The 275,705-nt window shown below is 37.7% G+C and overlaps 2 protein-coding genes and 1 long non-coding RNA gene across 8 annotated transcripts; 2 read left to right on the top strand and 1 right to left on the bottom strand.

Annotated features, from left to right (window-relative positions):
• Window positions 1-14,854: 14,854 nt before the first annotated feature.
• LOC139975251 (DNA polymerase delta subunit 3-like) lies at window positions 14,855-36,602 on the bottom strand. The gene is made up of 10 exons (XM_071983007.1): window positions 36,555-36,602; window positions 35,693-35,812; window positions 30,725-30,780; window positions 29,478-29,623; window positions 23,989-24,121; window positions 20,719-20,983; window positions 20,082-20,427; window positions 19,227-19,343; window positions 18,107-18,250; window positions 14,855-17,387 (listed from the first exon to the last, which is right to left on the bottom strand). Exons 1-10 carry the CDS (start codon window positions 36,585-36,587, stop codon window positions 17,167-17,169), a joined length of 1,581 nt encoding a protein of 526 aa, XP_071839108.1. The 5' UTR covers window positions 36,588-36,602; the 3' UTR covers window positions 14,855-17,166.
• Window positions 36,603-42,384: 5,782 nt separating this feature from the next.
• Window positions 42,385-273,412, top strand: LOC139975250 (uncharacterized). Of its 6 annotated transcripts, none has more exons than XM_071983000.1 (14): window positions 42,394-42,635; window positions 44,804-44,914; window positions 46,233-46,459; window positions 179,218-179,256; window positions 215,655-215,768; window positions 217,213-217,277; window positions 226,230-226,310; window positions 228,029-228,222; window positions 238,145-239,040; window positions 250,434-250,712; window positions 251,196-251,354; window positions 254,006-254,135; window positions 257,085-257,252; window positions 263,338-273,412. In XM_071983000.1, exons 3-14 carry the CDS (start codon window positions 46,334-46,336, stop codon window positions 263,667-263,669), a joined length of 2,583 nt encoding a protein of 860 aa, XP_071839101.1. In that variant the 5' UTR covers window positions 42,394-42,635; window positions 44,804-44,914; window positions 46,233-46,333; the 3' UTR covers window positions 263,670-273,412. The 6 variants fall into 6 exon arrangements, with proteins under 6 accessions (XP_071839103.1, XP_071839101.1, XP_071839102.1 ...); XM_071983003.1 differs by having other exon boundaries at window positions 42,395-42,635; window positions 257,085-257,192; XM_071983006.1 differs by having other exon boundaries at window positions 42,395-42,635; window positions 257,085-257,178; window positions 263,338-263,545.
• On the top strand, window positions 48,250-148,066 carry LOC139975253 (uncharacterized). Its single transcript, XR_011795704.1, has 2 exons — window positions 48,250-48,822; window positions 147,211-148,066. It is a non-coding gene; the product is annotated as an uncharacterized lncRNA (long non-coding RNA).
• Window positions 273,413-275,705: the final 2,293 nt, after the last annotated feature.

Below are 275,705 nucleotides of genomic sequence, written 5' to 3'. Positions count from 1 at the left end.
GTGAAACAATCGTTCGTGTGCTGAACCCTTACTTCTGTGTATAGTTGCTTTATTACTAAAGAGTAAATTAGATGAATCTTTTGAAAAGACAAACTATGACTTTTAGTACAGTAGAAAACTGTCACATCAGATATAGATCTAGAATTGACGCTGTGTTTAGAATTCAATGTTATTTCTTCTTTAAGTACGTCATATTTGACGTATAAACGAGTAGTAACATTTTACTTATTCAACGGAGATGTGACAAAAACTACCACACTTAGTGTCATGAGCACTTATATAATACTAATGGTATAATAGACCTAACATGTTTGTTCCTGACGCTTGGCTGATTATTTACAATGGGTTTAATTTATCGATATAAAGAGTAATCTAAGCTCATTTTTTATTTGATGCTTCCCCTTCGCAACATTGATTGATCATTATTTATGAATACTGTAGTCATGATTTTGTCTTTTCTCCTCGAGTTAAATACCAGTCAACCTTTTCTAGACCTCATCAAACATAAATTAGTTATTTTTGTACCAACTTTGGCATTTTTTAAGCCGAAAATATTAAGCTTTATTTATAAGAGAGCAGTCAAGATTCTTCGTGACCTATCGAAATGGCTTCTAATAACAACTGTTTGACATCATACGGTTACGAGGAGGTTTTTTGTTATTTGTCTTCTTTTAAGAAGTGGGAGTGTATACAGTTTATAAGACGAGAAGGGTTATATTAATGTCATGCATATATATATATATATATATATATATATATATATATATATATATATATATATATATATATATATATATATATATATATATATATATATATATATATATATATATATATAAATATAAATATATATGATAAAGAAATGGAAGAAAACCAGTACCGTAATTCACAACTTTGAATCTTTATAGATTCCAACGTAAACTTTCCATTGAAAATGAAGTAATAATAGACAAACAATTTATTTATGTAGAATTTGTACAAGAGACTTTATATAATTTCAATCTAATACTGGTATACCATTCAATCTAACTACAGCTTGGACATATTGCACATTGAACGCATATCGATTAACAAAACCCACGATTTATTACCAGGGCACACGTTGCTATATAAATAAGAAATAGTGATATTTTTAACACGGATAACTTTGGACATAATTACACTAGAAACCGATGTTATCTCTAATGCCAGCGATTCATAAAATTGCAATAATAACCGAGAAAATAGTTTTAATAATTTAGAATAGTTAACGGTAGGATTTAGTGGAGGAGGAGGGGTAAAGCACGCGGTTTCAGTTTACGTGACGTTTTTAGGGTACATTAACGTCGTTGAGCTTCAATGGGCTGGAAGATAGCATACATGTACCGAATGTCTCTTTAGAAGACATAAACGGCAAAAAGAAGCGCATAATGAATTGTTCAAAAAATGGCCCTACCTAAGATATATTTCAATTGACTTAAACAACTATAGATATTTTAGTGGATGATGTGGTTAAGGAATATACATTTAGGTAACTAACTGATGACTAATTGACTGACAATTTTAGTGAGTGAGAAGATTAAAACCGACTAAACCATTTCTTAAGAAATATTTTGATGTATTCACTAATAAACACTGGTAAATTGGAACATCAGTATTTTGCTAGCATGCATAGCGAAATCAGAACAAAAACATATCTTTTCAGCTAGGATTCCCATCCTAAAGTTCCATATAATTTACTACCGAGTACGACACATGCTGTGACGCATCAACTAAGTATATGACGTCATTCATTTACAAAGTCTACCTACGATTTCATATCACCCTTGTACGGAAGCTTAAAAGTGCCATCAACCTAAGAAAACTTTGCCCCAATAAGTCAACATTTTTCAGTAAATTGTTTAGATAACAAGCAAGGGCGGCGGAAGCACTTTTAATCTGGGGGGGGGGGGGGCACCGACGTCAAAGGGCACTTTGCAAAATTCGATTGGACTGATGCAGCCTGATATTTAGTACCCTTTATAACTTTATAGTATTAGGCCTATCTTATTTGCGTATACACATCACTCCATCAACGCCCCCCCCCCCCCTCCCTTTCAAGGAAAAAAAATGCATACTAGCACTGCAATATCCAATGTGCAAATTGGGAAACAAAGAACAAGTTTTCTTTCGAGACAAAATGAGGTGAAATCATGATAATTGCTAAAGGAGGAATCTGCCGAATTAGAGTTTATTTCTTGTTAAGAGCTTAACAAATTTAATAGCTTTGAGTTTGACCCACAGAAATTTATTAATAGTCAGGGGCGTAGCCAGGATTTGCAAAGTTGTAGGCACGACTATCTGAGCGGAGCGCCACCATCAGTTGGCGCGGAGCGTACAAGAAATTTTTTTGGTTTTACAAACCCCCCAAATGGCCGGAAACGGCCCTTCCCGAGTGTTCATTCTGGTTCCCTGGCCTCTTGCTAACTTGAGACACCTCATTCAATATCACTTTTAAACCCCAAAAAACAAACGAGTTAAAATAGTACGTAATTCAATACTACATAATGTATTTAAAATTATAAAGGTATACATGTACAGAGTAGTCTTACTTTTCAACTTCTGATACTTGTAGATACAAAGATAGGCCAGAAATGTCTTTGATACAACTATAGCCAGTATTCGTCTTGGTACAACTGTAGCTAGTAAATGTTTATCGAAACTTGGAACGCCGATCGTGACAACAACAGGCAACAAAGTGCTGCAGCTCTATACATATAAAGTCTGTTAATCAACGATAGGCTTATTTGACTGAGGAATGTTTCTCAACTGAAATTTTATCTGCGTAAACGGGTTCTTAACTAGATGTTAAAAAACTGACAAGATCGGATCCTATTCTTTTTCGGCGGGTAGAGTGTTGAATGAAACGGCACGCGATAGAAGTGACAGCCTAGATGACAGAAGAATAGGTCACCTAATTTAGCCATATTCTTGCTACGTTCATTTCAATAGTTTTTCCTGTCTAGACTCTTAAACTCGTCCAGCAAGCTTATGGATTTGAATTATGGGTGTTTTAAAAAAAAGATAACTTGGCCAAAAACAGTGTAGGCCCGGGCCTACAGTGCTACATACTGGCTACGCCCCTGATAGTTCTAAATTAGGATTAGATCTCTTACTGAAATATCGCTGACCATAAGGTGATCAAGAGTACAATTTTTATGTAGAAAAAGGGCACAATTTTAACCTGAGGAAAAGTGGGGGCACGTGCCCCCTGTGCCCACCGGTTCCGCCGCCCTTGATAACAAGATAATATCTTATCAAACGAGATGCGATAAGTTGTCAATTAAACAACTTGCAGAAAATAGTTCAATTGCTCAGTTGGAATGAAGTGAACAATTGAACATTTTGCAGAAAAGTGTTGAGTTGACGAGATATGATAAGTTGTCAATTAAACATTTTGCAGAAAATTATTCAATTGCTCAGTTAAATCAACTGAGGAATCCATCATTTTTCTGGTTTTTGATAAGATATTATCTTGTTATCTAAACAATTTACTGAAAAATGTCAACTTATTGGGCAAAGTTTTTCTTATGTTGATGGCACTTTTAAGCTTCCGTACTCTTGGAATACGTAATAACCTTTGCAAATTGTGTATACACGTGTGTTCCTAACTTTGCAATGTAGCAGAAAAGGTATAGATAATTTTGGTTTACTTTAGTTATTAATATTAGTAATTTATTTTCATGAGGCAGTGATTAATTCTTCCTTGTGAGAACAATATAAAGCTGGGATTAATTATGTCATAACGGAGACAAGCGATAAAATGATTAATCATTATAGATATCGGAAGCATTTGAAAGCTTCTTGGGTTGTTTCATACGTTTACATTGACATCTCCAGAAAGTTACTTCGCGATTCACTGAAGATAATAACCTCAAGCAGAAAATAAAAATTAATTGACGGTATGCCGACGAAAATTTGAAGCTTTGTTTATTTTGAATTATTCAATAAATTTTAATATTTCTGCCAATAGCTCAGAACACTTTTAGCTGTTTAAATCTAAGAAAAATAGACTAAATGGCATTTGTTTAGAATGAGCAGGAACTTTAATTATTCACTACTTTATGTTCATTTAATCGAAAATCTATATATAACCGTGTCTCGGTTCGATCAATTCCAGTTTTGTTTTGGCTCGGAATGTATGAATGACAAACATATACTGTTTTTGAGCTAGCAGCATGACATGACTGGTACCGATATACAGGGTAATTATGATCCGGCGCTGCCATCGGTAACGAGGGAGTTATGTGCCTACCGTTATTCAAATAATCCTGCAATCAGTCGTTAATGTCTGAGTATTAAGTGATCATTCACTTTCAGATGAATTGATGTGAAATGTAAACATTTATTCATCGTCTGCAGATCCATTTAGTTTTTGGGGTGCTTTCACACTTAATCCTCCGCTCTTAAGAGTTCATTACAAAAAAAACCACAAATATTTCCCTCCACTTTATCATTTAATTTCACATTGGATCCTCCGCGGGAGATCAGACAACTAGCGTGCGATCAACAAACAGGAAGTTACGAAGAACACACCAAGTCACGTCGATGTTTCCACGTGTAATAGTTGCATGCACCCTTGCGTCAAATCATTTGCCTCTAACAATCAACAAACCAGCAAATTATAAGTGAACAATTTTGAAAACGTAACTTCAATTCCAGCGCAGCTTTCTGTAACTCCTAGGATGCATGATTTTAAGGTTGAGGAGACCCAACATTTAACCGCGGCCTATGCATGTTGCTTACAGCAAGTTAAGGTCGATCGGTGAAATGATTAATTTCTCGGGTACACTTCATTTGATGGATCAAGAAAATTGAATGATAAATATGATCGTCTTCTTTATCATCATCCAATCAGAAATACAAGTGGTTACCAGGAAGCCACCCATTACCATAGCTTGTTACTTATTCTGAGTTTCACTAGTAGAGGTAATAAACTCTCAGATTACGGGGAAACAACAACAGGAAAAACAAGTAATCACCCAACATTCTGACAAAACTTTCCAAGTGGTTTTATAAATTACACGTAACATGCGGCCCAGTTGGAACGTGAATCGTGAAATCTCATCTCGGTCAACTTGTAAACGAAAGGACTATGGAATGGGGTTCATTGCCCCAACTCCATGTGACTGAGAATACGGACAATATCTACAGAGTTATAGCCACTTATAGACGGATATCCATAAGTGGTATTTAATGGGATGGGAGCGGTTGGAGCTTGAGTAGGATAAATTGGATCGAGATTGATTAGATTGGAGTCAGGTAGAGATGGGTGAAGAGGCCTATTACTCACGTTAATGCCACTATACTTAATGGGGCTTAACATGTGAATTAATGTTATGAATCCAGCTTATCAGTGGAACGTCTGAATAAAAATCAGACTTATTTGCATAACAATATACAGTTACACGGTAAATTGGAAATGTACACTCATTTACTGTTGCTGATGTATTCAATGATAAGTTATCATTCAATCTCACTATGCATGTAGGCCTACAGCCAAGGCGTCACTTCAGGGTGATTGTGTCGAAAAGGTGGGGTGGTGGTAGAAAAAACGATTTGCTGTCGGGGTCGGAGCAGCTTTTGTCTATAGCAAACCGGATTGTCACAAAATTCATGACGGAAAAATAGTTATCGAGAACGTGAACAATTTCCCCAGCAGCCTGAGGGCGATGGTCCATCCAGGTTGTCGGGTAGATGATTCACGATCAGTTTAAAGAGATGGAATTGGTGAAATGATTACGGAAACAATTTCAATTTTATCCTCAGTCGGTTAATCTCAAGCCTATACATATGTTATTTTCCAGAACATCCGTTTTCATTGTAACCATAAGAATTAAGCAGGGGCGTATAGAAAGAACCGGTGTTACAGTAAATATTGTCCTCCCTGTAGATAATATCCCGACCGGACACTATGTACAGAGAAATTTGTCGAGCCGGAAAGTGTTAACCAGAATTATATCCGGCCGGTCAGTTATTCCGTCCAGTAATATGATATCAAGAGGTACAAGTTATTAAATACAGGATGTGTTATGTTTTGTAGCGATCACGTAATTTTGCTAAACGCATTTTATTGCGTATCAAGTTGTGTTATATTTTTCGAATAAAACTTTTCAAAACAGTAGACTCCGCAACTGAAAAGACTATACATTTTGTTAGATATGCATATTAAATCAATAATTGCTTTGAAAGTGCTACTCCCTTTCTTCCCAGGCTAGGTTACAAACGAAACTGCAGCTGGTAATGACATGTAGTTACAAACCTCAAATATTATTAGATATAACACCTTCACTTCTTGTTGATTCACTTACGGTATTCACACTAAAACAAAGTTTTCATATAGTCGAAATCGCCTTATTTGAAACAGGCATTGACATTTTCGAACGGCAGACCGGTGCACCATCTATCCTGTGGTATCAATGCGGACCAAATTTCCAAGGTTATTTAATTCGGCCGGACATTACTTCCTCCAAAGATATGATCCGACCGAAAAAAAAAAAATACTGCTACACCGGTCCGTGGGCCGTTCCACAGAGCAATTTCATTGATGTAGATGCTACGTTGACCACTTCGAAATTTCCATGGTTTATCTGAAATCGACATTTTATCTACAAATTTCTAAATTTCATGAGGAAATATGTAACCTCGAAAATGTGGCATCTCGATAATGTGGCATCTCGAAAATTTGGCATCTTGAAAATGCTACGTTTAATGTCAAATATTTTCCAAAGGTTTTCCATGAAATGTTGTCGTTTGATCTACGTTGTCTTCTGAAAATGTTTCTATTTTATTGCGAAATTGTGAGGTCTTATGTTAACATTTGACGTTTTACAAGTTTCCGACATTTTATGTCAAAATTTAAAAAATTAACATTCTGTTTTGAATATGTAACGACGTTTACCTCAGAATAAGGTCACGTTGTATCTTAAAATAGTCACGTTATATCTCGCAATGCAATTTATTCCGAAACTTTAAGACTGTGTTTATATCGAACAGTTTTGCAGTTTTATCTAAAAATTTCGACATCTCAAATTTGTAACATTTACCATATATAGATGGCTACGTTTATGTCGTAATTTTGACGTTTTGCCTCAAAATGTTGACGTTTTATCTGGAAATTGTTGCGTATGATCTTGAGAGGTTAAAGTTGTACCTCGCAATTTTGCAATGTCCACGGATCGTGTATGAAAAAATGGATCACGTGATTGATCACAGTGCTGCGTCTACGACGCTTAATTGAGCTAGGAGTTGTCATTATTTGGAGTTCGAAAGCTTTTGTCTGGACAAACAGATTTTGTTTGGCAAACATGCGAGCACCCCCTCCAGTCGTCAACTTTAGTGACGCCACTGCATGCCTACACCTGTTACAGAGCGGGGTGAAGATGGCACAATGGGGTGGATTTTAGGGGAACGTTCTAAAATAGTGGAATAGGTGGGATAGTGGAATTTTAGCATACACTGAGGTTTCCTTCCATAGCTTTGTCACACCTGTTGCATACACAGGAGAAAAGGCCTATAAAATGTTTATAAGTCATAGTAAGTACATGGAATATGCTAAGTGTAACACGAAGGTATATGAAGTACACTAGAAGCAGAGTGATAGATTCATTTACCGGTGTTAGACGAACCATATTAGTGCAACGACACCACCAACTGTTACGGCGCCGTATCTGTAGGCCGTACTTGTAATCTTCTACTGATTTCATGCAAGTTAAATTAAGGCTTTATTGTATAAAATAATTCCCACTGTGGGGTAATAACATCCACTGAGCTTTACACTAAGTAAAACATCAAAATAGTTAAAGGACAACTCAATGGTTCAAGCTTAGAAAAGAAATATGCGATGCAAAAGTGCACTAATAACGAAGATTTCCATCACCCGCGTCCGTTTTCTCTTCTGATTTTTAAAGCTGTTGAAATATATGTGTAAACCACAATGCAAGCACTGCAGGGTCGTTGCCGATGCCAGATGTGTTGAAAATATCTTCTGTGACCAAGCTTTACTTATACTCCTAATATAGTATTAGTACATTTGGGCAAATGGTATCGTACATTAAGTTAAGGGCTATGATACTAGTAAACACTACGTACAAACCGTGACCTGAAAATCCGATAGACTGTAGTGACTTGCTAATACATTAGTTATTTTAACTAATCGTTTGGGAAGTGTAAAGCGGTCATATGTAACCTTTTTTTCTTTATTATTTATTCTTTTTGGAATAAATTTAGTCAATAGAATAAATATGAGCAGCTGACAAGTCGAAACTTCACATTTTAATGCAATAAAGAAATAGACATTTCAATTAGGCTATTGTTCTTTCAACTAAACGTGGGTTGTCCTTTAAAGTTTACAGATATGTTGTCGTTCGTATACGTGACTTTCTTTCATCCGCCTTTACCCTACATTTGACATGGCAATCATGAAATTAAACTGGCGGGAATTCACAAGTTCGGAGAAAACAATGTATAGAATAGTTAAGATATTGTTTCACTCCTTTGCTGTAACAACGGTTGAATGACTACCTACATTATTATCACCGGCTGTTTATTTATACCTCATCTGTCATCAAATTTATGAAGATGTATGTATTTGTCTCTTTTTGGAGTATACCTGTTCTTAGGTGGCACGCAAACTTGCCCTCCTACCAACAGCGAGGAGCCAATGCCAGCTGAGAACAAATCAATCTTCTACTAAAGGTTAATCGTGTAAGTCTATAATTACTTTATTAGGCTACATCACGATATGCGAGCTACAGGGTGAGTGACTTCAACATATAGAGGAAACGACGTTTATATGTTCATACAGTACGGTGACGTAACCAGCGAAGATATAGGTCAGGGCCATTGTTAACATAATAACTGGGGGTGGGGCGGTGAGCTGTGCTTCCTCAGATATGCGTGTCCCTCAGTAGAGCGATTGCCCACTCCCCAGTTTGGTCTTCCAAAATTAAGGTAATTTTACAAAATTACTACCGGTAATTCTGATATATTAGCAATACTAGGTAAATATCTCACATTGTTTCATATTTTTACCAAATTTTGGCTGTTTGTGATAAGAAATTTTCGACCGTCACCCTCATATGCATATCATCATATTACTCACAAAATTCTCTACATATTAATACAAAAAATAGCCGCATATACTGTTCTGTCAAGTAAATAGTCAAACTGTCCTCTATAGGAAAAGTCAACAGATGTATATGAAGTAAGGACAATTACTCAGAGACTCTTACATCGCAAACATGTGATATTTAAAACAAAGGGATGAACTTTCCAAACCTGAAACATATATATATATATATGGAAAGATAATTTGTGCAAAGTTTCTTCCGTTAGGACTGTTCCGTACAACACTGTTAAAGGCCTATATACCTATCTTTTAGTGATTTTGGTTTGGTCCAGTTATCACTCACTTGGTCCAGTGGGGTCCCAATACTTTAAAGCAGTGATAGGAAGCTATCACAGAGTAAGGGGCGAGGGGGGGGGGGGGACGGGTGCAATTCGGGGTATTTTCCAGACGATTTTGAGGTTTGTCAATGCTACAGTGGGCGAAATGGACCGTTGGAAACTTCGGGACCAATTCGTTTCGAATGTTTGGCTTTTTATTTTCATTTTCAGATTTCAACTACTTCCTAGAAATGTCGATTTCGTACTAAACGTTATTCAGCCATTTGGTATCAAAGTTTCAACTATTAACTCAAACTTCGGCCAAATATTTGCTAAAATTTTCCTCCAACTTTTTCGGTATATAAGAAGTAGATTTTTTTTTTAGACATTTTCTTAACCTTAGGCTGTTTGGTCTGAAAATTTCGACTACTTTGGCAAGTTTTCCTGACATTTTGAATTTTTGGTTCCTTGCTTTTTGCAAAGCAAGGAACCTATGCGTTCAACTTGGCGTGTGTGTGTGTGTATGTGTGTGTGTGTGTGTGTGTATGTGACGCTTGGCTTGTGTACACGATATCTCAATAAGGAAATGATGTATCATGACCAAACTTGTTGGGTGGATAGCCCATAGTAAGAGGAAGACCCCTATTTTTTTTGGTGCCCGCAAAGGTCACCAAAGGTCAGTTAGATGCCAAAAACCAATATATTAAAAACAGCAATAACTCCCATTGACAGGGTCCGACATGGTTGATATTTTGGGAGTAGTTGTGAATGGGGTAAGGGATCGTTTCCAAACATAACGGTAATGTGATCCAAGGTCAACAAAGGTCAATTAATGATAAAAAACTAGTATTTTTGCGATAACTTGAGAACGAAATGTCTGTTAGGGTTGGGAGTTGCTTCAATGTTATCCAATTGTCGACCCGCATCTGGGTGACCCTTGACCTCAATTTGACCTCTGGTGACCTTTACACGTTTTTGAGGATTTTTACAGTTTTGATGCTATTTTCAGATGTGAAAGGTACCTTCTGATCATAATTGTCAATAGGTTGACCCCGTGTGACCTTTATGTGCGAAGTTATATGAGGTCAAAGTTTTTCGGTCGGAGTTAGGATGGTTGTACAGACTTGTCGTTTTGTTTTTTGGAATCAGGAGATTAAACTACATCTGAAACCAAGGTCAAAGGTCACATTAGAAAAAATGTGCTTATTTTGGGAGGAAACGAGCAAAAAAGAAAATGTTAGGTTTTGATGCTAGATTTGGATATCAAAGGTACCTTCCGATCAAAAATGTCAATTGGTTGACACCCGTGTGACCTTCGTGTGCGAAGTTATACGAGGTCAAAGTTAATTTTCAGACATTTAATGCAACAACTCCCAGTTCCAAGGTGTGACATGGTTGATATTTTTTAACAAGTTGCAAATGGTATAGGGGAATATTTTCAAACTTAACGGTCATGTGATCCGAGGTCACCAAAGGTCAATTAATGTTAAAAAACTAGTATTTTGGGGGTAGAAAATGGGCAAAGAAAAAAATGTTTGAATTTGTATAGTTTGATGCTCTATTTAGGTCTCATCAATCAAAAATGTCAATAAGTTGACCCAAGGTGACCTTTGTATGTTAAGTTATATGAGGTCAAAGTTAATTTTCAGACATTTAGTGTAATAACTCCCAGTGCCAAGGTGTTACACAGTTGATATTTTGAGACAAGTTGCAAATGGTATAGGGGAATATTTTCAAACTTAACGGTCATGTGATCCGAGGTCACCAAAGGTCAATTAATGATAAAAAACTAATATTTTTGCGATAACTTGAGAACAAATTGTCCGTTAGGGTTGGGAGTTGTTTCAATGTAATCCAATTGTCGACCCGCATCTGGGTGACCCTTGACCTCAATTTGACCTCTGGTGACCTTTCCGTGGTTTGTGGATTTTTACAGTTTCGATGCTATTTTCAGATGTTAAAGGTACTTTCTGATCATAAATGTCAATGGGTTGACCCTCGTGTGACCTTCGTGTGCTAAGTTATATGAGGTCAAAGTTAATTTTCAGACATTTAATGCAATAACTCCCAGTTCCAAGGTGTGACAAGGTTGATATTTTTGGAGTAGTTGCAAATGGTATAAGGGAATATTTTCAAACTTAATGGTCATGTGATACAAGGTCACCAAAGGTCAGCTAATGTTAAAATTTGAGTAGTATTTTGGGGGGAGAAAATGGGTAAAGAAAAAATGTTTGAATTTTTACAGTCATGCTCTTTATTTAGGTCTCACCGATCAAAAATGTCAATTGGTTGACCTTGGGGTGACCTTTGTGTGTGAAGTTATGTATACAAGTTCAAAGTTAATTTTTAGACATTTAATGCAATTAAATCTCAATGCCAAGGTGCAACATGGTTGATATTTTGGGACAAGTTGTGAATGGGGTGGTGGAACATTTTGAAACTTAAAGGTCATGTCATCTGAGGTCACCAATGTTATCATATATGTTGACACGCTTGTAGGTCTCTTATATTTCTTACATTTTCGACGCCATATTTAGATCTCAAAAGTGCCTTTTGATCAAAAATCCGATCACATTTTGTGATCACAAAAGTGTTGGCTATAGTGTTGGTTACTTTATGGGAACATGTACAGTAGGACCACAATTACTTGGACTATTTGAGCCCAATCTTGCTTGATAATATTATGTGTATTTTCATATACCCCAAGCAAGGAACCACAGTGCCCTTGGGCTCTTGTTGTAATCTTGGCCTTCTTCCTCGCAATTTTGAAATTTCTTTGGCAAATGTCGAAGTTGTATTTCGAAATTTAGAGATATTTTGTTTGAAACGTCCACTCCTTATCTTGAAATAAACGACTTTTTCACCTTTATGAGGAAATTTTCATTATTTATTGCCCAATTTGTACATTTGAAAATTTGACCTGATGACCATTGACATTTCAGGTTAATAAATAATAATAAAAACACACTTAAACAGTCATTAATTACTTTGTGGTGTGACACTTTCAGCCATTTTAACATTTAATCGGGAAATTTCAGATATCTGTAATTGAATTCGAGATATCTGAAATTGAATTCGAGATATCCGAAATTGAATTCGAGATATCTGAAATTCTATTTCAGATATCTGAAATTCAATTCGAGATATCTGAAATTGAATTCGAGATATCTTAAATTCTATTTCAGATATCTGAAGAGGGAAGCTTGCACCAATCTCATAGTTAGTGTGTGGTTGTGACACGTTTAGTATAGGAAGCATATTGTTTTTATAGAGGTCAAAGGTTATTTGGAGTCACCAGAGGCCATACTGTGGAAACCTTGCTTCTTAATCTACCGTATCTCCCACCGACAAGCCTAGTAATTAACACGTGCGTTACACCTCATAAGAATAGGCAGCTGTTGGCATTTGGAAATTACCTTATGGGCTTCCGTAGAAAAAAAATCACGTACGAATTCTCATAAATCTCAGCACGTCGATAAGGTGCCTACTTTCGCTGATACATTACTTGCAAAAAGGTGTATTCAGTTGTATATACAGCGGTGCTATTGGAAGTTTTCCGTCGTAATTTCGCAAATGTCGAGATTCACTGCCAAATAAAAAATAAAACTAGGTTTGGATGTAGTTTTTGTTGGGGAATTGACCAGGCGCAGGTTACGAAACTTAACTGTTGCCTATAGTTATATTTTGACTATGACCATACTCAATTCGAATTAATTGTGTAAAACGGTCTTAGTTTGGCAGTGAGTAAGTTCACGTACGTGCTACGTCTGGATCGGCTGTTGATCTAAAGTTATGTAGTCCACCAGTTTCGACATAGCTAGGCCTTGAATGTAACTTTCTTCTTTCGTCACGTTGGTGATTATGGGACAACTCGAACAAACCTGGCTAGGCCTATTGGTAATTTTATGTAGTCTAGGCCAGCAACGGTAGGGTAAAGTTGGGTTCGTTGACACAACAACGTGGAAAAAACAGTTAGAATACCAATAGGCCTACACTTAAGATGGCAAAACATCTCCTAAATTATTTCTTATCAGTCATAATTTGCAAAATATACAACAATTAAGGAGTTTTGAGACAAGTTTGCTGTTGTTGCTGCTAGGAGCTTTTGGAAGATACTGCCTAAATCAAAGCGATCTTTTACGCAATGGAAATCTCAGGTTGAAGGAGCATCTTTCTTCCACTCGGAAGTGGTGTCGAGTGAAAACCTTTGCAAAAAACCTAGCAGCAAATTTGACTCAGAACTGCTTAAATTGTTCTATATTTTGCGAATTATGACTCATGGCATGTAGGAAATGCATTAAAAAATAATTCTGGAGATCTTAAGCCACGTTAAGTGTATTGGTATTCTGACACGAAACATTTTTCGCTTCAGGTTTTTGTGTTTACGAACCCAATTATGTACAAGCACCTTTATTCACATGTATGCAGTGTCGTTTGTAAATAGCGACACAGTTAAGGCAATGGGCGACTTCTCTGATACTATCTACGGATGCCCATAAGCTAATTTCCAACAACCCCCCCCCCCCCCCCATTCTTATGAGGTGTAACACACGTTATCTAATTGTCTGGTCGGTTGGAGATACGGTAGATTATGAAAGAAAGTTTCCACAATTTGACCTCTGGTGACTTCCATAAAACAACTTCTTGCACCTAACGTGTCACAACTACATACTAAATATGATATTGGTCCAAGCTTCCATCTTGAGATGTCGTGTTAACAAGGTTTTCACAATTTGACCCCTGATGACCTTTTAAAACAATGGACTTCTTCTATGCAATGTGGTACTCCTACACACGGAATATGAGATAAGTCCAAGCTTCCCTTCTTGAGATATCGTGCTTGACAAGGTTTACACAATTTGCCCAATGACCTCCTCTAAAACAATAGGCTTCTTCTACTAAATGTAAATGGTACTCCAACACGAAATATTAGATTTATCCAGGCTTCCCTTTTTGAGATATCGTGTGTACAACAAGGTGTCTCACACACACTCATGCCCTTATTTTACTAGTTACTGGACATAACAGCCCTTGGTTCATGGTGAGAATATCATTGAATCTCATTGTGAAACATTTATAACTTGGCATGAACAGATGAGCTGAAGTAATAATAAACTGTTCCCACTATAAAAGGATAAAGTAATGGTCATTCATGTTACTCAATTGCCACTCATTTGTCATCACTAAACTACATCATTCTTTGCAATCTTAGGAATAACATGGAGGATATACAATTTTCAACAGGCTAAAATTTGGATGGAATATTGCTAAAACTTCAAAAGGAGCATTCTACACATTTTACATCCATTAGAGGCAAAAATGTTGAAATCCAAAGAAAACCCAAGTGTGAGGGAAAAAAATACCTCCAATAAAGTTTCAAAAGATTATAGAAATTAACAAAAACCATAATAGTAACCTTGACAACAACAAATTGTGATGCAAAGTTGGGAATAGTAGAGGGCAGTATATTTAAATCACTAGGTTGAACTGAACAGAATGAGAAGTACGAAGCATTAAAACATTACATCCCTGTATTTCAAACACCATTAACCTCCTGTAAATCAGGAATGCTAAAGACAATAATGAATTAATTCAAGGAGCTGTTGGTGCTTACAATATTTTGTCTTGCCTATTTCACATTAACAGATATTTATACACATTTAGTTTCTGTCATAAAAGATCTAGCTGAGAATATATGGTCATAATACAGTCAAACTGCAATCCCATGAGTTATACCAGACTTCTTCTTAGTTAGATTTTGTGTGTGTACCATGGTTCTGTAGTTCAATGAAACTAGAGAGTGAACAAACATATTTAATTCTCACTCTTCAAAACTGCTTATTTATAACTGACAGGCAAGAAATTAAAAATCTGCCTTGTGGCCACACCAATAGTATTTTTATTAACACAGATGTCTGACTTGAAAACTGAGACTGAACCTCTGAAATACCTTGAAATACTTTCTCCAACCAAGCAAATCAATGTTTGTAATACACATAAATGATAACTTCTGTGAAATGAAGGTAGTGCACTTGCCTACCTTAATTGCTAAATTCAAACCAGATCTATGGTACAAAATATTCTGTTATAGAATATAAGATGGGAGAGGCACACAACACTGAGGAAGGGGTACAAATGTTAAAACTGTACAAGAATGCCAAAACCATTGAATTCTTATCAAATATAACAAAAATGCAATGAGACCTCTACTTGTACTGAACTTAAGATATGCTAGTGAACTGTAATATATCATTGGCTAACCAAAGACAAAAACAAGGGCACAAGGCAAGACTTTGTGCAATGAAAAAGGACATTTACTTGGTGATGGGGAGGGGTAAAGAGGAGAATGAATGTGGGTGTGTCCTCTATCCCCTTGCTTATCTGGGCAAATCTAATCACGAAAGCAGGTAACAAGGACTTTAGATAATGCACATAGTAGGACCAAATGACACTTCGAGATGGAGAAGGGAAAAGGGCATGTGAAGGGGTATCCTTTATCCTCTCTGTCAGGGGCGGACTGGGTCTTAAAACCGGCCCGGGCATTTTTCACCAAGACCAGCCCATTATTCATTATTGGGGAAGGGGTCTAATTGTTCCCCTCCCCATTGAGATTTTTTGAAGTTAAAATGCCTAGATGCAAAATGGTTCTATATTTCTCAATTTTGTAGGTTACAATAATCCTTTCAAAAAGACCCAAAATAATTTGCCAGAAGCAACACTTGATTAAACTGAAAAAAAAAAATAAACAAAAATATATATGTTTTAGACTGGATTTAATTTAGTTTTTCAAGCATTTTGTGACAACTCGCTTGAAAAAAACCTAAATAAAAATCCACTAAAACATATGTTCAATAACACGAGCACATGTCATGTCTACGAGAGTAGGAGCCTACGCAGTTCGCTGCTTCTGGCGTCCACACCATCAATGATATTATTAGTTTCAAGTTTGGCCAAGATCCTCTATTCCACAGACATCAACATGTACCCCTCAAGATGTTCTTGTGTCATTGTACAAACACCCTACTGTATGTGGGTCATTTTTATTCATACATAATCTCTCAGGATTTAGCTACTGAGTGATATCCAAATAATCTAATAAGATTTTACCTTTTTTTAATTCGTTTTCTGGAGTATGAGGTGCAGATTAATAAAATCTGCATTCTCTGCCAATGCTATGTATATGTCAGAATGCATTGGTCACCGTATATCTTGTCGTAAAAATATTAGCACGGACGGGTGCCAATCGCACGATCTTTTGTTACGAACTAACAGACTAACTAACATGGTGAATTCATGAGCTGATTCCTACAGTTAAAAATATAATTTTACATATACAGCCCGTCTGTATTCTATTAACTACTGTGAAAATGGGCTGTAATTTTTACCAGGGCCCCAGCCCACAGTCCAATCGAGCCACCGGCCCACCGAGCATTGCCCAAATATCTGTGTGGCCAGTCCGCCACTGTGCTCTGCTAGTACCAACATATGACTTATATATATATATTTTTTTGGTACAAACTTACTTTACAATCGTAACAGCCACAACATGAATGAATCATTAATTCAATAGCTTACCAACTTCATTCACCTCAAACTGGTATTCTTGTCCATCCTTGTAGTTAATTTTACAAAGACATTGTTCATATGTTGTCCTAGACTACAATAAATAACATTTGAGTCACTTGATAATTTTTTAGACTGGTTGGTCATTTTTGGAGTAAGATAGGTATTTGTATTAAACAGAGTTGCTTTCACAGGGCTTTACATCTTCTTGAAAAAGCTTGTGAGAGCTGTTTGCTTCCTGCCACTACTTGGGGGAGAGCCTTTCTTAGAGCCTTTGTCAGTGGAAGGTGATGATGAAGTACTATTCAATGAAGTTTCCTTTTTATCTCCAGATGGAGAATTTTCCTCTTTTGATGGTTGTGCTTGCTCTTCAGTCTCGCTGCCTTCACCGGATTCATACTCAAAAACTTTCTCTGTCACTGGAAAATAGAGACACAAATATGAGGCATCGAACAAAAGATCCAGTTATAATCATGAACTCTACGACAGTCACAATTTTATGATAAGCAAATGGTGTGTAGATATCAAAGTGCTTTGCAAAATGTAGACATAGTACATTACATATTCATCTGACATGACTCCACAGAAATAATCATTTATCATTATGGTTCCACAATGTATGAGGGTAATTTACACCATACCAGCCCTTTAACACATTCAGATGTTAAACCTTAATGAAAGGTGACTAAATAAGCCATTCTGACTGATCAGGTATGCTTGGTTGTAAAATGTTAGCATGGAATCATCTCTTTCTACAGATTAACAGCCTGTTCTGCAGCATCATGTTTAAAATGTCATTAAGTTGAACCACTGTGTACTTTCATAGAAATAGATTTAACAAGCTAAGGCATCTCACAAAGATAATCACACAAGGGCATTTGCCTTCAGCAAGGAATGAAATGAGCATCAATGAATAACATCCAATCTTGAGTGGCTTGATCTTACACAATGTTTGCTCAAACACTGATATTTCACCCAATTTTATAACATTAGCTTTTCTATCACAAAATATGATGACGATGATGATGATGACGACGATTACGAGGACGATTACGACGACGACGATGATTATCATCATCATGAAGATGACGATGATGTTGTTCAGTTTATGTCTATGTTAAGTTTGGATTATACTTACCCATGCATCCTTCATTATCAACGTATCTTTTCTTCCTCCAGACTTTCTTTCTCTTGTTCCCACAAGTCTCTTGCGATTGGGAAGATTGGTTACGCTCTCCCTGTGTACTTCTTGGTTCTGGGGTAGGGGGAATCGGTGTATCATCTGCCAAGGAAAATTCAATTGACACAACCAGATGAGAACATGCTTCTCTGAGAAGAACATGGCAGCATAGCACAATGTCAGTTTGGTGTCGAGAGAGGAAAGCAAATCAGACACCAATTGAGAATGATCCAAGACATGAATGTATATATGATAAGAGAGACTTATAAACTTAGTGAGAAAACTAAACCCAACAAACCACAAAGTTCCCATCAGAACTGAAACTTGAGGCCCTTTCACTGTACTTGTACGTAAACTGTGTTCACAAAGTCTTACATTCAATAGCATTAGTGCATTGCAACTATATAGAAATGCATTCATTAACCAAAACCAATCTTCCTGGAAGGTATACTGCAAGTCTGCAACACAATGCAATTTCTTCCAGTTTCAGGGGATGAAGTCCAACAATCAATATTGTAAAACAAACATCTTTGTCCACCTAACAGCATATAATTAAGAAGTTAATTTATAACACAGATTGCAACAAACTTAATGATACATTATCTCTTTTGTTGCATTATCTGAGGTACAAACTAGCAAGTTTCTCTGTAAAGAGAAACTGTCCTGAAACTACCACCTAATATTCTAGTAGGCATTCTCCTTTTTCCTAAATCACTGCATGTTCTGGACTATTCTCCCATTGACTTCTACCTCAGGAAATGGGTTAAAAAAAGACTATGGAGTAGTTTTTGAGTATATTATTGCAAGCAAATGTGAAAGTGTAGCCAACTGTGACAATCTCAGACCGTTATTATTTTATAGACAAGCACTTGAAAAGTTTGCCCTCAGTGATTTAGCATTGAAGCTTCACATTTACAGAGTTATGGTATGAGAAATTAAACGTGCAATGAATAGCCAAGTTTCCTGATATATTCAGAGTGGGTTAACATATATCTGGGTAAAACTTTTACAATGCTTTAATATAAACCACATACTTTGAAGCATTAGGATGAAAGTAAATTCTGAGATGATTACTTACCCATTTCTTCTTCATCTTGTTCCAACATATCAACATCACTCTCCTCATCCTCGCTGCTGCTGCTCTCTTCCATTCGAATCACTCGCCTCCTTTTACTTCCATTCTCCTTGATAGAATCTTGATTTCAATAAAAGTTTAAAACAATAAAACAAGTTTGGTGCTTCAGTGGGACACTACTATTGCATAAGCCTAACTCACTGGTACCTTTAAACAGCATCCGTATGATTCCATGCATGTCCATGTTAACACCTCCTTCCTTTTCCTTATGTATTTACCAATTAAAAATTAAATTTGGGTTTTACTATTACAGATGTTTTGCTTGGATTTTATCTAACATAGTCTAAAAGTGTAAATGGGATAATCCTCAAGCAATTTTAAGAAGAAAACATGGAAGGAAAAAAGAAAATCTCTCAGTGTCCCACAGCAATTCAAGGAAAGTGTACATGCCATTGTTTACTTGATACACAAATGAAACAGTTATCACCATAGTAATAATTGTAAGAAATCTTTACTACTTCACAGTGGTAGGGTGAACAACTACCCGTAGAGCAGTTGTATTTCAATAGAGAATGTATTGCTACCTACTATACTTCCAGCTTTCCTATCAGTCAGCAATTTCTTAACCTCCTAATAGCACAATCAGTCTTTGCATGCTGGGTAACGATACATTCCAGGGCAAACACAGCTGCTTAAATTTTGTACGGAATTGACTGCTCTCCGGCCATTGCAAAGTGTTTTCTTTCAAATCTCATGAGTATTTACTTTTCATTTCCAGAAGATTTTTCCATAAAATTCAATAAGATATTCACAACAAAGTGACCATGAATGCAAACTGCTCCAACTGTCCATACTTACCTGGTTCAATCTTTGTTATGCCCCTTTTTTTTGCCTTCTTAGATTCTACAGTTTGTTTTTCCTTCTTTTCAGTTGTTTTTGTTGTTTGTTTTTTAACAGGGGTGACTTTCATAGGTTGGCTGGTCTCCTCCTCTCCTTCTGATGAACTTGTTTTTCTTTCTGTTGTCTTCACTGACTTTGTTTGCTCATTCTTTGCTGACTTGGCTTCATCTATGCTCTCTTTGCTTGATTTAGATAAATCATTGTTTTTCTCCTTGTTTTTCTCCTGATCTGCAGATGGTTTTGCAATCTTTTGACTTGAGTGGAATGCATGCATCAGGGACCCCTTCTTGGGTTCTTTGTTCGTCTTCATTCATAATGCGATGGATAAAAGAAATGAAGAGCTTCATTTTATTCAATTCTTTCCGTTATTATTAAAGTATACACACTAGGGATAATTTGATGGTATATAAAACCTGAAACGTTCTTTGCACCAAACCTACCAACCATTTCAGTGTCATTATTTGATGCTTAGTTTTATACATAAATTAAGCATGTTCTTATATTAAATGGAAATATCATTTGAAGACAGTTTTGCCCCACATTGTATCATTTCTTTTCTAACAACAAGTAGTAATATATCACAACTGTTTGTTACCTTTTTGGCTGTTGTCTCTTTTGGAATCTCATTTACTTCTGATTTGACCTTTGATTTTGCTTCTGTTTTTGATTTAGTCATGAATGCAGCCAGTCCTGGCTTCTTCCGTTTGTCATTGGAAGATGATCCAACTTTAGGAGGGGATTTGTCTTTTTTAGATTCATTATGGTGACTGACTTGTCCATTTGGGACAGGGCTGGTTTGAATAACAGATGAAGAAGCTGATGGTCCAGCCTTGGCAGCTTTGCAAGTAATTGCTGAATACCTGAAAAGTAACACAATGCACATAATTATCAACATTAAAGGGTACAACCATTTTTCCAATGAAGGTAGTAACAGGGTGGCATAAGTAGGTAGCAAAGATGTCTCACACTTTAGTTGGGGCCCAAATGCCAGGGTCAACCACTCCAAAATGTTCCCAAGCTTACAAATTTCATTGCAAGTGTGATCAATTGTGAACAAGCTAGAGTAAGTATGAGTACATGAACCCGAACCAATACCAAATAAATGTACATGTGATGTCCAATGATCTACAATGTGTAACTTGCAATAGCATATTAGACACATTTCTATTGAGCAAGATAAAATACATTATGAATATACCAACTAGTACCTGTGGACCATACTACTATCCATTAACATGAAATATGAAACTGCACAATGGTGTAAAATTCAGACTTCTTAAGACAAGCTGGTATCATGACCATGTCTGGGTGGCATGTACTACAGTACATGGTATGATTAGTGGTATGAGAACCTTCTTTCTATCATTGTCTTGATTGATGTGTTCTCGTAAGGACTCTCCTCTGAAGATGGTCACAAGTCCAGTCTGGTCAAGGGATGTCAGAAGCTACATTACATCCTTGACAAGATGGCAGTATAACAGTAGACAGGTAATTTTATCATTTTATCTTTAAAAACCAAAACAAAGTAAGCTTTGGGAAAAGTATTTTTCTGATTCACTAGCCTGCCTCCTCATAATTTATGCACTGAGCAGCCCTGCTACAATAACAGGGGGCCTGCAAGGTAGGATGTATGCTACTCAAACCCCTCTACATGGTGGAGACCACCTTCCTTTGCAGATATGGAGACTAGTGCTGTCTAGACCAATTAGGTACCAGCTCCTTCCTCTGTTATCGCCCTTGATCCTGTCCAACCTTAGAGTGAACTGCAATGGTCTGTGTACTTCTGGCTATGGTGTTGCCTTGCTGGAGTTCTAAGTGAGACTTGTTTGCCCAGGTCAGATGCATCCTAACCCAAAAAGGGAATTTGCAAGATACTAAACAACTAACTAATGAAAATACAACAGGTACACACATATAGAATATGGATATGGCAGTACATAAACTACAGGGAGAATTACGGCCTATAAAACCACCTAAATTGAAAAAGTATACCTATTAGAAGAACAGTACAAGATGTCAAAAGAATTTTGTGTTTGAACAGATACAAGTTCTAGCATATCCGAAGATAGAAATTTGCCAGTTACAACTATTAGAATGAAAAAGGCAGTAGTCTGGGATGGACTGGACATCAAACAAGGACCAGGTCACTCTACAAATTATTAGAATGAAAAGGGCAGTGGTCTGGGATGGATTGGACATTAAACAAGGACCAGGTCACCCTACAGTTATTAGAATGAAAAGGGCAGTAGTCTGGGATGGATTGGACATTAAATTAGGACCAGGTCACCCTACAATTATTAGAATGAAAAGGGCAGTGGTCTGGGATGGATTGGACATTAAACAAGGACCAGGTCACCCTACAGTTATTAGAATGAAAAGGGCAGTATCCTGGGATGGATTGGGCATTAAACAAGGACCAGGTCACCCTAAAATTATTAGAATGAAAAGGGCAGTGGTCTGGGATGGATTGGACATTAAACAAGGACCAGGTCACCCTACAGTTATTAGAATGAAAAGGGCAGTATCCTGGGATGGATTGGGCATTAAACAAGGACCAGGTCACCCGAAAATTATTAGAATGTAAAGGGCAGTATCCTGGGATGGATTGGGCATTAAACAAGGACCAGGTCACCCTAAAATTATTAGAATGAAAAGGGCAGTATCCTGGGATGGATTGGGCATTAAACAAGGACCAGGTCACCCTAAAATTATTAGAATGAAAAGGGCAGTAGTCTGGGATGGATTGGACATTAAACAAGGACCAGGTCACCCTACAGTTATTAGAATGAAAAGGGCAGTATCCTGGGATGGATTGGGCATTAAACAAGGACCAGGTCACCCGAAAATTATTAGAATGAAAAGGGCAGTGGTCTGGGATGGATTGGACATTAAACAAGGACCAGGTCACCCTAAAATTATTAGAATGAAAAGGGCAGTAGTCTGGGATGGATTGGACATTAAACAAGGACCAGGTCACCCTACAGTTATTAGAATGAAAAGGGCAGTGGTCTGGGATGGATTGGACATTAAATTAGGACCAGGTCACCCTACAAATTATATGATGAGAATCAGTGGCGTAGGAAGGTACTTTTGAGTGGGGGGGCTGAAGACTGATGGCCGACCTGGGGGAGGGGTCTGCATTTCCAGGTGGCCTCAGATGCAATTTGGTGCAATATAGCACATTTCGAACACCCACTCCATTTTGTAAATAATTTTGCATTTTCACCTGGCCTTAGATGCAATTTGGTGCTCCAAATGAGATTTTTTTCTCATTTGGAAATGAAAAAGGGGTTTTCTGACTTGCGAAGCGGTGGGGCGGAATGATATTTCCACCCCCCATGGCGCCCCCCCCAGCCCCCAGCTTCCTACGCCCTTGATGAGAATGAGTGAGGTAAAGCGATTTCAAGCAAAGTGAACATCCTCAAATTCAATCACATCAAGACAAATTATAGGAAAGAATTCATTGTTGAAGTTGATCTTCCATATCAACAGTGAAGCATTCCCATGTATCAGCTGCTCTTCTCATAACACTGTAAATTTCATATAAACTTCTACAAAAAGAAGAACGAAAATGTAAATGATGGTGAGAAAAGATGACAATGATCAGCATAAGTATACTACATCACTGTACCAAGGAGGTGTTAAAAGTCACCTTGGGTAAGAAAAGCCTATGCCAGTCTGTTTGTAACACATCTAACTGCCACAATGCTTTACAGGCTTCTAGCTCTAACATTGTTGAAAGTATGTAAATCAATACTAAGAAACCGACAGACATACAAACATGCACACACAGGATTTAAACTTACTGCCAATAATTATCACTAACTACAGTAATGGTAGGATAGAATTGCTAGCAATGACTTACTTGTTACACTCTGACAAATTTTGTTTAGTAATGTCAAAGTCTGTCTGGTATAATGCAGCTGTGTCTTTCAAAGTAGACTTTTGAATGCTGTATATATGCTCACAGAGAGTCTTCTTCAGAGATTTCTTCACATCTTAGACAAGGGAGAGGAAATATTGGTACAAATCATTAGACTTACAGTAGAGTACAAGGAACTTTGTACTTTTATGTAGCAGTGGTGCGAACAACCGTTCCTCCCTCAAGTAATTTACCGCATGGTGTTGTAACAATGACAATTAAACTCTATCATGGCAATCTAACCCCCTATCATGATAATCTAACCTTCTATCATGATAATGTAACCCTCTATCATGATAATCTAACCCTCTATCATGATAATCTAACCCTCTATCATGATAATCTAACCCTCTATCATGAATATCTAACCCTCTATTACGATAATCTAACCCTCTATCATGGCAATCTAACCCTCTATCACGATAATCTAACCCTCTATCATGATAATCTAATCCTCTATCATGATAATCTAACCCTCTATCATGAATATCTAACCCTCTATCACGATAATCTAACCCTCTATCATGGCAATCTAACCCTCTATCACGATAATCTAACCCTCTATCATGATAATCTAACCCTCTATCATGATAATCTCACCCTCTATAATGATTATCTAACCCTCTATCATGATAATCTAACCCTCTATCATGGCAATCTAACCCTCTATCACGATAATCTAACCCTCTATCATGATAATCTAACCCTCTATCATGATAATCTCACCCTCTATAGTGGTTATCTAACCCTCTTTCATGATAAATGATAATCTAACCCTGTATCATGATAATCTAACCCTCTATCATGATAATCTGTCCCTCTATCATGATAATCTAACCCTCTATCTTGATAATCTAATCCTCTATAATGATTATCTAACCCTCTATCATGATAATTTAACCCACTATCATGATAATCTAACCCTCTATCATGATAATCTATCCCTCTATCATGATAATCTAACCCTCTATCTTGATAATCTAACCCTCTATAATGATTATCTAACCCTCTATCATGATAATCTAATCCTCTATCATGATAATCTAACCCTCTATCATGACAATCTCACCCTCTATAATGATTATCTAACCCTCTATCATGATAATCTAACCCTCTATCATGATAATCTAACCCTCTATCATGATAATCTAACCCTCTATCTTGATAATCTAATCCTCTATCATGATAATCTAACCCTCTATCATGATAATCTAACCCTCTATCATGATAATCTATCCCTCTATCATGATAATCTAACCCTCTATCTTGATAATCTAATCCTCTATAATGATTATCTAACCCTCTATCATGATAATCTAACCCTCTATCATGATAATCTAACCCTCTATCATGATAATCTCACCCTCTATAATGATTATCTAACACTCTATCATGATAATCTAACCCTCTATCATGATAATCTATCCCTCTATCATGATAATCTAACCCTCTATCATGATAATCTATCACTCTATCATGATAATCTATCCCTCTATCATGATAATCTAACCCTCTATCTTGATAATCTAATCCTCTTTAATGATTATCTAACCCTCTATCATGATAATCTAATCCTCTATCATGATAATCTAACCCTCTATCATGATAATCTAACCCTCTATAATGATTATCTAACCCTCTATCATGATAATCTAACCCTCTATCATGATAATCTAACCCTCTATCATGATAATCTAACCCTCTATCAAGATAATCTAACCCTCTATCATGGCAATCTAACCCTCTATCATGATAATCTAACCCTCTATCATGATAATCTAATCCTCTATCATGACAATCTCACCCTCTATAATGATTATCTAACCCTCTATCATGATAATCTAACCCTCTATCATGATAATCTATCCCTCTATCACGATAATCTAACCCTCTATCATGGCAATCTAACCCTCTATCACGATAATCTAACCCTCTATCATGATAATCTAACCCTCTATCATGATAATCTCACCCTCTATAGTGATTATCTAACCCTCTATCATGATAATCTAACCCTTTATCATGATAATCTAACCCTCTATCATGATAATCTGTCCCTCTATCATGATAATCTAACCCTCTATCTTGATAATCTAATCCTCTATAATGATTATCTAACCCTCTATCAAGATAATTTAACCCACTATCATGATAATCTAACCCTCTATCATGATAATCTATCCCTCTATCATGATAATCTAACCCTCTATCTTGATAATCTAATCCTCTATAATGATAATCTATCCCTCTATCTTGATAATCTAATCCTCTATAATGATAATCTAACCCTCTATCATGACAATCTCACCCTCTTTAATGATTATCTAACCCTCTGTCATGATAATCTAACCCTCTATCATGATAATCTATCCCTCTATCATGATAATCTAACCCTCTATCATGATAATCTAACCCTCTATCTTGATAATCTAACCCTCTATCATGATAATCTCACCCTCTATAGTGATTATCTAACCCTCTATCATGATAATCTAACCCTCTATCATGATAATCTAACCCTCTATCATGATAATCTGTCCCTCTATCATGATAATCTTACCCTCTATCTTGATAATCTAATCCTCTATAATGATTATCTAACCCTCTATCATGATAATTTAACCCACTATCATGATAATCTAACCCTCTATCATGATAATCTATCCCTCTATCTTGATAATCTAATCCTCTATAATGATAATCTAACCCTCTATCTTGATAATCTAATCCTCTATAATGATTATCTAACCCTCTATCATGATAATCTAATCCTCTATCATGATAATCTAACCCTCTATCATGACAATCTCACCCTCTATAATGATTATCTAACCCTCTATCATGATAATCTAACCCTCTATCATGATAATCTATCCCTCTATCATGATAATCTAACCCTCTATCATGATAATCTAACCCTCTATCTTGATAATCTAATCCTCTATAATGATTATCTAACCCTCTATCATGATAATCTAACCCTCTCTCATGATAATCTTACCCTCTATCATGATAATCTCACCCTCTATAATGATTATCTAACACTCTATCATGATAATCTCACCCTCTGATGATAATCTATCCCTCTATCATGATAATCTAACCCTCTATCATGATAATCTATCACTCTATCATGATAATCTATCCCTCTATCATGATAATCTAACCCTCTATCTTGATAATCTAACCCTCTATCACGATAATCTAACCCTCTATCATGATAATCTAACCCTCTATCATGATAATCTCACCCTCTATAGTGATTATCTAACCCTCTATCATGATAATCTAACCCTTTATCATGATAATCTAACCCTCTATCATGATAATCTGTCCCTCTATCATGATAATCTAACCCTCTATCTTGATAATCTAATCCTCTATAATGATTATCTAACCCTCTATCAAGATAATTTAACCCACTATCATGATAATCTAACCCTCTATCATGATAATCTATCCCTCTATCATGATAATCTAACCCTCTATCTTGATAATCTAATCCTCTATAATGATAATCTAACCCTCTATCTTGATAATCTAATCCTCTATAATGATTATCTAACCCTCTATCATGATAATCTAATCCTCTATAATGATAATCTAACCCTCTATCATGACAATCTCACCCTCTTTAATGATTATCTAACCCTCTGTCATGATAATCTAACCCTCTATCATGATAATCTAACCCTCTATCATGATAATCTAACCCTCTATCATGATAATCTAACCCTCTATCTTGATAATCTAACCCTCTATAGTGATTATCTAACCCTCTATCATGATAATCTAACCCTCTATCATGATAATCTAACCCTCTATCATGATAATCTGTCCCTCTATCATGATAATCTTACCCTCTATCTTGATAATCTAATCCTCTATAATGATTATCTAACCCTCTATCATGATAATTTAACCCACTATCATGATAATCTAACCCTCTATCATGATAATCTATCCCTCTATCTTGATAATCTAATCCTCTATAATGATAATCTAACCCTCTATCTTGATAATCTAATCCTCTATAATGATTATCTAACCCTCTATCATGATAATCTAATCCTCTATCATGATAATCTAACCCTCTATCATGACAATCTCACCCTCTATAATGATTATCTAACCCTCTATCATGATAATCTAACCCTCTATCATGATAATCTATCCCTCTATCATGATAATCTAACCCTCTATCATGATAATCTAACCCTCTATCTTGATAATCTAATCCTCTATAATGATTATCTAACCCTCTATCATGATAATCTAACCCTCTCTCATGATAATCTTACCCTCTATCATGATAATCTCACCCTCTATAATGATTATCTAACACTCTATCATGATAATCTCACCCTCTGATGATAATCTATCCCTCTATCATGATAATCTAACCCTCTATCATGATAATCTATCACTCTATCATGATAATCTATCCCTCTATCATGATAATCTAACCCTCTATCTTGATAATCTAATCCTCTATCATGATTATCTAACCCTCTATCATGATAATCTAATCCTCTATCATGATAATCTAACCCTCTATCATGATAATCTAACCCTCTATAATGATTATCTAACCCTCTATCATGATAATCTCACCCTCTATCATGATAATCTATCCCTCTATCATGATAATCTAACCTTTTATCATGATAATCTATCCCTCTATCATGATAATCTAACCCTCTATCTTGATAATCTAATCCTCTATAATGAATATCTAACCCTCTATCATGATAATCTAATCCTCTATCATGATAATCTAACCCTCTATCATGATAATCTAACCCTCTATAATGATTATCTAACCCTCTATCATGATAATCTAACCCTCTATCATGATAATCTAACCCTCTATCATTAATATCTAACCCTCTATCACGATAATCTAACCCTCTATCATGCCAATCTAACCCTCTATCATGATAATCTAACCCTCTATCATGATAATCTAACCCTCTATCTTGATAATCTAATCCTCTATAATGATTATCTAACCCTCTATCATGATAATCTAACCCTCTACCATGGTATTCTATTAAGATTATTAAGATTTGTCAACAAAAATTGCTACTCATATTTGTGGACCAATGTGTCTATTATACATGTCATCTTGAAATGCTATGTCCAGCAGATAATATTCTCAGTTGACAGCCCTGAGCATCTTCACCATCATTGTTATCTGCATAATGCTGTTACTCTTTACATTAATATATGTTTAATTTCTTCAATCCAGATAGCATCAACCATATTAACTGTAAATTTGATGATGATGATACAGTAGTTGCCTTTCAACAAACATCAGATATACAGTCTAGACACTGATTGAAACGTCACTGTGCAAGAAATGTTCTCAACTGATACACAGTCTAGACACTGATTGAAATGTCACTGTGTAAGAGATGTTCTCAACTCACTTTCCAAATCTTCTTCTTTGACAATTGCTACTTTGTTTAACTCATTGCCTGATTTTGTCTCTTGGGTTCCAGAGATGAAGAAAGTTAGAGTGATTGGGTTGGATTCTTTCTTCTCTCGCCAATTTTCTGCAAACTCTGCCAACTTGCTGTAAGCAAAATAAAATAAAACTGTTAGCAAACTGCTTATCCACTATCTAGAGAGCCTGTGTAGGAGAATGTGTAAAAGTATGTTGGCCTGACGTTACGATCCTAGCAGGATCTTCTTCAAAGGCTGAATGACAAGTAACAGTAACGGAAGGGACAAAAACACACACAGAATAAAGACAGGTTAATGAGTATGGTGAACAAAAAGAGATAGATGTAATGGGATTAGTAGACAAGGGATGGAGAGGAGAAAGAAAGAAACCAACAGGGTAAGAGGAGAGGTAGGAGATAAACAGTGGAGGGACAAAGAGAGGATTAAGGGAAGGGGGGTAGGGAATAAACATGAGAAGGACAAAGACAGAGAACTAATACTACATTCCTATATGAAGCTAAATGTTACAGAGAACTAATACTACATTCCTATATGAAGCCAAATGAGACAGAGAACTAATACTACATTCCAATATGAAGCCAAATGAGACAGAGAATTAATACTACATTCCTACATGAAGCCAAATGAGACAGAGAACTAATAATACATTCCTATATTAAGCCAAATGAGACAGAGAACTAATAATACATTCCTATATGAAGCTATATGAAGCCAAATGAGACAGAGAACTAATAATACATTCCTATATGAAGCCAAATGAGACAGAGAACTAATAATACATTCCTATATGAAGCTAAATGTTACAGAGAACTAATACTACATTCATAAATTTGTTAAACTTTTCACTGAATCTCTCTCTCCCTCCATGGATTGCCAAATGGAACTTTAGCATTAACACAAACTTGATATGAATCACACCTGTCACATTAATTAGTTTCCTTGATAAACCTGCTGATGTTAAAGAAGAACATGCAAGAGGAACTAATCGTACACAAATTACACACAGCTTCTGCAAAAAGGCACATTGTGATAATTAGCTCATTGGAATCATTTATGTCTATTGCTTCTTATTTATTAATAATCTTATCTTTGGTTCTGTAAAACCAAGTAGTATGAATCTTTGTTACAAACAAATTAGAATGTCTGAAAACATCATATTTTCACATCTCAACAAACATAAATATCTAACAGAACTTGATAATTACTTTACCTCTTTGCTTGATTCACATGCAATGATAAAGTTCTACTGAGCCATTTGTAAGAAACCTGCAGCAAAGAATAAAATAACTAATATTTTATACAAAGGAAAGCATTTATTCATTACTCACATTTGTAATCAGATAACAATCATAACACATTCAATTACAATGTAACCTGTGTCACAAACTTTGCTTGTTCTGAGAAGTAACTTATCATAAAATGCCAATGGAACATAACAAGGTAAATGCAAAGAAGATAATGCTACTCAAAGTTCTACACAGCTACTATACTCCTATCGTTGAGTTAACTATAACCCAACCAAGCCTTCAGTTATTACCTGGAATGATCCATGGTATGGAATGAGTGGGAGGGGGGAGGGAGGGGCCCATTACTACAAGATGCAAATGGAAAAGAACACTGATTGCTATTATCTCAGAGAGGTTGACCAACTAAAATAATAACTTGCTATAATTTTCAGTGTATATATTAGAAATTTTTTACTTACAATTATTTGAGACATGCAACAAAATGTTACTGATAAGAAACCTTTGTAAGGGATCCAAGAAAAACAAGGTATATTATCCATGCTCAATGAGAAGGGCTTTCCATTACCAACATATGATTATGCCTATAAGTAGTAAGTGCCTTTCACCAAAATGCTAATATTCAGAAGCAACCTGTAGGGAATGTACGAAGCCCAGATTTTGTTATTTTGTTATAGGCTACTTGCCATTGTCATCTATCAATGTATGTGAAGTGAACAAGACGGGACCCAATTATGTCTAAAGTACTTCATCATCCTCAAAATAGTTAAGGTAATGTTTGGATGAATTTATGCTTCCTATTTTAAGCACAGATTGGATCTGACCAAGGAAGTACAGCATTCTTGCAACAGTTACACAGAATTTTTGTGAAACTGCACCCAGTGCCCAGCCAAACTCTCATTACAGTAGTAGAGAACATGTCGTCATCTTTGCAAATGCATATTGCGGCACAACCCATGCTCCATACAGTTCCTACAGTAATCACAACAAAGAACATGTTTGAATACAGATTAATTTCTTCCTTAAGTTTCAGTGAAATTTCTTATAAATTATATGTTCTAAAAAAATTGTTGAGTCGTCATATATGTAGTGCATCGGTGATTTTGCGATTTTTGTGTAACAGAAGGTAAGTTTGAACAGCAGACTCTTCGTAGTTTATACATCGCGCTGTCCAGCATGTACAGTAGGCTACTCTAACATTTACACTAATCGCACAGTTCTGTGAAGCCTAAGCTTTACGCTACTACTGCTCTGACATTGATACCGCCAAGTTTCATCTTTCGGTGTTCAAAATACTTTTAATGCTTCCTTTTACTGTAAAGTAGACCCGTGAATTTTATTTCAGCGATTTCGAAGAACGGTTTTTGAACTATGGTTTGAGTGTGTATTATGTGCAACGCAATATGTACGTACCAACTGGGCATGGTAGGCTGTATACGTACGTTCCCCATGTGTACTTTTAATGCTTCCTTTTACTGTAAAGTAGACCCGTGAATTTTATTTCAGCGATTTCGAAGAACGGTTTTTGAACTATGGTTTGAGTGTGTATTATGTGCAACGCAATATGTACGTACCAACTGGGCATGGTAGGCTGTATACGTACGTTCCCCATGTGTACTTAATATATAATAAGAACCACTAGTACTTGTGGGGGAAATTTCAGAATAATTTTCTGGAATAGAAGCTTGAAGCTGGGACTTAACACCAGGGCTGTAAAAAATGTTTTTTTCCCTGCAAGGAAGGAATATTTTCCCTCGAACCATATGGTAGCGGCGCAGGGGGGTGTGTGAGGGGGGATGTGCCCGCCTCACAAGGTACAGATTTTTGAAATATGAGGATGCAATTGGCGCCATTTGGTGCACCTTTTTGGCGATTTAAAACAACTTGCAATCGTTGAGACCAGTGCTAATTTGAACTTAAAAAGGTAATAAATATAATTTTTATAACAAACTGGTTTAGTGTGTCAGTTTCTTGAGTTCTTACCTTGACAAAACTCAAAGTAGTCTCATCTCAAGCAATCACTCCAGTCTGATAATAATTTATTATACATCTATAACCCAGCTGTCACATTGTACCACATCAATTATTAATATGTAATGTAAACAAACATCGTAAAGTTACATGAGATGCAAGTGAGCCACTGATCTCTACACATCAGTGGAGCTGGAGCGAGCACGTGTATTTTAGCAATGGAGTGCGCGATGGATCCCATCAGTTTTTATGTACAGTGTGCCGCATGGCTTGGAGCAGAGAGATAAATTGGATATGGTTCACGATAAAAATAGAACAAATGAAATAAAATTCCTTCAAAGAGGACGCCCAGTAAGCCTTTATTATTATATTGTGTTGGATCGATCAAACTGAGCAGACTTTACACTTCTTCAAATATTTCTGATAAAGACTAAATAAACGAAGCCATTTTGTATTTTTGTTGACTTGTGGGCCTACCCGACTACCCCTATCAATTTTTCAAAGCGCACGAGAAAAAAAACACTCCTCACTTCACTCTCATTCACGTACAAATAATATCGAAACTTTTTAAAATGACAATCACATGTTGACAATCATTGCATCACACTACCTACGAAAAGTTCTGCGTGCGCGCAATCTTTGTCACAATATAACGAGTAATGATGTGTCCCCAAACCACTCACAAGGGCAATGTCAATGTCACACTGACACCCACGGTACAGCGCGGGAAGGTTGCTGTAAAAAATTAGCCTGGCGGGAAATGTTTTGAACAACAATATTGCCATTCCACATTTTAAAAAATTTATATTGTATGTTAGAAAGTAAACGTTTTCTGTCGTATGAATTTGACTTCAGCTCAGTGTTCCCTCTAAGGTGCGGGATTCCCTTCAACTGACTCAGTAATCCCGCAAAGAAAAAATTTGTCTGCTGGAAATCCCCGCATTGTTTTCTTGCATAAGTTGCATTCTCGATTAGTTTATACTCAATACACAGCGTATATACTTGACTGTATGGAGATAAAAACTCTGAAAATCAGTAGAGAAATTACCAATTGTGTACGAAAAGTAAGTTGGTACACCTTTCAAATTTTACGAAAGATCGAGCAAAACACTTTCGAAAAATTCACGCGAAACTGGCATATCGTCTTAAATGCAACTAATGTCATGTAAACAAGGCTCTAGTACACCCATTTATGAATAAACCGTAAGACCACATCTGGTGTTAAGCGGGGAAAAAGAAAGTATTTTCTAGAATTTCCAAAAATACGGAAAAAATAATATCCTACCATAGTTAAGTGCATATCAAATAGCCTAACCACCTTGTCGGTTACGGATCTCACGTAACTACAAAAACACAACTAACTGTATTTTGCGAAGTTGACGTTTTCTACAAGAACATGGAAACAATATTTAGCATTTAGTTAATCATGCCAAGTGGCCTAAAACATAAGTTATTACAAGGTTCACTTTCATAATAAAGATGGCAATGGCTATAGGGGCCTTGATATCATGATATGCGTGTATCAACGTATGGGCTGTGCCTCGTGTACTACATAAAACGTTCCTTGGAAACGTGCCAAAAAAAAGAAAAAAGATTAACCAACAGGTGTTAGACAGGGGAAGCGCTCACAGTTGTTTGGCAATGTACAGTACCTGGGAAAATTCCCAGGTACTGCGCGAACACCGACGGGAAATCGGCAGTGTGTTCGCGGGAAATTGAACAAGGTTTTCCAACATTGGCTTGAGAGATTCAGCGGGCTTGCGGCGGCGATGCCTTTAAGTGTATTAAATAATTATGATGCTATTTTGGGTCATTTCAAGTGAGAAATAAAGACACCCAGACACTAAAGTTAGCGTTTCTGATTTTTTATTTATAATTTTTTTAAATTTTATTTCCTCTTTGGCTCTTTCTCTAACCGTTTTTCTTCTTTTTTTTTTGCTGCGTGTGAGATTTCCTGCGAGTTTTCAAGATTTCCCGGCAATGAGCTTCCCGTTTTGCCCTCTTTTTACAGGCCTGCTTAACACACAGATTCACACCTGAGATGAAAATGCACCCATTACCAATGCAACCACATTTGGGCTTCCAGATGCTAGGGTGCATTGTCAAGTGGCCCTGCATCTATAGTTGAACCAATTTGTGCTACAAGTGCTTGCGTTATTCATCCCCTACAGCTGCCTGGGAAATCAGGAAACAGGTTGTGTTATTCACCGGCAACCAGACTAATAACGAGGGCTGTATGTTTTATTTGTCCCACTGCCACGTTAATAACATGTTAGGTTTTCTTATTCAAATTGGTTTGGCAGCCGGGGGAATCTAGTATTCATTTAGATCCTCCTGTAAGCAGGAACTCGCAAAGAAGCCTCATTGACTTATCAAAGCCACAAGCTGACCGAAGTCAGTCTCTTACATTCATTATTAACGTCCATGATTATGAATTGTCAATTGTCAACAACTCTGTAATTGGACGACAGACATTAATCTTCGAACCGGGGACCTTATGATTGGAAGACACAGCCCTGTGTTAACCACTGAGCTAACAGCTGTACTCCTAATACACTACGACTCCTAGTGCAACTGTTAGTCCAATTACTCCTTATTCATATGGCTGCCGGGAACAAGATATATAATGCCTTTTCGTGTTCGCGCGTCAGCAGAATGAAAGTGTGGGCACTCCATCTTAATCGCCGGGCAGTCGTCCGGTTGCAGGGGCGAATAACACCTTATTCCTAATAAGCGCGTAATAGTATTACTATTAGTACACTGTCCAGTAGGCCTAACTTAGGCTAGGCTATGCTCCACACTTCTGTGCTATGCTCCACTCTTTGTCGTGGCGCAGTAATTTATGCTATATATCAAATTAGAGATTGGCTTATGAATTGATTTAATTTGTTTAATACTGCAACGTAGATGATATGGGTTGTTTTCAAGGTGCTAATACATCCTTTGATACATGTTTCTCTCACCACACGATCTTCGTCAAAAAGAAATTCCTCGATGTTGTCTAGGATCATATCTCCCGCCATCTTGCTTTTACTGATACCGGAAGTGACATACTGTGGCGCAAGTTCATGCAAAGATTGTAGCTAGACGGAAAGAAAAGAAAATATCGCTTATAAATGAGACTGGAAAATTATAATACATAGTTTAAGTAGAATACGTATAGGTAATTTGGTTGGTTATTCCACAGTAATACTGACATCTCTGCGATACTTTTATACTTATTCATAATGTCTTTGCACTGGCCATGAACAAGATCGACACATTGCGACGATTCTTATATAAATCCATTTGTTACTTTTACGTCGCTTCATAAATCTGGCAACACTTTTATGCAGATAGCATAATTACATTTCAAATACACAACTAGTACTGGCAGATATGAGATAACATATAAATATTGCACCACATCATATGGGCTTTATAAAAAAAAACCAAAAAATATAAAAGGGGAGGGTGACCCCTCCACTTAGACTGCTCCCCATATTTGTGACCCCACCATTCACACCGTCAAATCCCGCCCCTGCTTGTGGCTCTGCAGAGCTAATGCTAAACTAGAGGTAAGTGTGCAGGAATAATAATATGTCATGGATTAATTATATTCTACAATAAATGAAATATTCGTCCTTAGAAATTCCTTTGAAACGCCGTAACATATGTGATGACATGAGAGTTCCCCAAACTTGAACTTACTCAAGAAGTTTAAAGGCATTGAAGACTCGCCCAAACTGCGTGCCGCGCTCTGAATAAGTTAACTTTCCGTTGATTGCAAGTGAAGTTTTCTGCTTGTGGCTACAAAATGCAGACAGTTTGAATGAAACGTGATACCTTGTTATCTTTAGCTGGACCTGGGATGTCCATCGCTGTATCGTTTGTACACTGTGATGTGGGTATTGACCGCAGCTGTATGTACTGACTGTACACTAGTGTCTAATTACCGAAGGTAGCAAGCTGTGTGTGCATTTTCTGGGATCGATGGTGGTGTCTAACACTTCTGTTACACCTCATTCGAAACTAGGTCAGATTACCGGCATTAGATGTTTCTTTTTGTGCGAGTCTTCACACCCTTTAATGCCATATTCAATTACATCATATATCGAGCAGCCCAATAATATTTGCTGATAAAAGGCAGTTACTGGGTTTCAGTTACTGGGTACGCGTCTTTCACTGACGATTTTCAGCCGACTTAGTAATTGTACCAGTGCCTTTTCTTTTACTGCAGGTTAATGGTCTGCTGTATAGACTTCAACTATAGCACGCTATCATGGAAAAGTTTCTTGAGATTACGTAATCAACCTGCCTTGGTCGTAAAATGACCTCCTATTACCAATTAGTCTGCAACGCCTGCCACATATTTTTTTCTTGCATGAGGGTCTTTGTGTGCACGCTGTATGATTAACTGCACTGTTGACATGAACCTATTTCCACACAGTGTTTACACAAAGAGCCTAATGGTGTTAAGAAGCTATGCAGGCTAATTGTAAAACCTAAGGTCGATTTACGACCGTGGCAGGTCGATAACGTAATCACAAATCTTTCCTAGGTATAGCCAATAAAGCAGATCTTTAACGGCAAAATCCACTGACATTTAGCCAGTAAACTAGCCCGAAGCCAGCTCCTGGGGCCTTCAAATTTGTAATTCTAACTTTCTTACCTATCTATCGATATAAAAGATGTAAATACGCATTTAAATTCCACCATTAATGTGATGTGTAAACCTCAAAAAGTCCCTATTTTCCTCAGTAGGGGCTATAGCGCTAACAGAGGATAAATCTCAAGCAGTAATACACAAATCTCGACTAAGTCCAAAATCTCTCAATGACTCTGCACGTATAACTAATTTAAGAAAAACTAAGTCCATGATCACTGAGAGGTTGACAAATTTCCCCCCTACGGGAAAACGCGACATCCTGTCGCTCCCAAATTCATACAACATGAAGAGGGTGCATACGAAACTGATTACAACCCCCCCCCCCCCCCTCACCGGGCTAATTCCCTTGTTTTATATGGGCAAGGGGTCGTCAAGCAAGTCAACTTTGATCCGTGATCACTGAGAGGTAAAACAAATTCTCAACCCAACCCTCCCCCCACCCCCCTCATAAACAACGCAAAACCCACATCAGTGAGACTTTAGACAAAACAGTGTGACTATAAGGTGGAATATATGACAGTTTTGGAACGTTTGGAGGAAAGTAATTGTTCAGGTGACAGAATACATTGGGACGGATCTTAGATTATTTGTTCGGGTCGTCTATAGGGTAGGGATACCCAATCATGTTGATTTTTTTTTGTCCATGCACAATTGTGGTACTCTGAAGTTTGCAACATAGTATTTAGTAATACTTTGCAAAATTCAGATGTCTATTCAAATAACTAAGCGGACTGAAATGGACTTTATGCGCCTTAAAATGTTGAACATACATGTCTTACATCTTTATACTGTTGTGCAGGTAGCAATTAGCAGTTGCAACCTTAAATTGTACATGGAACGAATATGAATTGAGGCAACTCCCGTGAACCTTTTTTTTTTAGACTTTCAGATAATCATGTTTGAAGTTAGAAGAATGTATTAGGGCACTTCAGTTACCCTTGATCGATATTTATGCCAGCTGTGAAGGTACATTCAGATCGAATTAATATAGAAAATTGCTGGGGAAACATAAAGAAAAACCGGATGTGTTCAAAACATCAAAGAAGATACATAAACTGAGAATAAAACATAGGCTATGGCATGGGCGCAGATCCTGGTGGAGACAGCGGGACGCGTCCCCACAACTTTTTCCGTGGTGGGGACATAATATACCATGTCCCACCAATTTGTCTTGACCAAACGCTGCATGTCAAATTCCCATGTATTGAGTTACCATAGGCACACAAAATAAAATAAATAGTTCAGCAATAGTTGTTTACCTGAAGGTGAATTGAACATGTTGACAGTGATGATTTCACAATATGAATACATCATATCATATAGTGGAAATATAAGGTACAAATTTGAGAGAAAAACAGAACATTTATTTGTCAATGTATATCGTTGAAATCGCACCTGGATGCTTCAAGTTCACTTTTGGGTACTGTACTGTAGGAAACAACTTAAGCTGCCCGTCTCTCGAAAACGAAACATATAATTTCATTCAAGTTTCACAAGAATGCTTACAGAATATAACCCTCTTTCGTATATCGAAACAAAATTTTCATCAAAATTGAACGGATGACCCCTAGGTGACATCTGACTTAATGTTCCTGAATATCAATGATAATTTTGATCAACTAGAAGGCTAACATTAACAACTGAGGTTTATGTCTCTCAAGCACACGTTACTATAACCGATGAGAAGATGAGTTGACATCGTTTCTGCGACTAAAACGTGCTTCATCCTCTGAAAAGTGTTTCCATTTGCATTACTCTCTTTGGTGAAGGGTTTGACGAAGCAAACCTAAACATGTTTTTATTTGATATGAATAATAAATGAACATAACTGGATTGAGCTCCGTTGAAATATGGTTCACAGGGACTCTTCACAAACTGGAGTGTTATTATTATGTTTTGTTTCTTTAATTGTATGTACAACCATAAACATTAAGGAGGAAGATTATCAATTGGCTATTCGAGATACTGGTTCTTGCGAACAGCATTTTCTATACAGAAAGGTAATATATAGAGTGCAAAAAAACCACAACATAAAACGAGCCATAGCAAACATTATTCAACAGCAAATATATAATTACGGGCAAACAACTATGAACATACAGGGCATCCATACATCAAGTTTCTCTAGTTTATTTCAGCTGGATGACTGGGCTGTAAACCAAATACAATGACAACCTTCCATTTGACCGATAAAACCATATCAATTGAGTCTTTGTATCAATCAATGAAGCTGCCCTTACCAACTTAAATTGAAGCTAATCCGTTTACTGATTTTAGTGAATAGCAATACGGCTGCGTGCAACTTTTTATGAACATGAAGATATTAAAACCACAATTGTCATTGGTTTATTAGTAGACTAAACCGTTTAAGATTGAAAAGAAATTTAAGCATGTCTCTACTCTCCGAGGTTATGTTGGTTGACATTACAATATCGTTGTAATTACAATAATGTTGTTTGGGACATAAAGCATTCTAGGCACTGTTGACAAATAGGTTGTTAAATGCACAGGGGCTCGGTTGGAGAGGGTCAACATCATTATGAAAAGATGATCAATATTTACGCGTTTTGATTTCATTTTTGAGAATCTGAATAATCTTACTAGTTAAAAGTAAAATGCAAATGAAAACAATGATATATATGCGTAAAGAATAGGCAAATTACTAAAAGCATGTATGAAGTGGTGGTAAGGGGGTTGGGCTTGGCATGTGTACTGGATGACTGCCAAGTATATGGACAAGCTTCAGTAAATTCGCCGTTTTAATTTGTATCTGCTGGATATACACAACCCCTTTGGCCGCTTATATATTAATTTGCATACAATATTCTAGTTTGCGCTGTATAATCGAAGTTGAGAGTTTGAACATCTCTTTTGGAACTGTCGTTAACCTGCTTCTTTCCTTCTGGTTGAAGAGATTCGTGATTGAAGAAACAATTCTTTCTTTCAAAATAAGGAATTTATTTGGCTGGAGTAAGGTGAAATACATCGATACAATTTCCTTATTACACATAAGAAGTTTTACACTTATTATTGCAGACTAAATAATCGCAAAGAATATGTTTTTAGTTAGGTTCAAGTTTGTAATCACATTGAACGTATATATAACAACAAACTAGTAACCTGTGAAAATACATAACCGAATTATTCCAAATCATTTTTATTTGTTACTAAGAAATCATGTTAAATCCAGGCGCGTAGCCAGGAATTTGCCAAGGGAGGGACGAACCTGTAGGCAAACTATCAGAGCCGTAAATTCTGCATTGAAAACAATCTAAGCGTAGCGCCACCATAGGTTGGCGCTACGCGTACAAGGAAATTTTGGCTGAAAATGCCTCCCAGATCGCTGGAAATGGCACTTCCCAGGCCTTGAAAGTTGCATCTAAGCTTGAAATTACTAGCGATATAAAAAAAACATACAAAAAAATATGCTTAAAGGGGGAGGGGGGGCGGTCGCCCCTTCGCCCCCTTGGCTACGCGCCTGGTTAAATCACATACAATTTGAACAATCGGATAAAATTATAATGAAATAGTAAAATGATTTCACAGCTTTCAATTTTTTTTCATGGGGAACCAACCGATTGAATTTCGTTCCCTAAGAACGTTTGTTTTTTCAACAACTTTGACGGTGAGAGTTGGAGTAAATATACAATTTCTCCCAATTCAAGACTGATAAAGTTATTGAACTGAATGTGGAAGAGCAAAAGCAAAACTTACTTTTACATATTTTATTACATATTTATAATACTTTCAACCATAGAAGTATTACTAAAACAAATCGGCAAACTTTGAAGGTTTACAATTGACGTTACAATAAACAAGCAATGATAGAGTCAAGAAATATACAATGTAAATCTTAACGAACAAAAGGTAGACCTTCTTGCCCTGCGGCTCTCTGCAGTTCAAATGCAGCATGATATCAGAATAGGTTTACCGTGGGGGGGGGGGGGCTTTGTTAACCTCTCAATGATCACGGACTTAGTTTGACTTAGCTTGACGACCCCTTGCCCCTGCAAAACAAGGGAAATTAGCCCTGTGGGGGTGGGGGGGGGGGGGTTGCGATAAATTTCGTATACACCCTCTAAACGTTGCATGAATTTGGGGGCGACAGGGCGTCGCGTTTTCCCGTGGGGGTCAGGCACTTTGTCAACCTCTCAGTGATCACGGACTTAGTTTGACTAAGCTTGACGACCCCTTGCCCCTATAAAACAAGGGAATTAGCCCGGTGAGGGGGGTTGTAATAAGTTTCGTATACACCCTCTAAACATTGTATGTATTTGAGAGGGACAGGATGTCGCGTTTATCCGTAGGGCGGGAAATTTGTCAACCTCTCAGTGATCACTGACTTATTTTTTAGAAAATCATTTTACGTGCAAAGTCAATGGGTGTAAAATTGGCAAAGTTGACTTGCTTGACGAGCCCCTTTTACCTATTAAACAAGGGAATTAGCCCGGTAAGGGGGGTTGTGATAAATTTCGTATACACCTTCTTCATGATGTATGAATTTGGGAGCGACAGGGCGTCGCGTTTATCCGTGGGGGCGGGAACTTTGTCCACCTCTGAGTGATCACGGACTGCCATACTAACGCAATACAGAATTCGGACTAAGTCGTCTTCGAAGAGATTTAGCCCTCGTAAGCGCTATAGCCCCCTCCCATTTTCCTGTTTCTTTTTATGTGTTAGGGATCTCTTTCTCGTGTAGAAGTCTAGATAATAAATCACTGATTACGGTGTAAATATTACGGACGCCGGGAAGCATCTGATATTGATACAACAAATATGACAGATTGTACGCCCTTTTAACGCAAGATGAAAGACGACTAAGATAGGGAGTGATCATGAATTATAACCGGTTTAATTTCTCTATACAAGTACGGGCCGTTTCGATAAAGCGTAAAATAGATTCAAACGAATATAAATTGTAAGCATAAAATAAAGTACTCAATGGTTACCCAACTATATTCTAGACCACACGACAGGTCAAGAAATACTCGAGTGTTTTAAATTTAGAGGCATCCGTTGATTGGTGGTCTGGCAACCGTAAACAAAAAGAAAAGAAAAGCATCAAGTTTCGGATCGTACATGCGAGGCTTCACTGTTTGCTTTGGTATATCGTGTTTTAGAATCGTCGTTTTGTTTAAGTTTGCCAATCCAATTGATTGTATAGATTATGTTCTACCTTTCCAAACTGAGGCATTGATCTTTCGACAGCCAAAATTTCTTGAAACAACCAAGATCCGATCTCTGTATTACTATTAGAGGTACAGTATGCCGTAAACGTAAGGCCTAGCCTAAGTTCCGGTACTAGTAGGCTAGTCCGAAGGTAGCATACGGCCATGAAAAGCCCATTTAATCATCACGACATTTAACATTAACAATTGAAACTATAGTACTATGGAACAGGCAACATTGTTTTTGCATGTGCTGTTCATATGTACACTGTATAGACACCAATTAAGATATGCTTCTATGCTCTTTTCTTTATTATTATACGAGACAAGTTTGTAATTCACATCATACACTAATTCATCTTGGTTTCAATCTTGGAAGATTCCTTTCCCCTTAGACCACAATATAGTAAAACTGAATAGCATAACAAAATATTAAAGGGTGTGAAGACTCACGCAAAAAGAAACATCTGATGCCGGTAATCTGACCTAGTTTCGAATGAGGTGTAACAGAAGTGTAAGACACCACTATCGATCCTAGAAAATGCACACACAGCTTGCTACCTTCGGTAATTAGACACTAGTGTACACTGTACAGTCAGTACATACAGCTGTGGTCAATACCCACAGCACAGTGTACAAACGATACAGCGATGGATATCTCAAGTCCAGCTAAAGATAAGGTATCACGTTTCATTACTGTCTGCATTTTGTAGCGACACGAACAAAACGTCACTTGCAAGCAACAGGAAGTTAACTTTTTCAGATGGCGGCACGCAGTTTGGGGCGAGTCTTCAATGCCTTTAAAGAGAAACTTGATGGCACTGGATATCCACACGTACTTGAGAACTTAACATTTGCTCATTCTGCAAATTACACCAGGACACCAGAAAGGACAAAGACAGTCTGATGGTCTGTGCTCTAACTGTATTATATCCTCTACATATACACACAGACACACTCACGACACATCTGGTCACCCGAAAGTACCTTAATACAATAAAAATACTAGGGATGTGTTTGGGCTGTACTTCCCTGGAATATAAGCTTACTGCCCAGTTTAATATACAGATTACTGCTGTATGATACAATACACATAGGGATAGAAATAACATTGGATTACATACAATTATAGGAGTACACAGATTTACAAAGGACTGTACATAGGACAGGCCTGTAATAGCCCTAGTTCCTCAACAATAAGTCTCAATACTTTGCAAGACTACCTACAATATAGAGGTGTACTTCAATCACCCAATTAGTGAATCCATAGATTTCCCAGCAGTGTTACCAAAGGTGACCATATTTTGCAAACTGCTATTTTCTGACACCAAAGAATTAAAGTGAATGTATTTGGAACCTTCAATGTTATAACATAATATATATTACACTCACTAGGAGCAATTTCTCACAGAAAGTGACTTCCAGTCAGTGAAACCTTCATTTTTGCCTTTGATATATATTATGATTCACTAGGCTTGTTCAAGCTTCAGGAGTAATGATTGAGCAAATCCATTGAAATATGTGCTTAAATGTATATCCTAGCTTATGGTAGGCTAGGGTAACAAAAATAGCAACAAATAGGCAATCCATGGAGTTGCAGAATTCATCGAAACTGTGGTCATCACTCCTGAGCCATCACACACCCACCAAGTTGAAGTACTTAAGCTGTCTGGTTTCAACTTTGCAGGAGACTTTTTTGGTTTCGATGATAATCGTAACCTTTGTAGTCATGCAGGCGTATGTGTGCGTGTGTCTGTGTCTGTGTGTGTAACGCCTTGCTTGTAAACAGGATATCTCAAGAAGAGAAGCTTGGACCAATCTGACATGTAGTACATAGTTGTGACATGTTGAGTTCAAGAAGCATATTGGTTTTTTTGTGGAGGTCAAATGTCTTTTGGAGTCACCAGGGGTCAAATTGTGGAAACCTTGTTTGATGATCTACTGTATCTCCCACAGACCAGCCTACTAGATAACATGTTCGGTTAAGCCTCATTAGAGTAGGAGAGGCTGTTGGCAATTGGAAATAAGCTTAAGGACATCTGTAGATATGAATCAAGAAGTCTTGACAAAATCTATTTTGACTTAACTGTGTTGCTAACTTACGTAGCTACATACACGCCTGTGTACAAAGTTGTGTAAGGAAACGTATTGTTTGTACTGTTTGTACGTGTGCAATGTATTGGAATGAATGATATCATTGTGAATAATCAGTATTATATGTTTGCTTCCATTGTTGAAGTTTCTGTCGTATTTTGCAGTTGCCGAGATTTAGTGCCCCCCCAAAAAAACTTCAAGTTTGGATGTCGTAACATTGGGGAAATGACCAGGTGCCGTTTAGGAAAAGCAACTGTTGCCTAGTTGTACTGCTTGTAAGTGTACCACATTGAGTAGAAGAAGCCTGTTGTCATTTGGTAGAGATCAATCTGTATGCTGCCAATGTGAATATTGTTTGTCATATCTCAATACTTTTTGCTAAACTACTAAGATTGAAGTAAATTGTTCATCTGGCTATACCCTACAGCCTAGTGTGTCACATTCTTAGAATATTATTCATGTAGCATCATTGAAACCACACTGCAGTTTTGTTGTCTGGTTCAACTTTATTGATCTCATGACCTAAGAAATGGCTTTACTTATTACATGAACATGACACTTTCCTTGTACCTCCATTAATTGCATTACATTTGGCAGTTTACATTAATTAGTGACTGTAAATTGAAGTATGATATCCTATGTATACAGTTTCTTTTTTTGGTACATTCGTAATCACCAAAATGCTCTGTCTGTTTTGGTTATTGACCTTGTGTACCTTATGATTTGACATAGATTACTATATCTTATGCCTTGGCACATACTACTGACCAAGGTTGAAGTCTATTGGGATTTTGGGGAAGGTTTGGAAGGATGTTGCAGTACACATTCTGACACAAATTTGGCCAAGTTTGAACTTTGACTTCCATTGATCATGAGACCTTTAGCATTTAACATTTATTATGCACTGTAAAGTCTGATATCCTACATGGTTTGGATGTTTTTGGCATATTGTCCATTTGGTATTCACGTAATGGCCAAAATGCAAATTTTTTGTTATTAGAACTTTGACTCTGTGACATCAAAAGCCACAAAGATAAGTACTTCCCATGCCCAGGCACATAACCAGGATAAATTAAGTACCGGTAAATTGTCCACAATATGGATTTCAATGCAACCCGTGAGATGGTAACCGAAAGAGTCTCTTGGCTAGATGTCATCATATTTGCATTTCAAAATTGTCAGATACCATTAGTAGACAGTCTAGCAGACATGATACAAATATGTGTTAATTGTGATTTACAGTAACACTTAAAGCAATTGATTTAATTGCTCTCAACATCCGTATATACATCACAATGCACTGTTCTTATGTGCATATCTATTACCTATTTCTATATTTACATGGTGAAACTATGTTTGTGTTAAAAGTTCTCACAATTAGTTTGATTTGATCCATGTAATGACAACTTACAAATCATTTTCTTGTGATCAAGTGTCTTGTTCACATTGCTGAAGTATGGGCCCTTTGAATGATGGATGTATGAGTAAAGCTGCTTGTAATAGTCACTGAATCTGTTACACAAGATGTTGAAAACTATTTGTCGCTTTTTTCTATAATTCCTATTGTTTTCTTTGTTTGCTCTCCTTTGTCAGATTTTTAGGGACAATGAAGTCTAGAGTGGAGTTTCAATTTACCAGCTCTGGGTCAGTATTGCATTAGTGTTTAGAAATATTGAAATTTGAGTTAGGACATCATGGATACAGTACAGATAGATGAAGCACTGTTTAATATACCTGATGAAGCAGAGTTGGAATTGACCTGCCCTAATCTGGAGGAAATGAGAGTCCAGAGACAGGAACGGACAGTATTGACAATGAAGGTAAGAGGACTAGATTTGACAGCTTCGAAATATGAATTACGTATGCCAAAACATTGAAAGTAGTTCAAGTCACAAAATCAATCTCACAAAATAGTTATGTAAACTGAGACCCTTAATCCTGAATGGAGGGTTATGTGGAGGATCAGAGCCTCAAGGAAAATACTTTTGAAAACTTGCAATTTTTAGCAAGCTGAATTGGAGGCCAATAGGACCACTACTGACCTTTAACTGGTCACATGCCTCTATACAGTATGCATTTGTAAATGTAACAGTTGAAGGATGAATGAGGTGGTGATGTTAACATTGAACATGGTGGTTCACTGGTTGGGTGTCTGGATTTGACTTCATCTTAAGTAGTCTTTCACTCAAAATATATTTTTATGTATGCCATAGGCAATTCCTTCCAGCACTTTTTTCCTTTGATTTGGGGCCATAAGGATTGGATTTGCCCAGAAAAGCACTGATATGAACAAAGATGGTAAATTTTGACACTAAATTCTTTCCTTTTGGTTACAATGCCGAAGGCTCAGTGTGTGTGCATGCGTGGGTGTGTTTGCGTAAGGTGGTTTACGGGGACCCGCATGTGACAACACACCTTCGCTATGGGGACTGTGAACATTGTGGGGACCTGTATCAGGTCCCCATAATGTTTTGCTAATAAAAAACTTATTTTGCATGTTTTAGATGAAAATAAGGATTTTTAATTTTTTTTAATTTTTTCTTCTTTCTTGAAAATTTTTCAACACACATTGTGGGGACCTATGGTATTTTTGAAGAGCGCCCCCCAAAATGTGTAACTCTATGTACAAATAGTATACAGAAAATTCAAAAGCCAGGCTCTGGTTACCAAAGCCACATTTCAAGGGCGCAGGCTGGTGTTAGCCTGGCAAAGAGGGGGGCATGCCTTTTTTCAGGAAAGTGGAACTCGGTTTCAAAGAGCAAGTACATGTATTTACTCACATCATTAGATCCATCAATTGTATAACCGGCTTAGTGTTGGATAGAGCTTTTAGTATGAAAAGGAGTTTTTTTAGGGATTTATAAGAATTTTTTAGTGCAGGGTGGGGTGGGGTGGGGAGGGGAGGGGGCATGGTGGCAATAATGCAAGCACCATTTTTGGTTGGCAAGCAGTGTATGGAGAAGGCTGTTGCTAAAATATGATCCCAGATTGCATGAAAATGGTATGTACTTCCCAACATTGTTTGCATCTATGCATTCTTTTGTCTGGGAGTTCATGTTTTAGAAGTTTACACCTCCATAAACAAATATAAATAGTTGGAAAGATTTCACTTAGGCTTACTAGTAGGTAATAATTGTGAATTGACCATTTGTCAATATCAATATACAAAAGCATGATACAGCCTCCTGAAATAGTAGCCATAGCCTGTATATGCTGAAGGTAATCCATATGGGGGATTTTGACGTAAATTAATTGTTAGAACTCTTTTTTCTTCAAGGTTACAGAATAGCCTATGTAATAATATAAGAGATTTTCATAGTTTAAATACTCTCTTTCACCTAAATTTGACATACTCCTTAAGAGTTCTGTACATGCAAGTACAGAATTTATTGAAAACAAGTTCCAGGTATTCATGTATGACGAATTCAGATAAAGCATATTTTGAGTATGGACAGAATTTGGCACCTGAGCCATCTAGCGATTCCTATCAAGATCTGTCAACTTGTCACAATGCTAAACTGGTAAGTATAAATTTTATTGCTTCAGAACTATATCTGTACAAGTAATGTTGCTGTTGTAATCACTGTTTACTTTTTAGCAAATTAAAATTACACTTTAGAAGTTGCACAATGATGACTACTATTTCTAATAACATGTTTATGCTATTTATGCAGGCTTCATGCTAATTGTTAAAACCTGCAGTTACAATTGGTGGCAGATATATACTTTACATGATTGGCATAAAAGCTTTGTATTCATATAGGCTCAATGGGAATATAAGATACAACAAAATAGAACAGAGGTTCGGTGGTTCTGTGACACTCTACTAGGCAAGAAATTGCATTCCTTCCAACCGAGATAATTTGTTTTTATTTCACTTCAAATTGTGCCATATATACGGTTTTCTGTAACACTTTAATGACAAGTAGTGTTATATGCTATGATGATTGCTCTTCACCCTGGATTTCATTCCAGCAGTTGCAACTCCTATTGTTTAATTAATGTGGTATTATTTATCTTAATCCTAATTGCCCTCATGGAGATACAAGGAATGTACCACAGAAAGTTTGTAATATCTTGACATGGACATTTTCTTTATTTCTTCATATTTAGATCAAACAACTTCCACATCATCAAGGGAAAAGGAATTTTTTGTTCACTATATAGCTAAGGCAAGAAGTAGGTAAGTTCAGGGCATGCATACTACTCCGTAAATATGCATCAAAGTAATGCATTTATATCCCAGAGAGTATAACATCTTTAATAATATCAAACAATTCAAAGCTTTGATGTTACTCTAAAATGGTAAACTGTTTAATCTTGAATAAGGTCAGTGTAGAAAATTACCTTGTCTAACTTTTACCGGCTACCTCCCATATGTGAAACCATTATGTTGGGCAAGGGGGGAGGGGGGTGATGGTGAGGGGGCAACTGGGAAAGCAGGTATGTATGTTAGCGCTGTCATTCGCATAGCATATTTGAAAGCATAGGATTTTATGTGAATTCATCCTTGTTGAATGGGATGGAGGGTCGGTGGGGGGGGGGGGAAGGGGTGGATCCAAGTGACTTGGCTGCCCTCTTGGACATAATTTGCTTTTATCCCTGCTACATAAAGTTTGATATGTCTTGAAAATTACAGATTGTACACTATCACACTATCTAGCTCATTGCATGGGGCAGTTGGTGTCGGTTACTATGGAATCAGGTACCATATACAGGGTTAGACCTCCATGATGCCCTAATATTGTGATATTATGTATAAATAATGTTTTGATGTCATTCCACTAGTTGATTGGGAATGAGGGGTGGGGATGATTGGAAAGCCCTAATCAGAATATATATGCTGTTGCATGTGCTGTATTCATACAATTTGATATATCATAGAGAAAATAGGGATGTACACTGTTATGGCTTTCTCATATTGTTCCAGAAAGATTTTTTTACCATTTCCAACAGCATAGATTAAAGTGATGTATATTAAATGTAATGTAGAATGTCTTTTTTTTCAACTTTTAGGGTCCCCATAATGTGTGTGAGAATTTAATGACCAGTCTAATATTAATTTTTGACCATCTTATTTCCACCGTTTCAAAGTTTCGATGTCATTCCAAATTGGTAAACTGCTTAGACTCAAATACATCAGTGTAGAAAATTACCTTGTACAACTTTTACAGGCTCCACCCATATGTGGATCCATCATGTGGAGCAGTTAGGGGTTGCATGGGGGGGGGGTTGCTGTTTTTTTTTTACCATTTCCAACATCATAGATTGAGGTGATGTAGGTTTGAGATCTCATTAATATCAAATATTTGAAAGCATAGGATTTTATGTGTATTCATCCTTGTTGAATGGGATGAAGGGTGGGGAGGGGGTGGGTCCAAGGGGCTTGGCAGTAGACTATTTGCTTTTATCCCTGCTAAATAAAGTTTGATATGTCTTGAAAATGACAGATTGTACACTATCTAGCTCATTGCACGGAGCAATTGGTGTGGGTTACTATGGAATCAGGTACCGTATACAGGGTTAGACCTCCATGATGCCCTAATATTGTGATAATATGTCTAAATAATGTTTTGATGTCATTCCACTAATTGAGTGGGAATGAGGGGTGGGGATGATTAGAAAGTCCTGTTAAGAATATACACTGTTGCATATGCTACATTCAAACAATTTGATCTATCTTAGAGAAAATATGGTTGCACACTGTTATGGTTTTCTCCTAATTGTTCCAGAAAGATTTTTTACCATTTCCATCACCACAGATTAAGGTGATGTATGTTGAATGCTAGGTAAAAGTTTATATATTTTTCCAACTTTTACGGTCTCCATAATGTGTGCGAGAATTTAATGAACAGTCTAATATTAATTGTTGACAATTGTATTTCCACCGTTTCAAAGTTTCGATGTCATTCCAAATTGGTAAACTGCTTAGACTCAAATACATCAGTGTAGAAAATTACCTTGTACAACTTTTACAGGCTCCACCCATATGTGGATCCATCATGTGGTGCAGTTAGGGATTGGGGGGGGGGGGTTGCTGGTTTTTTTTTACCATTTCCAACAGCATAGATTGAGGTGATGTATATTAAATGCTAGGTAAAAGGTTTTTTTATTCCAACTTTTAGGGTCCCCATAATGTGTGTGAGAATTTAAGGAACAGTCTAATATTAACTTTTGAAAATCTTATTTCCACCAATTCAGAGTTTCAAATGTCATTCCAAATTGGTAAACTGCTTAGACTCAAATACATCAGTGTAGAAAATTACCTTGTACAACTTTTACAGGCTCCACCCATATGTGGATCCATCATGTGGTGCAGTTAGGGGTTGGGGGGGGGGTTGCTGGGGTTTTTTACCATTTCCAACAGCATAGATTGAGGTGATGTATATTAAATGCTAGGTAAAAGGGTTTTTTTTCCAACTTTTAGGGTCCCCATAATGTGTGTGAGAATTTAAGGAACAGTCTAATATTAACTTTTGAAAATCTTATTTCCACCAATTCAGAGTTTCAATGTCATTCCAAATTGGTAAACTGCTTAGACTCAAATACATCAGTGTAGAAAATTACCTTGTACAACTTTTACAGGCTCCACCCATATGTGGAACCATCATGTGGAGCAGAAGGGGGAGGGGAGGGGGGTAGCAACTGGGAAAGCAGGTTATAGCTCTCATTAGGATCAAATATTTGAAAGCATAGGATTTTATGTGAATTCATCCTTGTTGAATGAGATGAAGGGTCAGTGGGGGGGGGGTGGATCCAAGTGACTTGGCTGCCCTCTTGGACATAATTTGCTTTTATCCCTGCTACATAAAGTTTGATATGTCTTGAAAATTACAGATTGTACACTATCTAGCTCATTGCATGGGGCAGTTCAAGGTGTGGGTTACTATGGAATCAGGTACCGTATACAGGGTTAGACCTCCATAATGCCCTAATATTGTGATATTATGTCTAAATAATGTTTTCATATCATTCCACTAGTTGAGTGGGAATGAGGGGTGGAGATGATTTGAAAGCACTATTGAGAAAATACGCTGTTGCATATGCTACATTCATACAATTTGATATATCTCAGAGAAAATAGGGTTGTACACTGTTAAGGTTTTCTCCTATTATTTGAGGAAGATTTTTTTAGCATTTCCAACAGCACAGATGAAGGTGCATTAAAGATAGGTAATTTTATTTTTGTTTTCAACTTTTAGGGTCCCATTATGTATGTGAGAATTTAATGAACATCTACCATTAATTTTTGACCATCTTATTTCCACCATTTCAAGGTTTCCATGCCATCCCAAATTGGGAAACTGCTCAATCTCAAATATATCAGTGTAGAAAATTATTTTCTCCAACTTTTACATTCACCACCAATATGTAGAACCATCATGTGGAGCAGATAGGGGGGAGGGGAGGGGGGTAGCAACTGGGAAAGCAGGTTAGAGCTCTCATTAGGATCAAATATTTTAGAGCATAGGAATTTATGTGAATTCATCCTTGTTGAATGGGATGGAGGGTCGGTGGGGTGGATCAAAGTGACTTGGCTGCCCTCTTGGACATAATTTGCTTTTATCCCTGCTATATAAAGTTTGATATGTCTTGAAAATTACAGATTGTACACTATAACACTATCTAGCTCATTGCATGGGGCAGTTCAAGGTGTCGGTTAGTATGGAATCAGGTACCGTATACAGGGTTAGACCTCCATTATGCCCTAATATTGTGATATTATGTCTAAATAATGTTTTCATATCATTCCACTAGTTGAGTGGGAATGAGGGGTGGAGATGATTGGAAAGCCCTATTGAGAAAATACACTGTTGCATATGCTACATTAATACAATTTGATATATCTCAGAGAAAATATGGTTGTACACTGTTGTGGTTTTCTCATATTGTTCCAGAAAGATTTTTTTACCATTTCCAACAGCACAGATGAAGGTGCATTAAAGATAGTTAATTTTATTTTTGTTTTCAACTTTTAGGGTCCCATTATGTATGTGAGAATTTAATGAACATCTACCATTAATTTTTGACCATCTTATTTCCACCATTTCAAGGTTTCCATGTCATCCCAAATTGGTAAACTGCTAAGACTCAAATACATCAGTGTAGAAAATTACCTTGTACAACTTTTACAGGCTCCACCAATATGTGGAACCATCATATGGAGCAGAAAGGGGGAGGGGAGGGGAGGGGGTAGCAACTGGGAAAGCAGGTTATAGCTCTCATTAAGATCAAATATTTGAAAGCAAAGGATTTTATGTGAATTCATCCTTTTTGAATGGGATGGAGAGTCGGTGGGGGGGGGGATGGATCCAAGTGACTTGGCTGCCCTCTTGGACATAATTTGCTTTTATCCCTGCTATATATAGTTTGATATGTCTTGAAAATTACAGATTGTACACTATCTAGCTCATTGCACGGAGCAATTAGTGTGGGTTACTATGGAATCAGGTACCGTATACAGGGTTAGACCTCCATGATGCCCTAATATTGTGATATTATATCTAAATAATGTTTTCATATCATTCCACTAGTAGAGTGGGAATGAGGGTGGTTATGATTGGAAAGCGCCATTAAGAAAATACGCTGTTGCATATGCTACATTCACACAATTTGATATATCTCAGAGAAAATATGGTACATGTACACTGTTGTGGTTTTCTCATATTGTTCCAGAAAGATTTTTTTACCATTTCCAACAGCATAGATTAAAGTGATGTATATTAAATGTAATGTAGAATGTTTTTTTTTTCAACTATTAGGGTCCCCATAATGTGTGTGAGAATTTAATGAAGTCTAATATTAATTTTTGACCATATTATTTCCACCGTTTCAAAGTTTCGATGTCATTCCAAATTGGTAAACTGCTTAGACTCAAATACATCAGTGTAGAAAATTACCTTGTACAACTTTTACAGGCTCCACCCATATGTGGATCCATCATGTGGTGCAGTTAGGGGTCCGGGGGTGGGGGTTGCTGTAGAGGGCAACTGGGAATGCAGGTACATAGGTTTGAGATCTCATTAATATCAAATATTTGAAAGCATAGGATTTTATGTGTATTCATCCTTGTTGAATGGGATGGAGGGTGGGGAGGGGGTGGGTCCAAGGGGCTTGGCAGGAGACTATTTGCTTTTATCCCTGCTAAATAAAGTTTGATATGTTTAGAAAATGACAGATTGTACACTATCTAGCTCATTGCACAGAGCAATTGGTGTGGGTTACTATGGAATCAGGTACCGTATATAGGGTTAGACCTCCATAATGCCCTAATATTGTGATATTATGTCTAAATAATGTTTTCATATCATTCCACTAGTTGAATAGGAATGAGGGGTGGAGATGATTGGAAAGCGCTATTACGAAAATACGCTGTTGCATGTGCTACATTCATACAATTTGATATATCTCAGAGAAAATATGGTTGTACACTGTTACGGTTTTCTCCTATTGTTTGAGGAAGATTTTTTTACCATTTCCAACAGCACAGATTACGGTGTATAAAATGATAGGTGATTTTATTTTTGTTTTCAACTTTTAGGGTCCTATTATGTATGTGAGAATTTAATGAACATCTACCATTAATTTTTGACCATCTTATTTCCACCATTTCAAGGTTTCCATGCCATCCCAAATTGGTAAACTGCTAAGACTCAAATACATCAGTGTAGAAAATTACCTTGTACAACTTTTACAGGCTCCACCAATATGTGGAACCATCATGTGGAGCAGAAAGGGGGAGGGGAGGGGGTAGCAACTGGGAAAGCAGGTTAGAGCTCTCATTAGGATCAAATATTTGAAAGCAAAGGATTTTATATGAATTCATCCTTTTTGAATGGGATGGAGGGTCGGTGGGGGGGGGGGTGGATCCAAGTGACTTGGCTGCCCTCTTGGACATAATTTGCTTTTATCCCTGCTACATAAAGGTTGATATGTCTTGAAAATTACAGATTGTACACTATCTAGCTCATTGCATGGGGCAGTTCAAGGTGTGGGTTACTATGGAATCAGGTACCGTATACAGGGTTAGACCTCCATAATGCCCTAATATTGTGATATTATGTCTAAATAATGTTTTCATATCATTCCACTAGTTGAGTGGGAATGAGGGGTGGAGATGATTGGAAAGCCCTGTTAAGAAAATACACTGTTGCATATGCTTCATTCACACAATTTGATATATCTCAAAGAAAATAGGGTTGTACACTGCAAGGGCGCAGGAACCGGGGGGGCTGGGGGGCGCCAGCCCCCCCAGTGAAAAATGTGGAGGGGCGGAAGTATCATTCCGCCCCCCCGCTTCGCAAGTCAGAAAACCCCTTTTTCATTTCCAAATGAGAAAAAAAAAATCATTTGGAGCACCAAATTGCATCTAAGGCCAGGTGAAAATACAAAATTAAGTTTACAAAATGGAGTGGGTGTTGAAGAGTGCTATATTGCACCAAATTGCATCTGAGGCTACCTGGAAATGGAAAAAATTCCAAAGGGGAGAGAGACACCCCCTCCCCTTAGACCCATAGACGTACGAGGCGGGGCAGACTGCCCCCCTTAATTTCCAGAAGACAAGAAATTCGGGCAAAAGTTCTGAAAAATTCGGGCAGCCTAAGAGGAGAATTTTTTATACATATATATATATAAATATGCAGTAGCTTGCCCGGATCTTTTTCAAATTTTTGCCCGACAATTCCATGTTTACTTTATTTAGCATCATGATGCCCGAATATTTCCGTGTAACACCACCGTAAGTGCAGCTCATCTGGGCTACCACGCTTTTTGCACGATCAATTTTTTTTTCTAACTAGTCAACTGTACACCTGGACATTTCCGACATGAGTGTATATAAGAAACATTTTCTTTTTCATGGATGGTAAGGGGGTAGGGGGGGGGGGCTACAAGCCTAGAAGTACAGGTTTATCATATTCTTTGTTATATTTTGTACTTTTTTTGTGAGACAAATTGCAGTCTCACCCGACACAGCGACATTATCCCGCCTGCGTGTCGTTGAACAATGTATGTTTTTCTGGAGGTAGCTGAGTACTGTGTTAAAATAATAAATACGGTAACTAAATAGGAGCTTAAAAAATATACTGTCCTATTTTTCCCCCTTCAAAGTGATGTTACCATTTTTCTTCTTCTAATTTACCAAATTTTTGGGGAAGTGTAAATTTCTAAAACGTGAGATTATAAAATAAAGAATGTTTTCATGCAAACTTGCAAGGCCTCAGAAGTGCCATTTCCTGCAATCTGAGAGGCATTTTTGCCAAAAATTTTCTTGTACGCTACGCGCCAACCGATGGTGGCGCTCCGCCTAGATAGTGTCACGGGAACTTTCGGGCACAAAAATTTCTGCCCTTCCCAAACTGAAATGGTCCCATACGCCTATGCTTAGACCCCTCCCCAGACCGGCCATCAGTCTTCAGCCCCCCCACTCAAAAGTACCTTCCTATGCCACTGGTACACTGTACTGCAACTGGGAAAGCAGGTTTGAGCTCTCACTAGGATCAAATATTTGAAAGCATAGGATTTTATGTGAATTCATCCTTGTTGAATGAGTTGAAGGGTCAGTGGGGGGGGGGGGGTGGATCCAAGTGACTTGGCTGCCCTCTTGGACATAATTTGCTTTTATTCCTTCTACATAAAGTTTGATATGTCTTGAAAATCACAGTTTGCACACTATCACACTATCTAGCTCATTGCATGGGGCAGTTGGTGTCGGTTACTATGGAATCAGGTACCGTATACAGGGTTAGACCTCCATGATGCCCTAATATTGTGATATTATGTCTAAATAATGTTTTCATACCATTCCACTAGTTGAGTGGGAATGAGGGGTGGAGATGATTGGAAAGCGCTATTGAGAAAATACGCTGTTGCATATGCTACATTCATACAATTTGATATATCTCAGAGAAAATAGGGTTGTACACTGTTAGGTTAGGGTTTTCCCCTATTGTTTGAGGAAGATTTTTTTAGCATTTCCAACAGCATAGATTAAGGTATATTAAATGATACTTAATTTTACTTTTGTTTTCAACTTTTAGGGTCCCATTTATGTATGTGAGAATTTAATGAACATCTACCATTAATTTTTGACCATCTTATTTCCACCATTTCAAGGTTTCCATGCCATCCCAAATTGGGAAACTGCTCAATCTCAAATATATCAGTGTAGAAAATTACTTTCTCCAACTTTTACATTCACCACCAATATGTAGAACCATCATGTGGAGCAGATAGGGGGAGGGGAGGGGAGGGGGGTAGCAACTGGGAAAGCAGGTTAGAGCTCTCATTAGGATCAAATATTTGAAAGCATAGGATTTTATGTGAATTCATCCTTGTTGAATGGGATGGAGGGTCGGTGGGGGGGGGGATGGATCCAAGTGACTTGGCTGCCCTCTTGGACATAATTTGCTTTTATCCCTGCTATATAAAGTTTGATATGTCTTGAAAATTACAGTTTGTACACTATCACACTATCTAGCTCATTGCATGGGGCAGTTCAAGGTGTCGGTTACTATGGAATCAGGTACCGTATACAGGGTTAGACCTCCATAATGCCCTAATATTGTGATATTATGTCTAAATAATGTTTTCATATTATTCCACTAGTTGAGTGGGAATGAGGGGTGGAGATGATTGGAAAGCCCTGTTAAGAATATACACTGTTGCATATATGCTTCATTCACACAATTTGATATATCTCAAAGAAAATAGGGTTGTACACTGTACTGCAACTGGGAAAGCAGGTTTGAGCTCTCATTAGGATCAAATATTTGAAAGCATAGGATTTTATGTGAATTCATCCTTGTTGAATGAGTTGAAGGGTCAGTGGGGGGGGGGGTGGATCCAAGTGACTTGGCTGCCCTCTTGGACATAATTTGCTTTTATTCCTTCTACATAAAGTTTGATATGTCTTGAAAATCACAGTTTGCACACTATCACACTATCTAGCTCATTGCATGGGGCAGTTGGTGTCGATTACTATGGAATCAGGTACCGTATACAGGGTTAGACCTCCATGATGCCCTAATATTGTGATATTATGTCTAAATAATGTTTTCATATCATTCCACTAGTTGAGTGGGAATGAGGGGTGGAGATGATTGGAAAGCGCTATTGAGAAAATACGCTGTTGCATATGCTACATTCATACAATTTGATATATCTCAGAGAAAATAGGGTTGTACACTGTTAGGGTTTTCCCCTATTGTTTGAGGAAGATTTTTTTAGCATTTCCAACAGCATAGATTAAGGTATATTAAATGATAGTTAATTTTACTTTTGTTTTCAACTTTTAGGGTCCCATTTATGTATGTGAGAATTTAATGAACATCTACCATTAATTTTTGACCATCTTATTTCCACCATTTCAAGGTTTCCATGCCATCCCAAATTGGGAAACTGCTCAATCTCAAATATATCAGTGTAGAAAATTACTTTCTCCAACTTTTACATTCACCACCAATATGTAGAACCATCATGTGGAGCAGATAGGGGGAGGGGAGGGGAGGGGGGTAGCAACTGGGAAAGCAGGTTAGAGCTCTCATTAGGATCAAATATTTTAGAGCATAGGATTTTATGTGAATTCATCCTTGTTGAATGGGATGGAGGGTCGTGGGGGGGGGGGGATGGATCCAAGTGACTTGGCTGCCCTCTTGGACATAATTTGCTTTTATCCCTGCTATATAAAGTTTGATATGTCTTGAAAATTACAGATTGTACACCATCTAGCTCATTGCATGGGGCAGTTCAAGGTGTCGGTTAGTATGGAATCAGCTACTGTAGACAGGGTTAGACCTCCATGATGCCCTAATATTGTGATATTATGTCTAAATAATGTTTCATATCATTCCACTAGTTGAGTGGGAATGAGGGGTGGAGATGATTGGAAAGCCCTATTGAGAAAATACACTGTTGCATATGCTACATTCATACAATTTGATATATCTCAGAGAAAATATGGTTGTACACTGTTGTGGTTTTCTCATATTGTTCCAGAAAGATTTTTTTACCATTTCCAACAGCACAGATTAAGGTGCATTATAGATAGGTAATTATTTTCTTTTGTTTTCAACTTTTAGGGTCCCATTATGCATGTGAGAATTTAATGAACATCTACCATTAATTTTTGACCATCTTATTTCCACCATTTCAAGGTTTCCATGTCATCCCAAATTGGTAAACTGCTTAGACTCAAATACATCAGTGTAGAAAATTACCTTGTACAACTTTTACAGGCTCCACCAATATATGGAACCATCATGTGGAGCAGAAAGGGGGAGGGGATGGGGGGGGGTAGCAACTGGGAAAGCAGGTTAGAGCTCTCATTAAGATCAAATATTTGAAAGCATAGGATTTTATGTGAATTCATCCTTGTTGAATGGGATGGAGGGTCGGTGGGGGGGGGGTGGATCCAAGTGACTTGGCTGCCCTCTTGGACATAATTTGCTTTTATCCCTGCTACATAAAGTTTGATATGTCTTGAAAATTACAGATTGTACACTATCTAGCTCATTGCACGGAGCAATTGGTGTGGGTTACTATGGAATCAGGTACCGTATACAGGGTTAGACCTCCATTATGCCCTAATATTGTGATATTATGTCTAAATAATGTTTTCATATCATTCCACTAGTTGAGTGGGAATGAGGGGTGGAGATGATTGGAAAGCGCTATTGAGAAAATACGCTGTTGCATATGCTACATTCATACAATTTGATATATCTCAGAGAAAATATGGTTGTACACTGTTACGGTTTTCTCCTATTATTTGAGGAAGATTTTTTTACCATTTCCAACAGCACAGATGAAGGTGCATTAAAGATAGGTATTTTTATTTTTGTTTTCAACTTTTAGGGTCCCATTATGTATGTGAGAATATAATGAACATCTACCATTAATTTTTGACCATCTTATTTCCACCATTTCAAGGTTTCCATGCCATCCCAAATTGGGAAACTGCTCAATCTCAAATATATCAGTGTAGAAAATTATTTTCTCCAACTTTTACATTCACCACCAATATGTAGAACCATCATGTGGAGCAGATAGGGGGGAGGGGAGGGGGGGTAGCAACTGGGAAAGCAGGTTAGAGCTCTCATTAGGATCAAATATTTTAGAGCATAGGAATTTATGTGAATTCATCCTTGTTGAATGGGATGGAGGGTCGGTGGGGTGGGGGGGTGGATCCAAGTGACTTGGCTGCCCTCTTGGACATAATTTGCTTTTATCCCTGCTATATAAAGTTTGATATGTCTTGAAAATTACAGATTGTACACTATCACACTATCTAGCTCATTGCATGGGGCAGTTCAAGGTGTCGGTTAGTATGGAATCAGGTACCGTATACAGGGTTAGACCTCCATTATGCCCTAATATTGTGATATTATGTCTAAATAATGTTTTCATATCATTCCACTAGTTGAGTGGGAATGAGGGGTGGAGATGATTGGAAAGCGCTGTTGCATATGCTACATTCATACAATTTGATATATCTCAGAGAAAATAGGGTTGTACACTGTTAGGGTTTTCCCCTATTGTTTGAGGAAGATTTTTTTAGCATTTCCAACAGCATAGATTAAGGTATATTAAATGATAGTTAATTTTACTTTTGTTTTCAACTTTTAGGGTCCCATTTATGTATGTGAGAATTTAATGAACATCTACCATTAATTTTTGACCATCTTATTTCCACCATTTCAAGGTTTCCATGCCATCCCAAATTGGGAAACTGCTCAATCTCAAATATATCAGTGTAGAAAATTACTTTCTCCAACTTTTACATTCACCACCAATATGTAGAACCATCATGTGGAGCAGATAGGGGGAGGGGAGGGGAGGGGGGTAGCAACTGGGAAAGCAGGTTAGAGCTCTCATTAGGATCAAATATTTGAAAGCATAGGATTTTATGTGAATTCATCCTTGTTGAATGGGATGGAGGGTCGGTGGGGGGGGGGGGGGATGGATCCAAGTGACTTGGCTGCCCTCTTGGACATAATTTGCTTTTATCCCTGCTATATAAAGTTTGATATGTCTTGAAAATTACAGTTTGTACACTATCACACTATCTAGCTCATTGCATGGGGCAGTTCAAGGTGTCGGTTACTATGGAATCAGGTACCGTATACAGGGTTAGACCTCCATAATGCCCTAATATTGTGATATTATGTCTAAATAATGTTTTCATATTATTCCACTAGTTGAGTGGGAATGAGGGGTGGAGATGATTGGAAAGCCCTGTTAAGAATATACACTGTTGCATATATGCTTCATTCACACAATTTGATATATCTCAAAGAAAATAGGGTTGTACACTGTACTGCAACTGGGAAAGCAGGTTTGAGCTCTCATTAGGATCAAATATTTGAAAGCATAGGATTTTATGTGAATTCATCCTTGTTGAATGAGTTGAAGGGTCAGTGGGGGGGGGGGGGGTGGATCCAAGTGACTTGGCTGCCCTCTTGGACATAATTTGCTTTTATTCCTTCTACATAAAGTTTGATATGTCTTGAAAATCACAGTTTGCACACTATCACACTATCTAGCTCATTGCATGGGGCAGTTGGTGTCGATTACTATGGAATCAGGTACCGTATACAGGGTTAGACCTCCATGATGCCCTAATATTGTGATATTATGTCTAAATAATGTTTTCATATCATTCCACTAGTTGAGTGGGAATGAGGGGTGGAGATGATTGGAAAGCGCTATTGAGAAAATACGCTGTTGCATATGCTACATTCATACAATTTGATATATCTCAGAGAAAATAGGGTTGTACACTGTTAGGGTTTTCCCCTATTGTTTGAGGAAGATTTTTTTAGCATTTCCAACAGCATAGATTAAGGTATATTAAATGATAGTTAATTTTACTTTTGTTTTCAACTTTTAGGGTCCCATTTATGTATGTGAGAATTTAATGAACATCTACCATTAATTTTTGACCATCTTATTTCCACCATTTCAAGGTTTCCATGCCATCCCAAATTGGGAAACTGCTCAATCTCAAATATATCAGTGTAGAAAATTACTTTCTCCAACTTTTACATTCACCACCAATATGTAGAACCATCATGTGGAGCAGATAGGGGGAGGGGAGGGGAGGGGGGTAGCAACTGGGAAAGCAGGTTAGAGCTCTCATTAGGATCAAATATTTTAGAGCATAGGATTTTATGTGAATTCATCCTTGTTGAATGGGATGGAGGGTCGTGGGGGGGGGGGGGGGATGGATCCAAGTGACTTGGCTGCCCTCTTGGACATAATTTGCTTTTATCCCTGCTATATAAAGTTTGATATGTCTTGAAAATTACAGATTGTACACCATCTAGCTCATTGCATGGGGCAGTTCAAGGTGTCGGTTAGTATGGAATCAGCTACTGTAGACAGGGTTAGACCTCCATGATGCCCTAATATTGTGATATTATGTCTAAATAATGTTTCATATCATTCCACTAGTTGAGTGGGAATGAGGGGTGGAGATGATTGGAAAGCCCTATTGAGAAAATACACTGTTGCATATGCTACATTCATACAATTTGATATATCTCAGAGAAAATATGGTTGTACACTGTTGTGGTTTTCTCATATTGTTCCAGAAAGATTTTTTTACCATTTCCAACAGCACAGATTAAGGTGCATTATAGATAGGTAATTATTTTCTTTTGTTTTCAACTTTTAGGGTCCCATTATGCATGTGAGAATTTAATGAACATCTACCATTAATTTTTGACCATCTTATTTCCACCATTTCAAGGTTTCCATGTCATCCCAAATTGGTAAACTGCTTAGACTCAAATACATCAGTGTAGAAAATTACCTTGTACAACTTTTACAGGCTCCACCAATATATGGAACCATCATGTGGAGCAGAAAGGGGGAGGGGATGGGGGGGGGGTAGCAACTGGGAAAGCAGGTTAGAGCTCTCATTAAGATCAAATATTTGAAAGCATAGGATTTTATGTGAATTCATCCTTGTTGAATGGGATGGAGGGTCGGTGGGGGGGGGGGGGTGGATCCAAGTGACTTGGCTGCCCTCTTGGACATAATTTGCTTTTATCCCTGCTACATAAAGTTTGATATGTCTTGAAAATTACAGATTGTACACTATCTAGCTCATTGCACGGAGCAATTGGTGTGGGTTACTATGGAATCAGGTACCGTATACAGGGTTAGACCTCCATTATGCCCTAATATTGTGATATTATGTCTAAATAATGTTTTCATATCATTCCACTAGTTGAGTGGGAATGAGGGGTGGAGATGATTGGAAAGCGCTATTGAGAAAATACGCTGTTGCATATGCTACATTCATACAATTTGATATATCTCAGAGAAAATATGGTTGTACACTGTTACGGTTTTCTCCTATTATTTGAGGAAGATTTTTTTACCATTTCCAACAGCACAGATGAAGGTGCATTAAAGATAGGTATTTTTATTTTTGTTTTCAACTTTTAGGGTCCCATTATGTATGTGAGAATATAATGAACATCTACCATTAATTTTTGACCATCTTATTTCCACCATTTCAAGGTTTCCATGCCATCCCAAATTGGGAAACTGCTCAATCTCAAATATATCAGTGTAGAAAATTATTTTCTCCAACTTTTACATTCACCACCAATATGTAGAACCATCATGTGGAGCAGATAGGGGGGAGGGGAGGGGGGGTAGCAACTGGGAAAGCAGGTTAGAGCTCTCATTAGGATCAAATATTTTAGAGCATAGGAATTTATGTGAATTCATCCTTGTTGAATGGGATGGAGGGTCGGTGGGGTGGGGGGGTGGATCCAAGTGACTTGGCTGCCCTCTTGGACATAATTTGCTTTTATCCCTGCTATATAAAGTTTGATATGTCTTGAAAATTACAGATTGTACACTATCACACTATCTAGCTCATTGCATGGGGCAGTTCAAGGTGTCGGTTAGTATGGAATCAGGTACCGTATACAGGGTTAGACCTCCATTATGCCCTAATATTGTGATATTATGTCTAAATAATGTTTTCATATCATTCCACTAGTTGAGTGGGAATGAGGGGTGGAGATGATTGGAAAGCGCTATTGAGAAAATACGCTGTTGCATATGCTACATTCATACAATTATATCTCAGAGAAAATATGGTTGTACACTGTTGTGGTTTTCTCATATTGTTCCAGAAAGATTTTTTTACCATTTCCAACAGCACAGATGAAGGTGCATTAAAGATAGTTAATTTTATTTTTGTTTTCAACTTTTAGGGTCCCATTATGTATGTGAGAATTTAATGAACATCTACCATTAATTTTTGACCATCTTATTTCCACCATTTCAAGGTTTCCATGTCATCCCAAATTGGTAAACTGCTAAGACTCAAATACATCAGTGTAGAAAATTACCTTGTACAACTTTTACAGGCTCCACCAATATGTGGAACCATCATATGGAGCAGAAAGGGGGAGGGGAGGGGAGGGGGTAGCAACTGGGAAAGCAGGTTATAGCTCTCATTAAGATCAAATATTTGAAAGCAAAGGATTTTATGTGAATTCATCCTTTTTGAATGGGATGGAGAGTCGGTGGGGGGGGGGGGGGATGGATCCAAGTGACTTGGCTGCCCTCTTGGACATAATTTGCTTTTATCCCTGCTATATATAGTTTGATATGTCTTGAAAATTACAGATTGTACACTATCTAGCTCATTGCACGGAGCAATTAGTGTGGGTTACTATGGAATCAGGTACCGTATACAGGGTTAGACCTCCATGATGCCCTAATATTGTGATATTATATCTAAATAATGTTTTCATATCATTCCACTAGTAGAGTGGGAATGAGGGTGGTTATGATTGGAAAGCGCCATTAAGAAAATACGCTGTTGCATATGCTACATTCACACAATTTGATATATCTCAGAGAAAATATGGTACATGTACACTGTTGTGGTTTTCTCATATTGTTCCAGAAAGATTTTTTTACCATTTCCAACAGCATAGATTAAAGTGATGTATATTAAATGTGATGTAGAATGTTTTTTTTTTTCAACTATTAGGGTCCCCATAATGTGTGTGAGAATTTAATGAAGTCTAATATTAATTTTTGACCATATTATTTCCACCGTTTCAAAGTTTCGATGTCATTCCAAATTGGTAAACTGCTTAGACTCAAATACATCAGTGTAGAAAATTACCTTGTACAACTTTTACAGGCTCCACCCATATGTGGATCCATCATGTGGTGCAGTTAGGGGTGTGGGGGCGGGGGTTGCTGTAGAGGGCAACTGGGAATGCAGGTACATAGGTTTGAGATCTCATTAATATCAAATATTTGAAAGCATAGGATTTTATGTGTATTCATCCTTGTTGAATGGGATGGAGGGTGGGGAGGGGGTGGGTCCAAGGAGCTTGGCAGTAGACTATTTGCTTTTATCCCTGCTAAATAAAGTTTGATATGTCTTGAAAATGACAGATTGTACACTATCTAGCTCATTGCACGGAGCAATTGGTGTGGGTTACTATGGAATCAGGTACCGTATACAGGGTTAGACCTCCATGATGCCCTAATATTGTGATAATATGTCTAAATAATGTTTTGATGTCATTCCACTAATTGAGTGGGAATGAGGGGTGGGGATGATTAGAAAGTCCTGTTAAGAATATACACTGTTGCATATGCTACATTCATACAATTTGATCTATCTTAGAGAAAATATGGTTGCACACTGTTATGGTTTTCTCCTAATTGTTCCAGAAAGATTTTTTACCATTTCCATCACCACAGATTAAGGTGATGTATGTTGAATGCTAGGTAAAAGTTTATATATTTTTCCAACTTTTACGGTCTCCATAATGTGTGCGAGAATTTAATGAACAGTCTAATATTAATTGTTGACAATTGTATTTCCACCGTTTCAAAGTTTCGATGTCATTCCAAATTGGTAAACTGCTTAGACTCAAATACATCAGTGTAGAAAATTACCTTGTACAACTTTTACAGGCTCCACCCATATGTGGATCCATCATGTGGTTCAGTTAGGGATTGGGGGGGGGGGGGTTGCTGGGTTTTTTTTACCATTTCCAACAGCATAGATTGAGGTGATGTATATTCAATGCTAGGTAAAAGGTTTTTTTATTCCAACTTTTAGGGTCCCCATAATGTGTGTGAGAATTTAAGGAACAGTCTAATATTAACTTTTGAACATCTTATTTCCACCAATTCAGAGTTTCAATGTCATTCCAAATTGGTAAACTGCTTAGACTCAAATACATCAGTGTAGAAAATTACCTTGTACAACTTTTACAGGCTCCACCAATATGTGGAACCATCATGTGGAGCAGAAGGGGGAGGGGAGGGGGGTAGCAACTGGGAAAGCAGGTTATAGCTCTCATTAGGATCAAATATTTGAAAGCATAGGATTTTATGTGAATTCATCCTTGTTGAATGAGATGAAGGGTCAGTGGGGGGGGGGGGTGGATCCAAGTGACTTGGCTGCCCTCTTGGACATAATTTGCTTTTATCCCTGCTACATAAAGTTTGATATGTCTTGAAAATTACAGATTGTACACTATCTAGCTCATTGCATGGGGCAGTTCAAGGTGTGGGTTACTATGGAATCAGGTACCGTATACAGGGTTAGACCTCCATAATGCCCTAATATTGTGATATTATGTCTAAATAATGTTTTCATATCATTCCACTAGTTGAGTGGGAATGAGGGGTGGAGATGATTTGAAAGCGCTATTGAGAAAATACGCTGTTGCATATGCTACATTCATACAATTTGATATATCTCAGAGAAAATAGGGTTGTACACTCTTAAGGTTTTCTCCTATTATTTGAGGAAGATTTTATTACCATTTCCAACAGCACAGATGAAGGTGCATTAAAGATAGGTAATTTTATTTTTGTTTTCAACTTTTAGGGTCCCATTATGTATGTGAGAATTTAATGAACATCTACCATTAATTTTTGACCATCTTATTTCCACCATTTCAAGGTTTCCATGCCATCCCAAATTGGGAAACTGCTCAATCTCAAATATATCAGTGTAGAAAATTATTTTCTCCAACTTTTACATTCACCACCAATATGTAGAACCATCATGTGGAGCAGATAGGGGGGAGGGGAGGGGGGTAGCAACTGGGAAAGCAGGTTAGAGCTCTCATTAGGATCAAATATTTTAGAGCATAGGAATTTATGTGAATTCATCCTTGTTGAATGGGATGGAGGGTCGGTGGGGTGGGGGTGGATCAAAGTGACTTGGCTGCCCTCTTGGACATAATTTGCTTTTATCCCTGCTATATAAAGTTTGATATGTCTTGAAAATTACAGATTGTACACTATCACACTATCTAGCTCATTGCATGGGGCAGTTCAAGGTGTCGGTTAGTATGGAATCAGGTACCGTATACAGGGTTAGACCTCCATTATGCCCTAATATTGTGATATTATGTCTAAATAATGTTTTCATATCATTCCACTAGTTGAGTGGGAATGAGGGGTGGAGATGATTGGAAAGCCCTATTGAGAAAATACACTGTTGCATATGCTACATTAATACAATTTGATATATCTCAGAGAAAATATGGTTGTACACTGTTGTGGTTTTCTCATATTGTTCCAGAAAGATTTTTTTACCATTTCCAACAGCACAGATGAAGGTGCATTAAAGATAGTTAATTTTATTTTTGTTTTCAACTTTTAGGGTCCCATTATGTATGTGAGAATTTAATGAACATCTACCATTAATTTTTGACCATCTTATTTCCACCATTTCAAGGTTTCCATGTCATCCCAAATTGGTAAACTGCTAAGACTCAAATACATCAGTGTAGAAAATTACCTTGTACAACTTTTACAGGCTCCACCAATATGTGGAACCATCATATGGAGCAGAAAGGGGGAGGGGAGGGGAGGGGGGTAGCAACTGGGAAAGCAGGTTATAGCTCTCATTAAGATCAAATATTTGAAAGCAAAGGATTTTATGTGAATTCATCCTTTTTGAATGGGATGGAGAGTCGGTGGGGGGGGGGGGGGGATGGATCCAAGTGACTTGGCTGCCCTCTTGGACATAATTTGCTTTTATCCCTGCTATATATAGTTTGATATGTCTTGAAAATTACAGATTGTACACTATCTAGCTCATTGCACGGAGCAATTAGTGTGGGTTACTATGGAATCAGGTACCGTATACAGGGTTAGACCTCCATGATGCCCTAATATTGTGATATTATATCTAAATAATGTTTTCATATCATTCCACTAGTAGAGTGGGAATGAGGGTGGTTATGATTGGAAAGCGCCATTAAGAAAATACGCTGTTGCATATGCTACATTCACACAATTTGATATATCTCAGAGAAAATATGGTACATGTACACTGTTGTGGTTTTCTTATATTGTTCCAGAAAGATTTTTTTACCATTTCCAACAGCATAGATTAAAGTGATGTATATTAAATGTAATGTAGAATGTTTTTTTTTTTCAACTATTAGGGTCCCCATAATGTGTGTGAGAATTTAATGAAGTCTAATATTAATTTTTGACAATATTATTTCCACCGTTTCAAAGTTTCGATGTCATTCCAAATTGGTAAACTGCTTAGACTCAAATACATCAGTGTAGAAAATTACCTTGTACAACTTTTACAGGCTCCACCCATATGTGGATCCATCATGTGGTGCAGTTAGGGGTCCGGGGGTGGGGGTTGCTGTAGAGGGCAACTGGGAATGCAGGTACATAGGTTTGAGATCTCATTAATATCAAATATTTGAAAGCATAGGATTTTATGTGTATTCATCCTTGTTGAATGGGATGGAGGGTGGGGAGGGGGTGGGTCCAAGGGGCTTGGCAGGAGACTATTTGCTTTTATCCCTGCTAAATAAAGTTTGATATGTTTAGAAAATGACAGATTGTACACTATCTAGCTCATTGCACAGAGCAATTGGTGTGGGTTACTATGGAATCAGGTACCGTATATAGGGTTAGACCTCCATGATGCCCTAATATTGTGATATTATGTCTAAATAATGTTTTCATATCATTCCACTAGTTGAATAGGAATGAGGGGTGGAGATGATTGGAAAGCGCTATTACGAAAATACGCTGTTGCATGTGCTACATTCATACAATTTGATATATCTCAGAGAAAATATGGTTGTACACTGTTACGGTTTTCTCCTATTGTTTGAGGAAGATTTTTTTACCATTTCCAACAGCACAGATTACGGTGTATAAAATGATAGGTGATTTTATTTTTGTTTTCAACTTTTAGGGTCCTATTATGTATGTGAGAATTTAATGAACATCTACCATTAATTTTTGACCATCTTATTTCCACCATTTCAAGGTTTCCATGCCATTCCAAATTGGTAAACTGCTAAGACTCAAATACATCAGTGTAGAAAATTACCTTGTACAACTTTTACAGGCTCCACCAATATGTGGAACCATCATGTGGAGCAGAAAGTGGGAGGGGAGGGGGGTAGCAACTGGGAAAGCAGGTTAGAGCTCTCATTAGGATCAAATATTTGAAAGCATAGGATTTTATGTGAATTCATCCTTGTTGAATGAGTTGAAGGGTCAGTGGGGGGGGGGGGTGGATCCAAGTGACTTGGCTGCCCTCTTGGACATAATTTGCTTTTATTCCTTCTACATAAAGTCTGATATGTCTTGAAAATCACAGTTTGCACACTATCACACTATCTAGCTCATTGCATGGGGCAGTTGGTGTCGGTTACTATGGAATCAGGTACCGTATACAGGGTTAGACCTCCATGATGCCCTAATATTGTGATATTATGTCTAAATAATGTTTTCATATCATTCCACTAGTTGAGTGGGAATGAGGGGTGGAGATGATTGGAAAGCGCTGTTGCATATGCTACATTCATACAATTTGATATATCTCAGAGAAAATAGGGTTGTACACTGTTAGGGTTTTCCCCTATTGTTTGAGGAAGATTTTTTTAGCATTTCCAACAGCATAGATTAAGGTATATTAAATGATACTTAATTTTACTTTTGTTTTCAACTTTTAGGGTCCCATTTATGTATGTGAGAATTTAATGAACATCTACCATTAATTTTTGACCATCTTATTTCCACCATTTCAAGGTTTCCATGCCATCCCAAATTGGGAAACTGCTCAATCTCAAATATATCAGTGTAGAAAATTACTTTCTCCAACTTTTACATTCACCACCAATATGTAGAACCATCATGTGGAGCAGATAGGGGGAGGGGAGGGGAGGGGGGTAGCAACTGGGAAAGCAGGTTAGAGCTCTCATTAGGATCAAATATTTGAAAGCATAGGATTTTATGTGAATTCATCCTTGTTGAATGGGATGGAGGGTCGGTGGGGGGGGGGGATGGATCCAAGTGACTTGGCTGCCCTCTTGGACATAATTTGCTTTTATCCCTGCTATATAAAGTTTGATATGTCTTGAAAATTACAGTTTGTACACTATCACACTATCTAGCTCATTGCATGGGGCAGTTCAAGGTGTCGGTTACTATGGAATCAGGTACCGTATACAGGGTTAGACCTCCATAATGCCCTAATATTGTGATATTATGTCTAAATAATGTTTTCATATTATTCCACTAGTTGAGTGGGAATGAGGGGTGGAGATGATTGGAAAGCCCTGTTAAGAATATACACTGTTGCATATATGCTTCATTCACACAATTTGATATATCTCAAAGAAAATAGGGTTGTACACTGTACTGCAACTGGGAAAGCAGGTTTGAGCTCTCATTAGGATCAAATATTTGAAAGCATAGGATTTTATGTGAATTCATCCTTGTTGAATGAGTTGAAGGGTCAGTGGGGGGGGGGGGTGGATCCAAGTGACTTGGCTGCCCTCTTGGACATAATTTGCTTTTATTCCTTCTACATAAAGTTTGATATGTCTTGAAAATCACAGTTTGCACACTATCACACTATCTAGCTCATTGCATGGGGCAGTTGGTGTCGATTACTATGGAATCAGGTACCGTATACAGGGTTAGACCTCCATGATGCCCTAATATTGTGATATTATGTCTAAATAATGTTTTCATATCATTCCACTAGTTGAGTGGGAATGAGGGGTGGAGATGATTGGAAAGCGCTATTGAGAAAATACACTGTTGCATATGCTACATTCATACAATTTGATATATCTCAGAGAAAATATGGTTGTACACTGTTGTGGTTTTCCCCTATTGTTTGAGGAAGATTTTTTTAGCATTTCCAACAGCATAGATTAAGGTATATTAAATGATAGATAATTTTACTTTTGTTTTCAACTTTTAGGGTCCCATTATGTATGTGAGAATTTAATGAACATCTACCATTAATTTTTGACCATCTTATTTCCACCATTTCAAGGTTTCCATGCCATCCCAAATTGGGAAACTGCTCAATCTCAAATATATCAGTGTAGAAAATTATTTTCTCCAACTTTTACATTCACCACCAATATGTAGAACCATCATGTGGAGCAGATAGGGGGAGGGGAGGGGAGGGGGGTAGCAACTGGGAAAGCAGGTTAGAGCTCTCATTAGGATCAAATATTTTAGAGCATAGGAATTTATGTGAATTCATCCTTGTTGAATGGGATGGAGGGTCGGTGGGGTGGGGGGGTGGATCCAAGTGACTTGGCTGCCCTCTTGGACATAATTTGCTTTTATCCCTGCTATATAAAGTTTGATATGTCTTGAAAATTACAGATTGTACACTATCACACTATCTAGCTCATTGCATGGGGCAGTTCAAGGTGTCGGTTAGTATGGAATCAGGTACCGTATACAGGGTTAGACCTCCATTATGCCCTAATATTGTGATATTATGTCTAAATAATGTTTTCATATCATTCCACTAGTTGAGTGGGAATGAGGGGTGGAGATGATTGGAAAGCCCTATTGAGAAAATACACTGTTGCATATGCTACATTAATACAATTTGATATATCTCAGAGAAAATATGGTTGTACACTGTTGTGGTTTTCTCATATTGTTCCAGAAAGATTTTTTTACCATTTCCAACAGCACAGATGAAGGTGCATTAAAGATAGTTAATTTTATTTTTGTTTTCAACTTTTAGGGTCCCATTTATGTATGTGAGAATTTAATGAACATCTACCATTAATTTTTGACCATCTTATTTCCACCATTTCAAGGTTTCCATGTCATCCCAAATTGGTAAACTGCTAAGACTCAAATACATCAGTGTAGAAAATTACCTTGTACAACTTTTACAGGCTCCACCAATATGTGGAACCATCATGTGGAGCAGAAAGGGGGAGGGGAGGGGAGGGAGTAGCAACTGGGAAAGCAGGTTATAGCTCTCATTAAGATCAAATATTTGAAAGCAAAGGATTTTATGTGAATTCATCCTTTTTGAATGGGATGGAGAGTCGGTGGGGGGGGGGGGGGATGGATCCAAGTGACTTGGCTGCCCTCTTGGACATAATTTGCTTTTATCCCTGCTACATAAAGTTTGATATGTCTTGAAAATTACAGATTGTACACTATCTAGCTCATTGCACGGAGCAATTGGTGTGGGTTACTATGGAATCAGGTACCGTATACAGGGTTAGACCTCCATTATGCCCTAATATTGTGATATTATGTCTAAATAATGTTTTCATATCATTCCACTAGTTGAGTGGGAATGAGGGGTGGGGATGATTGGAAAGCGCTATTGAGAAAATACGCTGTTGCATATGCTACATTCATACAATTTGATATATCTCAGAGAAAATATGGTTGTACACTATTACGGTTTTCTCCTATTGTTTGAGGAAGATTTTTTTACCATTTCCAACAGCACAGATTAAGGTATATAAAATGATAGTTAATTTTTTTTTTTTTTTCAACTTTTAGGGTCCCATTATGTATGTGAGAATTTAATGAACAGCGCTACCATTAATATTTGACCATCTTATTTCCACCATTTCAAGGTTTCCATGCCATACCAAATTGGTAAACTGCTTAGACTCAAATACATCAGTGTAGAAAATTACCTTGTACAACTTTTACAGGCTCCACCAATATGTGGAACCATCATGTGGAGCAGAAAGGGGGAGGGGAGGGGGGGTAGCAACTGGGAAAGCAGGTTATAGCTCTCATTAAGATGAAATATTTGAAAGCATAGGATTTTATGTGAATTCGTCATTGCTGAATGGGATGGAGGGTCGGTGGGGGGGGGTGGATCCAAGTGACTTGGCTGCCCTCTTGGACATAATTTGCTTTTATCCCTGCTACATAAAGTTTGATATGTCTTGAAAATTACAGATTGTACACTATCTAGCTCATTGCATGGGGCAGTTGGTGTCGGTTACTATGGAATCAGGTACCGTATACAGGGTTAGACCTCCATAATGCCCTAATATTGTGATATTATGTCTAAATAATGTTTTCATATCATTCCACTAGTTGAGTGGGAATGAGGGGTGGAGATGATTGGAAAGTGCTATTGAGAAAATGCACTGTTGCATATGCTACATTTATACAATTTGATATATCTCAGAGAAAATATGGTTGTACAATGTTAGGGTTTTCTCCTATTGTTTGAGGAAGATTTTTTTAGCATTTCCAACAGCATAGATTAAGGTATATTAAATGATAGTTTATTTTATTTTTGTTTTCAACTTTTAGGGTCCCATTTATGTATGTGAGAATTTAATGAACATCTACCATTAATTTTTGACCATCTTATTTCCACCATTTCAAGGTTTCCATGCCATCCCAAATTGGGAAACTGCTCAAACTCAAATATATCAGTGTAGAAAATTACTTTCTCCAACTTTTACATTCACCACCAATATGTAGAACCATCATGTGGAGCAGATAGGGGGAGGGGAGGGGAGGGGGGGTAGCAACTGGGAAAGCAGGTTAGAGCTCTCATTAGGATCAAATATTTTAGAGCATAGGATTTTATGTGAATTCATCCTTGTTGAATGGGATGGAGGGTCGGTGGGGGGGGGGGGGATGGATCCAAGTGACTTGGCTGCCCTCTTGGACATAATTTGCTTTTATCCCTGCTACATAAAGTTTGATATGTCTTGAAAATTACAGATTGTACACTACCTAGCTCATTGCATGGGGCAGTTCAAGGTGTCGGTTAGTATGAAATCAGGTACTGTAGACAGGGTTAGACCTCCATGATGCCCTAATATTGTGATATTATGTCTAAATAATGTTTTCATATCATTCCACTAGTTGAGTGGGAATGAGGGGTGGAGATGATTGGAAAGCCCTATTGAGAAAATACGCTGTTGCATATGCTACATTCATACAATTTGATATATCTCAGAGAAAATATGGTTGTACACTGTTGTGGTTTTCTCATATTGTTCCAGAAAGATTTTTTTACCATTTCCAACAGCACAGATTAAGGTGCATTATAGATAGGTAATTTTTCTTTTGTTTTCAACTTTTAGGGTCCCATTATGTATGTGAGAATTTAATGAACATCTACCATTAATTTTTGACCATCTTATTTCCACCATTTCAAGGTTTCCATGTCATCCCAAATTGGTAAACTGCTTAGACTCAAATACATCAGTGTAGAAAATTACCTTGTACAACTTTTACAGGCTCCACCAATATATGGAACCATCATGTGGAGCAGAAAGGGGGAGGGGATGGGGGGGGGTAGCAACTGGGAAAGCAGGTTAGAGCTCTCATTAAGATCAAATATTTGAAAGCATAGGATTTTATGTGAATTCATCCTTGTTGAATGGGATGGAGGGTCGGTGGGGGGGGGGGGGTGGATCCAAGTGACTTGGCTGCCCTCTTGGACATAATTTGCTTTTATCCCTGCTACATAAAGTTTGATATGTCTTGAAAATTACAGATTGTACACTATCTAGCTCATTGCACGGAGCAATTGGTGTGGGTTACTATGGAATCAGGTACCGTATACAGGGTTAGACCTCCATTATGCCCTAATATTGTGATATTATGTCTAAATAATGTTTTCATATCATTCCACTAGTTGAGTGGGAATGAGGGGTGGGGATGATTGGAAAGCGCTATTGAGAAAATACGCTGTTGCATATGCTACATTCATACAATTTGATATATCTCAGAGAAAATATGGTTGTACACTATTACGGTTTTCTCCTATTGTTTGAGGAAGATTTTTTTACCATTTCCAACAGCACAGATTAAGGTATATAAAATGATAGTTAATTTTTTTTTTTTTTTCAACTTTTAGGGTCCCATTATGTATGTGAGAATTTAATGAACATCGCTACCATTAATATTTGACCATCTTATTTCCACCATTTCAAGGTTTCCATGCCATACCAAATTGGTAAACTGCTTAGACTCAAATACATCAGTGTAGAAAATTACCTTGTACAACTTTTACAGGCTCCACCAATATGTGGAACCATCATGTGGAGCAGAAAGGGGGAGGGGAGGGGGGGGTAGCAACTGGGAAAGCAGGTTATAGCTCTCATTAAGATCAAATATTTGAAAGCATAGGATTTTATGTGAATTCGTCCTTGCTGAATGGGATGGAGGGTCGGTGGGGGGGGGGTGGATCCAAGTGACTTGGCTGCCCTCTTGGACATAATTTGCTTTTATCCCTGCTACATAAAGTTTGATATGTCTTGAAAATTACAGATTGTACACTATCTAGCTCATTGCATGGGGCAGTTGGTGTCGGTTACTATGGAATCAGGTACCGTATACAGGGTTAGACCTCCATAATGCCCTAATATTGTGATATTATGTCTAAATAATGTTTTCATATCATTCCACTAGTTGAGTGGGAATGAGGGGTGGAGATGATTGGAAAGTGCTATTGAGAAAATGCACTGTTGCATATGCTACATTTATACAATTTGATATATCTCAGAGAAAATATGGTTGTACAATGTTAGGGTTTTCTCCTATTGTTTGAGGAAGATTTTTTTAGCATTTCCAACAGCATAGATTAAGGTATATTAAATGATAGTTTATTTTATTTTTGTTTTCAACTTTTAGGGTCCCATTTATGTATGTGAGAATTTAATGAACATCTACCATTAATTTTTGACCATCTTATTTCCACCATTTCAAGGTTTCCATGCCATCCCAAATTGGGAAACTGCTCAATCTCAAATATATCAGTGTAGAAAATTACTTTCTCCAACTTTTACATTCACCACCAATATGTAGAACCATCATGTGGAGCAGATAGGGGGAGGGGAGGGGAGGGGGGTAGCAACTGGGAAAGCAGGTTAGAGCTCTCATTAGGATCAAATATTTTAGAGCATAGGATTCTATGTGAATTCATCCTTGTTGAATGGGATGGAGGGTCGGTGGGGGGGGGGGGATGGATCCAAGTGACTTGGCTGCCCTCTTGGACATAATTTGCTTTTATCCCTGCTACATAAAGTTTGATATGTCTTGAAAATTACAGATTGTACACTATCTAGCTCATTGCATGGGGCAGTTCAAGGTGTCGGTTAGTATGAAATCAGGTACTGTAGACAGGGTTAGACCTCCATGATGCCCTAATATTGTGATATTATGTCTAAATAATGTTTTCATATCATTCCACTAGTTGAGTGGGAATGAGGGGTGGAGATGATTGGAAAGCCCTATTGAGAAAATACACTGTTGCATATGCTACATTCATACAATTTGATATATCTCAGAGAAAATATGGTTGTACACTGTTGTGGTTTTCTCATATTGTTCCAGAAAGATTTTTTTACCATTTCCAACAGCACAGATTAAGGTGCATTATAGATAGGTAATTTTTCTTTTGTTTTCAACTTTTAGGGTCCCATTATGTATGTGAGAATTTAATGAACATCTACCATTAATTTTTGACCATCTTATTTCCACCATTTCAAGGTTTCCATGTCATCCCAAATTGGTAAACTGCTTAGACTCAAATACATCAGTGTAGAAAATTACCTTGTACAACTTTTACAGGCTCCACCAATATATGGAACCATCATGTGGAGCAGAAAGGGGGAGGGGACGGGGTGGGGTAGCAACTGGGAAAGCAGGTTAGAGCTCTCATTAAGATCAAATATTTGAAAGCATAGGATTTTATGTGAATTCATCCTTGTTGAATGGGATGGAGGGTCGGTGGGGGGGGGGGGTGGATCCAAGTGACTTGGCTGCCCTCTTGGACATAATTTGCTTTTATCCCTGCTACATAAAGTTTGATATGTCTTGAAAATTACAGATTGTACACTATCTAGCTCATTGCACGGAGCAATTGGTGTGGGTTACTATGGAATCAGGTACCGTATACAGGGTTAGACCTCCATTATGCCCTAATATTGTGATATTATGTCTAAATAATGTTTTCATATCATTCCACTAGTTGAGTGGGAATGAGGGGTGGGGATGATTGGAAAGCGCTATTGAGAAAATACGCTGTTGCATATGCTACATTCATACAATTTGATATATCTCAGAGAAAATATGGTTGTACACTGTTAAGGTTTTCTCCTATTGTTTGAGGAAGATTTTTTTACCATTTCCAACAGCACAGATTAAGGTATATAAAATGATAGTTAATTTTTTTTTTTTTCAACTTTTAGGGTCCCATTATGTATGTGAGAATTTAATGAACATCGCTACCATTAATATTTGACCATCTTATTTCCACCATTTCAAGGTTTCCATGCCATACCAAATTGGTAAACTGCTTAGACTCAAATACATCAGTGTAGAAAATTACCTTGTACAACTTTTACAGGCTCCACCAATATGTGGAACCATCATGTGGAGCAGAAAGGGGGAGGGGAGGGGGGGGTAGCAACTGGGAAAGCAGGTTATAGCTCTCATTAAGATCAAATATTTGAAAGCATAGGATTTTATGTGAATTCGTCCTTGCTGAATGGGATGGAGGGTCGGTGGGGGGGGGGGGGGGTGGATCCAAGTGACTTGGCTGCCTTCTTGGACATAATTTGCTTTTATCCCTGCTACATAAAGTTTGATATGTCTTGAAAATTACAGATTGTACACTATCTAGCTCATTGCATGGGGCAGTTGGTGTCGGTTACTATGGAATCAGGTACCGTATACAGGGTTAGACCTCCATAATGCCCTAATATTGTGATATTATGTCTAAATAATGTTTTCATATCATTCCACTAGTTGAGTGGGAATGAGGGGTGGAGATGATTGGAAAGTGCTATTGAGAAAATACACTGTTGCATTTGCTACATTTATACAATTTGATATATCTCAGAGAAAATATGGTTGTACAATGTTAGGGTTTTCTCCTATTGTTTGAGGAAGATTTTTTTAGCATTTCCAACAGCATAGATTAAGGTATATTAAATGATAGTTAATTTTATTTTTGTTTTCAACTTTTAGGGTCCCATTTATGTATGTGAGAATTTAATGAACATCTACCATTAATTTTTGACCATCTTATTTCCACCATTTCAAGGTTTCCATGCCATCCCAAATTGGGAAACTGCTCAATCTCAAATATATCAGTGTAGAAAATTACTTTCTCCAACTTTTACATTCACCACCAATATGTAGAACCATCATGTGGAGCAGATAGGGGGAGGGGAGGGGAGGTGGGTAGCAACTGGGAAAGCAGGTTAGAGCTCTCATTAGGATCAAATATTTTAGAGCATAGGATTTTATGTGAATTCATCCTTGTTGAATGGGATGGAGGGTCGGTGGGGGGGGGGGGGGGATGGATCCAAGTGACTTGGCTGCCCTCTTGGACATAGTTTGCTTTTATCCCTGCTACATATAGTTTGATATGTCTTGAAAATTACAGATTGTACACTACCTAGCTCATTGCATGGGGCAGTTCAAGGTGTCGGTTAGTATGGAATCAGGTACTGTAGACAGGGTTAGACCTCCATGATGCCCTAATATTGTGATATTATGTCTAAATAATGTTTTCATATCATTCCACAAGTTGAGTGGGAATGAGGGGTGGAGATGATTGGAAAGCCCTATTGAGAAAATACACTGTTGCATATGCTACATTCATACAATTTGATATATCTCAGAGAAAATATGGTTGTACACTGTTGTGGTTTTCTCATATTGTTCCAGAAAGATTTTTTTACCATTTCCAACAGCACAGATTAAGGTGCATTATAGATAGGTAATTTTTCTTTTGTTTTCAACTTTTAGGGTCCCATTATGTATGTGAGAATTTAATGAACATCTACCATTAATTTTTGACCATCTTATTTCCACCATTTCAAGGTTTCCATGTCATCCCAAATTGGTAAACTGCTTAGACTCAAATACATCAGTGTAGAAAATTACCTTGTACAACTTTTACAGGCTCCACCAATATGTGGAACCATCATGTGGAGCAGAAAGGGGGAGGGGAGGGGGGGGGGGTAGCAACTGGGAAAGCAGGTTATAGCTCTCATTAAGATCAAATATTTGAAAGCATAGGATTTTATGTGAATTCGTCCTTGCTGAATGGGATGGAGGGTCGGTGGGGGGGGGGGGGGTGGATCCAAGTGACTTGGCTGCCCTCTTGGACATAATATGCTTTTATCCCTGCTAAATAAAGTTTGATATGTCTTGAAAATTACAGATTGTACACTATCTAGCTCATTGCATGGGGCAGTTTAAGGTGTCGGTTACTATGGAATCAGGTACCGTATACAGGGTTAGACCTCCATTATGCCCTAATATTGTTATATTATGTCTAAATAATGTTTTCATATCATTCCACTAGTTGAGTGGGAATGAGGGGTGGAGATGATTGGAAAGCGCTATTGAGAAAATACACTGTTGCATATGCTACACTCATACAATTTGATATATCTCAGAGAAAATAGGGTTGTACACTGTTAAGGTTTTCTCATATTATTTGAGAATGATGTTTTTACCATTTCCAACAGCATAGATTAAGGTGCATTAAATGATAGGTAAATTTATTTTTGTTTTCAACTTTTAGGGTCCCATTATGTATGTGAGAATTTAATGAACATCTACCATTAATTTTTGACCATCTTGTTTCCACCATTTCAAGGTTTCCATGTCATCCCAAATTGGTAAACTGCTTAGACTCAAATACATCAGTGTAGAAAATTACCTTGTACAACTTTTACAGGCTCCACCAATATGTGGAACCATCATGTGGAGCAGAAAGGGGGAGGGGAGGGGGGAGGGGTAGCAACTGGGAAAGCAGGTTATAGCTCTCATTAGGATCAAATATTTGAAAGCATAGGATTTTATGTGAATTCGTCCTTGTTGAATGGGATGGAGGTTCGGTGGGGGGGGGGGGGGGGCTGGATCCCAGTGACTTGGCTGCCCTCTTGGACATAATTTGCTTTTATCCCTGCTACATAAAGTTTGATATGTCTTGAAAATTACAGATTGTACACTATCCCACTATCTAGCTCATTGCATGGGGCAGTTGGTGTCGGTTACTATGGAATCAGGTACTGTATACAGGGTTAGACCTCCATTATGCCCTAATATTGTGATATTATGTCTAAATAATGTTTTCATATCATTCCACTAGTTGAGTGGGAATGAGGGGTGGAGATGATTGGAAAGCCCTATTGAGAAAATACACTGTTGCATATGCTACATTCATACAATTTGATATATCTCAGAGAAATATGGTTGTACACTGTTGTGGTTTTTTTGATATGTCTTGAAAATTACAGATTGTACACTATCCCACTATCTAGCTCATTGCATGGGGCAGTTGGTGTCGGTTACTATGGAATCAGGTACCGTATACAGGGTTAGACCTCCATAATGCCCTAATATTGTGATATTATGTCTAAATAATGTTTTCATATCATTCCACTAGTTGAGTGGGAATGAGGGGTGGAGATGATTGGAAAGCGCTATTGAGAAAATACACTGTTGCATATGCTACATTCATACAATTTGATATATCTCAGAGAAAATAGGGTTGTACACTGTTAAGGTTTTCTCCTATTATTTGAGAAAGATTTTTTTACCATTTCCAACAGCATAGATTAAGGTGCATTAAATGATAGGTAAAGTTATTTTTGTTTTCAACTTTTAGGGTCCCATTATGTATGTGAGAATTTAATGAACATCTACCATTAATTTTTGACAATCTTATTTCCACCATTTCAAGGTTTCCATGTCATCCCAAATTGGTAAACTGCTTAGACTCAAATACATCAGTGTAGAAAATTACCTTGTACAACTTTTACAGGCTCCACCAATATGTGGAACCATCATGTGGAGCAGAAAGGGGGAGGGGAGGGGGTAGCAACTGGGAAAGCAGGTTATAACTCTCATTAAGATCAAATATTTGAAAGCATAGGATTTTATGTGAATTCATCCTTGTTGAATGAGATGAAGGGTCAGTGGGGGGGGGGGGGGGTGGATCCAAGTGACTTGGCTGCCCTGTTGAACATAATTTGCTTTTATCCCTGCTATATAAAGGTTGATATGTCTTGAAAATAACAGATTGTACACTATCTAGCTCATTGCATGGGGAAGTTCAAGGTGTCGGTTACTATGGAATCAGGTACCGTATACAGGGTTAGACCTCCATTATGCCCTAATATTGTGATATTATGTCTAAATAATGTTTTCATATCATTCCACTAGTTGAGTGGGAATGAGGGGTGGGGATGATTGGAAAGCCCTATTGAGAAAATACACTGTTGCATATGCTACATTCATACAATTTGATATATCTCAGAGAAATATGGTTGTACACTGTTGTGGTTTTCTCATATTGTTCCAGAAAGATTTTTTTACCATTTCCAACAGCATACATTAAGGTGCATTAAAGATAGGTAATTTTATTTTTGTTTTCAACCTTTAGGGTCCCATTATGTATGTGAGAATTTAATGAACATCTACCATCTTCTCATATTGTTCCAGAAAGATTTTTTTTACCATTTCCAACAGCACAGATTAAGGTGCATTAAAGATAGGTAATTTTATTTTTGTTTTCAACTTTTAGGGTCCCATTATGTATGTGAGAATTTAATGAACATCTACCATTAATTTTTGACCATCTTATTTCCACCATTTCAAGGTTTCCATGTCATCCCAAATTGGTAAACTGCTTAGACTCAAATACATCAGTGTAGAAAATTACCTTGTACAACTTTTACAGGCTCCACCAATATGTGGAACCATCATGTGGAGCAGAAAGGGGGAGGGGATGGGGGGGGGGGGTAGAAACTGGGAAAGCAGGTTAGAGCTCTCATTAAGATCAAATATTTGAAAGCATAGGATTTTATGTGAATTCATCCTTGTTGAATGGGATGGAGGGTCGGTGGGGGGGGGGGGGTGGATCCAAGTGACTTGGCTGCCCTCTTGGACATAATTTGCTTTTATCCCTGCTACATAAAGTTTGATATGTCTTGAAAATTACAGATTGTACACTATCTAGCTCATTGCATTGGGCAGTTCAAGGTGTGGGTTACTATGGAATCAGGTACCGTATACAGGGTTAGACCTCCATGATGCCCTAATATTGTGATATTATGTCTAAATAATGTTTTCATATCATTCCACTAGTTGAGTGGGAATGAGGGGTGGAGATGATTGGAAAGCGCTATTGAGAAAATGCACTGTTGCATATGCTACATTCATACAATTTGATATATCTCAGAGAAAATAGGGTTGTACACTGTTAGGGTTTTTTCCTATTGTTTGAGGAAGATTTTTTTACCATTTCCAACAGCATAGATTAAGGTATATTAAATGATAGTTAATTTTATTTTTGTTTTCAACTTTTAGGGTCCCATTTATGTATGTGAGAATTTAATGAACATCGCTACCATTAATTTTTGACCATCTTATTTCCACCATTTCAAGGTTTCCATGCCATCCCAAATTGGTAAACTGCTTAGACTCAAATACATCAGTGTAGAAAATTACCTTGTACAACTTTTACATTCACCACAAATATGTAGAACCATCATGTGGAGCAGATAGGGGGGAGGGGAGGGGAGGTGGGTAGCAACTGGGAAAGCAGGTTAGAGCTCTCATTAGGATCAAATATTTGAGAGCATAGGATTTTATGTGAATTCATCCTTGTTGAATGGGATGGAGGGTCGGTGGGGGGGGGTGGATCCAAGTGACTTGGCTGCCCTGTTGAACATAATTTGCTTTTATCCCTGCTATATAAAGGTTGATATGTCTTGAAAATAACAGATTGTACACTATCTAGCTCATTGCATGGGGAAGTTCAAGGTGTCGGTTACTATGGAATCAGGTACCGTATACAGGGTTAGACCTCCATTATGCCCTAATATTGTGATATTATGTCTAAATAATGTTTTCATATCATTCCACTAGTTGAGTGGGAATGAGGGGTGGGGATGATTGGAAAGCCCTATTGAGAAAATACACTGTTGCATATGCTACATTCATACAATTTGATATATCTCAGAGAAATATGGTTGTACACTGTTGTGGTTTTCTCATATTGTTCCAGAAAGATTTTTTTACCATTTCCAACAGCATAGATTATAGTGATGTATATTAAATGTAATGTAGAATGTCTTTTTTTTCAACTTTTAGGGTCCCCATAATGTGTGTGAGAATTTAATGACCAGTCTAATATTAATTTTTGACCATCTTATTTCCACCGTTTCAAAGTTTCGATGTCATTCCAAATTGGTAAACTGCTTAGACTCAAATACATCAGTGTAGAAAATTACCTTGTACAACTTTTACAAGTTCCACCCATATGTGGATCCATCATGTGGTGCAGTTAGGGGTGCGGGGGTTGCTGTAGAGGGCAACTGGGAATGCAGGTACATAGGTTTGAGATCTCATTAATATCAAATATTTGAAAGCATAGGATTTTATGTGTATTCATCCTTGTTGAATGGGATGGAGGGTGGGGAGGGGGTGGGTCCAAGGGGCTTGGCAGGAGACTATTTGCTTTTATCCCTGCTAAATAAAGTTTGATATGTTTAGAAAATTACAGATTGTACACTATCTAGCTCATTGCACGGAGCAATTGGTGTGGGTTACTATGGAATCAGGTACCGTATACAGGGTTAGACCTCCATAATGCCCTAATATTGTGATATTATGTCTAAATAATGTTTTCATATCATTCCACTAGTTGAGTGGGAATGAGGGGTGGAGATGATTGGAAAGCGCTATTACGAAAATAGTACCGTACACAGGGTTAGACCATGCATACAAACCTTCTCTACATTTGGGGGACCATTACGTTGGCACATTTTGAACAGTACATTGGGGGACTGATTTGTGTCCTCTCAATAAATGTGGGACTTTCTGTCACACACCTTCAAAATACAAGTTCTATGATAGTGATGAAATGGAAACTGACCAGGCAGTTCTATTTTCCACATGTATATTCTTATCATTTATATCTGAATTTAACATAATAAAATTATACATTATAAAAAGTACATCAAAAGTGAGTCCGGTACCCCGAATATTGTGTGTTTCCTTATTTCAGATATTACTGTTCCATTGTGGTATAAGCCAGTAAAATTCTTTCTTATAATTCACTCCTCAAACAAAATAAATATTAATAGAATATGAAAACTTGAATAAATTGAAATTGACTGTGAATATTACCAACTAACTAACAGTGCAAACAATTGCATACCTCAATATTCTCATGCCAAATTAATATACTGAAATTGACTGTGAATATATGCATGTGATTTACTATGTGTACATATGCTTACCTCGATAAGGCGAACTTGGTCCAAATACTTTTGTGTGTTACTGTAGTATAACCATTTTAATCGATGATAACATACACTGAGCTTAAACATGTGTTTGTATTGAAAACAAGTCTTTGAACAAAAAATTCCAACTTTTACTTCATATTTCAGACAAAAAACAGTGCACCTTATATAACTCTTGATATACAGTACAGTGTGTGGGGGTACTGCATTTTATTTTGGAGTACTGTTTTAATTTTGGTGTCCTTGTATGTGATAATCTGAAATGAAAAATCAAGTTACTTGCTATGACTGAGCTCAAATATGTATTTTTTGTTGTTAACAAATCTTTAAACTAAACTTTTCCAACTTTAACTTCTAATTTTAGAGACAAAACTAGCACAACTATCTTGATATACGGTACAATTTGGGGTACTGTTTTCAGTTTGGAGTACTAGGTTGTGGAAAATTTGCACAAGTCTGAGCTCAAACATGTGTTTTGTATGTATTGAACCAAAAAAAAACAAAAACACATATTTGAGCTCATATTTGGCCTAATGACAGTCCAAACACTGACCAATCTCAATTGTATTTATACATACCACTTTAGTACACATGTAGTGTCTCTGGGAATGTTCTGTCCATCAAGGATACAAAAAGAAAGCATTAATTCTCCTTTTTGAACCCAGGGATGCCATCATAATTTGGGGATTATTTTGCACGTGGATGTCTCATTTTTTATTTAAATTTTCGACCATGAATGAGCCTGAACCTATTACACAGTGTAGTGTTTAGCAGGTTACATAGAAGGTGCCGGGTGAATCACTCGTATAACAAGGATAGTATCATACCAATGAATGCCTACATAAAGTATATATATAGTTTGATAACATGACCACTGAAGATTATGGGATTCACTTCAAAATTCCCTCTTTAGCGGCATGTGGCCTATCACATAGCTATAAACCTGGTTTTTGAAAATCAAAATATTCCCATACACTGTTTGTCAGTCTTCAATCTCAGCATCGGGCATAAATCTGATGTCCCTTTAACCACGCCTGTTGTATGTGTTTTTCATAATTAACATCAATAATGCCCTACAAAACTCAGAATCACTATCATATCTACAGCATTTATTTATCAGCCTAGGAACTACAGCAGAGCTCTCCAATGCAAAAAATTATGGTTAAAGTTCTCTTGATTTCTAAAGCTACATATAGATGTTAAACACACCTAACTGCATGCAATAATCTCTAATCTGTTCTGACACCTCTATGTTCCAACACTACATATACATATATGTCGATTTTACATCAGTATGCAGGGGCGTATCCAGGATTTTCTAACCCGGGGGGCGCGAATGACTATCTAAGCGGAGCGCCACCATCGGTCGGCGCGCAGCGTACAAGAAAATTTCTCGTTTTGACACCCCCCCAGATCACCGGAAATGGCACATCTCGGGCTTGAAAATGACCCACTAGATGTTCACTTTTGCCTGAGTCAATCAAGTATTTTCCCAATTTCCATCCATAACCTTTTTGAAGATTGTCACCAGTCACACATCATGTTCGACCTCATCTCATCTCCTGTGGATCATTGCTTTTGTAGGTGATTCTACAGTACGTCGCGGCCCACAATACCCGTCAGTCCCACTTTTCAAGGTTTTAAGCCCATTATTCGTTCAGAATTTGAAAATTCACACTTCTCGTGAAATAAATTCACTTCAAAACATACCCAAAATGTTGCACAAAATTTTATTTATGGACAGCCAATACAGAAAAACCTTCAACCCCTAACAGACCGGTCAAAATTGCGCGAGAAGATGGAAGATTGTTAGGAATGTTGGTCAGGGAAAGTTCGAAAATTCAGACACAGTTAATTTATTGGTGCATGGGCGCAGATCAGTCGTGGATAATGGTGGGGACGTGTATCTGTTCTCTGATACTATCTAAGCGAAGCGCGACCATGGGTTCGCGCGTAGGGTACAATAAATTTTTGGCAAATATACCCCCCAGATCACCTGAAATAACACTTCCCAGACCCAATGATGCTCCCAAGCCTCCTTAAGTTTTAGATCTCATGGCTTAGAAATTTAGTTTGGGGAAATGCATGGGCATCAACAGAAAAAAATCAGGGGACAAATAATCCAAGTAGAATTTTGTATACGATGGGTCTGGTTTCGTAACTCATCGGGAAGCGATTAGAGGGGTGGGCGTAGGGTTGTGGGGCGCACGTTTTCATGCAGGTGGGAACAATCTCAAGAAGTAATGTGTGCGTCCGCCCCCCCCCCCCCCCCCGCCGGCAATGATACACCTTTGGATCCACTACATGATATTAGCAGGAAATGTGCTCAATTCTCAAATCGCATGCGGAATTTTTTATTTTTAGATTCATTGTATGAGTTACGGTACTAGGGGTGGGGTAACAATTAGCATTAAGTTCGCGTTGTATAACATTTTATCTCTGGATCACAGTGTTGCATCGAAGGACATATGTCTAGTGCAGTTCGCATATAGATCCTGGGCTAATACCGAAATGCGTCATGTTCCCCGACGACATAGGCGTACGGGACCATTTCAGTTTGGGGGGCAGATCTTTTTGTGCCCGAAAGTTCCCGTGACACTATCTAAGCGGAGCGCCACCATCGGTTGGCGCGTAGCGTACAAGAACATTTTTGGCACGCAATGCCTCTCAGATTGCCGGAAACAGCACTTCTGAGGCCTTGAAAGTTGCATCTAGACATTCTTTATTTGATAATCTCTCGTTTTAGAAATTTACACTTCCCCAAAAATTTGGTAAATTAGAAGAAGAAAAATGGTAACATCACTTTGAAGGGGAAAAATGGGACAGTATATTTTTTAAGCTCCTATTTAGTTACCTTATTTATTATTTTAACATAGTACTCAGCTACCTCCAGAAAAACATACATTGTTCAACGACACGTAGGCGGGATAATGTCGCTGTGTCGGGTGAGACTGCAATTTTAACAAAGAATATGATAAACCTGTACTTCTAGGCTTGTAGGCACCCCCCCCCCACCATCCATGAACAAGAATACGTTTCTTATATACACTCATGTTGGGATGTCCAGGTCAAGGGCGACGGAAGCACTTTTAATCTTGGGGGGGGGGGCACCGACATCAAAGGGCACTTTGCAGATATTCGATTGGACTGATGCAGCCTTATATTTAGTACCCTTTATAACTCTTATTGTATTATCTTATTTGTGTAAACACATCACACCATCAACGCCCCCTCCCCCCCCCTAAAGGAAAATATGCATACTAGCACTGCAATATCCAATGCGCAAATTGGGAAACAAAGAACAAGTTTTCTTTTGAGACAAAATGAGGTGAAATCATGCTAGTTGCTAATGTAAGAATCTTCCGAATTAGAGTTTTTCTCTTGTTAATATCTAAACAAATCTTTTCCATTCGAAATAGCTTTGAGCTTGACCCACAGAAATTCATTAAAAGTCACAGGCTTAGCCAGGATTTGCAAAGTTGTATGCACGACTATCTGAGCGGAGCGCCACCATCGGTTGGCGCGGAGCGTACTAGAAAATTTTTGGTTTTACAAACCCCTCAGATGGCCGGAAACGGCCCTTCCCGAGTGTTCATTCTGGTTCCCTGGCCTCTTGCTAACTTGAGGCACCTCAATTTTTATGTAGAAAAAAGGCACATTTTTAACCTGAGGTAAAGTGGGGGGCACGTGCCCCCTGTGCCCCCCGGTTCCTCCGCCCTTGGTCCAGGTATACAATTGACTAGTTAGAAAAAAAATTGATCGTGCAAAAAGCGTGGTAGCCCAGATGAACTGCGCTTACGGTGGTGTTACACGGAAATATTCGGGCATCATGATGCTAAATAAAGAAAATCATGGAATTGTCCGGCAAAAATTTGAAAAAGATTCGGGCAAGCTACTGCATATTTATATACATATATATATTTCCAGAGGACAAGAAATTCGGGCAAAAGTCCTGAACAATTCAGACAGCCTAAGAGGAGAAAAAAAATATATATAAATATATTTTTTTTCTCCTCTTAGACTGCCCGAATTTTTCAGGACTTTTGCCCGAATTTCTTGTCCTCTGGAAATTTGGGGGGGGGGAGTCTGCCCCCCTGCCCCCCCCCGCCTCGTACGCCTATGCCCGACGACTAAGTCGAGTTCAAGACCAGCCACAATTGGTTTCATAACACAAATTTACAATTGTTTAAGGCGTCCATACACACACACGCGCCATGATATACTATATATAGCATATATATATATATATATAAATATATATATATATATATATATATATATATATATATATATATATATATATATATATATAAACATTAGTGAGAGAGGAAAATGGAAACGTCAAAAATGGAGTTGTTGGTGTATGGGGTAGGCTGAGGCGGACGCCCCTTCTCGATCTGTCACTGACTACCGTGTGTATATAATAGGGATCAGTGCTGTAATTATGTCACTGTTCCTCTTTCTCTTCCCGGTGTCTTGGGGTTTTTCTTCTGTTCCCTCCTTTTTCTCCTTTCTCTCTTTCTTCTTTTTCTTTTCCCTTCCTTCCTCTCCTTCCTCCTCTTTTTCCCCCTTTTTTTTTCCTTTTTTCTTCTCTCTTTTTTTCTCTCTTCTTTTTCTTACCTGGGGGGCGCGTGCCCCCACACCCCCCTCCTGGATACGCACCTGGTATGTCAATTGCCCACGATTTGATACTGAGAGCCTACCATAAAGACCTAGCTAGCTCAGTTATACTTTACAACAGAGGTCATAAATATTTCATCAGCTGTTTTTATTTTCAAGGAGAGTATAGTGGATTGTAAATGGACTATGTATGTACCCAAAGCCTATAGTTTTACTGTAAGATGACTGCCAGGCTTTGGTTTCTGAGGTTAGCTTGAGAGACAGATAGGTTAGGGGTATGATAAATAGTACAGTAGAAGCCAAAGTAGCTCACTGATAATGTGATGTGATGTGAAAAGTGGATTTGGTCACTCAAGGCTGCATAAGACCCACTAGTAGCAGCTCCTTATGACCAAGTTTCAATAATGTACAATGTATGATGAGGGGGAAGGGGGAAAGGAACCTGATGATGAAACCTATTCAACCATACTCTTGTCCTTTATATTCATTTTTTTTTGTAATCTCATGAACAGGCATTTTGGTTAATGGTTTGTCTGAACTACTGTAACTGAACTAACTGAATCAGCTGCGTGGTGACTAAACAGCCCCTTCCAGACAAGGAACATTGCAACTTTTTCTCTTCTTATAACTTCCTTTTGCCACAGTTTGGTCCATGTGCAAGATAAGGTGTCACCTGTATTGGGGGTCTTTCAGGGAATTCTGGGGTCCAAACCCGACAACTGAAGTTGAGGTGACAAACTACAGGATAAAGCTTGCTTAACTGGTATAACACACAATATGGTCATAGAGGCTCCCATACTATGTCTAGTTTGCTTAGTACATAATTACATACAGTTTGCTTAGCCTGGGAAGTTGCTACAGACTTGCTTGGCACATTCACCAGCTAAAACTTATAAAAAAAATGTGTTAATCCTGCATTTTTTGCTTCTGCTCAAAGCTAAGCTGGTTGACTATAGGCCTAGAGCTACTACAATCCCTATTCCTTGGAATTTAAACAAAATGAAATGTTCATGGTCCATTAACTTAATTTCAACATTTCATCCCTGCAATACATGTTCACCTGTTACAACATAGCCACACTGCAAGCATAGGCTATACACATGCATATGATGACTTAACACATTGTTATTGTTTGCACTGTGTGAATATAAACTGTATGAAAAGGCCTGAAGTAGCTGATGGTCACTGAGTGTGTTGTGAGTATGGCCAAGGTCATACTAATGCAGAGGTGTTATTACCTTGGAGGTCAGTTAAGTGATCAGCTGAAAGAGGGCAAAGATTCTACAGGGATATGTTCTCTGTGCTACATATGGCATGGAGAGAAACCTATTTGTGTTCGAAGACATACACCCATAGCTCCCAACTCTTGAGAAGGCAAATGCGGGTCCATGCCACGAATCGCCGTTCTGGGGGAGGGTTATAAGGGGAGGGGGTGTCCCCCCTTTTGAATTCTTTTGTCACCCAATATTTTCTGAGAAATATGCATTTTTTTTGTGTGTAACATCAATAAATTGAATAGTAGGGGATAATTCATTCTTCCCATGGCATGAAAATGTTCGCTGCTCACCCCAATGAAAAGAAATATAGGCTAATTTGTGGTTCAAATGATGCTGTAAAGGAGGTTTTATACTCTATTATGCTGGTGACATCCCTATGTTCCGACGTCTCTATGTTCCGACAAATTGTTTGGACTCTAATTTTTTTGACCCAAATTTTTTCGGACCCAATTTTTTTTTGGAGACTCAATATTTTTGGTCCCCCATTTTTCGGACCAAATTTTTTGGGGGACTTAATTTTTTTTGGGGGGGACTCAATTTTTTTGGACCAACATTTTTTCTGACCTACCTTTTTGGGGACACAATTTTTGGACGCACCAAATTTTTTTCAGGAAAAAAAGGGCCCAAAGTTTGTTATGACCCAAATAATGCTTGTGACTGAAAATTGCTTGTGACCCGAAATTTAATTGTTTGTACTCAAATTTTTTGGGACCAAAATCAGTTTGGTCAAAAAAAATTTTGGTCTGAAAAAAGTTGGTCCGAAAACATGTTGGTGTCAAAAATTTTGGTCCAAAAAAAAATTGGTCATAAAAATATGTTGGTCTAAAATAATTTTGGTCCGAAAAAAGTTGGTCCGAAAACATGTTGGTCAACAATTTTGGTCCAAAAAAATTGAGTCCGAAAAAATTTGGGTAAAAAAAATTAGAGTCCAAAAAAATTGTCGGAACATAGAGACGTCGGAACATAGAGATGTCGGAACATAGAGACGTCGGAACCTAGAGATGTCGGAACATAGAGATGTAACCATTATGCTAAATGCTAAAGAAATGATGGTTGCTAAGTCAAAATTTGATGCATTTTTTTTTGTATACTTGACAATGACAATGCGGGTTTTTCGGACGCTTGCGCGGGTCAGCGGGTTTGGGTGTTAGAATGCGGGTCCAACCCGCGAAATGAGGGTCAGTTGGGAGCTCTGTACACCTACCCTGAATGCACTCAAATGGACTGTTTTAGTCACTATGACAGCATCGATCTTCACAAATGCAATTATTACTGCTCACTTAAGCCAAGTAGGGTGCACACAAATCATTCCTACGCCCATTTATGACATATGTGCAACTATAATTCAAAGAGTATAATTCAAAGATAGCATGGAATTAGCCGCGCATTTAGCTCACTGATATAGACCACCTCATCCCATGTTTTCCCAAGTATTGACCTTAACTTTTCAGTATTTTGCAAGGTATACCAAGTTTGTGTAATGCCAATTTAAGACCAGTTTCCTACTCACGCATTGAAAAGACTAGCTAGGTACCCTCAACGTTTTCTTTTTCCGAATTTCCATCAGTGTTTTCCAATAGTGGATGAAATAACTTTGTATATACTTTGATGCACCCTGCACACATTACTCAACAGTGTAACTGGTTCTAATACTAATGTGTGTTTCTGTAATATACATGCATTGCTTCAATACAATGAATTTCAAACATAACTCTCAAATGAACTGGTATATGATAAAAACAATTTCAGAAAGAAGTCAAAGATATGTGTACATGTTAACTTTTCAGTATTTTGCAAGGTATACCAAGTTTGTTGTAATGCCAATTAAAGACCAGTTTCCTACTCACGCATTGAAAAGACCAGCTAGGTAACCTCACCGTTTACTTTTTCAGAATTCCATCAGTGTTTTCCAAAAGGGATGAGATAACTTAGCATATACTTTAATGCACCCTTCATTATTCAAAATTATGATTGTACCTTTAAAATAGACACAGTAGTAATGCAGTTTATATAGGTTTCATGATATCTTGACAAAATAAGAAATTCATGTCAGTGATTAAAAATGTGAGCTGTCTGCACACATACCTCAATAGGGGGACTGGTTCTAATACTAATGTGTGTTTCTGTAATATGTATGCATTGCTTGAATACAATGAATTTCAAAAATAACTCTCAAATGTACTGGTATATGATAAAGACAATTTCATACTCATGTGTGTTTCTGTAATATGCATGCATTGCTTGAATACAATGAATTTCAAAATTAACTCTCAAATGTACTGGTATATGATAAAAACAATTTCAGAAAGAATTCAAAGATATGTGTACATGAGATAACTTTGTATATACTTTGATGCACCCTTCAATATGCAAAAGTTATTGTATCCTTAAATTAGATCCAGTAGTAATGTAGTTTTAAAAGCGTTCCTGTTCCCACAGACTTTTACCTCATATTTCAGACAAGAAACAGCACACCATATATCAATCTTGATCTACAGTATAGTGTGTGGGGGCACTGATTTTTATATTGGAGTATTGTTTTAACTTTGGAGTCCTTTTATGTGAATATTGGAAGTGGCAACTCAAGGTAGTTTCTATGTCTGAACTTGAATATGTGTTTTTTATTGAAAACAAGTCTTTGAATTAATATTTTTCAGCCTTTACATCTTATCTCAGACAAGAAACTAGCCAACCTACATAAATCTTGGTAAACAGTATAGTGTGTGGGGGTACTAGCAATAGCTCTAACCTACATATAGCTGCTTTCCCAGTTTCCCCCTGCAGCAACCCCCCCCCCCCCTTATTGCCCCACATGATGGCTACACCAACATATAGGTGGAGCCTGTAAAAGTTGGACAAGGTAATTTTCTACGCTGATGTATTTGGTCTGACCCTGTATACGGTACCTGATTCCATAGTAACCCACACCACTTGCCACATGCAATGATCTAGATAGAGTGATATTGTACAAACTGTAATTTTCAGGACATATCAAACTTTACGTAGCAGGTAGAAAAGCAAATAGACGACCAATAGGGCAGCCAAGTCAGTTGGACACCCCCCACCCCTCCCCGACCCTCCATCCTATTCAACAAGGATGAATACACATAAAATCCTATGCTTTCAAATATTTGATCCTAATGATAGCTCTAACCTACATATAGCTGCTTTCCCAGTTTCCCCTTCCAGCAACCCCCCCCCACCTTCTGCCCCACATGATGGTTCCACATATGGGTGGAGCCTGTAAATGTTGGACAAGGTAATTTTCTACACTGATGTATTTGAGATTAAGCAGTTCACCAATTTGGAATGACATCGAAACTTTGAAAAGGTGGAAATAAGATGGTCAAAAACTAATATTAGACTGTTCATTAAATTCTCACACACATTATGGGGACCCTAATAGTTGGAAAAAAAAAACATTCTACCTTACATTTAATATACATCACCTTAATCTATGCTGTTAGAAATGGTAAAAAAAATCTTTCTCAAACAATAGGAGAAAGCCATAACAGTGTACATCCCTATTTTCTCTACAATATATCAAATTGTATGAATACAGCACATGCAACAGCATATATATTCTGATTAGGGCTTTCCAATCATCCCCACCCCTCATTCCCACTCAACTAGTGGAATGACATCATAACATTATTTATACATAATATCACATTATTAGGGCGTTATGGAGGTCTGACCCTGTATACGGTACCTGATTCCATAGTAACCCACACCACTTGCCCCATGCAATGATCTAGATAGAGTAATAGTGTACAAACTGTAATTTTCAGGACATATCAAACTTTACGTAGCAGGGAGAAAAGCAAATAGACGACCAATAGGGCAGCCAAGTCAATTGGACACCCCCACCCCTCCCCTACCCTCCATCCCATTCAACAAGGATGAATACACATAAAATCCTATGCTTTCAAATATTTGATCCTAATGATAGCTCTAACCTACATATAGCTGCTTTCCCAGTTTCCCCCTTCAGCAATCCCCCCCCCCCCTTTTGCCCAACATTATGGTTCCACATATGGGTGGAGCCTGTAAAAGTTGGACAAGATCATTTTCTACACTGATGTATTTGAGATTAAGCAGTTCATCAATTTGCAATGACATCAAAACTTTGAAACGGTGAAAATAAGATGGTCAAAAATTAATATCAGAATCTTCATTAAATTCTCACACACATTATGGGGACCCTAATAGTTGAAAAAAAAACCTTCTACTTTACATTTAATATACATCACCTTAATCTATGCTGTTGGAAATGGTAAAAAAATCTTTCTCAAACTATAGGAGAAAGCCATATCAGTGTACATCCCTATTTTCTCTATGATATATCAAATTGTATGAATACAGCACATGCAACAGCATATATATTCTGATTAGGGCTTTCCAATCATCCCCACCCCTCATTCCCACTCAACTAGTGAAATGACATCAAAACATTATTTATACATAATATCACATTATTAGGGCGTTATGGAGGTCTGACCCTGTATACGGTACCTGATTCCATAGTAACCCACACCACTTGCCACATGCAATGATCTAGATAGAGTGATAGTGTACAAACTGTAATTTTCAGGACATATCAAACTTTACGTAGCAGGTAGAAAAGCAAATAGACGACCAATAGGGCAGCCAAGTCAATTGGACACCCCCCACCCCTCCCCGACCCTCCATCCCATTCAACAAGGATGAATACACATAAAATCCTATGCTTTCAAATATTTGATCCTAATGATAGCTCTAACCTACATATAGCTGCTTTCCCAGTTTCCTCCTCCAGCAACCCCCCCCCCCTCCCTTTTGCCCAACATTATGGTTCCACATATGGGTGGAGCCTGTAAAAGTTGGACAAGATCATTTTCTACACTGATGCATTTGAGATTTAGCAGTTCATCAATTTGGAATGACATCAAAACTTTGAAACGGTGAAAATAAGATGGTCAAAAATTAATATTAGACTGTTCATTAAATTCTCACACACATTATGGGGACCCTCATAGTTGGAAAAAAAACCTTCTACTTTACATTTAATATACATCACCTTAATCTATGCTGTTGGAAATGGTAAAAAAATCTTTCTCAAACAATAGGAGAAAGCCATAACAGTGTACATCCCTATTTTCTCTATGATATATCAAATTGTATGAATACAGCACATGCAACAGCATATATATTCTGATTAGGGCTTTCCAATCATCCCCACCCCTCATTCCCACTCAACTAGTGAAATGACATCAAAACATTATTTATACATAATATCACATTACTAGGGCGTTATGGAGGTCTGACCCTGTATACGGTACCTGATTCCATAGTAACCCACACCACTTGCCACATGCAATGATCTAGATAGAGTGATAGTGTACAAACTGTAATTTTCAGGACATATCAAACTTTACGTAGCAGGTAGAAAAGCAAATAGACGACCAATAGGGCAGCCAAGTCAATTGGACACCCCCCACCCCTCCCCGACCCTCCATCCCATTCAACAAGGATGAATACACATAAAATCCTATGCTTTCAAATATTTGATCCTAATGATAGCTCTAACCTACATATAGCTGCTTTCCCAGTTTCCTCCTCCAGCAACCCCCCCCCCTCCCTTTTGCCCAACATTATGGTTCCACATATGGGTGGAGCCTGTAAAAGTTGGACAAGATCATTTTCTACACTGATGCATTTGAGATTTAGCAGTTCATCAATTTGGAATGACATCAAAACTTTGAAACGGTGAAAATAAGATGGTCAAAAATTAATATTAGACTGTTCATTAAATTCTCACACACATTGGGACCCTAATAGTTGAAAAAAAACCCTTCTACTTTACATTTAATATACATCACCTTAATCTATGCTGTTGGAAATGGTAAAAAAATCTTTCTCAAACAATAGGAGAAAGCCATAACAGTGTACATCCCTATTTTCTCTACGATATATCAAATTGTATGAATACAGCACATGCAACAGCATATATATTCTGATTAGGGCTTTCCAATCATCCCCACCCCCTCATTCCCACTCAACTAGTGAAATGACATCAAAACATTATTTATACATAATATCACATTATTAGGGCGTTATGGAGGTCTGACCCTGTATACGGTACCTGATTCCATAGTAACCCACACCACTTGCCACATGCAATGATCTAGATATTGTGATAGTGTACAAACTGTAATTTTCAGGACATATCAAACTTTACGTAGCAGGTAGAAAAGCAAATAGACGACCAATAGGGCAGCCAAGTCAATTGGACACCCCCCACCCCTCCCCGACCCTCCATCCCATTCAACAAGGATGAATACACATAAAATCCTATGCTTTCAAATATTTGATCCTAATGATAGCTCTAACCTACATATAGCTGCTTTCCCAGTTTCCCCCTCCAGCAACCCCCCCCCCCTCCCTTTTGCCCAACATTATGGTTCCACATATGGGTGGAGCCTGTAAAAGTTGGACAAGATCATTTTCTACACTGATGCATTTGAGATTAAGCAGTTCATCAATTTGGAATGACATCAAAACTTTGAAATGGTGAAAATAAGATGGTCAAAAATTAATATTAGACTGTTCATTAAATTCTCACACACATTATGGGGACCCTAATAGTTGGAGAAAAAAAAACATTCTACCTTACATTTAATATACATCACCTTAATCTATGCTGTTGGAATTGGTAAAAAAAATCTTTCTCAAACAATAGGAGAAAGCCATAACAGTGTACAGCCCTATTTTCTCTACAATATATCAAATTGTATGAATACAGCACATGCAACAGCATATATATTCTGATTAGGGCTTTCCAATCATCCCCACCCCTCATTCCCACTCAACTAGTGGAATGACATCAAAACATTATTTATACATAATATCACATTATTAGGGCATTATGAGGGTCTGACCCTGTATACGGTACCTGATTCCATAGTAACCCACACCACTTGCCACATGCAATGATCTAGATAGAGTGATAGTGTACAAACTGTAATTTTCAGGACATATCAAACTTTACGTAGCAGGTAGAAAAGCAAATAGACGACCAATAGGGCAGCCAAGTCAATTGGACACCCCCCACCCCTCCCCGACCCTCCATCCCATTCAACAAGGATGAATACACATAAAATCCTATGCTTTCAAATATTTGATCCTAATGATAGCTCTAACCTACATATAGCTGCTTTCCCAGTTTCCCCCTTCAGCAATCCCCCCCCCCCCTTTTGCCCAACATTATGGTTCCACATATGGGTGGAGCCTGTAAAAGTTGGACAAGATCATTTTCTACACTGATGTATTTGAGATTAAGCAGTTCATCAATTTGGAATGACATCAAAACTTTGAAACGGTGAAAATAAGATGGTCAAAAATTAATATTAGACTGTTTATTAAATTCTCACACACATTATGGGGACCCTAATAGTTGGAAAAAAACATTCTACTTTACATTTAATATACATCACCTTAATCTATGCTGTTGGAAATGGTAAAAAAATCTTTCTCAAACAATAGGAGAAAGCCATAACAGTGTACATCCCTATTTTCTCTATGATATATCAAATTGTATGAATACAGCACTATGCAACAGCATATATATTCTGATTAGGGCTTTCCAATCATCCCCACCCCTCATTCCCACTCAACTAGTGAAATGACATCAAAACATTATTTATACATAATATCACATTATTAGGGCGTTATGGAGGTCTGACCCTGTATACGGTACCTGATTCCATAGTAACCCACACCACTTGCCACATGCAATGATCTAGATAGAGTGATAGTGTACAAACTGTAATTTTCAGGACATATCAAACTTTACGTAGCAGGTAGAAAAGCAAATAGACGACCAATAGGGCAGCCAAGTCAATTGGACACCCCCCACCCCTCCCCGACCCTCCATCCCATTCAACAAGGATGAATACACATAAAATCCTATGCTTTCAAATATTTGATCCTAATGATAGCTCTAACCTACATATTGCTGCTTTCCCAGTTTCCCCCTCCAGCAACGCCCCCCCCCCCCACCCTTTTGCCCAACATTATGGTTCCACATATGGGTGGAGCCTGTAAAAGTTGGACAAGATCATTTTCTACACTGATGCATTTGAGATTAAGCAGTTCATCAATTTGGAATGACATCAAAACTTTGAAACGGTGAAAATAAGATGGTCAAAAACTAATATTAGACTGTTCATTAATTCTCACACACATTGGGACCCTTATAGTTGAAAAAAAAAACCTTTGACATTACATTTAATATACATCACCTTAATCTATGCTGTTGGAAATGGTAAAAAAAATCTTTCTCAAACAATAGGAGAAAGCCATAACAGTGTACATCCCTATTTTCTCTATAATATATCAAATTGTATGAATACAGCACATGCAACAGCATATATATTCTGATTAGGGCTTTCCAATCATCCCCACCCCTCATTCCCACTCAACTAGTGGAATGACATCAAAACATTATTTATACATAATATCAAATTATTAGGGCGTTATGAGGGTCTGACCCTGTATACGGTACCTGATTCCATAGTAACCCACACCACTTGCCCCATGCAATGATCTAGATAGAGTGATAGTGTACAAACTGTAATTTTCAGGACATATCAAACTTTACGTAGCAGGTAGAAAAGCAAATAGACGACCAATAGGGCAGCCAAGTCAATTGGACACCCCCCACCCCTCCCCGACCCTCCATCCCATTCAACAAGGATGAATACACATAAAATCCTATGCTTTCAAATATTTGATCCTAATGATAGCTCTAACCTACATATAGCTGCTTTCCCAGTTTCCTCCTCCAGCAACCCCCCCCCCCCCTCCCTTTTGCCCAACATTATGGTTCCACATATGGGTGGAGCCTGTAAAAGTTGGACAAGATCATTTTCTACACTGATGCATTTGAGATTTAGCAGTTCATCAATTTGGAATGACATCAAAACTTTGAAACGGTGAAAATAAGATGGTCAAAAATTAATATTAGACTGTTCATTAAATTCTCACACACATTATGGGGACCCTCATAGTTGGAAAAAAAACCTTCTACTTTACATTTAATATACATCACCTTAATCTATGCTGTTGGAAATGGTAAAAAAATCTTTCTCAAACAATAGGAGAAAGCCATAACAGTGTACATCCCTATTTTCTCTATGATATATCAAATTGTATGAATACAGCACATGCAACAGCATATATATTCTGATTAGGGCTTTCCAATCATCCCCACCCCTCATTCCCACTCAACTAGTGAAATGACATCAAAACATTATTTATACATAATATCACATTACTAGGGCGTTATGGAGGTCTGACCCTGTATACGGTACCTGATTCCATAGTAACCCACACCACTTGCCACATGCAATGATCTAGATAGAGTGATAGTGTACAAACTGTAATTTTCAGGACATATCAAACTTTACGTAGCAGGTAGAAAAGCAAATAGACGACCAATAGGGCAGCCAAGTCAATTGGACACCCCCCACCCCTCCCCGACCCTCCATCCCATTCAACAAGGATGAATACACATAAAATCCTATGCTTTCAAATATTTGATCCTAATGATAGCTCTAACCTACATATAGCTGCTTTCCCAGTTTCCTCCTCCAGCAACCCCCCCCCCCCTCCCTTTTGCCCAACATTATGGTTCCACATATGGGTGGAGCCTGTAAAAGTTGGACAAGATCATTTTCTACACTGATGCATTTGAGATTTAGCAGTTCATCAATTTGGAATGACATCAAAACTTTGAAACGGTGAAAATAAGATGGTCAAAAATTAATATTAGACTGTTCATTAAATTCTCACACACATTGGGACCCTAATAGTTGAAAAAAAACCCTTCTACTTTACATTTAATATACATCACCTTAATCTATGCTGTTGGAAATGGTAAAAAAATCTTTCTCAAACAATAGGAGAAAGCCATAACAGTGTACATCCCTATTTTCTCTATGATATATCAAATTGTATGAATACAGCACATGCAACAGCATATATATTCTGATTAGGGCTTTCCAATCATCCCCACCCCTCATTCCCACTCAACTAGTGAAATGACATCAAAACATTATTTATACATAATATCACATTATTAGGGCGTTATGGAGGTCTGACCCTGTATACGGTACCTGATTCCATAGTAACCCACACCACTTGCCACATGCAATGATCTAGATATTGTGATAGTGTACAAACTGTAATTTTCAGGACATATCAAACTTTACGTAGCAGGTAGAAAAGCAAATAGACGACCAATAGGGCAGCCAAGTCAATTGGACACCCCCCACCCCTCCCCGACCCTCCATCCCATTCAACAAGGATGAATACACATAAAATCCTATGCTTTCAAATATTTGATCCTAATGATAGCTCTAACCTACATATAGCTGCTTTCCCAGTTTCCCCCTCCAGCAATCCCCCCCCTCCCTTTTGCCCAACATTATGGTTCCACATATGGGTGGAGCCTGTAAAAGTTGGACAAGATCATTTTCTACACTGATGCATTTGAGATTAAGCAGTTCATCAATTTGGAATGACATCAAAACTTTGAAATGGTGAAAATAAGATGGTCAAAAATTAATATTAGACTGTTCATTAAATTCTCACACACATTATGGGGACCCTAATAGTTGGAGAAAAAAAAACATTCTACCTTACATTTAATATACATCACCTTAATCTATGCTGTTGGAATTGGTAAAAAAAATCTTTCTCAAACAATAGGAGAAAGCCATAACAGTGTACATCCCTATTTTCTCTACAATACATCAAATTGTATGAATACAGCACATGCAACAGCATATATATTCTGATTAGGGCTTTCCAATCATCCCCACCCCTCATTCCCACTCAACTAGTGGAATGACATCAAAACATTATTTATACATAATATCACATTATTAGGGCATTATGAGGGTCTGACCCTGTATACGGTACCTGATTCCATAGTAACCCACACCACTTGCCACATGCAATGATCTAGATAGAGTGATAGTGTACAAACTGTAATTTTCAGGACATATCAAACTTTACGTAGCAGGTAGAAAAGCAAATAGACGACCAATAGGGCAGCCAAGTCAATTGGACACCCCCCACCCCTCCCCGACCCTCCATCCCATTCAACAAGGATGAATACACATAAAATCCTATGCTTTCAAATATTTGATCCTAATGATAGCTCTAACCTACATATAGCTGCTTTCCCAGTTTCCCCCTTCAGCAATCCCCCCCCCCCTTTTGCCCAACATTATGGTTCCACATATGGGTGGAGCCTGTAAAAGTTGGACAAGATCATTTTCTACACTGATGTATTTGAGATTAAGCAGTTCATCAATTTGGAATGACATCAAAACTTTGAAACGGTGAAAATAAGATGGTCAAAAATTAATATTAGACTGTTCATTAAATTCTCACACACATTATTGGGACCCTAATAGTTGGAAAAAAACATTCTACTTTACATTTAATATACATCACCTTAATCTATGCTGTTGGAAATGGTAAAAAAATCTTTCTCAAACAATAGGAGAAAGCCATAACAGTGTACATCCCTATTTTCTCTATGATATATCAAATTGTATGAATACAGCACTATGCAACAGCATATATATTCTGATTAGGGCTTTCCAATCATCCCCACCCCTCATTCCCACTCAACTAGTGAAATGACATCAAAACATTATTTATACATAATATCACATTATTAGGGCGTTATGGAGGTCTGACCCTGTATACGGTACCTGATTCCATAGTAACCCACACCACTTGCCACATGCAATGATCTAGATAGAGTGATAGTGTACAAACTGTAATTTTCAGGACATATCAAACTTTACGTAGCAGGTAGAAAAGCAAATAGACGACCAATAGGGCAGCCAAGTCAATTGGACACCCCCCACCCCTCCCCGACCCTCCATCCCATTCAACAAGGATGAATACACATAAAATCCTATGCTTTCAAATATTTGATCCTAATGATAGCTCTAACCTACATATTGCTGCTTTCCCAGTTTCCCCCTCCAGCAACGCCCCCCCCCCCCACCCTTTTTCCCAACATTATGGTTCCACATATGGGTGGAGCCTGTAAAAGTTGGACAAGATCATTTTCTACACTGATGCATTTGAGATTAAGCAGTTCATCAATTTGGAATGACATCAAAACTTTGAAACGGTGAAAATAAGATGGTCAAAAACTAATATTAGACTGTTCATTAATTCTCACACACATTGGGACCCTTATAGTTGAAAAAAAAAACCTTTGACATTACATTTAATATACATCACCTTAATCTATGCTGTTGGAAATGGTAAAAAAAATCTTTCTCAAACAATAGGAGAAAGCCATAACAGTGTACATCCCTATTTTCTCTATAATATATCAAATTGTATGAATACAGCACATGCAACAGCATATATATTCTGATTAGGGTTTACCAATCATCCCCACCCCTCATTCCCACTCAACTAGTGGAATGACATCAAAACATTATTTATACATAATATCAAATTATTAGGGCGTTATGAGGGTCTGACCCTGTATACGGTACCTGATTCCATAGTAACCCACACCACTTGCCACATGCAATGATCTAGATAGAGTGATAGTGTACAAACTGTAATTTTCAGGACATATCAAACTTTACGTAGCAGGTAGAAAAGCAAATAGACGACCAATAGGGCAGCCAAGTCAATTGGACACCCCCCATCCCTCCCCGACCCTCCATCCCATTCAACAAGGATGAATACACATAAAATCCTATGCTTTCAAATATTTGATCCTAATGATAGCTCTAACCTACATATAGCTGCTTTCCCAGTTTCCCCCTCCAGCAACCCCCCCCCCCTCCCTTTTGCCCAACATTATGGTTCCACATATGGGTGGAGCCTGTAAAAGTTGAACAAGATCATTTTCTACACTGATGAATTTGAGATTAAGCAGTTCATCAATTTGGAATGACATCAAAACTTTGAAACGGTGAAAATAAGATGGTCAAAAACTAATATTAGACTGTTCATTAAATTCTCACACACATTATGGGGACCCTAATAGTTGGAGAAAAAAAAACATTCTACCTTACATTTAATATACATCACCTTAATCTATGCTGTTGGAAATGGTAAAAAAAATCTTTCTCAAACAATAGGAGAAAGCCATAACAGTGTACATCCCTGTTTTCTCTACAATATATCAAATTGTATGAATACAGCACATGCAACAGCATATATATTCTGATTAGGGCTTTCCAATCATCCCCACCCCTCATTCCCACTCAACTAGTGGAATGACATCAAAACATTATTTATACATAATATCACATTATTAGGGCATTATGAGGGTCTGACCCTGTATACGGTACCTGATTCCATAGTAACCCACACCACTTGCCCCATGCAATGATCTAGATAGAGTGATAGTGTACAAACTGTAATTTTCAGGACATATCAAACTTTACGTAGCAGGTAGAAAAGCAAATAGACGACCAATAGGGCAGCCAAGTCAATTGGACACCCCCCACCCCTCCCCTACCCTCCATCCCATTCAACAAGGATGAATACACATAAAATCCTATGCTTTCAAATATTTGATCCTAATGATAGCTCTAACCTACATATAGCTGCTTTCCCAGTTTCCCCCTTCAGCAATCCCCCCCCCCCCTTTTTGCCCAACATTATGGTTCCACATATGGGTGGAGCCTGTAAAAGTTGGACAAGATCATTTTCTACACTGATGTATTTGAGATTAAGCAGTTCATCAATTTGGAATGACATCAAAACTTTGAAACGGTGAAAATAAGATGGTCAAAAATTAATATTAGACTGTTCATTAAATTCTCACACACATTATGGGGACCCTAATAGTTGGAAAAAAACCTTCTACTTTACATTTAATATACATCACCTTAATCTATGCTGTTGGAAATGGTAAAAAAATCTTTCTCAAACAATAGGAGAAAGCCATAACAGTGTACATCCCTATTTTCTCTATGATATATCAAATTGTATGAATACAGCACTATGCAACAGCATATATATTCTGATTAGGGCTTTCCAATCATCCCCACCCCTCATTCCCACTCAACTAGTGAAATGACATCAAAACATTATTTATACATAATATCACATTATTAGGGCGTTATGGAGGTCTGACCCTGTGTACGGTAACAAATTCCATAGTAACCCACACCACTTGCCACATGCAATGATCTAGATAGAGTGATAGTGTACAAACTGTAATTTTCAGGACATATCAAACTTTACGTAGCAGGTAGAAAAGCAAATAGACGACCAATAGGGCAGCCAAGTCAATTGGACACCCCCCACCCCTCCCCGACCCTCCATCCCATTCAACAAGGATGAATACACATAAAATCCTATGCTTTCAAATATTTGATCCTAATGATAGCTCTAACCTACATATAGCTGCTTTCCCAGTTTCCCCCTCCAGCAACCCCCCCCCCCCACCTTTTTGCCCAACATTATGGTTCCACATATGGGTGGAGCCTGTAAAAGTTGGACAAGATCATTTTCTACACTGATGCATTTGAGATTAAGCACTTCATCAATTTGGAATGACATCAAAACTTTGAAACGGTGAAAATAAGATGGTCAAAAACTAATATTAGACTGTTCATTAATTCTCACACACATTGGGACCCTTATAGTTGAAAAAAAAAACCCTTTGACATTACATTTAAGATACATCACCTTAATCTATGCTGTTGGAAATGGTAAAAAAAATCTTTCTCAAACAATAGGAGAAAGCCATAACAGTGTACATCCCTATTTTCTCTATAATATATCAAATTGTATGAATACAGCACATGCAACAGTATATATATTCTGATTAGGGTTTACCAATCATCCCCACCCCTCATTCCCACTCAACTAGTGGAATGATATCATAACATTATTTATACATAATATCACATTATTAGGGCGTTATGAGGGTCTGACCCTGTATACGGTACCTGATTCCATAGTAACCCACACCACTTGCCCCATGCAATGATCTAGATAGAGTGATAGTGTACAAACTGTAATTTTCAGGACATATCAAACTTTACGTAGCAGGTAGAAAAGCAAATAGACGACCAATAGGGCATCCAAGTCAATTGGACACCCCCCACCCCTCCCCTACCCTCCATCCCATTCAACAAGGATGAATACACATAAAATCCTATGCTTTCAAATATTTGATCCTAATGATAGCTCTAACCTACATATAGCTGCTTTCCCAGTTTCCCCCTTCAGCAATCCCCCCCCCCCCTTTTGCCCAACATTATGGTTCCACATATGGGTGGAGCCTGTAAAAGTTGGACAAGATCATTTTCTACACTGATGTATTTGAGATTAAGCAGTTCATCAATTTGGAATGACATCAAAACTTTGAAACGGTGAAAATAAGATGGTCAAAAATTAATATTAGACTGTTCATTAAATTCTCACACACATTATGGGGACCCTAATAGTTGAAAAAAAAAAACCTTTGACATTACATTTAATATACATCACCTTAATCTATGCTGTTGGAAATGGTAAAAAAATCTTTCTCAAACAATAGGAGAAAGCCATAACAGTGTACATCCCTATTTTCTCTATGATATATCAAATTGTATGAATACAGCACATGCAACAGCATATATATTCTGATTAGGGCTTTCCAATCATCCCCACCCCTCATTCCCACTCAACTAGTGGAATGACATCAAAACATTATTTATACATAATATCACAATATTAGGGCGTTATGGAGGTCTGACCCTGTATAGGGTACCTAATTCCATAGTAACCCACACCACTTGACATATGCAATGATCTAGATAGAGTGATAGTGTACAAACTGTAATTTTCAGGACATATCAAACTTTACGTAGCAGGTAGAAAAGCAAATAGACGACCAATAGGGCAGCCAAGTCAATTGGACCCCCCCTCTCCCCTCCCCGACCCTCCATCCCATTCAACAAGGATGAATACACATAAAATCCTATGCTTTCAAATATTTGATCCTAATGATAGCTCTAACCTACATATAGCTGCTTTCCCAGTTTCCCCCTTCAGCAATCCCCCCCCCCCTCCCTTTTGCCCAACAGTATGGTTCCACATATGGGTGGAGCCTGTAAAAGTTGGACAAGATCATTTTCTTCTCTGATGTATTTGAGATTAAGCAGTTCATCAATTTGGAATGACATCAAAACTTTGAAACGGTGAAAATAAGATGGTCAAAAATTAATATTAGACTGTTCATTAAATTCTCACACACATTATGGGGACCCTAATAGTTGGAAAAAAAACCTTCTACTTTACATTTAATATACATCACCTTAATCTATGCTGTTGGAAATGGTAAAAAAATCTTTCTCAAACAATAGGAGAAAGCCATAACAGTGTACATCCCTATTTTCTCTATGATATATCAGATTGTATGAATACAGCACATGCAACAGCATATATATTCTGATTAGGGCTTTCCAATCATCCCCACCCCTCATTCCCACACAACTAGTGAAATGACATCTAAACATTATTTATACATAATATCACATTATTAGGGCGTTATGGAGGTCTGACCCTGTATACGGTACCTGATTCCATAGTAACCCACACCACTTGCCACATGCAATGATCTAGATAGAGTGATAGTGTACAAACTGTAATTTTCAGGACATATCAAACTTTACGTAGCAGGTAGAAAGCAAATAGACGACCAATAGGGCAGCCAAGTCAATTGGACCCCCCTCTCCCCTCCCCTACCCTCCATCCCATTCAACAAGGATGAATACACATAAAATCCTATGCTTTCAAATATTTGATCCTAATGATAGCTCTAACCTACATATAGCTGCTTTCCCAGTTTCCCCCTTCAGCAATCCCCCCCCCCTTTTGCCCAACATTATGGTTCCACATATGGGTGGAGCCTGTAAAAGTTGGACAAAATCATTTTCTACTCTGATGTATTTGAGATTAAGCAGTTCATCAATTTGGAATGACATCAAAACTTTGAAACGGTGAAAATAAGATGGTCAAAAATTAATATTAGACTGTTCATTAAATTCTCACACACATTATGGGGACCCTAATAGTTGGAAAAAAAACCTTCTACTTTACATTTAATATACATCACCTTAATCTATGCTGTTGGAAATGGTAAAAAAATCTTTCTCAAACAATAGGAGAAAGCCATAACAGTGTACATCCCTATTTTCTCTATGATATATCAAATTGTATGAATACAGCACATGCAACAGCAAATATTCTGATTAGGGCTTTCCAATCATCCCCACCCCTCATTCCCACTCAACTAGAGGAATGACATCAAAACATTATTTATACATAATATCACAATATTAGGGCGTTATGGAGGTCTGACCCTGTATAGGGTACCTAATTCCATAGTAACCCACACCACTTGACATATGCAATGAGCTAGATAGAGTGATAGTGTACAAACTGTAATTTTCAGGACATATCAAACTTTACGTAGCAGGTAGAAAAGCAAATAGACGACCAAGAGGGCACGTAAGTCACTTGGACCACCCCTCCTCGACCCTCCATCCCATTCAACAAGGATGAATACACATAAAATTCTATGCTTTCAAATATCTGATCCTAATGATAGCCCTAGAACCTACAAATAGCTGCTTTCCCAGTTTCCCCCTCCAGCAACACCCCCCCCTTTTGCCCCACATGATGGTTCCACATATGGGTGGAGCCTGTAAAAGTTGGACAAGGTTATTTTCTACACTGATGTATTTGAGATTAAGCAGTTCACCAATTTGGAATGACATCGAAACTTTGAAAAGGTGGAAATAAGATGGTCAAAAACTAATATTAGACTGTTCATTAAATTCTCACACACATTATGGGGACCCTAATAGTTGGGAAAAAAAAAAAACATTCTACTTTACATTTAATATACATCACCTTAATCTATGCTGTTGGAAATGGTGAAAAAAAAAATTTCTCAAACAATAGGAGAAAGCCATAACAGTGTACATCCCTATTTTCTCTATAATATATCAAATTGTATGAATGTAGCACATGCAACAGCATATATATTCTGATTAGGGCTTTCCAATCATCCCCACCCCTCATTCCCACTCAACTAGTGGAATGACATCAAAACATTATTTATACATAATATCACATTATTAGGGCGTTATGGAGGTCTGACCCTGTATACGGTACCTGATTCCATAGTAACCCACACCACTTGCCACATGCAATGATCTAAATAGAGTGATAGTGTACAAACTGTAATTTTCAAGACATATCAAACTTTACGTAGCAAGGAGAAAAGCAAATAGACGACCAAGAGGGCAGCCAAGTCAATTGGACACCCCCTCACCCCTCCCCGACCCTCCATCCCATTCAACAAGGATGAATACACATAAAATCCTATGCTTTCAAATATTTGATCCTAATGATAGCCCTAGAACCTACATATAGCTGCTTTCCCAGTTTCCCCCTCCAGCAACACCCCCCCCCCCTTTTGCCCCACATGATGGTTCCACATATGGGTGGAGCCTGTAAAAGTTGGACAAGATCATTTTCTACACTGATGTATTTGAGATTAAGCAGTTCATCAATTTGGAATGACATCAAAACTTTGAAACGGTGAAAATAAGATGGTCAAAAATTAATATTAGACTGTTCATTAAATTCTCACACACATTATGGGGACCCTAATAGTTGGAGAAAAAAAACCTTCTACTTTACATTTAATATACATCACCTTAATCTATGCTGTTGGAAATGGTAAAAAAATCTTTCTCAAACAATAGGAGAAAGCCATAACAGTGTACATCCCTATTTTCTCTATAATATATCAAATTATATGAATACAGCACATACAACAGCATATATATTCTGATTAGGGCTTTCCAATCATCCCCACCCCTCATTCCCACTCAACTAGTGGAATGACATCAAAACATTATTTATACATAATATCACATTATTAGGGCGTTATGAGGGTCTGACCCTGTATACGGTACCTGATTCCATAGTAACCCACACCACTTGCCCCATGCAATGATCTAGATAGAGTGATAGTGTACAAACTGTAATTTTCAGGACATATCAAACTTTACGTAGCAGGTAGAAAAGCAAATAGACGACCAATAGGGCAGCCAAGTCAATTGGACACCCCCCACCCCTCCCCGACCCTCCATCCCATTCAACAAGGATGAATACACATAAAATCCTATGCTTTCAAATATTTGATCCTAATGATAGCTCTAACCTACATATAGCTGCTTTCCCAGTTTCCCCCTCCAGAAACCCCCCCCCCCCTCCCTTTTGCCCAACATTATGGTTCCACATATGGGTGGAGCCTGTAAAAGTTGGACAAGATCATTTTCTACACTGATGCATTTGAGATTAAGCAGTTCATCAATTTGCAATGACATCAAAACTTTGAAACGGTGAAAATAAGATGGTCAAAAATTAATATTAGACTGTTCATTAATTCTCACACACATTGGGACCCTAATAGTTGGAGAAAAAACCCTTTGACATTACATTTAATATACATCACCTTAATCTATGCTGTTGGAAATGGTCAAAAAAATCTTTCTCAAACAATAGGAGAAAGCCATAACAGTGTACATCCCTATTTTCTCTATAATATATCAAATTGTATGAATACAGCACATGCAACAGCATATATATTCTGATTAGGGCTTTCCAAACATCCCCACCCCTCATTCCCACTCAACTAGTGGAATGACATCAAAACATTATTTATACATAATATCACATTATTAGGGCGTTATAAGGGTCTGACCCTGTATACGGTACCTGATTCCATAGTAACCCACACCACTTGCCACATGCAATGATCTAGATAGAGTGATAGTGTACAAACTGTAATTTTCAGGACATATCAAACTTTACGTAGCAGGTAGAAAAGCAAATAGACGACCAATAGGGCAGCCAAGTCAATTGGACACCCCCACCCCTCCCCTACCCTCCATCCCATTCAACAAGGATGAATACACATAAAATCCTATGCTTTCAAATATTTGATCCTAATGATAGCTCTAACCTACATATAGCTGCTTTCCCAGTTTCCCCGTTCAGCAATCCCCCCCCACCCCTTTTGCCCAACATTATGGTTCCACATATGGGTGGAGCCTGTGAAAGTTGGACAAGATCATTTTCTACTCTGATGTATTTGAGATTAAGCAGTTCATCAATTTGGAATGACATCAAAACTTTGAAACGGTGAAAATAAGATGGTCAAAAATTAATATTAGACTGTTCATTAAATTCTCACACACATTATGGGGACCCTAATAGTTGGAGAAAAAAAACCTTCTACTTTACATTTAATATACATCACCTTAATCTATGCTGTTGGAAATGGTAAAAAACATCTTTCTCAAACAATAGGAGAAAGCCATAACAGTGTACATCCCTATTTTCTCTATAATATATCAAATTATATGAATACAGCACATACAACAGCATATATATTCTGATTAGGGCTTTCCAATCATCCCCACCCCTCATTCCCACTCAACTAGTGGAATGACATCAAAACATTATTTATACATAATATCACATTATTAGGGCGTTATGAGGGTCTGACCCTGTATACGGTACCTGATTCCATAGTAATCCACACCACTTGCCCCATGCAATGATCTAGATAGAGTGATAGTGTACAAACTGTAATTTTCAGGACATATCAAACTTTACGTAGCAGGTAGAAAAGCAAATAGACGACCAATAGGGCAGCCAAGTCAATTGGACACCCCCCACCACTCCCCTACCCTCCATCCCATTCAACAAGGATGAATACACATAAAATCCTATGCTTTCAAATATTTGATCCTAATGATAGCTCTAACCTACATATAGCTGCTTCCCCAGTTTCCCCCTCCAGCAACCCCCCCCCCTCCCTTTTGCCCAACATTATGGTTCCACATATGGGTGGAGCCTGTAAAAGTTGGACAAGATCATTTTCTACACTAATGCATTTGAGATTAAGCAGTTCATCAATTTGCAATGACATCAAAACTTTGAAACGGTGAAAATAAGATGGTCAAAAATTAATATTAGACTGTTCATTAATTCTCACACACATTGGGACCCTAATAGTTGGAGAAAAAAACCTTTGACATTACATTTAATATACATCACCTTAATCTATGCTGTTGGAAATGGTAAAAAAAATCTTTCTCAAACAATAGGAGAAAGCCATAACAGTGTACATCCCTATTTTCTCTATAATATATCAAATTGTATGAATACAGCACATGCAACAGCATATATATTCTGATTAGGGCTTTCCAAACATCCCCACCCCTCATTCCCACTCAACTAGTGGAATGACATCAAAACATTATTTATACATAATATCACATTATTAGGGCGTTATAAGGGTCTGACCCTGTATACGGTACCTGATTCCATAGTAACCCACACCACTTGCCCCATGCAATGATCTAGATAGAGTGATAGTGTACAAACTGTATTTTTCAGGACATATCAAACTTTACGTAGCAGGTAGAAAAGCAAATAGACGACCAATAGGGCAGCCAAGTCAATTGGACACCCCCCACCCCTCCCCTACCCTCCATTCCATTCAACAAGGATGAATACACATAAAATCCTATGCTTTCAAATATTTGATCCTAATGATAGCTCTAACCTACATATAGCTGCTTTCCCAGTTTCCCCCTTCAGCAATCCCCCCCCCCCTTTGCCCAACATTATGGTTCCACATATGGGTGGAGCCTGTGAAAGTTGGACAAGATCATTTTCTACTCTGATGTATTTGAGATTAAGCAGTTCATCAATTTGGAATGACATCAAAACTTTGAAACGGTGAAAATAAGATGGTCAAAAATTAATATTAGACTGTTCATTAAATTCTCACACACATTATGGGGACCCTAATAGTTGGAGAAAAAAAACCTTCTACTTTACATTTAATATACATCACCTTAATCTATGCTGTTGGAAATGGTAAAAAACATCTTTCTCAAACAATAGGAGAAAGCCATAACAGTGTACATCCCTATTTTCTCTATAATATATCAAATTATATGAATACAGCACATACAACAGCATATATATTCTGATTAGGGCTTTCCAATCATCCCCACCCCTCATTCCCACTCAACTAGTGGAATGACATCAAAACATTATTTATACATAATATCACATTATTAGGGCGTTATGAGGGTCTGACCCTGTATACGGTACCTGATTCCATAGTAACCCACACCACTTGCCCCATGCAATGATCTAGATAGAGTGATAGTGTACAAACTGTAATTTTCAGGACATATCAAACTTTACGTAGCAGGTAGAAAAGCAAATAGACGACCAATAGGGCAGCCAAGTCAATTGGACACCCCCCACCCCTCCCCTACCCTCCATCCCATTCAACAAGGATGAATACACATAAAATCCTATGCTTTCAAATATTTGATCCTAATGATAGCTCTAACCTACATATAGCTGCTTTCCCAGTTTCCCCCTCCAGCAACCCCCCCCCTCCCTTTTGCCCAACATTATGGTTCCACATATGGGTGGAGCCTGTAAAAGTTGGACAAGATCATTTTCTACACTGATGCATTTGAGATTAAGCAGTTCATCAATTTGGAATGACATCAAAACTTTGAAACGGTGAAAATAAGATGGTCAAAAATTAATATTAGACTGTTCATTAATTCTCACACACATTGGGACCCTAATAGTTGGAGAAAAAAACCTTTGACATTACATTTAATATACATCACCTTAATCTATGCTGTTGGAAATGGTAAAAAAAATCTTTCTCAAACAATAGGAGAAAGCCATAACAGTGTACATCCCTATTTTCTCTATAATATATCAAATTGTATGAATACAGCACATGCAACAGCATATATATTCTGATTAGGGCTTTCCAAACATCCCCACCCCTCATTCCCACTCAACTAGTGGAATGACATCAAAACATTATTTATACATAATATCACATTATTAGGGCGTTATGAGGGTCTGACCCTGTATACGGTACCTGATTCCATAGTAACCCACACCACTTGCCCCATGCAATGATCTAGATAGAGTGATAGTGTACAAACTGTATTTTTCAGGACATATCAAACTTTACGTAGCAGGTAGAAAAGCAAATAGACGACCAATAGGGCATCCAAGTCAATTGGACACCCCCCACCCCTCCCCTACCCTCCATTCCATTCAACAAGGATGAATACACATAAAATCCTATGCTTTCAAATATTTGATCCTAATGATAGCTCTAACCTACATATAGCTGCTTTCCCAGTTTCCCCCTTCAGCAATCCCCCCCCCCCCCCTTTGCCCAACATTATGGTTCCACATATGGGTGGAGCCTGTGAAAGTTGGACAAGATCATTTTCTACTCTGATGTATTTGAGATTAAGCAGTTCATCAATTTGGAATGACATCAAAACTTTGAAACGGTGAAAATAAGATGGTCAAAAATTAATATTAGACTGTTCATTAAATTCTCACACACATTATGGGGACCCTAATAGTTGGAGAAAAAAAACCTTCTACTTTACATTTAATATACATCACCTTAATCTATGCTGTTGGAAATGGTAAAAAACATCTTTCTCAAACAATAGGAGAAAGCCATAACAGTGTACATCCCTATTTTCTCTATAATATATCAAATTATATGAATACAGCACATACAACAGCATATATATTCTGATTAGGGCTTTCCAATCATCCCCACCCCTCATTCCCACTCAACTAGTGGAATGACATCAAAACATTATTTATACATAATATCACATTATTAGGGCGTTATGAGGGTCTGACCCTGTATACGGTACCTGATTCCATAGTAACCCACACCACTTGCCCCATGCAATGATCTAGATAGAGTGATAGTGTACAAACTGTAATTTTCAGGACATATCAAACTTTACGTAGCAGGTAGAAAAGCAAATAGACGACCAATAGGGCAGCCAAGTCAATTGGACACCCCCCACCCCTCCCCTACCCTCCATCCCATTCAACAAGGATGAATACACATAAAATCCTATGCTTTCAAATATTTGATCCTAATGATAGCTCTAACCTACATATAGCTGCTTTCCCAGTTTCCCCCTCCAGAAACCCCCCCCCCCCCTCCCTTTTGCCCAACATTATGGTTCCACATATGGGTGGAGCCTGTAAAAGTTGGACAAGATCATTTTCTACACTGATGCATTTGAGATTAAGCAGTTCATCAATTTGCAATGACATCAAAACTTTGAAACGGTGAAAATAAGATGGTCAAAAATTAATATTAGACTGTTCATTAATTCTCACACACATTGGGACCCTAATAGTTGGAGAAAAAAACCTTTGACATTACATTTAATATACATCACCTTAATCTATGCTGTTGGAAATGGTAAAAAAAATCTTTCTCAAACAATAGGAGAAAGCCATAACAGTGTACATCCCTATTTTCTCTATAATATATCAAATTATATGAATACAGCACATACAACAGCATATATATTCTGATTAGGGCTTTCCAATCATCCCCACCCCTCATTCCCACTCAACTAGTGGAATGACATCAAAACATTATTTATACATAATATCACATTATTAGGGCGTTATGAGGGTCTGACCCTGTATCAGTACCTGATTCCATAGTAACCCACACCACTTGCCCCATGCAATGATCTAGATAGAGTGATAGTGTACAAACTGTATTTTTCAGGACATATCAAACTTTACGTAGCAGGTAGAAAAGCAAATAGACGACCAATAGGGCAGCCAAGTCAATTGGACACCCCCCACCCCTCCCCTACCCTCCATCCCATTCAACAAGGATGAATACACATAAAATCCTATGCTTTCAAATATTTGATCCTGATGATAGCTCTAACCTACATATAGCTGCTTTCCCAGTTTCCCCCTTCAGCAATCCCCCCCCCCCTCCCCTTTGCCCAACATTATGGTTCCACATATGGGTGGAGCCTGTAAAAGTTGGACAAGATCATTTTCTACACTGATGTATTTGAGATTAAGCAGTTCATCAATTTGGAATGACATCAAAACTTTGAAACGGTGGAAATAAGATGGTCAAAAATTAATATTAGACTGTTCATTAAATTCTCACACACATTATGGGGACCCTAATAGTTGGAGAAAAAAAACCTTCTACTTTACATTTAATATACATCACCTTAATCTATGCTGTTGGAAATGGTAAAAAAATCTTTCTCAAACAATAGGAGAAAGCCATAACAGTGTACATCCCTATTTTCTCTATGATATATCAAATTGTATGAATACAGCACATGCAACAGCATATATATTCTGATTAGGGCTTTCCAATCATCCCCACCCCTCATTCCCACTCAACTAGTGAAATGACATCAAAACATTATTTATACATAATATCACATTATTAGGGCGTTATGGAGGTCTGACCCTGTATACGGTACCTGATTCCATAGTAACCCACACCACTTGCCACATGCAATGATCTAGATAGAGTGATAGTGTACAAACTGTAATTTTCAGGACATATCAAACTTTACGTAGCAGGTAGAAAAGCAAATAGACGACCAATAGGGCAGCCAAGTCAATTGGACACCCCCCACCCCTCCCCGACCCTCCATCCCATTCAACAAGGATGAATACACATAAAATCTCAAATATTTGATCCTAATGATAGCTCTAACCTACATATAGCTGCTTTCCCAGTTTCCCCCTCCAGCAACCCCCCCCCCCCCGCTCCCTTTTGCCCAACATTATGGTTCCACATATGGGTGGAGCCTGTAAAAGTTGGACAAGATCATTTTCTACACTGATGCATTTGAGATTAAGCAGTTCATCAATTTGGAATGACATCAAAACTTTGAAACGGTGAAAATAAGATGGTCAAAAATTAATATTAGACTGTTCATTAAATTCTCACACACATTATGGGGACCCTAATAGTTGGAAAAAAAACCTTCTACTTTACATTTAATATACATCACCTTACTCTATGCTGTTGGAAATGGTAAAAAAAATCTTTCTCAAACAGTAGGAGAAAGCCATAACAGTGTACATCCCTATTTTCTCTATGATATATCAAATTGTATGAATACAGCACATGCAACAGCATATATATTCTGATTAGGGCTTTCCAATCATCCCCACCCCTCATTCCCACTCAACTAGTGAAATGACATCAAAACATTATTTATACATAATATCACATTATTAGGGCGTTATGGAGGTCTGACCCTGTATACGGTACCTGATTCCATAGTAACCCACACCACTTGCCACATGCAATGATCTAGATAGAGTGATAGTGTACAAACTGTAATTTTCAGGACATATCAAACTTTACGTAGCAGGTAGAAAAGCAAATAGACGACCAATAGGGCAGCCAAGTCAATTGGACACCCCCCACCCCTCCCCGACCCTCCATCCCATTCAACAAGGATGAATACACATAAAATCTCAAATATTTGATCCTAATGATAGCTCTAACCTACATATAGCTGCTTTCCCAGTTTCCCCCTCCAGCAACCCCCCCCCCCTCCCTTTTGCCCAACATTATGGTTCCACATATGGGTGGAGCCTGTAAAAGTTGGACAAGATCATTTTCTACACTGATGCATTTGAGATTAAGCAGTTCATCAATTTGGAATGACATCAAAACTTTGAAACGGTGAAAATAAGATGGTCAAAAATTAATATTAGACTGTTCATTAAATTCTCACACACATTATGGGGACCCTAATAGTTGGAAAAAAAACCTTCTACTTTACATTTAATATACATCACCTTACTCTATGCTGTTGGAAATGGTAAAAAAAATCTTTCTCAAACAATAGGAGAAAGCCATAACAGTGTACATCCCTATTTTCTCTATGATATATCAAATTGTATGAATACAGCACATGCAACAGCATATATATTCTGATTAGGGCTTTCCAATCATCCCCACCCCTCATTCCCACTCAACTAGTGAAATGACATCAAAACATTATTTATACATAATATCACATTATTAGGGCGTTATGGAGGTCTGACCCTGTATACGGTACCTGATTCCATAGTAACCCACACCACTTGCCACATGCAATGATCTAGATAGAGTGATAGTGTACAAACTGTAATTTTCAGGACATATCAAACTTTACGTAGCAGGTAGAAAAGCAAATAGACGACCAATAGGGCAGCCAAATCAATTGGACACCCCCCACCCCTCCCCGACCCTCCATCCCATTCAACAAGGATGAATACACATAAAATCCTATGCTTTCAAATATTTGATCCTAATGATAGCTCTAACCTACATATAGCTGCTTTCCCAGTTTCCCCCTCCAGCAACCCCCCCCCCTCCCTTTTGCCCAACATTATGGTTCCACATATGGGTGGAGCCTGTAAAAGTTGGACAAGATCATTTTCTACACTGATGCATTTGAGATTAAGCAGTTCATCAATTTGGAATGACATCAAAACTTTGAAACGGTGAAAATAAGATGGTCAAAAATTAATATTAGACTGTTCATTAAATTCTCACACACATTATGGGGACCCTAATAGTTGAAAAAAAAAAAACCCTTTGACATTACATTTAATATACATCATCTTAATCTATGCTGTTGGAAATGGTAAATAAATCTTTCTCAAACAATAGGAGAAAGCCATAACAGTGTACATCCCTATTTTCTCTATGATATATCAAATTGTATGAATACAGCACATGCAACAGCATATATATTCTGATTAGGGCTTTCCAATCATCCCCACCCCTCATTCCCACTCAACTAGTGGAATGACATCAAAACATTATTTATACATAATATCACATTATTAGGGCGTTATGAGGGTCTGACCCTGTATACGGTACCTGATTCCATAGTAACCCACACCACTTGCCACATGCAATGATCTAGATAGAGTGATAGTGTACAAAGTACAAACTGTAATTTTCAGGACATATCAAACTTTACGTAGCAGGTAGAAAAGCAAATAGACGACCAATAGGGCAGCCAAGTCAATTGGACACCCCCCACCACTCCCCTACCCTCCATCCCATTCAACAAGGATGAATACACATAAAATCCTATGCTTTCAAATATTTGATCCTAATGATAGCTCTAACCTACATATAGCTGCTTTCCCAGTTTCCCCCTTCAGCAATCCCCCCCCCCCCCTTTTGCCCAACATTATGGTTCCACATATGGGTGGAGCCTGTAAAAGTTGGACAAGATCATTTTCTACTCTGATGTATTTGAGATTAAGCAGTTCATCAATTTGGAATGACATCAAAACTTTGAAACGGTGAAAATAAGATGGTCAAAAATTAATATTAGACTGTTCATTAAATTCTCACACACATTATGGGGACCCTAATAGTTGGAAAAAAAACCTTCTTCTTTACATTTAATATACATCACCTTAATCTATGCTGTTGGAAATGGTAAAAAAAAAATTCTCAAACAATAGGAGAAAGCCATAACAGTGTACATCCCTATTTTCTCTATGATATATCAAATTGTATGAATACAGCACATGCAACAGCATATATATTCTGATTAGGGCTTTCCAATCATCCCCACCCCTCATTCCCACTCAACTAGTGAAATGACATCAAAACATTATTTATACATAATATCACATTATTAGGGCGTTATGGAGGTCTGACCCTGTATTCCGTACCTGATTCCATAGTAACCCACACCACTTGCCACATGCAATGATCTAGATAGAGTGATAGTGTACAAACTGTAATTTTCAGGACATATCAAACTTTACGTAGCAGGTAGAAAGCAAATAGACGACCAATAGGGCAGCCAAGTCAATTGGACACCCCCCACCCCTCCCCGACCCTCCATCCCATTCAACAAGGATGAATACACATAAAATCCTATGCTTTCAAATATTTGATCCTAATGATAGCTCTAACCTACATATAGCTGCTTTCCCAGTTTCCCCCTTCAGCAATCCCCCCCCCCCTTTTGCCCAACATTATGGTTCCACATATGGGTGGAGCCTGTAAAAGTTGGACAAGATCATTTTCTACTCTGATGTATTTGAGATTAAGCAGTTCATCAATTTGGAATGACATCAAAACTTTGAAACGGTGAAAATAAGATGGTCAAAAATTAATATTAGACTGTTCATTAAATTCTCACACACATTACGGGGACCCTAATAGTTGGAAAAAAAACCTTCTACTTTACATTTAATATACATCACCTTAATCTATGCTGTTGGAAATGGTAAAAAAATCTTTCTCAAACAATAGGAGAAAGCCATAACAGTGTACATCCCTATTTTCTCTATGATATATCAAATTGTATGAATACAGCACATGCAACAGCATATATATTCTGATTAGGGCTTTCCAATCATCCCCACCCCTCATTTCCACTCAACTAGTGGAATGACATCAAAACATTATTTATACATAATATCACAATATTAGGGCGTTATGGAGGTCTGACCCTGTATACGGTACCTAATTCCATAGTAACCCACACCACTTGCCACATGCAATGATCTAGATAGAGTGATAACTAGTGTACAAACTGTAATTTTCAGGACATATCAAACTTTACGTAGCAGGTAGAAAAGCAAATAGACGACCAATAGGGCAGCCAAGTCAATTGGACACCCCCCACCACTCCCCTACCCTCCATCCCATTCAACAAGGATGAATACACATAAAATCCTATGCTTTCAAATATTTGATCCTAATGATAGCTCTAACCTACATATAGCTGCTTTCCCAGTTTCCCCCTTCAGCAATCCCCCCCCCCCCCCCTTTTGCCCAACATTATGGTTCCACATATGGGTGGAGCCTGTAAAAGTTGGACAAGATCATTTTCTACTCTGATGTATTTGAGATTAAGCAGTTCATCAATTTGGAATGACATCAAAACTTTGAAACGGTGAAAATAAGATGGTCAAAAATTAATATTAGACTGTTCATTAAATTCTCACACACATTGGGACCCTAATAGTTGAAAAAAAGAAACCTTCTACTTTACATTTAATATACATCACCTTAATCTATGCTGTTGGAAATGGTAAAATAAATCTTTCTCAAACAATAGGAGAAAGCCATAACAGTGTACATCCCTATTTTCTCTATGATATATCAAATTGTATGAATACAGCACATGCAACAGCATATATATTCTGATTAGGGCTTTCCAATCATCCCCACCCCTCATTCCCACTCAACTAGTGAAATGACATCAAAACATTATTTATACATAATATCACATTACTAGGGCGTTATGAGGGTCTGACCCTGTATACGGTACCTGATTCCATAGTAACCCACACCACTTGCCCCATGCAATGATCTAGATAGAGTGATAGTGTACAAACTGTATTTTTCAGGACATATCAAACTTTACGTAGCAGGTAGAAAAGCAAATAGACGACCAATAGGGCAGCCAAGTCAATTGGACACCCCCCACCACTCCCCTACCCTCCATCCCATTCAACAAGGATGAATACACATAAAATCCTATGCTTTCAAATATTTGATCCTAATGATAGCTCTAACCTACATATAGCTGCTTTCCCAGTTTCCCCCTTCAGCAATCCCCCCCCCCCCCCTTTTGCCCAACATTATGGTTCCACATATGGGTGGAGCCTGTAAAAGTTGGACAAGATCATTTTCTACTCTGATGTATTTGAGATTAAGAAGTTCATCAATTTGGAATGACATCAAAACTTTGAAACGGTGAAAATAAGATGGTCAAAAATTAATATTAGACTGTTCATTAAATTCTCACACACATTATGGGGACCCTAATAGTTGGAAAAAATCCTTCTACTTTACATTTAATATACATCACCTTACTCTATGCTGTTGGAAATGGTAAAAAAAATCTTTCTCAAACAATAGGAGAAAGCCATAACAGTGTACATCCCTATTTTCTCTATGATATATCAAATTATATGAATACAGCACATACAACAGCATATATATTCTGATTAGGGCTTTCCAATCATCCCCACCCCTCATTCCCACTCAACTAGTGGAATGACATCAAAACATTATTTATACATAATATCACATTATTAGGGCGTTATGAGGGTCTGACCCTGTATACGGTACCTGATTCCATAGTAACCCACACCACTTGCCACATGCAATGATCTAGATAGAGTGATAGTGTACAAAGTACAAACTGTAATTTTCAGGACATATCAAACTTTACGTAGCAGGTAGAAAAGCAAATAGACGACCAATAGGGCAGCCAAGTCAATTGGACACCCCCCACCACTCCCCTACCCTCCATCCCATTCAACAAGGATGAATACACATAAAATCCTATGCTTTCAAATATTTGATCCTAATGATAGCTCTAACCTACATATAGCTGCTTTCCCAGTTTCCCCCTTCAGCAATCCCCCCCCCCCCCTTTTGCCCAACATTATGGTTCCACATATGGGTGGAGCCTGTAAAAGTTGGACAAGATCATTTTCTACTCTGATGTATTTGAGATTAAGCAGTTCATCAATTTGGAATGACATCAAAACTTTGAAACGGTGAAAATAAGATGGTCAAAAATTAATATTAGACTGTTCATTAAATTCTCACACACATTGGGACCCTAATAGTTGAAAAAAAGAAACCTTCTACTTTACATTTAATATACATCACCTTAATCTATGCTGTTGGAAATGGTAAAATAAATCTTTCTCAAACAATAGGAGAAAGCCATAACAGTGTACATCCCTATTTTCTCTATGATATATCAAATTGTATGAATACAGCACATGCAACAGCATATATATTCTGATTAGGGCTTTCCAATCATCCCCACCCCTCATTCCCACTCAACTAGTGAAATGACATCAAAACATTATTTATACATAATATCACATTACTAGGGCGTTATGAGGGTCTGACCCTGTATACGGTACCTGATTCCATAGTAACCCACACCACTTGCCCCATGCAATGATCTAGATAGAGTGATAGTGTACAAACTGTATTTTTCAGGACATATCAAACTTTACGTAGCAGGTAGAAAAGCAAATAGACGACCAATAGGGCAGCCAAGTCAATTGGACACCCCCCACCACTCCCCTACCCTCCATCCCATTCAACAAGGATGAATACACATAAAATCCTATGCTTTCAAATATTTGATCCTAATGATAGCTCTAACCTACATATAGCTGCTTTCCCAGTTTCCCCCTTCAGCAATCCCCCCCCCCCCCCTTTTGCCCAACATTATGGTTCCACATATGGGTGGAGCCTGTAAAAGTTGGACAAGATCATTTTCTACTCTGATGTATTTGAGATTAAGAAGTTCATCAATTTGGAATGACATCAAAACTTTGAAACGGTGAAAATAAGATGGTCAAAAATTAATATTAGACTGTTCATTAAATTCTCACACACATTATGGGGACCCTAATAGTTGGAAAAAACCCTTCTACTTTACATTTAATATACATCACCTTAATCTATGCTGTTGGAAATGGTAAAAAAATCTTTCTCAAACAATAGGAGAAAGCCATAACAGTGTACATCCCTATTTTCTCTATGATATATCAAATTGTATGAATACAGCACATGCAACAGCATATATATTCTGATTAGGGCTTTCCAATCATCCCCACCCCTCATTCCCACTCAACTAGTGAAATGACATCAAAACATTATTTATACATAATATCACATTATTAGGGCGTTATGGAGGTCTGACCCTGTATACGGTACCTGATTCCATAGTAACCGACACCACTTGCCACATGCAATGATCTAGATAGAGTGATAGTGTACAAACTGTAATTTTCAGGACATATCAAACTTTACGTAGCAGGTAGAAAAGCAAATAGACGACCAATAGGGCAGCCAAGTCAATTGGAAAACCCCCCACCCCTCCCCTACCCTCCATCCCATTCAACAAGGATGAATACACATAAAATCCTATGCTTTCAAATATTTGATCCTAATGATAGCCCTAGAACCTACATATAGCTGCTTTCCCAGTTCCCCCCCCCAGCAACATCCCCCCCCTTTTGCCCCACATGATGGTTCCACATATGGGTGGAGCCTGTAAAGTTGGACAAGGTTATATTCTACACTGATGAATTTGAGATTAAGCAGTTCACCAATTTGGAATGACATCAACTTTGAAACGGTGAAAATAAGATGGTCAAAAATTAATATTAGACTTCATTAAATTCTCACACACATTATGGGGACCCTGATAATTGAAAAAAAAAACCTTCTACTCTACATTTAATATACATCACCTTAATCTATGCTGTTGGAAATGGTAAAATAAATCTTTCTCAAACAATAGGAGAAAGCCATAACAGTGTACATCCCTATTTTCTCTCTAATATATCAAATTGTATTAATGGAGCACATGCAACAGCATATATATTCTGATTAGGGCTTTCCAATCATCCCCACCCCTCATTCCCACTCAACTAGTGGAATGACATCAAAACATTATTTATACATAATATCACATTATTAGGGCGTTATGGAGGTCTGACCCTGTATAGGGTACCTAATTCCATAGTAACCCACACCACTTGACATATGCAATGAGCTAGATAGAGTAATAGTGTACAAACTGTTATTTTCAGGACATATCAAACTTTACGTAGCAGGGAGAAAAGCAAATAGACGACCAAGAGGGCAGCCAAGTCAATTGGACCCCCCCACCCCTCCCCGACCCTCCATCCGATTCAACAAGGATGAATACACATAAAATCCTATGCTTTCAAATATTTGATCCTAATGATAGCCCTAGAACCTACATATAGCTGCTTTCCCAGTTTCCCCCTCCAGCAACACCCCCCCCCTTTTGCCCCACATGATGGTTCCACATATGGGTGGAGCCTGTAAAAGTTGAACAAAGCTATTTTCTACACTGATGTATTTGAGATTAAGCAGTTCATCAATTTGGAATGACAACAAAACTTTGAAACGGTGGAAATAAGATGGTCAAAAATTAATATTAGACTGTTCATTAAATTCTCGCACACATTGGGACCCTAATAGTAAGAAAAAAAACCCTTTGACATTACATTTAATATACATCACCTTAATCTATGCTGTTGGAAATGGTCAAAAAAATCTTTCTCAAACAATAGGAGAAAGCCATAACAGTGTACATCCCTATTTTCTCTCTAATATATCAAATTGTATGAATGTAGCACATGCAACAGCATATATTCTGATTAGGGCTTTCCAATCATCCCCACCCCTCATTCCCACTCAACTAGTGGAATGACATCAAAACATTATTTATACATAATATCACAATATTAGGGCGTTATGGAGGTCTGACCCTGTATAGGGTACCTAATTCCATAGTAACCCACACCACTTGACATATGCAATGAGCTAGATAGAGTGATAGTGTACAAACTGTAATTTTCAGGACATATCAAACTTTACGTAGCAGGTAGAAAAGCAAATAGACGACCAAGAGGGCACGTAAGTCACTTGGACCCCCCCACCCCTCCCCTACCCTCCATCCCATTCAACAAGGATGAATACACATAAAATCCTATGCTTTCAAATATTTGATCCTAATGATAGCCCTAGAACCTACATATAGCTGCTTTCCCAGTTCCCCCCCCCCAGCAACATCCCCCCCCTTTTGCCCCACATGATGGTTCCACATATGGGTGGAGCCTGTAAAGTTGGACAAGGTTATATTCTACACTGATGAATTTGAGATTAAGCAGTTCACCAATTTGGAATGACATCAAAACTTTGAAACGGTGAAAATAAGATGGTCAAAAATTAATATTAGACTGTTCATTAAATTCTCACACACATTATGGGGACCCTGATAATTGAAAAAAAAAACCTTCTACTCTACATTTAATATACATCACCTTAATCTATGCTGTTGGAAATGGTAAAATAAATCTTTCTCAAACAATAGGAGAAAGCCATAACAGTGTACATCCCTATTTTCTCTCTAATATATCAAATTGTATTAATGGAGCACATGCAACAGCATATATATTCTGATTAGGGCTTTCCAATCATCCCCACCCCTCATTCCCACTCAACTAGTGGAATGACATCAAAACATTATTTATACATAATATCACATTATTAGGGCGTTATGGAGGTCTGACCCTGTATAGGGTACCTAATTCCATAGTAACCCACACCACTTGACATATGCAATGAGCTAGATAGAGTAATAGTGTACAAACTGTTATTTTCAGGACATATCAAACTTTACGTAGCAGGGAGAAAAGCAAATAGACGACCAATAGGGCACGCAAGTCAATTGGACACCCCCACCCCTCCCCAACCCTCCATCCCATTCAACAAGGATGAATACACATAAAATCCTATGCTTTCAAATATTTGATCCTATATGATAGCTCTAACCTACATATAGCTGCTTTCCCAGTTTCTGTAAAAGTTGGACAAGGTAATTTTCTACACTGTTGTATTTGAGATTAAGCAGTTCACCAATTTGGAATGACATCAAAACTTTGAAAAGGTGAAAATAAGATGGTCAAAAATTAATATTAGACTGTTCATTAAATTCTCACACACATTATGGGGACCCTAATAGTTGGAAAAAAAACCTTCTACTTTACATTTAATATACATCACCTTAATCTATGCTGTTGGAAATGGTAAAAAAATCTTTCTCACACAATAGGAGAAAACCATAACAGTGTACATCCCTATTTTCTCTCTAATATATCAAATTGTATGAATGCAGCACATGCAACAGCATATATATTCTGATTAGGGCTTTCCAATCATCCCCACCCCTCATTCCCACTCAAGTAGTGGAATGACATCAAAACATTATTTATACATAATATCACAATGTTAGGGCGTTATGGAGGTCTGACCCTGTATACGGTACCTAATTCCATAGTAACCCACACCACTTGACATATGCAATGAGCTAGATAGAGTGATAGTGTACAAACTGTAATTTTCAGGACATATCAAACTTTACGTAGCAGGGAGAAAAGCAAATAGACGACCAAGAGGGCAGCCAAGTCAATTGGACCCCCCCACCCCTCCCCGACCCTCCATCCGATTCAACAAGGATGAATACACATAAAATCCTATGCTTTCAAATATTTGATCCTAATGATAGCCCTAGAACCTACATATAGCTGCTTTCCCAGTTTCCCCCTCCAGCAACACCCCCCCCCTTTTGCCCCACATGATGGTTCCACATATGGGTGGAGCCTGTAAAAGTTGAACAAGGCTATTTTCTACACTGATGTATTTGAGATTAAGCAGTTCATCAATTTGGAATGACAACAAAACTTTGAAACGGTGGAAATAAGATGGTCAAAAATTAATATTAGACTGTTCATTAAATTCTCGCACACATTGGGACCCTAATAGTAAGAAAAAAAACCCTTTGACATTACATTTAATATACATCACCTTAATCTATGCTGTTGGAAATGGTCAAAAAAATCTTTCTCAAACAATAGGAGAAAGCCATAACAGTGTACATCCCTATTTTCTCTCTAATATATCAAATTGTATGAATGTAGCACATGCAACAGCATATATTCTGATTAGGGCTTTCCAATCATCCCCACCCCTCATTCCCACTCAACTAGTGGAATGACATCAAAACATTATTTATACATAATATCACAATATTAGGGCGTTATGGAGGTCTGACCCTGTATAGGGTACCTAATTCCATAGTAACCCACACCACTTGACATATGCAATGAGCTAGATAGAGTGATAGTGTACAAACTGTAATTTTCAGGACATATCAAACTTTACGTAGCAGGTAGAAAAGCAAATAGACGACCAAGAGGGCACGTAAGTCACTTGGACCCCCCCACCCCTCTTCGACCCTCCATCCCATTCAACAAGGATGAATACACATAAAATTCTATGCTTTCAAATATCTGATCCTAATGATAGCCCTAGAACCTACAAATAGCTGCTTTCCCAGTTTCCCCCTCCAGCAACACCCCCCCCCTTTTGCCCCACATGATGGTTCCACATATGGGTGGAGCCTGTAAAAGTTGGACAAGGCTATTTTCTACACTGATGTATTTGAGATTAAGCAGTTCACCAATTTGGAATGACATCGAAACTTTGAAAAGGTGGAAATAAGATGGTCAAAAACTAATATTAGACTGTTCATTAAATTCTCACACACATTATGGGGACCCTTATAGTTGGGGAAAAAAAAAAACCTTTGACATTACATTTAATATACATCACCTTAATCTATGCTGTTGGAAATGGTGAAAAAAAAATTTCTCAAACAATAGGAGAAAGCCATAACAGTGTACATCCCTATTTTCTCTATGATATATCAAATTGTATGAATGTAGCACATGCAACAGCATATATATTCTGATTAGGGCTTTCCAATCATCCCCACCCCTCATTCCCACTCAACTAGTGGAATGACATCAAAACATTATTTATACATAATATCACATTATTAGGGCGTTATGGAGGTCTGACCCTGTATACGGTACCTAATTCCATAGTAACCCACACCACTTGCCACATGCAATGATCTAAATAGAGTGATAGTGTACAAACTGTAATTTTCAGGACATATCAAACTTTACGTAGCAGGTAGAAAAGCAAATAGACGACCAAGAGGGCACGTAAGTCACTTGGACCCCCCCCACCCCTCTTCGACCCTCCATCCCATTCAACAAGGATGAATACACATAAAATTCTATGCTTTCAAATATCTGATCCTAATGATAGCCCTAGAACCTACAAATAGCTGCTTTCCCAGTTTCCCCCTCCAGCAACACCCCCCCCCCCTTTTGCCCCACATGATGGTTCCACATATGGGTGGAGCCTGTAAAAGTTGGACAAGGCTATTTTCTACACTGATGTATTTGAGATTAAGCAGTTCACCAATTTGGAATGACATCGAAACTTTGAAAAGGTGGAAATAAGATGGTCAAAAACTAATATTAGACTGTTCATTAAATTCTCACACACATTATGGGAACCCTAATAGTTGGGAAAAAAAAAAAACCTTTGACATTACATTTAATATACATCACCTTAATCTATGCTGTTGGAAATGGTGAAAAAAAAATTCCTCAAACAATAGGAGAAAGCCATAACAGTGTACATCCCTATTTTCTCTATAATATATCAAATTGTATGAATGTAGCACATGCAACAGCATATATATTCTGATTAGGGCTTTCCAATCATCCCCACCCCTCATTCCCACTCAACTAGTGGAATGACATCAAAACATTATTTATACATAATATCACATTATTAGGGCGTTATGGAGGTCTGACCCTGTATACGGTACCTGATTCCATAGTAACCCACACCACTTGCCACATGCAATGATCTAAATAGAGTGATAGTGTACAAACTGTAATTTTCAGGACATATCAAACTTTACGTAGCAGGTAGAAAAGCAAATAGACGACCAATAGGGCAGCCAAGTCAATTGGACACCCCCCACCCCTCCCCGACCCTCCATCCCATTCAACAAGGATGAATACACATAAAATTCTATGCTTTCAAATATTTGATCCTAATGATAGCCCTAGAACCTACATATAGCTGCTTTCCCAGTTTCCCCCTCCAGCAACACCCCCCCCCTTTTGCCCCACATGATGGTTCCACATATGGGTGGAGCCTGTAAAAGTTGGACAAGGTTATTTTCTACACTGATGTATTTGAGATTAAGCAGTTCATCAATTTGGAATGACAACAAAACTTTGAAACGGTGGAAATAAGATGGTCAAAAATTAATATTAGACTGTTCATTAAATTTTCACACACATTGGGACCCTAAAAGTAAAAAAAAATCCTTTGACATTACATTTAATATACATCACCTTAATCTATGCTGTTGGAAATGGTCAAAAAAATCTTTCTCAAACAATAGGAGAAAACCATAACAGTGTACATCCCTATTTTCTCTATAATATATCAAATTGTATGAATGTAGCACATGCAACAGCATATATTCTGATTAGGGCTTTCCAATCATCCCCACCCCTCATTCCCACTCAACTAGTGGAATGACATCAAAACATTATTTATACATAATATCACAATATTAGGGCGTTATGGAGGTCCGACCCTGTATAGGGTACCTAATTCCATAGTAACCCACACCACTTGATATATGCAATGAGCTAGATAGAGTGATAGTGTACAAACTGTAATTTTCAGGACATATCAAACTTTACGTAGCAGGTAGAAAAGCAAATAGACGACCAAGAGGGCAGCCAAGTCAATTGGACCCCCCCCTCCCCCTCCCCGACCCTCCATCCCATTCAACAAGGATGAATACACATAAAATCCTATGCTTTCAAATATTTGATCCTAATGATAGCCCTAGAACATACATATAGCTGCTTTCCCAGTTTCCCCCTCCAGCAACAACCCCCCCTTTTGCCCCACATGATGGTTCCACATATGGGTGGAGCCTGTAAAAGTTGGACAAGGTTATTTTCTACACTGATGTATTTGATATTAAGCAGTTCATCAATTTGGAATGACAACAATACTTTGAAACGGTGGAAATAAGATGGTCAAAAATTAATATTAGACTGTTCATTAAATTCTCACACACATTGGGACCCTAATAGTAAAAAAAAAAAACCCTTTGACATTACATTTAATATACATCACCTTAATCTATGCTGTTGGAAATGGTAAAAAAAATCTTTCTCAAACAATAGGAGAAAGCCATAACAGTGTACATCCCTATTTTCTCTCTAATATATCAAATTGTATGAATGTAGCACATGCAATAGCATATATTCTGATTAGGGCTTTCCAATCATCCCCACCCCTCATTCCCACTCAACTAGTGGAATGACATCAAAACATTATTTATACATAATATCACAATGTTAGGGCGTTATGGAGGTCTGACCCTGTATACGGTACCTGATTCCATAGTGACCCACACCACTTGCCACATGCAATGAGCTAGATAGAGTGATAGTGTACAAACTGTAATTTTCAGGACATATCAAACTTTACGTAGCAGGTAGAAAAGCAAATAGACGACCAAGAGAGCACGCAAGTCACTTGGACCCCCCCAACCCTCCTCGACCCTCCATCCCATTCAACAAGGATGAATACACATAAAATCCTATGCTTTCAAATATTTGATCCTAATGATAGCCCTAGAACCTACATATAGCTGCTTTCCCAGTTTCCCCCTCCAGCAACACCCCCCCCCTTTTGCCCCACATGATGGTTCCACATATGGGTGGAGCCTGTAAAAGTTGGACAAGGCTATTTTCTACACTGATGTATTTGAGATTAAGCAGTTCATCAATTTGGAATGACAACAAAACTTTGAAACGGTGGAAATAAGATGGTCAAAAATTAATATTAGACTGTTCATTAAATTCTCACACACATTGGGACCCTTATAGTAAAAAAAAAAAACCTTTGACATTACATTTAATATACATCACCTTAATCTATGCTGTTGGAAATGGTCAAAAAATCTTTCTCAAACAATAGGAGAAAACCATAACAGTGTACATCCCTATTTTCTCTATAATATATCAAATTGTATGAATGTAGCACATGCAATAGCATATATTCTGATTAGGGCTTTCCAATCATCCCCACCCCTCATTCCCACTCAACTAGTGGAATGACATCAAAACATTATTTATACATAATATCACAATATTAGGGCGTTATGGAGGTCTGACCCTTTATAGGGTACCTAATTCAATAGTAACCCACACCACTTGACATATGCAATGAGCTAGATAGAGTGATAGTGTACAAACTGTAATTTTCAGGACATATCAAACTTTACGTAGCAGGGAGAAAAGCAAATAGACGACCAAGAGGGCACGCAAGTCACTTGGACCCCCCCCCTCCCCGACCCTCCATTCCGTTCAACAAGGATGAATACACATAAAATCCTATGCTTTCAAATATTTGATCCTAATGATAGCCCTAGAACATACATATAGCTGCTTTCCCAGTTTCCCCCTCCAGCAACACCCCCCCCTTTTGCCCCACATGATGGTTCCACATATGGGTGGAGCCTGTAAATGTTGGACAAGGTAATTTTCTACACTGATGTATTTGAGATTAAGCAGTTCACCAATTTGGAATGACATCGAAACTTTGAAACGGTGAAAATAAGATGGTCAAAAACTAATATTAGACTGTTCATTAAATTCTCACACACATTATGGGGACCCTAATAGTTGGGAAAAAAAAACCTTTGACATTACATTTACTATACATCACCTTAATCTATGCTGTTGGAAATGGTCAAAAAAATCTTTCTCAAACAATAGGAGAAAGCAATAACAGTGTACATCCCTATTTTCTCTATAATATATCAAATTGTATGAATGTAGCACATGCAACAGCATATATTCTGATTAGGGCTTTCCAATCATCCCCACCCCTCATTCCCACTCAACTAGTGGAATGACATCAAAACATTATTTATACATAATATCACAATATTAGGGCGTTATGGAGGTCTGACCCTGTATAGGGTAACAAATTCCATAGTAACCCACACCACTTGACATATACAATGAGCTAGATAGAGTGATAGTGTACAAACTGTAATTTTCAGGACATATCAAACTTTACGTAGCAGGGAGAAAAGCAAATAGACGACCAAGAGTGCAGCCAAGTCACTTGGAGCCCCCCTCCCCCTCCCCGACCCTCCATCCCATTCAACAAGGATGAATACACATAAAATCCTATGCTTTCAAATATTTGATCCTAATGATAGCCCTTGAACCTACATATAGCTGCTTTCCCAGTTTCCCCCTCCAGCAACACCCTCCCCTTTTGCCCCACATGATGGTTCCACATATGGGTGGAGCCTGTAAAAGTTGGACAAGGTTATTTTCTACACTGATGTATTTGAGATTAAGCAGTTCACCAATTTGGAATGACATCGAAACTTTGAAAAGGTGGAAATAAGATGGTCAAAAATTAATATTTAGCTGTTCATTAAATTCTCACACACATTATGGGGACCCTAATAGTTGAGAAAAAAAAAACCTTCTACTTTACATTTAATATACATCACCTTAATCTATGCTGTTGGAAATGGTGAAAAAAAAAATTCTCAAACAATAGGAGAAAGCCATAACAGTGTACATCCCTATTTTCTCTATAATATATCAAATTGTATGAATACAGCACATGCAACAGCATATATATTCTGATTAGGGCTTTCCAATCATCCCCACCCCTCATTCCCACTCAACTAGTGGAATGACATCAAAACATTATTTATACATAATATCACATTATTAGGGCGTTATGGAGGTCTGACCCTGTATACGGTACCTGATTCCATAGTAACCCACACCACATGCCACATGCAATGATCTAGATAGAGTGATAGTGTACAAACTGTAATTTTCAGGACATATCAAACTTTACGTAGCAGGGAGAATAGCAAATAGACGACCAATAGGGCAGTCAAGTCAATTGGACAGCCCCCACCCCTCCCCGACCCTCCATCCCATTCAACAAGGATGAATACACATAAAATCCTATGCTTTCAAATATTTGATCCTAATGATAGCCCTAGAACCTACATATAGCTGCTTTCCCAGTTTCCCCCTCCAGCAACACCCCCCCCTTTTGCCCCACATGATGGTTCCACATATGGGTGGAGCCTGTAAAAGTTGGACAAGGTTATTTTCTACACTGATGTATTTGAGATTAAGCAGTTCATCAATTTGGAATGACAACAAAACTTTGAAAAGGTGGAAATAAGATGGTCAAAAATTAATATTAGACTGTTCATTAAATTCTCACACACATTATGGGGACCCAAATAGTTGAAAAAAAAAACATTCTACATTACATTTAATATACATCACCTTAATCTATGCTGTTGGAAATGGTAAAAAAAATTCTTTCTCAAACAATTGGAGAAAGCCATATCAGTGTACATCCCTATTTTCTCTATAATATATCAAATTGTATGAATGTAGCACATGCAACAGCATATATTCTGAATAGGGATTTCCAATCATCCCCACCCCTCATTCCCACTCAACTAGTGGAATGACATCAAAACATTATTTATACATAATATCACATTATTAGGGCGTTATGGAGGTCTGACCCTGTATACGGTACCTGATTCCATAGTAACCCACACCACATGCCACATGCAATGATCTAGATAGAGTGATAGTGTACAAACTGTAATTTTCAGGACATATCAAACTTTACGTAGCAGGGAGAATAGCAAATAGACGACCAATAGGGCCGTCAAGTCAATTGGACAGCCCCCACCCCTCCCCGACCCTCCATCCCATTCAACAAGGATGAATACACATAAAATCCTATGCTTTCAAATATTTGATCCTAATGATAGCCCTAGAACCTACATATAGCTGCTTTCCCAGTTTCCCCCTCCAGCAACACCCCCCCCCCCTTTTGCCCCTCATGATGGTTCCACATATGGGTGGAGCCTGTAAAAGTTGGACAAGGTTATTTTCTACACTGATGTATTTGAGATTAAGCAGTTCATCAATTTGGAATGACAACAAAACTTTGAAAAGGTGGAAATAAGATGGTCAAAAATTAATATTAGACTGTTCATTAAATTCTCACACACATTATGGGGACCCAAATAGTTGAAAAAAAAAACATTCTACATTACATTTAATATACATCACCTTAATCTATGCTGTTGGAAATGGTAAAAAAATCTTTCTCAAACAATTGGAGAAAGCCATATCAGTGTACATCCCTATTTTCTCTATAATATATCAAATTGTATGAATGTAGCACATGCAACAGCATATATTCTGAATAGGGATTTCCAATCATCCCCACCCCTCATTCCCACTCAACTAGTGGAATGACATCAAAACATTATTTATACATAATATCACAATATTAGGGCGTTATGGAGGTCTGACCCTGTATACGGTACCTGATTCCATAGTGACCCACACCACTTGCCACATGCAATGAGCTAGATAGTGTGATAGTGTACAAACTGTAATTTTCAAGACATATCAAACTTTACGTAGCAGGTAGAAAAGCAAATAGACGACCAAGAGGGCACGCAAGTCACTTGGACCCCCCCCCCACCCCGCCTCGACCCTCCATCCCATTCAACAAGGATGAATACACATAAAATCCTATGCTTTCAAATATTTGATCCTAATGATAGCTCTAACCTACATATAGCTGCTTTCCCAGTTTCCCCCTCCAGCAACACCCCCCCCCTTTTGCCCCACATGATGGTTCCACATATGGGTGGAGCCTGTAAAAGTTGGACAAGGCTATTTTCTACACTGATGTATTTGAGATTAAGCAGTTCATCAATTTGGAATGACAACAAAACTTTGAAACGGTGGAAATAAGATGGTCAAAAATTAATATTAGACTGTTCATTAAATTCTCACACACATTGGGACCCTTATAGTAAAAAAAAAAAACCTTTGACATTACATTTAATATACATCACCTTAATCTATGCTGTTGGAAATGGTCAAAAAAATCTTTCTCAAACAATAGGAGAAAACCATAACAGTGTACATCCCTATTTTCTCTATAATATATCAAATTGTATGAATGTAGCACATGCAACAGCATATATTCTGATTAGGGCTTTCCAATCATCCCCACCCCTCATTCCCACTCAACTAGTGGAATGACATCAAAACATTATTTATACATAATATCACAATATTAGGGCGTTATGGAGGTCTGACCCTTTATAGGGTACCTAATTCAATAGTAACCCACACCACTTGACATATGCAATGAGCTAGATAGAGTGATAGTGTACAAACTGTAATTTTCAGGACATATCAAACTTTACGTAGCAGGGAGAAAAGCAAATAGACGACCAAGAGGGCAGCCAAGTCAATTGGACCCCCCCCACCCCTCCCCGACCCTCCATCCGATTCAACAAGGATGAATACACATAAAATCCTATGCTTTCAAATATTTGATCCTAATGATAGCCCTAGAACCTACATATAGCTGCTTTCCCAGTTTCCCCCTCCACCAACACCCCCCCCCTTTTGCCCCTCATGATGGTTCCACATATGGGTGGAGCCTGTAAAAGTTGGACAAGGTTATTTTCTACACTGATGTATTTGAGATTAAGCAGTTCATCAATTTGGAATGACAACAAAACTTTGAAAAGGTGGAAATAAGATGGTCAAAAATTAATATTAGACTGTTCATTAAATTCTCACACACATTATGGGGACCCAAATAGTTGAAAAAAAAAACATTCTACATTACATTTAATATACATCACCTTAATCTATGCTGTTGGAAATGGTAAAAAAATCTTTCTCAAACAATTGGAGAAAGCCATATCAGTGTACATCCCTATTTTCTCTATAATATATCAAATTGTATGAATGTAGCACATGCAACAGCATATATTCTGAATAGGGATTTCCAATCATCCCCACCCCTCATTCCCACTCAACTAGTGGAATGACATCAAAACATTATTTATACATAATATCACAATATTAGGGCGTTATGGAGGTCTGACCCTGTATACGGTACCTGATTCCATAGTGACCCACACCACTTGCCACATGCAATGAGCTAGATAGTGTGATAGTGTACAAACTGTAATTTTCAAGACATATCAAACTTTACGTAGCAGGTAGAAAAGCAAATAGACGACCAAGAGGGCACGCAAGTCACTTGGACCCCCCCCCCACCCCGCCTCGACCCTCCATCCCATTCAACAAGGATGAATACACATAAAATCCTATGCTTTCAAATATTTGATCCTAATGATAGCTCTAACCTACATATAGCTGCTTTCCCAGTTTCCCCCTCCAGCAACACCCCCCCCCCCCCTTTTGCCCCACATGATGGTTCCACATATGGGTGGAGCCTGTAAAAGTTGGACAAGGCTATTTTCTACACTGATGTATTTGAGATTAAGCAGTTCATCAATTTGGAATGACAACAAAACTTTGAAACGGTGGAAATAAGATGGTCAAAAATTAATATTAGACTGTTCATTAAATTCTCACACACATTGGGACCCTTATAGTAAAAAAAAAAAACCTTTGACATTACATTTAATATACATCACCTTAATCTATGCTGTTGGAAATGGTCAAAAAAATCTTTCTCAAACAATAGGAGAAAACCATAACAGTGTACATCCCTATTTTCTCTATAATATATCAAATTGTATGAATGTAGCACATGCAACAGCATATATTCTGATTAGGGCTTTCCAATCATCCCCACCCCTCATTCCCACTCAACTAGTGGAATGACATCAAAACATTATTTATACATAATATCACAATATTAGGGCGTTATGGAGGTCTGACCCTTTATAGGGTACCTAATTCAATAGTAACCCACACCACTTGACATATGCAATGAGCTAGATAGAGTGATAGTGTACAAACTGTAATTTTCAGGACATATCAAACTTTACGTAGCAGGGAGAAAAGCAAATAGACGACCAATATGGCAGCCAAGTCAATTGGACACCCCCCCACCCCTCCCCGACCCTCCATCCCATTCAACAAGGATGAATACACATAAAATTCTATGCTTTCAAATATTTGATCCTAATGATAGCCCTAGAACCTACATATAGCTGCTTTCCCAGTTTCCCCCTCCAGCAACACCCCCCCCCTTTTGCCCCACATGATGGTTCCACATATGGGTGGAGCCTGTAAAAGTTGGACAAGGTTATTTTCTACACTGATGTATTTGAGATTAAGCAGTTCATCAATTTGGAATGACAACAAAACTTTGAAACGGTGGAAATAAGATGGTCAAAAATTAATATTAGACTGTTCATTAAATTTTCACACACATTGGGACCCTAATAGTAAAAAAAAAAAACCTTTGACATTACATTTAATATACATCACCTTAATCTATGCTGTTGGAAATGGTAGAAAAAATCTTTCTCAAACAATAGGAGAAAGCCATAACAGTGTACATCCCTATTTTCTCTCTAATATATCAAATTGTATGAATGTAGCACATGCAACAGCATATATTCTGATTAGGGCTTTCCAATCATCCCCACCCCTCATTCCCACTCAACTAGTGGAATGACATCAAAACATTATTTATACATAATATCACAATATTAGGGCGTTATGGAGGTCTGACCCTGTATAGGGTACCTAATTCCATAGTAACCCACACCACTTGACATATGCAATGAGCTAGATAGAGTGATAGTGTACAAACTGTAATTTTCAGGACATATCAAACTTTACGTAGCAGGGAGAAAAGCAAATAGACGACCAAGAGGGCAGCCAAGTCAATTGGACACCCCTCTCCCCTCCCCGACCCTCCATCCCATTCAACAAGGATGAATACACATAAAATCCTATGCTTTCAAATATTTGATCCTAATGATAGCCCTAGAACATACATATAGCTGCTTTCCCAGTTTCCCCCTCCAGCAACACCCCCCCCCCTTTTGCCCCACATGATGGTTCCACATATGGGTGGAGCCTGTAAAAGTTGGACAAGGTTATTTTCTACACTGATGTATTTGAGATTAAGCAGTTCATCAATTTGGAATGACAACAAAACTTTGAAACGGTGGAAATAAGATGGTCAAAAATTAATATTAGACTGTTCATTAAATTCTCACACACATTGGGACCCTAATAGTAAAAAAAAAAACCTTTGACATTACATTTAATATACATCACCTTTATCTATGCTGTTGGAAATGGTCAAAAAAATCTTTCTCAAACAATAGGAGAAAACCATATCAGTGTACATCCCTATTTTCTCTCTAATATATCAAATTGTATGAATGTAGCACATGCAACAGCATATATTCTGATTAGGGCTTTCCAATCATCCCCACCCCTCATTCCCACTCAACTAGTGGAATGACATCAAAACATTATTTATACATAATATCACAATATTAGGGCGTTATGGAGGTCTGACCCTGTATAGGGTACCTAATTCCATAGTAACCCACACCACTTGACATATGCAATGAGCTAGATAGAGTGATAGTGTACAAACTGTAATTTTCAGGACATATCAAACTTTACGTAGCAGGGAGAAAAGCAAATAGACGACCAAGAGGGCACGCAAGTCACTTGGACCCCCCTCCCCCCTCCCCGACCCTCCATCCCGTTCAACAAGGATGAATACACATAAAATCCTATGCTTTCAAATATTTGATCCTAATGATAGCCCTAGAACATACATATAGCTGCTTTCCCAGTTTCCCCCTCCAGCAACACCCCCCCCTTTTGCCCCACATGATGGTTCCACATATGGGTGGAGCCTGTAAAAGTTGGACAAGGTTATTTTCTACACTGATGTATTTGAGATTAAGCAGTTCACCAATTTGGAATGACATCGAAACTTTGAAAAGGTGGAAATAAGATGGTCAAAAACTAATATTAGACTGTTCATTAAATTCTCACACACATTATGGGGACCCTAATAGTTGGGGAAAAAAAAAACCTTTGACATTACATTTAATATACATCACCTTAATCTATGCTGTTGGAAATGGTGAAAAAAAAAATTTCTCAAACAATAGGAGAAAGCCATAACAGTGTACATCCCTATTTTCTCTATAATATATCAAATTGTATGAATGTAGCACATGCAACAGCATATATATTCTGATTAGGGCTTTCCAATCATCCCCACCCCTCATTCCCACTCAACTAGTGGAATGACATCAAAACATTATTTATACATAATATCACATTATTAGGGCGTTATGGAGGTCTGACCCTGTATACGGTACCTGATTCCATAGTAACCCACACCACTTGCCACATGCAATGATCTAAATAGAGTGATAGTGTACAAACTGTAATTTTCAGGACATATCAAACTTTACGTAGCAGGGAGAAAAGCAAATAGACGACCAATATGGCAGCCAAGTCAATTGGACACCCCCCCACCCCTCCCCGACCCTCCATCCCATTCAACAAGGATGAATACACATAAAATTCTATGCTTTCAAATATTTGATCCTAATGATAGCCCTAGAACCTACATATAGCTGCTTTCCCAGTTTCCCCCTCCAGCAACACCCCCCCCCCCCCTTTTGCCCCACATGATGGTTCCACATATGGGTGGAGCCTGTAAAAGTTGGACAAGGTTATTTTCTACACTGATGTATTTGAGATTAAGCAGTTCATCAATTTGGAATGACAACAAAACTTTGAAACGGTGGAAATAAGATGGTCAAAAATTAATATTAGACTGTTCATTAAATTTTCACACACATTGGGACCCTAATAGTAAAAAAAAAAAACCTTTGACATTACATTTAATATACATCACCTTAATCTATGCTGTTGGAAATGGTAAAAAAAATCTTTCTCAAACAATAGGAGAAAGCCATAACAGTGTACATCCCTATTTTCTCTCTAATATATCAAATTGTATGAATGTAGCACATGCAACAGCATATATTCTGATTAGGGCTTTCCAATCATCCCCACCCCTCATTCCCACTCAACTAGTGGAATGACATCAAAACATTATTTATACATAATATCACAATATTAGGGCGTTATGGAGGTCTGACCCTGTATAGGGTACCTAATTCCATAGTAACCCACACCACTTGACATATGCAATGAGCTAGATAGAGTGATAGTGTACAAACTGTAATTTTCAGGACATATCAAACTTTACGTAGCAGGGAGAAAAGCAAATAGACGACCAAGAGGGCAGCCAAGTCAATTGGACACCCCTCCCCCCTCCCCGACCCTCCATCCCATTCAACAAGGATGAATACACATAAAATCCTATGCTTTCAAATATTTGATCCTAATGATAGCCCTAGAACATACATATAGCTGCTTTCCCAGTTTCCCCCTCCAGCAACACCCCCCCCCCCTTTTGCCCCACATGATGGTTCCACATATGGGTGGAGCCTGTAAAAGTTGGACAAGGTTATTTTCTACACTGATGTATTTGAGATTAAGCAGTTCATCAATTTGGAATGACAACAAAACTTTGAAACGGTGGAAATAAGATGGTCAAAAATTAATATTAGACTGTTCATTAAATTCTCACACACATTGGGACCCTAATAGTAAAAAAAAAAACCTTTGACATTACATTTAATATACATCACCTTTATCTATGCTGTTGGAAATGGTCAAAAAAATCTTTCTCAAACAATAGGAGAAAACCATATCAGTGTACATCCCTATTTTCTCTCTAATATATCAAATTGTATGAATGTAGCACATGCAACAGCATATATTCTGATTAGGGCTTTCCAATCATCCCCACCCCTCATTCCCACTCAACTAGTGGAATGACATCAAAACATTATTTATACATAATATCACAATATTAGGGCGTTATGGAGGTCTGACCCTGTATAGGGTACCTAATTCCATAGTAACCCACACCACTTGACATATGCAATGAGCTAGATAGAGTGATAGTGTACAAACTGTAATTTTCAGGACATATCAAACTTTACGTAGCAGGGAGAAAAGCAAATAGACGACCAAGAGGGCACGCAAGTCACTTGGACCCCCCTCCCCCCTCCCCGACCCTCCATCCCGTTCAACAAGGATGAATACACATAAAATCCTATGCGTTCAAATATTTGATCCTAATGATAGCCCTAGAACATACATATAGCTGCTTTCCCAGTTTCCCCCTCCAGCAACACCCCCCCCTTTTGCCCCACATGATGGTTCCACATATGGGTGGAGCCTGTAAATGTTGGACAAGGTAATTTTCTACACTGATGTATTTGAGATTAAGCAGTTCACCAATTTGGAATGACATCAAAACTTTGAAACGGTGAAAATAAGATGGTCAAAAACTAATATTAGACTGTTCATTAAATTCTCACACACATTATGGGGACCCTAATAGTTGGGAAAAAATAACCTTTGACATTACATTTACTATACATCACCTTAATCTATGCTGTTGGAAATGGTCAAAAAAATCTTTCTCAAACAATAGGAGAAAGCAATAACAGTGTACATCCCTATTTTCTCTATAATATATCAAATTGTATGAATGTTGCACATGCAACAGCATATATTCTGATTAGGGCTTTCCAATCATCCCCACCCCTCATTCCCACTCAACTAGTGGAATGACATCAAAACATTATTTATACATAATATCACAATATTAGGGCGTTATGGAGGTCTGACCCTGTATAGGGTAACAAATTCCATAGTAACCCACAACACTTGACATATACAATGAGCTAGATAGAGTGATAGTGTACAAACTGTAATTTTCAGGACATATCAAACTTTACGTAGCAGGTAGAAAAGCAAATAGACGACCAAGAGGGCACGTAAGTCACTTGGACCCCCCCACCCCTCCTCGACCCTCCATCCCATTCAACAAGGATGAATACACATAAAATTCTATGCTTTCAAATATTTGATCCTAATGATAGCCCTAGAACCTACAAATAGCTGCTTTCCCAGTTTCCCCCTCCAGCAACACCCCCCCCTTTTGCCCCACATGATGGTTCCACATATGGGTGGAGCCTGTAAAAGTTGGACAAGGTTATTTTCTACACTGATGTATTTGAGATTAAGCAGTTCACCAATTTGGAATGACATCAAAACTTTGAAACGGTGGAAATAAGATGGTCAAAAACTAATATTAGACTGTTCATTAAATTCTCACACACATTATGGGGACCCTAATAGTTGGGAAAAAAAAAACATTCTACTTTACATTCCATGTACATCACCTTAATCTATGCTGTTGGAAATGGTGAAAAAAAAAATTTCTCAAACAATAGGAGAAAGCCATAACAGTGTACATCCCTATTTTCTCTATAATATATCAAATTGTATGAATGTAGCACATGCAACAGCATATATATTCTGATTAGGGCTTTCCAATCATCCCCACCCCTCATTCCCACTCAACTAGCGGAATGACATCAAAACATTATTTATACATAATATCACATTATTAGGGCGTTATGGAGGTCTGACCCTGTATATGGTACCTGATTCCATAGTAACCCACACCACTTGCCACATGCAATGATCTAGATAGAGTGATAGTGTACAAACTGTAATTTTCAGGACATATCAAACTTTACGTAGCAGGGAGAATAGCAAATAGACGACCAATAGGGCAGCCAAGTCAATTGGACAGCCCCCACCCCTCCCCGACCCTCCATCCCATTCAACAAGGATGAATACACATAAAATCCTATGCTTTCAAATATTTGATCCTAATGATAGCCCTAGAACCTACATATAGCTGCTTTCCCAGTTTCCCCCTCCAGCAACACCCCCCCCCCTTTTGCCCCACATGATGGTTCCACATATGGGTGGAGCCTGTAAAAGTTGGACAAGGTTATTTTCTACACTGATGTATTTGAGATTAAGCAGTTCATCAATTTGGAATGACAACAAAACTTTGAAAAGGTGGAAATAAGATGGTCAAAAATTAATATTAGACTGTTCATTAAATTCTCACACACATTATGGGGACCCAAATAGTTGAAAAAAAAAACATTCTACATTACATTTAATATACATCACCTTAATCTATGCTGTTGGAAATGGTAAAAAAATCTTTCTCAAACAATTGGAGAAAGCCATATCAGTGTACATCCCTATTTTCTCTATAATATATCAAATTGTATGAATGTAGCACATGCAACAGCATATATTCTGAATAGGGATTTCCAATCATCCCCACCCCTCATTCCCACTCAACTAGTGGAATGACATCAAAACATTATTTATACATAATATCACAATATTAGGGCGTTATGGAGGTCTGACCCTGTATACGGTACCTGATTCCATAGTGACCCACACCACTTGCCACATGCAATGAGCTAGATAGTGTGATAGTGTACAAACTGTAATTTTCAAGACATATCAAACTTTACGTAGCAGGTAGAAAAGCAAATAGACGACCAAGAGGGCACGCAAGTCATTGGACCCCCACCCCGCCTCGACCCTCCATCCCATCAACAAGGATGAATACACATAAAATCCTATGCTTTCAAATATTTGATCCTAATGATAGCTCTAACCTACATATAGCTGCTTTCCCAGTTTCCCCCTCAGCAACCCCCCCCCCCCCACCTTCTGCCCCACATGATGGTTCCACATATGTGTGGAGCCTGTAAATGTTGGACAAGGTTATTTTCTACACTGATGTATTTGAGATTAAGCAGTTCACCAATTTGGAATGACATCAAAACTTTGAAACGGTGAAAATAAGATGGTCAAAAATTAATATTAGACTGTTCATTAAATTCTCACACACATTATGGGGACCCTAACAGTAAAAAAAAAAAACCTTTGACATTACATTTAATATACATCACCTTAATCTATGCTGTTGGAAATGGTAAAAAAAATCTTTCTCAAACAATAGGAGAAAGCCATAACAGTGTACATCCCTATTTTCTCTCTAATATATCAAATTGTATGAATGTAGCACATGCAACAGCATATATTCTGATTAGGGCTTTCCAATCATCCCCACCCCTCATTCCCACTCAACTAGTGGAATGACATCAAAACATTATTTATACATAATATCACAATATTAGGGCGTTATGGAGGTCTGACCCTGTATAGGGTACCTAATTCCATAGTAACCCACACCCCTTGACATATGCAATGAGCTAGATAGAGTGATAGTGTACAAACTGTAATTTTCAGGACATATCAAACTTTACGTAGCAGGTAGAAAAGCAAATAGACGACCAAGAGGGCACGCAAGTCACTTGGACCCCCCCCCACCCCTCCCCGACCCTCCATCCCATTCAACAAGGATGAATACACATAAAATCCTATGCTTTCAAATATTTGATCCTAATGATAGCTCTAACCTACATATAGCTGCTTTCCCAGTTTCCCCCTCCAGCAACACCCCCCCCCCCTTTTGCCCCACATGATGGTTCCACATATGGGTGGAGCCTGTAAAAGTTGGACATGGTTATTTTCTACACTGATGTATTTGAGATTAAGCAGTTCACCAATTTGGAATGACATCGAAACTTTGAAACGGTGAAAATAAGATGGTCAAAAACTAATATTAGATTGTTCATTTAATTCTCACACACATTATGGGGACCCTAATAGTTGGAAAAAAAAAACCTTTGACATTACTTTTAATATACATCATCTTAATCTATGCTGTTGGAAATGGTGAAAAAAAAAATTCTCAAACAATAGGAGAAAGCCATATCAGTGTACATCCCTATTTTCTCTCTAATATATCAAATTGTATGAATGTAGCACATGCAATAGCATATATTCTGATTAGGGCTTTCCAATCATCCCCACCCCTCATTCCCACTCAACTAGTGGAATGACATCAAAACATTATTTATACATAATATCACAATATTAGGGCGTTATGGAGGTCTGACCCTGTATAGGGTACCTAATTCCATAGTAACCCACACCACTTGACATATGCAATGAGCTAGATAGAGTGATAGTGTACAAACTGTAATTTTCAGGACATATCAAACTTTACGTAGCAGGGAGAAAAGCAAATAGACGACCAAGAGGGCACGCAAGTCACTTGGACCCCCCTCCCCCCTCCCCGACCCTCCATCCCGTTCAACAAGGATGAATACACATAAAATCCTATGCTTTCAAATATTTGATCCTAATGATAGCCCTAGAACATACATATAGCTGCTTTCCCAGTTTCCCCCTCCAGCAACACCCCCCCCCTTTTGCCCCACATGATGGTTCCACATATGGGTGGAGCCTGTAAATGTTGGACAAGGTAATTTTCTACACTGATGTATTTGAGATTAAGCAGTTCACCAATTTGGAATGACATCAAAACTTTGAAACGGTGAAAATAAGATGGTCAAAAACTAATATTAGACTGTTCATTAAATTCTCACACACATTATGGGGACCCTAATAGTTGGGAAAAAATAACCTTTGACATTACATTTACTATACATCACCTTAATCTATGCTGTTGGAAATGGTCAAAAAAATCTTTCTCAAACAATAGGAGAAAGCAATAACAGTGTACATCCCTATTTTCTCTATAATATATCAAATTGTATGAATGTAGCACATGCAACAGCATATATTCTGATTAGGGCTTTCCAATCATCCCCACCCCTCATTCCCACTCAACTAGTGGAATGACATCAAAACATTATTTATACATAATATCACAATATTAGGGCGTTATGGAGGTCTGACCCTGTATAGGGTAACAAATTCCATAGTAACCCACAACACTTGACATATACAATGAGCTAGATAGAGTGATAGTGTACAAACTGTAATTTTCAGGACATATCAAACTTTACGTAGCAGGTAGAAAAGCAAATAGACGACCAAGAGGGCACGTAAGTCACTTGGACCCCCCCACCCCTCCTCGACCCTCCATCCCATTCAACAAGGATGAATACACATAAAATTCTATGCTTTCAAATATTTGATCCTAATGATAGCCCTAGAACCTACAAATAGCTGCTTTCCCAGTTTCCCCCTCCAGCAACACCCCCCCTTTTGCCCCACATGATGGTTCCACATATGGGTGGAGCCTGTAAAAGTTGGACAAGGTTATTTTCTACACTGATGTATTTGAGATTAAGCAGTTCACCAATTTGGAATGACATCAAAACTTTGAAACGGTGGAAATAAGATGGTCAAAAACTAATATTAGACTGTTCATTAAATTCTCACACACATTATGGGGACCCTAATAGTTGGGGAAAAAAAAACATTCTACTTTACATTCAATATACATCACCTTAATCTATGCTGTTGGAAATGGTGAAAAAAAAAATTTCTCAAACAATAGGAGAAAGCCATAACAGTGTACATCCCTATTTTCTCTCTAATATATCAAATTGTATGAATGTAGCACATGCAACAGCATATATTCTGATTAGGGCTTTCCAATCATCCCCACCCCTCATTTCCGCTCAATTAGTGGAATGACATCAAAACATTATTTATACATAATATCACAATATTAGGACGTTATGGAGGTCTGACCCTGTATACGGTACCTGATTCCATAGTAACCCGCACCACTTGCCACATGCAATGAGCTAGATAGTGTGATAGTGTTCAAACTGTAATTTTCAAGACATATCAAACTTTACGTAGCAAGGAGAAAAGCAAATAGACGACCAAGAGGGCAGCCAAGTCAATTGGACCCCCCACCCCTCCCCGACCCTCCATCCCATTCAACAAGGATGAATACACATAAAATCCTATGCTTTGAAATATTTGATCCTAATGATAGCTCTAACCTACATATAGCTGCTTTCCCAGTTTCCCCCTCCAGCAACCCCCCCCCCAACTTCTGCCCCACATGATGGTTCCACATATGGGTGGACCCTGTAAATGTTGGACAAGGTAATTTTCTACACTGATGTATTTGAGATTAAGCAGTTCACCAATTTGGAATGACATCAAAACTTTGAAACGGTGAAAATAAGATGGTCAAAAATTAATATTAGACTGTTCATTAAATTCTCACACACATTGGGACCCTAATAGTTGAAAAAAAAAAAACCTTCTACATTACATTTAATATACATCACCTTAATCTATGCTGTTGGAAATGGTAAAAAAAATTCTTTCTCGAACAATAGGAGAAAGCCATAACAGTGTACATCCCTATTTTCTCTATAATATATCAGATTGTATGACTTTTGTACACTGTCGTGCTGGAGATGGTTGGGAAAGTGACATAGGAGCCCTATTTAGACCATTTTATGTAGCAAATGCTACATTTCTGTAGTTTGATATGTCTTTGAAACTACAGATTGTACACTGTTTTGAAGTTCATTGCATGGGGCAGGTGGAATGGGCCCATGGGGAATCAGGTACTTCATACTTTGAGTACTTTATTCAGGGTTTGACATTTCATAATGGCCTAATATTCCAATGTTATGTCTATTTAATGCTTTGATGTCATTCCACTTGTTGATTGGAAATGGGGGATAAGGTGACTTGACCACCCAATTAAGCTATATGCTGTTGCATATGCTAGATCTATAAAGTTTGGCATGCCTTGGAAAGTACACTACCTTTTAACCTTTTCCCCTATTCTTTGTCAAATATTTTATCATATTCTCACATAGATATTGTTTTTCTGCTCTCTTACAGACAAGGGCTGGCTGGCTGGCACAGTACTATCATATAAATGCTCAAGTTGGTATATCAAGGCTGCTTGGTTCCATATTATATAATGTTGTGTTGGGACCTCCGGATATGCAATAAACATGTTCTTGGATTTTGTCAGCTGGGTTGGTTTCAAGCAAACAATTCTTGCATAGTGGATATGTCAGCACTATAGCAACAGATCATACTGATTGGTGAAGTTCAGCTCTATGCACAATATTCATTTCAGAGAATCTTTGTTTCTTGTGTTCAGTTCTTTGATTATCATACATTTTGGAGACCATTGAGCACATTGTATTATATCACCATGCATTGATCTTGATATTATATTGATGAGTTATTTATTAAACTGAGATGGTATGTGTTTGAGGAGTTTTAATACTAAATATTATGATGCAAGAGAAAGGCATAATTAGAAAATTTACAAAACATTTGTGAACATCATGCTTTGTCAATGTGACAGGAAGATTAGCTATGATGAAATATAATATATACCATACCATATTATACCAGTGAAAATTATACTTTTTTAAAGATAAAGTGATGTACTGTTGATATTTGTCTTGAAACAGTTCCATATGTATGGACAAATCTGTTGCAATGTAGATACATAGGGTGCAACATATGACAAGAATTGAATAAAATTCTACTCTACTCTACTTCCTCTACAATATCTGTAATATCCTCTCTATGTTTCCACACAGTTGTATAAAAGTTCTTCTTTGGGTTTTTTTTGTGCTACTATTTTACAGGGCACGAAGGGTGTTGTTTTGGCTGTGTTTTTTCCAAGGAGGAAGGTGGATTACCCCCCTCCCCCCTGGTTCCCCACCTTCACCTTATGCTGAAATTATCCCCCTATTTTGAATCAAATTGAGTCAAGTGGTGATGCCAACCAACATGGAGTGTTTGAACAGCAGCTTGGTTTTGAACTGTTATTTAGGTAAACAGTTCAATTAAATGTTTCCTGTGTGGGAGAGGACAAAGGTGCCCACTTAAGGCTTTAAAAAGTTGGCCAGTATTGTTATCCTATATTTACCATTGCATTCTTTCAAAATTGCATGGAATTAAAATTTGAGGGATGTATCAGGAAATAAGTTCCATATGCAACAAACCAATATATGGCATCCTTCCATGACAATTGTGAAATGCCAGATATCTTGTTCAATCATTATGCCTCCTCCTCCTCCACTCCCCCCCCCCCCTTCCTCCACCCCAGAAATTACTACCAATAACACTATGGAATATAATTACATTGGTAATGATTGAAATTATGTGGCTTGAAGTTTTTTTTTTTTTCATTTTTCGATATCAACCTTTCTGCAAAAACTATAATGTGTCCCTAACGATCATTATTTGAAGTAACACACTGTTTTCCCCATCATACCCCCTTCGGCATCCCAGGAATGGATAATAAGCACACTTCGATCATGAACAGTTAGAAGTAGTGCTTCTCAAATGATATCCAGCTGATACCAGTTTCAAACAAGTCTGTGGCCAACTCACTTGTCATGTGTGAAGTAATTTTTTCCCTTATCACCCCCCCTTCCCCTTCCCCATGATATACTGACAATGGAACAGAAGCATGCTACATTGATTATGATTGAAATAACAAACTTCCAGTGAGGTCCCCATAAACCAATTCAGTGTGTGTTAAGTCAGTAGTGAGTCCCCACAAGTAATGTGGAATGTCTTGTATAGTAACACTATAACAAAAGTAAATAAAAACATAAATAATCCCTAACTTAATTTTGGATGGAAAGGTCATTACAAATTCAAAGTTTGAAGCCTCTGTGATCATTGTAACTAACGGTCCCCATAATGATAGCCAAAAGGTTGAGTCCCCGTAAACCACCTTACGCCTGTATGGGTGTTTGTGTGTGTGTAAGTGACGGCTAGCTTGTAATCACGATATCTCAACAACTACAAGTTGAATCAATGTGATACTTAGTAGATGCCCCATGATGTGTAGATGTGCCCTATTGTTATTGGTTCCCATCTCCTGAATATTAAGGAGTGGGCGGGGGACTTAATCGTATTGTCCGATTTATTTCATGCTTGGTTTGGTGATGTACCTACATTGTATTTAGAGATTTGCGCAAGTTTCGTGTTCCTCTAACACTGATAGCTCAGTAACACTATTATCACATAGATTCAGACCACTCTTTTATTTTCTCCTGGTCATCTTCATTTAGCTGACATAAACTATCATCACAATAGGGTATGTCCTTCCTGTTTATCTGGTCTTGGGGGTAACGTTCCATGTTGGAATTTCTTTCATGGGGAAAGTTAGATAACAATATTTGATCTAGGCCTAACTAGTCACACAACTAGCCTATATAGAATTCTAGGCCTAACATTACTATTGTGTTCCGTCAAGACGAGCAGTTTTGACATCGCTGTCCGATCCGGGCCCCTCTTCGCTGGTCTCCAGCTCGAACATGTAGGGAAAAATTTCCCACGATTGTCAAACATGTCATCCATTTCTCAGCCTTCTTCGCTATCGCTATCTGAATCCAAAAGCCTCTATGATCATTCAATTTACAGTCAATGCCACCGCAATATGTGTGAGCTAGCTAAGCATGCTGTGTATGCGTATTAGTGCGTGGATACCAACTGTATGTGATAGCAGTAAGCAGTTCCCCGTGACGATATCATACACTTTTGACTTGGTAAACAAATGACTTCATTTGTTTCTTCTTTTCCTAACCAAAGCAATTTTGCTTAATTTTGTGGAGTTTTTGTTGCTTGATTGTTGCTGTGAGTTTTTACCTAAATCCCAATCCTAACTTTCTTGTAACAGACTGTTGAGGAAGGTATTATTTTGTTAGTTACAGATTTCTCCATACTCATACATTGCCCAGAACAGTTACTTGTTTGCCCTCTTCTGCGCTTCCCCCCGTGACGCCATGAAAACTATTACGTAATAGTACTTGTTACCAATTTCTACCCCTTTGGAGATTGAAAATGGACGTGGAGTTGGGTTTTTCTTAACATTAGAATTGTTAAGTTTTACATCATTGAAAGTCAACTCTAGATGTCCCTTGACCTTTAACATGTACAGTATGGCTTACCACAGTTTGAATATATTTGGGCATCGGAACCACTAAACGTTATTGTTTTCTGGTTTGATAGTGAAGAAGTGAAACAATTGTTATTGACTGTTGTGATATTAGAAGTTGTGAACTCTTATCATATCCATGAAGGGTTATTGTTCAGGGAACTTTAGACCTTAGCCATCTGAAAAGATGTCTTTTTTTATCTGTATATTCACTCAAACTCAAACTTTGTAACATACAGTCAAAATCATGACTGAAAATTTATTGCATCTACCTAGACTAGTAGACTACCTAGCATAGAGTATTGCATAAAGTATAAGCCATATCCTCTCCACAGGCACATCTATGTGACTGTTCATTGCATCTACCTAGACTAGTAGACTACCTAGCACAGAGTATTGCATGAAGTATAAGCCATATCCTCTCCATAGGCACATCTATGTGACTGTTCATTGCATCTACCTAGACTAGTAGACTACCTAGCACAGAGTATTGTATGAAGTATAAGCCATATCCTCTCCACAGGTACATCTATGTGACTGTTCATTGCATCTACCTAGACTAGTAGACTACCTAGCACAGAGTATTGCCTAGGTATAAGCCATATCCTCTCCACAGGTACATCTATGTGACTGTTCATTGCATCTACCTAGACTAGTAGACTACCTAGCACGGAGTATTGCATGAAGTATAAGCCATATCCTCTCCACAGGCACATCTAGGTGACTGTTCATTGCATCTACCTAGACTAGTAGACTACCTAGCACAGAGTATTGCATGAAGTATAAGCCATATCCTCTCCACAGGCACATCTATGTGACTGTTCATTGCATCTACCTAGACTAGTAGAGTACCTAGCACAGAGTATTGCATGAAGTATAAGCCATATCCTCTCCACAGGCACATCTAGGAGACTGTTCATTGCATCTACCTAGACTAGTAGAGTACCTAGCACAGAGTATTGCATGAAGTATAAGCCATATCCTCTCCACAGGCACATCTAGGTGACTGTTCATTGCATCTACCTAGACTAGTAGAGTACCTAGCACAGAGTATTGCATGAAGTATAAGCCATATCCTCTCCACAGGCATATCTATGTGACTGTTCATTGCATCTACCTAGACTAGTACCTAGCACAGAGTATTGCATGAAGTATAAGCCATATCCTCTCCACAGGCACATCTATGTGACTGTTCATTGCATCTGCCTAGACTAGTAGACTACCTAGCATAGAGTATTGCATGAAGTATAAGCCATATCCTCTCCACAGGCACATCTATGTGACTGTTCATTGCATCTACCTAGACTAGTAGACTACCTAGCATAGAGTATTGCATGAAGTATAAGCCATATCCTCTCCACAGGCACATCTATGTGACTGTTCATTGCATCTACCTAGACTAGTAGACTACCTAGCACGGAGTATTGCATGAAGTATAAACCATATCCTCTCCACAGGCACATCTATGTGACTGTTCATTGCATCTACCTAGACTAGTAGACTACCTAGCACGGAGTATTGCATGAAGTATAAACCATATCCTCTCCACAGACACATCTATGTGACTGTTCATTGCATCTACCTAGACTAGTAGACTACCTAGCATAGAGTATTGCATGAAGTATAAACCATATCCTCTCCACAGGCACATCTATGTGACTGTTCATTGCATCTACCTAGACTAGTAGACTACCTAGCACGGAGTATTGCATGAAGTATAAACCATATCCTCTCCACAGACACATCTATGTGACTGTTCATTGCATCTACCTAGACTAGTAGACTACCTAGCACGGAGTATTGCATGAAGTATAAACCATATCCTCTCCACAGACACATCTATGTGACTGTTCATTGCATCTACCTAGACTAGTAGACTACCTAGCACAGAGTATTGCATGAAGTATAAGCCATATCCTCTCCACAGGCACATCTATGTGACTGTTCATTGCATCTACCTAGACTAGTAGACTACCTAGCACAGAGTATTGCATGAAGTATAAGCCATATCCTCTCCACAGGCACATCTATGTGACTGTTCATTACATCTACCTAGACTAGTAGACTACCTAGCATAGAGTATTGCATAAAGTATAAGCCATATCCTCTCCACAGGCACATCTATGTGACTGTTCATTGCATCTACCTAGACTAGTAGACTACCTAGCAAAGAGTATTGCATGAAGTATAAGCCATATCCTCTCCACAGGCACATCTATGTGACTGTTCATTGCATCTGCCTAGACTAGTAGACTACCTAGCACGGAGTATTGTATGAAGTATAAGCCATATCCTCTCCACAGGCACATCTATGTGACTGTTCATTGCATCTACCTAGACTAGTAGACTACCTAGCACAGAGTATTGCATGAAGTATAAGCCATATCCTCTCCACAGGCACATCTATGTGACTGTTCATTGCATCCTACCTAGACTAGTAGACTACCTAGCATAGAGTATTGCATGAAGTATAAGCCATATCCTCTCCACAGGCACATCTATGTGACTGTTCATTGCATCTACCTAGACTAGTAGACTACCTAGCAAAGAGTATTGCATGAAGTATAAGCCATATCCTCTCCATAGGCACATCTATGTGACTGTTCATTGCATCTGCCTAGACTAGTAGACTACCTAGCACGGAGTATTGCATGAAGTATAAGCCATATCCTCTCCACAGGCACATCTATGTGACTGTTCATTGCATCTACCTAGACTAGTAGACTACCTAGCAAGGAGTATTGCATGAAGTATAAGCCATATCCTCTCCACAGACACATTTATGTGACTGTTCATTGCATCTACCTAGACTAGTAGACTACCTAGCACGGAGTATTGCATGAAGTATTTATAAGCCATATCCTCTCCACAGGCACATCTATGTGACTGTTCATTGCATCTACCTAGACTAGTAGACTACCTAGCACGGAGTATTGCATGAAGTATAAGCCATATCCTCTCCACAGACACATCTAGGTGACTGTTCATTGCATCTACCTAGACTAGTAGACTACCTAGCACAGAGTATTGCATGAAGTATAAGCCATATCCTCTCCACAGGCACATCTATGTGACTGTTCATTGCATCTACCTAGACTAGTAGACTACCTAGCACGGAGTATTGCATGAAGTATTTATAAGCCATATCCTCTCCACAGGCACATCTATGTGACTGTTCATTGCATCTACCTAGACTAGTAGTCTACCTAGCACAGAGTATTGCATGAAGTATAAACCATATCCTCTCCACAGGCACATCTATGTGACTGTTCATTGCATCTGCCTAGACTAGTAGACTACCTAGCACAGAGTATTGCATGAAGTATAAGCCATATCCTCTCCACAGGCACATCTAGGTGACTGTTCAGCATTGGAACTCACTGTCTTCTTGACAAAGTCAATTAAACATAATGAATTTTGTTTTACTGTAGAAAACACTTCACTGCCTAGGCAGTACTTGAAACAAGATACTGTCAAAGTCAGCAAGTAATGGAAGCAAACCAGCTCTGTACTTCATCCAATTTCATGCGCACATTTCTTAGACCTTTGGTTACTAACTCAAAAGCATCTGCCATCATCTCAAAGCATGAGTGCAGTACACAGAATGTATGAACAAACGTTAATTCAGCAGTGTAAGCCCTCAGTCAAGGTTGCAATGTCAAATTTACTAAGAAGGATGGAGCTGCATGATGAACAGTGTGGTTGATGGTTTCTAACATTTGCTGATTTATAATTATACATAAAATGCACCTTAAAGGGATTCTATCATGGGTGAACTTTAATTCTGATATCTGGTTAGTTGCTTAGTTCTGTGGTGGTGTACAGTACATGTATATGCCAGGAGGTTTATATGATATGCATGGGACTGAAATGAGAATGCCCTCAACAAGTGCTGTCTTGATGCCATATCATTGCAGGAACTAAGGGCACACTGCTATACAAAACATATGCAACTTGCATGTGTAGTTTCTTAATTGTAAACGCATTTGAAGCATAGTCTGGTGGTTGAAATTGATTGCTTAACAAAATTGCTAGAAATTTACTGCATCTTTAGGTCCAAATAACGTCTTAATAGCATTTTTTCTGGCAAACATATTGTTGATGATATTCTGTGAATACATCTTGCAATAGCAGATTGAATGATCTCATCAAACTAATTGAACTGTGAATGTGTTATATTTTATAGTATTTAAAGCATTTATCCACAGAGGAATATACTTTGTCAACAAAAAGTTGTGTTTTGATGAAATCTACATACACTACAGAGAACAGACTTGACAGCTAGCAAAGGTATCAAATACATTTCAGTGAAAGGTTGAGCAGATTATAAAAGGAAAGGTAAAGCTATTGCCATGATGACATCACCTACTGTCATCTACTTCCTGGGAGAAGTGAGTTTGGTTTATCTAGTCAAATCAGGTCAGTGAAATAAATAAGACTAATTTACTGCTTCAAATTTTCCTGCCACTCAGTGGTTATTTTCTAATATACTGGGTGGGCAATTAACACGGAATTTTCCATGAACTTATACAACAGTGATTTTCTACGGGAAAATTGTAGGGATGCATTCAAATTAGCATTGTGAGGGATCCCGGTTGTCAAGTGAATCCCGGTATCCCGAACCAGGTATTGACTAGTCCCGATCACAGTGCAATGTGTAACTACTACCGGTATTGGGAAAACAACCGGTTATTACATTCGTTTTGACCTAGACCTATATAACAAATATTCTTTTCACGTAGTAATTTGGACCTACTGTAGGCTACACCAAATATCGAACGTTACTTGGGCTCAGCATGTTACGGGACCTCAAAGTTATTCTGAAATTTTCGTTATTTATTCTTCCTTCAAACGTTGATTGTGAAGGTTCCCATGTACAAAATCATACCCTTATGCATTTCACCTCATTTTGTTATAATATTTATCAAAATAAAATAAAACTGTTAGCAAACTGCTAACGATTTAATAAATTTTGAGACAAAACCGCAGGGAGTATCCAGTTAAAATCCATCTTTGCACAGGACTGTATATTATTATAGCCTAGGGTACGGTACAGTGCAGTACGGTACTTGAGATTTGATGCTGTAATGAAATGGATTCGTTTATTCATGCGGGGGGTTCCACGATGTCATTTATAGATATCTTTCGTTCCTTTTTTAATTTTTAAGAAAGTTTGTACGAAAGATTGATATTGTACATTTTGAAAGTCTTGGGGTAAACAACAGCCGATTAATGATATAAATCTGTACTATTCTTATGTAAGTAGTTTATAATCCCGTATTTACGTAGCCCCTATGTTACATTCTTATTGTCTGAAGTTCCAAACATGTGGTAACTTGTTGATAGTTAAAAACTTTTCATTGTGAACTTTTGAACTGAAGGGTTGCCCTATTCCAATGTCATGGAATAGTGGGGAACTCCCAATTTCTGTTTGTGTATGGATTTACAAGTTTAATCAACGTGCGAACGTGTTAATCTAATATCGTACATCGAGTATGAATGAAGGATGGTGTGGGTTGCTTTTTTCCAAGGTTTGTGCTTTTTGTTTTGGAAGTGTATGTTAAAAAACAAAGGCCCTAATATAGCGTGTTATTTTTATTTTTTTATAACCGTACGTGTAAGAGTATGTACATAGCCTAGGCTATGCATATTGAATGTATGACATTAACGAATATACCGAAAATACCAGGTATATTTACTTCGCTCCTCGCTTACCTGTCTCCTCACAACCTTAGCACCTCGTTCTACTGTGCCTATAAGGTCCTGGTAAAATAATAACACTGTGCGCCCTATATGACCGGAACCCCCCGGTCACTCCTTTTTCATTCTACCATTAAAAGTGTCTTCACGCGAATTTCTTGTGGAAAAATTTCCCCTGCATTTCGTCTTGGTTTTCTTTAGCGATCGTTGGAAGTGTCTTTTCTCGGATTCTTAGGAGTTTTGCAGTCCTTTCCAGCCCGAAAAGTATCCATTTTTGTTGAAAGGGAGGGTTTTGGGGACTGTTTTTTTTTCTTTTCGTTTAGGTTTTTAGGTTTCCCGCCATTTTCCTTCCCCACGCTATAGGCGTGTTGTTGTATTTTCATGTTCATAGCATGTTTACATTGTATTTCTATTCGCTATTTCTTCTTCTATATATCGCTCTCTCATGTTCTTTTTCAGCTTTTGTGTTGATTTTTGTTAGGCCACTTTCGTAGCGTATTTCGTACTTTTGCCGTTGCTAGGTTACGCTACGTACCTCTACTCACTGTTAGCTTATTTCCCCCCCCCCCCATGTTATCTCCCGTCTAAGCTTTAAGAGTTAGTGTTTCCTTAATTCGAGGGTTTCAGTATGTCTCGTAACCAGCTGGAGTGTATCAACTGCTCGATGTCTCGGCCAGGCAGAGCCTGGGACAAACACGATCTGTGTCCTAAGTGTAGAACCTGCACCAGACGGAACCCATGCCTGGTCTGCATAAAGTTTTCGCCAGCCCAGTGGCAGGAGATAGACCAGTGGTTAACGAGTCTAAGAAGCAAGCTTCAGGGCAAGCTGGATTTGATTCCAAATGCCATCGGTGCCCCAGAAGAGGATATAGGAGAGACGGGAGAGAGAGAGGTGGAGGAAAGTGGCCAGGAGAGGGCCGAAGGAGAGAGAGAGGTGGAGTACCCCTAGCGGTCCCGGGGACGCCCGGTTTGATTATGGCCAAAGGGAAGGGCAGGAGCAAGGGCAAGGCTCCTGCCAAGAAAAGACCTCTTAAGAAGAGGCACGGCTCGGCCGGACTAGAGACAACATATCAGCCCGGGTCGCAGCAAGAGAGACCCACGGAGCGCGGGCTGCAGGCCACGGAGAGCTCGGGTCCGAGAGAGAATATGACCGAAGAGTCGCTGAGACGCAGCCGGTCCCATAGCAGGGAGCCGGAGAGGCGGGTCCCTACGGAAATCCAGACCTGGGAAAGCAGGGGGAGAGAGACCTCCCGCAGATCCAGACGGGATAGATCCGAATCGCGCTCAAAATCCCCGAGACGTAGGGAAAGGAGAAGATACTCCCTGGCCTACGACGAATCCTGGGAGTCGTCTAACGACGGCTATAGAAGAGCGAAGAGAAGGCGTCGGTCCCCAAGACGGCGACAGGAGGAGGAACCAGCATGGCTGGCTCAACTTACTGGCTTGCTCCGCCCCCTGTTAGAACAGCAGAGAGCAACCACGGTGACTGTATGGAAACCCTAAATCTAATTTTACCCCTGCTCAGAAAGGGCATGTGGGCGGCGACCGTAGACTTACGGGACGCTTACCTGCACATCATGGTACACAAAGATTACCGACAGTTCCTGACGTTCCGGTACGCAGAGCAGGACTACCAGTTTAGGGCACTTCCATTCGGCCTGTCCACGGCTCCGACCGCCTTCACGAGAGTTGCGGGAGTGGTAGTCTCCTACCTCAGAAGGAGAGGGGTCACCCTTTCGTATACCTCGACGACTGGCTAGTGGTAGGGAGCTCTCAGTCAGAGGCTGCCGACAACGTCCACAAAACGCTCCATACCCTCCAAGAGCTGGGCTGGATCGTAAACGAAAAAAAGTCCCGACTGTCTCCAACCCAGACGATTCAGTTCCTTGGGGCGATACTGGACTTTTCTGCCGGGGTAGCCCGACCCTCAGAAGAGTGAATCACTGCGGTCAGAACGACCACGCAGCAAATCATCTCACATCAGGAGTCACCAACACTGACGTGGCTCCGAGCCCTGGGACTCTTGGCCAGCCTGGTCGATGTTGTCCGATTGTGCAGGTTGCACATGCGACCCTTACAACTGCACCTTCTGAAGTCCGCAAACCCCACAGATCCAGACAAGACAACACTGATCTACAGGTCGGAGGAGACCACCCAACACCTCCGATGGTGGCTCGACTCGGACAATTGGAGTCAAGGGATACCCTTCACACGGGAGCTACCAATATTGTCAGTAACAACAGACGCCTCACTCACCGGATGGGGGGTTCATTGGAGCAAGGGCTACAGGAACTACAGCTCCTAATGCCTACGAAGTGGGCAGAGACTATGCTGCAAATAAGTTACATACTGTAGTAATCAATTCTTCTAGCTAGCCTACAGTGCAGTTAGTGCCAGTGGCCAGACAACTGGCAATATCGAGTTCAGCTAAACCAGATGATCTCATTTAGTTAGAACTGACACTACTGAGACAAATCCCAATCACTTAATCAATTGTTAAAATATGAATGCACAAAAGTGGTGCAAGGTTTCTACCCTTATGTGTAGTCTTCAAAATGTTGAAAAATATACATGAAAGTGGAAAATTTCACTTTTGAAACAACAACTGTCAACAGTACGGTCTACTTTGTATGGCATGCGAAAAGGGCAACCATATTTCGTTGTCTAAACTAAGTTTGTTGCTGTCTAAACTAAAGTTGTTGCTGCTGTTTTAACATGTTGTTGTCAAACTAACGTTGTTGTCTAAACTTACGTTGTTGTTTAAACTTTTGTTGCTGCCTTAACTTACGTTGCTGCCTAAACTTACATTGCTGTCTAAACCTACGTTGCCATCTAAATTTGTTTCAGTTGTCTAAACTAATGTTATTGCCCAATCACGTGATATAATAAAATGGCTTTTCGCGCGAAATTCGACTTGCGATGTATATACTGTACATACACATCGTTAATTTGCTGACCAATTACAAAATAGTCAGTAAGATTGACACGTATCCCGACCCAATTACAAGGCTGTCAACGCTCTCCATCATGCTACATACATGAGCTGACCCCGCCCACTTTGCTCCTCTAGTAACTTCCTATATATGCGAAGAACAAAGGCGGCCTTGTCCACGGGACTGTTTTCCTAAACCCAGACAGGAAGAACCAACTTGTGCGTATAGTAATCATATGAATCCCACGTGGTAAAGCAATTGTTGAACAGCGCCGATGGCAACAACATAAGTTTAGACAACGAAATCAGTTTGCCCTTTTCGTGCGTGCAACGCGAAAAGAGCAAACTGATTTCATTGTCTTAACTAAGTTTGTTGTTGTCTAAACTAAAGTTGTTGCTGCTGTTTTACCATGCTGTTGCTCAAACTCACGTTGATGTCTAAAATTTTGTTGTCTAAACTTATGTCATTGTCTAAACTTACGTTAAACTTAGCAATGAAATAAGTTTGCCCTTTTCGCGTTCCATAACTTCGACCAAGTCTACTACATAACACTATGTATGACCAAGGACTATTACAACTATGTGTTAGCTAGTGTTAGCCTAGAATACTATAGTAAGTGTGGTACAGTTGTAGTGGATGTACACTGAACTACTGAAGGTAGTTTAATTAATTTAAAATTGCTTCAGAAGTGATAAATTGCCAATATTTCGGTTCTCATGTTAACATATGATAGAACTCAATTTCAATCATATTGTCCTCGAAGTCCAACCTAGGCAGCTTTACTATGTATTAGCTGTTTTTGATGTGCCATTTTGAGCTCTGTCAGTGTTAGCACCTTTAGAAACACATTACAGTGATTGCAATACAGTAGAAGATGCAATTTGAATCTCTCCTTTCATACAGGAGTCTCCCTGGGGGCTTTCCAGGACAAGAGACAAGGCTTATAAAGAAACCTATTTTGGTGCTTGGTTTGCAATCAGGTGGAATCTCATTGCATCTGTTGTAAAATTGGCTTGGCGCCATGCCTTGGCTAACCTAAAGTAATTCAATTGCTGCAGAGATTTTCACACTTATCTGACAGTCTGTGTCTTTCTCAGATTTGTTGTTTATATATCTCTGACCTGGTTTGTCCAGTTAAGTATCCTGTGAGAAGTTAATGATGGTTGCCATGGTGATTGTAATCAGAAGAGAGCAGATAGGGATGTACTTTATTGCTCACTTATGTGTGTAACATGTATCTAATGCATTTACATAAATTTTTGCTCAGTATTTTGAGCAGTGAAGGTTAATCAAAATATCTGGTCAGTTATCCTGAACTTCCAAATGATTTGATATGCATCCTACTTCTTTGTGATGAAAGATATAGAAAATAATCTTTACTAATGTTTGCAGTTGGTGACTTTGCTCATGACACACAAAAGGAGAGTATAATGTACATGTTAGAGAATGACATACATTAATGTACTTCACACAATTCCCATAGCCCTTATCAAATTCACAACAAAAATATTCTAATAGCTAGGATGAAATTTAACTGATTAACAAATGTTAAATCAATAAAATTCCAGCCCTGTTTCTATTTACGTGTTCAGTGTACTGTATGGGTAGCAATTCCACGAAATGCTAACGTAAGTTTTCCTCCCCTTCCCTCCCATATATTGCACGTTATAGTATTGTATTTTTGCATTCAGTATTGTGTTCCTGTTATTCATTTGCTATTTACTTTGTTGTATCATAAAGTTTTAGCGAGTGTTGTCATCTGTTCTCTCTTCATCACTGGCCTTTCATTGCTTTTTGGTTATATTTTGGGCCAAGTTGTTGCTACTCTTGTGCCCAACATGCTTTTAGCTTAGCCAAAGCACATTGATAAGGTTACTCTTCTTGTATTGTTAGACATTTGTGTTAGCTTACACTCCTCCCCTACTATCTTCTGTTGCAATTGTCAGGTGTTATTTTGTTATTTGCCTCAATTTGGGTTCAGACATGTCTTCCAGTAGTCAGCTCAAGTGCATCAATTGTTTGCTATTCCGTCCGGGTAGATCTTGGGATGACCACGACTTATGTCCTAAATGCTGGACGTGTATTAGAAGGGAGCCTTGCCTGGTTTGTATGCTGTTTACGCCTAGTCAATGGCAAGAGATTGATAGTTGGCTACGGGGCAGAGGAATCAGCTGCAAGGGAAGCTGGACCAGCTACCTAATCCGAATGGGTGCCCAAGAGACAGGGAAGTTGAGAGGGAGATGGGAGAAGCATAGAAAGGAGCAGAAGAGGAGAGAGAGGAGAATAGTGAGGAAAGAGCAGAGGGAGAGAAAACAAGAGGAAGATAGAAAAAGAGAAAGAGAGAGAGACAGAGAAAGAGTGCCTACTGTCAACATCTGGTTCGAACATGACCAAATGGAAAGGCAAAGGAAAGGGCAGGGCTTCTGTTAAGAAGGCCAGAATGCTATGGGTGCAAAAATCTGATGCAGAGAGATGACCAACCGCAGCAGGTCCCAATTGCGGTCCCCAAGAGGCTGCAGAAGTAAATGGAGATGGTTTCCTGCTTCTGATGTATCTTCCTCGGAAGATGGCTATAGAAGGGCCAAGGAGACAAGAGGAAGAGCCAGCGTGGCTGGCACAGTTAACAGGTTGTCTACAAACTCTCCAGGTAAAGGGAACAAGAAAGTAGTTCTGGGAAGGTGAGAGAGAAGAGATGGGAGCAGCTTTGTCCAGGCCGACTGTAGTCCAGAAACCTGAACCTGAAGAGATAGGGGCTGAGGATGGTGATATCTTGAATTGCAGAACCTCTATTGCACTGTCAGGACAAGAGGATGACATTGACGACCTCTTCGAGTTTGATACAATATCAGAAGACTACATTGCCAGAAATGTAGAGGAGGCGGATACCCTCACTGGGGGACTGGCGTACCCCCAGAGCTGGCTGCTGAGGCTAATGAAATTTTCATAAGACACAGGGGGTTCTAGAAACCACAAGAACAGGTACCAAACCCAGTCTGAGTCTCCAAACTGACCTCCACAGGAGAAATTTTGGCTCGACCAAAGGCGATGACGCCCGTGGACGCATCCTGTAAAGGCAGGTTCCAGACCATCGCTGGGAAAGACAGCGGACAGAGCCATCAGAGTACCAGATGAGCCTGGTGAACTCTATTCAGGTGTCCAGCTATTCCCCAAAAAGCGAAGGAGAAACTCTGAGCGGAACAGATTATTTTATAGGCCCAGCACAACAAAGCTGGACTAGATCATGGTTGAAGTAGATGTGGCAGCCTGGTCGGGGATGAAATTTACGTCTGTCCTCATGCTGGTGGATGAAAGACTGATGAGACACCACTAACAACTACCAGAAGATGAAACTCAGGTGTCGAGAAATGAAGCATGACAATTATTTTTACATCTGGACGATCAGACAAGAGTAGCAACCAAATCTATGGGATTGAAGAGAGAGAATGTGGTGTCATCGATTCGTTGGCCATTATTTGAAGCAAAGTCAGTAATGTTGGCTTTACCATTCCTCGGTGAGGACCTTTGTGCAGCGGACGCACTGTCAAGGGGGTACTTAGACTTGAACGAGTGGGCCCTGTCCAAGGGGACGTGCAACAGGACATTTGGCATTCTGGGGAAGCCATTGATAGACCTGTTTGCAACTCTACAGAATGCCAAACATCAGGTTTTCTGAACCAAACAGACCCATGGGACTACCTACAGTAGAAGCGTATGCTTTCCCACCTCTTTGTCTAGTAAGTCAGGTCATACAGAAGGTCAGACAGTCCAAGGGGAGAGTAATACTAGTAGCTCCATTCTGGCCCAGCAGACCATGGTTAAGGGAGCTATACTACAGGTACTGATGGAGACCAAGTGATACTTCCCGATATCCCTCATCTTCTGTCACAGAGGAGAGGAACCCTTATGCATCCAGAGATCAAGGGACTCAAATTAGTTCCCTGGAAGTTGTCAGGTTTTACCTCAAACAGAAGGGCTTTTTCAGAGGCAGGTGCGTTCATGGCAGCAAGAAGAATGTACACAGTGGCGACTTACGATTCCTGACTGCGGAAGTTTGGAGAGTGGTGCCATTAGAGACAAACACCTCCAACCAAGATCTCTGTGACGGAAGTATGTAATTTCCTACAAATGCTGCTTGACGAGGGAAAATAGGTAGCCACAATTAAAAATGACAGATTAGTGATTTCAGCAATACATGAAGGGTTGACGTATGGTTCCAGCCTGTGTTCCAGTAGATTCATAGTGCCACTCATCAGGGGCATAGCCAATAAAATACCAAGGGTCAGGTGGTTAGCACCATCATGGGACTTGTCGATAGTGCTTTGATCCCTGATAAGACCACTGTATATAGAGCCAATGTCTTTGGCCTTTTTGGTGGCACTGACGGAGAAAAACCCTGTTCCTCAAACATTGAACTAACATGGAACCTTCACAGGTATAATGGAAATGTCAAGTACTATCAAAATATGTGGTTGCCATGGGGATTAAGGTCAAAAGTCACATGGTTAAATGTCATATGTATATATATTAAGTGTAGTATTGCTGGTGAGGAGATATGCAACTGTGTGGATTGCCCTCATTTTTTAAGAAGTAATGTTGTGCATATTCATGAATGGGTGGGACATGTAAAAATATAAATGTCAAAAATATAAATTTACAAGTACATATTGATATTTGACATTATTTTATGATTAACAAGTGTTAATGTTAATACAAAAGTAAAGCAAATTAGTATGCATTGTGGTCAGGAGTTCATGCTATATTTTTACCCATGCGCACCATTCTTTTCAATGTGTGCCATGCATAATTCCAGATTGAGAAGTGGGAGGGCCTCTATGGATGTCTAGTTTCATCTAAACGTCAGTAAAAGTTTATTCATTGATTATCTCAATTTGAATTGACACCATGAAAAAGCATTGGAACCATTTCATCTTTGGTTTTCTGGTGTAAAATGCACAATGGACACATTGGTTGCCAAACATGTTTGATAGAGACCCAATTAGAATTACATGGACAAAGAAGTGACAGTCAGTTTCTATGAGATTCCTGCAATATGAAAAGTATTTTGGTTATGGATTATATGAGTAGTATCTAAACAAAAGTGTGTCACATGTACACTTTGTAAACATATTGGAAACAAATATTGACAATGATAAAGCTCATGAACACATCTTATTAGAAAACTTTAGAAAATAGTGATTTTCCAGTTGTCAAGTAACTGACTCATTATTTTAATGGAAATGTTGATTATGTGACTTTCCAAGAGCTCCTCAGTTCTCCTTTAGTCATATGTGTGAATAAATGAACTTTCTGTATATAAAATAAAGCTTTGAAACTGAAAGATAACCCATTTAGATAACATTTCACACATATTTACCATTCTGAATGTGATGATCAAGTCACAGTTATCATCAACTTAAAGCTATTCTCAAAAGTATGCTGTTGACTGGACTCCAAGTAAGTAGCGCAAGCTAGCAACTTGAGATCTTTTTCTTTTGTGCAACTCTAAATAGAAATTCATATGCCTGTAGCCTGGTAACATTAATGAGTTGTCAAAGTTACCAAACTTTAGCAAGTTTTGTAGCTGGAAACAAAATCACGATATTTTTTCATTTTTTTAAATTTGCAAATTTATCATACAGTACATTGTTTAATAGCAATGTTCTCTCCCTATGCCCAATTGAAAAAGGATACACCTTTCTGATTGAAAGTGAAAATCAGGAGTAAATACATTCAATAATTATTTATTCTTTTTGTGGAAACATTTGTTGTGAAACATTTGTATAAATCATATTGAGATACACTAACCATGCCATGTCTTATAAAGACACTCTACTTATGACTTACAACATGATTGATGTAGTGACTTTATGTTGGCTCTGGAGCCAAGTGTCTGGCTCCTCTTATTTCCTTCCTTTATTTATGTTTTTTTCTTTTTTATCCTGTATTTATACAAGATTCTGGTAGTCTGTATCTAATTGGTTGTAATTGATGTGTCGTAGTTGGTTTGAGACAAACACACATGAGGCTTGCATCTTACTTGAGCTGATTATTATTTTGCTTGTGATTGATTAGCAGTCATGATTTCCAAGTATTTGCTCAACGATATGGTGAAATTTCATAGGTTTTGGGATGGTTTTCTGAAAAGTTCTTGCTGTTTCCCATTTCTATCTGTCATTAGCTCAGATCCTGAATGTTTATTCCTAATTTCACACACATATCTTTTTTATAAAGAACATGAAGTTCAAATCACATTACTGATTGCCTACCTTATTATTGCAGTACTGTCAATGAAAGATGGACCAGGGTTGGCCGGTTTTTACCGGGCGGTTTTTACCGCCCTGGGGAAAACAAGTTTTTTACCGGTTTTTTTGGTGCCTCCTAGGGCTATGGTTCGTCATATTATACATGCCACATTAGTCCGCTCAGATCCAAATGATGATTCACATCCAAGAACGATCACTTCATGTCTGTGATAAATTGTACTCTGTTCACACTTCGCACTAGGCACTGTACTATGCTTATATTGCTTATAGGCACTGTACTAAGTGACTGTTGTGACATCAACTAATTTGAGAATAAGTAACAATTGGAACAGTTACTTGTGTTGTTGATACTCCTACCTCTTCAGTTAGCCTATACACAGGAAGTGCCCAGTATCACCTCACCTGTCCACCTCAAAGTGTTTAATCACTCATGCATGAAGTTGTATAATAATTGGACCATGTTTGCATCAAGGTAAACAGTTTGGTTGTGTGAATGGCTCCATAGGGCCATTGTGCGTTTAATACTTTAATTGGGCCCATGTGCCTTACAAAGTTTCAAAGCAGTTTCTATTGAGCCCCCTGGATTGAAGTTCACCTCAATAGACTGTTGCCTACTGTATTAATGGAATGGAATGAACTGTCTGAGCACATAATATTATATTATTATATGGTTCCTTGTCCCTTTGAGGCTTTGGATGCCATCGTTCGCCACTTCGTTCTATCCTCCGCTGTTCATGCCACATAATAGGCCTGAAGAATTTAGGAGGGGTGAATGTCCCAGTGTAGACCTATAATGGTTTGGGCAATAGGCACTGCATACTGTTAAAGAGATTGTGACAGAATAACTATACATGTGCAATACGAAAAATACTCTTTTTTTCCACAAAAAGTAGAATAAGAATGTGATAAAATAGCTCAAAATGAAGCTAAGAAACTCCCATATTCAATAAAATATGCCTGTCATGAAACAATATATCGTGCCTACTGATGACCCTGCATTTTACGGACAATTAATACTAGTTTTCGAGACGGAGGCGGTTTTTACCGGTATTTACCAGTTTTTCCCGGTTTTTACCGCTTAGTGGGAAAAACAGGTTTTTCCCGGGAAAATGCCAACCCTGAGATGGACAGATTGATCAAACTCAGTCATACAATTGTAACTGAACTCTACTATGTACAAATTTCCACCATGTTCTTAATTATTTAGAAAACCACAACGTCTAGTACTTCATTTTGTTATGTCCACTGTACATTAACATGTTGTGAATTTACCAAAAATATGTGACAAGAGACTCAATTCTCTTGAATAATCAAATTAAATATATTTGGCAAGCATACATTAGAGCAAGTTGGATGTGTATTGCTTTGTGGATATTCAACAATATGTAGTACAGAATAGTACACCTTCACCACACATTGTGAAACCACTTTGCATTACTTGGAGCATTTCTAGCACCGATTGGCTGTCTTTAGAGGTGGGTAAAGTTGCATCATGCATGTGGTAGATGTTGATCATGACCAATACTTGTTTTACTCCATATAATTACCAAATTAAAGTTTTTCTCCATATATCCTTTATTGGTTCCCCCCCCCCCCCTTCCCACAATGTGTCAATGAACCCAACTGCATTTTGTGGAGGTCAAATTAAAAGGGAATTGAAGGCAGCACACAATCATGATCCTAATTGTTGATTTAAATATAGGCTTTACAATGAACCACTTCTTGATCCCAAGAACTTATCTAAAATTTAGTACGGACCTTTTGAAAGTTGAGAATGGCACCGATGGCGCTCATTGAGGTTGATTGAACAAACTCACTGGAGATCGCCATTTATATTCAAATACATGTGACCTGGGTCACGGATGACGTACTATCTGGAAAACTTGCTTTTAACTTCAACATCCAGACGATGTGTATATATATTCTAGGCTGTACTTATCTTGTGTAGGTTGTACTGCATATGAAAAATGTACCGCACGTTACGTACGTAGCCTACATGTACAGTAGGCCTGACATTATTCGAAGTGAAACCCAACAAAATGCCGTACTGTCAGGCATTCGGTTGTAACAGTCATTCTTCCCGAGTAAAGAAATCACAGTTTTGGTTTCCACATCCAAAGAAGAAACCAGACCTTTTCAAGAAATGGGTGGTCAACGTTTCAGTGAATAAGTTTTTCGCCAAAGATTACAAGTGGTCAAAGGAACATGTTCTCTGCGAGGATCACTTCACCAGCGATTGTTTCAAGGACGACATTAGGGCCAAAGTGATGGGCTACCCACCCAAAGAAAACATAATAAAACAAGACGTGGTACCTGTTTTTTCTCATCGACCTCCACCAGCTGCTCCTCAAAAACTTAGTGTGAAGACTGAAGAGACAAACGATTCCTGACATTGGTAAGGTCTATTTACAGTAGTACAGGGTTCAGTAAATATTCTAGATTAGCCCAAGTTAGGCAATACTATGTTTAACTTTAAGACAATGGGGGGGGGGGGGGAGGACCAGATTGCTAACCTTCTGCGAATTAGCTTGGGACTTTCTTCACTGGTATCGACAGGTTGACATCATCCTGAAAGCTCTCACATCGGTAGAAAGGACAATATGACAGCAGGCACCTTGTCCCAAGGCCAGCCCTCACCAACCGAGTGGTCCCTCTTACAGAGAACCTGTCAGGATCTGCTCAGGAGGTTCAAAACACCAAACACTGACCTCACCGAGCAATGCAATGGTACCAACGTTTTGCTCCAGAACATTTCAGCCGGTTCCTAGGGTATGTCGATCAGCTTGGCGGGATGAACGCTTATATGCCTCCCCTCTTCTCTGCCTGATACCGAAAGTCCTCTTGAAAATGACGACAATGAGAATGAGGATGGTTCTCATCACCCCATGGTGGCCCAGAAGGCCCTGGTTTCCTCTCCTAAACCTACTGGTCGACATCTCATAAATCCTCCCTGACTCACCACATCTACTACTCCACGGTCGACAGAGATTTGCGATTCCTGACTGGGCACTGAATCAAACTGCATGGAGATTGTCAAGTCTACCTACAGATCGAGAGGCCTTCCATGAGATGCTGCCAGAATGGCTGCGGCTGCCCGATGGCCTGGTACATTTCAGACTACAAAAGTTCTATAAAAGGTGCTACCCGCTACAGGTTAATCCAAGCACAGCTCCTGTATCACGACTAGCAGATTTCTTCATGTCACTGTTTGAAGAAAGGAAAGAAGTCTCTACTGAACTACAGGTCTGCTATTGTTGCTATTCACCTGGGTTTCCCTGATAGAGCTATGGTGGGCTTCAACTCAGCTTTTCGTCTCTACTTAGGGGAATGGCAAATCAGAGACCCCGTCCAGCCGATTCCGGAGAGTACCATCTGGAGGCTCTCACTTTCAAGACAAACTTCCTCATAGCAGCAGCCACAGCAAGAAGACAAAGCCGCTTTCATGTCTTAACAGAGGGGCACATCTGGTTCAATGCACATGGAGCAGTGTATAAATTTAAGAAATTTCAAGTGGTTGTAGATAGGGTCATTGGGGCCGCAGTGCAAGAATGTTACCAGTCAATAGGCTAGGGTTGATACAGTAGGTGTATAATAATCACTCTTCGAAAATAACCATACCAGTGAGTTTTGGGGGTTATGAATCGGGATTTAAACCCCTATCCAATTAAGTCATATTATCATTCATCTACATGCAGCACTTTAAAATGTGCCCCATATTAATATTGAGTATTATGTAATGTATTGTCTGTGATTTGTGACAGTGTGAAACTAAATTGCTATTCCCCATGAACTTCTTCATTAACTTGCAATAGGAAGTACATTCAGTGACCATGTGAATGTCCAATTACAAGATGTTATGTGTTTTGTGACTTTCTTCTCCTTTCCCCCTTCAACGTTTCTGACATTTACGTTCCATCTTTAATATTGTCCAGTTTCCTCTTTGCACTTAGCATTAGTTACAACATATGCCTTTCTTGAGGCCTCTTGGTAAGCTTCTATTTTTGCCAAAATTCTTGCCAGACTAGCCAATCAAATTAACTCTCATCTCTGTGACGCACACAGAATTCCCGTGTATCTTCCAGGCATAAATATGTATGAAGGGCCAGGAATCCTGTTTTGAATGAAACTACACTGATATTGAAGTCTGTGGTTTAATACAGCAGCTATATTGCTTGCATGTGTTGTGCTCCTCACACAGAAGAACAGGCTAACGAATAAATGAACATTAGGGAAACTGCTCATGTACATAGGCATAGTCTCTGCTGTTGTTAACAGTAGTACTGGTGATATGTCTGTGCTGTGTTGTTATCGCAAATATGCAGGGAATGGAACAATCAATTTACTAAGTGGATTGTATTGCTTGTTCTGATTGGAAATACTTTATTTCTCATGAGGAAATATTGTTAGTTTGGATATCATGTGCTAGTGCACTATCAACCCTTAGTGAATCTAAATTACGTAAGTATTTATTACTAAATCATATAGTCACACCTTTATGTGCAAACCGGTATGTTGCAATGATGGCATTCAGTTGGGAATGTAGGTTTGGCTGCAGCTTTCCACATAAGTAAACCATTGGTCATGGAAAGTTTAAAAACCATCACTCTGTAGAAATTGTGAGAGAGATGTTTGATTCATCCATAGCAGACAGGCACAGGTAGATCTTGTTATAGGTATTTTTGTATCATACTTTCATTTGTGATAATATGTACTGTATGGAAAGTTCCACTGCTATTCATTCTGTGTATTTCATGTTAATGTAGTTGTCAACATGCCCTTGTCTTTCTCATCTGTCTCTCTTTCCTTCCATTTTCTGTTTCCTGTTTCCCCCTTCCATTCAAATCATGATGACCAGTCATAAGTACATGAAATTAGCTATGAATTATTAGACTTAAACACCAACATTTTGTATCATATACTGAAATTTCTCACATGTTCACTGTCATTTTCTATATACTTCCATTCCTGTCTAACCTTAACACATGTTCTTTGTCACAGTTGATTCACTGTGCAATCTCTGCTCGCTTTCCTCTTTCTTCATAACTACCATTGTGAGTCAGGACTGTTTATTTGTTTGTGTGACCCAATTAGTTTACTGTAACTTTAACCTAAAGGTTCTCCTTATAGAAAATTCAAAATAAATTGGAATACATCATGGTACTTTTATTCATTCTTAAAAATTAAAATAGTGTGTAAACACTAAGTATGATGCAGGATACACTACTGCACTATAGAAGATGCATTAATACTGTGTGCAACTACTGTATATGCACTGTATAAAACTGTTAATGCTGACACAAAGGGGAAAAAGGCATGTAAGTAGCAAAGGGAATCTCTAAGTTAAACTGGAACTGAACTGAATATTCTCTGGAATTTAGCACTAATCAATAAACAAGGATACGTGGGACCTTAAAGTAGAACGATAGTGACAGAAAAAAAATCTCTCACTTTCATATAATGTAGTTCATATGTTACCAAGCAACATATGTTTTTAATTTTCCAAATAGCACACCGGAAAGTTGTAAAAAAGGGAATTCAAACATCGTTTTTTCGCCTCCGTAATTTAGGAATTTGCAAACACTGCAACGACCTTGAACAGCCCTCAGGTCAGTGAATGACGTCACTGTGATGATCTTTTCTGTTGTGAACTGTTCAGTACGGAGCTGTGCGTGCATTTCGTGTCAGCATAACTGTTATTTTCCGGCGTAATGTTCAAGACATAAATAGATAATGAATATCATAGTGTTTCTTGATTTCTTCACCACGTGTTTACAAGTTTTTTTACGAAATTTGCCGCAATTTCGCAACGATTTCCCAATATCTGAAGAGGTAACGCGCAAGCTGACCCAAAGTAACGTAAATCTCAAGATCACGTTTTTGGCGGGTTTTATACAGAGTGATGTAGGAATGTGCTCACTTACCAGTCAAACTGGCACAATAACAATAGTGATGATAGTCTCAAACTTAGATTAGTATAACATCCGAAAGAAAATCCAAAGTTCTAAACAAAGTAGATTCGCTTGTATGCACTAGGCCTACTGTAAAACATAAACGTTCCTTGTACCGTGGGTCATTAAATCCAACAGAAAGGTTTCATTGAGCTTGAAATACAACCGCATTTGAACTCAATCGAGTTGTTAGTCTTGCTCGAACAATTTTCTCACTTCATGCAATGCCTATTGTGTTTATTCACATGCATGCCTCGTGGTTTGGGCTTCAGGAGAAATCGTATTCTAGCCCAACTTCATGTAGGTCCGCAAACGGTACTTTCACACTGTGCAAACATAAGTGACAGTGTGCGCTACCGTAAGTAATACTTACACGATGTTTTGTTTCGCTTGAGCATACACACATTTCCTATTCGTATTACATTTAATGTGGTTTGGAGGGTATGAACACATCTCTGCCCCAAAATACTCTGCCTAAGCGACGTCCATGCCCCAATTGAAATTTGCACGTGGATTCTCTCCTCACATAGTCATTAGGTTGTTCACGTCTGACATGTCTTCCAGTTCCAACATTTACTGTTGCATTTATCGGGATATATATAAATAATGCGGCATAAAAGCATCAATCTTTCAAACTTTTATTACTTTAGTGACCTTGCTACACGCAAATTTCAATTGGGCCCGAGAATCATCTTCTGTGAAGTGGGCAGAACAAACTTTCACATTCTTGCCATGAGAAACTCCTGGTGCGATGAAGTCTTTCCTGGTTCTCCTCACAAATCGTATCCAGAGTTTCCGATATCTCTCACTACTTTTTCCGCTTGGAAAATTGAAAAAAGTTATTGTAGAGTCCACATTCGTTCTGTTGCATCCCCCTACAACGCAATTTCTTGGATTTTGCTAGTGGTTTACATTGTTTGTCCAGTTCCAATATTGAGTAGGTTGCAACTAAACTTACACACTAAGTGCACACTGCTGAAGTACACTACGCCGAGCTCACGTTGTTATCATCATAATGACGTCACATGTCACTGTAGATCACGTGATCATCATATCGCTTTTCGCGAAAAGCCCAATTTTTGTTTAAAAAATCAACAAGTTTAGGAATTTTTTTTAAGCCTTTCCCAACATCGGATTGACTTGAATTTTCACATGTGTAAAATGGAAACCAACTAGAATACTCTTGAATAAAATCATATATAATGAGAGTTGCAGGGGCAGTGGTCTCCTTTCTCAAGAAAGGGGAGGGGGATGGCTAATCACAGGGAGTCAGAGGAACAAACAAGGGACAATGTACACAAAACCCTCAGGTGCTACACAATTTAGGTTAGTGTGTAAACAACGTGTCTTGTCAAACCTTGTCCCGGTGCAGAGTGTCTGGGGGCGATACTGGATTTTCGAAAGTGGCACAGTACTAAGAGGAGAGAATCCTGGTGGGGACGTCAGTAGTGGATCCAATACTATGACGACAGGAGTCCCCAGCAGTCAGTGGCGAAGCTAGGGGTAATGGTCAAGGGGGGCGAAAATGGTCTGTAGGGGCGCTTTCGACACTATCTAAGCGGAGCGCCACCACAGGTTGGCGCGGAGCGTACAGACATTTTTTGAGTAAAGATACTTCCTAGATCGCAGGAAATTACCCTTTCCTGGCCTTGCTAATTTGCAGATAAACGAAGAATAAATAGGTGTCATCGCCAACAAAATGTGACAAATGTCAATAGGTAGATGAGAGCGCAATAAAAAAGTAAATATTCGCGAATAAGTAAAAAGTGGTAAAACGCTGAAAAGGGCGCCAGTAGTCCATTTGAGTCTGTCAGGGGGGGCTTCCGCCCCCCCTGACTGTATGGACGCTCCGCCACTGCCAGCAGTAGCTTGGCTAAGAACTCTGGCACTGATGGCCAGCATGGTCAATGTAGTTCAGCTCTGCAGGATGCAGGAAAAACTGCTGCATCTTCATTTGTTAGGCGTTATCGACCCAAAAAGACTGGACAAACAGGCATGATTCTCTCGGGCGCGAGGTTTCAAAAATTCACTTTTCCTGAATCATAGGATGAAAATACCCAAACTAGGACTATGGCGATGAAAAAATAATGGAGCTTTTGCATATACCCAATAGACTGCCACTAAAAATTAATTTAATGAAAACTACCACATCTGATACTTTTATGGTGACATGTAGTTGTTGGCTGTGTTTGTATTCGATCTTATTGAGATAGGCAGTCAATTTAACTTCAAGGACCAATGAGTTATTTTCTCAGGCAAGGAAATTCAAATTTTGTTCAGGATAACAATTAAGGATCAGTTAACCTGATTTAGAATGGCCATATGCTACCAAAAATTCTCTACTACTGCACAGCCACTTGAAGACTATTGCAAAAATTGACATGCTGTGGAACTTGTGACCGTATGGGACTCTTAATATCTCACAATTGTTTGCCAGTTTCCTTTATGTCACTGTAATTTACAGCATATATTTGACTCGTCATGTAAGGCCATTTCCGTAATTGTACTGTATCGGAGTCGATATATCTTCTAATTGAAGCCAAAAAGATATACTGTAAACAAGGTAATCTTGAATGTTATGAGTCAGATCAAGAGTACACAACTTAATACTGTCAGGCATCTATATTAGCAGGCGCGGATCCAGGGGGGGTCCAGGGGGTCGGGACCCCCCCTGCTCTTGGCCAAAAAAAAAAGAGAAAAAGAAAAGGGAAAAAAAAAAGAGAACAAAAGAGAGAGAAAAAATAATTAAATTAAATGCCTATTTTAAACATGTAGGACGTCAGAAGGCGGTTATCCTTTCAAGTCAGCCAGGTGTATCTTTTCCGTCAAATGAACTTTAGTGTGCACGCGTGCGACACGTGCAAAAAATGCCTAAAAATCTCAATTTTCAGACCGAAAAGTTTCAAAATTGAGGTGGTGTTCGAATTGTTTTTGGCGGTGAGGTGGCAGAGTGGTAGGTTGCATAGGATGCGCCGACGAATTCTTTCATGAGAGATCGTTTTCTGCGGTGAGAAGGCATAAAACTGTTCTCCGATCAACAATGGGCAAGGAACGTCTCACAGCTCTTGTTCTCATGAACACGTATTATAACTCTCCTATCGACACTGACGAAGTGGTCCGAAAGTTCATTGAGAAACATCCACGACGTTTGTTCTCTCCAATCTACCATGAATAGATCATCAATAAAACTAGCTAACTCGTACTGATGCAGATACATTTCGAGTGAGTTTTTGTAAGTGCTTTGAATGGCTAAATTGAAGGGGGTTCCCTGTTGTACTTAAATATCCAAGAATTTCACAATGGATAGAGGGAAACCCACTTCCCTTAGACCCTAGGATCACTGGAGGCCAAACCCCTCACCCTTCCAGAATCCTGGATCCGGCCCTGCATCAAACAGTGGTGACGGAACGGGAGGGGGATTGGTGGCTAAAGGCATTATGATTTTTGTATCATCTCAACTCATCTGATATGTATTACCATATTTCATAGATTGTTTTTTTCTCATCAATTGAGAAATTGCAGACATGAGATCCATATTTTCAGGCTAGGTACATGCAGCTTAGAATACTCGGGAAGTGCCGTTTCCGGCCATCTGGGGGGGTTTGTAAAGCCAAAAATTTTCTGGTACGCTCCGCGCCAACCGATGGTGGCGCTCCACTTAGATAGTCTTTCCATCAGGCACGGCTGGACCAGTCAGACCCCCCCCCCGTCAAAAATCCTGCATCCGCCCCTGATTAGTTGTTTTAACTTCAACTCAGGGTTCTTATAGTAATTAGTGACTACATAATAGGACATGATGTGTACAGAAATTCTGACATCCTTATTGCTACCTAATTGTTTACTAATTTGCAATAAGAGAACACTTCCCTGATTATGAGTGGAAAAGGATTGTGCATTTCATCAAAGCCCCTCTGTTTAAATGCCACTGTAAATTGGTTTGGCCTGGCCTCTTCACAAGTTGTTTTACAAAATGGTCGCATGACTTGTCTTTCTGCTTGTGTACATTCCATCGTTTTGTGATCAATGATGATGACGACAATGAGGACTCTGCAGGCTCTGTATAAATTATTGTCTGAATTAGCCAGACACTTGCACGTCTTCAGCCTGGGGATAAAAGCTAAGATGATGCAAAACAGGCAAATATATTCAGCTGTGGACCCCAGGTTGCAGTGTAGTTCTCCAGCCAATCAGAACCACATGACAAACTGATTGGATCAGAGATTCTTTCCTTTATGCAGTCCTGCATAGTCTCTCTCTGTAGTCATTAGAACCTTTGCATCTTGAAGGTTTTTATCTGTCAAGTTTGAGGACACCTGGGGAATATGCAAGAGGCCAGCTGAATTCGTGTTAGATCAATGAACTAAACAATATACTGGATCAAATATATCTCAACTAGTACAAAGAAACAAGCCTTCAAGAATATAGATCACTTGATCTTTGTGACATATTTATATATTAAATTCCAATATATGTTGTATCTGTATGGTCTCTTGGTGTATGTTACACACAAAAACAGAAGTATTGTAGAACTGCAAATTTGTAATCCCTTTGTTATGCCTCTGTTTATTTGTTTCTTGTAGAAATTGCACAGTATGTTGACAGGGTTGACATGCTGATAGTCAACTCTTTCTTTTGTAGTCGATTAATCGCATAGCTCTTCTCGCGATTACTTGGTTACAGTCATCTCTGTCATTTTTACATTGCAGAAATACAGTAAATCTTTCTCCATGGTGCACTGTCTTTATTTGTTCTTGCGTGTCTTAAGGTGTGGTGTATAAATCATGTTAAAACATCTACCAAACAAAACCTGTGAACTACTTTCAATCTTCAACGTTTCTTAAAATCCTTCGTAATAAATAAAAAACTCTCGAATGAATCTACGAAGCTACTATGTAACTATACTATCACTAAAAGCAAACGCGCAAACAATGAATAGATGTAACACCTTGTAGCACTGTGATGTTTAGTATACAAGAGATTGCTGTAGAAGACCATTCGAAGTTCTAGGCTACGCTCTATGCTAGAGAGATGGCAGGCATATATTTTTCACATTGAAATTAAATTACATCGCAATCAACACATTCTATCAGACAGCTGATAAATTTATGTGAACCTGGCCAGTAAGGGAGTTTTTGTAAACATGTTTGAAGAAATGACAAATACTTTGGCAATAGTAAAAGATTAATTACTTACGAATTTACAATTATGCGCATAAACATTGCTAGGACTGCATGTTGCACTGTAGAACTAGCATATTACTGACAAGCAAATGCATGAATCTAACTGGAGCAGGTGCTTGCTGATTTTTAACACAGTACAGTGCTAGTGTATCCTTGTGAGAACCTGTACTTTTGCGATATTTGCTGACAAACTGCTTTAGTGTTCTTTTTGATAGGTTAGGCTATTTATCAAAAGTTATGAGTAGTGCTACCTTGTAATCGAGTAATCGCAAGTTAGGTTTTAAGCTTGATTTTTCGAACTTCCAAAGTGTAACCGCGACTACTGGCGATTAATCTATTAGGACTATCAGCACTAGTTGACATTGAAACCAATGTCATCATGAAAAAATGTTAAGAGCTAATATTTTTGATTCAGCATATGCAGAAAATAAGCATTGTAATAAGTTAAGAAAGACATAAAAAATGAAGTACATGCGTCTTATGTCATATTTAGATTTCATCAGGCGTTCAGTCTTTTGTGTGAAGAAACATTAAATCTGTGTTGTCTCCCAAATGGAATAGATATCTTCAAAGTTATTGGATAAAGTTCTTCATAACATTTATCTCTATCACATGAACCATAATGATTGTTGGGTTTGTGTCAAGTTTAACTTTCCTACAGTTCGTTATGATGCTTTTATATGTAACCATATGTAACCATTAAAAGTTGAATTTTTATTTGTTGATCATTCCCTTTCTACTTATTTCTACACTTATGTGGATAGATCATGAAATAAACTGCAACGTTTGTTTTGTGTTGACCCCTTTTGGATCAGGAATCTCTGTTAGTTATATTAAAAAAAGGAAAAGGAAACAGCAAAGCAGTTACAGTTGAGTTTCAGAAATTAGTTTAAGAAATTCAGTGGATATTTTTGATGCAACGTCATACATTTAAACATGTGATTGAATTGCCCTTTTCTTTAAATGAATTAATGATGGTGGATTTCCAAATAGAGTTGTCCTGTCTGTCAAAATTTTACCTCCCTTTCCCCAAACATGTTTGAATGAGCCGTAAAAAGTCTGTATTGACGAAGTTTCAGCATGGATGCAACTGTTGCACAAAAAAAGGAATTTTGTATTGCTCTAAGTTAATCCAAATTTTAATTGTGACTTTCATATATCCTGATATGCAAATTAAATCTAATGTGGCCTTTCTGTGTTTCTTCTCTACAGTACCTCTAATTGTGTTATGTTACTGACATTTGTTTTGAATTTCTCATGACAGTAAGCAGGCCTCGACAAATGTTATTAAAAGTACTCACCACTTGGCGACTGTGACTAAAAATCTACTCGCCAAATCGCAAACTTCACTCGCCATATGATTGCTGTTCAAGTCTCCATAGTACATATCTACAAAATCAATACTTTCTATGAACAAAGGTTAGGCACTTGCTGCTATGTAATTGCACATTGGAAAAGTATGTTTCTGTGCAGTGTGAAATTTAAACTTTTTCTATCAAAAGTAAGGGATGAACAAAGTAAAACATGTCGCAGAATCATAAATAAGCAGCTAGGCAAACAGTTGTGTCTCAAACAATTGAAAATAAAACATCGGCAAAAATACCTACGAAGGTATAGCTTGGCTTCTGTAACATTAGGGCTCCTCTACTTATGAGGCATATACTACACAGTAGCTAGTTGTGCTCGATTCCTAAGCCTATACAGCGCCTCACTGCAACTTTGAGCCGCTTCTTCACTAGTATGACTTCGTACATTTTCCTAATTATTTTTCTTGTCTTTTAGCTGCAGATTGGTGCAAGAAATATATCGCTATTGCTCCATTACACTGCCTTAATCAAAGCGATCTTTTACCTAATAAAATCTAAGGTTGAAGGAGTATCTATCTTCCACTTGGTGTTGAGTGAAAATCTTGCAAAAAATCATGGCAGTGATAACAGCGAACCTATCTCAAAACTCCTTCAAATTGCTTGAAGATAGCAAGCTATGTGTGTATTTTCTGGGATTGATGGTGGTGTCTAACACTTCTGTTACACCTCATTCGAAACTAGGTCAGATTACCGGCATGAGAGGTTCCTTTGTTGGCGAGTCTTCACATCGTTTAAATGTTTCGCTGTATGTTTATGAATGCTCCGGGAAGTTTGTGAACAACCTCCGCACATGAAAAGTTCCCGTACATTATGCACATGCAGATAGCAAACCATTTTAAACAGTTAATTTCCATTGAGATTGGTCATTGACCAAAATCAGTTTACAACTTAAACTTGCTTCAAGTTTGCCAAGGTACTGTACTGCTGTCATCATTATGTGAAATGTTTCTAACGATGGTCTCGCTAATATTGGGGTTTGACAAGCCCAGGAGTCACTCGCCAAAATGTAGAGCATAGTGCATTTTCAATTCTCTAAAGCTCAAATTCTACTGGCCAGTGGCGAGTTGGCTACCGTATTTGTCGAGGCCTGATAGTATAAAAGTATTTGGAGGCTGTCAAATGGATGGCTTTGAAATCAAGCTTTAGCAATAGTAAAATTGGTTATGATTTGTACTGTACGTACAATTTCACATGTCATTAGCATATTATGCAAGTCCAACCGAAGGTTTCCCAAATTGCCAAGATGATGAGAGCTTGGGTTAGGGCTCTGGAGGAGGTGGTTGGGATTGGGAGGAGGTATGAGTTGGGATTGGGAAGAGAAATGAGTTGATAGGAATGAAGGATCACGTTGTGGAATGTGAAAAAAAGTGGATCCCTCAGAAGTTCCCATTTAGAATTCAGAATTGATCTCAAATGTTTTTAGCATAATAAAGAAGTAGTGGTGTTGATGATTTGTTGATGACAGCTGCATCCGCAATAGAATTGAAAATGGTCTACTTGTGAATTTGTATGTTTCAATGTTTTGTTTTTCTTCTCCTTTCAGGCCTTTGACACTGGATTAATGAAAAGAACACTGCCTGATGTAAGTATCTCATTGCATTAGGAAGTGACTTAAACCCAGTCAGTTTTATTAGGAACAATGTGATATTGGATAACATTCCACAATGCCCACCCCCCCACCATCTCCCAACCTCCACATAAAAACATAAGTGGAATCTTAACTTTGACACTGTGTAATAATTATGGGTTTATTTATACCTTCAAGACATGCCTGATTATAATTTATCTAATACTAGTTACAGAGCATTGAATAGATAGGATTACCTGACATGGAACATACATCGTTCAAAGGGCTAGTGATTGCATTGTAAAAACTGGGGTATCCCGGTACCATCTGGCTATCAAATGACCTGAGTGTGTAACCTAGCTGTAACATTTTATGTTCCCAATCTAGTCTACCTATCTCCATATATCATTGTACCATTGAAGTAGTATGCAGCTTCCCTGTTTGTATCTTGGTGTTATCTTGGTGTTTTTCAGTATTAGATGCTTTTAATCTTTGTATCACCATGTGTCCTTAAAATGTTTTATATCAGTTTCAGTAGAATTTTGATGGAAATAGTTATGCAAGGAAATTTACACAGTAGTATAGTCAATTCTATGTATCGCAGGGTCCAGATTGTCTGAGCCATGTTCACACTAGAAACAGAACTCAGAGTGTGGGGTTGAAACCTATGCTCATTTTCAAGTGTGCACAGAGCCATAGGCTCAGTGTCTAATATTCTGTGAAAAGTAAACAAGCTTTGTAAAACTAATAAAATCATACAAACTGTTTAAATTGTTAACACTAGCTATGGGCCTTCATTTTGTTTTCGGACATGGTTGTGTCTCGAGAGATGCATAATTTTATAACCAAATTCTTTACACTGGGGTCTAAACTAACCAAAAAAGCGAGTGGAACATTTGTTTAACATCAAGCTCTTGAAAGCTGGTGAATGTAGATACATCTACATGACAAGTGTTGATCCTTTGTTTATAACTCACTGGCAGAATGCAGTGGTATACTTGTCCCGTAGTGTCATAAATTAGGGTTTCAAGTGCACGTTTAGAATAATGAAGTGTTTCTCCTTTGTGTGAGAAGAGACCTCTACTGAACACGCTGGTGATGTATGCCATTTAAATGTAGTTGTTAGAGTGAGTGTTTACATTTAATGCCATTTTCTTTTCTAGTGGCTTCATTTCTAGAAACATTCCAAATGTCAGGAGTCATCTTTCTACTTTAGACACTTTCAAATTTTCAGCAATTGACGTAATTGATTGTAAAGAGAAGCAATCATCTGCTTCCTGTATATATCTGAGTGCCATCATGGAAGAACAAAACCATGCAGTTAAATTTGCTCATAACTCTTCAGTTACATAGTATTTCTGCAATGCAAGGAATGACTTGTGATCTGTACGTTAGAAATTCTTAAAGGGTGTGAAGACTCGCGCAAAAAGAAATGTCTAATGCCGGTAATCTGACCTAGTTTTTTTGAATGAGGTGTAACAGAAGTGTTAGACACCACCATCGATCCCAGAAAATACACACACAGCTTGCTACCGTAGGTAATTGGACACTAGTGTACGGTCAGTTCATACAGCTGCGGTCAATACCCACAGCACAGTTTACAAACGATACAGTGATGGACATCTCAGATCCAGCTAAAGATAACAAGGTATCACGTTTCATTACTGTCTGCATTTTGTAGCAACAAGAGAAAAACTTCACTTGCAAGAACGGAAAGTTAACTTTTTAAAGATGGCGGCACGCTGTTTGGAGTCAAAGGTCACCAGAGGTCAAATATTGAAAACCTTGTAAACACGATAACTCCAAGTGAGGAAGCATGGTTACTTTTCATACTTGGGTATGTGGATCCATAACATTGAATAGAAGAACTCACCCGCAGTCAAACTCTGAAAACTTTTTAAATATTATAACACATGGTAGAAATCATGCCAAATCATGGCAAACAAAGATCCTAAGGAACTATGAAAATTGTACCGTACGCACGTACCCCACATGTAGGCCTGACGTTACTCGAAGTGAAGCCCAACAAAATGCCGTACTGTCAGGTATTCGGTTGTAGCAGTCATTCTTCCCGAGTAAAGAAATCACAGTTTTGGTTTCCACATCTGAAGAAGAAACCAGACCTTTTCAAGAAATGCAGTCATACTTCTTTCTGCATAACGTTGCACAAACCACAGTCACACCAGTTCGTATTACCGAGCCTAACACCATTAGGCTTAGGCTGTTCGTCTCGGCCTACGTTTTGGTTCTCATCGTCATCGTTAAGTACATTATTTTCTCTTTCTTGTAATTCTGCCGTGTTGAAACGTGGTTCATAATCAGAAGGAACAGGTCTGGCCATTTACACAAGCAAAGCAATTTTCAAATTGTTTTCATAATCTGACTTTCTGAGAGAGCAATATGAATATTAAATGTTTACTAGCGAAATGTTAGTGTTAGTTTACACACTGCACTTGCACAGTTAGCTAATGTTTTGCGAAACGTGAAATATGCCTAGTTGTCTGCATAGTACGTCACAAAGAGCCCGGATTATAGCTAATTCACATTTCAATGGCCGCCCCCATGTTCCCGGGGTAGCGTCGTAATAAAAGTTAGGAAAGGAATGTGGTTGATATGGTTGAGGTAATATTCATCTATTGAGTGGGGAAAACAATTAGAAATGGCTTAATGTCTTGCCTTCAATTCAAACTTTACTGTAAATTTGTGTACTCAGAATCAAAATAAGATGAATCATGAGGAATCCAAGGGAGTTACAGTTGATACTCTTACTGCATTGGAAGCAATTAGCAGAAACCACTTGTAAATAAGTACACCTTACGCAGTTCTATATAGAACCGATGATAATCAGTTATTTTACAGACACATAATAATTTCTCCATCCGATCACTTTTTGCCCATATTGGTTGCACTTTGAACATTGATAATTTAGTTTACTTTAGCTTGAATCTTAACTTAACACTATTTCATTACAGGCTTGACCGGAGAGAATTTTCAGTTCTGTCCTAAACAAGGCATTCCCCTAAAGGCTTTGAATTTTGTTGAGGTTGATTGGTTTATGCTAAAGGGAGACCATTATATCTAGGGTCTGTGTAGGATATTACTTCATAAGTGATTGGTGCCAGAAGGTTGCAGCTGTGTATGTCATATGCGAGAAACAAAGTAGCAAAGAATAAACCTGAAGTGAATGGTAGAAAGAAGTAAAAAGAAATATTCCTTTCTTCATGGTGTGGCTTGTTGGATACAATGTGAAAAGAAACAATTCTTGGTCGTAGTAGAGTTGGACAAATATTTTGTGTAAATTTTGTATAAATTTGGCATTGCTTCTTTGTCTGTGAGACATTATAGGCTGTTAACATTTCATTTTCCCAGATTGTGTCGCAATCATGTACTGTCAGTTGCAATGTACACTAATCCATATCTATCATAAATATTTCACTTCCTCTCCATAAAAGCACATATTTGTATTAAGCATTTGCATGTACAAGAAAATCTCAACGATATTGCATAAAACTGCAGCTGGATCACTCCCTCACATGTTATACTTAGCTTATAGATCTTATTATATAGAACTTAACACTACTGATCATGTTCATTTCTCTACCACTTTGAATCAGTTAGTATTATTGAACTCATGTGTGCATCACATGGTGATGTATGTCTGTCTTCACTATTAGTAACCATTCATTATTACTGAAGACAGGGGCGGCGATCTGTTTCAAATATTGGGGGGGACATTTGCTTGGATGCAGGCGAATTACTATCAAAGCGGAGCGCCACCATTGGTTGGCGCGCAGCGTACAAGAAAATTTTTGGTTTTGATAGCCCCCCAGATCACTGGAAATGGCACTTCTCGGGCTTGAAAATGACCAACCAGATGTACACTTTTGCCTGAGAACCAAGTTTTACCTAATAGTTTTTTTTCTTCATTCATAACCTTTTTTCAAGATTGTCACCAGTCACACATCATGTTCGACCTCATTGCATCTCCTGTGGATCATTGCTTTGTAGGTAATTCTACGTAACGCCCCTCAATACCCATCAGCCCCACTTTTCAAGGTTTTAAGCCCATTATTTGTTCAGAATTTGAATAATAAATTCACTTCAAAACATACCCATAATGTTGCACAAAATTTAATCTATGGACAACCAATATAGAAAAACCCCCCTCAACCCCTAACAGACCGGTCAAAATTGCACGAGTAGAGGGAAGTATGATGAAGAATGTTGTTCAAAGAATTTTCGAAAATTCAGACACAGTTAAATTATTGGTGTAAAAATATTGAAACCTCTTATAACGGCTACTATAAAACTTCGATATCATAGAAAATACCAAAAAAATATGCTCGAGGGGGAGGGCGGTCTCCACCCTTCACCCCCCTCCCTCCCTTGGCTAAGCACCTGCGGTTAGAAATCTTGTAGGAAACAGGCCAAATGGAAACCCAGTGAACCCATATCGATGTGGATCATATGGGTGATTGTACGTACTTACACTCATACACAAGATGCCAACCAAATTTCATTACGGATGCGGTCCGTCTAGCTATTTATTTCGGAAAAAAAAGTAAAAACTACTTTCGGTCATATGTAGTAACAAATTGTGACACGGTTAAACAGGCGCCTTGTGAGGAATTTGCCAAGGGAGGGGCAAAGCTTGTACCCAGACTATCTAAGCGTAGCGCCACCATAAGTTGACCCAAAGCGCAAAAGACAATTTTGGCCGAAAATGCCTCCCAGATTGCTGGAAATGGCACTTCCCAGGCCTTTTAAGTTGCATCTAAGCATTTTCTATTTTGAAATTACTAGCGATATCATAAAAAAATACAAAACATATGCTTAAAAAAAATTATGCCACCAAATATTGGGGGGGATATTAGATACTATATCCCCCCCAACAAAAATATTGGGGGGACATGTCCCCCCCGTCCCCCCCATGATCGCCGCCCATGACTGAAGACATGAGAGATTGTACTGATCTGGTTTTACCGTTGCTTGGCAACAAATCTATTGTGAAAATTCAAAGTGCAGGAATCAAGTAGCTTGTACTTTTTTAATGAATACAGAAACAAACCTTTGTACAAATGAAGTGTATTTGCACAACAAATATTTCAAACTTGTTACCACGACAAGAACATGTTCATTAAACTTTGAGATTGAAGACACCTGTCCCTACTCTAATTAGTTAGTGTGACAATTCTTGCAATATTCATCTTACCAAGCTTAATCAACCAAAATGAAATGAAAGGTTGAACAAAGTTTCATTCCAGAATTACTCTCTGAAATAGCAAATCTAAGTTGTTCTTGTTAATATCACATCCATTTTTAAGGTTCTAAGGATATAGGTTATAAAAGATAAAATACAAGGGTAATTTTGATGTGCTTGTTGCTTCAAAGATGGCTGTCAATAATGAAAGAGAAGATTACTAAATTTGTGATGTGTACTCTTAGTGTAGAAGTCAGGCTCTACATGTATAAACTGTGTTGATTTGTTTCCGCTCTGCTGGACAGAATTCACACTTTGTGTGCTACAATGAATCTTGCTTCAATTAATGAGAGCATGCATAGATTGGCCCAGTGAACCAACAATAGTTCATACTTTCCATCTAAGAATATTGCTAAAGTTGGGTATTTAATGAAGAGAAGAGGATAATAATTATTCAGAGTACTCAAGCTTGTATATTTTAATGAAATATGAAGAACTTCTTCATAATGGACATTAAAGTACATCAAGAGGTTAACAGGGACCATAAATTTGAGTTGAGTAATATGAGACTTGTTTCTTGTCAGTGCTAGATTTTAACCAGGTAGACTAGCTTTGAGTTCATACATACATCCCTGGTTTAGATACTCCACACATTTGATGGAAACTGTAAAGCTTGCAGCAATGTGGGATACTTCATTTATCACTCACAGCATGTATGGTGTATTTAACCCTTTCTGTTTAGTTATTTGCCTTGCTACTGTAGGATGCATTTCACACATATGATACACAACTGATGAAAAATTTACTTGAATGTTTGACTTAAATGTAATCCTTAAAAAGTTGAATCCATATTTGAGAAACGACCCTTTAAATGTACAGTTGCTGGACTGCTTCTAAGTGTCATACACAGACCTCAGATGCAACACAATAGGAACAGTACTTTGATAGCTTCAAATTACATGTTTGCATCACAAACTTATCAAGGATGAAATGGTGTTTAGTATCATCATCTAAGGATGCTTTGTTGTCAGTGGCATTTGCAAAGGGGAGAAGGTTCCTTCATTCGCCTCTGGCCCTTCCACAATATTTCCCAGCTTCACAAACATCTGACTTAACATCTGTTAAACATCTGACTCAATACAACCATGTACCATTGAACACTGACAAATTATCCTTTGGAAGACTTGGATATAAAGAATACAAGAAACCTGAACATCACAGAGTTTGAAGGTATCTACGTATCTGTATTTTACCTCAATTATATCTAGTACAGGGTAGCCAAACTGCCTATCCCATCCTAACGAAGCCTAAGCATACATGTGTTAGTCCAAGCCACACATTGCATTATACTCATCTACTTCACCCCAGCGATCAACAACTATGAACTCCAGCAATGTTCTGCGATCTCAAACAAAGGACACAACAGAACTTGTTTCTATGGTGATAAACCAGGTATTCAACAGTGAGGAATTTGAAGCGAAGCTACAGAAATGTATGGACAAGGCATTTTCAAAAAAATGGATGAAATTCTTACACGGATAGAAAGCAACTCAAGCATGATTCATGAAATTGAGGTTGCAAACGGTCAGACAGAAGCAAAAATGAAGAAACTGCAATTTCCTCTCTCGAACACAAGTGCGACTGGGCGCTCAAGGAGACCAATGATGTAGAGCAGTACTCAAGACGAAACTGGCTTCGCTTGAAGAAAAGCCAAACGAAAACACAGACCAAATTATAAGAGACATTGCATGGAAGAAACTAGGTGTAGACCTGAACCAATCTGAAATCGATCATTCACACCGCATTGGGAAACAGATCAAGGAAAAACCAAATATGAAGCTCAAAGCCGCTGCATAAAAGCCGAAATAAAGTCATAGGAATCACTGTTATAATCAGAGAAGATTTAACTAAAACCAATGAAGAGCTACTCCAGGAAACAAAAGCCCACTCTTATGTGAAGACCGCCTGTTCACACAATGGCAAAATCATCGCCCTAAGTAACAAAAATGGTACGGAATTCACCAAGCGAATCTGGGGCATCAACGACCTTCAGAGACTGTAGTTGACCAGCAGGTTCCTGCTGAAAATACCGTTTATACCAAAGGTGATCCAATAGAATTATAAACTTCTACCCTTTTTTTCCTTTCTAGTACTTTACCTCTTTATTTCATCTATGTCACTTTATTGCTGTAAATGTATAACCACTCTAAGTTCTACTAATCGTGTAAGCTGTCAAAAATGTGGGGTTTCTTCTCATATTTCATGTATTATTAACTATGATTGTTCTTCGAGGTTGTGGACCTGTGAGTACTGTAATGTCGATTTTCTTTTTAGTATGGTAACCAACAATACTGATTTTCTTGACTTATTCAATGTCAAATATTCACAAAACAGGAATCCTTTCGATCTTACCTTAAATCTTCCCGATCTATACATCAATGATTCAAATAACTCTACTCATTGTAAGTACTACAACATTGACAATTTCAATAAACTAAAACACATGAATAATTTTTCACCCTTCCATTTGAATAGCCTGAGTCTGAACAAAAATGCTGATCCTATCTCTAACTTCCTATCTCTTTTAGACCATGAGTTTACAGTACTTGGGTTCTCGGAAACCTGGTTTATCTCCATTTGTCCACTTTGACGGTTTCACATAGGTAGAAAGACATAGGACTCACAAAAAATGCGGAGGAGTATGTCTTTTTATTACTAATAAAGTACAATTTATGAAGTGCAATGAGACCTCTGTTTTTGATGAAGCAATCGAAAGTGTTTTTATCGAATACAGAGAGTTATTAATCGACAATACAGAGAGTTATTAATCCTTGTTCACAACCAATTATAACACAGGACACATACAAATTTTACGCCCTAATTGCATTCACACCAATGTAGGAAAATATAGCCTTCGACATCGTACAAGCATCATATGGAATTCTTTGCTGCTTAACATCAGGTCACAACCTTCCTGAAATTCGTTTAAATACAAATTAAAGAGATTTTACTTAAACTTATACTGAGATTGAGGTTCCTCTTTTTATCTCAATACATTACATGTATAGAGATATTGTAACAGTAAGTGGGACTCTCTCTTTTCTTAAAAAATTTTTCAGCGTCTTCATACGAAGTTCTTTATCTCTGAAATTTCCAGAGCAAGCATATATCATATAGGCCAACAAAAGTTACTATTTTTTATTCCAGAATTGTATCTCATTCCATGACTTTTTCACCGATTTATGTCCAAATTTGGCCAAATCCCTCTGAAAAACCGTTGAACCAAGGCTTTTTTGCACACGCTACAAAACTTGTTTGTTTCCTTGTTTTTGATAATTAAGCCCCGCCTCCAAGTTTGGTTTGTAGCAGATTGGCAATGACTCAAGCCCCGCCTCCAAGTCTGGTTTGTAGCAGATTGGCAATGACTCAAGCCCCGCCTCCAATTCTGGTTTGTAGCAGATTGGTTAGGACTCATGGCAGCTACATGTTAGATATACGAAAATGGCCACCCTCGCGACTAATTTTCTGTACTGTTGTGAGATATGCTGCTGGTACTGGTAGTGCATTGCACACTAATTTCATACACATTGTCGTACTACATTTAATTTATATTAGGACTTCGTCTGTTTATAGCTCCATGGTTTTAGTAATATCAATTTAAGGATTGTACTGTTGTTCAGGTAGTTTTTCAGAGCAAGAGTCATGATAAGTTTGTTTGATTGCCCATCAGGTATTTTTGTATAATTACGTATACACATTGTTGTGTTTACAAGTTTAGGCTAGGCCTACAGTAGTGCATCCTATATTAGACCTTCATTTAGTAATGGCCACATTAGCATTGTACTGGTGGTGTTCAGGCAGTTTTGGGCCAGGGTGCAGTAAGTTTGTTCGATTGCCTTACAGTGTGTTTTAATTTTAACTTAAGTTTCCAACTTATATTTTAACTGTGACTCCATAAATTTAACATAATGTGAATGGTATAATACAACAACTATTAATTTGGAATAGAGTGTATATTGTGCATTTCTAGAATGAAGCATCATTATGAATTAACAGCTTGTTTGGTATATTTCTTTAACCCCCCCCCCAAAAAAAAAAAAAAGAATTAAGAACAAAAATTATAATCTATCACATTTTATTTTCACTGGAGTATGTATAAAAGAGGAGCCAGCCATAGCATCACAACTTTTATAAGACTATAAAAATTGGATAAGTTTATGTTTTATTTATAAGGATATAAGATGTATAACTATAAGGTTATAAGAAGTATGTTTAGCTTTCTTTTGAACCTGTGATGTTTGACATCAAATATTCAAAGAATTAAAAGAAAATATTAAAATGGAGAGGAACTGGGGTGGCTATAAGGAGAGGAGGAGGCCACCCATCACTTTCAATTAAAAACTTGTAATCTACTTGTACATTATTTTTTCCAAGTCATAAATCCATGAAATCTTCATGTCAAAATTATTGAGAAGGAAAAACGTGGGTTGTTTTGATACTTGGAAGTGTACACAGTTTTGATGGTAGTCACCACTACAGTCTACAGTAACGTACAGTAGGTCGATAGGCCTAGCTTTCTCAAGGTGGGCATCAAGAATATGGTCGAGTTGTTCGCCTCTTCTTATTTGACTGTTGTCATTGACGTCAAACTATATGACCAAAAATATTATATATATTGATATTGATAATTGTAGAGACAGAGCAAAGATATGAAACTAGGAATCGAAATTAGAACTTCCAGTATTGAGATACTGCATCATTGATGCTCTTGTTTTCTTTTCTTTTTCTTCCTTTCTTCTTTTCTTCTCTTTCTCTTAGTTCTTTTCTTAATTCTTTTAGTAAGTTATTTGTGTACACTATGTACAATGAGTGTATCACTACATAAGCCGAAAAGGGTTTCCTGCTACTCTTCCTTTCACATTCCATAACTCTCTTTATTCGCTACATTTGTTGTATATATGTTGTGAAAAAACAAATAAAATAAACGAAATTTCAATACCTTTAATCAGCCAGGGAAATTTTGAATTTTGCCTCCCTCTCCCACCTTTGAAATCTTATGCATGTCACTGTCTGTTGTTCAAAGAACCTTTTATTTTAGTTGAGTTATTAGAATTTGCAAAAAGTGGATTAACATTAACATTTAGGTCTCCAGTCTCCACTAACATCATCAGCATTAATTAGCCATTATAAAGGAGCATTCCAGAGATGACAATTTCTTTTTATGTTGAATATCTTGAAAACAGGAATAGCTATAGAAACATTACTAGAACTCATGTTTGTTATTCCTAGCATAGTCATCTATGCAATTATGATGGGGTATGTGTGTGTGTAGTTCATACTTGGTATGTAGCAAATTTTTATGATTTTATTGGTCAAAGGCCATTTGAGGTCATCAGAGGTGAAGGTTTGAAAACCTTGTAAGCACAATATTTTGAGAAAGGAAAGTTGTATGTATCTTATGTAGTATGTATATAATGAACATACTGTCAGTGAACCACTCTGTTTTATCAAAGGTCAATGGGGGTTTACATCTGCAAACTTTGTAAAAGCAATATTTCAAGAAGGGATACATTGATGTGGATGTCCCTATTGAGCCCTATTGTTGTTATTAGAGGTCAAAGTTCATTTGCAGTCAGCAGAGATCCAACCAACACAATAGAAGGGAAACTTGGATGTACATCATACTGTGTATGAAGATAATGAGTACCAGAGTCTAATATTGTTTGTAGTTGAGTTCAATGGCTATTCCATGTCAATTAAACAGATCAACATCATACCAAGAAGGAAATCTTCAGATTCCTAAAACAGATATATAGCTAACTTTGACATTGAAACCTTCGATACATTTTTGGATTGCTGGGCATTAATTTAAGTATTTTGTATGCTCTCATCAAAATGTGTTTTCTCAAGCAAATCAACGTCACGTCACTCATACTTCACTGCTCGATTTATGTTTCCCTCTGACAGTTACAAAATATTTATCATTTATTTAGAATAATACCAAAAAGTAAGTTTGTCTTACTATACATGCAATATTTGAACTTGAAATGGGCATTTGCAGAGAAGCTCATATATATGCAATTGCAAAAAGTTAAATCATGGAGGAAACATCATAGGTATGAGTAGAGGGTTACAGGGAGTACAGATGCTTCTAAGTATGACCAATCAGAACATATGTTTGGAGAGTGCATTAATAAGTGAAGAAAGGTAATAAAGTGATGTATGTTTAAGCAAGAAAAATGTGAAGTTTCATTCAGTTGCTTATTAGTACCCAAATAAGCTCCGTCCTTTGTACTGTGAATACAAAATCATATTTTTTTGCTTCTGTCTCATTTGTCTGTATACTGTAGTATTATACTTCCCATCTATCTACTCTGAAACAGAAGTCATATGCCACACAATGATCATTACTGTTGGCTCCTCATGAGATAGGGATTGATGGGACAAACAGTGCTAATGATATATTGTAATGTTGTTGGTGATAACACTTAAATAAAACCTGCAATGGTATACCTGCCCACCATTAATCGGTTGATTATAGGAGCAAATCAAATGTCTGTGTCTCCAAACACAGACACATGTATGCAGTAGAAACTATATTCTTGTTAGAGGTATTCCTCTTAGCAATACTTGTGTTCTTCGTAGAATTCCTGTTATGCTTGATTTGTCATGGGAAGAATATTAATCCATTGCTTCTGCTTGATATAAAGTGAGATTCCTTTACCACAATGGTCATTCCCTATAACCTTTGACACATTCCATTCAAATCTTCTTCTGACCCATTTCCTCTTTGCTAGGTATAATCCAATAGGTATTGATTTCATACTTCCCTAATGCCAAATCTGAAGAACTACAGCTCAGCTTGAAAGGTAAAATTTGAAATAAAGTTGAATGAAATGGCTGTATATACTGCAGTGCGTTCATTTGGAATACTTAAAGGGAAGAAAGAAACTGTGTCTATGTTGCACTGTGTTATTGTCAGTGGAAAAAAGTAAGACCAAGAGGCCAAAAGTTTGTGAATAAAAATGAATGTAACAACTTTATTCCTTTATTAATATAATAAATTAACTTTATCCCTTGTTAAGTCACAAGTTGGGGAATGGATGTTTCAGTAATTTTTTGGATATGTGACATGCACGTGTGTCTTTGTTGTTGTTTTCAATAAGGAATTTATCAATGATAATGGCGTGTGTGTGTCAGTGTGTGTCCATCTTTCTATGCGATACCCCTCTCTTGTAAGCATGATAACTCCAAGAGTAAATGATAGATTAATTTCATATGCAGTATGTAGATTTAGGATTGTGCAAGAACCTGTTGTATTTAAAGAGGTCAAAGGTCATCTGAGGCCAGCAAAAGTTCTATCAGTAACATGATAACATAGTAACATGATAACTCTTGCAGTTTTTCATGGAGTTTAAACATCAGTTGGCATCAAAGTGAAGACTTTATAAACAGTTAAAACTCAAAACCTCAAAAGGAAAGTTTTGATGGGCTTGATATGTCCGTCCACATGAGTGCAAGAACCTTGTTGATCACTCCAAGCCATTGATAAAATAAATTTTATCATATTGGGAGGTGGGAAGGAATCACCAAGCAAATTTCTGTTCTATAAGTTCTCTCTGGGGTCTTAAATTGACCTCTGCAAAATGTTCTGACAAACATGCAACTAGAAAATTAAAAAGAAAAAGTTGTAAAGACACCAGAACAATTAAAAGACACTGCCTCTGTTAAGAAACATAGAAAGGTTTACATCACAACAGATCCATTGCTTGCATATAATTGTCAAGACAAACAGGTCTTATGATAAACTGCCTCTTGAGATTCTTTAACTGTCAAATTGTGTTGCTTTAATCCGAGATGTATAGTTATAGCCATGCAGGTATTTATTCACATGAAAAGTCCAGACCACTATTCTATTCTTAGTCTCTATGGCAAATCATGCAGTATGTGTGCTACTTGAAGAAGTACATTGCTGTAATTAATGCTGGGTAACTAAAATATCCAATCTCTTTTGGTGATTAATTTGCATTGGATAGGCCTTAAATAATGAAGTTTGGTTTGGCTGGCTGTATCTCAGTGTTTGGCTGGCAATTAGGCATCAGATCATCGGTTTTACTGTCGTTGGATGATGAGTTTTCCTAATGATAAAGGATAAAGTAAATGCAAGGAATCAGGATGCAGACAAAAAAAAACACCCAATGTGACTGAAAGTTGTGTCAATGACCTATAGAATAGACTAAGTATAGAAACTATAGAATAGACTAAGTATAGAAACTAACATAAACCCATAGAATAGACTAAGTATAGAAACTAACATAAACCTATAGAATACACTAAATATAGAAATTAACATAAACCTATAGAATATACTAAATATAGAAACTAACATAAACCTATAGAATGAACTAAGTATAGAAACTAACATAAACCTAAGAATAGACTAAGTTTAGAAACTAACATAAACCTATAGAATCGTCTTAGTATAGAAACTAACATAAACCTATAGAATAGACTAAGCATAGAAACTAACATAAACCTATAGAATAGACTAAGTATAGAAACTAACATAAACCTATAGAATATACTAAATATAGAAACTAACATAAACCTATAGAATCGTCTTAGTATAGAAACTAACATAAACCTATAGAATAGACTAAGTATAGAAACTAACATAAACCTATAGAATATACTAAATATAGAAACTAACATAAACCTATAGAATCGTCTTAGTATAGAAACTAACATAAACCTATAGAATAGACTAAGTATAGAAACTGACATAAACCTATAGAATAGACTAAGTATAGAAACTAACATAAACCTATAGAATCGTCTTAGTATAGAAACTAACATAAACCTATAGAATATACTAAATATAGAAACTAACATAAACCTATAGAATCGTCTTAGTATAGAAACTAACATAAACCTATAGAATAGACTAAGTTTAGAAACTAACATAAACCTAAGAATAGACTAAGTTTAGAAACTAACATAAACCTATAGAATCGTCTTAGTATAGAAACTAACATAAACCTATAGAATAGACTAAGTATAGAAACTGACATAAACCTATAGAATAGACTAAGTATAGAAACTAACATAAACCTATAGAATCGTCTTAGTATAGAAACTAACATAAACCTATAGAATATACTAAATATAGAAACTAACATAAACCTATAGAATCGTCTTAGTATAGAAACTAACATAAACCTATAGAATAGACTAAGTTTAGAAACTAACATAAACCTAAGAATAGACTAAGTTTAGAAACTAACATAAACCTATAGAATCGTCTTAGTATAGAAACTAACATAAACCTATAGAATAGACTAAGCATAGAAACTAACATAAACCTATAGAATAGACTAAGTATAGAAACTAACATAAACCTATAGAATATACTAAATGTAGAAACTAACATAAACCTATAGAATCGTCTTAGTATAGAAACTAACATAAACCTATAGAATAGACTAAGTTTAGAAACTAACATAAACCTATAGAATATACTAAATATAGAAACTAACATAAATCTATAGAATCGTCTTAGCATAGAAACTAACATAAACCTATAGAATAGACTAAGTATAGAAACTAACATAAACCTATAGAATAGACTAAGTATAGAAACTAACATAAACCTATAGAATATACTAAATATAGAAACTAACATAAACCTATAGAATCGTCTTAGTATAGAAACTAACATAAACCTATAGAATAGACTAAGTATAGAAACTAACATAAACCTATAGAATATACTAAATATAGAAACTAACATAAACCTATAGAATCGTCTTAGTATAGAAGCTAACACAAACCTATAGAATAGACTAAGTATAGAAACTAACATAAACCTATAGAATATACTAAATATAGAAACTAACATAAACCTATAGAATCGTCTTAGTATAGAAACTAACACAAACCTATAGAATAGACTAAGTATAGAAACTAACATAAACCTATAGAATAGACTAAGCATAGAAACTAACATAAACCTATAGAATAGACTAAGTATAGAAACTAACATAAACCTATAGAATATACTAAATATAGAAACTAACATAAACCTATAGAATCGTCTTAGTATAGAAACTAACATAAACCTATAGAATAGACTAAGTATAGAAACTAACATAAACCTATAGAATAGACTAAGCATAGAAACTAACATAAACCTATAGAATAGACTAAGTATAGAAACTAACATAAACCTATAGAATATACTAAATATAGAAACTAACATAAACCTATAGAATCGTCTTAGTATAGAAACTAACATAAACCTATAGAATAGACTAAGTATAGAAACTAACATAAACCTATAGAATATACTAAATATAGAAACTAACATAAACCTATAGAATCGTCTTAGTATAGAAACTAACATAAACCTATAGAATAGACTAAGTATAGAAACTGACATAAACCTATAGAATAGACTAAGTATAGAAACTAACATAAACCTATAGAATCGTCTTAGTATAGAAACTAACATAAACCTATAGAATATACTAAATATAGAAACTAACATAAACCTATAGAATCGTCTTAGTATAGAAACTAACATAAACCTATAGAATAGACTAAGTTTAGAAACTAACATAAACCTAAGAATAGACTAAGTTTAGAAACTAACATAAACCTATAGAATCGTCTTAGTATAGAAACTAACATAAACCTATAGAATAGACTAAGTATAGAAACTGACATAAACCTATAGAATAGACGAAGTATAGAAACTAACATAAACCTATAGAATCGTCTTAGTATAGAAACTAACATAAACCTATAGAATATACTAAATATAGAAACTAACATAAACCTATAGAATCGTCTTAGTATAGAAACTAACATAAACCTATAGAATAGACTAAGTTTAGAAACTAACATAAACCTAAGAATAGACTAAGTTTAGAAACTAACATAAACCTATAGAATCGTCTTAGTATAGAAACTAACATAAACCTATAGAATAGACTAAGTATAGAAACTGACATAAACCTATAGAATAGACTAAGTATAGAAACTAACATAAACCTATAGAATCGTCTTAGTATAGAAACTAACATAAACCTATAGAATATACTAAATATAGAAACTAACATAAACCTATAGAATCGTCTTAGTATAGAAACTAACATAAACCTATAGAATAGACTAAGTTTAGAAACTAACATAAACCTAAGAATAGACTAAGTTTAGAAACTAACATAAACCTATAGAATCGTCTTAGTATAGAAACTAACATAAACCTATAGAATAGACTAAGTATAGAAACTAACATAAACCTATAGAATATACTAAATATAGAAACTAACATAAACCTATAGAATCGTCTTAGCATAGAAACTAACATAAATCTATAGAATAGACTAAGTTTAGAAACTAACATAAACCTATAGAATATACTAAATATAGAAACTAACATAAATCTATAGAATCGTCTTAGCATAGAAACTAACATAAACCTATAGAATAGACTAAGTATAGAAACTAACATAAACCTATAGAATAGACTAAGTATAGAAACTAACATAAACCTATAGAATATACTAAATATAGAAACTAACATAAACCTATAGAATCGTCTTAGTATAGAAGCTAACATAAACCTATAGAATAGACTAAGTATAGAAACTAACATAAACCTATAGAATATACTAAATATAGAAACTAACATAAACCTATAGAATCGTCTTAGTATAGAAACTAACACAAACCTATAGAATAGACTAAGTATAGAAACTAACATAAACCTATAGAATAGACTAAGCATAGAAACTAACATAAACCTATAGAATAGACTAAGTATAGAAACTAACATAAACCTATAGAATATACTAAATATAGAAACTAACATAAACCTATAGAATCGTCTTAGTATAGAAACTAACAATAACCTATAGAATAGACTAAGTATAGAAACTAACATAAACCTATAGAATATACTAAATATAGAAACTAACATAAATCTATAGAATCGTCTTAGTATAGAAACTAACATAAACCTATAGAATAGACTAAGTATAGAAACTAACATAAACCTATAGAATAGACTAAGTATAGAAACTAACATAAACCTATAGAATATACTAAATATAGAAACTAACATAAACCTATGGAATATACTAAATATAGAAACTAACATAAACCTATAGAATCGTCTTAGTATAGAAACTAACATAAACCTATAGAATTGTCTTAGTATAGAAACTAACATAAACCTATAGAATATACTAAATATAGAAACTAACATAAACCTACAGAATATACTAAATATAGAAACTAACATAAACCTATAGAATAGACTAAGTATAGAAACTTACATAAACCTATTGAATCATCTTAGTATAGAAACTAACATAAACCTATAGAATAGACTAAGTATAAATAGTAGATTATTGTGCTATGCAGTTTGAGGAAGCTTTCTGCCAAAAATACTTCAACGAGAAAGCATTTCACAGTTGAGTCTCACAGTTGAGTCTCACAGTTCTTCCTTCACAAATTTCCCATTTTGAGTGATGTGAATGAAAGGATGTGGCTAATAATTACTCTCAATGTATCTGACTGTGATAGTAGGCCTACATTGCCTGCTAAGTGTACATCACTGTTTAGAGTGTCGGATTAAATGTACTGTTACTGATTGACCTGTTGCACAATGCTCGTCCATGGTGTAGCTCTGAATTAGCTTATACAGAAAGTCAACCTCCATCAAGTAGGGTGATATCTTGTAAGAACTACTCTCTTTTGATCAAGCCTGTACTTTGTTTCTTTTTCTGTAGTAGCTGACAGAGCATAAGGCAAAAACAAAGGGGCCATTTTTCAACTTAAAAGTGTCTAAAATACCCTAAAATTTAAGTGAAAATGTGATTGTGAGATGGAAAGATCAGGAACGTGGGTTAGTCATTCAAGATCTTTAACATGTTATATATGCATTTATCCTATCCTAATTGACAGTGCTTCAGATGCAGACTCTCTGGATACACAGCAACAAACAAACCCCTTTCTTGTCACGGTGGTTGTACAGCTATGTTCTAACAAGGAAAGAGCTACCCAGACATTTCCTTGGGTATAGCAAGCATGTAGCTGCTATGTAACGTACCTCAGTCTGCCTGCACTAACATTGTAATAGTACTTGGTCAAAGGCGGTCTATTATTGTTAACTCTGTAGACTGTACTAAATGCAAAATTGACAACTAATGAAGTATATATTTCACTGTGAACATGGAACTGTTAACATTTTCAGACTACACATATGATAGGAACCTTCCACCACTTTTATACAGTCCTATTTTGATTATGCGTTTGAATGTTCGATATGCGGTCTCCAGCAGTGTCAGTTCAAACTTCATTGGGATCACCCCAGCTTAGTGAAACTCAATATTGCCGGTTGTCTGGCCACAGTACTGTAGGATAGCCAAAAACATGTGATTTTAAGACCAATATAAACAATCTGTCAAAAAATTTCATAAGCACAGACAGTTTTTTTTTAGGCAATCCTACCAACAGGTGTGTGAGCAGTGGGTTTTGCTTGTAAACTTTGAAGAATTATCTTGAAGGTTTTACTCAACACCCTATCCTCCTTATAAGAAATATTTATTTTATGAATTCAGAGCAGCTGAATATGGGATTGAATTTCATTAATCACAAATATTACTTGTGCCAAGTTAATATCTGACCAGCCTCTCATTAAATGCAGATGATTGTGCTCATTTCTGATATGCTGCGATGTCATTTTGTAACATTTCAGACCAACAAATTCTTTTCAAAATGCTACTGTAATTACATGTTAAAACTTGACAGCAACTGTGAGCATATCCTAATTGGAGTATCCCTGTTTAATTAAACAGCAGTTAAGTGATAATTTTGTAGGTGAAGTTTGGGAAATCCATGTAAAATAGATTTAAAAAAAGATTGGACGTTGAAATTTCGTGTCATGGCCACTTTAAACTTTTTGTTTATTTGTGCCCATATACTACTTCATGTGGTGTAATTCAGCTAGGTAACAGTGTAGAGGATTTAATATATTATATCTGTAGACTTTTCATTGAGTTCTGGTGAATTGTGAAATTTCATTGAATTATATTACCTTTACTTCTCACCTTCTCAAAAGCTCTTCTTTTTTTGTTGTGTGGAACTCTTGTTGGTCAGGCCCCTGTATGGTTCATAAAACATCCTAGAAACTGAAATCTAATGTGCATTTGTTTATGATCTTTTGTCACTTGTGCCACTTTTCTGATGAACTAGAGGCCATATGAAAGAGATATGTGTGAAGCAAACCAGAAGATCATGAATTTCATGAATATCTATATTGTTGCTAGGGAATTGAGTGTTTCTATAAAGGAGAAGTGAAATTGGCAATTTCATTGAAAATCATTGAACAATTGAGTGTCAAACTCACATTGCCTCATATTTTATTGGTGCTCTGTCACTTGCGTGTAAATTATAGAACTTTTCAAATAGCTTATATTCTGTATTTCGCTGTTGAATCAGACTTGGCAGTTAATTTTTACATGGTGCAATCAGTGTGTATTATTATATAATTGCACAATCATGTGCCATTTATGATAATAGTTGACGCTCCTGTGATTCACACACATATTTTTGCTGTGGCTTGTGTTTCATCAGATTGTTCTCCTAAAATGGCGTATATGATAAGAACTGGTTATTGCTCAGCTGTTGTTTGGCCTAACTCATACCCAGAGCTCTGGAAAAATGAGTGTTTATACCCTGCAGCTGGGCAGAGTATGTATTATCAGAAAGGGGTGCTCTCAGTGGAGAAGGTAGACTACAATGTTACATAAAATGAGCAGTAGTGGTCACCGTGGGTTAATTTACTATATTCATATGATACACCAGTGTACATTTTGTATTCTTACTGAAAGCAAATGCGATCTTTGCAATGGCATGTGTTTTGCATATATGTGTGTGTGTGTGATGGCCATGGTTTGTGAACACAATGACTCAAAATGGACTCCAGTAAAAGAATGTCGTATTTGCTATGTAGATGCAATGTACTGAGTTCAAGAACCCTATCAAACTTGGTGTTGTTTTAAAGGTTATTTTAGGTCAAAATTGGTCTGAAAACTTTCTAAGGGTGATCTCACAAACTGAAGAACAGATGAAGTTCATATGTGACAGGGGGATTCCCCTTGGTGGGTACAAAATTCACAGCGCGTACTCCCTCACCTCATATAACCTATGCATTACCGTATTAACCTCGCTCTAGCATCTGGCAATTTGTCTGTATGTGAGTGTGGCCATCTCCCTTCCGTAATTGCCAGCCTTTTGCGCAAGTATCGCTCTCTTATTGCTCTCACTAAATCCTAAGATTTCAATTACTTCGTCTAAATATTATCGTTGTTTTTGTAATTCTTTTTCATCTGTTCAACGTCCTGCACGTTTGAACTGCTTTTTTGTCTTTAAAACGTTTTTTCTTTCGTGATTTTCGAACGTTTTTTTGGTTTGCCTCGTGAACGTGGTTCACGTAGCGTGGCTAGGCCCGCACTTTAGTGTAGCGTTCTCCTAGCGTTTATTTACTATCACGTACAGCAGTCGTGTACGTGGGCTTACTTGCAGTCAAGTAACTGCTTTGTTTAGTTCTTCATACTGTTTTCGTACAGCAGTCGTGTACGTTATCCTTTTGCAGTAAAGTAACTGCCTTGTTTATTTTTCGTACGGGTTTAAATACGAATTTCTTACTGTTCACGTACAGCAGCCGTGTACGTTTTCATTCTGCAGTAAAGTAACTGTTTCTAATTTAGTTTTCACAGCTTCAAGTCTCGGAGATTTCTCAAAAAAAAAATTTTCGGAGATTTCTCAAAAAAAAAAGAAAAAAAGAAAAGATGGAAAACTGCCGTTCTTGTAAGCAGTTCCGTCCGTTCAAAGCATGGGACAAGCATGATTTATGCCCAAAGTGTCGCCCATGCGGGAGCAAGCAGACCTGCTCCATTTGCCAGGACTGGACCCAGGAGCGCTGGGATTTGATCGGTACCTGGCTGGCGGATAAAGCCGCAAAGAAAGAAGGCGGCTTCCTCAAAGCAGGGGAAAAAGAAGCCGCCGGCGAAGGAACCCCAGGCGGCCATACGAGATGGCATAAGCCCTAAACATGGGGGAACGGAGGGCGCCATACGAGATGGCTCAAACCCTCCTCAGGAACGGGTATCCATACGAGATGGAGCTAATTCCCGTGCGGCGTCAGCTCAGCCACGGCCGCGACCCCAGGAGGGTCCGTCCACTTCAGGCCACGTGGAGTCCAGAAGCCCCCGAAGACAAGCGGTGGCGGACTTATTTACTTCTACTCCGGGGTCATGGGACCGCAACCGGAGAGATTTCTCGGGGTTCTCCCCGGAGAGTACGGAACGGCGCCAAAGCCGAAGCAGAAGCCGTACCCACAGCCGTAGCCGCGGTAGGAGCCGGGAAAGACACCGGCGACCTCGACGCAGGTCGAGGTCTGGCTCGTCGCCCTCGTCCTCGAGCGGACATTCTTCTGGGCGACACAGGGCCAAGAAACGAAAGAGGAGACAATCCCCAGACTCGGGGCAGGCTCTCCTTTCCCAGGTTAAAGACCTCCTGGGACAATTGTTGCAAAAGCCGAGTCAACAGGACCCGGAACAACAAGGGGCTCCGTCAATTCCACCACAACCGGCGCCACCGCCAGCACCGGTTACGGACGATCACGCCCCTGAGGAGGCCCAGGTAGATCCCTGGGACGACGTCTCCTCCAGAACTGATGACGCGCTGTCAATCGCAGCTAGTGCCCGCCTCCTCAGTGGAGATTCCGAGGCGGAGGATGAAGAACCCTTACGGGGTACAGAAATTTCAGCGGAAGCCTTTGAGAAGGCGACGGCAGTACTCCGCAGAGTCCTCGGCTTCGAGGAAAGGGTGGGTGCGCGTGCCCACGAGGGGCCGGCATCCAAACTCACATAGAACGCGGCCGCCCAAAAGCCTCGAGCCTCCATCCCGGTGGATGTGGAATGTAGAGAGCGGTTCGAGGCGGTGGCACAGGCGAAACGCTGGACAGCCTTCCAGCGATCAGCCCATCGCACTTTCCACGTGGGCGACGAAGACTGGGAAAGTCTTTTCACGCCACCCCAAATCCCGCCTCAAGTGAAGGAGAGACTTCGGTCGGCGGGTGCCTTAGACGGCAAAGACAAGTTCTGGGAGAAGGGTGCACAGACCCTAGAATCCTCCCTGTTCGACGTAGATAGGGCCTCCCGCGCAGGGATGAAGTACTCATCAGCCTTATTACTTTTCGCCGAGCTATTGAACAGATCTTTTCAACAGGCCCAGGCATCGGGTATCTCCCGCAAAGATACCGCCGCCATCATTGCCCTCCTGGGACCCGTTTCCAGGATGGTATTAGACCAGTTCGCCCGCGTCTCGGTTAAGGCCACCTTGACACGTTGGGACCTGGTTTTGAACTCCCTGAATTGGTCGTCCAGATCCACGGCGGACGGGTTCCGCAACTTACCGATCCTGGGCAGTGACCTCTTCGGCGGCAAGTTCGATGAGAAACTCCGGGAGGAGGCAGAGAGAATGAAAGCTCTGAGGGAGGCGGACGAACACATGTCCCGCCCGACCTCATCCTCGCGCCCACGTTATGACTCACGACAAGGTAGCCGCTTTAAGCAACCAAGATCCAGCTACAGTCAGAGTCGGGGCGCCCCGCGAACACAGCAACAATCCGCTCCTTCGCGGCCCGAACACAGGCCATACCGCCCGCAATACCGCGGAAGCCGCGGGCGCGGTAAACGGCCCTAGGGATGCCCACCCCACCGTAGCGCCCAAGGCCAAGGTGGGGGGGCGACTAAGAGTTTTTTGGGCTCACTGGGAGGAAATCGACCCAGGAGCCTGGGTACTGGACGTGGTAAAAAGGGGCTACGAGATAGAGTTCTCGTCTACCCCACCCCAATATGGCCTCTTCGCAACCACGCCAGTACCCGAGATACCGGAAAAGCGGGCCGCCCTCGAGGACGAGATCAACAGTCTTCTCAAAAAAGGCGCCATTACGCGGGTCACCACCGCAAACGCGGACGGCCCCCTCTTCCGGTCCTCGTTCTTCCTCACGCCGAAGAAGAACGGGACTTGGAGGCCCATCCTGAACCTCAGACCTCTCAACAGGAGGTTCATCCGACCGGAGAGGTTCAGGATGGAGACTCTCACATCAATCCTCCACCTACTGCGCCCAGGGATGTGGGCATCCTCCGTCGATCTAAAGGATGCCTACCTACATATCCCCATCCGACGCGAGGACCAGCGGTTCCTCGCGTTCAGGTACAAGGCCATAGATTACCGCTTCACAGCGCTACCATTTGGCCTCTCCACAGCACCCAGGGTTTTCACCAGGGTAACAAGGGCGGTCCTGGCTCACCTCCGCCGAAACGGGGTAATGGTGTTCGCCTACCTAGACGATTGGTTAGTACTCGGCAACTCCCAACAAGGGGCTCTCGCCAGTACAAACGCCACCGTCTCCCTCCTGACGAAACTGGGGTGGTTAATCAACGTCGAGAAATCCAACCTCGTGCCCACTCAATCGATCATATACTTAGGGGCCCGTCTCGACCTCGCCCGCGGCATGGTCTACCCGACGGCCGAAAGAACGGCGAGCCTAGTGGCCACGGCCAGAAAAATACTAGGCAATCGGAATACCCCAGCGCTCACGTGGCAGCGCCTGTTGGGGAAGATGGCGAGCTTCACAGACCTTCTAGACCTGTGCAGACTCAGAATGAGGCCGCTCCAGCGGCACCTCCTCAAACACTATGCCCCGGATCGGTCGTCGCCGGCAACGCCAATCCCACTTCCAACGGAGCTACGCCCGTTTCTCACGTGGTGGGCAGAGTCGGACAGGATCGCGGCAGGGCGACCTTTCCGGAACCCAGCCCCTACAACGTCGATCACGACGGATGCCTCCCTCAGCGGTTGGGGAGCGGTATGGGGCACACACACAGTTGCCGGCGAATGGGCGGAGCCCGAGAGGGGTCTCCATATCAATATTTTAGAGACGGAAGCGGTCCTGAGGGCCGTACGTCACTGGGCAACCCACCTAACGGGCCACACTGTCACGGTCCGGTCAGACAACACCACGACCGTGGCGTATATCAACCGTCAAGGGGGCACTCGATCCCTGGCTCTCCTACGCAGGACATGGGACCTGCTCGTCCTCTGCGACTCCCTTCGGATCGGCCTACGGGCGTCCCACCTAGCAGGGAAAGACAATATACTGGCAGACGCACTGTCCAGGGGGTATCTAGACAATGGGGAATGGGAGCTCTCCCGAACGTGGTCCGACCACATATTTCACCTGTTCGGCAGGCCGTCCGTCGACATGTTTGCGACGGCCAAGAACGCCAAACTCCCGATGTTCTGCTCCAGATACCACGACCCACAGGCCTGGAAGACCGACGCCCTAGTCGTCTCATGGGCGGGCCTCTCCATGTACGCCTTTCCCCCACTGGGATTACTCCGCAGAGTTCTCACGATGCTTCGGGACGTGGAAGCGGACATGCTTTTGATCGCACCTTGCTGGCCCAATCAAGCATGGTTCCCACTCATCATCGAGATGCTGGTGGACCTACCATACAAATTCCCACCGGCCGCCAAGCTCCTCTCCCAATGGAGCGGCCAAATAACCCACCCCGACATCACGAGCCTCCATCTAGCTGCGTGGAAACTCTCCGGCTCTCGCTCCAGACAGCGGGGTTTCCACCGGAGGTTGCGGACATTGCAGTGGATGCCCGCCGGCAGTCCACGGTTAAAACATACGATTCTAGACTGCACCGATACTATGTTTGGGCCGGGGACAACGCTGTTGATCCCGTGGAGGCCTCAGTAGACCAGGTGGCGGCCTTCCTACTCGAACTCTTCCGAGAAGGGAAGCAAATAAGTACAATTAGAAATTACCGCTCCGCAATAGCAGCGGTCCACAGCGGATTCTCGGATGGCTCCTCAGTAGGAACCAACCCGGTCCTCCGCCAGGTCTTAAGGGGCATGTTCCACAGACGCCCCCCCAGGCGCCGCCTGGCCCCATCATGGGCCCTCCACGAGGTCCTGACGACCCTCGCGGGCTCTCCGTACGAGCCGCTACACAATGCTCCATTGGACAAGCTAACACACAAAACTCTGTTTCTGATCGCGGCCGCCTCTGCCAGGCGCAGAAGCTGCCTTCACGCGCTCACCCTCCAACGGGGGTTCACGAGGTTTGAACCAGGAGGAGTCAGATTACTACCTGACCCTCACTTTCTCCCAAAGAACCAATCAGTAACCTTTACCCCGAACGAGATCTTCCTACCGAGTCTGTCACAAGCCTCGTCAATCGCGGAAGACAAGCGCTGGTGCCCTGTCCGAGCCCTTAAGTGGTACATAGAGAGGACCAAACAGCTACGTACCTCGGACAGGCTCTTCATTTTACCGAGGTCGCCTTACACCCCGGCCTCAAAGGACACCATTTCACGGTGGATGGCCGACTTAATACGTGCCCACACCCAGCCTGGGGAACCCGTCCGGGCGCATGACGTCCGAGGCCACGCCACGTCCAGGGCGTGGTTCCGGGGGGTTCCCCTGGAAGATATTATGAAGGCGGCGGCCTGGAAGACCCCGTCTTCCTTTGTCGCCTGCTATCTCGCAAACACCCCTGCCACGGAAGGGGATTTTGCCCGAGCGGCCCTAGGTCCGCCGCCCGCGAGATCCTCGACCCACCGCCAGGGCTCCTGTGTCACAAATGCATAGGTTATATGAGGTGAGGGAGTACGCGCTGTGAATTCCCCAAACCTTAACCGGTTTGTGAATTAACGAGCGACGTACTCACCTCATATAACATCCCGACCCGCCTCCCCACTATGGGGGACCTCGCGGACGGAACCATACAACCATGTCGGATACCCTCCTCGGATACTAGGGGAACTGGCCACACAGATATGACCATGTGACGGCCTTTCCCCCCAGGAATTTTCGAGGGATGTCGTGGGGTCCCGCCTACACCCACCGACGACCCACTCTGGACCCACTTCGGGCCCACTCAGGACCCACCTGTCACCCACCACAGCCCACCTAGGGCCTCTTCAGGTGAGAATGTTTTTGGTTGTATCCTCGGGGTTTCCGCCCCTTGGTCGGTCCTCTCCCCCTTCTCCGTCCGGTGCCGCACCAGTGCGGCCTGGAAATTACGGAAGGGAGATGGCCGCACTCACATACAGACAAATTGCCAGATGCTAGAGCGAGGTTAATACGGTAATGCATAGGTTATATGAGGTGAGTACGTCGCTCGTTAATTCACAAACCGGTTAAGGTTTGGGGAATCTATTGAAATATTGAAATTAGTGGAGATCAAATTTCATTTGAGGTTAAAAAAGGTCAGTCTTGTGAACACAATTATTGCAAAAATAAATTGAATGAACTTCAGACACATGTGTACTACAACCACCTTATCAGTGAGTACAAGAATTCTATTGGTGCATCACTTGAGGGTCTGACTGCACTTATAACATATATACAGTACAACTCCAATTATCCAAACTCGTTTTATCTGAACCCTTGATTTTGCAAACTGGTCATCCATTCATTAATAGAAAGTCTGGAGGCCTAGTGTTATTGATTCGAAGTACTGCACAGTACTCATATTATGTACAAATCTAAAATTAAGTTAAAAATTAAGTTTTCATGTTAATTTTCCTACACTGGAGTCATTGCAGCATTGTTAATCTTGATACCCTGCTGATATCCTGACAACACTTTTATGTCTCTTTTCCACTACTTAAGTGATACCATTTAGCAAACTGATCTCTCTCTTGTAACCTCTATTGCCACATGCTGCAATTTAAGGTCCTGCGATATCTTCAAATTCTCACACACTAAGGTGAGCATTTCTAATAATAAAGTGAACAAATTTGATTTGTTAAAGACTGTTGATAGATGTACACTCAAGTCTTGCTGATGGATGCCATGTTACAACAGAATATGTTAATACTGTCTTATTGTTCAGTGTAAACTATTTATCCCTAGAAAACCCTGCTGTGGCTGCTTATCCAACTTGACATTTTCTGTGGAAGTATTTCACACTTCTGAAATTCAGTTGTAGGAAGTACCATCTGGCCATTCCTTTCCTAGAAGTGTTGTGATTTAGACACATAAAGATGCTTCTACTTGATCAAAATTTTCAATCCCGATAAATGTGGAAAGCTCCAATGGACTGTGGTAATAGTTTCCCTTGTTGTTCTGAAACACACAAAGGTAAACTTCATCACCATATTTGACTGACACAGGTACTTCCATGGCACTTAAAATTTGCTAATTTTGAAGCCATTGCAAACACGTTTTATTGCTCACATTGTGCACCTTAATAGCATGCAGTCCAGGTAATTTAACACCCAACGGGTGCAGACAGAATTCATAGTTTTACATATTAGACACATTTCAGTACAGAGTATTCCTTATTTTGTTTGCATCTCGTCAAGAGGCCAAGGGAAATCCTTGCCATTCATTTTGGTTTTATTTTTATTTTGCCATATGAGGGGTTTATTCAAGGCCTGTTGCATGAAGTGTCTATTGGCGTATTGGGTGTTAGAGGATGAAGAGATACAATTGCATGAAATTACACAGCTGGATCATGTCACAAGCTCAGCTGGACTCACAAAAAATTGACATCTAAATGTATGCAGGCCACTTAGGTTTCCAATCCTAGAGAATGGTTGGAATATTTATGGTTGGATTGATGGCTTAAATGTATGTTCTGGGTGAGGCTATCTGTTATGTGTGAAGCAGTTGGTTTCCATTACCTCAGGTTCTGTGTCTGATTGTGTACACAGAATATACCTTAATTGCTGTAATCCTTTTTTTTTCATGATCTCCTCTATTTTACTTTAATATTTTATAGGTAGTTATAGTTGAGAGCTCTAGACTATTTAACAGCTTTCTGATGAATTTATTATACAATCATAAACTTTCTGCACAGTAATAATGATTTACCTACACAACTTCAAAAGGTGGTATATTTACATCATGATATTTGGTCATATACTCTATACTTGATCAACGAGCATTAATGCTTTAATTGATAATAAAATGGAAGTTTGTTGCATTTTTCATAAGATTTATCATCTTAACATGTGCTGCTTTCTTTCTTTTCCATCAAAAATTTTATTAGAAAGAAATGAAAGATACTAGCTATTTTTTTTTTAATATCTTTATTTCTCTCCATTGTTACTTGTCTTTATCTATACATGCATTTAACCATGTTTACATCCTTCTAGGTCACTGCTTTCTTCTTTCCCAACCTATGACACTGAACTTGCCTTACTTCATAATATGTAGGTAGGATCTTCATCTGCTCAAATATTGTTGATTTTACACCCTACATTTGATGTTGGCCTTGCACGAAATAACAATATTGCCAGAGGAGGAGAAAAGAGCAGGGTCTCACTTGAAATATATTTCAAATTTGCTTTCAACATTTTGTTATAAGAATAAAGAATTTTCTTATTACTTGCAGTCCATGGATTGAAGCTTGATTGCTGGAGATGATTTTTTTTGCAAATTTAAAGTTTTTGACAGAAACCAAGTATGTAATACATTGTATGAGTTCATAATCATAGTGATCCAGGCAAAATTGACCAGTTGAATTTATTCTATTCTTATCAAAATAAAGCACATCAATCTAGAAATGGGTTATATTGCATGTGAAATAATTTCTCATCAAATGTTTAAGTGTTCTAGATAAGTGTCATATTTGGAAATGCATACCTTTAGATATTTATATCTGGCTTGATCGATGATTTAAAAGTTTTATAACTTCATTTTATATTAATAACACTGTAAAGAAAGTCAATAAACATAAATAGGCCTCAAGTCAACATAGACACATAGCACAATAATTTTTCTGATATGAAAACATTGTTTTTGCATTCAAGAAAATGAGCGCATTTGACACTTTTGTTTATTAAAGTTTACAATATGTTTCATTTGTTTACACTGTTAAGCAGTCTAACTCTATGTTTCGGTCCTGTCCCTTTCAATTGCCTATCATATCAAAGCCAATTACATTAGACAGTCCCTCGGTAGGCAGTGACGTATGTTGATAGTAAAATACTGTCTGCCTCCCAGCAGATTAGACATCTTTACATTTACTAGATTGGCATGAACACCATCTTGTAAACATGGATTAAATATTTGGCAAAATTTACTTCAGCATCTGACAGATTTATTTCTAGCCATTATATTACCTTCTGCTCTTTTGGCAAATATCGGATATTCGCAACAAAAATAAAGTTGTCAAGAGATTTGTGTCATTTCAAGTCTGTAATTCAATTTTATATTTTCATACTTGGAGATGAAGAGTGCATTTAGTGGAATATATGAACAAGCCACACTAGTTTTCAAATTAATGATATTTTGTAAGAGAAATGTACTAATTGAACATTTTGTCAGTTTGTTCTCAAACATAGAAATGTATTCAAATACTATTATTGAATATTCAAGTTATCCAGCAGGCATTAAATTGATATGACAATTTTTTTTTTTTTTGGTACCTGTAATGTAACCAATCTTTTTCTCTAAATGTGTTCCTCTCATGGGTGATTTTAATTCTGCTATTGGTTATTCGCCAAATTCAGTTGTAGTATATACATGCCTTTTGCCCGACAATAATGAGAGCAGTTGATATCTAGGATGTTGGGCTGAAAGATGCCTTCAACAAAGGTATTGAAATCATTGGCAGTCAGAGGATTGCGCTTTGCAAAACATATGCAATTCAGAAGTGAGTATTTGCTGATTTTTTGGAAAAGGTTTCCTTTTTTACTTTCATGTTGTTGCTCCAGCTGGGTGTCTCCAAGAATGGGCTATTTTTTAACAAACAAAAAGAAAGTGTTGTTTCTAAAAAAATAGCCATGGCAAACTGTCTAAATGAAACATATGGTCTTATGACATGACCAGACAGATTCATGCTAACCTTATGTACAGTGCACACAATACTTGTTTGGGATAGCTGATATTTTAAGTACACCTTTTCTGTATACGTAACCATTACTAGTCACAATGCGTATAAGGTTCTGTTTGTCATGCTGTTCATCAAGTTTATAATTGACTATTATTAAGAAAGGATAAATATCTGTAGTAGGAAAGACGGTTGCTACGTTGCTCCCTTTATCGGTATTAAAAAAAAAGGCCTTGAATAGGACAGTCTTTTGGTGTTTGTTGTCCACGACCCCTGTGAATGGGTGGGAGAAGACACTAGACATGAGATTAACAGTTGGTGATTACTATTCCTTTATTTATTTACTACCTTTTCAACAATCGGAAAATCATTGTGGAATTCAATTTTCAAAGATAATTGCTTCTTACTTAAAGACTACAAACATTGGGGACAATTAGCTCACAGTGTTTATAATCTAATTTTAAGTTATTCTCAAAAAAGGCAACCCACACCCATCTCATTTCGACAAATTTTGGGAACATGTATCAGCTGATGCTCTCTCCAGTAACATAACTGCAGCTCACTCACAACTCATTGCTTATATTAGAAGTAGCCTAAATTCCCCAGAAGATTGAAATAGCAATATTAAATCTAATAGGAAATTTAACTATGTATTATTGCACACAATGTAGTTGTCATATCAATGACGTCATGTCATTGAATGATCATACCAAAATTGGCACACTCCCAGTCCGCAATTCTATTATTTTAGTCAATTTTTGCTTCATTGTTAAAAAATTAATTTAAAAAATGAAGACAAATGTCTATCTGCATGTCCACATATTGTATTCTCTTGCTTTTCAAATCGTGAGAGGAACACTTATAGGCATAAGTAACTTTGTTTTCACTCTAGATAGTAACTACTGAATTATTTGAAATTTTATAATGATCTGTGTTTTCGTTAAGTCTTAACTTTCTAAATTGTAACAAAAGGATAATTAAACTTTTAAAGAAAGAATGAAAATGCTTGGAATGTTTCTTATTGTAGTTATTTTAAATATCATCACTATTTGGCAGTATTTGCATCAACATTCAACAGGCTACAGTTCCAATTTTGTCCAAATTGTTGTGGTGAATCATAGTTCTGTCAATGAAGAAATCATTTTCAGATTCTGATTTTTCATTAGCTGATAAAGCTAGGAAGGAAATCACTACACAGCCTAACTACATTTTTATCCATTTTCCCTCCGTTGTTTCTTTCATTACGTGACAAATCTCACACTAGTAGAGTGGTATACAGGTACATATTACGCATATTAAAAATGTACCCCTGTCTACAATAGCCTTTTGTCAAATCTTAATTGAGCATATGATTCTCAATAATGCCTGGAATAGTCACACAATCTTACAAATTTTTATCCATTTTTGTTTTGGCGATTTGCATCATTGCTTAACAAATCTTGTAGTGGATGAGTGGTATATATGTATTACATCCTATGTGAAAAACTACTGACGCTATGTCCATGTTTCTTGTGTCAAATCTTAATTGAGCACATGATTGTCTGTCCATTTGGCAATTTTGCTGTGTTGATTTTTGAACCTGATATGTGTTTAATGATTGATCGTTGAGTATGCAAAACCATTAACACAACTTAATAATATATTTCTGATAGATATTAATAATTACAAAATAACATAGAACACATTAAACATCAACATGGTTTCCCTTTATTTTTGTGTGATCGGAAAAACAAATTTCAAAAGCAGCTGGTTCCATTTTGATTGTAGCATCTCCTCCCTGTTATATATTAATGGATGACCAGAGTGATAATATTGTTTGTTTATTTTGTATCAGTGGCATCACAATAGATCTTTAATACCATAACATACTCTGTAACTTTTCTAACAAAAGTTAAGACAACATCAATCTGAAGCAAGAGTCAGTGCAGAAGTAATTTTTTATCATCGATCTGGAACATAGTTACTGGCCATATATGCTATATACCCATGGAAAATAGTTAAGTACTGGCCATATATTCTATATACACATAGAACATAGTTAAGTACTGACCATGTATGCTATATACTTGGAACATAGTTTAGTACTGGCCATGTATGCTATATACTTGGAACATAGTTTAGCACTGGCCATATATGCTATACACACATGGAAAATAGTTAAGTACTGGCCATGTATGCTATATACACTTAGAACATAGTTAAGTACTGGCCATGTATTCTATATACACATAGAACATAGTTTAGTACTGGCCATATATGCTATATTCACTTGGAACATATTTAAGTACTGGCCATATGCTATACATACCTGGAACATAGTAAAGTACTGGCCATATATGCTATATATACATGGAACATAGTTAAGTACTGGCCATATATGCTTTATACACTTAGAACATAATTAAGTACTGGCCATATGCTATGTTACCTGGAACTTAGTTTAGTACTGGCCATGTATGCTATATACACGTGGAACATAGTTTAGTACTGGCCATATATGCTTTATACACTTAGAACATATTAAGTACTGGCCATATATGCTTTATACACTTAGAACATATTAAGTACTGGCCATATGCTATATTACCTGGAACATAGTTAAGTACTGGCCATATATGCTATATACACATGGAACATAGTTTAGTACTGGCCATGTTTGCTATATACACTTGGAACATAGTTAAGTATTGGCCATATGCTATATACACCTGGAACATAGTTTTAGCACTGGCCATATATGCTATATTAACACTTCTCTTTGCAATCCTATCTGAAGAGGTTTTGAGGAGTCAAATTATTGTTTTATGCAATAACAACTCTGAAGTCAGCAGTTTGCCTATGATTGGTGCAGTTATGCTTTACAGTAGGGTTGTTCTTTGAGGTGGTTTGCAGTGTAACAGTATGTCATATATAAGGTAATTTCATCACGGTTGGATGGACATACTACAGCCAGAAAGCAGCGATGTTTTCATACAGTAGCTGCAAGGGAATAGAACTGCAGGTGTGGTGTAAAAAACAGACAAATGATTTTCATGTTTTGTGTGAGAACGATCTTGTCATTGAAGTTCAGGAGCTCTCAAATTCACTGATGTGTATAGGTGAATAAATAAAAGAAGCTCGGTAAAATTTATCCCTTGAAGTCTTAAATGAACGGCAGGTATACTGTAGGTCTAGTTCCACACCATTAGTTAATGGTTTGTCATATTCATTGTCAGTTTGAAACTTACACTGACATCAGGGATTATAGTTATATTCTAACAGCTCCCTGAGATGGACATTACACTCAGGTATTACCTATGACTATTTAGATAATACCTGAGTATATTGGCTATTGATAACGAATAGTTAGAAATGCAAACATTGAATTTCAAAGTGTTCAATGGAAAATAATTCCATAATACATAGAATTAGACGGCATTGACATAAAAATGTGAACAAGCTTTAGATGGAACTGAGTTTATAGTTCACTTTCAACCTGACTACTCTCATGATCAGAGCTGAAAGAATAAAGTGAGGAAAGACCGCATAGAAAATGAGGCTTAAATGAAGTATTTCCTCAGTGAGGTCATCTGAACCTATGTGAATGAAGGCCATACACTGAACCTATCAGAGAAAAGATGGCATAAAGTAACTAAAAGTGGAGAGAAATCAGCCTGAAAATGTACATGAGTAACCAGGAGAGGAAAGAAAGTATAATATACCTAACTAATGTTCCCCACTTACCTAATAGAGGTATGAGGTCAAACAGTAGCCCTAGATGAAGAAGGAAGTCACAGAGAAACTAAGCAACTGAATAAGAAATCAAATAAGCCATGAATTCAGAGTTTCCAATGCGCATGTATTTGATTTCTGTCTGCTCAGATTGCTAGGGAATACTTGCAGTAAGGTAATACTGATGTCAGGCAATGTCAGTTGGTTACTGCTTTGCACACCTTAATTGCTAAGTTTATCATAAATGTGCCTAGAATTTAAGGCATGTGTAAAAATTTCCAATGTCCAATATTTAAAGGTAATATTGCTCATTTGCTCATTGCTGCAAACATTGTGCCATTTTTTATTGGAGGTCAATGATCATTTAATCAGACAGCTTAGTAATCATTTGAACATTAAAGTACAGTAACTTTGAAATTTGAAAAATGGTTTTCTCTGGTTTATTTAATGAAACTTGGCTGGGTCAAGCTTAAATGCACTGATTAGATTGTTTCCAAAGTTAAGCAATGAAGCCTGTTGACACCACTGCATAGATTTTCTGGCCATGTGAATAGTAACTTCTAGCCCTGAAAGTTTGTGAGGTGTATAATTCTTTTCTTCAGCTATGTGACAAAATGTATGTCCTTGTCAAACTTAGCTTCTTACTTGAAAAGGAGTTTAAAACCCCTTATATGTGGCAAGTATACACTAAACCACTGGAAGGATTGTAACTTTGCTTTTGTATGTATACATGTTGTTCCTCAATAACAGCACAGTATCAGAACCCACAGCACTTTGCATACTGTGTCATACCACAATTTCATTTTATGCAAAACAGAAAGTAGCATGGGATGGGGGGGGGGGGCAGTCCAAGAGAATTCAGCTTTTCAGATATGTACAAAGCACCCCAGCAAATAAATTACTCTATATCTATCACCACAAGGTGTCATAGAGTATGCAATTGCTCTATATCTATCACCACAAGGTGTCATAGAGTATGCAATTGCTCTATATCTATCACCAAAGGTGTCATAGAGTATGCAATTGCTCTATATCTATCACCACAAGGTGTCATAGAGTATGCAATTGCTCTATATCTATCACCACAAGGTGTCATAGAGTATGCAATTTCTCTATATCTATCACCACAAGGTGTCATAGAGTATGCAATTGCTCTATATCTATCACCACAAGGTGTCCTAGAGTGTGCAATTGCTCTTTATCTATCACCACAAGGTGTCATAGAGTGTGCAATTTCTCTATATCTATCACCACAAGGTGTCCTAGAGTGTGCAATTGCTCTATATCTATCACCACAAGGTGTCCTAGAGTATGCAATTGCTCTATATCTATCACCACAAGGTGTCACAGAGTATGCAATTTCTCTATATCTATCACCACAAGGTGTCATAGAGTATGTAATTGCTCTATATCTATCACCACAAGGTGTCATAGAGTATGCAATTGCTCTATATCTATCACCACAAGGTGTCATAGTGTATGTAATTGCTCTATATCTATCACCACAAGGTGTCATAGAGTATGTAATTGCTCTATATCTTTCACCACAAGGTGTCATAGAGTATGCAATTTCTCTATATCTATCACCACAAGGTGTCATAGAGTATGTAATTGCTCTATATCTATCACCACAAGGTGTCATAGAGTATGCAATTGCTCTATATCTATCACCACAAGGTGTCATAGTGTATGTAATTGCTCTATATCTATCACCACAAGGTGTCATAGAGTATGTAATTGCTCTATATCTTTCACCACAAGGTGTCATAGAGTATGCAATTTCTCTATATCTATCACCACAAGGTGTCATAGAGTATGTAATTGCTCTATATCTATCACCACAAGGTGTCATAGAGTATGCAATTGCTCTATATCTATCACCACAAGGTGTCATAGTGTATGTAATTGCTCTATATCTATCACCACAAGGTGTCATAGAGTATGTAATTGCTCTATATCTTTCACCACAAGGTGTCATAGAGTATGCAATTGCTCTATATCTATCACCACAAGGTGTCATAGAGTATGCAATTGCTCTATATCTATCACCACAAGGTGTCATAGAGTATGCAATTGCTCTATATCTATCACCACAAGGTGTCATAGAGTATGCAATTGCTCTATATCTTTCACCACAAGGTGTCATAGAGTATGCAATTGCTCTATATCTATCACCACAAGGTGTCATAGAGTATGCAATTGCTCTATATCTATCACCACAAGGTGTCACAGAGTATGCAATTGCTCTATATCTATCACCACAAGGTGTCATAGAGTATGCAATTGCTCTATATCTATCACCACAAGGTGTCATAGAGTTTGTTCATCACACTATGTTTCTTGCAATACTAATACAATATTTTGTAGAAAATGGCATCATACGAGCAAAGAGCCTAGAAATTTGCTTTTATCACTTTGATTTATCTGCACGCATTTCTTAAGCAAACCTCATAATTTTATATTACAGATATCACTTGTATATCTATGATCACATTTGTTTCACAAATTAGAATTTGCCACCCACCATACTTAATTTTTATTGGTTTTCTTTCTTGATGCATGTAGATTTGTTTGCAGCTGACATTAGAGGAAAATTCTGCAATCTGTATTCAGAGGTACTTCAGGGGCTACCAGGGAAGAAAAAGATACCTTCAGGCACTTATCCTTAAATTTGAAGAGGTGAGTTGGCGTAAAGGTCCCTCTCTTCAAAGGGAAGACTGTGAAACGTTTTAAGGAAATACTTGTGTCTTATGAAACCAAGCCAAAAGATATGTTCAGATAAAACAGGTATTCTCCCCATAGGCTGTTCCTTTCTTTTGTTGCCATGATCCACAGAGATTTTTGACACACTTCTTGGATCAGTTGTATATTCAGGAGTTTCACCAAAGAAGTTTAACACTTGAAATGGATTGTTAAATTTATTTGAAAACCATCATTTTGCAACAGTAGGTATAATTTAAGTACATGTGAATGAGCATGTTAATCAGTTGTGTCAGTATGTCCATGTATCGAAGCAACCAATGTAATTCACCAGAGGACTATTTTATGATGAAATTCTCAGAAAATATCATGCAAATTATCATATAAACATTATGCAGTGCAATAAAACACAATCAAGGAACATTTGTAGGATTGTAATTTCTGATTAAAATAGACTTAGATTACAAAATTGTATAAATCTTTAAGACAACTTCAATAACAAAATAATAAATGGATGGAAACTTTGCTTCCAGTTTGAGTGCAGCAATGTAAAAAGTAATGAGCTAATGCTGCACAACTTTCTTCTAGTTTGCATCCATTTGTTACTTTAACATATATAACAGGTAAATTTTGAAGTCCAGCTGTTGATAATGCCACCACCTATCAATCTCTTGTTTGTCATAGGTACAACAAATCTGAAACTAGAAATACTTAATGGACCTACTTGATAATCACAAAGCTGGACTTTTGCAGCTTTTTGACTATATTTTGTGACTATGTTTTGTGACTATGTTTTGTCACTATTCACCTTTGACCATTGCAACATTCCATCAAGTTGTGACTGAGTGCAATCACAAGATAAGGAGATTTCTAGTTACTCATACAGTATGATGCAACCATCATTATTGCCATATGAAAGGGAGTTTTGTGGAAGTGATATGAAAAACTGTTGCAAGTTGTTAACAGTAGTTCAACACAAACTGTCAACAGTCGAACCTTAATATTCTCAGAATTTACTTAAATGACTCAGATCTTTAACTTTCTTTATAAGGAAAATAGGCCAACTTTGTACTACTGTGTGTATGTATTGTATTGTTTGTTATATTTTATACACCTACTCATTTCCATTTACTTGATAACTTTAGAGCTGCCAATATTTCCTTTTTATTTCTATGTAGTCCCAAGTCACTGCTATTTGTAGCTTCCTTTCAGATGTAGGACTCAACGGCTATAGTTTTACTCAATACAATACATTGCAAGATATCCATTCTGTAGCAGTTTTAAAATAACTATTCCAAGTTGAAAATGTGTTTCCCTGAAGGAAGATGAATTCACACGTTGAATCAGAGGCGTTGCAGTCTTCCTAGATTAGATTTATGAGTTTAAAAAGTCATTCTTGTTTGCGCTGGCTTTTGTTTTCCAGGAAGAGAGACTTAGAAGTAAGAAGACCTTACAGCAATTAGAGGAAGGAGAGCTACTCCTTGAGAAGTAAGAACAGTTTTGATCCATTGCAGTTTTAATAATTAATAAATCTCATACATCTTTGAGGTTTCTCAATTTTTGTGAGTTCTTGTACTCTTTAAAGTACTTGGGTGTAATGATCTATACAGATAATAATATACTCAAATACCATACTCAAGCAACATTACATTTTTGGAGTACTTGTACTCTTTAAAGTACTTGGGTGTAATGATGTTCTTGTACTGATACAGATAATAATATACTCAAATACCATACTCAAGCAACATTACATATTTGGAGTACTTGTACTCTTTAAAGTACTTGGGTGTAATGATGTTCTTGTACTGATACAGATAATAATATACTCAATACCATACTCAAGCAACTTACATATTTGGAGTACTTGTACTCTTTAAAGTACTTGGGTGTAATGATGTTCTTGTACTGATACAGATAATAATATACTCAAATACCATACTCAAGCAACATTACATTTTTGGAGTACTTGTACTCTTTAAAGTACTTGGGTGTAATGATGTTCTTGTACTGATACAGATAATAATATACTCAAATACCATACTCAAGCAACATTACATTTTTGGAGTACTTGTACTCTTTAAAGTACTTGGGTGTAATGATGTTCTTGTACTGATACAGATAATAATATACTCAAATACCATACTCAAGCAACATTACATATTTGGAGTACTTGTACTCTTTAAAGTACTTGGGTGTAATGATGTTCTTGTACTGATACAGATAATAATATACTCAAATACCATACTCAAGCAACATTACATTTTTGGAGTACTTGTACTCTTTAAAGTACTTGGGTGTAATGATGTTCTTGTACTGATACAGATAATAATATACTCAAATACCATACTCAAGCAACATTACATTTTTGGAGTACTTGTACTCTTTAAAGTACTTGGGTGTAATGATGTTCTTGTACTGATACAGATAATAATATACTCAATACCATACTCAAGCAACTTACATATTTGGAGTACTTGTACTCTTTAAAGTACTTGGGTGTAATGATGTTCTTGTACTGATACAGATAATAATATACTCAAATACCATACTCAGGCAACATTACATATTTGGAGTACTTGTACTCTTTAAAGTACTTGGGTGTAATGATGTTCTTGTACTGATACAGATAATAATATACTCAAATACCATACTCAAGCAACATTACATTTTTGGAGTACTTGTACTCTTTAAAGTACTTGGGTGTAATGATGTTCTTGTACTGATACAGATAATAATATACTCAAATACCATACTCAAGCAACATTACATTTTTGGAGTACTTGTACTCTTTAAAGTACTTGGGTGTAATGATGTTCTTGTACTGATACAGATAATAATATACTCAATACCATACTCAAGCAACTTACATATTTGGAGTACTTGTACTCTTTAAAGTACTTGGGTGTAATGATGTTCTTGTACTGATACAGATAATAATATACTCAAATACCATACTCAAGCAACATTACATTTTTGGAGTACTTGTACTCTTTAAAGTACTTGGGTGTAATGATGTTCTTGTACTGATACAGATAATAATATACTCAATACCATACTCAAGCAACTTACATATTTGGAGTACTTGTACTCTTTAAAGTACTTGGGTGTAATGATGTTCTTGTACTGATACAGATAATAATATACTCAAATACCATACTCAAGCAACATTACATATTTGGAGTACTTGTACTCTTTAAAGTACAAGGGTGTAATGATGTTCTTGTACTGATACAGATAATAATATACTCAAATACCATACTCAAGCAACATTACATTTTTGGAGTACTTGTACTCTTTAAAGTACTTGGGTGTAATGATGTTCTTGTACTGATACAGATAATAATATACTCAAATACCATACTCAAGCAACATTACATTTTTGGAGTACTTGTACTCTTTAAAGTACTTGGGTGTAATGATGTTCTTGTACTGATACAGATAATAATATACTCAATACCATACTCAAGCAACTTACATATTTGGAGTACTTGTACTCTTTAAAGTACTTGGGTGTAATGATGTTCTTGTACTGATACAGATAATAATATACTCAAATACCATACTCAAGCAACATTACATATTTGGAGTACTTGTACTCTTTAAAGTACTTGGGTGTAATGATGTTCTTGTACTGATACAGATAATAATATACTCAAATACCATACTCAAGCAACATTACATTTTTGGAGTACTTGTACTCTTTAAAGTACTTGGGTGTAATGATGTTCTTGTACTGATACAGATAATAATATACTCAAATACCATACTCACTCAACATTACATATTTGGAGTACTTGTACTCTTTAAAGTACTTGGGTGTAATGATGTTCTTGTACTGATACAGATAATAATATACTCAAATACCATACTCAAGCAACATTACATTTTTGGAGTACTTGTACTCTTTAAAGTACTTGGGTGTAATGATGTTCTTGTACTGATACAGATAATAATATACTCAAATACCATACTCAAGCAACATTACATTTTTGGAGTACTTGTACTCTTTAAAGTACTTGGGTGTAATGATGTTCTTGTACTGATACAGATAATAATATACTCAATACCATACTCAAGCAACTTACATATTTGGAGTACTTGTACTCTTTAAAGTACTTGGGTGTAATGATGTTCTTGTACTGATACAGATAATAATATACTCAAATACCATACTCAAGCAACATTACATATTTGGAGTACTTGTACTCTTTAAAGTACTTGGGTGTAATGATGTTCTTGTACTGATACAGATAATAATATACTCAAATACCATACTCAAGCAACATTACATTTTTGGAGTACTTGTACTCTTTAAAGTACTTGGGTGTAATGATGTTCTTGTACTGATACAGATAATAATATACTCAAATACCATACTCAATCAACATTACATATTTGGAGTACTTGTACTCTTTAAAGTACTTGGGTGTAATGATGTTCTTGTACTGATACAGATAATAATATACTCAAATACCATACTCAAGCAACATTACATTTTTGGAGTACTTGTACTCTTTAAAGTACTTGGGTGTAATGATGTTCTTGTACTGATACAGATAATAATATACTCAAATACCATACTCAAGCAACATTACGTATTTGGAGTACTTGTACTCTTTAAAGTACTTGGGTGTAATGATGTTCTTGTACTGATACAGATAATAATATACTCAAATACCATACTCAAGCAACATTACATATTTGGAGTACTTGTACTCTTTAAAGTACTTGGGTGTAATGATGTTCTTGTACTCATACAGATAATAATATACTCAAATACCATACTGAGTAACTTACATTACTCAACTCGTGTAAGACAAGTAAGTACTTTACTAGTATATACTGATCAAGAACTGTTATGTAAAGTTGACGTTGCAACATGGTGGTGCATAATCTTTGGACTGATGACATTCTATATTATTACCTTGCAGAATATATTTCTAATCATGTATTTCCTGTAAGTTGTGTATCATACGTGTAGTGTATTACTCTTTATAGCCTGCTCCGTCGAAGATAAATGCAGTGACGATGTAACTTGCTAACAAACAGATGGAACAAGTAGTAGCATGGTTACAACACTGCTATACTGTTTCTCTAAACAACTTTGTACACATCAGGAAGTTGCTTTCTACCATCAGTTATCATTCCAATAATACTGAAAAGTTTTCAATTTGGCAAGCAATAAATCTATCTGAGAAATTTCTTTAACTTCAAATCTCATGATGAATACATTAAGAATATTACCTTTCATAATAAAAACCAAAAACCAAAACACCTTGACATGTAATATGATGTTTCAAAAGCAATACAGCAGACAGCTTTAACTTGTAGATATTTAGTTTTCATACAACTTCTAGTGTATATCTCTATGAAAAATACAACACCCACACAAGATGTATGGAGCAGGCATGCATCAGTATGCATGCAAACTGTGCGTGTTGCTTCAAGAGATGTTAATGCAATACTTGACCTATTGTACGGAGGAGACAGTATTTACGCACATTCCACTAGCACATCAGTAACTGTAATTAGTCTTCACTCTAGCCAGCAGGCATGTATCTTCAAGAGCAATGGATGGAACGTACCTTATTAGCAAATTCGCCTGATTCGCTTTTATCGCAATCTCTCTGAAAGGTTGATGGGTTATTTATGTGACATATACTGGTGTACAGTGGCATGTTAACTGGATCGCCTGTATATCACGGTTAGTTTTGGTTTACCATCAAATCATATGAGTTGCAAAAAGGATTTTGCATTTCCATGACCTGTGTGCTCTTTGAAAGAAGCATGTTTATTATGATTAGTAAGGAAAACTATGTCATGATCTTGTAAATCCAGGTTTTGTAAAGACTTACTTTCTGTGGTTTGAAATTATTCATTGCTCAAAATGACAAACTATTGGAAGTGAATAAACAAGTTTGTGGGTGTATAAAGAGCCTTAAAAAGCTATCTACAGTTTGATGACTATGTTTTATATTATTATACAGATCAGAACAGTTTGATTCCCAGCATTGGTGCTTTGATGTTTTAATACTGAATGGTAGAAATGATGTTGGTTTAGTGTTGATTGTTCTATTGTGAGGACAGCTGCTTCAGTAGCTCTTACATCAAGTATGTGTGGAATTGTTCAGTTATTAATGCATAAGTCAGTCTTATTGTATACCATGTCTCCATCACAAGTGCAATTTTAATTCCTTGCCAGAGGCAAAAGCAATCTTTGCAAAGGTGTTGGTGTGTCTGTGCTTGCACTTGTTGTGTATTCTGAATGAGGACTTTAATAAATGAATTCCAGTCCTCAGACTTCATTTGAAAAGAATCACCATGTCCTCATTCGATTGTAAAGGTGTATTGTAAAGGTTGGGGTATGTGGATTAGAACAATGGAAAAAGTTTATGGGGATTAATATCATGCTTGGTATGTGGATTCACCTAATTGATACAAGAACCCTATTGTTTTCTTTGAAGGTCAGAGATCATTTGAGGTTAACAGAAGTCAAATTCTGAAAACCTTAATTGTAAATGTATTAACTCAAAAATAACATCTTTGTTTAACTTCATTCTTGATATTTAGATCCCCCTTGGTGAGTCAAGATTCTTATTGAAAACAATGGAGGTCAAAAGTCATTTTATGTCAACATTATTAAAAGTCTGAAAATCTTGTAAACACGGTGACTCAAACATCTTTGTTGAAGTTCATACATGATATGTAGATCTCCTCAGTGAGCACACAGACTTTTGACTCAAAGAGTGCATATGTGGTGTGAAGACCCCCCCCCCCCTTGGTGAGTGCTAGGATCATATTGAATTTGTAGATGACAAAGGTCATTTGAGGTCAATGGAGGTCAAAACTTGAACAACATGAAGTTATAAAGTAAGAGTTCAATGAACATGATACTTGGTATGTAAGATCCACAGTATTGAGTACAAGAACGCTAGATTTCTGTGAAGGTCCAAGGTCAAAACAGGTCAAAGTCTTAAAATTCTGTTTGAAGTATAGGAATTACTGTTTAATGTTCTCATGCAAGATGTGGAACTGGCTTTCCAGTTTTATTCCTTGCCATATTAAAGCAAGAGTTAGAAGAATCCCTGTGATTGCCATAGTTTTTGTGTGTCTGCTTGCAAATCAAAATAACTGAAAAGTACATCTTAAGCCAAGTATCATAAATGGTAGGTAGACATCCCCCTCCCTCCCCCACCTTGATCAGTACAAGAACCTTGCTGAAACTGATGGGCAGTGGGGATTGAAGATCCTTGAGGTCAACATTTGAAAACCTCTTAATACATTCAGTTTTGGCATTCCTTCTGTGTAGTAAACTTTGTTCTAGATTAAATAGAAGTGCAAAGTATTCAAAGATCATCAGTGTATTGCTTGCAAACGTTAGCACACTAAGATTACTAACAGTTTCAGAAGTGCTATCTGGGATGTTCTGAAATTATTATTTGCAACAAAGGCAATTAGTGTTAAAACTGAATGTTTAAAGCTCCCACTGAATGAGTAAATGGATTGAGTGTGGCTGGGAAAAGTCTGTCCAAGTATGCTCCAGAGGAATGTGATGTCAGTGGCTAGGAGGACTCAGTAACTACTTGTGAAACAGGACTTGGGTCTCCCAGATAACTTCAAATCCTTAGTGTATCCATAACATACTTAACTTGATGCTTCTTGTTGATTGAGAGTAATTGAGTTTGCAGTAATATGTGTTCTACTGCAAATACCTGAAAGCATACTGAGTGCATAATTCTACTTTGAAGTACCGACAAGCTACATTTGGTATTGCCTTTTATCGGGTGTATCTCTTGCAAGGACACTTTACTTGAATCAGCTCTTCTGTTTCCATTAATGGGTACTCAAGTAGCCTTATTATGCATTCCATTATAAACACACAAACTGATGCCTGTCTTGGTGGCCTAACTTATCTCTTTCATCTCACATTATTATGATTGTTTATTTTTTTCCACACCAATTAGCACTTTTGCAGAGAATGAACGAATTAACGTTTCATTTACACATGCACTAACAGATGCAGGCTTGCGTTTGTAAACACTGTTAGATTTTTTAAAGTACAACTCAAATGGCATGTGCTTATATATGTGCCTTCACTTACCACTGCTTGTACAAGTCTGCATAGAACGTATTTACATGCAATATAGGCCTATATGATCATAACAATGTGTATTGGTCTTATTTGTGTAAACAGTACATAACCTCAATAATAAATGTACAGGACAGGCATACACAAACATGTGTTCCTATAGTAACATGAGTGGATCAAATCAAGCCTAAAGAAGTTAAAGAAGAACCTACAAAGAAACAAGATATACCTGCAATTTGGACGACTTACAATTGAATCCATATTCTGTCCAAAGCGTCACCAATTCTTTATTCCAAAGGGATTGATTTTCTGCCATAGTATCATCAAGTTGCATTCTTTGGTGCATGTATCATACCATGTCACGTGACTAAAATGTAGCCAAGACTGCCCAATAGCAGTTCAAATTAGCATTAACTCCCATATATGCATCCAGTTTATGTTTTGACCAATGTCATTGATTCTCTGCAGTAATAATCGGCAAGTTGCATTCTTTGGTGTATACAATGTATATGATATTAAGTACTCTAGAGGGCCTGTCAAGTAGTGGGTTAAAGCATGTACTGGCACCATTCCTCCAATTAATGTTTTGAATTTGAAAGGTCCGTAACCAAAGATGGGACGCGGGATATCTTTAGTCAAATTTGTAATTCGCTCGATCCTTGCAAATGGGCTAAAGTTTGCAAATTGTACATAGTGATGATTGTGTAATTATTGGTACACAATACTATAGTTCCAAATAAGATTGTTTAGATCACTGAAATGGAGAGCAAATGAGACTTGAGGTAATTGCATTCATTACCTAGGAGTAAAAGCTAAAGAAACATTCCACGTAATAAATATTTTACAAAATAATTGAAAATATGCAAAGGAATTACTAGGAAAGCATTACAATATGATACTTTATAATATTATAAAACTGACTGGTCAATTATAAACCAATTTGAAGGAGAAAAGAAATTTTTGGCTAAAGTAGGATTGAAATCAGTACAGACTTGCTGATGAACACAAAGTTTCTGAATTGGACTCAGTAAGTAATATTTTGCTAATTAAAAGGAGGCAACGTATTTCTCAGTTAGGGTGAGGGTATCAAATTACATGTGAAATTATGTAGCTTGAGTGATAAGACTTTTGAACATGTATACATTAATAGCAAGTTGGGACATTATTGCGAAAAGTTTAACAAATATTATTCCCTTAAAAGAATTGTCTGGTAGCCCTTAGAAGTTACCTTGAAAAACGATAAATAATTTTCCAAACATGTTTTTAAAATATGAGAACGCTAATTTTGCGTTTGACAGAGAAACAATTTTTTAATGGTTTAGGATGGATATTTCAACTATACTTTGAATAGTACAGAATGTGACATCACCTTCGCAAATGCAGATTGCGATATAATCCACGCTCCATACAGTTCCTACAGTAATCACAACATAAACTGCATTTGAATACAGATTAATCTTTTCCTTAATTTTCAGTGATATTTCTTATAAATGATATATGTTCCAAAAAAATTGTTAAGACGTCATTTAAGTAGTCCATCGGGGATTTTGTGATTTTTGTGTAACACAAGACAAATTTGAATATCAGACTCTTCGTTGTTTATACATTGGGCTGTCCAGCTCCAACGTGAAGAATGTTCGCATGTAGGCTACTCTAACGTTTACAATTGGACAGTTCTGCGAAGCTTAAGCGTCTCGGTACTACATTCTGCTCTGACATCGATTCCGCCAAGTTTCATCTTTCGGTGTTCCAAATACTTTTCAAGTTTCCTCTTTACTGTACAGTTTTGAGTGTGGGAGTGTATTATGTGCAAAGCTATGTATGTATACCAACTGGGCATGGTAGGCTGTGTACATTCGCGATGTGTACGTAATATATAATAGGCAATCACCTGTGTGTGTACATGTGAGAGGTTATTTGCTGCGGAAATGGGAGTGCTAACTTCAAGTCGCTCATTTTGCCTATTTGCCTGCACTACATCAATTACCAAAAATTGATGCATTCGAACAAACAGTGCTTTTGGTGAGAAACTGGTGAATTTGAAAACCAGATTTCTACAAGAAGAAAAACGTCAAATGGGGACATTTCACATGGGAAAGAGAAAAATAAGAACTACGAGGACAATGTATCAAAATCTTCCAGCAGACAATTCCTTTAAGTCTTAGATAGAGATATGCTTAGATTCATTACATTGTTAATACAGCTAGCTCCTTTAAACTACTATCGATCATTGGATGGGTGGTTGGGTATCATCACCAGCTAGAATGAAATCAGATTATAGAAACAACCATCTGGAAGTGGTGGTTATTTTGAAATGGAATTGAATGCTGTTTATCTGTCTCCTGTTTCAGTCACAGATTAGAAGTAGAACTTGAGGATAACCAATGCCTCAGGAGAAATAAAGAACAACGCCGCCTTTCCCAAATACTTACGTAAGTTCGTTACATGTCCTACATTTACTGCATGTGCAATAGATCAGTGATGAGGCTGGAATATATTTCACAGCCCAAAGTGCTCTCTTAAAAGTGAAGGGATGTATGGTCTAGTCAAAGATTTGACAAGCTGCTTAAAACTTTCCAGAGTTGCAAAATTAGATTTGGGAATGTGTAATTTACCCAAGAGCTAAAAGAACTTGAGAATGGTCTGTAAGAATGGAATGACGTTTGTAACAGCTGGATCCTGGATGGATGATTCAGTTCAAATGTTTTTGAAAACCGTAGGTAGAATTGTTGCTCAAGTTAGGAAGCAATCTGCATAATAATTTGTTGAGATCATAATGATGTGAAGTTAAGTTTAACTTAAATGAATGAAGACTTGCCTGTTGGACACCTGTACAATTTCCAAAGTAGTGTCAGGTTGAAAATGTGCCAGTGCCAGGTGGACAATAATGGTTGGAGGGATGGAAAAGACTGGAAGTAGATACAAATGGTGACAGCAGACTGGAAGTAGATACAAATGGTGACAGCAGACTGGAAGTAGATACAAATGGTGACAGCAGACTGGAAGTAGATACAAATGGTGACAGCAGACTGGAAGTAGATACAAATGGTAACAGCAGACTGGAAGTAGATACAAATGGTGACAGTATTCTGGAAGATACAAATGGTGACAGCAGACTGGAAGTAGATACAAATGGTGACAGCAGACTGGAAGTAGATACAAATGGTAACAGCAGACTGGAAGTAGATACAAATGGTGACAGTATTCTGGAAGTAGATACAATGGTGACAGTAGACTGGAAGTAGATACAAATGGTGACAGTAGACTGGCAGTAGATACAAATGGTGACAGTAGACTGGAAGTAGATACAAATGGTGACAGTAGACTGGAAGTAGATACAAATGGTGACAGTAGACTGGAAGTAGATACAAATGGTGACAGCAGACTGGAAGTAGATACAAATGGAGACAGCAGACTGGAAGTAGATACAAATGGTGACAGCAGACTGGAAGTAGATACAAATGGTGACAGTAGACTGGAAGTAGATACAAAAGGTGACAGTACACTGGAAGTAGATACAAATGGTGACAGCAGACTGGAAGTAGATACAAATGGTAACAGCAGACTGGAAGTAGATACAAATGGTGACAGTATTCTGGAAGTAGATACAATGGTGACAGTAGACTGGAAGTAGATACAAATGGTGACAGTAGACTGGCAGTAGATACAAATGGTGACAGTAGACTGGAAGTAGATACAAATGGTGACAGTAGACTGGAAGTAGATACAAATGGTGACAGTAGACTGGAAGTAGATACAAATGGTGACAGCAGACTGGAAGTAGATACAAATGGAGACAGCAGACTGGAAGTAGATACAAATGGTGACAGCAGACTGGAAGTAGATACAAATGGTGACAGTAGACTGGAAGTAGATACAAAAGGTGACAGTACACTGGAAGTAGATACAAATGGTGACAGTAGACTGGAAGTAGATACAAATGGTGACAGTAGACTGGAAGTAGATACAAATGGTGATAGTAGACTGGCTGGAGGGTGAGGTGCAAGGGGTGCTACTCAACAGTTTGTTATGGATCCATAAAGTGGTATAAAATTAATCATCTTCAGATTATTTAAGTTATACAATAATAGAAAGGTATTACCTATTTAGTGAACTATTTGTTTGTTTTCTTCTGTTTATTGACATTTAGAATTCAGAGGGCGTGGAAAAAGTACAAAAGGTCCACAGTCGGGATCAACTCTTCATCTAGTAACCATGGTAACCAACGTAAACAACTTAACTCTACTACTGATGCCTCAGCAGAAGATGTCAATGGAAATAATGTACAGGAAACCAGATGTACTATCACCATAGATACACAGAACAGCAGACAGCCAGTCAAAAGTAAGAGTTACGTATAAGACTTATTAAATTAAACGATTGTATCTCATGTGTAGATCCAGTAATAACACTACTACTACTGCTTTGCAAGAGCCTAACGGGAACTAGAATGATGCATCACTACTCTGTATTTTCATCATCCTTTAAAGGAACTGGTATGTGTGGTGTTTCATTGTGAAGATTTGGCCTAAAATATACTTTAAAGTCAATTACATCAATATAGTTAATTAATGTACAGAAAGTTGCACAACTTTCCAATAAAAAAGACTGTATGATAAAAACATGATTTCCTTTCACAATTCACAGAGTATTTTATTGTGTAAATGAAAGAGCCTGTTATATAAAAGCTTGCAAAACATGACATGCAGGTGTTTACTTGCTGACATTGAACTATTTTGCAATATTGTCATGTAAATGCAGTTAATAAACTTCAGTTACTTATATCCCACTCTTTGAGTAGCTGCTAGAGTTTCTTCTTATATTCCATTTTTCATTCTGTTTTTCTAAACTTAAGACTGCAGAATGACCTTGTAATAGTCATGTATGGGATGTCCTTTCTAAACAGCAACAACAAAATAAGAAATAAATGATGGGACTTAACCTTGCTTTCTCCCTTACCTGTCTCATCACACATTAGCAGGCTCACTCTACAATGTCTCTATAATGACTCTACAAAGTACCCTTACCTGTCTCATCACACATTAGCAGGCTCACTCTACAAATGTCTCTACAATGACTCTACAAAGCACCCTTACCTGTCTCATCACACATTAGCAGGCTCACTCTACAAATGTCTCTACAATGACTCTACAAAGTACCCTTACCTGTCTCATCAGACATTAGCAGGCTCAATCTACAATGTCTCTACAATGACTCTACAAAGTACCCTTTACCTGTCTCATCAGACATTAGCAGGCTCACTCTACAATGCCTCTACAATGACTCTACAAAGTTCCCTTACTTGTCTCATCACACATTAGCAGGCTCACTCTACAATGCCTCTACAATGACTCTACAAAGTACCCTTTACCTGTCTCATCAGACATTAGCAGGCTCACTCTACAATGCCTCTACAATGACTCTACAAAGTACCCTTACTTGTCTCATCACACATTAGCAGGCTCACTCTACAATGTCTCTATAATGACTTTACAAAGTACCCTTTACCTGTCTCATCAGACATTAGCAGGCTCACTCTACAATGCCTCTACAATGACTCTACAAAGTTCCCTTACTTGTCTCATCACACATTAGCAGGCTCACTCTACAATGTCTCTATAATGACTCTACAAAGTACCCTTACCTGTCTCATCACACATTAGCAGGCTCACTCTACAAATGTCTCTACAATGACTCTACAAAGTACCCTTACCTGTCTCATCACACATTAGCAGGCTCACTCTACAATGACTCTACAAAGTACCTTTACCTGTCTCATCACATTAGCAGGCTCACTCTACAATGACTCTACAAAGTTCCCTTACCTGTCTCATCACACATTAGCAGGCTCACTCTACAATGCCTCTACAATGACTCTACAATGTACCCTTATCTGTCTCATCACACATTAGCAGGCTCAATCTTCAATGCCTCTACAATGACTCTACAAAGTACCCTTACCTGTCTCATCACACATTAGCAGGCTCACTCTACAATGCCTCTACAATGACTCTACAATGTACCCTTATCTGTCTCATCACACATTAGCAGGCTCACTCTACAATGTCTCTACAATGACTCTACAAAGTACCCTTACCTGTCTCATCACACATTAGCAGGCTGGCAACTTACTTGACCACTATGCAATGTTGTGACAAGCCAATGAAGTCCATTACTTGTCTCATTATTTGTGCAAGATGTCAAATACAAAGCAATATCAGGGTACATGGTGAAATATGATGACAGTTGATACAGCTATCTCATCCTTTGTTAATGCCATTTGCACATTGAAAACATATTGAAAGGCAGGCTCATCAACAGACATGGCTTTAGGTCATCTGTTATGCTCCTTTTACCTAATTCATTAATATTAATTTGTTAATAAACAAATCCAATAATAAAGATATCATTAATATAAAAAATTCTTGTTGTATTAAGAAGTTATTTTGTTCGGAAAAAACAATACAAAACTTTGCACAGGAAGTTATGTTCCCTATGCATTCAAGCTGGTATAGCCTAACAATGGTTTTGGCTCACAAAACAGCTTAAGTCAGTTGTGTTGATATTTGGCATCATGATACCCTATGATGGTTTCAATGGTTTGAGGCCCCATACTTATTAATACATGAAAAATGATAACTGTGTATGTGTGGATTTATTTCAAATTCACACAAACATGTTGCAATACAATTGTCAATATTTGTGAATGGTACTTTTAATGAATAATTTCTTTGTGAGCCAAAACCTAACTGACAAACTGGCTCAGATTGCATTGCAAACCATTGGGACATACTATGGCCAATCAAATGGTCAATACTTAGATTTAAACCAGAGTTTCTGAGTCTGAAAAGCTTGTTAACTAGATAAAGTCAATTGGAAAACTTAGCTAACCCTTGTACTTGGTATGTTGATCAAACCAACCTACAGTAGTGGGTTGATGTATTAGAAGTAGACGGTTGTTTGAGGTCACCATATGTTACAGTGTGAAAACATTGTTACGACCATAACATCAAAACAAAGCTGGATGAGCTCCATATTGAAAATGTATATTAGTAAGTAGAACAATGATATAGTCATAGAGGTCAAAGGTCATTTGACACATGATGTGGCACAAGCCCTGGCTGTTTTAACTTGTGACCAAACCCCGTACGTTCCATATGAAATCATCAGGCTAAAATTATTACATACACACTCAGTGTTCGACTTATGGCCAAAAAATTGCATAGCAACAAATTTCGACAATTGCTATACAATATTTTTGTTGCATAGCAGTTCCCCAATATTGAATAGCAGTTTTGAAATTACCACAAAACGGACCAAATGTTGGCGATCAATGTATTAACTAGAAAATGTTTGTTTATTATTATTATTTATACTAGTGTTGCTACGATCATCGTTTTCAATATCGGTATCGGCCGATATTTGCAATATCGGTATCGGTAAAATTTTGCCTAATTGCCGATAACAGCAAACCGATATTGAACTTTTCTTTTTAACAGCAGAGCTACCTGTACTTATTTATACTTGCAATGATTTGTTAATCTGCCCAAGACGATCCATTTCTTTAGCGTCAGTTAAACTCAGATTCATTTTCAACACTGCCGATTTCCCGCCGGTGTTCGCCTGCCTAGCACGCGTAAGATGCGAGCATAAAGGCGTGGTGTCCAGGGGCCCGTCTTAGGGCTATGGTGGGGTCATGGGGTAGAACCCCTCGTGGGGATCCTGGGGGCGAAAGCCCCCGAAAATTGTTGTCATTTTTTGCGATGTCTGGCGATGAAAAAATTCGCAGTTGAGGATGCAAAATACTGACAACTTTTTTTATTTAAATTGTCACGAAACTGATGAAAATTTTAAAATGACAAGTTAAAGTAGCTATATTATGTTATAAAATGAAAAGAGATTTAATCTGTCTTTCAATCTTTAAAAAGTGCAACTTACAAAACTTCCGATATTATGAAGCAAACAACGTTCAGCAAAGCCCCGTTTCTAGACTGCCTAACAATGAATAGCGTGCACTATGCGTACATTTTTACAACTGCAGTGTTTAACCCTATACCCAACTACTGTACCACGGTACATGTGCTGCGAATTTGCCCAGGTACCTTCCCAACAACTATGAGCTCATCCCCTGTGTAACACCTGTTTGTTAACATTTTTTGCACGTTGCCAGGGAACCTTTTAGTTACGTGAGATCCGTAACCGCCGAGGTGGTTAGGCTATTTGCTTTACACTTAACTATTATTTTTTCAGGTTTTTTTTCGCTATACGGTCAAGTGAAGAAGTTGTACATTGAGTATAAACTCAATAAATTATAACTTCTACATTGTGATCGACAGTTCGTAAGTTAAGGTTTGAGTGTTTGCTCCCAAATCTGACTAGGAATTTGTATCGCACAAATCGGCACAATGTGCGATGCTGATTTGGAAACGTCTCGCAAGTTTGTCGTTTTGGATCGCATTTTGCGATGCGATACCGGAAAAATCGAACACTGTACACACTGAAACCCAACTATTACCATTACTAGATACAGTTTTTTTTTTCCCCGTCCCCTCTCGTCCCCTCTACCACATATACTTTTAAACTGCCTCCATCACCTTTCAAGCATTCAAACCTAATGAAAGTTTGGTCATCTTTAAATTAAAAAATTGACACCTTTCACTTGGTTTGAAAGGAACATCATTCTTGCTATGCCCAATTGCATGCACTATTTTACCGTACATTGGATAACCACACAGACAGACCTGCACTTGTATTTCCAAGTGTACTGGATGTGTACTACACAGAGAGAAATGTAGACTGTCTGTACTAGGAAACATTTCTTCCACAAGCCAAAGGTGATTTGATACTTTTAATTTAGGTTTCTATTAAGGTAGAAGGTAGGATGCATTTTGGAGCTGTTTGGGAGGAATAAAGGAGCCCTTTAAAGTACCTGCATCTTCGTTTCAGGATGAATGTCACTATGGCATATATCAGTAGTAGTAAGCTTAATTTTTGATTGGGTTGTGATGTCAAGCTCAAAGTTATCCCTTGCTCATGTTTAAACATCAGCCCTGAGAGAATTATCTCTAGGATAAGTGTACCCTTATTCCTTCATCTTCTCTGTTTACTCCACCCTAACCCTCCATGAGGAATAGTTCTCAGTCAAACCTAAGACTAAATTAAGCCCACTACTGTCATGAACAAGACTGCTCTGGCTATTTCAAATACTATAGGTACTCCTGTTTTGTTGTTTTTCCAATGACTTGGCAATTCCAATAATTGTTTCTGATGATATGATTAAGTTGGAAGTATTTCAGTGCTCTCTCCTAAGGGTTGACTTTTCTCTCTACTTGCATGTTATCCTGCAATATATACCTGCATTCTCTCAGGTTTCTGTTTGCATTGCCACTGTAAATTCATCAGTTTCCATAATTCATATCATCATGATTCATATTTTGGATGTTGTGGTGGTGATTTTAGAAGTGCAATGACAAGACTGCATGCTTATAGGGCTTTGTAATTAAGTGACATTGAGGGAATCTTCCCACCTTTTATTGATAGAGGCTTAAATCGGAAGTGAAGGGAAATTAGAACTTCCCGAGGGAGTGTAGTTGAGAGAGTTTGGAAACCTCCAGTTTGAAGAGATTTGGCAGTAGTTTGACTGCTTATATTAGGACAAGACAAGAACACTGAAGGGTGAAGTGAAAATTTAAATGTCTGCTATATCCTGCTGCTAGGGGTAAATTTCTACATTATATGGCGATCTGATGTCTCGCTAATATTACAGTATACCAAGGTTAGTGTCCATACAGCTATGTACTTGACCTATTACACATTCAGTTTACAATGTATACAAATTGATAGCAAGGGCAGGCAAATTGAAATATGTAGTATAATAAGTGAGGATAGACAGTGCTTGGAGATTCTATGAGGTAGGTCTGTTTCTGAACAGGTTCAAACAAGCATCTACAGTATAACAGTCAAACTGTGAGCTTAACAAGGAGTTTAATCCGGTGATCAGTATATGTTAAATATCGTATTAGGGTAGTTCTGATATCCGCAGTCATTAAAGTATACACAGCCATAGCAAAGCATGTGAAAACAAATATCATTTATGGTATGTATAATCATAGGCGTAGGAGCCTCATTTGATTTGGGGGGGCTGTAACGACTTGCCCGAAAAATATAACCAAAATTTTTCGCGCGCTCCGCGCGCGCTCCACATGTCAATGTGCATATCATATAGGCATTCATCGCTTATTACATCACATGCCAATAACATTAAACCTTTCGTGTTATTACCCTTCCATATTGGTAATAATTATTGGGGAAGTCGTTACAACAATAATGATAATAATATAAGTTTAACTATTGAAAAACACATTGTAAATTCTTCTTCTTTCAGTAGGTGCCAGTGGCGTAGCTAGGGGTATTGGTCAGGGGGGAGAGAATGCTCTGTAGGGGCGCTTTCGACACTATCTAAGCGGAGCGCCACCACCGGTTGGCGCGGAGCGTACAAAAATTTTTTGAGTAAAGATACTCCCTAGATCGCCGGAAATGACCCTTCCCAGGCCTAGCTAATTTGCAGATAAACGAAGAATAAATAGGTGTCATCGCCATTTGTCAGAAAATTGCACCAAACAAAATGTGACAAATGTCAATAGGTATTTGAGAGCGCAATAAAAAAAGTCAATAATCGCGAAATTAAGTAGAAAGTGGTAAAAAGCTGAAAAGGGCGCCAGCAGTCCATTTGAGTCCGTCGGGGGGGGGGGGTTCATCGGCCCCCTCTGACTGTATGGACGCTCCGCCACTGGTAGGTGCCCGAAAAATTCTCAGTATATTGCCCAAATTTTAACCAAAAAAATGAAAAACACATTGCAAATTCTTCTTCTTTCAGTAGGTGCTCGAAAAATTCTCAGCATATTGCCCAAATTTTCACCAAAAATTTGAAAAACACATTGCAAATTATTATTCTTTCAGTAGATGCCCGAAAAATTCTCTGCATATTGCCGAATTTTCACCAAAAAAGAAAAAAAAACACACTGCAAATTATTCTTCTTCCAGTAGGTGCCCGAAAAATTCTCAGCATATTGCCCGAATTTTCACAAAAATAATTGGTTGGGGGGGCTGCAGCCCCCCCAGCCCCCCCGCCTCCTACGCCTATGTGTATAATGCAATGACCCTAACTGGGAGGTCAAGTATGCTCAGAAACCTTTTTCAAATCTCCAGGAGATTATGATACCACGAAATATTCCTGTCATTCTGTTTCCTCTATAATGGAATTCCTGTCAATGAAACCACGTAAGCTAAAAACATAAGAATTAAGAGGTTTCTTACTGTAGGTTAAAAAACAAGGATGTAAGATTAAAAAGTCAGCTGATACGTGACGAGCACTACATACACACCAGCAATTAGTAATCATGTCTAAATTTAATCTTAATTTGAGCTGTGTGATGATATATTTCACAACCAAGCCTGTATTTTGTTTGGCCAATGAGGTGATCCTAACTGTACAGGTTAAACATGGCATAAGGGCTGGACAACCTTCAAACCATCCAAACCCTGTTTGTGGGGAAATTTGCGTTCCTCGCGGGAAATTGTTGTGCAAACACACAAAATAAACAAGTCCAAGAAAATAGTTGATAGCTATAACAAATAAAAGTGAAAAACATGAGCATAGTCTTCAACTTTTCTTCTGATTGTAAAGCACCCTTTCAGAGTCAAATTTTAACCTGTCTGACAGGTAATTTAGTTTCGGACGACCAAAGTTTCATTTCAGCATGTCGTTCAACTGACAAGTAACTTATCTAACATTATTGCTAGACAAACTTGATCAAGACTGCCAAAAGGTAAGGACCATTTGTGCACATTCAAATAAAGTATCTCCAATCACATGCATATTGTTCACTAATGATCAAGTATTTAAGCTTTGAGGAGTTTATATAATTAAAATTGATTAAACCAAAAATATGAACGTAAAATATCGGTAATAGTGCATCAGTGGTAATTGAAGTTGCACAGGGTTGAATACATCGCTAACTACACATTACAGAGATTTGTCTCTATGTTGTCAATCAAATTTTTCTGATGATTTAGTTGGCTGATTGTCCACAACAAGCTTTCTGTAATTATTTATGATACTCCATTATCATTGTAGGCAATGCTTTTGCAGTGCTGCAATTACTGTCCAAATTACTTTTATTATGCTGAGCCTATGTGATCAGCCTATTGCCTGGTTGTGCGCAAATTGTAACGTTAGGCTCACATTTTCCTCTAAAAGTACATGATGAAACTGACATAATATATTCACCAGCAACCATTATGATCTTTTAAGGAAAAGCTCGCACTTAACTCATCCCATTCCTGTGTATGCTATTAGTTTTCATAATGCTTTTGAGTTTTGTAATATTTCCTCTTAATTTGCTTTTGTCATACATCCTCTTAATTTGCGTGCTGTGGTTGCACTTGTTTTTCAATCAGTGATTTTCTCATGCCATTTCAGTGCATTAATGTGGTATAACATTCCGAATAGACACAGTTCATACACAGAGTGGTGGATGTAATATTGAAACGTCATCACTTAAAATAAACTTGGATATGTTGTGTCGGGACTGCAGAGATTTCTATTGGGTTGCCAGTGTAGGAAGGATATGAACAAAGTTGTATATGTTATCAGCAACTTTCTTGGAAGCATCTAAAGATTTTTGTCTCAGAGCCAAGCAATGTAGATTCTGTCTGCTGTATTTGCAGCCGACTTTTATACTGAAACTGTACTATGAGTAAATATGTACTGTAAAACCAAACTGTCAATCAACAAGTGCATAGCTTGTTAGTTGCACCTTAAGTACCTGCTAAACTTTCACCTGGGAAATTCAGGAAGATTTTCAGCCCTATGTGGCATAAATTAGTAGCCTTATTCTTTCACATAAAACATGAATGATGACTGTGGGCAGGGTTCACCAACATATATTAATTTCAGACAGTTGTACAAGTTTGGTCTATCCCAAACTGCAGTTTGTACAGTATAAGGAAAGTGCAATTTACTCAGGCTAAACCAGTCGCAGACTTATGAATTCCGCCCTGGGATGAAGGTTCTGTGTAAAACCTCCTGGAAGGCAGACAAGCTAGAGACTCATCAGATAATGATAACATTCATTTTCATTGTAGCCTAGTTATCTGATAGGGTGCTAGTGATTTGATCCTTCCAGAGACTCCTTCCAGATAACATAAATGGATGTTGACATAAAACATCATTGTCAACTGTTGATGAAGCATTGTGATTGATGAAAGTTCAACATTTTAAGACATAAAGTGCAAATTTATACTTAGAATACCACTTCTATATATCCAATGTCCCTACTTGGCTACTTAAGCTGCTGCAAAAATACATTCTTTTTGGGTACAGCCCTAAACCCCACAAGCGTCTGTCCCCCCCCCCCCCCTCCCTCCCTCTCAATTGTTGGAAACAAATGCATTACATTGATTCGATGACAGTGAACTTAGTAAAAATTTGGCTGTAATTTGTTATTTACAAAAAACTGTTAAGTTTGCCCAACCATGTTTGCTCCCCATCCCCTTCAAGAGTTTAGTAGTGTATGGTATATCACCCCTCCCAACCATCCCATCCCCTTTCAAGAGTTTAGTAGTGTATGGTATATCACTCCTCCCAACCATCCCATCCCCTTTCAAGAGTTTAGTAGTGTATGGTATATCACTCCTCCCAACCATCCATCCCCTTTCAAGAGTTTAGTAGTGTATGGTATATCACTCCCCCGAATCATCCCATCCCCTTTCAAGAGTTTAGTAGTGTATGGTATATCACTCCTCCCAACCATCCCATCCCCTTTCAAGAGTTTAGTAGTGTATGGTATATCACTCCTCCCAACCATCCCATCCCCTTTCAAGAGTTTAGTAGTGTATGGTATATCACTCCTCCCAACCATCCCATCCCCTTTCAAGAGTTTAGTAGTGTATGGCATATCAATCCTCCCAACCATCCCATCCTCTTCCCACTTAACCACAGTCATTTTGCACCACTTTCTGTCAGCACTGTTTGATTTGTCACAACCAAGCCAACCCACCTCTCACCTTCCTACTTTCAATCATGTGTGATTATTGCCAACCATCCCTGACACTATTTACAATCACTGTATGATTTTTCTCATCCCTATATCCCACCTGTCTCTACTGTTTATTACCACTGTTTCATGTATGATATATTTTAGTGAAATGTTCATGATGCTTAAGGCATATTCAGTGTGTTGATTTTATTTGTGTAAATTTTCAGGTTCCCAAACAGCTCAGAACACTATGAGTAAGAGGATGAATTCTAAAAGTCCTGTCTATGCTGTCAGTGACCTTGGAAGTGACCTTGAGATTGACCACTGCCAGCTATCAGCTGATGCCTCTCCAGAAACGCCTTCTAGGGGAAGGGGAAAACTAAACTGTAACAGACTTAGCTTAGCTGAAGAATTTGCCACCATGGAGGAACAAATTCTGGGTGAAAAAGCACTGGAGTCTGAAGAAGATGAAAGTGATTATTACGGTGGATCAAGTGAGGTTACAACCCCAGAGTGGGATAGCGATAAAATTGAACACCATGAGAGACCTGAAATCTCATTAAGAAGAGGAAAAAGTCCTCAGATGAACAGTCCAGATGGAGGTGATGGTAGCATGCTAATTGGGGGTAAAAGAACTACATTAGAGGACTCCAATAAATATGGAAGTGACTTGAATGCAAACTTGAAAAGCCTGCAGGATGGTAGAAATAACATTTCAAACTCATTGCAATATTATACAACATCAGACAGAGAAAATATGACAAACCCATTAGACAAGCGAAAAGTTGAGGAAATAAAGCCAGAAGTGAGGATTGGAAAGGTTTCATGTGGTGGTGTGGAATCAGACACAACAAACCATTCACAATTAATGAACCATAGTACTAGCAGCTCATCCAATTCTGCACAGTCAAACTTTCCAAAAGTTGAAGTTTCCAAAGTGAAGGATATGTGCCCCACCTGTGATGGGGTGCAAGGGACAAACCCCACCCAAAGTGATGGAGATGTGACTATGCCTGTCTTGGATTGGGAATCCTTAGAAAGACATTTAGCCAAAATGGAAATCGAAGAGAAAAACAAGAAACAAAATATTGAAGAGATGCCCTCTCAGCAAAGTCCCAGGCAGGTATGTACTTTTTGTTCCTTTTTGGTTTGGATGACAAGAGAAACCTATGCAATCATGATTGTGGTCAAACTGTGAAAAAAACTTGCAAACATGATATCTCAAGTTAGGAAGCATTGGAACTTTCATACTTGATATGTGGATGCATTATAGTGAGTAGAAGAACCCTATTGGTTATGGAGGAGGTCAAAGGTTAACTGATGTCACCAGACATCAAATGCTAAAAACTTTGCAAACACAATATCTCATGATAGGAAATATGAATTCATTTCATACTTGACATGTGTATGCATCATATTGAGTAGAAGAACCCTATAGTTTTTATTAGGTCAAAGGTCATATGAGGTCACCAGAGGTCAAATATTGAAAACATTGTAAACTCAATACTCAAGTTAGGAAGCATGGATACTTGCATACTTGGCATGTGGATGCATTATATTGAATAGAAGTATTTGATTGTTTTGGAGGTCAAAGGTCATCTGGGTCACCAGCAATCAAACATTGAAAACCTTTTAAACATGATATCTCATTGTAGAAATAATGGATATGTTTCATACATGGTATATGGATTTGCCATATTGAATACAAGAATCCTGTTGTTGTTTGTGTACCTGGTCAAAGGTTAGTTGAGGTCATCAGAGGTCAAGCCCTGCAAACCTTAAACATGATATCTCAATGTAGGAATCATAGATATTTCTCATTCTTTGGTGTGTGGATTCATCACATTGAGTGCAAGATCCCATTGCTTTGGTGGAGGTGTGTATTGCCACGTCTAGTAGACTGACCTGTGTTTATTATGCCATAGTGTAAAATAGTGGTTCAAACCATTTATATTATAAAACTATTACTGGAGAACAAGCAGAAGTCATAAAAACCTCAATGTATTTAGCATTCTGGTAACAATTGATGTTACCCTTATATGTGCTTAAAGAGAAAGTGTTCCAAGAGTGGTGACAGAGTCAATGAGAACACATCAGTACTGCAATACAGCTATGTCAATTGTGTAAATGTGTTAAGGTACATTAGTGAGTGGATCAGCTGATTAAGTGACACTGTGTTGTAAATTTTGCACTCTCTTGCATAATCTTCAACAAACATATAAAGGACTTGGAATGTTGCATAAATATCTTGTTTCCAGTTGTTGCTGCTGGATGCCAGTTTGATATGGAAAAATGGGATCCAAATATCATTGATTGTGTATCATGTATCATGTTGCTGTGAAAAAAAAGTTAATTTTACTTTACGTTTACAACTGTACCTAGCAACAGATGTGTGTGTGGCAGTTGAAATCAAAAACCTGTCAAAGGTGTCGTCCGGACTAATCAATACTTTTTAATGATACTAATTGGATTAAATGGATTTGATAACAATCTTGAACTTCATATTTTGTATTTAAATGCATTCTTATTGTGTACAAGAATCTCTTTCTTTTCTGTGAACGTCAAAGGTTATTTGAGGTCAGCATCTAGCCTTTTATTCTAGTCTGCTCTGTCAGTATTTAATGATTTGCTTATTGACAATTTAAAGTATTTCTTTCTCATACAGTTTGCTTTCATACTAAAGTTTTTGTAAGATAGTTTATCACTTACTTAGAAATCACCTCAAATTATGAGAGTTATTCTTGATGCCAGCACACAAGATCAAATTTTAATTCTGTGAAATGTCTGAGTACTACAATTTGTCAGCTAATAGTGTCTGAGTACTACAATTTGTCAGCTAATAATGTCTGAGTACTACAATTTTTCAGCTGATAATGCCTAAGTACTACAATTTGTCAGCTTATTATGTCTGAGTACTACAATTTGTCAGCTTATAATGTCTGAGTACTAGAATTTGTCAGCTAATAATGTCTGAGGACTAGAATTTGTCAGCTAATAATGTCTGAGTACTAGACTTTTTCAGCTAATAATGTCTGAGTACTAGAATTTGTCAGCTTATAATGTCTGAGTACTACAATTTGTCAGCTAATAATGTCTGAGTACTACAACTTGACAGCTAATAATGTATGAGTACTACAATTTGTCAGCTAATAGTGTCTGAGTACTAGAATTTGTCAGCTAATAATGTCTGAGTACTACAATTTTTCAGCTAATAATGTCTGAGTACTAGAATTTGTCAGCTAATAGTGTCTGAGTACTAGAATTTGTCAGCTAATAATGTCTGAGTACTAGAATTTGTCAGCTAATAATGTCTGAGTACTAGAATTTGTCAGCTAATAATGTCTGAGTACTAGAATTTGTCAGCTAATAATGTCTGAGTACTACAATTTGTCAGCTAATAATGTCTGAGTACTACAATTTTTCAGCTAATAATGTCTGAGTACTACAATTTGTCAGCTAATAATGTCTGAGTACTACAATTTGTCAGCTAATAATGTCTGAGTACTACAATTTGTCAGCTAATAATGTCTGAGTACTACAATTTGTCAGCTAATAATGTCTGAGTACTACAATTTGTCAGCTAATAATGCCTAAGTACTACAATTTGTCAGCTTATTATTTCTGAGTAAGTCAGCTAATAATGTCTGAGTACTACAACTTGTCAGCTAATAATGTCTGAGTACTACAATTTGTCAGCTAATAATGTCTGAGTACTACAATTTGTCAGCTAATAATGCCTAAGTACTACAATTTGACAGCTAATAATGTCTGAGTACTACAATTTGTCAGCTAATAATGTCTGAGTACTAGAATTTGTCAGCTAATAATGTCTGAGTACTACAATTTGTCAGCTAATAATGTCTGAGTACTACAATTTGTCAGCTAATAATGCCTAAGTACTACAATTTGTCAGCTTATTATTTCTGAGTAAGTCAGCTAATAATGTCTGAGTACTACAACTTGTCAGCTAATAATGTATGAGTACTACAATTTGTCAGCTAATAATGTCTGCGTACTACAATTTGTCAGCTAATAATGCCTAAGTACTACAATTTGACAGCTAATAATGTCTGAGTGCTACAATTTGTCAGCTAATAATGTCTGAGTACTATAATTTGTCAGCTAATAATGTCTGAGTACTACAATTTGTCAGCTAATAATGCCTAAGTACTACAATTTGTCAGCTTATTATGTCTGAGTAAGTCAGCTTATAATGTCTGAGTACTACAACTTGTCAGCTAATAATGTATGAGTACTACAATTTGTCAGCTAATAATGTCTGAGTACTACACTTTGTCAGCTAATAGTGTCTGAGTACTACACTTTGTCAGCTAATAATGTCTGAGTACTACAATTTGTCAGCTAATAATGCCTAAGTACTACAATTTGTCAGCTTATTATGTCTGAGTAAGTCAGCTAATAATGTCTGAGTACTACAATTTGTCAGCTAATAATGTCTGAGTACTACACTTTGTCAGCTAATAATGTACTACAATTTGTCAGCTTATTATGTCTGAGTACTACAATTTGTCAGCTTATAATGTCTGAATACTACAATTTGTCAGCTAATAATGTCTGAGTACTAGAATTTGTCAGCTTATAATGTATGAGTACTACAACTTGTCAGCTAATAATGTCTGAGTACTAGAATTTGTCAGCTAATAATGTCTGAGTACTAGAATTTGTCAGCTAATAATGTCTGAGTACTAGAATTTGTCAGCTAATAATGCCTAAGTACTACAATTTGTCAGCTTATTATGTCTGAGTACTAGAATTTGTCAGCTTATTATGTCTGAGTACTACAACTTGTCAGCTAATAATGTCTGAGTACTACAATTTGTCAGCTAATAATGTCTGAGTACTAGAATTTGTCAGCTTATAATGTATGAGTACTACAACTTGTCAGCTAATAATGTCTGAGTACTAGAATTTGTCAGCTAATAATGTCTGAGTACTACAATTTGTCAGCTAATAATGTCTGAGTACTAGAATTTGTCAGCTAATAATGCCTAAGTACTACAATTTGTCAGCTTATTATGTCTGAGTACTAGAATTTGTCAGCTTATAATGTATGAGTACTACAACTTGTCAGCTAATAATGTCTGAGTACTACAATTTGTCAGCTAATAATGTCTGAGTACTAGAATTTGTCAGCTAATAATGTCTGAGTACTACAATTTTTCAGCTAATAATGTCTGAGTACTACAATTTGTCAGCTTATAATGTATGAGTACTACAACTTGTCAGCTAATAATGTCTGAGTACTACAATTTGTCAGCTAATAATGTCTGAGTACTAGAATTTGTCAGCTAATAATGTCTGAGTACTAGAATTTGTCAGCTAATAATGTCTGAGTACTAGAATTTGTCAGCTAATAATGTCTGAATACTACAATTTGTCAGCTAATAATGTCTGAGTACTACAATTTGTCAGCTAATAATGTCTGAGTACTACACTTTGTCAGCTAATAGTGTCTGAGTACTACAATTTGTCAGCTAATAATGTCTGAGTACTAGAATTTGTCAGCTTATAGTGTCTGAGTACTACACTTTGTCAGCTAATAATGTCTGAGTACTACAATTTGTCAGCTAATAATATCTGAGTACTACAATTTGTCAGCTAATAATGTCTGAGTACTACAATTTGTCAGCTTATAATGTCTGAGTACTAGAATTTGTCAGCTAATAATGTCTGAGTACTACAATTTGTCAGCTAATAATGTCTGAGTACTAGAATTTGTCAGCTAATAATGTCTGAGTACTACAATTTGTCAGCTAATAATGTCTGAGTACTACAATTTGTCAGCTAATAATGTCTGAGTACTACACTTTGTCAGCTAATAATGTCTGAGTACTAGAATTTGTCAGCTAATAATGTCTGAGTACTACACTTTGTCAGCTTATTATGTCTGAGTAAGTCAGCTAATAATGTCTGAGTACTACAATTTGTCAGCTAATAATGTCTGAGTACTACACTTTGTCAGCTAATAATGTACTACAATTTGTCAGCTTATTATGTCTGAGTACTACAATTTGTCAGCTTATAATGTCTGAGTACTACAATTTGTCAGCTAATAATGTCTGAGTACTTGAAATTGTCAGCTTATAATGTATGAGTACTACAACTTGTCAGCTAATAATGTCTGAGTACTAGAATTTGTCAGCTAATAATGTCTGAGTACTAGAATTTGTCAGCTAAAAATGCCTAAGTACTACAATTTGTCAGCTTATTATGTCTGAGTACTAGAATTTGTCAGCTTATTATGTCTGAGTACTACAACTTGTCAGCTAATAATGTCTGAGTACTACAATTTGTCAGCTAATAATGTCTGAGTACTAGAATTTGTCAGCTTATAATGTATGAGTACTACAACTTGTCAGCTAATAATGTCTGAGTACTAGAATTTGTCAGCTAATAATGTCTGAGTACTAGAATTTGTCAGCTAATAATGTCTGAGTACTAGAATTTGTCAGCTAATAATGCCTAAGTACTACAATTTGTCAGCTTATTATGTCTGAGTACTAGAATTTGTCAGCTTATAATGTATGAGTACTACAACTTGTCAGCTAATAATGTCTGAGTACTACAATTTGTCAGCTAATAATGTCTGAGTACTAGAATTTGTCAGCTAATAATGTCTGAGTACTACAATTTTTCAGCTAATAATGTCTGAGTACTAGAATTTGTCAGCTTATAATGTATGAGTACTACAACTTGTCAGCTAATAATGTCTGAGTACTACAATTTGTCAGCTAATAATGTCTGAGTACTAGAATTTGTCAGCTAATAATGTCTGAGTACTAGAATTTGTCAGCTAAGAATGTCTGAGTACTAGAATTTGTCAGCTAATAATGTCTGAGTACTAGAATTTGTCAGCTAATAATGTCTGAGTACTAGAATTTGTCAGCTAATAATGTCTGAGTACTAGAATTTGTCAGCTAATAGTGTCTGAGTACTACAATTTGTCAGCTAATAATGTCTGAGTACTACACTTTGTCAGCTAATAGTGTCTGAGTACTACACTTTGTCAGCTAATAATGTCTGAGTACTACAATTTGTCAGCTAATAATGTCTGAGTACTAGAATTTGTCAGCTAATAATGTCTGAGTACTACAATTTGTCAGCTTATAATGTCTGAGTACTAGAATTTGTCAGCTAATAATGTCTGAGTACTACAATTTGTCAGCTAATAATGTCTGAGTACTAGAATTTTTCAGCTAATAATGTCTGAGTACTACAATTTTTCAGCTAATAATGTCTGAGTACTACAATTTGTCAGCTAATAATGTCTGAGTACTACAATTTGTCAGCTAATAATTTCTGAGTACTACAATTTGTCAGCTAATAATGTCTGAGTACTACAATTTGTCAGCTAATAATGCCTAAGTACTACAATTTGTCAGCTTATTATTTCTGAGTAAGTCAGCTAATAATGTCTGAGTACTACAACTTGTCAGCTAATAATGTCTGAGTACTACAATTTGTCAGCTAATAATGTCTGAGTACTACAATTTGTCAGCTAATAATGCCTAAGTACTACAATTTGACAGCTAATAATGTCTGAGTACTACAATTTGTCAGCTAATAATGTCTGAGTACTAGAATTTGTCAGCTAATAATGTCTGAGTACTACAATTTGTCAGCTAATAATGTCTGAGTACTACAATTTGTCAGCTAATAATGCCTAAGTACTACAATTTGTCAGCTTATTATTTCTGAGTAAGTCAGCTAATAATGTCTGAGTACTACAACTTGTCAGCTAATATTGTATGCGTACTAGAATTTGTCAGCTAATAATGTCTGCGTACTACAATTTGTCAGCTAATAATGCCTAAGTACTACAATTTGACAGCTAATAATGTCTGAGTGCTACAATTTGTCAGCTAATAATGTCTGAGTACTATAATTTGTCAGCTAATAATGTCTGAGTACTACAATTTGTCAGCTAATAATGCCTAAGTACTACAATTTGTCAGCTTATTATGTCTGAGTAAGTCAGCTTATAATGTCTGAGTACTACAACTTGTCAGCTAATAATGTATGAGTACTACAATTTGTCAGCTAATAATGTCTGAGTACTACACTTTGTCAGCTAATAGTGTCTGAGTACTACACTTTGTCAGCTAATAATGTCTGAGTACTACAATTTGTCAGCTAATAATGCCTAAGTACTACAATTTGTCAGCTTATTATGTCTGAGTAAGTCAGCTAATAATGTCTGAGTACTACAATTTGTCAGCTAATAATGTCTGAGTACTACACTTTGTCAGCTAAAAATGTACTACAATTTGTCAGCTTATTATGTCTGAGTACTACAATTTGTCAGCTTATAATGTCTGAGTACTACAATTTGTCAGCTAATAATGTCTGAGTACTAGAATTTGTCAGCTTATAATGTATGAGTACTACAACTTGTCAGCTAATAATGTCTGAGTACTAGAATTTGTCAGCTAATAATGTCTGAGTACTAGAATTTGTCAGCTAATAATGTCTGAGTACTAGAATTTGTCAGCTAATAATGCCTAAGTACTACAATTTGTCAGCTTATTATGTCTGAGTACTAGAATTTGTCAGCTTATTATGTCTGAGTACTACAACTTGTCAGCTAATAATGTCTGAGTACTACAATTTGTCAGCTAATAATGTCTGAGTACTAGAATTTGTCAGCTTATAATGTATGAGTACTACAACTTGTCAGCTAATAATGTCTGAGTACTAGAATTTGTCAGCTAATAATGTCTGAGTACTACAATTTGTCAGCTAATAATGTCTGAGTACTAGAATTTGTCAGCTAATAATGCCTAAGTACTACAATTTGTCAGCTTATTATGTCTGAGTACTAGAATTTGTCAGCTTATAATGTATGAGTACTACAACTTGTCAGCTAATAATGTCTGAGTACTACACTTTGTCAGCTAATAATGTACTACAATTTGTCAGCTTATTATGTCTGAGTACTACACTTTGTCAGCTAATAGTGTCTGAGTACTACAATTTTTCAGCTAATAATGTCTGAGTACTACACTTTGTCAGCTAATAGTGTCTGAGTACTACACTTTGTCAGCTAATAATGTCTGAGTACTACAATTTGTCAGCTAATAATGTCTGAGTACTTCAATTTGTCAGCTAATAATGTCTGAGTACTACAATTTGTCAGCTTATAATGTCTGAGTACTACAATTTGTCAGCTAATAATGTCTGAGTACTACAATTTGTCAGCTAATAATGTCTGAGTACTACAATTTGTCAGCTAATAATGTCTGAGTACTACAATTTGTCAGCTAATAATGTCTGAGTACTATAATTTGTCAGCTAATAATGTCTGAGTACTACAATTTGTCAGCTAATAATGTCTGAGTACTACAATTTGTCAGCTAATAATGTCTGAGTACTACAATTTGTCAGCTTATAATGTCTGAGTACTACAATTTGTCAGCTAATAATGTCTGAGTACTACAATTTGTCAGCTAATAATGTCTGAGTACTACAATTTGTCAGCTAATAATGTATGAGTACTACAATTTGTCAGCTTTTTATGTCTGAGTACTACAATTTGTCAGCTAATAATGTCTGAGTACTACAATTTGTCAGCTTATAATGTCTGAGTACTACAATTTGTCAGCTAATAATGTCTGAGTACTACAATTTGTCAGCTTATTATGTCTGAGTAAGTCAGCTAATAATGTCTGAGTACTACAACTTGTCAGCTAATAATGTCTGAGTACTAGAATTTGTCAGCTAATAATGTCTGAGTACTACAATTTGTCAGCTAATAATGTCTGAGTACTACAATTTGTCAGCTAGTCATCAGCTAGCTTAGTCCAGTATGTTAATCATGAGCTAATGTTTATAAACTGTGCACATTTAATTTTACTTGCACCATCTGTAATTTAATATATATACTGCCTTTGAACTCAGCTGTGATTAAAAAAACTGAAACCACAGTTGAGGTTGTGAGGCCAACAAAGAAAAGTCCTATGTGAGTGCTTGCCTTCCTATATGAGTGTATGTCCTATGTGAGTTTATGCCTCGGCGTGTATAGATGCCTTCACTAGTAAGTATGACTAAATCTTATGAAGATCAGTATACTTACAATAATGATGCATTTATGTAGCAATAACATCTCTGAGGAGTGACATGAGCTTACATGGAAAGAAAAAAACGTCATTACATAAGACTGTCATTTTGATGCTGTTTTCATGAGCAGGGGGAACCATCTACAGTAGCTGTGTTACAAGAGGAATGAACAATTACTATAGAATCTGTGTAAAGAATTTCATTGTTCAGATAGGTACAATTTATTGTTGGAGGCAATAGTTTCTCTCAGTTTTATGCCACCCTTGGTTAGTGCTGCTATTTTAACCTTTTTTGTTTATATTGAAACATTTTTATAATATCTTCTTGAGGTTACATCTCTAATCTTCCTTTTCATTTCAAATTAAGTATTTATTGCTGGATAGAATCAGACAGTTTTGCCATTTTGACGTGTAAACCCTGGGGTATTTTCAATATTTGGAAAATAATTCCATTCTAACTTCAGATTAAAACCCTAGCAAATCATGTAACTGAACATTTGTATTCTGATTGCTGCTTGTTCTGGAAAATGGAAGTTTCTATAAGATACCCAAGGGCTTCTTTGGGATATTTACTTTGTTGGTTTTCTTTTTTTAACTTAGGTAATCTCATCCCTGTTTTGATAGATAAAGTAACATCATCTTGATAGGAAGTGCTTCAAGAGTACCTGGAACCAAAGCAATCTTCAGATGCAATTAGTGTTCTTAAAGAACTGCCATGAATGTAAAGCAAACAATGAATATATATTAATATTTTTTAACATGCTCTTCTTTTGTTAAATTTTAAATGAAAAGTTTAGAACAGGCCTTTTAAGTGGTTATCAGTTATTGTCAAAACCTCACCTCAGATGGAGTATGGATTAGGTATTTTTATCAACCTGAGAAATATGTCAGAAGGTATTCAAGAGAGAGAAAAGCAAGTAATGTTCTGGTTATCACTATTGACCCTCATTATGCTGATCATAAAGATCACACACATTATGTATAAATGGATCCTATTGTAAGCTTTCAAGGTCGCAAGATTTCTTTGAATTTTAACATAATTCTGTTCAGCTGAATGTAATTTCCCACAGTTGTTGTTAACCAAACCCTCTTGAGAATGAGCGTGGTGGTTTCTTTAGCATCTTTTGCCACTAAAATAGCCCAATGAATTGACGATTTCTGAAACATTCCCACTGATGATCGAGTGTGCACTGCACATGGCAGTATCACTTGTGTTCATCTTATTTGCAAGACTGGACATGTTACCATCAGATGTTAAAGAAGACATGTGATAGAGAAGACTACTTGAAGTAATACTGGAGACTGTAACTCCTTGCTGGGAGTACTGGTACCCTCACTGGGAGGATCAAGTAACACCATCCTTCATCCATTCATTCCTCATCCTTACAGAAAAACTGTTAAGTCCATTTTGAATCCCAGACACTCTGTCGAGGAAGAGAGCAGTCTATCCTCAAATTGATCTCCACAGACATTTAATTTAACAGAGCAAAGTTTCTTTTTCTGAGCTTGTATGTGTTATTAACTTGCTGTCGTTTATTTTTTCTTACTTAACTTAACTGATTGTTTTCTTGTAAATTTAGTTATTGACTGAGGGAAGATGCAGGGTGTTAAATGAAATGCAATACAGTAAAATCTGGCTTGAAGCTGGTTTTCCTGTTGTATCTGGTAGATCTATGTATGTTATAATATAGATGTATGACTTAACTTTATATCTTTATACTTGGTCCTGTATCACTACATGATAGATAATACAGAAAACAGTGAGATATCGGTTAATGAATATGCATTTTGCAATTTCAGTAGAAAGGTTTGTGCTATTAAAAATAAAGAATGTACAATGTCCGAAATAATATATGAAAGGCAACTTAAAATTGATGAGCATTAAAGATACATTGGGTCCTATGTGTTTGGGGGAGGGGATGGGGGATTGAATGAAGCCATAGTCAATGTGAAATGGCCTGCAATCCCAAATAATTTAAACTTTTTATTTGAATTAACACCATAACCTACAAAGCCATTCAACTATTTCACATATGACTATGTGCATACAACCTCCTAGTATGTTTCAGTAGGTTTTATATCTAAGATTGACCTAACACCTCCTTACTCTTACTTTAGCCATTTCATGAGTTTACTTTGTATTCTTTTGCTCTCTCTCAAGTATAATGCCATAGACTATTAACCCAGCCTCAAGTTTACACAAAGTGCAAGTCAGCAGTGATTGACATTTGCTAAAGTGTATGTTCCTGCATGTTTCATTTTGTAAAGACGTTCTCATAACTCAGATGAAAAGCTACAATTTTTAATGTTCTTTGCTTTTCCCACATTAGTCTGAATGTGTAATTTTCTTATTAAACTGTTTCCATGTTGACTTTGTTTTTTGAGGTTTAGTACCAGTGTATGACATTAATTAATCTTACTGTCTGGTCTCTTTCCTCAGGTACAGAAAAATTCTCGAATTGAAATTTTGAGGAAACTTGCAATGGGGGAGGAGGATATTGAAGGAGATATCTATGGCAAAGGAAGGGATAAATTATCCAGTAGGTTACAGAGCGGCATGAATTTGCAGATTTGTTTTGTTAATGATTCTGTAGACGGATCTGACGCTGAAGAAGATTCTGGATCTAATGCAACCCCCAGGGTAGCCAACAGGGACAGTAGATTTCTCTTTAGTAGGGAGAGTAGTGTTGGAAGTCCAAGTAGTGGCACATCCCCCAAGGTAAGTCAGAAGGAGACTGGTGGGTTAGTTGGTGAAGGGGGGCAGGGAGGGGGAGAGATTGGGGATAAGTTGGATATGAATACCAAGATTCAGAATTTTACAGTTGAAAGCATGCCCTCGACAAGTAACTTTCAGGTGGAAGTTTTTAAATGTCTGTGAATACACATTGCATCATTATTATGTATCAATAGAACAGGGTGATTGTATGTTAGAAATTGTGATCTACATTACTATGTGTATGATCTTATCGTATGATGTTGTAATCTGGACTTACTATTTATTGTCATTGTAAATCAGTGAACTTTAAGGCAAAACCACAGAAAGTCTGTGATCAGATCAGTGTACAACTTTCATTTGCACTTAGCCCAATATCAGCTTAATGTTCATATGGTATAGCTGCAAGAATTGTAAACCTGATGTCAGTAGATTGTTTGAAGCACATGCCAATCAATGTATTATTTCCTGTTACAAAAATGCTTCTAGACGCCATCTGTAACATTTGAGGACCTGGAGGATTTTGAAAGCAAACAGGCGAGGTTACAAGCAGAGACAAGAATTGCCTTAGCACAAGTCAAGGAAGTTGTGAAACTTCAGATGGAATTAGACAGGCAACAGAAGAAAAAATCACCAACTACAGAACTGGTAAGTTCAAAACTAAATCCTATGTGACAAGTCTGAATGGCAAGTCTGAATGGGCAGTCCATTACAATAACAGAATAACTGATACGATTCTTTTCAGTTCATCTTTACTTTCATATACTGTAATTATTAGGTATTTCATTGTCACAAGTGAATGATCAATTAATGAAATTTTTGAACCACATGATTACATTTTGTTCTGCAATTCTCAGCTGGCATTGTTTTGGTTCTGTGTTTAACATTGTTGCTTATTCTGCTATGGGCCATTGTTCTACTCTCATTTCATTCGGACAGTTCTGTGAAGCCCAAGCTTCCCGGTACTAGATTCTGCTCTGACATCGATTCCACCAAGTTTCATCTTTCAGTGCTCCAAATACTTTTCAAGCTTTTTAGTGTAAAGTTAATCTGTGAATTTCATTTCAGCGATTTCGAAGAACAGTTTATGAACTGTGGTTTGAGTGTGAGAATGTATTATGTGCAACGCAATGTACGTATTCCAACTGGGCATTGTATGCTGCATATGTTCGCGATGTGTACATAATATATAATAGGCAATCACCTGTGTGTGTACACGCGAGAGTTTATTTGCTGCAGAAATGGGAGTGCTAACTTCAAGTCGCTCGTTTTGCCTATTTGCCTGCACTACGTCAATCCCCAAATTGATGCGTTCGAACAAACGGTGCTTTTGGTGAGATACTGTTGAATTTGAAAACCAGATTCTACAAGAAGAAAACGTTGAATGGGGACAATTTTCACATGGGAAAGAGAAAAATAAGAAATATGAGGACAATGTATCAAAATCTTCCACCAGACAATTCCTTTAAGTGGAACCATCAACTTATATTTTTCTGTGGAGATCCAAGGTCACTTGAGGTCAGCAGTTGTCAAAGTCTGAAAACATTGTTAATACATTAACTCCAAAAGCAAAGATGAGATTAACACCATATATGGTGTGTGGATGCACCTTAGTAGGTACAAGCATTACATCATATTTGGTAGGCCAAATGTAGTTTCAGGTCAACTGGTGTCAAAGGCTGCAAATCTTGTAAACTCCAAAGTTAAAGCATAAATAATCTGATACTTTGTACATTGTGTTATGTAGCAGTCAAAGGTCATCTGAGGGTCTGTAGATGTGGAAGTCTGAAAACCTTCTCAACACAACAACTCCAATATTCCATTTCAATGATTGAACTTCATAACTGGTATAGAGATCCAGAAATGAGGGCAAGAATCTTATTGTTTCTTATGGAGGGCAAAGGTAGTTTGATTACAAGAACCTTAATGTTTTAGTGCAGGTCAAAGGTCATTTGGGGGCACCAAAGGTCAAATTGAAAAACGTGTGAACACCATATTGAAAATAGGCTGGGCAAAGGAGATGAAGCAGTGTTGGTAAACTGTGTAGAAAGATATAACTATGTGGGTTATATAGTATATTGGATGAATGGGGGAGAATGAAGAGGGAATAGGGAAGATGTAACTATTTGGGTTATTTAGTAAAGTAGATGAATGAGGGAGAGGATGAAGAGGGGATAGGAAAGATATAACTATGTGGGTCATTAAGTATAGTAGGTGAATGGGGAGAATGAAAAGGGATAGGGAAGATGTAACTATTTGGGTTATTTAGTATATATTGGATGCTTGGGGAGAATGAAGAGGGGATAGGAAAGATACATCTATGTGGGTCATTGAGTTTAGTAGGTGAATAGGATGAATGAAAAGGGATAGGGAAGATGTAACTATTTGGGTTATTTAGTATATATTGGATGCTTGGGGAGAATGAAGAGGGGATAGGAAAGATACATCTATGTGGGTCATTGAGTTTAGTAGGTGAATAGGATGAATGAAAAGGGATAGGGAAGATGAAACTATTTGGGTTATTTAGTTTATTGGATGCTTGGGGAGAATGAAGAGGGGATAGGAAAGGATATAACTATGTGGGTCATTAAGTATAGTAGGTGAACGGGGAGAATGAAAAGGGAATAGGGAAGATGAAACTATTTGGGTTATTTAGTTTATTGGATGCTTGGGGAGAATGAAGAGGGGATAGGAAAGGATATAACTATGTGGGTCATTAAGTATAGTAGGTGAACGGGGAGAATGAAAAGGGATAGGGAAGATGTAGCTATTTGGGTTATTTAGTGAAATCAGCTTTTCTCCATTAGTCCCACCTGGAAAGAGTGCATTTAGAATAAGAAACATTGAATCTACTTAGGATTTTGTTTTTGGAAATTCATCAGCAAACAGGTATTGAGACTTTAGAGTTGCTACCCACATATCATATCTTGTTTACAAGTTAAGACACTATGTCGACATTTTCCTGTATTTTGTGTTAATGCATGGAATATTTAATACCAATAAATTGTTGTCTTTTCACCATACTGCTGTTTAGCATGTTAAGTGTAATTCTGTTTGCAATATGCAGCTTTTCAGTGAATTTCAGTACCATTTTTTATATCATTCCTTAAAATGATGTTGCACCTACTATTAAAGACATAGATACACCAGCTGCTGCAGTGTTCTTTCTGCTATATTCTTATTTTTTATCCTTCAGAGATCGATAAATTGTAAACATTTTCCCTATACCTATTTCCAATATGTTAAGGGATGGACTGCTATCTTCATCCTATCACCTGGTTTTTATTTCTCTTCCACAGGCTGGTGTGTCTGGTTTATCAGATATATCTGAGGGACTCAGCAACAACCACTTCGATCAGAAACTCCTACAGAGAATGTCAATCAGCAAACTTCAGTTCATTGCAAATGAACTTCATTCCAAGATTGAAAGTAAGTCTGCTGTACCATCAAGTTAATACAGGTCTTTAGTTTTTCTTAAGTGTTCATTCCTCTTTCCTTTTGTCTTTCATCAACACGGCTAGTTTTTTTGTCAAAACCCTCTTTGGGTAGTGAGTAAGATGAGATAATGAGAGAAATGTTGAAAAAGGGTTAAAGAGGCCATGACATGTAAAATCCAACTAATCGAGAGTAATTTCCTCTGAATCTATGAGAAAATATATGTTCTAAACTATTCTCATCACCTTCAAATCCTCAAGGACTAATTAGAAATTAATGTTTTAACATTCGCATCCAAAAACAGACCCCTGAAATGCGATTTCAGAACAAGACAATGATGACGTCATATTAGGAACACAAGTGCCAAGCCCAGGCATGTACTGAATGCGCGGCGATCCTACCGTCACACATACACACACATTTACACTGAGAGAACAACCACTGTTTTACGCTGTATAGTTAGAAATTTCAAGTTTTTTTTTACATGTTGTAAAATATCTGAGAGAAATGCCGGTCCGTTGTGCTGCAGTAATGTCATTACTCATGCAATTAGCCTTCATCCATGGCCGAAGGACGGAAAAAACACGGCGATTATGACCAAGTTAGTGCAGAACACCAGCGCCGATTTCACTGGGCCTAGCCAGTGTACAGCTCCGTGTGGCGAACACTTCACGGAAGCAGACTACAATCCCTCCTTTCTTATGAAATAAATCAAATGGGCTTTGACGGGTCGACATAAACAAGTCGTTCTTCTGTCAAGTATTCCACATTAAATACTCTGTAGACTAGATCGGGGAACAGGAACCTCCAGTGGGACAAGTGGTGATCCTTTGGAGGAAGCGCGGCCGAGCACTAGTACTAGTAGCGTTACTACACTGAAGTCGCAGTAGACGAAGAGTTTTTGCTATATCATCTAAATTAACACCCCCTTCATTGCCCTTTTGTGTAGTAATAAGCTATGAGGACAGCTTCAAAAAGGATGGGTTACATCTTCTTGTGAAAAATCTCAGTGTCCAATTTATTTCTGGAATATGCTGGGTCAGTTAGTTATGGCAATAATATTTCTTTCCAGGAAAACCATTTTTTGTTGGGGAGGGAGTGGGGTGATAGGGATGGGTCAAAATAAGTAGTTAAAAGATTATATTCCAAAGGGTGTTTACATCTCACAGCGATTTATTGTAAACAGTCACAGAGCCAAAAATTCACACAATGTAGTTTAAGTCTTAAATCATTGAACAAAGTTTATTCAATATCAGTTCTAGACAGTCATTCTGGATAACCTGAACAAGCCTGTGACTAAACCAACATTAACAACAATCATTGTATTATATGACATAAAAAAAAGTGTACTTTCCATAGACAATATCATTCTTTAATTACACTGATGCAATTTGTGACATCAAAGGAGGTATATTAGGAAAAACAACTTACATGAAAATTTTGGCTTTAAGCCAACAAAACAGATGCATGTCCATCACCATCAATAGTTGTTGTGACAAATTAATTAGAATAAACCAGAAGCAAATAGAATAAAGGGTACTTTAAACCAAGAAACACTGCACGAAGCAACTCACATGCAACACTGTTACCCACGCATGACGACACGTACAACACTGACGTGCAAAGTGAAACACAGCTGTGAAACACAGCTTTAAGGGACAACAAGCAGATGCTGCAGATTTCTGGGTTTATACTTCAGAATGTTTGTGGTGTTGTAAGGACTCACCTTACAGATGGTAATCAGCAGGTATCAGGAGTCTAACTGCATATAGATAGAGGTATGGTAATGGGACATCCTAGAACTTGGCAGTTGTTGTACCACACTAACTAGCCACATGTGCATGTACAGTACAATCAACACGATTTCATTCTTGTCCTTTAAATAATATGTTCAGCATTCAAAAATAAACAATTATATAAGCTTTTGTTGGAAAGTCTTCTTTTAGGTCAACTGCAACTTTCCACCGAAAGAAGTGTTATTCAACAGTGAATATCAAGTTAACCTTGCCCTTGCAGGAAAGTTATTTTTTATTGTTTCATAACCATTTTCTTTCTGGAGAAATATTGGGTCATATTTTAGGTAATGAAATTGTGATTAATGTTGGTGAATGCATAATTTAGTACTGATTTCAGCTTGTTTCTTTAAAAAGAGATGGTCGGAGGAGGAGAATCTGAACTTGCTACTATTTTCAGTCCAGTACAAAACTACTGAATGATCCCTTGTCTGGAAAGCATTCACTTGCCACCATAATGTCAATATCACAAAGTTACAAGGAAGGGTGTTAAAGGTTTACTCAATGATTGAGTAATAAGACACAAGGTTTACTGGATACCAGTAGCCAAAACATCATCTCTTTATTGAACTGAATTTTCTTTCCATATGCCAATGATTCATTATGGTCTTCATTTGATACATTGTTGCCTTCATTTGATCCATTGTGGCCTTCATTTGATCCAATGTTGCCTTCATTTGATCCAATTTTGCCTTCATTTGATCCATTATGGCCTTCATTTAATCCATTATGGCCTTCATTTGATCCATTGTGGCCTTCATTTGATTCATTATGGCCTTCATTTAATCCATTATGGCCTTCATTTGATCCATTATGGCCTTCATTTGATCCATTGTGGCCTTCATTTGTTCCATTATGGCCTTCATTTGATCCATTAGGGCCTTCATGTGATCCATTATGGCCTTCATTTGATCCATTGTGGCCTTCATTTGATCCATTAGGGCCTTCATTTGATCCATTATGGCCATGCCTTGCAGAAAGTTATCTCCATTATTTGGGTCATTATGAATCATCAGATTCACACCACTTTTAATACAAAATAGTTACATTCAAGCATTCAATTGATTAGGAACTGTTAATTGCTTTGCTGAAATTTGCCCTAAATTTTTCACTTTTGTTGAATTGATACTATTTTATATCATTTCAACAGAGTTAAACGAAGAGTTGGTGCAGTTGTTGATGACGAGGGATGAGCTTCAACATGGACAAGACTCGCAGTTGGTAGATATTGAAGATTTAACAAGGTGGATAAGAATGAGTGAGTTCAGACAAGAACGAGGTTGCATCCATCCTTCACAGGACCAAGACTTTGAATCGAGTAATTCTACTATATGGTGTAGACTAGTATGGAGGCTTTGCCCTGTCTCTAGGACATCAGTAGTTCAGTAGAGAGTAACACAACAACTTTGCCTTTTAACTGCAAGCCATATCAAGCAAACCCTTCCCACCCACCCTTCCCACTTAGTAATCAAGGTTTGGAAAGAAACAACCAGGAATTGCTTGTGCATCCCCCACCCCCCTCCCTTGCCCACATCCCACACACTCACCCATGTAAAATAGGGTCCTGTCAGGCTCTCTCTACACCACTGTGATTAACTTGACCAAAACTTAATTAATGAACAAGATGTTGGTAGCTTAAAAGAAGTAATTAATATATCTTTTGCAAACATTCAAAGGTTCAGTGTCTGTAGAAGGTCAGGAGTAGGTTTGCTTACACAAAGAAGTTTATTTATGCAAGAATAAAATGGTAAATTTCCAGGTAGCCTATGATTGAAACATTATTAAGACAAACTAGTTACTTTGCTTCACAGTTTTAAGAACAGCTGGTTTGTGTACTGAGATAGGTTTTGAATATATTCATTAGGTTCTATCAAATTAAAGTAGAATCTGAAATTTGAATATTATTTTGTGTTGACTGAGTCATTTGCTTATTGAGTTTAATAGTCTTGAAGTGTTACTCTCATGATTTGTAAAGGCAAAGAGAGTACAATATTTGGATTAGGATGCAAACTAGTAATAGACTTTCCTCCTACATGCCTATCCTTTCTTTCTAGTCACTTGATTAGCACAATAAATAAACTCAGATACCATCCTGTTCAGAACTTGAGCTGGAAGAAAACCTTAGAAAAAGTAGCTACATTCGTTTGTGTGTGGGGTCTAGGCATTGTGACTAATGTATATAGAAACAGTGTAGTATGACAGGCCACTTCGGATTGCAAACATTGCTTGTTCATTGTACATTATGATAAGAGGAATCTGTGTGGTCAATTGACAGTGCCTCACTTATATATCATAGAGTCTGTCAAGGTAACATGTCACTAGAGACTATATTTTGCCTTGTTTATTAAAAAAAAAGTGCATTCTGGTCATACTGCCCAGTGCAACAATATGAAAGTAAAAATACGTGAAATTGATCCAAAATTAATCACTCAAATGCTGTAACATTCAAGGAAATCAATGTTAGACTTGCACACAGTATGTTTTGTACAGTAGAACACTTGGAGTTACTCAAATGACATCAATGCAGTTTTTTTTTTAAAGAAATCCTCAATGGAGCTGTTGTCCAACATAGAAATTCTCTTATGTTGCCATAAATGAACCGATTTTTGACAGGCAAAAGGCGTTTACTACCACAGAATTAGATGAATAAACCAATATCAGAATTAATGTCCCATATGATAATTTCTTGTTCTGTTGCATATTTAACCTCATGCATCATCAAACCTATCATGGGAATAGACTAGCAACATAAACAAACCACACATTGAATAAAAGACAGGAAGAACAAGGTCCCTTGCACAAAGTCTCGCAATGTCATCTTTGCTGTATTGATTTATTTATCCATTACTATCTGAAGGGAACACTTCCACTCCCACCCTTCCACTTGTGTGACTATGCCAATGTTATAAGGTTGAATTTTCTCCTTACTGATTAGCGCTGCAGTTAAAAGGCATTGTTTCACCATAAGCTATCTTTCTCTTTTACAGCACAATTTTTTCAGATTGTTTTCTCATTTTAGCATTTCACTTTCATTTACTCTTCACAGTATTTTATGTCATGCTTGCTTGTAACTCACCTCACTTCAATCAACTCACCATGTATCTTTCATGTTTGGTGTGTTTCTTGCTTGTGTTGTTTGGGTTTTTTGTTTTTGCTCTTGTTTTTCTTTGTTTTTTGTAGTTGCTAATGGGGTAGAGAGGATTGGGGAAGGTGTTCAGGAACCAAACAATAGCCTCTGCTGAGTTAATAGCAAATCAACATGTCTCTTTGTAAATACAAATTGGAAGTATTTGGCACTGGCTGGTCTCCTGAAGGATCATTAGGGTCTGAGTTATTACTCAAAGTTAATGTCTAAATATCAAACTCTTGCATCTTACCATAACTAAAACTCCTGAATATTGGAAATGTTGGTGATCTGACTAGTGATAAAATTGCACTTCTTGATGGGTGCTTGTAACAGTTTCTCTTATGTTCTGGAATGTTGTGAGAGGACCGGTTCTCATAACTTTGCTTTAGGGAGCATAAATTAGAAGGAAAGTAAGATATATTTGCTGATATAAATATTACCATCATTATTTGTCACCATTTTCTTTTTACAGTCCTCTGTGAAATTAGTATTGATGTTTGTCTATGCTTAATTCGATTCAGCTTATATCAAATCCCTTTATCTTCTTTACATGCACTCTAGTATGTCTGTACATTGCTAAGGTGTATACTTAGTTTATTGATTATGAGGGGTTTCATTGAGGGGTTGCATTTGGGAAAGAAAAAAACAGTTCTATTTTTTTGTTTTCAGTTTTACAATTTATATTGTTGTGATGAATGGTACTTTTCAGGCTTATGCATACTTTTCTGGTTAATGGTCTTTACTCACGTCATAAATAAGGAAGGTGTGTCCTAGATACCATTAAATTGATTTCTGCCAATTCAACTTAGGCTTCCACTAACATCAAGTATACTAAACACTTGTGATCAGTTTAAATACAAAATTCAATTATCTATAGTTGTGAGAACATCTCATAAAGCAGTAGTTTTCTTCAAATTTGTGGATATAGTCCGGATTGATAGTTAGTGTTTATCTAGTTTGTATTATCCACATCACATTGCATTATGCATGGGTAGTTTCATCCTTATCAGTCTCAGGCATCATCACAACATCATACTTTCCCTTTTCCCCCTTTTCTTCTAAAAGTGCTACATCAGGTTTCTGTCTAGCATGAGGAGCATAGGTACAAACATTTATCATTCTGATCATTTTCCATGGTTATAGTTAGATATCAGGCCTGTGCAACCAACCATGTGAGAGAATCAAAATCAGCTCTGACATCTAGTTCTCTTCAGAGAGGTTGTAATTGTTCATTTTGTAGTCAAATTTGGAACAAACTTATTTGTTTCTAACTTTCATTGGCATAAAATGGTGTTAAATTTGTAGTCATTAGTTTGACAAGTCAGAATCTGATATGTCACTTCCTTTGCTAGATTGAATGGAAATGTTGTTTCTAATTTTAGAGAAAGAAGTAAATCTTCCCATTCCACTTTAATGCCTAAATGTAGCTGGCAAAAACAGCTAAAAATACTTGTTCACCATAGTTTCCTGATATACGATTCATTCACAGTCAATTTCCATTAGTCATCCTCTTGTCAAATGAAACTGTTACTGTCTTTTGCTCCAACCTGTATTGAGTTATTTTATTTTCTTGGTGTGTCATAATTGATATGGATGCACCCTCGTTCTTGTTTGAGCAATTCACTCTTAAGTTTGTGCTTACATAAACGTATTTTCTTTTTCTGTTTTTACCCACCTTTCAAGCTGCAGGACAAATTTTCCTTTTTGACTTTTAGTTTTTGCAGTGTTGATGTTATATGTGCATTGATCAAACAAATTTCCATTTATTTAATGGAATATGTTTGATGTCTAATGCTTTTACTGATTATTGGGATAACAAATGCAGAAATATTCTTTGTGTATTTTCTGTGTCCCTTAACATTATGTAGTCACATTTCAGTGTTTCTGGTTAGATTTAAGACAACAGATTGAATATCCAATCAAATTACCACCTTTTCTTTTAGATTAATTGTTTCAGGTATATTTTGCCCCAAGAAAACACATTACTCTAAGATGTGAGTAACAGGAATGGTGTGGTAATTCTTGCCCCCTCCTCCTGTCCCACCCCCCCCCCATCACTTAACTTTCAACTCCATATGTAGTCCTTATCTTGCTATTAATTAGGAAGATTTGCTACATTCCCAAGTTAGTTATTTGCCTCCTTACCTCCTTCCAATGCTCCAATTACTAAAATGTTACAAAACTCCATCAACTTCATCTGAGGAAGTTTTTATGTACTTTGCTTTGCCTGATTTCCAATTTTAATGCCTCAGACCCATAGCTTTGATGTAACTGTATAGTTTAAGTACTGGAACATATCCTTGATCATCACTTTGCAATGCTTTTAGAGGTTTGCTATTCTCTGTATACAACCATTGCTATTTGTGATAATTTGATGGACCTCTCACTTTCATTCTGAGTTAAGATTCTCCCCTGCACTTAAAGTAAATGTTTAGGTAATTAGAGTTTTCCTAATGGCGAACTGTTGAGGTGAAGATGGTCGTGAATATAACTCGGTCATTGATTTATTCATTCAGTTAGGAGAGACTTACCAGGTGATCTCTTAATCAATCTGGGTCGTAGACACAATGGTGGCTGCTGTCTCTTCCTTCCTTAGATTGTAAGATGACTGTAATGAATATTCATGATCCTTGACAATTAGAGAAATTATGTGACAGCATCTTAACTTAAAATGTATGTTTCCTTTATCTGAGTTGAAATAGTTGAAGAAGGGAGACACAAGTTGGATAGGTGGACTTGCAATATACAAGCAATTCCAGTCACAGTATTTGCATAAGTATCCTTACTGTTGCAACAAAGTTTTGAGAGTTAAAGGCATTGAAGACTCGCCCCAAACCGCGTGCCGCCATCTGAGAAAGTTAACTTTCCGTTGCTTGCAAGTGACGTTTTGTTCGTGTGGCTACAAAATGCAGATAGTAATGAAACATGATACATTGTTATCTTTTATCTAGACCTGAGATGTCCATCGCTGCTTTTTACACTGTGTTGTGGGTATTGACCGTACTTGTATATGTATGGACTGTACACTAGTGTCTAATTATCGACGGTAGCAAGCTGTGTGTGTATTTTCTGGGATCCATGGTGGTGTAACACTTCTGTTACACCTCATTCGAAACTAGGTCAGATTACCGGCATCAGACGTTTCTTTGTGCGCAAGTCTTCAATGCCTTTAAGGTTGAACTTGGCTATGTATTTCAGCACTTTCAAAACATGGGAAAGATTTTATGCCAAATCTTTCTTAAAAATTAATGAAACTTATTTAGACAAAGGTTTAGTACATTAACAGTACAATTAATTCAGCACAAAGAATCTGGAAATGTCTTCTCTTCAATGGAAGATACTGCACAGTATCTTCCATGAATGATTAAAATAATAATGTGAATTGCTGCAGATAGTTTATTGCAAAATGAAATGAAATTTATTTTATTATCAAATCAGTCAAATTAAATGAACTAATGAAAGTCTTTTCTGTAAGTGTTCTGACGTTGTATGTAATATTCACTGTGGCTTTCATGTAAGATGTTTCCATCTATGAATATTTTGTGGTGGAATATACTACACTGCTGTTTGCATAATAGCTTTGTATTGGTACTTTTGTAGTCTGTGAATTTAATCTCATTCAAGTTTAGGCTTAGTGAGACAAAATCTCGATTCTGGAATAAGGTGGAGCAAATAGATGCATGTTACACTCCCATACACACATATATTTAGCCCCAAGCACTGTGTGAAGAAATTGGGTCATGATTGATGAACATATGTCATATTATATGTGAGAGGCCAGGTGTAGAAAGCCTCAAATTAGATCACTATTTTAGCAGTTAGTCTGTAAGAAATAACCTCAGAATCCATATCGTCCTCCAATTCAGGGAAATTGCATTTCTTATCAACCTGATTTCATATGATGATTGGTTCTCAAATTTAGATTTTTTTTAAATATATATATTCACATTTAATTCTTTTATCTTCACAGTGTGTTAATACTTACAGAACATAAAGAACTGTTTGTTACAATGCTCTATAGCTCAGGAACTTAGCAAAAATCATCTCAAATTAGACTATGGACACGTCCATAACCACATAAGTTGGAAAAATATTCCTTCCTTCTGTAAATTTTATATCTATGTTGAAATTATTTATTTTGTTTCCAGATTGATCATCCCTCCTTTCCCTGTACTGGATTTGGCAAAATATCAGATCTTACACTGATGTTGAAGTTTTGATAATTAACAATTTGTTTTCTCTGTTTCTTTTATCTGCTGCCCTCTATGGAGAACAGACATGCATCAGAACAACAACAACACCTTACTTGGTCACGAACCGATGACAAATAATCCAAGAAGAAAGCAAGCTGAGCAAACGTTATTAAAATTATTAGGACGCTCCCTTCCAGCTTCTGGTCGCAAATGTATTTGCGGGGTTAGTCGCAGCTCTTCTGTCGTTTCAAATCGTTCAGCATCCAGTCCAGAGCCAGATTCCATACAAAGAAATCCACTTAGTCCAACCAGTCCACAGAGCTGCAGATCAGAGTCTAGTGTAAGTGAAAGCCATGCATCTAGCCCAGAACTAACATGGGTTCGACAAGCCATAGTTAGATACTGGTATAATTAATGTGCTTATTCCTATATCTTACTGCTTACTGTGCAAAGTAAACATTCTTTTGGTTGCAAATGTCAAACGCAGCTGGTTGCATGTTAGTACTAAATCAAATGACCATGTCCTAATCCCCCCAAACCATACCATACCCCCAATCAAATAACCATGTCCTAATCCCCCCAAACCATACCCCCAGATTTATGCGAGTAACTACAGAACTGCAATGCTCTAATTTATATTGTCCTGCCCAAACTTACACAATGGAACAACCTTATAAAACTTGGATAAGTATAGATATTGTGTCTTTCTAGTACTAAGCTATGTGTTGATGCTTGTTTTCAAAGTAAAAAGCTGTAGGTTTTAAAGTTCTATGGACACCTAGCTATTTGACACATATTGGGTACATTTGTTGTGTATGATAATCTCATTCAAAAGCTGCTCTTGTTTCCAAGATATAAACATTTGAAGTGTGATCAACTTTGGGAAACTTATTAAATATGTGCAAACTATGACACAGAATGCTGCACTCATCAAAAGTTTTATCTTAGCACTTTAAGTTAACCCCTAGTTACAAGCCCACATATATCATTTGAAGTATGTGATGCTCCTCTTGTTGAAGACAAACTACTTCAAAAAATCACCTAAGGCCACGAACCTGTGTTCATTGTCCTTGAAACAAAGGTTTTAAAAACAAAGGAATAACATAACAAAAAAATTAGGCAGTCACTCCCTATATATCATCAATGTGCAAAATTAGCTAATGTTTATTCATAAGAAAACTAGAATTAAGAAAAAACTTGTAAACAATCTATGTTTGATTTTGATGAGAGCTATTTTCATGATTTCTAATGCCTAATAGAGTGAGTGGGACAATGTTATTCATAGGTGTGTGTAGACCTTTAAGGATCTGTAATTACTAAAGCAAACTGGCAAAGACATATGTAACAAGTTTAATCATGTGGTCAGAATACATCATTTGTTGCAAAAGAAACTAGCAGATTTAAAGCTAAATTTTCAAAATGGCTTTTGGCTAACAGGATTCATAACCAGCTGCAAACATTTTCTCATCGCAAGACAAAATCGTCTGTGTGTAAACTCTGCTGGCATGCATAAGTAACTTGTACAAAGAGGTTCAGGCGCATAGCCAGGAATTTGCCAAGGGAGGGGCGAAAATGTAGGCAAACTATCAGAGCCATAGATTCGGCATTGCAAACTATCTAAGCGTAGCGCCACCACGGTTGGCCCGAAGCGTACAAGAAAATTTTGGCCGAAAATGCCTCCCTGATCGCTGGAAATGGCACTTCCCAGGCCTTGTAAGTTGCATCTTAGCATTTTTTCTTTTGAAATTACTAGCAATATCATAAAAATCATTAAAAAAATTTTTTTTAAATATGCTCAAGGGGGGGCGGCTGCCCCCTTTGCCCCCCCCCCTTGGCTACGCGCCTGAAGAGGTTAGTAGGTAAGTGCAGAAAACTAAAATTAGTTATTATTGTAGTGCTCTTGATGGTTTCCACTCCAAACAGAATTTAGCTGGGAGAATTGATGGTGCTTTTAATGATAAAGACACTATAACCAGTCCATGGTCTTGTGTTGTATAAATTAATATAAATAATAATGCTTATTGGATCTACTTTGTCTATGATACATGGTTTGTCTATGATACATGGTTTGTTTATGATACATGGTTTGTCTATGATACATGGTTTGTCTATGATACATGGTTTGTCTATGATACATGGTTTGTCTATGATACATGGTTTGTCTATGATAAATGGTTTGTTTGGTATTCTGAAATAATCAATCAAGCATGAAAGTATCATGTCATTTGAAACAGTACACAGCAGTCTATTTTTAGTAAGATACAACCATCACATGCATAAAATTGTTTTGCCAGTAAAATTTTTTTTGAAGTTTGGGTGCTTTGATTTTTGTGGATATTTATATCAAACGTTTCCTTAAAGTTTAAACAAAGAAGTTGGAATCAGGAAATAAAGAGATGAATCATGATAGATGTACTAAAGATAATTTTACACTGTCCTCACCTGTTAGTGGTCAGAGGATGATCAAACTCTACCAAGTTTTCAGGAGGTGGGATATATATCATTTGCTTCAATGCAGTTGCTGCTTTGAGTGTGGTAACGTTTGATGTTACACAAATACTTAACTTTCATTAGACTGCAGTTCACCTGCTAAACTAGCCAAGTTTCATTTCAGTTAATAAGGAAGAAATGAAATATTCCTTATTTACTATTTATATATCATCAATACCACTTCATACCATCAATACTACTAATTAGCAACAAGGTATGGCAATAACATCTTAGTTAACATCTAAAATGTAGTAGGTTCCTGAGTAGTACTTGGCAGGATTGGGGAAGTTAGGGACCAAACACAAACAGCTGCTTTGGGAACATATTTAAAGCTATAATTTGGAAAACTATGTTTAAAACAGTTCTCTCTTAGTTTCTTTTGATATCTGCAAAGTATTGTTACTGACCATACCTAAAGATACACATACCCGCCATGTACAGTCACACATATTTGATATCGCTAATCATTTGAAATATTCATTGAATACAAAAAAACTGAAACTCAAAGATGGATACTCAAGAATATTGCTTGTCTTCCAATCTTCATTGATAATATGCTCTTTAAGTGGCAGTCATAATATGTAAAGCTTTGTATAGTTACTGTTACATGTTAGCATGAAATTCATCGGGTCAAATCAAGTATAAGCTTGACCAGAGACCTCCTAGAGTAACGTTGGGGGACATAGGAGTGAAACAGTTGCATAAATCGATATTCCCAAACCATCAACTTAAACAACAATGGTCTGCAAATTCTATCAAGCACTCTTATGTGCTAAGTGTTTACTGTACTTGATTTAGGGAAAATCCAGGGAATGGAGTTGTTTTGGGAACTGATAATAGCAGAGGTCTATTGAGATGGCAACATTAGCAACATTGGTATGAATTCAGTTAGTTTGCTGCTTAAACCCAGAGATATCAACTCTTTAGTACCTGTGTGGTCATTCCATCAATGCTGTTTATGAATTGTCTGTCCACACATTTCTAGTGTTGTCACCAAGTCATAGTTTGTCAAGTCACAAGTCAATTGTCTCAAGTCAAGGGTCATCTAATTTATTTCAAGTCAAGTTAGGATTCAAATATAACACAATATGTTAAGTCATACTATAGGTGTTGGCCTAAAGAAAATCAACGGCAATGGTTTAGCAAAGTATCTTTGTGAAGTGATGGGGTCAAGTGGATGACAATTCTTTGAGGCGAGTCAATGCTACAAGAGTATTTTACGGATTGGAAATCAACTGAAACATTATTGTAAAATAAACTCTTCTACTGCTTTCTCTCTCTCAATATGCAAAAATGACACAAACAGTCAAATCATGAAAGATGACATTGTAATAATCATGACTGACCACAGCTACTACATCTATACAGCCAAAAACAACTAATCTTGTACCATCACAGCAATGGGGGTGGGGTCACCTGAATAAACTTGGACACTACCATTACAGCCAGTGGCTTAGCCAAGGGGGGGTGTGGGGGGCGACAGTCCCCCATGAAAGCTTGTCGCGCCACCAGTCGCCCCCCAATGGGATTTTGGGTGTCGAAAAAAAAAATTACATGTGCGAAAAATATATCATTGGTCTCAATGGTTTCGAATCTCCATAATGACCACTCATGAACGACCCTTCGACCACGGACCGGCAGTAGGCTATAGTTGCTGAAAAACCGGACGTGACATTTTCACTTCTGGGACGTACCCTGATGCTCTTAAAACCGCTAAAAACCAAATTTTCAAGAAAGGAGACAATACTATCGCTGAGAATCAGTCTATCACCCTAATAATGTTTAAAATGCAATCTTTGATAATGTCAGTTTGACATATAGTTCGGTCATTCAGTATGTTACTTGGCTGAAAGCCCAGTCAATCTTGCCTTATTTTCCACGCGCAATTTGCAGATTTGTCGAAAAATGTCAATGCCGGTGTCAAACTCACAATTTTGTGGTATGACTCCGAGGACTTCAAGTCCAGAAACTCACATGCAGTTGCAGCGGATAGCTTCCTTCGCCTATAGTATGTCCGGGGACATTTTGGGGCATCGTTCCTATAGGCCTACATCTGAGGCCCTGGGGTCATTCCTTGACCGACTTGGTGCAATATCATGTGCCCATTTTGAAGTAAATGTATTCACAGATTGTTAGTTGCTATGGGTTTGAACAAATGAGGGGTATTTCTATCCTGAAACATAGGGCAAAATGGGGCTGGGGTTTCCAGTTTGCTGCATCATTTGTCAACTTGCACTGGGTTCTAATGTTGATATCAATTGGAATCACTAATAACAGAAATAATCCACCAAAACTTAAGGCCGCATGAACTTTATTGCAGATTTCCTGAGTGACGAATTTGTAATTTTCTCCCGAAATCACGCAACTAGATGGCTGCTATCCAGCCTGGCAAGTGCCATCTCCAGCGATCTGGCAGATATTAAAATCTGAAATTTTCTTAGTACGCTGCACGCCAACCGATGGTGGCGCTCCGCTTAGATAGTACTTGTGGCCGGAATACTCGAATCGATTACGTCCCCCCCCCCCATGTTTCAAATCGGATTGACACCCCTGCTTACAAGGCTTGGGAAGTGCCATTTCCGACGATCTAGGAGGCCTTTTTAGCTAAAAATTTTGGTGCGCTGCGCGCCAACTCATGGTGGCGTTCTGCTTAGATAGTAACAAGAAGCCATCCCAGGAAATGGTCAATCCCCCCCAGCGCCCCCCCCACTGAAAAAATCCTGGCTACGCCACTGATTACAACAATCAACAAAATATACAGCATAGCTATATTATTCACCACACAAGTGAGCAAACACTCTGGTGTCATAAATTTAGTATTTGAATTTATGCAATATAAGTCAAAATTAATAACTTTACATCTCACAAGAGTAATTCCTTCATGATTTAGTGGGGTGAGGTGGATTTAAGTTCTTCCCAGTTTGCATGACATTTTGGTCTCTTTGAAAGTGATCAATAGCAATCACCTGTTCTCCCATCTGGAGGAGTTAGGATCTATGCCCAGGTGGGGTTCTATTGACCAACATGACAGGCACACATTAATTCTTCACTATTGAATCAAATTGACTTCTTTGTTTTGCACTGTCAAACAATATCTTATCACCAGATAAAACACTGTGTCTGTCAGTTCCATCACAGGAAAAAATAGATATCTAGTTACTAAAATAAAATCCTGGAGTAAGTTTATTAGAGAGAGTGACTTTCTGTTTAACATAACATACGTGGATTAAAGATATTTTTCAATCACAAGTATGCTAGAAATATTTAAAAATTTTTGTTTAATCACCATGTTCAATTACCATGTTGATCAAACATGAAGTGAAGAAAGGACAAACAATAAAATGTAGAAAAGTTGTGGAATTTTGATTTTGAATTGTATCTCATGTAATGTATGTAAAGTAATGTATCAAAGCAATTATCTAAGGGAACATTTGATCCCAGGTTTAATGTAGATATTTAAAAATGTTTTTACATTATATGTATGTCTGAGAAATTGCACATTTCTGGAAGAGATATAAGAAATGATTTTATTTGTAGTTGTGCACTTTATTTTTATATTGACAGCTGCTTGAGGGAACATTTAATATGGGTAATTACGTTGATCAACCGCGTTTGCAGCTAACTATTTTGATGTAATTTGTGATGGATAATTTTTTATTGTAATATCATCTGTGAGTAATTAGAGAGGTGGAGAAATAAAGACAAAGTATTTTGTTAAATTTGATTTGTATCTTTGATAGATCTTCCATTTAGGTTGAACAATTAACATAAAGATTATATTTGAATGAAGAGGTAAAGTGTCATTATATTTGAAATTTCAGCTGTGAGTCAAATCAGATCAGATGAAAGAAGATGGGAGAGCAGTTTAATAGGCTCAGATTTTGTAGAAACATGTTTGTTATCAATTCACAGTTTTTGGATCAGATGGTAACGTTTCTTTCTCATTTTGCTTATGAATTTGAACCTTGTTTGGAGTTGTTCATTAGTATACTTTCTGGAGTGAGCTCTTCAGATAGAGATGGTAACTGGTTAGGAACTAGGATCTAACTTTCATCCACCATGTACTGCATCAGAGCGTTTTGTTGCAGGTTAGTTTCACTTGAAAATTCATAAACTGAACTGTGTAGACTTTCTATTGTGAGTTGATCAGATGTGGATAAATTGTGCTATCACATTTATTTTATTTGTCGCATCACAGATATGCATGATGAATATTAATTAGTGATAGCTTTTACCCTCATAACCCGCCCTCCCATCCCCTATTTCTCCCCTTTTACATCCCCTGCAATAAATAAAGATTTTGAATTCCAATGAACCTCTAAAACCCAACATGTCTTTTGGCATTTTCAGACATGTTTGAGGCCTTTGTACCCCCTCTCCTACTTCTCCAGTGAAGAATAAAATTACTGTAAAAGGATGGTTGAATTTAGCATTTGGGACCAATAGCATCGACAAACTTGATTAAATTGTGAACACCTTGAGATCGTAATTTGTAAACAATTCTATACTATCTACAAATGTTCCACTAGAAGCACATATATTACTAATACCAATACAAGGACCATTATCTACAGCTTAAAAGGTTCAGCTACAGAGTTGAAATGCTCATTTGTAATTAATTGCTAAGACAAACAAAAACTAATTGTATCTTACAAAATTGGTACAAGAAAGCCTTGTTTTTGTTACATAAGATTACCATGTTCATGTTGCTTAATACCAGAAAAATAAGTTCTCTTAAACATATATTTTATTCAAGCAATTGGCATTTATGTGTGTAGGTTTAAGCAAAGACACTTTTGCTGTGGTTAGTTTCTCAAAATTGATGAAGATGTGGGGAGGCAGGTAAATCATTGTAGTACCACCACTGGTTCTATAATACGGTGACAGTTGTAAAGATAAGAATGACAGTATGTATGAAATGGTCAACATATTTTAATGTAAGATTATATTGATATGAACCATCTGTATGCTTATTATATTGATATGAACCATCTGTATGCTTATTATATTGATATGAACCATCTGTATGCTTATTATATTGATATGAACCATCTGTATGCTTATTTAATTTCCTATATATTTCAGTTCTTCCACACTTTTTAAGCAACTTGCTATTGTATTCACCAACACCCTTTACAGCTTTTCTTCTTTTTGTTACTTTTACGTGCCATATTTTCAAATTCAATGCATATTATTTACACTATCTTTTTGGTATCTTTTTAATTTTCCTGAAGAAATGTTGAATGTAGTGAGACCAAGACACTTTCATTCAATACTTGTTTATTATAACAACTGAGAAATACTCCATTTTGGTTACAATATTTAAGGCTCAGTAACCTTTGCATGCTGGCATGTGTGTATGTGACTGTTAGCTTGTAAACATGATATCTCCACATCCACAAGTTGAATCAATGTCTTATGTGGTAGGTGATGTGTTACATGATGTGTTACTATGCCCTATTCTTTTTGGTTCCCATCTCATGACTATTAATGAGTGGGCGGGGCTTAATTTCAATATCTCTTCAACCGTATGTTCGATTTTGTGCATACTTGGTATGGTGATGTAACTATATAGTAAGTATATGTTCTTTTCAACAACAATTCTTCCCCTCATTAGTATTCATGAGTGGGAGGGATTAATGGGAAATCGTCAAAACCAGCTTGTAAACACGATATCTCAACAACACAAGTTGACTTAATGACTTACATGGTAAGTAGATGCCCCATGATGGGTAGATTGTTTTGGTTCCAATACCATGGTTATTATTCAATGGGCGGGCTTAACGTGAAATTTGGTTTATACTGGTATGGCGATGTTAGTACATGTTCATAACATCTCCAACTTTATATCATAAATATTCATTAAATTGTAACAAATGGCTTGTAAGCATAAGACAAGAACCACATGTTCCATGGTGTTCATCCTTGGCATATTAGTTTTGTCACACTGCATTCATACAATCAACTGTGTTGTTTTTTGTATGCATATCATCAATATTAATCAGTGAATATAAAGTTCTTAATTTCTCAGATATCTCTGAATGTATGTCTAATTTGCTTTATACATATACTTGGATACTACTATGTAATACATGCTGACAAGATCATAAAATTTGACCTCATTAATATTCATGCATGTATTTGTTATTATACTATATCACTAAATAGACCTTGTCAACATGGTATCTGATTCCTGGTACATTCCTTTGTATTTTGCCACATTAGTCAATACATAATCCCTCTTCATGTTTGTGTGCACAAGTTCATGAATATTAACATTTATGGCTTACCACACTATGCATCTCTTGGGGATCAGAACCAATAAACATTTTCGTTTATGGTTGGTTCAAGCTCTGGTGAAGCTTGGCAGATGTGACTGGGAATAGGGTATTGTATTCTTGCTTTGGATTTCATTTATGTCACCACTTCAGCTGTGGTGTTTTCATCAAATACTTGTTTTGAGCAAAAGCATGGCTTGTTGAAAATAACCTAGAATAGTAACAAAATAATATTTAATGAGGTAGGTGAAAAAGTAAAAGTGGTTGAAGAGATTTGCTCAAAAAATTGAGAAACAAGAGGCATTTGATCAGAGGACAGAAAAATTGTTTTCATGATGATGTACAAGCTAGCACAAACCTCAAAGTTGATTTTGGCAGTTAATGCTATGTTGAATAATGTGGTTTTCAGTATTAATGAATACTCCCTAGTTGTATCATAAAATATTGCAAATTAATTTGATAACTTAATAAATATCCTGGAATATTTTAAATTGGAGCCATCAGGAGTATAAGGATGGGATGTTTTGAGGAGGGATTATTGGAGAGGAAGGCAGACCCTAGATAGACAGATGTGACTGATAAATATGGTAAATATATGTTTATTTTTTATTCTTATTCTTATAAAACTTTCTCTAAATCTCTCTAGAGATTACTTCTAACTTGAAAGTTTAGCCTTTCTTTGTGATATGTCTGATTCATGTGTATTTCAACAATTAATGGTGAAAGTAAAAATACTGTGGTTATAGTGAGAATAAGTGACCAACTTTAGTCTAGGATTGTCCTCATTTGCCACTTCCCTTGATTCATACAAAAAGCAGTAAAACATGGTTCACATTGTGGTCATCTACATCCATATTGATGTACACACACTAAAAATGTGGTATGGGGTAGGCAAGGTTGAATGAACCATTACTTCACTTAAGTCTATTATCTGGGGTCAGCTGAGCAGTATAGGGCAGACCTTGGATGGGTTGAAATAGGATCAGGGATAGACAATTTAATTGGTTTGTGATTTGTGGTTGGAATGAAGTAGAAAGAAAGAGTTGAAAGGGATAAGGCATCAACAAGTTGACTATGAAAGTGGGTGGGTTGCTTAGATACAGGAAGATGTTGACTGGGTGGGATGATTTAATGATGGGAGATAGGCCACAACTTAACAATGCTTACCATCCATTATGTTTTGCAATATCACTGCCTAATGTATATCTGCTTTATGAAGTTTCATTATACCTTGAATTTGATACCATTTCTTTCAGTTTTCCCATCAATATATGCTTTCTGTACAAAGTTGCTCTCTGCTTGCATAGTTTATGCAAGATGTAAGCTTTCTTGAAAATAACCGTGGAGAAATGCAAAGGGAGAAAATAAAAAGAAAGATGCAAATAATGAATGAATTTGTCTATGGTCTGTTTGTCGGTATAATAAAAGCATAGAAAATAGGGAGTGTTAAACCACATTGGTTACAACATTGCATGAGTTCCCAAGCAAAATCAACTGAAAGTGTTCTGCCAGGAATAGACACAAATACAGCTTCCCCTTGGACTGAAGAGATCCCATTGGTCATCCTATACACCCATGCTTATACAAACTAAAATTGACAAGATTACTGAACCATTTCTCATTGGAAATCATTTTTCCAGGAGGTTATTATATCAATCAATGATAAGGTAGATAAAAAAGTTTGCTATAGTTAGTAAAATATTGCTAACCAACAACAATAATGAGATATTAGCTCTTTGCAACACAGCACAGTACTGTTGGATCATCTCAATAGTAATGTTTTAGATTAATCTATGTATTGGTGTACAAACTTCATGCAGATGCATTATATTCTGTGTACATATCTAGTATTCTGTGAAGGTTGGGTCATTAAGGATCAACTGAAAACAAACATGAAAGCTCAAAACCCAGAGCTTAAATGAGTTTCTTACTTGATATGTGGCTGCACCATATTTCGCACAAGAACCCTTTTGTTGTCAGTGAAGGTCATTCAAGGTCAGATGTCAAGTCGGAAAACCTTGTAAACATGATAATGCAAAAAGGAATGCTTGGATGAACTTCATACTTGGTATTCAGCATGATGACCCTGCTGCATTTTGTGAAGGTTAATGGCTGGTTGAGGTCCATAGAGTTCAAAATCATAAAGGTTATCAGTATTGCTCAATAAAATATTCCAATTTTGATAGTGGTCAAATAATTCAAATTTCAACAAGTATTTTACTACCACTATCAATGTTATCCACTCTTGAGACATGTTATTGTCTAGTTTAACACTCCTGTGTGAGTTGAAATGTTAAAGAACCAGATACTGTGACGCTTGAAAGCATCTTCCAAAATAATTGATACATGAACTTCATACATTGTAAGTATCCAAAAGAAACCCATTGCATTTTGTGGAGGTCAAAGGTCACTTCAATTCAATAGTGACCAAAAGTCTTAAAACCTTATATACACAACAAGTGCCAAAGTATAGCTCACAAAATTTTTGGCAAGGAATCACTAAGACTTTGCCTTGCTTTCTGGTTAATTTTAACTTTGATTCCTACAAATTGCTTACAAAAGCCTTTCAGGTCATTTACAAATACGTTTAACTATGATGCCATGCATTGACTATACTTGAGAAAATCATCTAATGTTAGCTGTGCACACAAGGTGTGCTGTAGGAGTACTTATAGGATGACTAAGTAGGAGTACTGATAGGATTTCTGATACAGTGGATCCACATACAAAGTAGGATGTTCATCCAAGTGTTAGATTTGATGTTGTTTTGATATAAGGTTTTTATACTTCAACCTCTGTTGGCTTCAAATGAGCTTTCACTTTCAGAGGGAAAAAAAGGATTCTTGTACTTCAGTTGCCTATTAAGAAATACTTTAATTTTTCGTGAGTTAGGTCAAATTTACCTTTGACCTATATTGACCTTCACCCTTAAAAACCATGTTAGTACTATTTTAAAAACAATTCCCATTATTCTCTAAAAATCTTGTGGTTTAATGCATCTTTCCAACATGTTATCAAGCAGGTAATGCCCAAAAGTTATTTGACCTATGATGTCACCAATCACGCAGGTACAAGTTTTCAAGGTGAGGCACCTACCCACCAAGTTTGAACGTGATTGGACTTACAGTTTAGGAGTTTGCAACACTTTTTTTACACAATTTAAGCCAATTTGACCTTTGACCCCAACCCTAAATCTGTCCTATATTTAAGTTTGTCTCATCATTCTCTACATGTAGTGAGGTTTTAATGCCATTTTCCTTCATGTTGAAATGCAGAAAGTGGCTAAAAAACAATTTTTAGGCTTCTTGACCTCTGACCTCAATCACACAGGCACGAGTTTACATGGTCAGGCACCTACCCAGTACCCACTAAGTTTGATTGGACTTACGGTCTAGGAGAAGTTGGAGGCACTTTTTGCTCACTCACACCCACACCCACATACGCACACACACTCACATTTCTGATGTGGGGTTAAGTACAGTATCTCATCTCCCTATACATAACATGTAGGGAGATGAGATAACATAGTTCTCACGGGCCAATTTCAGAGTTAACATTTTCTTCCATTTAAATCTCGGTACTTAAAGATACACACACAACCATCATCATTGGTTTGTTGCAAAGACAACTGAGATGAATAACTTACCCTCTGTCCAAACAGCTGCAAAAATCCTGTTCCATTT

This window comes from Apostichopus japonicus, chromosome 10 (assembly GCF_037975245.1).
Source record: "Apostichopus japonicus isolate 1M-3 chromosome 10, ASM3797524v1, whole genome shotgun sequence".
NCBI lineage: Eukaryota > Metazoa > Echinodermata > Holothuroidea > Aspidochirotida > Stichopodidae > Apostichopus > Apostichopus japonicus.
This window is presented reverse-complemented; position numbering and strand designations above follow the sequence as displayed.

What these genes read in the sequence shown, in the direction of transcription:
- LOC139975251 (XM_071983007.1), bottom strand. Translation starts at nt 36,587, where the DNA reads ATGGACATCCCAGGTCCAGCTAAAGATAACAAG. An exon ending in CATAACAAAGATTGAACCAG is followed by an intron (nt 19,344 to 20,081) that starts GTAAGTATGGAC and finishes ATTGAAATCAAG; the next exon opens with ATTCTATCAAGGAGAATGGA. An exon ending in ACAAGATGAAGAAGAAATGG is followed by an intron (nt 18,251 to 19,226) that starts GTAAGTAATCAT and finishes TTTCCTTGGCAG; the next exon opens with ATGATACACCGATTCCCCCT.
- LOC139975250 (XM_071983002.1), top strand. Translation starts at nt 46,334, where the DNA reads ATGGATACAGTACAGATAGATGAAGCACTGTTTAATATACCTGATGAA. An exon ending in GGAGAGCTACTCCTTGAGAA is followed by an intron (nt 217,278 to 226,229) that starts GTAAGAACAGTT and finishes CTCCTGTTTCAG; the next exon opens with TCACAGATTAGAAGTAGAAC. An exon ending in CGCCTTTCCCAAATACTTAC is followed by an intron (nt 226,311 to 228,028) that starts GTAAGTTCGTTA and finishes ATTGACATTTAG; the next exon opens with AATTCAGAGGGCGTGGAAAA.